General features: G+C 43.5%; 4 protein-coding genes and 1 pseudogene across 13 annotated transcripts; 3 read left to right on the top strand and 2 right to left on the bottom strand.

Annotated features, from left to right (window-relative positions):
* The first annotated feature begins 41,055 nt into the window (after positions 1–41,055).
* LOC118358404 (chemerin-like receptor 1) lies at positions 41,056–53,183 on the top strand. Of its 4 annotated transcripts, none has more exons than XM_035736203.2 (2): positions 41,056–41,499; positions 50,312–53,183. In XM_035736203.2, the coding sequence occupies exon 2, from the start codon at positions 50,332–50,334 to the stop codon at positions 51,331–51,333; it is 1,002 nt and encodes a 333-aa protein (XP_035592096.1). In that variant the 5' UTR covers positions 41,056–41,499; positions 50,312–50,331; the 3' UTR covers positions 51,334–53,183. The 4 variants fall into 4 exon arrangements, with proteins under 4 accessions (XP_035592096.1, XP_035592095.1, XP_035592098.1 ...); XM_035736202.2 differs by lacking the exon at positions 41,056–41,499 and adding an exon at positions 45,133–45,291; XM_035736205.2 differs by lacking the exon at positions 41,056–41,499 and adding an exon at positions 45,300–48,381.
* Positions 53,184–66,977: 13,794 nt separating this feature from the next.
* LOC118357862 (chemerin-like receptor 1) lies at positions 66,978–71,112 on the top strand (annotated as a pseudogene).
* A 13,584-nt stretch (positions 71,113–84,696) lies between these two features.
* Positions 84,697–88,455, top strand: LOC118358403 (C3a anaphylatoxin chemotactic receptor-like). Its single transcript, XM_035736200.1, has 2 exons — positions 84,697–84,750; positions 85,694–88,455. The coding sequence occupies exon 2, from the start codon at positions 85,706–85,708 to the stop codon at positions 86,744–86,746; it is 1,041 nt and encodes a 346-aa protein (XP_035592093.1). The 5' UTR covers positions 84,697–84,750; positions 85,694–85,705; the 3' UTR covers positions 86,747–88,455.
* A 6,039-nt stretch (positions 88,456–94,494) lies between these two features.
* On the bottom strand, positions 94,495–204,767 carry wscd2 (WSC domain containing 2). Of its 7 annotated transcripts, none has more exons than XM_052478864.1 (11): positions 204,440–204,767; positions 204,218–204,300; positions 203,844–203,962; positions 149,190–150,167; positions 134,596–134,710; positions 131,356–131,540; positions 113,627–113,748; positions 108,875–109,049; positions 99,470–99,634; positions 99,126–99,326; positions 94,495–95,541 (listed from the first exon to the last, which is right to left on the bottom strand). In XM_052478864.1, the coding sequence occupies exons 4-11, from the start codon at positions 149,584–149,586 to the stop codon at positions 95,183–95,185; spliced, it is 1,719 nt and encodes a 572-aa protein (XP_052334824.1). In that variant the 5' UTR covers positions 149,587–150,167; positions 203,844–203,962; positions 204,218–204,300; positions 204,440–204,767; the 3' UTR covers positions 94,495–95,182. The 7 variants fall into 7 exon arrangements, with proteins under 7 accessions (XP_052334824.1, XP_052334822.1, XP_052334821.1 ...); XM_052478862.1 differs by having other exon boundaries at positions 203,844–203,860; XM_052478861.1 differs by having other exon boundaries at positions 203,844–203,957; positions 204,218–204,767.
* A 29,940-nt stretch (positions 204,768–234,707) lies between these two features.
* LOC118358400 (sodium- and chloride-dependent GABA transporter ine-like) lies at positions 234,708–285,157 on the bottom strand. The gene is made up of 13 exons (XM_035736197.2): positions 284,189–285,157; positions 279,510–279,644; positions 264,487–264,697; positions 264,119–264,251; positions 263,537–263,671; positions 263,195–263,298; positions 244,694–244,818; positions 241,327–241,439; positions 239,329–239,469; positions 238,898–238,997; positions 238,656–238,755; positions 238,324–238,494; positions 234,708–237,764 (listed from the first exon to the last, which is right to left on the bottom strand). The coding sequence occupies exons 1-12, from the start codon at positions 284,442–284,444 to the stop codon at positions 238,485–238,487; spliced, it is 1,563 nt and encodes a 520-aa protein (XP_035592090.2). The 5' UTR covers positions 284,445–285,157; the 3' UTR covers positions 234,708–237,764; positions 238,324–238,484.
* Positions 285,158–288,358: the final 3,201 nt, after the last annotated feature.

Below are 288,358 nucleotides of genomic sequence, written 5' to 3'. Positions count from 1 at the left end.
TGGCTTTCGAAGACCTTAGATAGGCAGGGCAGGATGGATATAGGTCTGTAACAGTTTGGGTCCAGGGTGTCTCTCCCTTTGAAGAGGGGGATGACTGTGTCAGCTTTCCAATCCTTGGGGATCTCAGATGATACGAAGGAGAGATTGAAGGATGGTAATAGGGGTTGCGACATTGGCGGCGGACAGTTTCATAAATAGAGGGTCCAGATTGTCAAGCCCAGTTGATTTGTATGGGTCCAGGTTTTGCAGCTCTTTCAGAACATCTGCTATCTGGATTTGGGTAAAGGAGAAGTTGGGGAGGAGTGGGCGAGTAGCTGCAGGGGGGGCGGAGCTGTTGACCGAGGTTGGAGTAGCCAGGAGGAAGGCATGGCCAGCCGTTGAGAAATTCTTGTTGAAGTTTTCGATTATCACGGATTTATCGGTGCTGACTGTGTTACCTAGCCTCAGTGCAGTGGGCAGCTGGGAGGAGGTGCTCTTGTTCTCCATGGACTTTACAGTGTCCCAGAACTTGTTGGAGTTAGAGCTACAGGATGCAAATTTCTGCTTGAAAAAGCTGGCCTTTGCTTTCCTGACTGACTGCGTGTATTGGTTCCTGACTTCCCTGAACAGTTGCATATCGCGGGGACTATTCGATGCTATTGCAGTCCGCCACAGGATGTTTTTGTGCTGGTCGAGGGCAGTCAGGTCTGGAGTGAACCAAGGGCTAGATCTATTCTTAGTTCTGCATTTTTTGAACGGAGCATGCTTGTCTAAGATGGTGAGGAAGTTACTTTTAAAGAATGGGTGATGATAAGAGAGGTTGTAACTCTGGACATGCTGGTTATAATGGGTGAGGTCACCACATGTGTGGGAGGTGGGACAAAGGAGGTATCAGAGGTGTGAGGAGTGGAACTAGGGGCTCCATTGTAAACTAAAACAATGATAACTAACCTGAACAACAGTATACAAGGCATATTGATATTTGAGAAAGACATACAGCAAGGCATAAAGTAATCGCAGGTCTTGATTGGGAGAGCTAGCTAAAACAACAGATGAGACAACAACAGCTAGTCAGCTAACACAACAACAGCAGGTAAAATGGCGATGACTAAGGAGAGAGGGTCGGATTAACTTCTATCTTATGTAACCATACCAAATGTAACATATCATACTAATTTGAGTATCCCCAATGTATATTTACTATGTTAGGTCTAGTCTATGAGACCAGTCTGGCACAGCAGGCACTTTCTGAGACCGAATCCGTGTAGAACATTGAAGTAAATGAGGACCTTCACAATTTATTCAATGTTTTCTTGTGATTACTCCACTCCCCTGTTCATGAATTACATATTCATTGATCAGATCTAGAGTCTAAGGAACACTTTAGCTATGTAAATGTGGGACAAAGAACAATCACTATAAATGTTTTTCTACATAGCAATCTTTATATAACGATCAACAACATTGATGTTTTCTGTCAGATAACCTAATGTACAGTAGGCTAGCCACAGTGCCAGTCTCCTGTGGTGTGGTAGCTAGCAGTCCCTCTGAGATAATTGGATACTAATGGACTCCAGCAGTGCCACCAGCTGATGAAGTGGTGTATGGGCTACAGAAGCGTGCAGAGTGACAGGAGATAGAAATAGCCAAGAACAGAAGCCTCGTACCTCTGCTGTAGAGCAACAACTACCAGAGACCTCCAAGGGACTCCTGTTTCACTTACCAACAAAAATCACCATCTGACATCTGCTTTCTCCAATACAGGAAAATGAACCATAAATGCATCCCAAATGTGGCACCTTATTACCTTGTAGTGCACTACTTTACAACCATAGGGCTCTGATCAAAAGTAGTGCACTATATAGGGAATAGGGTGCCGTTTGAGATTCAGCCCAGCAGTCAAATGCTAACAGGGACATGTCTCAGTACACAGAGATCACTCTGCTTCTGTGGGTAGCAGGAAAACATAATCTTATCATACACAGAGAGAACGCGAGGTGGTTGTCTGGTGGGTTGACTTGATTGGTTGTTATCATACTTGCCTGAAATTTACTGGAAACTATAGATGAAAAATAACAGTGTGAGTGAAAATATGAAATGCAATTCCCTTGTTTATCAGCTATACTAGGTGGATTCAGAGGGGCATGTTCACCTAAAAAAACTAAGGAAGGGACACTAATCTCAAAAATCCTCCCTATAACATTATATGTGATACTAAGCAATGTGGTCATAATGGCATACCAGTATTTTTTTCCTGTCCAGTTTCTATTTCATGTTCTGTCTATGTTTGGTCAGGGAAGGGAACCAAGTTGTGTTATACCATGCCTCAGATGTAATGTTTTCCTCAAACACAAAGATCAGTGGATATAAAATGATCTGAATAAGCTGGCAGCAGGTGGGGGGTTAGAGGGAGTTGGGGGCACCAATGGCATCGTGATTCGATTAATCATCACAGTCCCATATGGCGGTTAAGCATGGAGCTCCCATCTGGCAACGTGCTCCTTGTAACATCGCTAGTGAGTACTATCAAAACAAAAAGCCAGAGGCACTCTCAATCCCTCAAGCACCACATCTGTAAGGCCTATGAATAGTTGATGTGCTCAATCCCCCAGAACCAGGTGTCAAAGCTTCAGCAGCATATTCACTCTAACAGTTCTGTATGCTTCAAAGGAAATTGGCCTCAGCCCAACTGCTCCACGGGCCTGCATGACTTGAAATATGACAAGGAAAGTTTTGCGGGAAGTTTCCAGTCCCTTTGCTCACTATTTGAAGCATAATGATAATGCACATACAGTTGTGCTTATGCATGGGATGGCAGAGTATTCATGTCAAACCAGAAACGTAGAAATGCCTGAGGAGCATGTGTAATTTGAGTGTGTGGGTATTAATCTGGACCACTGGGAATTGAATCTCACTGTGCTGGAAGTCAGAGGACATTGCTGACTAAGTAGCGGATGACATGTATGATGTTCAGAAGAATAGGATATGAAAATAACTGATTTAAAATGGGCAAAAACAGATTTTAGCAAAAAAACATTCCTCAAGCAAGAATTTTAGGGTGGGTTTCTTTTTCTCATTCTGCTCTCTTGAATGGCACATTTCCATGTTGCTTTTGAGTGGTTTGCGGTGAATGTGCTGAGACTGGGAGGTGTAGAAAACTCTCCTGTGAGAGGCATCTGCTGTGAAGAAGCATCTTGCCTTTAATTCAGGAGCTGTTTTCACCCTGCCCACACAAAAACTGTCTCGTTAGAAGCGCAACCAATGGATGGAAGATACACAAAATTAGAGCAGGGGGAAATGACAGCCACCACAGTTATGTATAGGATAACATCTCACATGCCACATTGTTCTGCCCTCAAAACATCTGATATGTCTGCAAATCAAAACAATTTGGAACCTCAGTTGTGTGGAGGAACAGGGAAAATGTCATAATCTGAACAGCACAAAACCCCCAGCAGGGGGGTAACAGGAGAAGTTGGGGAGGAGTGGGCGAGTAACAGGATCCCACTGTGACAACAGTGGGGCAAAAAAAGTGTGACTGTTTGAGGTTGTGGACAGGTGTCTTTTATACTGATAACAAGTTCAAACAGGTGCTATTAATACAGGTAACGAGTGGAGGACAGAGGAGCCTCTTACAGAAAAAGTTAGAGCCAGAAATCTTGCTTGTTTGTAGGTGACCAAATACTTATTTTCCACCATCATTTGCAAATAAATAGATTTAAAATCCTACAATGTGATTTTCTCATTTTGTCTGTCATAGTTGAAGTGTACCTATGATGAAAATTACAGGCCTCTCTCATCTTTTTAAGTGGGAGAACTTGCACAATTGGTGGCTGACTAAATCTTTTTTTGCCCCACTGTACATGGAGAAATTGTCCCTGAGCCCAGCCAGGTCTGTCTGTGGAGCTGTGGCACTAATTGACCTCAGCGCCATTGGATGTTTCTGAATGAATAACAGGATTTAGATTTATGGCCAAAGCCAATAGAGTAATCTCATAAAACCTCAGGCCCTCTGAGTCAGCATCTTATTGGTTTAATTTCATTAATCCAAATGCTTGCTTTTCCCCCATGTTTCAACTCACTGTCCAATTGGCTTGTTCAGATGAGAGAGAGAGAGTAGATAAGATATTGACTTCTTAATCCTCTATGATAGTAATGATAAAAGCAATGTGTCCCTCTGTTGTACCATGTCATTGGAAATTCAGAGAACAGCATCTGTAATCCCCACTTGGATCACTTGAGTGACCCTGTAGATTGGTTGCTATGACAGGCAGCCAGCTGGTGTGGAAAGGAAGATAACAGTGAGACCTATTATTATGGTAAAGGACATATTTATCTGTTTTGCTATTTGAATTTTATTGCTGAGCATGGTGCCAACAGATTAGATATTTCTGCTTTACATTCCCAAAAGCCAGGCAGAAAGGCAAGTCCTTTGCTAAGTGTTCTGTTCCAGACAAATGTGCTATGAATTAAGTTAAAAACACCCATAAAATTGTCGGCAGTCTTCTTGACAATATGGCCATATTAGAGCCAATGGTCTTACCCAATTCCATTTAAGTTATTTCCAGTCATGTCCCCATGGTTATGCAGTTATCCTCTTATTCATCTTACATTTACATTTAAGTCATTTAGCAGACGCTCTTATCCAGAGCGACTTACAAATTGGTGCATTCACCTTATGACATCCAGTAGAATAGTCACTTTAAAATATCTAAATCTTAAATCTAAATCTTAAAGGGGGGTGAGAAGGATTACTTATCCTATCCTAGGTATTCCTTAAAGAGGTGGGGTTTCAGGTGTCTCCGGAAGGTGGTGATTGACTCCGCTGTCCTGGCGTCGTGAGGGAGTTTGTTCCACCATTGGGGGGCCAGAGCAGCGAACAGTTTTGACTGGGCTGAGCGGGAACTGTACTTCCTCAGTGGTAGGGAGGCGAGCAGGCCAGAGGTGGATGAACGCAGTGCCCTTGTTTGGGTGTAGGGCCTGATCAGAGCCTGGAGGTACTGAGGTGCCGTTCCCCTCACAGCTCCGTAGGCAAGCATCATGGTCTTGTAGTGGATGCGAGCTTCAACTGGAAGCCAGTGGAGAGAGCGGAGGAGCGGGGTGACGTGAGAGAACTTGGGAAGGTTGAACACCAGACGGGCTGTGGCGTTCTGGATGAGTTGTAGGGGTTTAATGGCACAGGCAGGGAGCCCAGCCAACAGCGAGTTGCAGTAATCCAGACGGGAGATGACAAGTGCCTGGATTAGGACCTGCGCCGCTTCCTGTGTGAGGCAGGGTCGTACTCTGCGGATGTTGTAGAGCATGAACCTACAGGAACGGGCCACCGCCTTGATGTTAGTTGAGAACGACAGGGTGTTGTCCAGGATCACGCCAAGGTTCTTAGCGCTCTGGGAGGAGGACACAATGGAGTTGTCAACCGTGATGGCGAGATCATGGAACGGGCAGTCCTTCCCCGGGAGGAAGAGCAGCTCCGTCTTGCCGAGGTTCAGCTTGAGGTGGTGATCCGTCATCCACACTGATATGTCTGCCAGACATGCAGAGATGCGATTCGCCACCTGGTCATCAGAAGGGGGAAAGGAGAAGATTAATTGTGTGTCGTCTGCATAGCAATGATAGGAGAGACCATGTGAGGTTATGACAGAGCCAAGTGACTTGGTGTATAGCGAGAATAGGAGAGGGCCTAGAACAGAGCCCTGGGGGACACCAGTGGTGAGAGCGCGTGGTGAGGAGACAGATTCTCGCCACGCCACCTGGTAGGAGCGACCTGTCAGGTAGGACGCAATCCAAGCGTGGGCCGCGCCGGAGATGCCCAACTCGGAGAGGGTGGAGAGGAGGATCTGATGGTTCACAGTATCGAAGGCAGCCGATAGGTCTAGAAGGATGAGAGCAGAGGAGAGTTAGCTTTAGCGGTGCGGAGCGCCTCCGTGATACAGAGAAGAGCAGTCTCAGTTGAATGACTAGTCTTGAAACCTGACTGATTTGGATCAAGAAGGTCATTCAGAGAGAGATAGCGGGAGAGCTGGCCAAGGACGGCACGTTCAAGAGTTTTGGAGAGAAAAGAAAGAAGGGATACTGGTCTGTAGTTGTTGACATCGGAGGGATTGAGTGTAGGTTTTTTCAGAAGGGGTGCAACTCTCGCTCTCTTGAGGACGGAAGGGACGTAGCCAGCGGTCAGGGATGAGTTGATGAGCGAGGTGAGGTAAGGGAGGAGGTCTCCGGAAATGGTCTGGAGAAGAGAGGAGGGGATAGGGTCAAGCGGGCAGGTTGTTGGGCGGCCGGCCGTCACCAGACGCGAGATTTCATCTGGAGAGAGAGGGGAGAAAGAGGTCAGAGCACAGGGTAGGGCAGTGTGAGCAGAACCAGCGGTGCCGTTTGACTTAGCAAACGAGGATCGGATGTCGTCAACCTTCTTTTCAAAATGGTTGACGAAGTCATCTGCAGAGAGGGAGGAGGGGGGAGGGGGAGGAGGATTCAGGAGTGAGGAGAAGGTGGCAAAGAGCTTCCTAGGGTTAGAGGCAGATGCTTGGAATTTAGAGTGGTAGAAAATGGCTTTAGCAGCAGAGACAGAGGAGGAAAATGTAGAGAGGAGGGAGTGAAAGGATGCCAGGTCCGCAGGGAGGCGAGTTTTCCTCCATTTCCGCTCAGCTGCCCGGAGCCCTGTTCTGTGAGCTCGCAATGAGTCGTCGAGCCACGGGGCGGGAGGGGAGGACCGAGCCGGCCTGGAGGATAGGGGACATAGAGAGTCAAAGGATGCAGAAAGGGAGGAGAGGAGGGTTGAGGAGGCAGAATCAGGAGATAGGTTGGAGAAGGTTTGAGCAGAGGGAAGAGATGATAGGATGGAAGAGGAGAGAGTAGCGGGGGAGAGGGAGCGAAGGTTGGGACGGCGCGATACCATCCGAGTGGGGGCAGTGTGGGAGGTGTTAGATGAGAGCGAGAGGGAAAAGGATACAAGGTAGTGGTCGGAGACTTGGAGGGGAGTTGCAATGAGGTTAGTGGAAGAACAGCATCTAGTAAAGATGAGGTCGAGCGTATTGCCTGCCTTGTGAGTAGGGGGGGAAGGTGAGAGGGTGAGGTCAAAAGAGGAGAGGAGTGGAAAGAAGGAGGCAGAGAGGAATGAGTCAAAGGTAGACGTGGGGAGGTTAAAGTCGCCCAGCATTGTGAGAGGTGAGCCGTCCTCAGGAAAGGAGCTTATCAAGGTATCAAGCTCATTGATGAACTCTCTGAGGGAACCTGGAGGGCGATAAATGATAAGGATGTTAAGCTTGAAAGGGCTGGTAACTGTGACAGCATGGAATTCAAAGGAGGCGATAGACAGATGGGTGAGGGGAGAAAGAGAGAATGACCACTTGGGAGAGATGAGGATCCCGGTGCCACCACCCCGCTGACCAGAAGCTCTCGGGGTGTGCGAGAACACGTGGGTGGACGAAGAGAGAGCAGTAGGAGTAGCAGTGTTGTCTGTGGTGATCCATGTTTCCGTCAGTGCCAAGAAGTCGAGGGACTGGAGGGAGGCATAGGCTGAGATGAACTCTGCCTTGTTGGCCGCAGATCGGCAGTTCCAGAGGCTACCGGAGACCTGGAACTCCACGTGGGTCGTGCGCGCTGGGACCACCAGATTAGGGTGGCCGCGGCCACGCGGTGTGTAGCGTTTGTATGGTCTGTGCAGAGAGGAGAGAACAGGGATAGACAGACACATAGTTGACAGGCTACAGAAGAGGCTACGCTAATGCAAAGGAGATTGGAATGACAAGTGGACTACACGTCTCGAATGCTCAGAAAGTTAAGCTTACGTAGCAAGAATCTTATTGACTAAAATTATTAAAATGATACAGTACTGCTGAAGTAGGCTAGCTGGCAGTAGCTGCGTTGTTGACACTACACTAATCAAGTCGTTCCGTTGAGTGTAATAGTTTCTGCAGTGCTGCTATTCGGGGGCTAGCTGGCTAGCTAGCAGTGTTGTTTACGTTACGTTGCGTTAAGAGAACGACAATAGCTGGCTATGTAGCTAGCTATGTAGCTAGCTACGATCAAACAAATCAAACCGTTGTAATGTAATGAAATTAAATGAAAATGTGATACTACCTGTGAATGCGACCGGGTTGTTGAATACTGTTCAGTAGACGTTGGCTAGCTGTTAGCTGTTAGCTGTTGGCTAGCTAGCAGAGTCTCCCACGTTAAGGACGACAAATAGCTGGCTAGCTAACCTCGGTAAATTAAGATGATCACTCCAAGACTACACACTCTAAACTACACAATTATCTTGGATACAAAGACAGCTATGTAGCTGGCTAACACTAAACTAATCAAGTCGTTCACTTGAGTGTAATAGTGTAATAGCACTACAGTGGTGCTAATCTGTGGGCGTTTGCTAGCGTTTGCTAGCTGCTGGGCGAATAGCAGTGAAGGCTACGTTAGGGCGACGAAATACGATAATTATGCAATTATCTCTGATACAAGGACGGCTATGTAGCTAGCTAAGAAGAAATTGCTAAGATTAGACAGATCAACCGTTGTACTATAATGAAATGTAATGAAAAAGTTATACTACCTGCGGAGCGAAGTGCGATGCGACCGCTCGCTCCAACCCGGAAGTGCATCTTCTCCCCACCATCCTACTGTATCCTCTCCTTTCTCCTCCTCCCTTCTCCTCTCCTCTCTCTACACATCCCCTCTCTCCTCAGCTCAGAGATGGGGATGCAGGGACCATGGCCATGCTGCTGGGTTAAACCAGGTCAGACCACTCAACCAGACTGCTGTGCCACGCTTTGTTTCCAGTCTGACAAGCTTCTGACTTTCCAAATGCCTCTGTTCCAGGCGAGATGTCCCCCTGGCTAATGCGTGACCTTCCCTCCAGAGTTGGTTGGTACAGCACTGCAGTTATTTATCTGGATGCCTCTCTGCCTCTGTGTGTCCCCCAGGAGCTCTCGCAGCTGTCTTAAACACCACTTCCACTCTGCATATCATATCTGGTCTTATTATTTGTCAGCAATGTAGAGAGAACACCTCATTTCTAGTGCACAGATATCTGTGAATACATTTTCTGCAGTGCCTAGCTCCACTCCCACCCCGCAGGTGCTCTCATTTGTTGACTTCTGTAAACGTAAAAGCCTTGGTTTCATGCATGTTAACATTAGAAGCCTACTCCCTAAGTTTGTTTTACTCACTGCTTTAGAACACTCTGCCAACCCAGATGTCTTAGCCGTATCTGAATCCTGGCTTAGGAAAACCACCAAAAACCTTAATTTCCATTCCTAACTATAACGTTTTCCGCCAAGATAGAACTGCCAAAGGGGGCGGTGCTGCAATCTACTGCAAAGATAGTAATACAGAACTCTGCAGGCTATCTAAGTCTGTACCCAAACAATTTGAGCTTCTACTTCTAAAAATTCACCTTTCCAGAAACAAGTCTCTCACTGTTGTCGCTTGCTATAGACCTCCCTCTGCCCCCAGCAGTGCCCTCGGCACCATATGTGAATTGATTGCCCCCCATCTATCTTCTGAGCTCGTGCTGCTAGGTGACCTAAATTGGGACATGCTTAACACCCCGGCCATCCTACAAACTAAGCTTGATGGCCTCAATCTCACACAAATTATCAATGAACCTACCAGGTACAACCCCAAATCAGTAAACATGGGCACCCTCATAGATGTCATCCTAACTAATTCGCCCTCCAAATACACCTCTGCTGTTTTCAATCAAGATCTCAGCGATCACTGCCTCACTGCCTGCATCCGTATTGGGTCTGCGACCAAACGACCACCCCTCATCAGTGTCAAACGCTCCCTGAAACACTTCTACGAGCAGGCCTTTCTAATTGACCTGGCCGGGGTATCCTGGAATGACATTGACCTCATCCCGTCAGTAGATGATGCCTGGCTATTCTTTAAAAGTGCCTTCCTCATCATCTTAAATAAGCATGCCCCTCTCAAAAAATGTAGAACTATGAATAGATATAGTCCTTGGTTCACTCCAGACCTGTCTGCCATTGACCAGCACAAAAACACCCTGTGACGTTCTGCATTAGCATCGAATAGCCCCCGTAATATGCAACTTTTCAGGGAAGTTAGGAACAAATATACACAGGCAGTTAGAAAAGCTAAGGCAAGCTTTTTCAAACAGAAATTTGCACCCTGTAGTACTAACTCAAAAAAGTTCTGGGACACTGTAAAGTCCATGGAGAATAAGAGCACCTCCTCCCAGCTGCCCACTGCTCTGAGGCTAGGAAAATCCACTATAATTGAGAATTTCAATAAGCATTTCTCTATGGCTGGCCATGCTTTCCACTTGGCTACCCCTACCCTGGTCAACTTCCCGGCACCCTCCACAGCAACCCGCCAAAGCCCCCACCATTTCTCCTTTACCCAAATCCAGATAGCTGATGTTCTGAAAGAGCGGCAAAATCTGGACCCCTACAAATCAGCCGGGCTTGACCACCTGGACCCTCTCTTTCTAAAATGATCTGTTGAAATTGCTTGCAACCCCAATTACTAACCTGTTCAACCTCTCTTTGGTATCGTCTGAGATTCCCAAAGATTGGAAAGCTTCTGTGGTCATTCCCCTCTTCAAAGGGGGTGACACTCTAGACCCAAACTGCTACAGACCTATATCTATCCTACCCTGCCTTTCTAAGGTCTTCGAAAGCCAAGTTAACAAACAGATTACTGACCATTTCGAATCCCACCATACCTTCTCCACTATGCAATCTGGTTTCAGAGCTGGTCATGGGTGCACCTCAGCCACGCTCAAGGTTCTAAACAATATTTTAACCACCATCGATAAGAAACAATACTGTGCAGCCGTATTCATCGACCTGGCCAAGGCTTTCGACTCTGTCAATCACCACATCCTCATCGGCAGACTCAATAGCCTTGATTTCTCAAAGTATTGCCTCACCTGGTTCACCAACCATTTCTCTGATAGAGTTCAGTGTGTCAAATCGGAGGGCCTGTTGTCCGGACCTCTGACAGTCTCAATGGGTGTGCCACAGGGTTCAATTCTCGGGCCGACTCTCTTTTCTGTATACATCAATGATTTTGCTCTTGCTGCTGGTGATTCTCTGATCCACCTCTCCGCAGAAGACACCATTCTGTATACTTCTGGCCCCTCCTTGGACACTGTGTTAACTAACCTCCAGACGAGCTTCAATGCCATACAACTCTCCTTCCGTGGCCTCCAACTGATCTTAAACGCAAGTAAAACTAAATGCATGCTATTCAATCGATCACTGCCCGCACCTGCTCGCCCGTCCAGCATCATTACTCTGGACGGCTCTGACTTAGAATACGTGGACAACTACAAATACCTGGGTGTCTGGTTAGATTGTAAACTCTCCTTCCAGACTCACATTAAGTATCTCCGATCCAAAATTAAATCTAGAATCGGCTTTCTATATCGTAACAAAGCATCCTTCACTCATGCTGCCAAACATACCCTCGTAAAACTGACCATCCTACCGATCCTCGACTTCAGTGATGTCATCTATAAAATAACCTCCAACACTCTGCTCAACAAACTGGATGTAGTCTATCACAGTGCCATCTGTTTTGTCACTAAAGCCCCATACACTACCCACCATTGCGACCTGTACGCTCTCGTTGGTTGGCCCTCGCTTCATACTCGTCGCCAAATCCACTGGCTACAGGTTATCTACAAGTCTCTGCTAGGTAAAGCACCACCTTATTTCAGCTCACTGGTCACCATAACAGCACCCACTCGTCTTTCCTTCCAGTTCTCTGCTGCCCATGACTGGAACGAATTGCAAAAATCTCTGAAGCTGGACTCACATCTCCCTCACTAGCTTTAAGTACCAGCTGTCAGAGCAGCTTACAGATCACTGCACCTGTACATAGCCCATCTGTAAACAGCCCATCTATCTACCTACCTACCTCATCCCCATACTGGTATTTATTTTGCTCCTTTGCACCCCAGTATCTCTACCTGCACATTCATATTCTGCCGATCTACCATTCCAGTGTTTAATTGCTATATTGTAATTACTTCACCACCATGGCCCATTTATTTCCTAACTTACCTCATTTGCACTCACTGTATATAGACTTTTAGTTTTCTTTTGTTCTACTGTATTATTGACTGTATGTTTTGTTTATTCCATGTGTAACTCCGTGTTGCTGTATGTGTCGAATTGCTACGCTTTATCTTGGCCAGGTCGCAGTTGCAAATGAGAACTTGTTCTCAACTAGCCTACCTGGTTAAATAAAGGTGAAATTAAAGATAAAAAAACAGTGTATCACCCTCACAAACTATCATGTTATCACATAACACCCTCGCTGCAGACAAAACACTCTTTGCTCCAACTCTATTTACCTACAGAATAGTTCATTAGATACTAGCATGGTCTCCCGAGCGGCGCAGCGGTCACTCAGGCACTGCATCTCAGTGCTAGAGGTGTCACTACAGACCATGGTTCAATCACGTGCTGTATCACAACCAGCCGTGATTGGGAGTCCCATAGGGCGGGGCACAATTGGCCCAGTGTCATCTGGGTCAGGGTAGGTTTTGGTCAGGGTAGGCTATCATTGTAAAATAAGAATTTGTTCTTAACTGACTTGCCTAGTTAAATAAAAAAATAAAAAAATACATGAATTACCCTGTTAACTAAATAGCCGCAGGTCATACATATGGACCCCATCTCCCACATGATGTGTGACAGTGCTATTGATTCAATTTAAAATACTTTATTGGCATGGAAAGTTTTACCACATTGCCAAAGCATACAATGGATCTTGCTGTTGCTATTGATCTTGCTCTCTGAACATTGCTGTACATAACAAGACCCAACTCTAGTTAGCTGATGCCGTTTTCCCAGACCCCGTGACCAATGGAAAAAACTCTGGCTACGCTGGTGAGTTTTCACTGGGCTTAGGGGTTGGATTCTTTGTCAAAATGATTTTTCCAGTGAGTGAGGGGAATGCGTAGGGACAGTTTGCCCTGCCAGTAAATGTGTGTGTGGGGCTTGGAAAACTACAGAGGCAGGATATGAGTAACGGCTGTAACGACCGTTGAACAGCACAGACATGTCTGAAGCAATTAATACTGTATCTGGTGAATGACCTTAGTTTAACCTGGAAAAATAGTATTTGTGTGGAACCATATGACTACCATATGGATTATGTAGAGGAACAGCATGCATATATTTGGAATGCACATAGCCACACACAGATATACACTCACAAACACACACACACACACACACACACACACACACACACACACACACACACACACACACACACACACACACACACACACACACACACACACACACACACACACACACACACACACACACACACACACACACACACACACAGTTTCCTGGTTAACACCCTGGAGGATTAGAGCTGGCAGTGTGCCAACAGTCATAAGCACAGATGGGACAACATGGCTCTGTGTTAAATCTTTGCATCAACAGGCTTTATCCACATAGGCAGGGGGAAGGGAGGGAGGCCATGAAAACCATGGTTCTCCTTTTCTCTCACACACTAATAGTGTGAGCAGTAGGACTCTCCAACCCCTATTCTCTAGTTCATATCTGACCATTATATTGTGGGCAGTTAACCCACTGTTCCTAGGCCGTCATTGAAAATAAGAATTTGTTCTTAACTGACTTGCCTAGTTAAATTAAAAAATATATATATATATATATATATATATATTGTGACCGAATCTTCACCCTACACTCTGAACTGTACAGTACTGCCTACTGTTTCAATATACTCTACAGTCTACAGTTCTTTCTGCTCTACAGTTCTTCGTTTGCATGAATGGGATTTGTCATATGGACTCTTTCACTCCATTACTCCCAGCCTCGCTATGCTTTTTTGGAATAAATGGCGCCGAAGAGGATGGCTGACGTTTTACATGCCCATAATCAATTGTGCTATTTTGTTCGTTTGTTTCCTTTTTTTGTAACTTGTTTTTTGTACTTATTTTGTACATAATGTTGTCTCTTATGACCGAAAATAACTTCTGGACATCAGAACTGGGACTACAAACCACAAACTGGAAGAAGCTTTTGCTTTAATGAGTCCGATGAGAAAGATACACAGGCCCAGATACACGTCATTTGCGTGAAGAAAAGAAGGAGGAAAAGAGGAGGCAGTCATTTTTATCACTATGTCACATGTGCAACCAGAGGAAAAAAAACTCTAGACCACCTTTACTCCACACACAGAGATGCATACAAAGCTCTCCCTCGCCCTCGCCCTCGCCCTCGCCCTCGCCCACCATTTGGCAAATCCGACCATAATTCTATCCTCCTGATCCTCCATCAAACAAGCGAAGTGTCAATACAGGATTAAGATTGAATCCTACTACACCGGCTCTGAAGCTCATCGGATGTGGCAGGGCTTGAAAACTATTACGGACTACAAAAGGAAACCCAGATGCGAGCTGCCCAGTGACGCGAGCCTACCAGAGGGGCTAAATGCCTTTTATGCTCGCTTCGAGACAAGCAACACTGAAGCATGCACAAGAGCACCAACTGTTCTGGAAGACTGTGTGATAACGCTCTCGATAGCCTATGTGAGCAAGACCTTTAAACAGGTCAACATTCACAAATCCGCAGGGCCAGATGGATTACCAGGACATGTACTCAAAGCATGCATGGACCAACTGGCAAGTGTCTTCACTGACATCTTCAACCTCTCCCTGACTGAGTCTGCAATATCTACATGTTTCAAGCAGACCACCATAGTCCCTGTGCCCAAGAAAGTGAAGGTAACCTGCCTAAATGATTACCGTCGTATGCTCACGTCGTAGCCATGAAGTGCTTTGAAAGGCTGGTCATGGCTCACATCAACAGAATCATCTCGGACTCCCTAGACCCACTCCAATTCGCATACCGCCCCAACAGATCCACAGATGACACAGTCTCAATTGCACTCCACACTGCCCTTTCCCACTTGGACAAAAGGAACACCTATGTGAGAATGCTGTTCATTGATTACAGCTCAGCATTCAACACCATAGTGCCCACGAAGCTCATCACTAAGCTAAGGACCCTGGGACTAAACACCTCCCTCTGCAACTCGATCCTGGACTTCCTGATGGGCCGCCCCCAGGTGGTAAGGGTAAGCAAAAACACGTCTGCACGCTGATCCTCAACACTGGAGCCCCTCAGGGGTGTGTACTTAGTCCCCTAATGTACTCCCTGTTCACCCCCGACTACGTGGTCAAACACGACTCCAACACCATCATTAAGTTTGCTGATGACACAACAATAGGCCTGATCACCAACAATGATAAGACAGCCTATAGGGAAGAGGTCAGAGAACTGGCAGTGTGGTGCCAGGACAACAACCTCTCCCTCAATGTGAGCAAGGCAAAGGAGCTGATTGTAGACTACAGGAAAAGGAGGACCGGACAGGCGTCCTTTAACGTCCTTTAGCTGTAGTTGAGTGGGTCGAGAGTTTCAAGTTCCTTGGTGTCCACATCACCAACGAACTCTCATGGTCCAAACATACCAAGACAGTCATGAAGAGGGCACGACAAAACTTTTTCCCCCTAAGGCGACTGAAAAGATTTGGCATGGGTCCCCAGATCCTCAAAAGGTACTACAGCTGCACCATCGAGAGCATCCTAACCGGTTGCATCACTGCCTGGTATGGCAACTGCTCGGCATCTGACCGTAAGGTGCTACAGAGGGTTGTGCGTAAAATTGTCAAATACTCCAGTCACTCATAGACTGTTCTCTGCTACTGCAAGCGATACAGAAGCGCCAAGTCTAGAACCAAAAGGCTCCTCAACAGCTTCTACCCCCAAGCCATAAGACTGCTGAACAATGAATAAAATCGCCACCGGAAAATGTACGTTGACCCCCCCCCTTCCTTTTGTACACTGCTGCTACTCGCTGTTGATCATCTATGCATACTCATTTCACCCCAACCTACATGTACAAATTACCTGAACTAACCTGTACCCCCGCACACTGACTCGGTACCGGTACCCCCTGTATATAGCCTCATTATTGTTATTCTTATTGTGTTACTTTTTATTATTACTTTTTATTTTAGCCTACTTGGTAAATCTTTTCTTTGATTTGATCATAGATAGAATTACTATTGAAATTGGACAACAAGAATAGGAAACAGCTAATTTATTCAAGTGGTTCTGTGAGTTGACATAACAAGCAGAGATAGTCCTTTCAGATATCATGGCAGTATTTGTTCTATGCTTTGAAAGGCTGGTCATGACTAACATCAACACCATCATTCCAGACACCCTGAACCCACTCCAATTTGCGTACCACCCCAACAGATCCACAGCTGACGCAATCTCTATTGCACTCTACACAGATTTTTCCCTACTGGACAAAAGAAACACCTACGTGAGATTGCTGTTCATTGACTACAGCTTAGCATTCAACACCATTTTGCCCTTCAAGTTCATCACTAAGCTAAGAACCCTGTGATTAAACACCTCCCTCTGCAACTGGATCCTGGACTTCATTACGGCCACCCCCAGGTGGTGAGGGTAGGCAACAACAGATCCGCCACTCCGACCCTCAACACCGGGGCCCCTCAGGGGTGCGTGATTATTCCCTTTCCCATCCTGTACTCCCTGTTTACCCACAACTGCGTGGCCGTGCACGACTCCAACATCATCATTAAGTTTGCAGACGACATGATGGTGGTAGGACTGAAAAATGTTTGCATGATGATGGACATCTTCAACACCCACGGTGCTCCTAAGGTCATCTTGCGTGAACAAGGTCGTGAACTCTGGAACAAGATAATAATAATAGGCTATAATCTGTCACCAACTATATACTGTAAATAGCCAAGTTTATTTACTGATGTGCGATTTTCTTCAGACCAACAAAGCCTTGTTCGAGGACTATAGGGGGTTGAAGCACCGGATCTCCGCTCTATATCATCCACAGACCAAAGGTTTGTTTTTGTTTTTTCATGGTTCATAATTAGACATATTTCAATATCTTACATTGTCAATAAATATCCCTTTCCTACCCCCTCCTCCAAGTTTGGATGAACGGACCAACCAGACCCTCAAGACTGCAATGGGCAGGAACAGTGGGAGGAAAACCTGAAGGTAATTTATCTTTCCACACAACAGCAGTGTCCAGGCCTCCACCAAGTACTCACCCTATCACCTGCTGTATGGACGGGAGCTGCAGCTGTTGATTGAGGTAAACAATGCAATTGCATATACAATTATATCAAATTATTGCATATACTGCAGTCATTCAGATTTGTAGTTGACTTAGTGTTATTGTTTGCCTATTGCTATTTTTGAATAACATACTTTCAGATCACTGAAAGTCCACCTGATATGGTGGAAGTTGTCGAACCAGATCAGAATGCCTTCGAGGACCATGTTCAGGCACGGGCTTAGAAGGACGTGGAGGTTTTTGACAAGGTAAAAATGATTGTCTGCTGTTGACTCTGAGTGGGAAGGGTATCAGCTTGAGGTAGGCTGTACTTTCAAAAACTGTTGAAAAGTACATATCTCCCCTTCATAACAATGCACTAATCCATCAAATGTTCTCACAGGTGGCTTGCCTCAGACTGGAGGAACAGGGACATGTAAGTCCAGTCACTGGACTAGAAAACACTAGTGAGGTTCTCATCTCTAGTGTCCAAGAGGGGCAGGTGAGGCCAGCTGCTCTCTTTGGCTGGATGGAGAACCTTCGGGGGGTTATTCTTCTGCCACACTCCTTGTTAGACAATTTTACAAATGATCGTGCTCAAGCTCTTTTGAAGGTGCAGCATCCAGAAGTAGGAGGCCTCATTGCGGTGGGTGGCATTGCCATGCTGTCAGCAGTACCAACACTGACCCAGGGCTTTGTCCAGATAGTCGATCTCAAGTCTAACCACTGGGTCATGGTAAATAACCTTCGCTTCCATGTAGGTACTGTTAATGTTAATGTTAATCGTTAGCTGTCTTATCGGCTGCTGTCTGAATAGGTCTATCAGACAATTTTCTTGGGCCACTATACAGTGGGGAGAACAAGTATTTCATACACTGCCGATTTTGCAGGTTTTCCTACTTACAAAGCGTGTAGAGGTCTGTATTTTTTTAATCATAGATACACTTCAACTGTGAGAGACGGAACCTAAAACAAAAATACAGAAAATCACATTGCATGATTTTTAAGTAATTCATTTGCATTTTATTGCATGACATAAGTATTTGATCACCTACCAACCAGTAAGAATTCCATCTCTCACAGACCTGTTAGTTTTTCTTGAAGAAGCCCTCCTCTTCTCCACTCATTACCTGTATTAACTGCACCTGTTTGAACTCGTTACCTGTATAAAAGACAACTGTCCACACACTCAATCAAACAGACTCCAACCTCTCCACAATGGCCAAGACCAGAGAGGGTGAAAGGACATCAGGGATAAAATTGTAGACCTGTACAAGGCTGGGATGGGCTACAGGACAATAGGCAAGCAGCTTGGTGAGAAGGCAACAACTGTTGGCGCAATTATTAGAAAATGGAAGAAGTTCAAGATGACGGTCAATCACCCTCAGTCTGGGGCTCCATGCAAGATCTCACCTCGTGGGGCAGCAATGATCATGAGGAAGGTGAGGGATCAGCCCAGAACTACAAGGCAGGACCTGGTCAATGACCTGAAGAGAGCTGGGACCACAGTCTCAAAGAAAACCATTAGTAACACACTACGCCGTCATGGATTAAAATCCTGCAGCGCACGCAAGGTCCCCCTGCTCAAGCCAGCGCATGTCCAGGCCCGTTTGAAGTTTGCCCATGACCATCTGGATGATCCAGAGGAGGAATGGGAGAAGGTCATGTGGTCTGATGAGACAAAAATAGAGATTTTTGGTCTAAACTCCACTCGCTGTGTTTGGAGGAAGAAGAAGGATGAGTACAACCCCAAGAACACCATCCTAACCGTGAAGCATGGAGGTGGAAACATCATTCTTTGGGGATGATTTTCTGCAAACGGGACAGGACGACTGCACCGTATTGAGGGGAGAATGGATGGGGCCATGTATCGCGAGATCTTGGCCAACAACCTCCTTCGCTCAGTAGGAGCATTGAAGATGAGTCGTGGCTGGGTCTTCCAGCATGACAACGACCTGAAACACACAGCCAGGGCAACTAAGGAGTGGCTTCGTAAGAAGCATCTCAAGGTCCTGGAGTGGCCTAGCCAGACCTGAACCCAATGTAAAATCTTTGGAGGGAGCTGAAAGTCCGTATTGCCCAGCGACAGCCCCGAAACCTGAAGGATCTAGAGAAGGTCTGTATGGAGGAGTGGGCCAAAATCGCTGCTATAGTGTGTGCAAACCTGGTCAAGAACTACAGGAAACGTATGATCTCTGCAATTGCAAAGGTTTCTATACCAAATATTAAGTTATGCTTTTCTGATGTATCAAATACTTATGTCATGCAATAAAATGCAAATAAATTGTTGACCTATGATAAATATTACAGACCTCTACATGCTTTGTAAGTAGGAAAACTTGCAAAATTGTCAGTGTATCAAATACTTGTTCTCCCCACTGTAACTACAACTATTTTGCCAATTGGATTGGTCCCCTCTACCACACGGAACCCCACTAATCTACCGACGGAAAAAAAAAAAAAAAAAAAAAAAACAGTCCGCCATCGTCTGCCAGCTTGCTACCCATGGACCGGCTAGCTGTCTGAATCGCCGTGACCCCAACCACTCACTGGACCCTTCTGATCACTCGGCTAAGCATGCCTCTCCTTAATGTCAATATGCCTTGTCCATTGCCGTTCTGGTTAGTGTTTATTGGTTTATTTCACTGTAGAGCCTCTAGCCCTGCTCATTATACCTTATCCAACCTTTCAGTTCCACCACCTACACATGCGATGACATCACCTGGTTTCAATTATGTTTCGAGAGACAATATCTCTCTCATCATCACTCAATGCCTAGGTTTACCTCCACTGTATTCACATCCTACCATACCTTTGTCTGCATATTATACCTTGAAGCTATTTTATTGCCCCCAGAAACCTGCTCCTTTTACTCTCTGTTCCGGACATCCTAAACGACCAATTCTCATAGCTTTTAGCCGTACCCTTATCCTACTCCACCTCTGTTCCTCTGGCGATGTAGAGGTGAATCCATGCCCTGCAGTGCCTAGCTCCACTCCTATTCCCCAGGCGCTCTCTTTTGATGACTTCTGTAACCGTAATGTGGTTTCATGCACATTAACATTAGAAGCCTCGCCCCTAAGTTTGTTTTATTCACTGCTTTAGCACACTCTACCAACCCGGATGTCCTAGCCGTGTCTGAATCCTGGCTTAGGAAGACCACCAAAAACTCTGAAATCTCCAATCCATATCTCCAACATTTTCAGACAAGATAGAATGGCCAAAGGGGGCAGTGTTGCAATCTACTGGAGAGATAGCCTGCAGAGTTCTGTCCTACTATCCAGGTCTGTACCCAAACAATTTGAACTTCTACTTTTAAAAATCATCCTCTCTAAAAACAATCTCTCACTGTTGCCGCCTGCTATAGACCACGCTCTGGACACCATATGTGAACTGAATGACCTCGATCTATCTTCAGAGCTTGTGCTGCTAGGTGACCTAAACCGGAGAAATGCTTAACACCCCAGCCATCCTACAATCTAAGCTTGATGCCCTCAATCTCACACAAAATATCAATGAACCTAACAGGTACCACCCCAAAGCTGTAAACACGGGCACCCTCATAGATATCATCCTAACCAACTTGCCCTCTAAATAGACCTCTGCTGTTTTCAACCAAGATCTCAGCGATCACTGCCTCATTGCCTGCATCCGTAATGGGTCAGCGGTCAAACGACCTCCACTAATCACTGTCAAACGCTCCCTGAAACACTTCACCGAGCAGGCCTTTCTAATTGACCTGGCTGGGGTATCCTGGAAGGATATTGACCTCATCCCATCAGTAGAGGATGCCTGGTTATTTTTAAAAAATGCCTTCCTCACCATCTTAAATAAGCATGCCCCATTCAAGAAATGTATAACCAGGAACACATATAGCCCTTGGTTCTCTCCAGACCTGACTGCCCTTAACCAACACAAAAATATCCTGTGGCGTTCTGCATTAGCATTGAACAGCCCCTGTGATATGCAACTTTTCAGGGAAGTTAGAAACCAATATACACAGGCAGTTAGAAAAGCCAAGGCTAGCTTTTTAAAGCAGAAATTTGCTTCCTGCAACACAAACTCAAAAAAGTTCTGGGACACTGTAAAGTCCATGGAGAATAAGAGCACCTCTTCCCAGCTGCCCACTGCACTGAGGATAGGACACTCTGTCACCACCGATAAATCCACTATAATTGAGAATTTCAGTAAGCATTTTTCTACAGCTGGCCATGCTTTCCACCTGGCTACCCTACCCCGGTCAACAGCACTGCACCCCCCACAGCAACTCGCCCAAGCCTTCCCCATTTCTCCTTCTCCCAAATTCAGTTAGCTGATGTTCTGAAAGAGCTGCAAAATCTGGACGTCTACAAATCAGCCAGGCTAGACAATCTGGACCCTTTCTTCATAAAATGATCTGCCAAAATTGTTGCAACCCCTATTATTAGCCTATTCAACCTCTCGTTCGTGTTGTCAGAGATTCCCAAAGATTGGAAAGCAGCTGCGGTCATCCCCCTCTTCAAAGAGGGGGGGATACTCTTGACCCAAATTGCTACAGACCTATATCTATCCTACCCTGCCTTTCTAAGGTCTGCGTAAGCCAAGTCAACAAACAGATTACCGACCATTTCAAATCCCACTGCACCTTCCCCGCTATGCAATCTAGTTTGGGTGGTCATGGGTGCACCTCAGCCACGCTCAAGGTCCTAAACGATATTTTAACCACCATCGATAAGAAACAATACTGTGCAGCCGTATTCATCGACCTGGCCAAGGCTTTCGACTCTGTCAATCACCACATCCTCATCGGCAGACTCAATAGCCTTGATTTCTCAAAGTATTGCCTCACCTGGTTCACCAACTATTTCTCTGATAGAGTTCAGTGTGTCAAATCGGAGGGCCTGTTGTCCGGGCCTCTGGAAGTCTCTATGGGGGTGCCACAGGGTTCAATTCCTGGGCCGACTCTCTTCTCTGTATACATCAATGATGTCGCTCTTGCAGCTGGTGAGTCTCTGATCCACCTCTACGCAGATGACACCATTCTGTATACTTCTGGCCCTTCCTTGGACACTGTGTTAACAACCCTCCAGACGAGCTTCAATGCCATACAACTCTCCTTCCATGGCCTCCAACTGCTCCTAAATACAAGTAAAACTAAGTGCATGCTCTTCAATTGATCGCTGCCTGCATCTGCCCGCCCGTCCAGCATCACTACTCTGGACGCTTCTGACTAAGAATATGTGGACAACTACAAATACCTAGATGTCTGGTTAGTCTGTAAACTCTCCTTCCAGACTCGCATCAAACATCTCCAATCCAAAGTTAAATCTAGAATTGGCTTCCTATTTCGCAACAAAGCATCCTTCACTCATGCTGCCAAACATAACCTCGTATAACTGACCATCCTACCGATCCTCGACTTCGGCGATGTCATTTACAAAATAGCCTCCAATACCCTACTCAATAAATTGGATGCAGTCTATCACAGTGCCATCCGTTTTGTCACCAAAGCCCCATATACTACCCACCACTGCGACCTGTACGCTCTCGTTGGCTGGCCCTCGCTTCATACTCGTCGCCAAATCTTCTGGCTGCAGGCCATCTACAAGACACTGCTTGGTAAAGTCCCCCCATATCTCAGCTCGCTGGTCACCATAGCAGCACCCACCTGTAGCACGGGCTCCTGCAGGTACATCTCTCTGGTCACCCCCAAAGCCAATTCCTCATTTGGCCGCCTCTCCTTCCAGTTCTCTGCTGCCAATGACTGGAATGAACTACAAAAATCTCTGAAACTGGAAACACATCTCCCTCACAAGCTTTAAGCACCAGCTCTCAGAGCAGCTCACAGATTACTGCACCTGTACATAGCCCATCTATAATTTAGCCCAAACAACTACCTCTTCCTCTACTGTATTGATTGATTTATTTTGCTCCTTTGCACCCCATTATTTCTATTTCTACTTTGCACATTCTTCCACTGCAAATCTACCATTCCAGTGTTTTACTTGCTATATTGTATTTACTTCGCCACCATGGCCTTTTTTTGCCTTTACCTCCCTTATCTCACCTCATTTGCTCACATTGTATATAGACTTATTTTTCTACTGTATTATTGATTGTATGTTTGTTTTACTCCATGTGTAACTCTGTTTGTTGTATGTGTCGAATTGCTTTTCTTTATCTTGGCCAGGTCGCAATTTAAATGAGAATTTGTTCTCAACTTGCCTACCTGGTTAGGTGAAATTAAAAAAAGGTGAAATATACAGTGCCTTGCGAAAGTATTCGGCCCCCTTGAACTTTACGACCTTTTGCCACATTTCAGGCTTCAAACATAAAGATATAAAACTGTATTTTTTTGTGAAGAATCAACAACAAGTGGGACACAATCATGAAGTGGAACGACATTTATTGGATATTTCAAACTTTTTTAACAAATCAAAAACTGAAAAATTGGGCGTGCAAAATTATTCAGCCCCTTTACTTTCAGTGCAGCAAACTCTCTCCAGAAGTTCAATGAGGATCTCTGAATGATCCAATGTTGACCTAAATGACTAATGATGATAAATACAATCCACCTGTGTGTAATCAAGTCTCCGTATAAATGCACCTGCACTGTGATACTCTCAGAGGTTCGTTAAAAGCGCAGAGAGCATCATGAAGAACAAGGAACACACCAGGCAGGTCCGAGATACTGTTGTGAAGAAGTTTAAAGCCGGATTTGGATACAAAAAGATTTCCCAAGCTTTAAACATCCCAAGGAGCACTGTGCAAGCGATAATATTGAAATGGAAGGAGTATCAGACCACTGCAAATCTACCAAGACCTGGCCGTCCCTCTAAACTTTCAGCTCATACAAGGAGAAGACTGATCAGAGATGCAGCCAAGAGGCCCATGATCACTCTGGATGAACTGCAGAGATCTACAGCTGAGGTGGGAGACTCTGTCCATAGGATAACAATCAGTCGTATATTGCACAAATCTGGCCTTTATGGAAGAGTGGCAAGAAGAAAGCCATTTCTTAAAGATATCCTTAAAAAGTGTTGTTTAAAGTTTGCCACAAGCCACCTGGGAGACACACCAAACATGTGGAAGAAGGTGCTCTGGTCAGATGAAACCAAAATTGAACTTTTTGGCAACAATGCAAAACGTTATGTTTGGCGTAAAAGCAACACAGCCCATCACCCTGAACACACCATCCCCACTGTCAAACATGGTGGAGGCAGCATCATGGTTTGGGCCTGCTTTTCTTCAGCAGGGACAGGGAAGATGGTTAAAATTGATGGGAAGATGGATGGAGCCAAATACAGAACCATTCTGGAAGAACCTGATGGAGTCTGCAAAAGACCTGAGACTGGAACGGAGATTTGTCTTCCAACAAGACAATGATCCAAAACATAAAGAAAAATCTACAATGGAATGGTTCAAAAATAAACATATCCAGGTGTTAGAATGGCCAAGTCAAAGTCCAGACCTGAATCCAATCGAGAATCTATGGAAAGAACTGAAAACTGCTGTTCACAAATGCTCTCCATCCAACCTCACTGAGCTCGAGCTGTTTTGCAAGGAGGAGTGGGAAAAAAATTCAGTCTCTCGATGTGCAAAACTGATAGAGACATACCCCAAGCGACTTACAGCTGTAATCGCAGCAAAAGGTGGCGCTACAAAGTATTAACTTAAGGGGGCTGAATAATTTTGCATGCCCAATGTTTCAGTTTTTGATTTGTTAAAAAAGTTTGAAATATCCAATAAATGTCATTCCACTTCATGATTGTGTCCCACTTGTTGTTGATTCTTCACAAAAAAATACAGTTTTACATCTTTATGTTTGAAGCCTGAAATGTGGCAAAAGGTCGCAAAGTTCAAGGGGGCCGAATACTTTTGCAAGGCACTGTATATATATTTTTAAAGGTGTATGACTCCAGTGGTCAGGACACCATCCCAGAGTTTCTCTCACAACTCATCTCTCTCTTATCTTTTCCAGGGACCTCTGTCACTGTGGAGTGGCAGGCAGTCCAGCAGCAAAAAGGGGGCACAGATTTTGTGCTGGTTGCTATTGCACACAGTCTTACTCTCTGCAGAGATGAGGAACTCTCCATGGCACAATACCTTCGGAAACATATTTTCTCTTTTTTTCAGGCTGGGCGCCTCGCACCATTTTCCAGTCCCGATTCCAGTCCCCGCCCTGGGTCCAGCCCTCCCAAGGTGTCGAAACCCTACACAACAGAGGTCACCATCCACTGCTTCTGCTGTAAATATGTGAGAGAAAGTAAGGAGGTGGCCTGGTGCAGAATATGTGGCAAGCATTTTCATGTGTCTTGTTTGTCTCATGTCATCATTGTGCGTGAATTTATCTGTCCATCACCTGTCATCTGTTTTGTTTGATGTTTTCCCCACCCTTGTTTTCACTGCTTGGCCAGCTACCCCTCGTAAGGCAGTAGGTATTTTATTACATTACATCTTGTTGTAAATTTTATGTTATTGTAAATGAGGTGGGAGCCAGCCAAGCAGTGAAAACAAGGGTGGGGAAACCATCAGACAAAATAGATGGTGTTGCGGATCAGCGAGGTAGATGTGTTGTTGCCTACCCTCACCACCTGGGGGTGGCCGACAGGAAGTCCAGGATCCAGTTGCAGAGGGAGGGGTTTAATTAATCCCAGGGTTCTTAGCTTAGTGATGACCTTGGAGGGCACAATGGTGTTGAATGCTGAACTGTGGTCAATGAATCCCATTGTGAAGTAGAGAAAGACACTTTTGGCTGGGGGACATTATTTGGCATGACAGGCCCTCAGATCCTCAAAAAGTTATATAGCTGCAGCATTGAGAGCATCTTTACTGGCTTCATCACTGCTTGGTATGGCAACTGCTTGGCAAGGTGCTACAGAGGGTGTACAGCCCAGTACATCACTGGGGCTGAGCTCCCTGCCATCCAGGACCTCTATACCATGATGTATCTCCATCCACCCAAGACATACTGTTCTTTCTGCTACCACACGGCAAGAGGTACCAATGCACAAAGTCTGAAACCAACAGGACCCTGAACAGCTTCTACCCCTAAGCTATAAGCTGCTAAATAGTTAAATAAATTGTTTTGTTGTATTTTATTAGGATCCATATTAGCTGTTGCGAAAGCAGCAGCTCCACTTCCTGGGGTCCACACAAAACATGAAACATGGCACATATCAATACATACAACAACAAAAAATATCTAGGTGAAATAGGGGAGAGGCGTGGTGCAGTGAGGTGTTGCTTTATCTGTTTTTTAAAACCAGGTTTGCTGTTCATTTGGGCAATATGAGATGGAAGGGAATTCAATGCAATAATGGCTCTATATAATACTGTACGAATTCTTGAATTTGTTCTGAATTGGGGACTGCAAAAGACCCCTGGTGGCATGTCTGGTGGGGTAAGTGTGTGTGTCAGAGCTTTCTTTAAGTTGACTATGCAAACAATTTGGAATTTTCAACTCTTTGTTTCTGGTATGCATAGTATTTATATTGGCCCTCTGATTACAATGAAGAGCAAGATGTGCCGCTCTGTTCTGGGCTGACTGAAGCTTGACTAGGTCTTTCCTCGCAGCACAACTGGACAATAATCAAGATAAGACTTTTGGAGTGCATTGCCATAAAAGCAGAGCATCTCTTTATTACATACAGACCTATTCCCATCTGTACAACCATTGAATCTACATGTTTTTACCATGTCAGTTTACAATCCAAGGTAACACCAAGTGATTTAGTCTCCTCATTACCAGATTCAGTTGAGGTCTAGATTTAAATTAGTACCAAATACAATGCTCTTAGTTTTAGAGATGTTCAGGACCAGTTAATTACTGGCCACCCAGTCCAAAACAGACTCGAACTCTTTGTTAAGGATTTCAGTGCCTTCTTTAACTTTGGTTGCTGATACGTATATGGTTGAATCATCAGCATACATGGACACACATGCTTTGTTTAATGCCAGTGGCAGGTCATTGGTAAAAATATAAAAGAGTGGAGGGCCTAGAGAGCATTTTTGACATTAGAGAAGCTTCCATTAACTTCTTATGGCTGGGGGGCAGTATTGAGTAATATATAATATAATATATGCCATTTAGCTGACGCTTTTATCCAAAGCGACTTACAGTCATGTGTGCATACATTCTACGTATGGGTGGTCCCGGGAATTGAACCCACTACCCTGGCGTTACAAGCGCCATGCTCTACCAACTGAGCCACAGAAGGACCAGTAGCTTGGATGAATAAGTTGCCCAAACTAAACAGCCTGCTCCTCAATCTCAGTTGCTAATATATGCATATTATTATTAGTATTGGATAGAAAACACTCTAAAGTTTCCAAAACTGTCAAAATATTGTCTGTGAGTATAACAGAACTGATATTGCAGGCGAAACCCTGAGGAAAATCAAACCAGGAAGTGGCTTCTATTTTGAAAACTCCATATTTCATAACCTGCCTTTGCTCCATTTAAAGGGATATCAACCAGATTCCTTTTCCTATCGCTTCCTCAAGGTGTCAACAGTCTTTAGACATCGTTTCAGGCTTTAATTTTGAAAAATGAGCGAGAAAGATAACATTGCGTCATTGTATGGCCGGGTGCCAGCAACGTTTTGTATGCGTAACAGGTTGGGCAGCCATTGCCTTTACCTCTCCGACTGAAAAAGACAGTTGCGGTTGATATATTATCAATTATATATTTTAAAAACAACCTGAGGATTGATAAAAAAATCGTTTGACATGTTTCTGTGGACATTACGGATACTATTTGGAATTTGTCTGCTTTGTCGTAGACCACTCTTTCCTGTGGATTTCTAAACAACGCGCCAAACAAACGGAGGTATTTTGGATATAAAAAATAATCTTTATGGAACAAAAGGAACATTTAATGTTGTAACTGGGAGTCTCGTGAGTGAAAACATCCAAAGATCATCAAAGGTAAACGATTAATTTGATTGCTTTTCTGATTTTCGTGACCATGCTACTTGATGCTAGGTGTACATAATGTTTTGTTGAGCGATCGATAAACTTACACAAACGCTTGGATTGCTTTCGCTGTAAAGCACATTTTCAAAATCTGACATGACAGGTGGATTAACAAAAGGCTAAGCTGTGTTTTGCTATATTGCACTTGTGATTTCATGAATATAAATATGTTTAGTAATATTATTTGAATGTGGGGCTATGCAATTCAGCGGTTGTTGATGACAATTATCCCGTTAAACGGGATGGCAGGCATAATAAGAAATTAAAGGAAACCCCTGAGTTTTATTAGATCGATAGCTCTGAATCCACGATATGGCAGAGGTTGAAAAGCCATAACACATATGTTTTCCAACAGGAGGTTATGGTCAATAATGTCAATCTGCTCTGTAATCTAACAGTACAGATCTCACAGGTTTCTTATTATCAATTTCTTCCAACAAATCAGACATTTGTGTCAGTGCAGTACATGTTGAGTGCCCTTCTCAATAAGCATGCTGAAAGTCTGCTGTTAATTTGTTTACAGAGAAATAGCATTGTATTTGGTCAAACACAAACTGTTCCAACAGTTTGCTAAGAGCTGGCAGCAAGCTGATTGGTCTGCTGTTAGAACCAGTAAAGGCTGCTTTACCACTCTTGGGTAGCGGAATGACTTTGGCTTCCCTCCAGCACTGACCTTTTTGCACTAACTTTTTTGACTCATTACACATGCTGCTGTTACTGTTTATTATCGACAGTTGAAGTTGGAAGTATACATACACTTTAGCCAAATACATTTAAACATTTTCAGAATTCCTGACATTTAATCCAAGTAAAAAAATACCTGTCTTAGGTCAGTTAGGATCACCACTTTATTTTAAGAAAGTGAAATGTCAGAATAATAGTAGAGAATGATTTATTTCAGCTTTTATTTCTTCCACACATTCTCAGTGGGTCAGAAGTTTACATACACTCAATTAGTATTTGGTAGCATTGCCTTTAAATGGTTTAACTTGGGTCAAACGTTTCGGGTAGCCTTTCACAAGCTTCCTACAATTTTGGCCCATTCCTCCTGACAGAGCTGGTGTAACTGAGTCAGGTTTGTCTGCCTCCTTGCTCGCACACGCTTTTTCAGTTCTGCCCAGAAATGTTCTATAGGATTGAGGTCAGGGCTTTGTGATGGCCACTCCAATACTTTGACTTTGTTGTCCTTAAGCCATGTTGCCACAACTTTGGAAGTATGCTTGGGGTCATTGTCCATTTGGAAGACCCATTTGCGACCAAGCTTTAACTTCCTGACTGATGTCTTGAGATGTTGCTTCAATAGATGCCATCTATTTTGTGAAGTGCACCAGTCCCTCCTGCAGCAAAGCACACGCACAACTTGATGCTGCCACCCCCGTGCTTCATGGTTGGGATGGTGTTCTTCGGCTTGCAAGTCTCCCCCTTTTTCCTCCAAACATAACGATGGCCATTATGGCCAAACATTTCTATTTTTGTTTCATCAGACCAGAAGACATTTCTTCAATAAGTACAATCTTTATCCCCATGTGCAGTTGCAAACCGTAGTCTGTCTTTTTTATGGCTGTTTTGGAGCAGTGGCTTCTTCCTTGCTGAATTTCAAGTTATGTTGATTATTGGACTCGTTTTAATGTGAATATAGATATGTTTGTACCTGTTTCCTCCAGCATCTTCACAAGGTCCTTTGCTGTTGTTCTGGGATTGATTTGCACTTTTCGCACCAAAGTACGTTCATCTCTAGGAGACAGAACGCGTCTCCTTCCTGAGCGGTATGACGACTGTGTGGTCCTATAGTGTTTTTACTTGAATACTATTGTTTGTACAGATGAACGTGGTACCTTCAGGCACTTGGAAATTGCTCCCAAGGATGAACTAGACTTGTGGAGGTCTACAATTTTTTTTCTGGGGTCTTGGCTGATTTAATTTGATTTTCCTATGATGTCAAGCAAAAAGACACTGAGTTTGAAGTTAGGCCTTGAAGTACATCCACAGGTACACCTCCAATTGACTCAAAGGATGTCAATTAGCCTATCAGAAGCTTCTAAAGCCATGACATCATTTTCTGGAATTTAAAGGCACAGTCAACTTAGTGTATGTAAACTTCTGACCCACTGGAATTATGATACAGTGTATTAATCTGTCTGTAAACAATTGTTGGAAAAATGACTTGTGTCATGCACAAAGTAGATGTCCTAACCGACTTGCCAAAACTATAGTTTGTTAACAAGAAATTTGTGGAGTGTTTGAAAAACGACTTTTAATGACTTCAACCTAAGTGTATCTATTCAATCAATCAATTGTGTTGTGACAAGGTAGGGGGTGTACAGAAGATAGCCCTATTTGGTAAAAGACCAAGTCCATATTATGGCAAGAACAGCTCAAATAATCAAAGAGAAATGACAGTCCATCATTACTTCAAAACATGAAGGTCAGTCAATACGGAACATTTCAAGAACTTTGGAAGTTTCTTCAACTGCAGTCGCAAAAACCATCAAGATGAAACTGAGGACCGCCACAGGAATAGAAGACCCAGAGTTACCTCTGCTGCAGAGGATAAGTTCATTAGAGTTACCAGCCTCAGAAATTGCAGCCCAAATAAATGCTTCACCGAGTTCAAGTAACAGACACGTCTCAACATCAACTGTTCAGAGGAGACTGCGTGAATCAGGTCTTTATGGACTAATTGCTGCAAAGAAACCACTAGTAAAGGACACCAATAAAAAGAAGAGACCTGCTTGGGCCAAGGAACACGAGCCATGGACATTCGACCAGTGGAAATTTGTATTTTGGTCTGGAGTCCAAATTGGAGACTTTTGTTTCCAACCGCTGTGCCTTTGTGAGACGCGGTGTGGGTGAGCGGATGAGCTCCGCATGTGTATTTCCCACCGTAAAGCATGGAGGAGGTGGTGTTATGGTGTGGGGATATTTTGCTGGTGACACCGTCAGTGATTTATTTAGAAGTCAAGACACACTTTAGCAGCATGGCTACCACGGCATTCTGTAGCGATATGCCATCCCATCTGGTTTGGGCTTAGCGGGACATTTCTAAGTGACCCTACACTTTTAAACGGTAGTGTAAGTATTCAGACCCTTTGCTATGAGACTCAAAATTGAGCTCTGGTACTTCCTGTTTCAATTGATCATCGATGTTTCTACAACTTTATTAGAGTCCACATGTGGAAATTCAATAGATGGACTCCATCACCTCCTTGATTATCTTGCCTATATATGTCACTCCCTTTGGTTCCTTCCCCAGGCGTCATTGTTTCTGTTTCTTGTCTGTGTGCTGTTAGTGTTTCTTGTTTTGTATTATGTTCCGTTTATTTTATTAAAACACTCACTCTCTGAACTTGCTTCCCGACTCTCAGCGCACATCGTTACAGAATGACACCTCACCATCAGGGAGTGTTTTTGTTGCTGTTTGTTTTGGAGGGAATGTCGGGTCCTGTGTTTGAACCGGAGCTACCTGGGAGGCCTCAGCTGGTTAGTTGGATTCCCATGCCTCGGCGGGTTCGACAGGTTCCCCTGCCTCAGCTGGCTTGATGGGTTTCCATACCTCAGTGGGATCGATAGGCTCCCATGCCTCAGCAGTCCTGCGGCTGGAGCTGAACGCGCAGGGGCGGGGGCACTGTCAGGTATGCTCTCTCTCTGGCATTCTAGGTTGCCATGCTCCCGCACCTCAGCTGGATAGACAGGTTCCCGCGCCTTAGCAGAGGTGACCGGTCCGCTCCTGATCATCTTGGTCGACGTCCTGCGGCTGGAGTCGGGAGGGGGTACTGTCACATTTGCTCCCTCTCTGGACTCTAGGTCACCAGGCTGCTCGTTATGGCACACACCTGTCACCATCGTTACGCGCATCAGCGCATTATGACAATCCCCTGGACTGCACTATATGTGTCACTCCCTTTGGTTCCTTCCCCAGGCATCATTGTTTCTGTTTCTGTTTCATGTCTGTGTGCTGTTAGTGTTTCTTATTTTGTATTATGTTCTGTTTATTTTATTAAAACACTCACTCCCTGAACTTGCTTCCCGACTCTCAACGCACATCGTTACAGTTGTGATGGTTTTCAACAGCAGGGATTGGGAGACTAGTCAGGATTGAGGGAAAGATGAACGGAGAAAAGTACAGAGAGATGCTTGATGAAATCCTGCTCCAGAGTGCTCAGGCTCTCAGACTGGGGTGAAGGTTCACCTTCCAGCAGGACAATGACCCTAAGCACACAGGCAAGACAACGCAGGACCAGCTTTGGGACAAGTCTCTGAACGTCTTTGAGTAGCCCAGCCAGAGCCCGGACTTGAACCCGATCTAACATCTCTGGAGAGACCTGAAAATAGCTGTGCAGCGACACTCCCCATCCAACCTGACAGAGCTTGAGAGGATCTGCAGAGAACAATGGGAGAAACTCCCCAAATAGGGATGTGCCAAGCTTGTAGCGTCATACCCAAGAAGACTCGAGGCTGCAATCGCTTAAAAAATGTGATTCAACAAAGTACTGAGTAAAGGGTCTGAATACTTATGTAAATATGATATTTCAGTTTTCTAAAAAGGTTTTCGGCTTTGTCATTATGGGGTATTGTGTGTAGATTAGTGAGGGGAAAAAAACAATTTAAGCCATTTTAGAATAAGCCTGTAATATAACAAAATGTGGAAAAAGTTAAGAGGTCTGAATACTTTCCGAATGCACTGTATGTTGCATGAATTCTCAATGAAATTACAATGAAATCGAAAAATTATTTAATTATTACTCACAATTTCACACATTTTCAACATATGTTCTCCCGATTCTACACTTGACAAGCTGTTTGCACACTCAAGCAAATGTTAATATTGATAAATCTCACACTTTGTGTGGAAATGATCCCACGGATGGTTTACGCACAGATTTGTGCCTGTGTATGATCGATAAATGAGACCCCTGGAGCTGAGATCAAGAAGACTTGGCAAGAGCAAGCATTGATGCAAATCGGCTAATGACAAATTGGCTGATGCAGCTTTACAGGGGGCTCAGCTCACAGGAAGTGTAACAGATTATGAAGAAATCAAAGTGAAGGATCTGAGGGGCGGCAGGTATCCTAGAGGTTAGAGCGTTGGACCAGTAACCGAAAGGTTGCTAAATCGAATTAACGAGATGACAAGGTAAAAATCTGTCATTTTGCCCCTGAACAAGGCAGTTAACCCACTGTTCCTAGGCTGTCAAAAAATACACCACTCTCGTTGGTAAGAGGAGGTGTCAGATAATTATCTGACTGAGTGCATAAAGGTCTGATGCAGGGACACACATTGATAAACACTGCATTAGATCAAACGACTGCCTTATAGTTAACTCAGGGTAGCAAGACTGTGATCAAATGTATCCTGAACAAAAATACAAATGCAACAATTTCAAAGAATTTACAGAGTTACAGTTAATATAAGGAAATCAGTCAATTGAGGCCATTAGGGACTAATGGATTTCATATGACTGGGCAGGGGTGGGCAGGGGTGGGCCTCAGCAGTTTGGTCAGTCTGGTCAAATCGAGTTCAATGTCTTAGGTCAAAACATTTATTTGACAGAAAATGTTAGAACTTATTTGTCATTGTTTTATAGTATTAGTGTGAAGACAAATTTAAGCAAATAGCCGGGAACTACAGGAGTAATTGTTTTTTTCACCCAGTAAAAATCCCTACTGTATTGAATTATACATAAAGTCATTAGTTGTTCTGAATGAAGATAGTTAATAATGGTTATAAGCCATGGGAGCACTGAGGTAGTTTGGCTGACATCTAACTGGAAGTTCTCCAGAGTCTGTAAAGGCTCTTTTGATGTTGTCAGCATGATGCGTCGATAATGAAGGGGGCTGTGCTTTTTTACTGATTGGTTCTCTGTGCCTTTCTCACTCAAAAACCCACATGGACAGCCACCCACAGTCCCTGTGCACCTCCTCTTTCCTCTGTCAATGTAAATAGTCCGGTGGCAATTTTATTAATTGTTCAGCATTCTTATGGCTTGGGGGTAGAAGTTGTTGAGGAGCATTTTAGTCCGAGACTTACTGCTTGCGTTGTGGTAGCAGAGAAAACAGTCCATAACTTGGGTGACTGGAGCCTCTGGCAAATGTATGGGCTTTCCTCTGACACCGCCTATTATATAGGTCCTGGATGGCAGGAAGCTTGGCCCCAGTGATGTACTGGGCCATAAGCACTACCCTTTGTAGTGCCTTACGGACAGATGCCCGAGCAATTGCCATACCAGGCGGTGATGCAACCGGTCAGGATGCTCTCGATGGTGCAGCTGTAGAACCTTTTGAGGATCTGAGGACCCATGCCAAATATTTTCAGTCTCCTGAGGGGGAAAAGGTTTTGTCGTACCCTCTTCACGACTGTCCTGGTATGTTTGGACCATGATAGTTCATCAGAAAGTCAGAAAGTTTTGATACTGTCGCAAAGCTAACTAAAAAGCAGCATTCTCCAAGAGAGGATGGCTTTCACTTCAGCAGTGATAAATTCATGAACTAATTTGAGGAAAAGATCATGATTATTAGAAAGCAAATTACGGACTCCTCTTTAAATCTACGTATTCCTTCAAAGATCAGTTGTCCTGAGTCTGCACAACTCTGCCAGGACCTAGGATCAAGAGAGACGCTCAAGTGTTTTAGTACTATATCTCTTGACACAATGATGAAAATAATCATGGCCTCTAAACCTACAGGCTGCATACTGGACCCTATTCCAACTAAACTACTGAAATAGCTGCTTCCTGTGCTTGGCCATCCTATGTTGAACATAATAAAGGGCTCTCTATCCACCGGATGTGTACCAAACTCACTAAAAGTGGCAATAATAATCTGTCCTCGTGCTCCTAGACCTTAGTGCTGCTTTTGATACCATCGATCACCACATTCTTTTGGAGAGATTGGAAACCCAAATTGGTCTACACGGACTGGCCTGGTTTAGATCTTATCTGTCGGAAAGATATCAGTTTGTCTCTGTGAATGGTTTGTCCTCTGACAAATCAACTGTAAATTTCGGTGTTCCTCAAGGTTCCATTTTAGGACCACTATTGTTTTCACTATATATTTTACCTCTTGGGGATGTCATTCGAAAACATAATGTTAACTTTCACTGCTATGCGGATGACACACAGCTGTACATTTCAATGAAACATGGTGAAGCCCCAAAATTGCCCTCACTAGAAGCATGTGTTTCAGACATAAGGAAGTGGATGGCTGCAAACTTTCTACTTTTAAACTCGGACAAAACAGAGATTCTTGTTCTAGGTCCCAAGAAACAAAGAGATCTTCTGTTGAATCTGACAATTCATCTTAATGGTTGTACTGTCGTCTCAAATAAAACTGTGAAGGACCTCGGTGTTACTCTGGACCCTGATCTCTCTTTTGAAGAACATATCATGACTGTTTCAAGGACATCTTTTTTCCATCTACGTAACATTGCAAAAATCAGAAACTTTCTATCCAAAAAAGATGCAGAAAAATTTATCCATGCTTTTGTCACTTTTAGGTTAGACTACTGCAATGCTCTACTTTCCGGCTACCTGGATAAAGAACTAAATAAACTTCAGTTAGTGCTAAATACGGCTGCTGGAATCCTGACGAGAACCCATCATTTTTTATCATATTACTCCAGTGCTAGCCTCCCTACACTGGCTTCCTGTCAAGGCAAGGGCTGATTTCAAGGTTTTACTGCTAACCTACAAAGCATTACATGGGCTTGCTCGGATTTGGTCCTGCCGTACATACCTACACGTACGCTACGGTCACAAGACGCAGGCCTCCAAATTGTCCCTAGAATTTCTAAGCAAACAGCTGGAGGCAGGGCTTTCTCCTATAGAGCTCAATTTTTATGGAATGGTCTGCCTACCCATGTGAAAGACGCAAACTCGGTTTCAACCTTTTAAGTCTTTACTGAAGACTCATCTCTTCAGTGGGTTATATGATTGAGTGTAGTCTGGCCCAGGAGTGTGAAGGTGAACGGAAAGGCTCTGGAGCAACGAACCACCCTTGCTGTCTCTGCCTGGCCGGTTCCCCTCTTTCCACTGGGATTCTCTGCCTCTAACCCTATTACAGGGGCTGAGGCACTGGCTTACTAGGGTTCTTTCATACCGTCCCTAGGAGGGGTGCGTCACTTAAGTGGGTTGAGTCACTGATGTGATCTTCCCGTCTGGGTTGGCGCCCCCCCCTTGCCGTGGCGGAGATCTTTGTGGGTTATACTCGGCCTTGTTTCAGGATGGTAAGTTGGTGGTTGAAGATATCCCTCTAGTGGTGTGGGGGCTGTGCTTTGGCAAAGTGGGTGGGGTTATATCCTTCCTGTTTGGCCCTGTCAGGGGGTGTCCTCGGATGGGGCCACAGTGTCTCCTGACCCCTCCTGTCTCAGCCTCCAGTATTTATGCTGCAGTAGTTTGTGTCGGGGGCTAGGGTCAGTTTGTTATATCTGGAGTACTTCTCCTGTCCTATCCGGTGTCCTGTGTGAATTTAAGTATGCTCTCTCTAGTTCTCTCTTTCTTTCTCTCTCTCGGAGGACCTGAGCCCTAGGACCATGCCTCAGGACTACCTGACATGATGACTCCTTGCTGTCCCCAGTCTACCTGGCCGTGCTGCTGCTCCAGCTTCTGCCTGTAATTATTATTATTTGACCATGCTGGTCATTTATGAACATTTGAACATCTTGGCCATGTTCTGTTATAATCTCCACCCGGCACAGCCAGAAGAGGACTGGCCACCCCACATAGCCTGGTTCCTCTCTCGGTTTCTTTCTAGGTTTTGGCCTTTCTAGGGAGTTTTTCCTAGCCACCGTGCTTCTACACCTGCATTGCTTGCTGTTTGGGGTTTTAGGCTGGGTTTCTGTACAGCACTTTGAAATATCAGCTGATGTACGAAGGGCTATATAAATACATTTGATTTGATTTGCCCCCTAGCTTCAAGTGGTTAACTTCTTATGGGCACGTGGGACGGTAGTGTCCCACCTGGCCAACATCCGGTGAAATTGCAGAGCGCGAAATTCAAAAATAACATTCAAATATTTAACATTCTTGAAAATATGTGTTATACATCAAAATAAAGCTTAACGTCTTGTTAATCCAGCCGCTGTGTCAGATTTCAAAAAGGCTTTATGGCGAAAGCAAACCATGCAATTATCTGAGGGCAGCACACCACAAACAAAAAATAATATTTCAACCAGGCAGGTGCGCCACAAAAGTCAGAAATAGTGATATATTGTAAATAATGCCTTACCTTTGAAGATCTTCTTCTGTTGGCACTCCAAAATGTCCCAGAAACATCACAAATTGTCCTTTTGTTCAATAATGTCCTTCTTTATGTCCCACAAATGTCAATTTATTTGGTGAGTTTGATTCAGAAATACACCGGTTTCAACTCGCCCAACATGCCTAAAAAAGTATCTAATAAGTTACCTGTAAACTTGGTCCAAACATTTCAAACAACGTTCCTAATCCAACCTCAGGTGGCCTAAAACGTAAATAATTTATAAAATTTAAGACGGAATAAACTGTTTCTAATACCGGATAAAAACAATGTGAAGCACGCTCCAGTTCACACGCACCAAAACAGTAGTGTCCACCTGGAGTGACACTTATAATGAACAGGACTACTTCTTAATTTCTCAAAAGAAAAACATTGAACAATTTCTAAAGACTGTTGACATCTAGTGGAAGCCATAGTAACTGCAACCAGGTTCCTAATAATAAGGGTATCCCATAGAAAGCAATTAGAAAATCCTATGACCTCAATTTATTCCCCCCTGGATGGTTTGTTCTCGGGGTTTCACCTGCCATATCAGTTCTGTTATACGCACAGACATTATGTTAACAGTTTCAGAAACTTTAGAGTGTTTTCTATCCAAATCTACCAATTATATGCATATCCTAGCCTCTGGGCCTGAGTAACAGGCAGTTTACTTTGGGCATGCTTTTCATGAATATACTGCCCCCTACCCAAGAGAGGTTAAATCAAAGTAGAATGTGAGGAAACCACCACCACCTAACATGTTTTAACATGATAATACTATCTGAAGTGGAGAATAGCTTCAGGCCAAGATGCATGTTTATGTAGCAGTGTGATGTTGTTCCCCTAGATTATGCACCAAGTTGCACACAAGGACCAATTCAAATAGGCCAGGTCAAGAGGGGATGTTAATAATTTGATAATAATTATAATAATTCAGTGTGTTTTTTAAATTTAATTACAGCTGCATAGCTAATGTTATGTTGTTTGTGTACAAACACTTTTTCATATCTACAGTCATGGCCAAAAGTTTTGAGAATGACACAAATATTAATTTCCACAAAGTTTGCTGCCTCAGTGTCTTTAGATATTTTTCTCAGATGTTACTGTGAAATACTAAAGTATAATTACAAGCATTTCATAATTACAAGCATTTCAATTACAAGCATTTTCATCACAAGTGTCAAAGGCTTTTATTGACAATTACATGAAGTTGATTGCAAAGAGTCAATATTTTTCAAGACCTCTGCAACCCGCCCTGGCATGCTGTCAATTAACTTCTGGGCCACATCCTGACCGATGGCTGCCCATTCTTGCATAATCAATGCTTTGAGTTTGTCAGAATTTGTGGGTTTTTGTTTGTCCACCCGCCTCTTGAGGATTGACCACAAGTTCTCAATGGTATTGAGGTCTGTGGAGTTTCCTGGTCATGGACCCAAAATATCGATGTTTTGTTCCCCGAGCCACTTCGTTATCACTTTTGCCTTACGGCAAGGTGCTCCATCATGCTGGAAAAGGTATTGTTCGTCACCAAACTGTTCCTGGATGGTTGGGAGAAGTTGCTCTCAGAGGATGTGTTGGTACCATTTTGAGTGAGCCCACTCCCTTGACTGAGAAGCAACCCCACACATGAATGGTCTCAGGATGCTTTACTGTTGGCATGACACAGGACTGATGGTAGCGCTCACCTTGTCTTCTCTGGACAAGCTTTTTTTCCGGATGCCCCAAACAATCGGAAAGGGGATTCATCAGAGAAAATTACTTTACCCCAGTTCTCAGCAGTCCAATCCCTGTATCTTTTGCAGAATATCAAGTCTGTCCCTGATATTTTTCCCGGAGAGAAGTGGCTTCTTTGCTGCCCTTCTTGACACCAGGCCATCCTTCAAAAGTCTTCACCTCACTGTGTGTGCAGATGCACTCACACCTGCCTGCTGCCATGCCTGAGCAAGCTCAGTACTGGTGGTGCCCCGGTCCCGTAGCTGAATCAACTTTAGGAGATGGTCCTGGTGCTTGCTGGACTTTCTTGGGCGCCCTGAAGCCTTCTTCACAACAATTGAACCGCTCTCCTTGAAGTTCTTGATGATATGATAAATGGTTGATTTAGGTACAATCTTACTGGCAGCAATATCCTTGCCTGTGAAGCCCTTTTTGTGCAAAGCAATGATGGCGGCACATGTTTCCTTGCAGGTAACCATGGTCAACAGAGGAAGAACAATGATTCCAAGCACCACCCTCCTTTTGAAGCTTCCAGTCTTTTATTTGAACTCAATCAGCATGACAGAGTGATCTCCAGCCTTGTCCTCGTCAACACTCACATCTGTGTTAACGAGAGAATCACTGATATGATGTCAGCTGGTCCTTTTGTGACAGGGCTGAAATGCAGTGGAAATGTTTTTTTGGGTATTCAGTTCATGGCAAAGAGGGACTTTGCAATTAATTGCAATTCATCTGATCACTCTTCATAACATTCTGGAATATATGCAAATTGCCATCAAACAAACTGAGGCAGCAGACTGTGAAAATTAATATTTGTGTCATTCTCAAAACTTTTGGTATATGATACATGATATATTTTGGTTTTGTCCATCGTGGGTTATCTGTATTTCTGTACCCCCCTATTGTTCTCTCTTGCCTGACCTTCAACTAGCAAGGTATGTTGTCCTTGGCTCTGCAATTTTTAAATATAGAACTGTGGTAATGTTACACAATGTGCTGTTATGCAACCATAAGTTTTGTTACAATGTGGACAATATAAATATTTATGTTAACAAATTTTAAGGAGCTCGCTAACTAGGGTACCTATTGTAACTTGTGGGTACTTGGGACAGTGTTTGAGTGAGTTTCCATGTGCTCGTGCAGGTGCCTGAGAGCTGTGACTGCGCCAAGGGCTAACATATTGTGCATTGTCTCTTCATGGTAGGTATGTCTTTTATTTTTTCCGAATTATGTTGTATATCATTTTACTTGTATTGTGTGCTGTTGTGCACTGAATGTGTGCACGCAGCACCTGTTGTTTCTTCTTGGTTCTCTCTTGCCTGACCTTCAGCTAGCGAGATGCCTGAGAGCTGTGACCGCGCCATGCGCTAACATATCGTGCGATGTCTCCAAGTGCGCAGGGCAAATAAAAATCCAACAAGCAGACCTCCAGTTGTGGCAGTGTCCTCATTAAATTACACAACGCAGAATGAACCACGCTTCAATTTAAGTTCATTAACATTTCTGTAAATGGGTAGAAATGTGTTGTAATCTAACACAGTCATTCCTGTAGTGGTAGGTAGGCTACAGGACCTTAGATAGATATCACAAATGTTTCTTCACTTGAGACTGATTTAGAAAGGGAGTCTCTGGATAACACCCGAACTACACCACGTGTAACAACACTGCCCCAACCCTCCAGGATTCCAAGACCCAAAACAGAACCATGTGAGACCATGTTTGGCTGAGGAAACACTATGAACATTGATATGAAATATGGCAAGCCCTCTTACTGTCTGGCATGTTTCCCAGACAGCCTCCTAAAGAACAGGCCGTTCAAGACCAACCAGGAAGTCGAGTCTGAATCCCCCTCAAATTTTCCCATGGTGAGACGGCCTGAAACCAAGCCATTGTTGTGTGTCTGTGTGTACTGGTTAATTATTTATAGCTAGACCTTCATTGGGAAATCTAATCTGCAGGGTACATGAGGTTACGCTCCCCAGTTTCTGTGTTGTTGTGGGTTTGTATGTATTTATGTGTGTATTTCAGGAAATGGCTTCCTGAAGTCCAAAGCAGCTGATTGGTCGGCCCCATCGACAATTGGAGCTCTGACAATTGGAGCTCTGACCCTGCCCTCTCGTCAGGGGATACAGCTGTCTGAAATTACCGACTCCTTCTGCAGCTTTAAAATACAGTGTTCCTTTGTTATGCAAGAGAGCTTCTTTGTATGTCATGTGTTTTGTTGTTGGTCTGTATAATTGTTGTAAAGTATTTAGTAGACGGTCCTGCAGACGTATGTGTATTTCAAAAGGACTGTTTTTGATTATTGAAATGGTTCGCATTACGTTAGTAATTCTGTTTTTTCCCAGGGGGGAAGAGGAAGAGACCTTGGGAGTGCTTACGCAAGAGACCTGTGGGCAGACATATACCCGTAGTATGTACTCAGTCTATGCACACTATGTAAGACCTGGGTGGACCATCCCCTGTATTTTGGTTAGCGCGCAAAGAACGGGTAAGTAGTTAAGGTGGGAGAGGGGGTTCTTTAACTTTTACTTTCTTTGCTTTCATTCTGTCCAGCTCCTTTTCCCCCACCTTACTGTGTGAAGGAAATAAATTCCCTGTTAATGGTAAACTTCTCTGCCTCTGTCATACCTTACCCACACCTACAATCGCATACCTCTTTCACTCCACAGGGAGTTGAGTGTAGCAGGGTGTTGCATTCCCTCCAAGAGGTGTGTGTGTGTGTGTGTGTGTGTGTGTGTGTAACACACGAGCAGGTCTCCATGTTCTCTAAAGTTAAAAGTGACTTTGCTGAAGTGGGTCAGATTGTAACGGTTTTCTAGGTGTGGTGAAGGAGAGTCGGACCAAAATGCAGCGTGTAGATTGCGATCCATTTTTAATAGAAAAAACACACTTAAACACAAATCAATACAAAAAACGTAACGAAAACCGAAACAGCCTAAACTGGTGCAAACTAACAGTAGATAGTTACAAAGACACTAAGGACAATCACCCACAAAACAACCAAAGAATATGGCTGCCTAAATATGGTTCCCAATCAGAGAAAATGATAAACACCTGACTCTGATTGAGAACCACTCCAGACAGCCATAGACTCTGCTAGATCACCCCACTAGCTACAATCCCACTATATACCAAAACCCCAAGACAAAACGCACCACAATACAAAAACCCCATGCCACACCCTGGCCTGACCCAATACATAAAGATAAACACAAAATACTTCGACCAGGGCGTGACACAGATAGGCTGTGACATGCAATGGGCACTGCTGCAGTGAAATAGTTAATGTCATGCACATAAGGGGCACGTGCCCTCTGATTTGTTGTGTTCTTTTCTGTAATACTAGCTGCTTAGCAATTTTATGAAGTTGGTTTTAGCTATCCCAGATACTGTACCCAACCTCATAACTAGCTACCAAGAAGCCATTTCAGGCTCAGTCACTTTAGAGTAGCTAGCTTGTCTATCTTAGCTGGCATTCCTGCTGGCAAGGTTGGTAGACTTTAGAAAAGCAAGCATAAACTAAGTGTACTGAATATGACACACTCCTTTAAATATTTTACACTGATTTTAGCAGAGATGCAGAAAAGCATTGTTTCTTTAAAAGAACCACCAGTCAGGAGGATAAAAACAACTAAAGTATGCTTAGACATGCAGAAAAATAAACATGTTTTTTACAAATAATTAAGCATAAAGATTGTGGCTTTGGATTACAGGAAAAGGTTGTTTTCAGTTTGGAAAAATTCTCCAATTTAACGGGGGGCCTTTCTCCGGACACCCCCTCAGCCATCCTCACTTTGTACCCCTGTTTACAGACTCCAAATCAAATTTTATTGGTCATATACACATATAGATCAGATATTATTGTGGGTGTAGCACACAGATGCTGTCCCAGGTTTAGGTCAATGATTTACCTGTGCTGTAGAGACTGTTCCCCCAACCATTAAATATCTGTTAACAAACTAGTATCGATGGAAAAGGATGTGAGTTTAAAAAAATATATTTTACTAATATTCCAGTTGGGTAACATTCTTAGGCTGGTATTAAATCAATTCCAGATACGGCTTTGACATATGGGCAGCCACACACACACACACGGTACGCTTGGTCGACTCTATTCCTGTAATATCCCAGTTATGACGTGAAACTGTTTCCCTAATAACAGTGTTACAAATTCCCTTCCTGTGACATAATTAACACTACCTCACAACCATGAGCTGCACACTCCACTCCTCATCCCCTATGATTGGAGCCTAAGAGTCTACCATAACTGCCTCTCAAAACTCTCCCTGACCTGTGTGACCTGTGCCCTGGTAGGTTGCTAGGGAGGTCACTACGGTGCTGGACATTTGCCCATCCACTTGATCTACTAGAGCCAGGTCGCTCTCTCTCATGGTCCTTTGTCTCATTGGATTTGTGACTTTGCTGACACCACTACAGTATGGTGGCCAACAGAGACCACACAGGCTACTTTCCTCTGGGGACTTGACAGCCTCAGTTGGGGAATTTCCACCGTGCATGCTCTCCTCTGTTGGGGCACGGCCGGGCCTCAGTTGGGGAGCTGCCACCGCTGGGCCTGCTCTCCTCCCCCGGCCCTGGACATCATTAGATAAATGGGTAATTGTGAATATGTACCATCCAGAACTCCAAAAGAATGCAGTCTTAGTGAGATTATTTTTTTATGGGACATGCTGAACACTAGAGACCTGTCTGTTAAAACATGTCACAACTCGAGGCAAGTTCATGCATTTTGTTCCCATAGCACAAAGTGCTGCTCTGTCTTAAAGTTTTTTAGGATGAGATCATTCGCACAATGTAAATACTGTAGATCCCTATTTTGGGGGTCTGCTGCTCAGCCCACCAAATTAAACTAGCCACTGCATGTTGTGCTCAAAGTCTATCTTACAGTACACAGTTGATAATTAACTTTCTTTTATAGACTATGACCAACATTATTAAATGTTGTTAATCATTAAAAGTCCTGCAGTCTCCACACTAGAGCCTGCTGGGTTCTTTACTACTTGGGTTCCACCAATTCGGTGCCTTTTGAGAAGTGTATCTTAAAAAAATACATATATATATATATATATATACAGTGGGGCAAAAAAGTATTTAGTCAGCCACCAATTGTGCAAGTTCTCCCACTTAAAATGATGAGAGGCCTGTAATTTTCATCATAGGTACACTTCAACTATGACAGACAAAATGAGAAGAAAAAAAATCCAGAAAATCACATTGTATGATTTTTAATTAATTTATTTGCAAATTATGGTGGAAAATAAGTATGTAAAGTTTTCACACCTCAAAAGGTTAAATAAAACAAAAGGACTATAGTACCTAATAAGTGTACCAGTTTGAGCGGATGGGTAATAAGTTCGTTTTACAAAACAAGTCCCTTTTGGGTAGTGTAACTTAGTGATTTAATTTTTTTTAAACTTTTACATTCTGCCATGTAGAGCACATGTTCAACTTAATAAAAACCATGTTATCCCAACTCGAGGAAAAAAAGACTAAGTGCCAAATAAAGTAACAGGGTTGACCATAACAGGGTTAACCATCCCCTTGTGACATGGGGAATTGAAGTGTGTTGTGTGCAACAGGGAATGATAATTGAATGCAATATCCACACATTTTGTTACGTTTTACGCTCGACCCGCTCACCTGCTTTTACACTAGGATTTGACTATAGATGTTCAATGTTTCTTTTGAAGAAAAATATGTCTAAATCTGTATTTCTAGTAAAAAAAAGAGTGAAGTTCATCTACCAGGGTTCTTAAAATGAGGGACAGACAAATTAATCATTAGTCACATGAAATGAATATTCTTCAAAAATGAATTTGTCAAAACAACAAAATAACTAGAGCTTTACAATGATGGTGAAAACTTGGAGAAATGTTCATTAAGTAGGGAAAAAATCTTCCTAGATTTTGACAAGTCTTTATTCATATAAAACATTTGATTTATTGAATTATCCATGTGGTCTATATTAAAAGGCACTTCATTTAATATAACAGGCTTCAATATTGGTTCACAATTTCTATTTAAAATATTAAAGGGGTGTAAAAGGGACTCTTTTAGTGAAATGGCTTACTTATGTAATATGTTCTGCATTACTGGGGCTGGGCTGTCCTAGAATACAGGATGTTCATTTCCTAAAAATATTATTGTAGAGTTTTTTTTTGAAGGGTTTTTTTTTTAAGGGTATCAGTGATTAACATTGCTTGAATACTGTTTGGGAAGCTGCACTTTTTCTCCACAGACTATTCTAAATCTGTTCCCTACGGTAAGGTTAATAACTTCGGTGGAAATCTTTACACCAACTGCATGTTTGTCTTGTGTTCCTTTGAACTCTTTTGTTAGACCATACGGTATCAGCAACACTTCTGAACTGGAAGCTGTTAACTTCCAGACTTTAGGACCATTGCTATTGCCACTCTCAGGCTACAAACAACTTGTTTGATGGATTGGCTTTACAATTAGCATACCATTCACTAAAACTTAGCATGTTGTTCTTTGTGTTGATTTTTGTGTTGCCTTGAATATATCCAGTAGTGGTCAAGTATAACATGGACAATTTGTAGTATACCTACAGAGAATGATGGAAGTTTTTATTTTAGATCTAGCAACATAAACATTATTTACTGATCAACTGGAATGAAGGAGCATTTATGTACTTTTACTTTTTTAAATGTACTTTTTTAACTTTTACAATGGCAATTATTGCCGTTTAAGACGAGGGAGGATGATCTTTCTTTCATGAACATGGCATTATTTCTATTACAGTATATTGGATGACTGTCATTCATATTCCATTCACCCAGTTCAATGTAACAGCAATAGGTTTAGTCTACTACATGATACTCAAATTTTCCCTATATCCACCATGAGGTTGCTACAACCTAGAATATGAATGACATTTTACAATGTAGGTGCATCTAGCTTATATAGGATGTAATCAATAGTCCAACAGTTGCAAAATAGTTTCTATTGGACAAATTCATGTTTATCCCCGTTTTGTTTCCGTTTGCTTTCATTTAAGAAATGTTTTTCAACAGAATAGGCAGAATGAATACACCCCTGATCCTGCGTTAACACAGCACTTTGTATTCATTCTCGCATCTATGCGCTCTCCTCCTCTCTCCTTTCCCTTCTGTTAGAGGCTGCGTCTTTCGAATCCGGTATCAGGAAGAATAAGTCAGAATCTGTCGTTAATTATCTTCAATTAAATTCAAGCAATAAATGGCAAATGCAATTTTTCATATATAAACAGCTGTTCTTATACTGTGGTAGACATACAGTGGGGAGAACAAGTATTTGATACACTGCAGATTTTGCAGGTTTCCCTACTTACAAAGCATGTAGAGGTCTGTAATTGTTCTCATAGGTACACTTCAACTGTGAGAGACGGAATCTAAAACAAAAATCCAGAAAATCACATTGTATGATTTTTTAAAGTAATTAATTAGCATTTTATTGCATGACATAAGTATTTGATACATCAGACAAGCATAACTTAATATTTGGTACAGAAACATTTCTTTGCAATTACAGAGATCATACTTTTCCTGTAGTTCTTGACCAGGTTTGCACACACTGCAGCAAGGATTTTGGCCCCTCCTACATACAGAATCTTCAGGTTTCGGCGCTGTCGCTGGGCAATACGGACTTGCAGCTCCCTCCAAATATTTTCTATTGGGTTCAGGTCTGGAGACTGGCTAGGTCACTCCAGGACCTTGAGAGGGTTCTTACGGAGCCACTCCTTAGTTGCCCTGGCTGTGTGTTTCGGGTCGTTGTCATACTGGAAGACCCAGCCACGACCCATCTTCAATGCTCATACTGAAGGAACGAGGTTGTTGGCCAAGATCTCGCGATATATGGCCCCATCCATCCTTCCCTCAATACGGTGCAGTCGTCCTGTCCCCTTTGCAGAAAAGCATCCCCAAAGAATGATGTTTCCACCTCCATGCTTCACGGTTGGGATGGTGTTCTTGAGTTTGTACTCATCCTTATTCTTCCTCCAAACACGGCGAGTGGAGTTTAGACCAAAAAGCTCTATTTTTGTCTCATCAGACCACATGACCTTCTCCCATTCATCCTCTGGATCATCCAGATGGTCATTGGCAAACTTCAGACAGGCCTGGACATGCGCTGGCTTGAGCAGGGGGACCTTGCGTGTGCTGCAGGATTTTAATCCATGACGGCGTATTGTGTTACTAATGGTTTCTTTGAGACTGTGGTCCCAGCTCTCTTCAGGTCATTGACCAGGTCCTGTCGTGTAGTTCTATGCTGATCTCTCACCTTCCTCATGATCATTGCTGCCCCACGAGGTGAGATCTTGCATGGAGCCCCAGACCGAGCGGAATTGACCGACATTTTGAACTTCATCCATTTTCTAATAATTGCGCCAACAGTTGTTGCCTTCTCACCAAGCTGCTTGTCTATTGCCCTGTAGCCCATCCCAGCCCTGTGCAGGTCTACAATTTTATCCCTGATGTCCTTACACAGTGGTCTGGTCTTGGCCATTGTGGAGAGGTTGGAGTCTGTTTGATAAACTGTGTGGACAGGTGTCTTTTATACAGGTAACGAGTTCAAACAGGTGCAGTTAATAAAGGTAATGAGTGGAGAACAGGGGGGCTTCTTAAACCTTTAAGTCTTTACTGAAGACTCATCTCTTCAGTGGGTCATATGATTGAGTGTAGTCTGGCCCAGGAGTGTGAAGGTGAACGGAAAGGCACTGGAGCAACGAACCGCCCTTGCTGTCTCTGCCTGGCCGGTTCCCCTCTTTCCACTGGGATTCTCTGCCTCTAACCCTATTACAGGGGCTGAGTCACTGGCTTACTAGGGCTCTTTCATACCGTCCCTAGGAGGGGTGCGTCATTTGAGTGAGTTGAGTCACTGTGATCTTCCTGTCTGGGTTGGCGCCCCCCCCCTTGGGTTGTGCCGTGGCGGAGATCTTTGTGGGCTATACTCGGCCTTGTCTCAGGATGGTAAGTTGGTGGTTGAAGATATCCCTCTGGTGGTGTGGGGGCTGTGCTTTGGCAAAGTGGGTGGGGTTATATCCTTCCTGTTTGGCCCTGTCCGGGGGTGTCATCGGATAGGGCCACAGTGTCTCCTGACCCCTCCTGTCTCAGCCTCCAGTATTTATGCTGCAGTAGTTTGTTTGGGGGGCTAGGGTCAGTTTGTTATATCTGGAGTACTTCTCCTGTCCTATCCGGTGTCCTGTGTGAATTTAAGTATGCTCTCTCTAATTCTCTCTTTCTCTCTTTCTTTCTCTCTCTCGGAGGACCTGAGCCCTAGGACCATGCCTCAGGACTACCGGGCATGATGACTCCTTGCTGTCCACCTGGCCATGCTGCTGCTCCAGTTTCAACTGGTTTGCCTGTGATTATTATTTGACCATGCTGGTCATTTATGAACATTTGAACATCTTGGCCATGTTCTGTTATAAATCTCCACCCGGCACAGCCAAAAGAGGACTGGCCACCCCACATAGCCTGGTTCCTCTCTAGGTTTCTTCCTACGTTTTGGCCTTTCTAGGGAATTTTCCGAGCCACCGTGCTTCTACACCTGCATTGCTTGCTGTTTGGGGTTTTAGGCTGGGTTTCTGTACAGCACTTTGAGATATCAGCTGATGTACGAAGGGCTATAAAAATAAACTTGATTTGATTTAAAGAAAAACAAACAGGTCTGTGAGAGCTGGAATTCTTACTGGTTGGTAGGTGATCAAATACTTATGTCATGCAATAAATTGCAAATTAATTACTTAAAAATCATACAATGTGATTTTCAGGATTTTTGTTTTAGATTCCGTCTCTCACAGTTGAAGTATACATGTGCTAAAAATTACAGACCTCTACAGTCTTTGTAAGTAGGAAAACCTGCAAAATCGGCAGTGTATCAAATACTTGTTATCCCCACTGTAGTTCCAACCCGTCTGTTGGCCTATCATAGTACAGGCTGAGCGTGGTTTAGACTTGCTTAGTCTATCGCAGGTCGCTCAGCCTAGTCCCAGCCTCTTGGCGCTTCTTGGAGTCCACCCTCTGTCGATGTATAGATTCTTACTGTTCTGGTATCACACCCTAGTTATAACAGTTGCTCAGTTCCTGCTATTGTGTTCAGTATTTTTCCATCTCAGTTAAACCTCGTGATGACCACCCCTCCCTATACCTGATTAACCACAACTTTGTAACATGCAACAAGTCACACCATGTGCTCAATATTGTCGCACACACACAGGCAAGGCACATGTAGCAAACAGTACACCGCTTTTCAACATGCAAGTCACACCATGTTGCTCAGTTCTTGTCACACACACACACACACACAAAGACAAGACAAATCAGCTGTTGTTCAAACAATTCAATCTTACGTAATATGGTAGCGGGTTATAGAGCATCATTATACTCACAATTTGCTTGTGGACTTCAATGCATAACACATCAGCCGTATGTGACCAGGTGAAAAAACCTTTCCAAGCCAAACCGCTACACACAGCCTACATCGTTGTCACCATATTAGCTAATTTAGCGTCAGAGTGAGCATAGCTAATATAACTAATGCGTTAGTAAACCCGCTACAATCATGCATTAACATTACAGTGTACTGTCAGTAGGCAGTTACATCAATAGGCCCGGTGGCAATAAATTAGTCAAATCAAAAGCTTACCTTGACTTGGAAGAGTTCCAATGTTGTGTTGTGTAGTCACAGCCAGCTGCTTAACATAGTAAGTGAAAAAAACTGTTCAACTATTGTCTTTCTCTCTCTTTGAATCAACTACTCAACGCATTTTATGCAGTGCTAGTTAGCTGTACCCCATGCTTTCAGTACTAGAGGAATTCTCTGATCATTTGATTGGGTGGACAACATGTCAGTTCATGCTGCAAGAGTTCTGATAGGTTGGAGGACATCCTCCGGAAGTTGTCATAATTACTGTGTAAGTCTATGGAAGGGGGTGAGAAACATGAGCCTCCTAGGTTTTGTATTGAAGTCAACGTACCCAGAGGACGGAAGCTAGCTGTCCTCCAGCTACACCATAGTGCTACCCTACAGAGTGCTGTTGAGGCTACTATAGACCTTTGCAAAATGGTGTGTTTTAATCTATTATTTGGTGACGTGATTATATTTAGTATAGTTTTATCTAAAAATTAGAACTTTTTAAATGTTTAAAAATCTATATTTTTTTATGAAATTCACTGAGGAGGATGGTCCTACTCTTCCTCCTATGAGGAGCCTCCACTGATGTAAATGTAGTCATTGAATACAGGACCTGTTCTGACAGAAACATTACATTCCTTTTTTCTTAGGGTAAAAAACAACTGAAATCATGGTTCCCCCAATCAACTCATCTGACTATGATGACTACAATGATTCAGTGGTGATACCATCTCAGTCCCCAGTCATCTATGAGATGTATCAGATGAGGACTGGCTTGAGATTAATGTATGTGTCGGTCTACGCAGCCAACCTTCTACTGGGTCTACTGCTCAACGCTGCCGTCATCTTCATGATTGTCTGGAAATACAGGTCCAAGAAGAAACTGAGTCGACGGATGTTGATCATTGGCTTGGCTGCCACTCACCTCATCTTCTGCCTCTTCACTCCACTTTACTTGATCACAGCCTGGAACTACTTCTCCTGGACATTTGGGAAGGTTGTCTGCAAGTTGGGGTCCTTCGTGATGTTTATGAACATGTTCTCTGCCTCAGTGATGATCACTTTCTGGAATGTGCGCTGGTGTGTCCCCAGATGTTTTGAACATCACATGTCCAGCAGCATGGTTCTACTGTCCTGGTTCACTGGGGCAATACTAAGCACCCCCTCTTTACTGTCCAGGGAGGTTCAGTATACTGCCAATGGACACCTCTGCCTTGACAACTATGATTATACTGAACAACGCCAGATCTCTAAAGAGGGTAAGGAGAGAATGATGGCTGTGGTGAGCTGTCGCTTAATTTTCGGGCTGCTGCTCCCTTTGGGTGTGACGTGTGTCAGCCGTTGCTGCATTAACAGCAGGGTAAATAACCAAGAGAAGTCATTGGTTATTCGACCTGTGACTATTGCTCATTTCCTATGCTGGGCTCCTGTCCTCTGTCTATCTATGCCGCAAATCGCAATGGGCATAGACAACAAATGGTTCAGATACGTATTGCCCTTAGCCACTGCCCTGTCAGTCTTAAACAGCTGCATCTATCCTATCATCTGCATCTGGCAAGGAAATAAAGAACTTAAGCATAACTTTCGCTCACAGCCTGAGACAGAGGACGAAGGAGAGGAGGGCCATGAGATGACTTGCCTGGATAGGGAGGACAATGTCCTTGAACAGTAATGGGAATACAACATACTTTTCCAGCTTGAAATGTACTTGTAAATGTCATATACAATATTTTGGTCTATAATTTTTATGAATTGTATACTCACAGTATGCACAGTATAATTACACATTTAATTTTTTTATTTTTTTATTTCACCTTTATTTAACCAGGTCGGCTAGTTGAGAACAAGTTCTCATTTGCAACTGCGACCTGGCCAAGATAAAGCATAGCAGTGTGAACAGACAACACAGAGTTACACATGGAGTAAACAATTAACAAGTCAATAACACAGTAGAAAAAAAAGGCGAGTCTATATACAATGTGTGCAAAGGGCACGAGGAGGTAGGTGAATAATTACAATTTTGCAGATTAACACTGGAGTGATAAATGATCAGATGATCATGTACAGGTTTGTATTGGTGTGCAAAAGAGCAGAAAAGTAAATAAATAAACTGTGGGGATGAGGTAGGTGAAAATGGGTGGGCTATTTACCAATAGACTATGTACAGCTGCAGCGATCGGTTAGCTGCTCAGATAGCTGATGTTTGAAGTTGGTGAGGGAGATAAAAGTCTCCAACTTCAGCGATTTTTGCAATTCGTTCCAGTCACAGGCAGCAGAGTACTGGAACGAAAGGCGGCCGAATGAGGTGTTGGCTTTAGGGATGATCAGCGAGATACACCTGCTGGAGCGCGTGCTACGGATGGGTGTTGCCATCGCGACCAGTGAACTGAGATAAGGCGGAGCTTTACCTAGCATGGCCTTGTAGATGACCTGGAGCCAGTGGGTCTGGCGACGAATATGTAGCGAGGGCCAGCCGACTAGAGCATACAAGTCTGAAATGTGGCAAAAGTTCGCAAAGTTCAAGGGGGCCGAATACTTTCGCAAGGCACATCCAGGGTGGTGATGCTAGTCGGGCATGCGGGTGCAGGCAGCGATCGGTTGAAAAGCATGCATTTGGTTTTACTAGCGTTTAAGAGCAGTTGGAGGCCACGGAAGGCGTGTTGTATGGCATTGAAGCTCGTTTGGAGGTTAGATAGCACAGTGTCCACAGTGACGGGCCGAAAGTATATAGAATGGTGTCGTCTGCGTAGAGGTGGATCAGGGAATCGCCCGCAGCAAGAGCAACATCATTGATATATACAGAGAAAAGAGTCGGCCCGAGAATTGAACCCTGTGGAACCCCCATAGAGACTGCCAGAGGACCGGACAGCATGCCCTCCGATTTGACACACTGAACTCTGTCTGCAAAGTAATTGGTGAACCAGGCAAGGCAGTCATCCGAAAAACCGAAGCTACTGAGTCTAAGAATATGGTGATTGACAGAGTCGATAGCCTTGGCAAGGTCGATAAAGACGGCTGCACAGTACTGTCTTTTATCGATGGCGGTTATGATATCGTTTAGTACCTTGAGTGTGGCTGAGGTGCACCCGTGACCGGCTCGGAAACCAGATTGCACAGCGGAGAAGGTATGGTGGGATTCGAGATGGTCAGTGACCTGTTTGTTGACTTGGCTTTCGAAGACCTTAGATAGGCAGGGCAGAATGGATATAGGTCTGTAACAGTTTGGGTCCAGGGTGTCTCCCCCTTTGAAGAGAGGGATGACTGCGGCAGCTTTCCAATCCTTGGGGATCTCAGACGATATGAAAGAGAGGTTGAACAGGCTGGTAAATAGGGGTTGCGACAATGGCGGCGGATAGTTTCAGAAATAGAGGGTCCAGATTGTCAAGCCCAGCTGTCAAGCCCAGCTGATTTATACATTGTTCTAAATCACTCTTGATCAATGTAACAAATGTCTTCTTTTTTTAACCTGTATTTCTTTTCTTTTCAAATGCTTATTAAATAAAGATTTGATTAAATATATAACCAGTAACATTTCTGAAAATATTTCTTTTGAATTAAATGTTACAATATGCGATAGGAAAAATGTCCCTTGCAAGAAAAAATCCCATTTTCACACAAAATCACATTTTCACCTGTGAAATAACCTTTTCACAGGTGAAATAGCATTTTCACATGTTGAGCTGAAAAGTGGTCAGTTTTTATATTTACATTATGTTATTTACGTACAGTATTTTCACATGTTAACACCACCTTTCCACGTGAGGAGAACACATCATATTTATTTTATCACAGGAAAATCTAATTTCCAGTTTCACATGTGAAACACTTTAACATTTGAAAATCTAACTTTCACATGTTCAATTGCATTTTCAGATGTAAAAAACATTCATGTGAAAATCAAACTTTCACATGTGGAATAGCAAGTTCACATGTGCACTTTGCTTTATAATAGTGTGTTAACATTACACCAGGGGTTGACAACTACATTCACCGGGTAGGCGGCACCCAATTCTAACAGAGATGGCCGCCTCGCTTCGCGTTCCTAGGAAACTATGCAGTTTATTTTTTATTTTTTACGTGTTATTTCTTACATTAGTACCCCAGGTCATCTTAGGTTTCATTACATACAGTCGGGAAGAACTACTGAATATAAGATCAGCGTCAACTCACCACCAGTACGACCAAGAATATGATTTTCGCGACGCGGATCCTGTGTTCTGCCTTTCATCCAGGACAACGGAATGGATCCCATGCGGCGACCCAAAAAAACGACTCCGTAAAAGAGGGAAACGAGGCGGTCTTCTGGTCAGACTCCGGAGACGGGCACATCGTGCACCACTCCCTAGCATTCTTCTCGCCAATGTCCAGTCTCTTGACAACGAGGTTGATGAAATCCGAGCAAGGGTAGCATTCCAGAGGGACATCAGAGACTGTAACGTTCTTTGCTCCACGGAAACATGGCTCACTGGAGAGACGCTAACGGAGGCGGTGCAGCGTGCGGGTTTCTCAACGCATCGCGCCGACAGAAACAAACATCTTTCTGGTAAGAAGAGGGGCGGGGGCGTATGCCTTATGGCTAACGAGACATGGTGTGATCAAAGAAACATACAGGAACTCAAATCCTTCTGTTCACCTGATTTAGAATTCCTCACAATCAAATGTCGACCGCATTATCTACCAAGAGAATTCTCTTCGATTATAATCACAGCCGTATATATTCCCCCCCAAGCAGACACATCGATGGCTCTGAACGAACTTTAAATGACTCTTTGCAAACTGGAATCCATTTATCCGGAGGCTGCATTCATTGTAGCTGGGGATTTTAACAAGGCTAATCTGAAAACAAGACTCCCTAAATTTTATCAGCATATCGATTGCGCAACCAGGGGTGGAAAAACCTTGGATCATTGTTACTCTAACTTCCGCGACGCATATAAGGCCCTGCCCCGCCCTCCTTTCGGAAAAGCTGACCACGACTCCATTTTGTTGATCCCTGCCTACAGACAGAAACTAAAACAAGAAGCTCCCACGCTGAGGTCTGTCCAACGCTGGTCCGACCAAACTGATTCCACACTCCAAGACTGCTTCCATCACGTGGACTGGGATATATTTCGTATTGCGTCAGATAACAACATTGACGAATACGCTGATTCGGTGTGCGAGTTCATTAGAACGTGCGTTGAAGATGTCGTTCCCATAGCAACGATTAAAACATTCCCTAACCAGAAACCGTGGATTGATGGCAGCATTCGCGTGAAACTGAAAGCGCGAACCACTGCTTTTAATCAGGGCAAGGTGACTGGTAACATGACCGAATACAAACAGTGCAGCTATTCCCTCCGCAAGGCTATCAAACAAGCTAAGCGTCAGTATAGAGACAAAGTAGAATCTCAATGCAACGGCTCAAACACAAGAGGTATGTGGCAGGGTCTAGAGTCAATCACAGACTACAAGAAGAAAACCAGCCCAGTCAAGGACCAGGATGTCTTGCTCCCAGGCAGATTAAATAACTTTTTTTGCCCGCTTTGAGGACAATACAGTGCCACTGACACGGCCTGCAACGAAAACATACGGACTCTCCTTCACTGCAGCCGAGGTGAGTAAGACATTTAAATGTGTTAACCCTCGCAAGGCTGCAGGCCCAGACGGCATCCCCAGCCGCGCCCTCAGAGCATGCGCAGACCAGCTGGCCGGTGTGTTTACAGACATATTCAATCAATCCCTATACCAGTCTGCTGTTCCCACATGCTTCAAGAGGGCCACCATTGTTCCTGTTCCCAAGAAAGCAAAGGTAACTGAGCTAAACGACTACCGCCCCGTAGCACTCACTTCCGTCATCATGAAGTGCTTTGAGAGACTAGTCAAGGACCATATCACCTCCACCCTACCTGACACCCTAGACCCACTCCAATTTGCTTACCGCCCAAATAGATCCACAGACGATGCAATCTCAACCACACTGCCCTAACCCATCTGGACAAGAGGAATACCTATGTGAGAATGCTGTTCATCGACTACAGCTCGGCATTCACCCTGGGTCTCGACCCCGCCCTGTGCAACTGGGTACTGGACTTCCTGACGGGCCACCCCCAGGTGGTGAGAGTAGGCAACAACATCTCCACACCGCTGATCCTCAACACTGGGGCCCCACAAGGGTGCGTTCTGAGCCCTCTCCTGTACTCCCTGTTCACCCACGACTGCTTGGCCACGCACGCCTCCAACTCAATCATCAAGTTTGCGGACGACACAACAGTGGTAGGCTTGATTACCAACAACGACGAGACGGCCTACAGGGAGGAGGTGAGGGCCCTCGGAGTGTGGTGTCAGGAAAATAACCTCACACTCAACGTCAACAAAACTAAGGAGATGATTGTGGACTTCAGGAAACAGCAGAGGGAACACCCTCCTATCCACATCGATGGAACAGTAGAGGAGTAGTGGAGAGGGTAGTAAGTTTTAAGTTCCTCGGCATTCACATCACAGACAAACTGAATTGGTCCACTCACACAGACAGCATCGTGAAGAAGGCGCAGCAGTGCCTCTTCAACCTCAGGAGGCTGAAGAAATTCGGCTTGTCACCAAAAGCACTCAAAAACTTCTACATATGCACAATCGAGAGCATCCTGGCGGGCTGTATCACCGCCTGGTACGGCAACTGCTCCGCCCACAACCGTAAGGCTCTCCAGACGGTAGTGAGGTCTGCACAACGCATCACCGGGGACAAACTACCTGCCCTCCAGGACACCTACACCGCCCGATGTTACAGGAAGGCCATAAAGATCATCAAGGACAACAACCACCCGAGCCACTGCCTGTTCACCCCGCTATCATCCAGAAGGCGAGGTCAGTACAGGTGCATCAAAGCTGGGACCAAGAGACTGAAAAACAGCTTCTATCTCAAGGCCATCAGACTGTTAAACAGCCACCACTAACATTGAGTGGCTGCTGCCAACACACTGACACTGACTCAACTCCAGCCACTTTAAATATGGGAATTGATAGGAAATTATGTAAAATATATCACTAGCCACTTTAAACAATGCTACCTAATATAATGTTACATACCCTACATTATTAATCTCATATGCATACGTATATACTGTACCCTATATAATCTACTGCATCCTTATGTAATACATGTATCACTAGCCACTTTAACTATGCCACTTTGTTTACATACTCATCTCATATGTATATAATGTACTCGATACCATCTACTGTATCTTGCCTGTGCTGCTCTGTACCATCACTCATTCATAATAATAATAATAATAAAACCTTAGACCCACTCCAATTCGCATTCCACTCCAACAGATCCACAGATTACGCAATCTCAATCACACTCCACACTGCCCTTTCCCACCTTGACAAAAGGAACACCTATGTGAGCTGCTGCTCATTGACTACAGTGCAGCGTTCAACACCATAGTGCCCACAAAACTCATCACTTAGCTAAGGACCCTGGGACTAAACACCTCCGTGTACAACTGGATCCTGGACTTTCTGACGGGCTGCCCCCAAGTGGTAAGAGTAGGAAACAACACATCTGCCACACTGATCCTCAACACGGGGGCTCCTCAGGGGTGTGTGCTTAGTCCCCTACTGTACTCCCTGTTCACCCACGACTGTGTGGCCAAGCACGACTCCAACACCATCATTAAGTTTGCTGATGACACAACAGTGGTAGGCCTGATCACCGACCACGAAGAGACGTCCTATAGGGAGAAGGTCAGAGATCTAGGAGTGTGGTACCAGGACAACAACTTCTCCCTCAACGTGAGCAAGACCAAGGAAATGATCGTGGACTACAGAAAAAGGAGGGCCGAACATGCCCATTCAAATCGCCAGGTCTGTAGTGGAGCGGGTTGAGAGTTTCAAGTTCCTTGTTGTCCACATTACCAACAAGCTATCATGGTCCAAATACACCAAGACAGTCGTGAAGAGGGCCCCCTCAGGAGACTGAAAAGGTTTGGCATGGGTCCCCAGATCATCAAAAAGCTCAACAGCCTCCAGGTGGCGCAGTGGTCTGAGGCACTGCATTGCAGTGTTAGGAGTGCTAGCTGTGGTCATTTATGAACATTTGAACATCTTGGCCATGTTCTGTTATAATCTCCACCCGGCACAGCCAGAAGAGGACTGGCCACCCCACATAGCATGGTTCCTCTCTAGGTTTCTTCCTAGGTTTTGGCCTTTCTAGGGAGTTTTTCCTAGCCACCGTGCTTCTACACCTGCATTGCTTGCTGTTTGGGGTTTTATGCTGGATTTCTGTACAGCACTTTGAGATATCAGCTGATGTACGAAGGGCTATATAAATAAATACATTTGATTTGATTTAACAATTGGATACCAAAAGGCTCCTTAACAGCCTCTACCCCAAAGCAATGAGACTGCTGAACAATTAATCTAATGGCCATCCAAACTATTTACATTGACACCCCCCGTTTGATATTACACTGCTGCTACTCACTGTTTTTATCTATGCATAGTCACTTTACCCCTACCTACATGTTCAAATTACCTTGAGTAACCTGTACCCCTGCACAGTGACTCGGCACCGGTGTACCCTGTATATAGCCTTTGGAATAGTTTTTTTTATTGTGTTGTCTTTTTATTTATTACTTTAGTTTATTTAGTCAATATTGTCTAAACTCTATTGAACTGCATTGTTGGTTAAGGGTTTGTAAGTAAGCATTTCACAGTAAGGTCTACCTACACCTGTTATATTCGGCTCGTGACAAATAACATTTGTTTTGTATCATGTAGTGGCATAAAACTAGAGATGTTACCTTGAGCTTGGTGAATAGAATATGAATGATAGTCATCCAATATGCTGTAACAGAAATAAGGCCATGGAAAAAATAAAAATAATCTTCCATCTTAAACGGCACCAACCGCCACTGTTTGTTTCCTAGTCAATACATTCATTCTGTGTCTGTTCAATCCCTCTCTGTAAAGTGTTGCACCATTGGATTGAGGGGCTGGGCAATGTTTCAGAGTTGAATAAAACGATAAGTTATTCCACTCACTGTGAATACTTTTATCTGTAAAAAATGATTAACCTGCCAATAATAACGTGAGGGTTTAATTGTGTAATGCTCAGGCCATGTTATGATGATGGTTCAAGATAATCTGATAATTGTTATGAAGGAAACATTTTTAAGTATGAAATGACCAATTCAAATTAAACCTGAGACAACTTGATCAAGCTTATGAACATGTAAAACTGCATAATGATGTCATATTAACGTGCAGAAACACTGCATGCACCGATTCACACACATTGACACACACTGTCCTCCATTCACACACACGCACACACACACGCACACACGCACACACACAGGGAAGGAGTTAACAAGTCAGGAACAGCAAATCAACAAATCAGGAACAGCAACCGTGTGCTTTTGGCTTGGATTCCAGGATGTGGTCCTCTTGCCTCCTTTTATTGAGTGACTGATGTTTCTAAGATTGATCAAAAAGCTTAACATGCTATTTCAAATGTCTTGTTCTGTGTAACAAGGGGTGTGTACTGCCCAGTTGACATTTAACTCAATATTTTTTATTCTATTCATGTTGTTCCCACAGAGTTGTCCATTCTGAGTCAACCTAGAACCATGACCCCCGACTTGGCCTATTCTAACACTGACCAGCTGCTTTTGGACCTGCAACCCCCCACTAGTCAAGCTCCTGTATCTTTCAAGCCCTTCATGAGTTGTTTGATCTAACTACTGACTCAGCCAAGGACCGATAGCAGCATTTCCAAAACTCGGTCCTAGGGACCCCAAGGGGTGAACTTTTTAGGGTTTTGCTCTAGCACGACTACACAGCTGATTCAAATAATCAACTCATAATCAACCACTTGGGGTCCCCAGATTCTAGTTTTGGAAACGCTGAACTAAAGAATATGAGAAAATGTCAGTAGTGTGGTTTAGCATGTAACTTTAAGGGATTGTTTACTCATGGTGTAAAGGGTGGGCACAGTCAGACAGGATGGATTTCCCACTGTCATGACCAAACACTACTTTACCCCTAATGGCATTTCTCATTTAAATACAGGGAAGAGGAAGGAGTAGGCTAGTCTGTCTGGACTGGTATCATTGTGCTTGGTTGTCAGAACATGGTGATGATGACGTTGCTGATGATAATTTTGATCAGCATATTTTTTGTCATGATATTGACGTGATGATTCAAGGATGTGCACAGTGCACCTGTAATGTAACACCATGAGTAAAAAAAATTGCTATACATTTGTATTGATGCTAATGTTGATCATCAGTATTGTGCATATTTACACTGATGGCTGTCAGCCCATGACTGATGTATTAGCCTATTGTTATTTAGTATCATTATGCATGTGACGGGACTTTTGTGGTGTGATTGGTCACGATGCTTCGAGGATTTTAGATGAACTAACTTCAAAGTAATGACTCGGGACGTCGGGTTTGATATGAAAGCTTCTTTTAGAAATAATACTTGTTCACGTTACATTTAACAACTTTAGATACTACAGAGCAATGCAGGTAAGATGCTAGCGGAAAGTCAGCTTAATCACTTAATCACTTTGCACCTGCACATAACTGGCGCGTTATCTCTCTCATTCCTGTCGCAAGGCATTCTGGAACTTGCAGTCAAAAAGCGTAATTCAATACAAACCAATACAATTACATATGTAAATAACTGTAAAGAAATATCTTTAGATACAGCTCAATGAATTAACTTAAACATTAACTCTGTAACACATTAAAGTTACAACATCCTCCCCCCCCGATGTTAATCTAGATCTCTAGGCAGTATATCAACTGAATAGGTCTCCTCAACAAAGTCCCTGAAGCAGTACAAACTGAACATGATCTAACTAGGCCATCTCGGCCTAGAAACAGTTCCTCAATCTTTCCTAGTTTCCAGGTTTGTCTGGGTATGTTATCTTCTCCAATGAGTACAACGTCACCCGCCTTCAGTGGGGTGGGCTGTGGTGTGTCACAGCGGTGTGCTGACTTTAGATCCAGCAAGTAGTCTCTTCGCCAACTGTTCCAGAAACTGGTCACAAGTCTCTGCCTGTACTTCCATCTGCGTGTCATTTCCCCCTTGTTTAACATTGGGTGCTGAGTGTCACTTGCTCCAGAATGCATCACCTTCTCATGGTGGTACTGTATCAGCATTTCTGAGTATCTGTACTTATTGGGCAGAACCCATGGGTGCTGCTCTCTGAATGTGAAGTTGGACTGTTGCAGTCTTCCTCCTACACTGAGTAGTTTGTGTTCGTCCAGGAAAGGTTTCAGTTCTCTGATTTTACAGTCATTGTTTAGGCTTTTTCCTGCCTTCAGTTATTTGATCTCCTGTCCAAAACTCTGTTGTTGTGTTACCTTAACCTCTTGATACTACCCATCCCGGGTCCGGGAGCATTGTCATCAACTGACACTAATTAGAATAACACAACGGACATAAATATTACTAGAAAATATTCCTATTCATGAAATCACAAGTGAAATATATTGAAACACAGCTTAGCCTTTTGTTAATCACCCTGTCATCTCATTTTCAAAATATGCTTTACAGCCAAAGCTAGACAAGCATTTGTGTAAGTTTATCGATAGCCTAGCATAGCATTTTGTCCAGCTAGCAGCAGGTAACTTGGTCACGGAAATCAGAAAAGCAATCAAATTAAATCGTTTGCCTTTGATGAACTTCGGATGTTTTCACTCACAAGACTCCCAGTTAGATAGCCAATGTACCTTTTTTCCAAAAATATTATTTTTGTAGGCTAAATAGCTCCATTTGTTCTTCACGTTTGGCTGAGAAATCGACCGGAAATTGCAGTCACGAAAACGCCGAAAAATATTCCAAATTAGCTCCATAATATCGACAGAAACATGGCAAACGTTGTTTATAATCATTCCTCATGTAACGGTTCTCTTGTGGTGAAGGAGAGGCGGACCAAAATGCAGCGTGGTTTCTATTCATGGTTCTTCAATAACGAAGACTATACATGAATAGACTAACAAAAACAATAAACGTGCGAAAACCTAAACAGCCCTATCTGGTGCAAACACAGAGACAGGAACAATCACCCATAAAACCCAACACCAAACAGGCTACCTAAATATGGTTCCCAATCAGAGACAATGACTATGTCACGCCTTGGTCATAGTATTTTGTGTTTTCGTTATATATTTGATCAGGCCAGGGTGTGACATGGGTTTAGAATGTTGTGTTTCGTATTGGGGTTTTGTAGTCATTGGGATTGCGGCTGAGTAGGGGTCTAGCATAGGCTTGGCAGCCTGAGGCGGTTTTCAATTAGAGTCAGGTGATTCTCGTTGTCTCTGATTGGGAACCATATTTAGGTAGCCGGGGTTTCACTGTGTATTTCGTGGGTGATTGTTCCTGTCTCTGTGTAGTGTTCACCAGATAGGCTGTAATAGGTTTTCGCGTTTCGTTTGTTGTTTTTGTATAGTAAGTTATTTCATGTCTCATTCACCTTTATTAAAGAACATGAGTAACCACCACGCTGCATTTTGGTCCGACTCTCTTTCTACAGACGAACGCCGTTACAGACTAACACCTGCCTCTGATTGAGAACCATATCAGGCCAAACATAGAACTAGACAAACTAGACATGTAACATAGAATGCCCACTCAGATCACACCCTGACCAACCAAAACATAGAAATATACAAAGCAAACTATGGTCAGGGTGTGACACCTCAAGGTGTTTTTCAAATATCTATTCAATAATATATCAACCGGGACAGGTGGCTTCTTAGTAGGAGAGAGAGAAACAATGGCCGCATTTGTTCTTTACGCACAAAACACTCTGAGAGCCTCCAGCTGACCACTGACGCAATGTTGACGTTCAGGCTCATTTTTCAAAATAAAGCCTGAAACTATGTATTGTGACACTAGACACATTAGGGAAGCCATAGAAAAAGGAATCTGGTTGATATCCCTTTCACTGCTCAAGAGGGACGCATTGGAACGAAGAGGTTTCTAAATAAGAGTCACTTCCTGATTGGATATTTCTCAGGCTTTCGCCTGCAATATCAGTTCTGTTATACTCACAGACAATATTTTTACAGTTTTGGAAACTTTAGAGTGTTTTCTATGCTAAGCTGTCAATTATATGCATATTTTATTATTTTGTCCTGACAAAATAGCCGTTTACTTTGGGGACGTTATTTTTCCAAAAATGAAAATAGTGCCCCCTAGATTCAAGAGGTTAACAGTCGACAGACCACTCTGTGAATTATAACTCTACGCCAAATGTATACATTATTTAGTCATTATTGATAAAAATCCTTCAACATAAGTCTACAGCTGTAAGACACTAGTTTTGGGCAGTCTACAGGGATGACCTATGGACTTCTGAGAAGAAAACTGGAGAGTGCTGTAGCTGTACAGTTAAAGGCCTCAAAATAAATGTTTAACTTTCTAAGGCTGGTATTTTGCTTGGACCCTTAAGTTATCCTAGCATAAATCCTAATTGGATGTTCCGTTGTGCATGTGCGTTTATGCTTACGCAAGCGTACATGTAAAGGGAAGGAAACCAAGTATCCTGGCAGATTACAATTTGTTCAGAATGAGTCTGACCTAGTCAGGTAATTTTCAAGTCAATGCCTGGAGGTCAGTCAGAATTGGTGTCGAGGGAGTCTGTAGTGATTTTACTACCAGTCACTGTCTTTCAATATTGTAGTGGCGGAAGTATACTTCATAGCTATGTTATCCACGGAGGAGCTAACCTCATGACAGAAGTACTCTAAGTATTAGACCAGTCGTACATGGTGTGATCGTGGTTCATGACTTCTAATAACTTTTCTCCTGAACGGAGGGTTCTATTTATTAGTGGCGTGTGTTAACCATTGGAAGAGTGCATTGGAGATTCCTTTCCCCGTGCTGCACTCTGAGTGACTCCTATGTTGCTATTATCAATAGCAATTTAACTCGTGAGGTTACTAATCCTCTTACTGAGTGTTGCTGGACTGACTGTGGTATTGGTACTGGTACTCAAGGGGTCCAGTTGTCCTACCAATTTATTCTGAAATGTTATCCTACAGGAATACATGATTAGAGCATTTTACTAGTTGTCGTGTAGTGACTACTACACATGGCAAGGAATGATTATTGTTGCCATTTGTTTTGGAGGTGGACAACTCCACTGGACTTCCTTTACGGTCCAGTGTGGTACACCTCAGTACCATATTAGATGTGTTCTAAGATAATCCCCATCTAGGGGCCTGTCTGCTCCTCACTGTTTTTAAAGGTGAGTTTACAACTAGATTTGATTTATGTTCTGGCGGCCTCGTACGGTGTTTTCCGTAGTGTTAGTAACTGAGGCGCAAACGAAAAGTTCGGACCCTATGTACAAGTTGTCAGTGGCCTCGTTATTATGAGAGTGGCTGTAACCTTTCAACCAAATCTCCTGGTGTTTGTGCTTCAACACCCTCAGTGGCTGTCGAGGTCTGTCAGTCACCACCGCGTCCGCGTGTGGCAACCTCTTCAGTACCTGCGAACTGAGACAAGGATGTCGGTCTGTGATATCGCAAAGTGTTTCACCAGTGGGAGTCATCGGGTCAGTTGCTGGACTGATGCCATTAGTGTCATTGTAAGAGTTGACAGTCCCCCACAAAGTGGAAGGTGTGTCATCGTAAGCAGAGTATACTCTGCGCATCAATGTTTTTCTTGCTGGTACAGCCGCAGTGTTTGCGGAAGTGTCAGAAGGGCAAGAGAAGTTCATCTCAATGACCGTATTGCATGACTGCAAGGAGGAGGGAAGTTGGGAAGTTGCTCATTCACAGAGACAGCTGGCTCGAAATCATGAAAATAATTTTCAATCAGATTGGCTGATGGAATGTGTCGAGATATCGTAATGTCTCCTTGGATCGGATTCTGCACCAAGAGGTTTCTAAACGTCTTTTTCCCAAGGAGTGATTTTGACAGATACCCCTCGTGAATGACTGCGTTGCAGCTAGCATTAGGGGAAGACAGTGTGGTCGGTGGAGAAGACACTGTAGCCTGTGACCATACCTGGTTTGTTTTCCAATCCATCAATGAGAGTAACCGATCCATCAAGTCTGCTCCAAGTAGCAGGGGTACAGTTTCAAGGCTTGTCACATACACAAGGTGGACGAGCGATACGTCCTTGAAGTGTAGTTTCAGCATGACTCTCAATGTGAGAGGCGAGGTAGTCTGAGTGACCCCTCGAAATGTAGTGTCGCATCGTTACACTTTTAACCAACATTTAGTTGGCTTCTAAGCCCTTTTTAGATAATCAAACAATGTTTGAGAGATGAGTGGTATTGTCGCACCTGAATCAATTAGCACAAGTTAAGCAGTCCTCCAGGACTGTTTCCAGGTATGGGCGTTTCAATTCGTGTTTAGTGGACATATTCCCCACAAAGTGGAGTGGTCGTTCGCAACGACGTGATGTGTCAATTCTGTTCAAGGTGGAAGCAGATCGACTTTTCCGATTTCGAGTGGGCTTGTCTTTAACTTCTTGGATATAGGGGGCGCTATTTTAATTTTTGGATGAAAAACGTTCCCGTTTTAAACAAGATATTTTGTCACGAAAAGATGCTTGACTATGCATATAATTGACAGCTTTGGAAAGAAAACACTCTGACGTTTCCAAAACTGCAAAGATATTGTCTGTGAGTGCCACAGAACTGATGTTACAGAAAAAACCCAGATAAAAATCCAATCAGGAAGTGCCGCATTTTTTGAAACCGCCTCATGCCAATGACTCCTTATATGGCTGTGAATGGGCCACGAATGAGCTTAGGCTTTCTGTCGCTTCCCCAAGGTGTCGACAGCACTGTGACGTATTTGTAGGCATATCATTGGAAGATTGACCATAAGAGACTACATCTACCAGGTGGTTGCTTGGTGTCCTCCGTCGCAATTATTGTGTAATCTCCAGCTGCAGTATTTTTCCGTTTGCTTCTGATGAGAAGCCAACTGTCACCACTGATAGATTATTGAATAGATATGTGAAAAACACCTTGAGGATTGATTCTAAACAACGTTTGCCATGTTTCTGTCGATATTATGGAGCTAATTTGGAAAAAAGTTTGGCGTTGTAAGTGACTGCATTTTTCTTAGCCAAACGTGTTGAACAAAACGGAGCTATTTCGTCTACACAAATGATCTTTTTGGAAAAAATGAACATTTGCTATCTAACTAAGAGTCTCCTCATTGTAAACATCCAAAGTTCTTCAAAGGTAAATGATTTTATTTGAATGCTTTTCTTGTTTTTGTGAAAATGTTGCCTGCTGAATGCTAGGCTTAATGCTATGCTAGGCTATCAATACTCTTACACAAATGCTTGTGTAGCTTTGGTTAAAGCATATTTTGAAAATCTGAGATGACAGTGTTGTTAACAAAAGGCTAAGCTTGTGTTTGAATATATTTATTTCATTTCATTTGCGATTTTCATGAATAGGAAACGTTGCGTTATGGTAATGAGCTTGAGGCTATGATTACGCTCGATTTAGGACTCGTTTTACTGTGGATATAGATACATTTGTACCTTGTTTCCTCCAGCATCTTCACATGGTCCTTTGCTGTTGCTCTGGGATTGATTTGTACTTTCGCACTAAAGTACGTTCATCTCTAGGAGACAGAACGCATCTTCTTCCTGAGAGGTATGACGGCTGCATGGTCCCATGGTGTTTATACTTGTGTACTATTGTTTGTACAGATGAACGTGGTACCTTCAGGCGTTTGGAAATTGCTCCCAAGGATGAACCAGACTTTTGGAGGTCTACAATATTTTCCTGAGGTCTTGGCGTATTTCTTTTGATTTTCCCACTATGTCAAGCAAAGAGGCACTGACTTTGAAGGTAGGCATTGAAATACATCCACAGGTACACCTCCAATTGACTCAAATGATGTCAATTAGCCTATCAGAAGCTTCTAAAGCCATGACATAATTTTCTGGAATTTTCCAAGCTGTTTAAATTGACAGTCAACTTAGTGAATGTAAACTTCTGACCCACTGGAATTGTGATACAGTGAAATAATCTGTCTGTAAAGAATTGTTGGAAAAATGACTTGTGGCATGCACAAAGTAGATGTCCTAACCGACTTGCCAGAACTATAGTTTGTTATTATTAACAAGAAAATTGGTTGAAGTGGTTGAATAACGAATTTGAATGACTCCAACCTAAGTGTATGTACACTTCCTCTGAAGGGGATGTAGGGGTAGAGAACTAGGGGTGATCAAAACCGTTTCCTAACTACAATATCTTATCTTGACAGGTATTGCAAGCCAGAACTGCTTCACAATGGTGGATTCTGAAACCATTTATGGTTTTGGTTATGATTATGGGGATTATAGCAATTCCACTTGTTACTCCTCGTGAGGAGGAGGTAGCTTTCAAAACCCATAATACATGCTTCATGGAGGTTTTATGCATTTCCCTCATGGTGGTCAATGTGTTTTTTTCTGGGGGTTTGTGGGAATAGCGTGGTCATCTGGATCGCTGGTCACAATATGAAAAAGATGGTCAACACCACCTGGTACCTCAGCCTGGCCGTCTCCGACATCATATTCTTGTCACGCCTTGGTCATTGTATCTTGTGTTTTTGTTATATGTTTGGGTAGGCCAGGGTGTGACATGGGTTTATATGTTGTATTTCGTATTGGGGTTTGTATTAATTGGGAGTGTGTATTATTAGGGGTGTGTCTAGTTAGGCTTGGCTGCCTGAGGCGATTCCTAATTGGAGTCAGCTGATTCTCGTTGTCTCGGATTGGGAACCGTATTTAGGCAGCCTGAGTGCGCGTTGTATTTTGTGGGTGATTGTACCTGTCTTAGTGTTAGTCACCAGATAGGCTGTATTAGTTTCACTCGTTTGTTGTTTTTGTATTTTCAGTTATTTCATGTACCGCATTATTCTTCATTAAAAGTCATGAGTAACCTACACGCTGCATTTCGGTCTGACTCTCTACAAACAACAGACGAAGTTCATTACAGAATCACCCACCACCATTCACAGACCGAGCAGCGTGGGAACTGGCAGGATCTGAAGGTGGACGTTATGGACAACAGAAGCAAGGAATGTACGATGTGGGAAGAAATCGACAGGTGGGCGGCCGACCCAGAGCGAGTGCAGGAGCCCGCCTGGGATTCCCTACAGCAGTGCGAAGAAGGCTACAGGGGAATCGAGTCAAAGAAAAAGACACCCCGGGAAAAACGGAGAAGCGCTGGTTTAAACAGGCAGCGACAGCTGGAGCAGCAAAGGGAGAATGAATTATTTGGAGAATGGACATGGGAAGACTTGTTGGATGGTAAAGGTTGTTACACTTGGGAGGAGATATTGGCCGGAAGAGATTGCCTCCCATGGGAACAGGTGGAGACACTAAGGAGAGCAGAGGCAGCGGGAGATAGGAGCCGACGATATGAGGGAACACGGTAAAAAATTATTGGGGGGGAGCTAGAAGGGAGAATAGTTATGCCAGGTAGGAGACCTGCTGCATACTCCCTGTGCTCACCGTTGGGCTAGAGAGACCGGGCAGGCACCTTGTTATGGTGTTTTCAGTGCGGGAGCATAGCCCGGTGTGGCACATACCAGCTCTTCCTATTTGCCGGGCTAGAGTGGGCATCGAGCCAGGTAAGCTTGGGCAGGCTCGGTGCTCAAGAGCTCCAGTGCGCCTGCACGGTCCGGTCTATCCAGAGCTACCTCTACACACCAGTCCTCCGGTAGCAGCTCCCCGCACCAGGCTTCCTGTGCGTGTCCTCGCGCCAGTACCACCAGTTCCAGCACCACGCACCAGGCCTCCAGTGCGCCTCGCCTGTTCAGCACAGCCAGTGCTTTTCTCCCCTCCTGTGCTATCGGAGTCTCCAGCCTGTTCAGCGCAGCCAGAGCTTTTCTCCCCTCCTGTGCTATCGGAGTCTCCAGCCTGTTCAGCTCAGCCAGAGCCTTTCTCCTCTCCTGCGCTGCCGGAGTCTCCTGTCTGTCCAGCGCCGCCAGTGCTCCCAGTCGGCCCAGCGCGTCCAGTGCGCCTCGCCTGTTTAGCGCAGCCAGAGCTTTTCTCCTCTCCTGCGCTGCCGGAGTCTCCTGTCTGCCCAGCGCCGCCAGTCGGCCCAGCGTCACCAGTCTGCCAGGATCCGCCAGAAGTGCCAGTCTGCCCAGCGCCGCCAGAGCTCCCAGTCTGCCCAGTGCCGCCAGTCTGCCCAGCGCCGCCAGTGCTCCCAGTCTGCCCAGCGCCGCCAGTGCTCCCAGTCTGCCCAGCGCCGCCAGTGCTCCCAGACTGCCCAGCGCCGCCAGTGCTCCCAGTCTGCCCAGCGCCGCCAGTGCTCCCAGTCTGCCCAGCGCTGCCAGTACCGCCAGTCTGCCCAGCGCCGCCAGTGCCGCCAGTCCTCCCAGCGCCGCCAGACAACCAGTCTCTTCCAGATCTGCCAGACAACCAGTCTCTTCCAGATCTGCCAGACAACCAGTCTCTTCCAGATCTGCCAGACAACCAGTCTCTTCCAGATCTGCCAGACAACCAGTCTCTTCCAGATCTGCCAGACAACCAGTCTCTTCCAGATCTGCCAGACAACCAGTCTCTTCCAGATCTGCCAGACAACCAGTCTCTTCCAGATCTGCCCGACACCAGTCTCTTCCAGATCTCTTCCAGATCTGCCCGACAACCAGTCTCTTCCAGATCTGCCCGACAACCAGTCTCTTCCAGATCTGCCCGACAACCAGTCTCTTCCAGATCTGCCCGTCAACCTAGATCTTCTAGATCAGCCAGACAACCTGAATCATCCAGGTCCACCAGCCAGCCAGGATTTACCGGAGCCTACTACCTGCCTGAGCTTCCTCGCAGTACTGAGCTTCCTTTCAGTACTAGGCTTCCTCTCTGTACTGGGCTCCCTCTCAGTACCGGGCTTCCCCTCAGTACTGGGCTGCTTCGGTCCCGGGCTGCTCCTCTGTCCCGGGCTGCCCCTCTGTCCTGAGCTGCCCTGCTGTCCTGAGCTGCCCCTCTATCCTGAGTTGCCCCTCTGTCCCGAGCTGCCCCTCTGTCCCAAGTTGCCCCTCTGTCCCGAGCTGCCCCTCTGTCCCGAGCTGCCCCTCTGTCCCGAGCTGCCCCTCTGTCCCGAGCTGCCCCTCTGTCCCGAGCTGCCCCTCGGTCCCGAGCTGCCCCTCGGTCCCGAGCTGCCCCTCAGTTATGTGGGGATCAGGGTGAGGACTATTAGGCCATGGTCGGCGGAGAAGGTGGATTATCCTAGGATGCGAAGGGGAGGAACTAGGACATTTATGGAGTGGGGTCCACGTCCCGAGCCAGAACCGCCACCATGGACAGACGCCCACCCGGACCCTCCCTATGCTCTTGAGGTGCGTCCCGGAGTCCGCACCTTAGGGGGGGGGGTTCTGTCACGCCTTGGTCATTGTATCTTGTGTTTTTGTTATATGTTTGGGTAGGCCAGGGTGTGACATGGGTTTATATGTTGTATTTCGTATTGGGGTTTGTATTAATTGGGAGTGTGTATTATTAGGGGTGTGTCTAGTTAGGCTTGGCTGCCTGAGGCGATTCCTAATTGGAGTCAGCTGATTCTCGTTGTCTCGGATTGGGAACCGTATTTAGGTAGCCTGAGTGCGCGTTGTATTTCGTGGGTGATTGTACCTGTCTTAGTGTTAGTCACCAGATAGGCTGTATTAGTTTCACTCGTTTGTTGTTTTTGTATTTTCAGTTATTTCATGTACCGCATTATTCTTCATTAAAAGTCATGAGTAACCTACACGCTGCATTTCGGTCTGACTCTCTACAAACAACAGACGAAGTTCATTACAATTCTGTGCCTGTCTACCCTTCAACATCATTTACCCGGAAACAAAGGAGTGGATCTTTGAGCTCTTCATGTGCAAATTCAGCTCTTTTGTGATGTTCCTGAACATGTTTGGCAGCATATTACTCCTGGTCGTCATCAGTGTTGACCACTGTGTGTCAGTGTCGTTTCCAGTGTGGGCTCAGGAACACTCCACCATTGGCAAGGCCTTTGAATTGGTGTTCCTGGTCTGGGTTGCCTATGTCGCACTGAGCATCCCCTCCTTGGTGTTCAGCGATGCCAAGACTCATGTCGGGAAGATCATGTGTTTCAATAACTAGACAAACCAACACAGCCACAAGATGATCACTGTAGGTCGGTTTATCAGGAGACTTGTGCTCCCATTCCTCATCCTCTGTTACTCCGTCATCATTCTGCGACTGAGGACCAACCGGATGATCAAGTCCTCCAAGCCCTTAACTTATGACTGCCCTGATAGCCACGTTCTTCATCTGCTGCCCAACCATGTCTTTGTTCTGTTTGAGTTGATCCACCAAAGCTACGACCTGGCGGTTATAAAAGCTGGACTGATGGTGGGTACCACTGTAGCCACAGCAAACATTTTCCTCAACCCAATGCTATATATTTTAATTTTAGGCAGCTCCATACTGTCTACGATGGAAGTCGTGTTCTTTGTCTCATGTTAACATAATTTCAAACAATCTACCTGTTTGATTTGTTTCTCTCATGAGTAAATTGAGTATGGTCTTGTGGAGATATTGGTCACACTTTATTTGGATAATCCAGATGACACATTGTTTCTTATAAAAATATGGGATGCAGTCGGTCTCTCCTCAACTCTTAGCCAAGAGAGACTGGCATACATACTATTTATATTAGCCCTCTGATTACAATGATGAGCAAGACGTGCCGCTCTGTGCCAGCTGCAGCTTAACTAGGTCTTTCCTTGCAACACTCGACCACACAACTGGACAATAATCAAGCTAAGACAGGACTAGAGCTTGCAGGACCTATAATAATAATAATAATAATATATGCCATTTAGCAGACGCTTTTATCATTCTACGTATGGGTGGTCCCGGGAATCGAACCCACTACCCTGGCGTTACAAGCGCCATGCTCTACCAACTGTGCTACAGAAGGACCAGAAGGACCTGACACATACCGATGTAGGATCTTATTTTGAGCCAGTTTCGTACAGCAACAACAGGAAATGTGAATTTGATTTTGGATTATTCGTTTTTGTAGGGGTTGATATACATTTTTTTAAATGAAATTTCTGTGGAATTTTTAAACTTGGACTTTTTAAACCTCAAATACCTCAGGGAGATGACCAAGACCCTGATGGTCACTGATAGGTTCTCCCATCTCCACAGAGGAACTCTATCTCTGCAGCACTCCACCAACCAGGCCGTTATGGTAGTGGCCAGACAGCCACTCCTTAATAAAAGGCACATGACAGCCTGCTTAGAGTTTGCCAAAAGACACCTAAAGACTCTCAGACCATGATGAAACCAAGATTGAACTCTTTGGCCTGAATGTCAAGCATCACGTCTGGAGGAAACCTGGCACTATCCCTACGGTGAAGCATGGGGGTGGCAGCATCATGCTGTGGGGATGTTTTTCTGCGGCAGGGACTGGGAGACTAGTCAGGATCGAGGGAAAGATGAACGGTGCAAGGAATAGAGGGATCCTTGATGACAACCTGCTCCAGAGCACACAGGACCTCAGACTGGTGTGAATGTTCACTTTACAACTGAACAACGACCCTAAGCACACAGCAAAGACAACACAACAGTGCTTCGGGACAAGTCACTGAATGTCCTTGAGTGGCCCAGCCAGAGCCCGGACTTGAATCCGATCGAAGAGACCTGAAAATAGCTGTGCAGCGACGCTCCCTATCCAACCTGACAGAGCTTGAGAGGATCTGCAGAGAAATGGGAGAAACTCCCCAAATACAGGTGTGCCAAGCTTGTAGCGTAATACCCAAGAAGATTCGAGGCTGTAATTGCTGCCAAAGGTGCTTCAACAAATACTGAGTAAAGGGTCTTAATACTTATGTAAATGTAATATTTTTGTTTTATTTATAAATTTGCAAAACATGTATGTTTTTGCTTTGTCATTATGGGGCATTGTGTGTAGATTGATGGGGGAAAAAAAACAATTTAATCCATTTTAGAATAAGACTAATGTAACAAAGTGAAAAAAGTCAAGGGGTCTGAATACTTTCCAAATACACTTACTAGGCTCTATTTTGTTTAGTCATTCCATACTGTCTTTTCATGCATATTACTGTAAATCAAATTAAGTCATACGTGCAGTTGTGACAGACACAAACCTTTGTGTCAAATAACCCGGATTTCAATAAATTGAAAAGGAAATAACTCCTTTGTTCACAGTTTCGTCATGTACTGTAACCACAACCACCGATGGCATAAGTGCTTTACCAAATACCCATCCCAAAACAGCCACCTAACTGTAGATGTCATTGGCTTTGTGCCCCGCTCCTCATCTTCTGCTACTCTGTCATCATCCTGCAACTGAGGATGAACAGGATGACCAGGTCCTCCAAGAACTTCAGTTATGACTGTACTGATAGCCACGTTCTTCATTAGCTGGCTGCCTTGCCATGTCTTCATCAATCAGGAGCCAGGTAATTACAATTTTCAAACTTTTATATCTAAAGATATCTGCGACTCTGGCTAGTGCAAACAGTTTTCTGAACGCGTTCGTGAGCAAAGATGTCAATCAGAAATGCTGGAGCTCTATAATCTCTAAAATAAAAAAATATTTTGATGAGGAAAAGCGTTGGTTTATAAATAACTTTTCAAGTTAATATCTGTGCACTCTCCTCAAACGATAGCACTGTATTATTTCACTAATAGCTACTGTAAATTGGACAGTGCAGTTAGATTATCAAGAATTTAAGCTTTCTGCCAATATCAGATATGTCCATGTCCTGGAAAATATTATTGTTGCTTACAACCTTACAACCTTAGCTCAACCATCCCGTGGGGGACCCATCGATCCTGTAGAGGTTTTAAGGACATGTCCATTTTGCCAATTCAATGATAAGGATTATGACAATGATTCATAGAATGTTGGTTCTATGTTATCTATATCAGCTGCAATGCAAACTACCATATGCAAAAAATGTCATCACCAAAAACGAGTAACAAATGTTGAATATTGTCTGTATGTTGACAGTCAGTAGTATTTGTATTTCTTGCCACACATCACCCATCTTATGTTTGACAGGTTTTTGTGTAATCGGATTTGTACCATGAAATGTAATTCAGCCCACCGTGCCAACATTCATCTGTCAGGTCATCTGCTGTGACACTTAAAGGTCAAGTGTAATTACATATCCTTTAAAGCAGTTATTCCCAAACTTGTTATAGTCCCGTACCCATTCAAACATTCAACCTCCTGTGTGTACCCCCTCTAGCACCGGGTCAGCGCACTCTCAACTGTTGTTTTTTTGCTATCATTGTAAGCCTGCCACACACACACACTATATGATACATTTACTAAAAATAATAACGTGTGAGGTTTTCGTCACAACCCGGCTCGTGGGAAGTGACAAAGAGCTCTTATAGGACCAGGACACAAATAATAATATAATAATAATCAATAATTTTGCTCTTTATTTAGCCATCTTACATATAAAACTTTATTTGTTCATCAAAAATGGTGAATATCTCACCACAGGTTAATGTGAAGGGTGTGCTTGAAAGGATGCACATAACTCTGCAATGTTGGGTTGTATTGGAGAGAGTCTGTCTTAAATAATTTTACACACACAGTCTGTGCCTGTATTTAGTTTTCATGCTAGTGAGGGGCGAGAATCCACTCCCACATAGGCACGTGATTGCAAAGAGCATCAGTGTCTTAACAGTGCGATTTGCCAAGGCAAGAATCTCTGAGCTTAGCCCTATCCAGAAATCTAGCGAATCCAGTTTGTGTCATCCATTTCTGAAAAGTACCTGCATAATTGCTCACCCAGCTCACTCGGATGCTTTGCAGAGAGAATAAAGTAGACGGCACGGGTCAAAATTTTGATTTATGACCCTATGTCCGGATTATGCGTACATGCCCAAATATGGGCATCCGGCCAGGACATCCTATTCCTGTTGTCATGTGTTAGAGGGTGTGTTATTTTATATCTATATTGCATCTGTTCCTTTGAAGTTGTCATGATGATTGATGTGTAGGGACCTGGTTGAACTGGGGGGGGATGTGTTTGAACATTTCATAGAGGGTGACCCCACACCCACCCTATTGTATTGCCCTTAGGGTTGTTGTCTATGAAGTAGGAATGTCCGGGGGGGTTGTATTTGAGGCAGACACATTATAAATAAAGCCCAGAACAAGACATTTACATTACATTTAAGTCATTTAGCAGACGCTCTTATCCAGAGCGACTTGCGAACCCAGAACACTAAACAAGATTTTTAAAATAAACATGGATTTTGTGATCAGTGGCAGAGCTTTGATGACTGTAACAACGGAAGCAGGACCTCGGCTGAAACATAGAGAAAGGGCGAAGTATAAAGCCATAATATACGATGCGCCAAAAAAGCGGTTTCTAAGTGTGTATAGAACCCAAATACCTAGACAGATAGCCGGTTAAGCGCTGCTAAAGTGAATGAGTGGTTAGCAGAGCAGGATGCATACACTTTGCATAAACCTGTACGAAAACAATTTCCAAGAAAGAGTTTTTTCTACTCATCCCTTGTCACACTTTCAGGCGGATCTATGTGACATACAGGCCCTTGCAGATAAAAATGATGGAAATTGCTACATGCTAATGGTTAAAGATATTTTCTCTAAAATAGCCTTTTTAAGGGTCTTAAAAAATAAGAGCGGGGCAGAGGTGACCCGGGCCTTTGACTCTATCTTGAAGGGAGGAGGAGCCCCCAAGAAAGTGCAGACTGATGGCGGAAAATAATTTTTTAATAATACTTATCAGAAACTCATGAAGAAGCACAATATAGTATATTTTAGTACAGGCTCGGATTTGAAAGCTTCAGTTGTTGAACGCTTTAACAGAACTCTGAAGGAGCGGATGTGGCGATATTTTACAGCTCACAACACGCATAGATATATCGATATAGTTCAAGATTTAGTAAAGGGGTACAACAACAGCTTCCATAAGAGTATACGGAGGAAGCTCTCTGAGGTCTCTTCTGAAAACTCTTTAAATGTCTTTAAAAATCTGTATGGTTTGTTCCCCCTTCGCCGTGAGAAAAAATGTATTTTAAATTCATAGTGGGGGACTTGATGCGTATATCCAAGTTGAGGGGTGTTTTCGACAAAAAATTTGAGCAAGGTTACAGCGATGAGGTGTTCACCGTTACTGAATGTCTACCGCGCATCTACCCCGGTCTACAAGTTAAAAGATTATGAGAGGGAGCTTATAGAGGGATCTTTGTATGAGAAGGAATTACAGAAGGTACAGTTGGGTAAAGACAAAGTCTTTCACGTGGAGGAGATTCTAGATCAAAAGAGAGAAAGGGGTAAAAAAAAATGGGTGCTGGTCCGCTCCAAAAACTGACCCCAAAAGTTCAACAGTTGGGTATTAGAGCACGATGTGGTGGAGGCATCGGGGTTAACTTAAACCCTCATGCATTATAAATACAACATCATTCGCGTGTACACAGGAGTGCATCATGGAACACAGCGGCTTCTACCTGACTCTCCCCAGTAATGCATCTGCACATATATATCGTAATAATCAGATTTCGAATTATACAACCAATTTTCCAAAGCCAATGAAGTTATCAGAGGCCTGGGAAGTAGGTCTAAGCAAGATTACATACCCTCATAGTTTGTATAATATCAAAGATAAGGACCGGGATTTTTATTGCAAAAGGATATCAGAACCTGCGAAACTTATTAAGCGTAAAAAAGGGTTCTATAGAACTGTCGACAGGATCGTCTCAGAGTTGAATGAACTCCTAACCCTGAACAATATGGAAATACTCTTGATCTACAACCCTATACATAATCGTGTACAAATCTCAGGGGATGCTGATGGGGGTATAAAGACCAGTGGCAATTTAGCCTACATGTTGGGGATGGGTCCCAATAAATGGACGTATGTGAAAGATAAATTATTCCCATTCCCTGTGGATATACATGCAGGAATTTACAACATATCTGTGTATACCGACATCATGTCCTATCAAAGGGTCGGAGACAGCTGTGTGCCACTCCTGAGAACAGTTCATATAGACGGAAAGGATGGCGATATAGTCACTGTCAACTACGACAAGCCACACTACGTACCTGTAAGCAAGAAATATATTGAAAACATTCTGGTTGAGCTTAAAACGGATCAGAACGAAAACATTTAATTTACTTATGGTAAAACAATTGTAAAACTCCACTTTAGACCCACCAAAACCTCCATGGAATCGACAGACCCTTCCACCGGTGCAAACAAAGGACTGGAGGAATGCGCTCGCTACTGTGCCGAATCTCGAGAGTTTCATCTGCTAGGGCCTATACACTCTGACATTTTCTTTCAAGAACGTTTACTCTTAAATTCAGTTGATTTAAGAATAAAATTAACCAGGGCCAAGGATGAGTTTTGCCTGATGTCTTCCCAGGACGGGGACTTTAGTTTAAAAGTGTTGGGGGCAACACTTTTTATTTAAAAAAGTGTCTATCTCCGGCAGTTCGTCTGGGTCACTCACAGGCTTTGATGAAAGGAAATGCCCTTTACCCTCTCCAAAGAATTACCATGAAAACCTTTAGCATACCTGTGGGCAGTAGAATCTGCAGTCAAGAAAACCTTTTTCTAGGCTCTTTACCCCGATACATTGTTATAGGTTTGGTTGATCACGCCTCTAATATGGACAGCTTACATAAAAACCCATTTAATTTTCAACACTTCAAGGCAGAGTATGTAGCTCTCTGTCAGGACGGACGTCAGGTCCCTGGAAAGGCTTTCCAACCTCAATTTAATAACAACATATCTGTGCGAGAATTTTACAATCTATTCCTGGCTACCGGGAGGCATCTAAAAGATCTCTCTTTACCTATTGACAGAAATGATTTTGCAGAGGGTTACACATTGTATGCTTTCAATTTAACATGTTCAGGGGGTAAATTAGTCATCATCCCTTTCATAGGGGGGAGGGGTTGTTGGGGCATCTTTAGAGGTGCTGTAGCTCGTTGAAGGTTTTTATTTTAAAGCTTGAATCTGTTGACGAAGCTTATAGTTGGGTATCCCCTGAGAGGGGAATGTTGAGGATTGCCAGGGCCATCTTCTGTCATCGGCAACCTTGGGGGCAGCCGTGGTACTTTTAAGCAAGTCAAGCATATGTAAACCCCTGACAACAGAGCCCTGAAGAATAAACTCTCCTTTGTCATTCCAAGTAGCTGTCCCCTTTGAGTCTTTTATCTTGTTTATAATGTATCTAACATCTTTCCTGTTATTTACATTTACATTTACATTTAAGTCATTTAGCAGATATGTGCCGGAACATGTGTCAACATGTCATGCATTACTTTATCTTCAACAGGCATTTGATCTTCAGCCGGTAAGCTCGCAGGTACAGGCATTACAGAGGTTTGGCTCGTCATCTTTTAAAGGGTCCGGTAGGGAAAGCGTTAAATGGTTGGTCTCTCTCTCACCTTGTTTTACCAAGGCCAAATACCTTTGTAATAGGTTTGTGTATTTTTGGACCTTATCATAGGGGTTCAATCCTTTTCGGTTCAAAATCTCCGTCATGGCCGAATCCAAATAATTTTCCGCTGTTTGTCTGATATTTTCAGGATCCTGCATTTGTTTTTTTAAGTCTATCCAACTCTTGTTGAGGCACCAAATACATTTTATTTGCCATCACACTCTGTGTTCAACCCCCACGTCTGGCAGCAATAAGGCTGGTGATGAAGGGCACGGCTATACTTAGTAAAGGTAGAAGAAAACACTCAGACTGTTGTATGCTATGACTTTTCTTTTGAAGACTGGCCCTTTTATTGGCAAAGAGTTTGATCGCTGTCTTTTGTCTCTTTAATTTTTTCAATTGGGTTAGGGTGAATGGAATGCGTCCTTTGAAAAGATTCATAGCAATCTCACATAGGGATAATATGAGATCTGAAGATCAGTGACCCAAGATGGCCTTCCGTTCTTTAGCTGTAGCCCCAACTAGGCTTCTCAAGAGGGGCAGGTTTCTTTTTAAACATAGAGACATAGCAGTTACTTTTTAGGAATGTACGCAGCCGGCCACTCCCATGGGAACAGACCGGTGCGTAGCCTCAGGTGTTCTGGAGTATTTGCTTTTATATCCACGATTAAATAAGAAAATGGTGCTTTGGTAGCGTCCTCGTAGCTCTCCATAAAGTAGGATTTCCTTCCCGGGTACATCTGCTGAACTAGAGTGTTAATTCGTAGGTTGTCTTTAGGGTTTTTGAACAAAATCACACATTCTGCAACAAGTAAAACACGGACAGGTTTCTATGATGAGTATATTGGGTAAAAGCTTGTGCAATTTCGGGATGTAGCAAATAGCATATCGTCCAAAACCAGCAGATTGTTTATATGAGGAGGGAGAAGTTAATCATCAGACAGGGATTCAGGTATTCCTTCAACAATCTTGATTTTTATTTTCTTCAACAATTCATCATACAGAGGTTGATAACACAAATAACTCCACATATTATTATCAGGCTTTTGAGATAACACATGTTCAGAATTCTCTAAAATACTTTTTACAAAACAAGTTTTACCACTATTGGATGGGGGATTGGAAGGCTGAAAATGGTAGTTGCAACCGGGGGTCAAAACATTCTACAGCAGTCATTATATCTCTTGGAACTCCCTCTGACACTAATTAGCATAACGCAATGGACAAAAAATATTACTAGAAAATATTCATATTCATGAAATCACAAGTGAAATATATTGAAACAAAGATTAGCCTTTTGTTAATCACCCTGTCACCTCAGAATTTGAAATTATGCTTTACAGCCAAAGCAAGATAAGCATTTGTGTAAGTTTATCGATAGCCTAGCATAGCATTATGTCTAGCTCGCAGCAGGCAGCTTGGTCATGAAAATCAGAAAAGCAATCCAATTAAATCGTTTACCTTTGATGAACTTCGGATGTTTTCACTCACGAGACTCCCAGTTAGACAGCAAATGTTCATTTTTTCCCCCAAAGATGATTTTTATAGCCGAAATACCTCCGTTTGTACTTCACGTTTGGTTGAGAAATCCACCAGAAACTGCGGTCACGACAACGCCGAAAAATATTCCAAATTAGATCCATAATATCGACAGAAACATGGCAAACGTTTTTTATAATCAATCCTCAAGGTGTTTTTCAAATATCTATTCGATAATATATCAACCGGGACAGGTGGCTTCTTAGTAGGAAAGAGAGAAACAATTTGTCTATTACGCACAAAACACTCTGAGAGCCTCCAGCTGACCACTGACGCAATGTTGTCGTTCAGGCTCATTTTTCAAAATAAAAGCCTGAAACTATGTATTGTGACACTAGACACATTAGGGAAGCCATAGAAAAAGGAATCTGGTTGATATCCCATTCACTGCTCAATAGGGACGCATAGGAATGAAGAGCTTTCTAAATAAGAGTCACTTCCTGATTGGATTTTTCTCAGGCTTTCGCCTGCAATATCAGTTCTGTTATACTCACAGACAATATTATTACAGTTTTGAAAACTTTAGAGTGTTTTCTATCCTAAGCTGTCAATTATATGCATATTCTAGCATCTTGTCCTGACAAAATAGCCCGTTTACTTTGGGGACGTTATTTTTCCAAAAATGAAAATAGTGCCCCCTAGTTTCAAGATTAAGCTTTAAGACACACTGGGGCTTGTAGCATAAGTCAGTAGCCAAAGGGCAATGTGGTCCCGTCAGGCAAAAGCAGTCTCTTGTCATAGACTACCCAGAATATTTTAGTAAGTGGGGCATTCCTTAGATGGAAGCCCTTTTTATCCCTAACAATTTTTTTGTAGGAGCTCAAAATCTCTCAAAAAGTCACTATTCCGGTCGTTTTTGAACCCCTCGACCAAGCGTGTAATTGATTCCAAGTTTACACGCAGGGCATTTTCATAGTTTTGAGTCACGCCTTTGGCTTTCAACACCACGTAATTGTCTTTAGTCCTAAAAGCATAGCTTTTGGGACCACAGGAGGACCATTCTGTGATATGGTCACCATCTTCGAGTTCACTCGTTAAACCACCCAGATAGTTTGCTTACATAGACCACAGAGTCTGTGCCGTGGTAAAGAACTCGCCTCTGAAGCTGCTTCATGAGGGTGTACAGTTCAAGTCGGCCATAGGCAGTGGTAAATGCGGCAAGAAACACATTTACATTACCCGGGGGTAGGTAGAACCCACTTCTTGTTACGCCTTCATTGCACCAGGGCAATGTCTTGACTCAAGAATGAAAAATGTGAAATTTCGTATTGATCCGAAAAAACAAATTACTAAAATTCTTCAGGGTCTTTAATGATCGACGTTGTTAGCATATTGCATCTCTGCCGAAAGCTTGCCCCAAAGCGAGTTCAAGTACAATTTCGACATATTTCTTTTGGTTTTGTTGACCTCTATTCTGTCAGGGTCAAGAAGTATGCCTTCTCTGTCGTGATAGTCTTGAATGTACTTGTCTTTGCTCTCTTGATCTGTGACCGAAACAGGATAGCCTGAAGCCATTTGCTTGCATCTCAAGAAGGTCTTGATGTACTCATTAAAAAAGTGTCTGATTTCCAGGAAAAGTTCCATACTTCAAAGATTTTGGCCACACGATACCCCATCTCTAGAACCTTAGAGAATTCAACTGTGACCCATACACCTATCAGGGCTCTTTCTTGATCTGAGTGACCACAAGGGTTTTCCTGGTTGTTGTTTTCACTGCAGGTGCGACAAAGGGGAAAGAAAAGTTTTCCTTGAGGTCCCTTGTAAGGCAACACTGGTATAAACAAACCCCTAGGTTTTGGGGTAAGTCAAAGTCGTGGTGAATAATTTCAGGATGCCCCATAGTATAGCATGAGGAACTCATTACATGAGGATAAAGGGTTGTAAAATCTACATATCCTATCCTATTGCCTCATCGGGTTGCGCTACATACCTCAATGTCAAAGCATTGGTACGGCCTCCATACAAGGCCTGTCGTGGTTCCAAGGGTTCTGGTGTGTCAAAGCTGGAAAGGAAGGCTCGAACATGAGGATCAGACTTTTTGAGTGTAATCCATTCACGATCCCACATCACATCCACTTTTAACCCGTAAGTAGCCTGTAAAGAATCCAATTTGTCTTGGTACATTTCCCCAAAAGTCTTTTGGGCTAGGACACATGGCCTGGGGCACAATGCAAGATTTACAACCGTGGAAGAAACAACTGTTGGTCTCAACCCCAACAACATGGTCTCAACCCCGTCAATCTGTGTGTATCCATCTACACTGTAGGGACAAATATTATTTTCTCCTTTATTCAAAGCATGTTGAATAAAAACGTCTTTATCCTCGGCCAAGTACTCCAACCATTGAATGGACCCACTAGAGTATGACTTGAATTGGCGTCAGTAGTTGTCAGGCGAGGGGATAGCTATAGATGCTGTACGTAGAAAGTGTGTACGAAAGGTTTTCATGCATGCCGATGCAATAGTTGTACAACTCCAGGGGTCAATGCCTGCATCTTTGATTACCTCTTTTCTGAATCTGAGGCATCCTTCACGAAGTATAACCTCATCATTGTTACAGTATGATTCCATCTCTTCATGGAAATCAAAGTTGCTCTGTCTTACTGTCTCGTACCACGTCATGAATCTCTCACGCTCTTTGGTTAGACATTTGATCACTCCCGTCCAGGGGGAAAAGGGTAACTAAGTATGGTTCTCAATCAGAGACAACGATAAACAGCTGTCCCTGATTGAGAACCATACCAGGCCAAGACATAGAAATATAACATAGAAAAAGAACATAGACTACCCACCCCAACTCACGCCCTGACCAACCTAATACAAAGACATAAAAAGAAACTAAGGTCAGAACGTGACAGAACGTGACAGTCCCCCCGCAAAACCTGAACCTATAGGGGAGGGTCTCAGTGGGCGTCTGTCCACGGTGGCGTCTCTGGCGTGGGACTTGGACCCCACGCCACCATACTCTTGGCCCACTTAAGTGGCACCCTTGGCGAGGCGACCCTCGCTGCCGACCTCGGACTGGGGACCCCTGCAGCGGGCCCCGAATGGACGGGAGATTCCGGCAGCGCCGGAGTGAAGGGCGGCTCCTGACTGACACTGGCACTGGCGGTCTCGAGCGCAGAGCTGACCCCACCCGTTCTGGCAGGATGCCAGCTTCTCCCCGGCAAATGCGGGATGCTGGCACCCAGCATACCGGCCTGTGAATACTCAGCCTCTGTACCGCGCATCACCCCATAGCACGGGGCCTGACCAGTCCCATGCTCGCCACGGTAAGCACGGTGAGTTGGCTCAGGTCTGCTTCCTGACTCTGCCACACTCCCCAGGGCTGCCTCTCGGGCTTCCTTGCCAGCAGTGTTCCCACATACCGCTGGTTCCTTTCTCCGGCTGCCTCTGCTCTCCTAACTGCCTCCACCTGTTCCCATGAAAGGCGATCCCTTCCCGATCTCTTGATGTCACAAAGTTGTCCAGTACTTTAAAAATATCCTCTCATGTTGTCCTGGTTTCCAGTGGATTGCAGAAGAGGATGTCTTCCTTAATTGACCCCCTCATAAATGTAACGGACATATACCAGGAGCTTTGCCAGGCCCGCCACGTCTGTTGACTCATCCAGCTGTAACGCATATAATTCATTGGCTTGTATGCGAAGCAGTAACTGTTTTAAAACATCTCCTGCCATGTCACTGATGCGTCGTGAAACAGTGTTGTTTGATGAAGACATTGTCTGTATAGTTTTTTTGTCCTTTTAACCCAGTATTGTCCCAGCCATATACGCGGCAGCAGGAAGAATGAAGTCCTCCACAATAGTATGGGGCTTGCCTGTCTTAGCCACTCATTAGCTCACCATATAAGACGCTTCTAGCCCCTTCTTATTGACTGTATCTGTTGCTTTTATACATGTCTTACTACTCAAAACTCTTCTTTATTCTCGCTCAAATTCCTGTGGCTTATTTTTCAAATTGTCATGTATTGCGCGTACCCCTTGGGAATACCTGCTATAGAGGATCTGAGAATTCAGCCTGGTCTTATAGACTAGACGTAACATATTAATTGTGAATCTGGTACACTCAAATTAGTATGACATATGTTACGTTTGGTATGGTTATATAGGCAAACGTCTAGCAAACCAAATGTTTGCGAGCTTGAATCTCATCATGGACAACTTTTGCAAATTAGCAACTTTTCAACTACTTACTACTTGTTCAACTACTTTGCATGTTAGCTAACCTTTGCCCTAATGCAAACGTCTAGCAAACCAAAGGTTGCGAGTTCAAATTTCATCACAGACAACTTTAGCATTTTTAGCGAATTAGCTACTTTGCAACTACTTAGCATGTTAGCTAACTCTTCCCCTAATGCAAACGTCTAGCAAACCAAAGGTTGCGAGTTCGAATCTCATCACAGACAACTTTAGCATTTTACATAATTAGCATATTTTATACTACTTACTTATTTTTGCTATTTTGCAGCTACTTAGAATGTTAGCTAATTTAGCTAACCCTAACCCTAATTCTGTCCTTAACCATTTAACCTAACTCTTAAACTTAACCCTAACCCCTACCCAAGCTAACGTTAGCCACCTAGCTAAAATCCATAACATATCATATGTTTTGCAAATTCATAACATATAATAGAATAATATATAATTGTCATTCGTAACATATCGTACGAAATGGGTGATGGACATCCACAAATGAATACATACCATACGAAACGTAACATATCATACAAAATGGAGTATCTTAGATTTACATACAGAATTATACAATATGCTCTGAGACCAGGATGGAGAAAATAATTGGAGACTCCTGTGTTGATATTCAGGTTGAACAATACATGGAAAACACATTTCACACAACCGCTGTGAACTCATTGGAAGTTGGAATTGTTCATGTATTTGTAAAAACACAAGCATTGTTCTGTTCAATCTGCCTGTTTAATTTGTTTCTCTGAAGAAGCTGACTAAGAAACGATCTTGTATTGTATTGCACAATGTTTGTGGTTATTTCTGTAAATATTTGGTGTAAACCACAGAAAGAGAAGCTGCTTGTTAAAAGGAAATGAGTACAACAAGCAGAACAAATATTGTCCCCTACTAAACTGCATTTATGATTCTGCAGCAGGCTGTTTCTGTTGTGTGTGTGTGTGGTGAGTGCCTTTTTCTGATTAAATCCAATGTTTTGAGGGACAGAATGTCAATTGATATACACTTATTAGGCTTTATGTTAACTTGGTTACAATATTGTTTATGTTTCATGCATTTTTTATTTATATAATTAAAAGTCATAAATATCTGTAGCTGTGACAGAAACAAATTGTGTCCAACCATCTTTGTGTTGGACACACCAAAGTAAAAAAATTAATAAATAATCAAATCCGATAACTAAAAAGTTATTTTCAAAACATGAACAAACATTTGAAAAGTATTATTTCAAGCTGTGTGAATCCAGGGTGAACAGTGTTTTTGAAAAGTGAGTGTAATTACATTAGTTTATCAAGAGTTACAAAACGAGATTCAGAATATATGAAGCTGCAGCCTCTGCAATATCCAAAGGGCCAAAGTCAGTGTTATATTATGGATGCTGTGCCTGACCAGGTTTAGGTGGAAGCTGCAATTTAAGTTGAGGTTTATTTTCGCTTCATTCAAGTTTTGAAATTGCATGTCAATTTCAGTTCCTGAATTTAAATAAATTATAAAGGAACTCCTAAAATAGGTAATTATAAAAGCATAGCTTAAAACAAAGTGCAGATAACTTGTATCTTCAAGTAAATCATGCATTTGTGTCAATGAGAGATTTTCATGACATAGTGTGCTATTTAATGGCACTGTGTTTTTTTATTTGTTTTACCTCACGGACATAAAATGGTATGAATATATTACAATGCAATTAATATTTTATCACTTAGTTAACTTAACAAAATGTTCTGAGTTGACACAGCATAAGCTTTTCAATAACATTCTAAATACTGACATTTCAAACTCAAATCTTTAATTAATTAATTAAATTAATGTATTGAATGAAATGATATTCAATGGTCCTGCTGTTTGTTTTCTCTGATGTAGCTGATTTTTATACTTGTGTTTGGACAGAACGAGAGAGCCATGGCAGCAGTGACATTAGAAACAATTCCAACGATTGATGATTATAATTATGATGATAGCAAAGCCCCTCCAACTCAGTCCTCATTTGGCCAACCACCGGATACATCACCCAGTTCACCATCGGACTACATACTCCTTGTGGTCAATGTGGTCATCTTACTGCTGGGGGTTTGTGGGAATGGGGTGGTCATCTGGATAGCTGGTCTCAAGGTGAAAAAGACGGTCAACACCACCTGGTACCTCAGCCTGGCCATCTCTGACTTCATATTCTGTGCCTGTCTCCCCTTCAACATAATCCACATGGTAACAAAGGACTGGATCTTTGGGCTCTTCATGTGCAAGTTCACCTCTTTTGTGATGTTCCTCAACATGTTCAGTAGCATCTTCCTCCTGGTCGTCATCAGTGTTGACCGTTATCTACTTGTCGTATTCCCAGTTTGGGCCCAGAACCAGCGAACCGTGAGGAGGGCCTCTGCAGTTGTGGTTTTTGCCTGGGCCGTCTCTGTTGCACTGAGCATTCCCTCCACAGTGTTTCGTCAGGTATCCCCAGATGGCATAAAGTGCTTTAATCAATACCCACACCTTAACAGTCACATAACTGTAGCTGTCAGTCGATTTATCAGTGGCTTTTTGCTCCCGGTCCTCATCATCATCTTCTGCTACTCTGTCCTCATCCTGCGACTGAGGACCAACAGGATGACCAGGTCCTCCAAAGCCTTCAAGGTCCTGACTGCACTGATAGCCATGTTTTTCATCAGCTGGCTTCCATACCATGTCTTCATCCTTCTGGAACTTAAAGCCAGTGATCAAACTTCTCTAACTGTTATTCATGAAGGGCTAAGTATATCTGCAACTCTGGCTAGTGCAAACAGTTGCCTGAACCCATTTCTGTATGCATTCATGGGCAAAGACTTCAAGCAGAAATTCTTTAACTCTTTCCTTTCTAAGATTGAAAATGCTTTTGATGAGGAGGAACGCTCTTCAAGGAGTAGAGGAACCTCTTTCTCCCAGGCTGATTCAAAAGTTTATACAAATGTCTGATTGCCTTTCAACAAATATTGTAAAACAGGGCAAACTTATGCCCCTTTTAAGTATATTTTATATACAATAACCCATTAAGTTCACATATTAAGGTCCATAGTTGTGACAATATAAGATTTGCTCTGTCTTAGCCAACTGTTATGCAAACTATGCAAATGTTTTAACCCTGAGGAAATAACTAATTTAAAGTTATTTCCTGTAACACACACACAATTGCTGTAACGGTATTGTTTAAATTTAGTTGAATGTCATTTTCATCACCACTCAAGTAACATAAGCAACAATATTGTACTGTATTGTTCTGCATTTCCTGCCATGCATCACCAATCTTTTGGTTGACAGGTTTTTGTGTAATCAGATTTGTACCATGAAATGTAATTCAGCCCACCGTGCCAACGTTCATCTGTCAGGTCATCTGCTGTGACACTGAAAGGTCAAGTGTAATTACATATCCTTTTAACATATCCTATAGAGGAGCTGAGAATCTTATTGAAGAGCCCTGTGTTTATACTTCACAAAACCGCTGTTTGTCAACAACTATTTTGGATGAACGTGAAGCCTTTGGAACTTCATACTGTACTAATATCTCTTACAAATTGTGAAATAGCTTTTTTCACATGTTAAGCTGAAACTTTCTCATGTGAATCTATATGTTCACATGTATTACATTTAGAGTTAACAAGTTAACACCACCTTTCACATGTGAGGAGAATAACGTGTTTTCTCCTCCCATGAGTTGCAAGTTTACATGTAAAAAACATTCAAATTTGCAGTTTCCCATGTAAGAATCATTCACATTGTGTAATTGCAAGGTCACATATGGGTCTGAAATAGCGTTATTCTCCTCCCATGTGAAAAAGTGGTGTTAACATGTTGCAGTAGAAATTTTTCCACATGGGGGATTTGCAAATTATGTAATGCCATTCTACTTTAATTAAGAACTAATTCAAGTGCATAAAAATTAATTATCGTGCCATCCACTTCATTTTTTCCCCTCCATAGTGTTGCATTGATACACGTATATTTAGTGCTACCACGAGGAGGAGGCATTCGGAGTGTTTTTGCTGCAGGCGCATGCTCTCTTCATACTTTGGTCCGTGGCTGTTGAAAGTAGCCCGGTGAAAAGAACCGTGAAGCTAATTAGCTAGCGGTGTCTCCTTATTTTTAATATCCTGTGTTCCGGTTTGTATGCATGGTTACGTTTTCAAAATCTAGAGAGACATTTTTTAACTGAATTGTAATGACTTTTTGGGTCATTTTGATGATTTAATTGTTTTGACCAAGTGAAAAACAAATTAGATTTTTTTCCATGAACATGAGCATAGCGAGGCTAAGTAACTAGCTAGCTAAATCACTTTTGAATGAAAGTCAATGGTAACATGTTGGCATCTCAGATGATTTAAAACAAATATTTGATACTTTTCGGGTCTCTTAAATGGTAAATATGTTTACAAACAAGGGCTCATATTGAGTGTTTTTGCATGTGTACATATGAACACTGTGTATTTTAGAATGTAATTTTTTATTTAATCTATATCTAATAGCTGCATGCTAATTTCTAACTGCTAGCCTGCTAGCTAGCTTAGTGCTAGGTGCTAGCTAGCCTGCCATTTCATCCCAGCTAGCTAGTTTTAGCTTCCATTACTGTTTGATGTCCATTTGGATTTTGTTAATATTTATGCCGGTGTATTAAATGTATTTGAAAAAGAGCTGTTAGAGAGCTGTTTTATTTCTCTATTTGGTTAGGTCAGGGTGTGATGTGGGGTGGGCATTCTATGTTTTGTTTTCTATGTTTCTTTATTTCTATGTTTTGGCCGGGTATGGTTCTCAATCAGGGACAGCTGTCTATCATTGGGAATCATACTAAGGTAGTCCTTTTTTCCCCCCTCCTTTCAGTGTGGGTAGTTAACTTTGTTAGAGGCATTTTAGCCGAAGTTAAGCTTCACGGTCGTTTCCTTGGCTGTATTTCTATAAACAAAAGGGATATGTATGCTCACCACAATGCACTTTGGTCCACTTCTTACGACGCCTGTGACAGGGGGTTTAATCTTTGTCCTTGTCGAGTTTGTACTTTTACTGTCATATTATATATTTTTTCAGATGTTTATTTGGAATTACTGTCCATTACTTCCATTGTATTACCTTATTTTTGGGGGGTGTAATCACATTACATTAATTCCATACAAAATGCATTCAAATGTGACACCCCCTTTCAGATAGTGCCAGCCTGTTAATGAAAGTCATAGCCACTTAAAGTTAAAGTCTGTCCAAAAATTGAAGTAATCATCTGTCCCATAATACTTGTTTGATTTTGTTGCACGTACTATAAAAATATGTGTATATGTATGTATGTATGTGTGTGTGTGTGTGTGTTCATATGTATATGTGTATATATAATATATATAAACAATGTATGTATGTGTGTGTGTGTGTATATATGTATATGTGTGTGTATATATATAGCAAGTAATCTTGTCTTTCATTGCTCTACAGTATGTCTACAATAGAGACATATGCACATTGATCATCAGTTAACATAAAGTGGTGGGTGTATAAACTTGAACCAGAATGCTTCACTTACAGATTATTTTTATTTATTTTTGTTTTTCTATGCTCCTGATGCACAGTACCTACAGTATGGGTGGGACTATTGTATAGCTTGTTCTTCGATACCAAAGCAATCTACAATAGAAAATGGGGTGTGTCACTCAAGATAACTCATAACAATAATCAAGGATCGTATATCAAGTCAAATTAAATATAGTAGATAACTCTAATCTAAACTAATCTAAGAAAATGCCTTTTCATCCTTTGGAGTAGTAAGCTTTCAGTTATATAATTTACGGTGAAAGGCTTTTTGGGTCATATTCAAATTAAATATGTGAACAAAAATATTGAATCCTTAAGAGTATATTGATGCACCCAATCTATGAAACGTAACCCAAAATATTTCCTGAGCTTTCTTATATCTCCTAGATATAGGCAGTCGTGTGTATTCATGGATGCCAAGGGAAGCCAGGCTTCCCACAAAAAATGTACCAAGAACATTTAGCAAAAACATATCAAATGTAGCTTTCACCTCTCTGTGTTTCATCATTTTCCTTCAATTCGAAAGAGGCGAAAGAGAGAAAAGCATCAGAGTGAGCAAAACAGCACCCCGCTCTCTCTCTATGTGTAGGCCATCTATCTAATGCTGTCTGGTCCAAACGAGTATGACATTGATACAGGCCATTGCATTGAATAGAGCATTCGTCATTGACAGAATCAACTTCAATTGTTGCATCTCATTGTGTTGTCCGCTGGTGGCTAGCTAGCTAAAATGGTCCCTTTCCTAAATTAGCCATGGATGGAGATAGCGATTTTGACTTGTGATTTTACTTATTTCTCCGTACTGGCCAATGATTATAAGGGTGTTTCTGATCCAACCATTAATTCATACATTTTCTGCCCCTGACCTAAGAGGATGGAAGTTCAATATGTAGCTATAGATGTAGATATAGATTTTTTTTATTTATTTTATTTAAATGAATATTAAACTCCTTGCACACAGAACACCCAGCTGGTGATGGTGATAACTGAGTATACCAATCCTTGAATGGAAGTTCAGCTAGCTAGCAAGTATTTTAGACAGGTAGCCTTGGACAACAAAGAATAAAAGTGTGTACTTTATGACAGAGTGATAAACCGTTTCATCAACATGAAAGAGAGGAGGATGGCATCAGCATATTTCTCTACTTGCACAAACGCGCACACACAGAAATCAGAACCGTGGACAGCCACATCATATTTAGTTTATGTAGATTGGACTTAATTGTTTTTGGTATCTTTTAGTTGTCACTGTATTAGACTAAGCAGAGGTGATTTGATGTTTGATTTGAAGTTGAAATGGTGCTGGAATAGTGGAGACAGTTCTTGTTTCCTTTGTAACTTGCTGTAACTCTCTGTGGTTCGAAATCAATAGTTGTTTAGTGGTCCGAAAATGGCGGAAACATGAACTTTCTTGACCATGCTGTCAAGAAGACCATGCTGTCAAGAAGACCATGCTGTCAAGAAGACCATGCTGTCAAGAAGACCATGCTGTCAAGAAGACCATGCTGTCAAGAAGACCATGCTGTCAAGAAGACCATGCTGTCAAGAAGACCATGCTGTCAAGAAGACCATGCTGTCAAGAAGACCATGCTGTCAAGAAGACCATGCTGTCAAGAAGACCATGCTGTCAAGAAGACCATGCTGTCAAGAAGACCATGCTGTCAAGAAGACCATGCTGTCAAGAAGACCATGCTGTCAAGAAGACCATGCTGTCAAGAAGACCATGCTGTAGGTCATGTACTGTTTGTTACTTGCAATATGCTTTGTTGACTAAACCGGACAGAGGTTGCTATCCGGTTTTGTGATAAAACAAAGGTGTGATTGAATTTATTCTGCCACTGTGTCTTCTTATTTTCTCAGCCTTTAGGACTGACTATATACTGTATCACGGTCGCAAGGCAAATCAATGAACAGGTTATAGAGCAAACAATGCAATTATCACATAACATTGGTTGTAATATGACTTTTTTTGGCTTCCACAGTGATTTTACCCACACACCGCTTCTGGATATGGGACAGATACTTCAAAACGTTATTCCTTTTTAGAATAATTTTGACTATCTTTTTTTGCCGTTCATGAATGTGTTATTCAATGCATTTCTATGGGCTATAGTAGTAAAGGCCAAATTCAATACTTTTATCAAATAATGTCATATTTTCTGTTTATCTAAAGGGGTCCTAAAATGTTAAAACCAAGAGCTAAATCATCCATGGTATGACCATCTTAAAACAATGCCATATGTCACAGTAGCTTAGTAGAACCCCACCCCCCAACACCTTAGACTTTCAGTGAAATAATCAACCTACATTATCTCTTCATTATGAAGTCAATCATACAGACACAAAATGTAAAAATACAGTTACATTATACTATGTGGGTATGCTTGAGAACTCAACGGCGTTGAATGACATTCCTCGGCAACAAAGTGAGGTGGCATACTATCATTGATTGTAAACCCCAGCCTGTATTGAAATCTACAGTTCTTTCAAAAAGGGTTAGGGTTAGTATTCAACCCATTTGTTATGGCAAGCCAAAATAAGTTCAGGGGTAAAAATGAGCTTAAGTCACACTATTGTGTGCAATAATAGGGTTTAACATGATTTTTGAATGACTACATCATCTCTGTACCCTACACATACAATTGTCTGTAACTTAGTTGAGCAGTGAATTTCAAACAGATTCAACCACAAATACCAGGGAGGTGTTCCAATGCCTCGCTAAGGAAGGCACCTATTGGTAGATGGGTACAAAAAAGCAGACAATAGTTCTAAGTTTGAGCATGGTGACGTTATTAATTACACTTTGGATGGTGCATCAATACACCCAGTCTCTACGAAGATACAGGAGTCCTTCCTAACTCAGTCGCCGGAGAGGAAGGAAACCGCTCAGGGATTTCACCATGAGGCCAATGGTGACTTTAAAACAGTTAGAGTTTAATGGCTGTGATAGGAGAAAACTGAGGATGGATCAAGAACATTGTAGTTGCTCCACAATATTAACCTAATTGACATAGTGAAAATAAGGAAGCCTGTACAGAATACAAATATTCCAAAACATCCATCATGTTTGTAACAAGGCACTAAAGTAATACTGCAAAACAATTGGCAAAGCAATTAACTTTTTGTCCAGAATACAAAGTGTTATTATTGTGGAAAATCAATACTACACATTACTGAGTACCACTCTCCATATCTTCAAGCATAGTGGTGGCTGCATCATGTTAAGTGTATGCTTGTAATCGTTAAGGACTGGGGAGCTTTTCAGGATAAAAAGAAATGGAATGGAACTGAGCACATGCAAAATCCTAGAGGAAAACCTGGTTCAGTCTGGTTTCCACCCGACAATGGGAGATTAACTCACCTTTCACCAGGACAATAACCTAAAACTCAAGGCCAAATCTACAATGGAGTTGCTTTACCAAGAAAATAGTTAATGTTCCTGAGTGGCTGAGTTACAGTTTTGATTTAAATCTACTTAGAATCTATGGCAAGCCCTGAAAATGGTTGTCAAACAATGATCTACAACCAATTTGACAGAGCTTGAAGAATTTAAAAAAGAATAATGGGCAAATGTTGCACAATCCAGGTGTAGAAAGAACTTAGAGACTTAACTAGGTGTAATTGCCACCAAAGGTGCAAATATGTAAATGAGATATTTCTGTATTTAATTTTCAATAAATTTACAAAAATGTCTAAAAGCATATTTTCAGTTTGTCATTATGGTGTATTGTGTGTAGATGGGTGAGAAATGAATGTAATCAATTTTGAATTCAGGCAGTAACACAACAAAATGTGGAACAAGTATTAATATTTTCTAAAGGCACTGTATTAGTCCAATGGAAATCTGTTTGAGTTCTCAAGCATTCTATCATTTCAGACACAGCAGTTGCATTAATTGCATAACTAGAACCTTGGTATTTTGTTTTCAGAAGTTAGAACACTCTCAACACTAGTGCGTCTGGTGATGCATTAAGTGACCAGTTTATTAAGCAATAAGGCCACCATTTTGAGAAAAAACTACTGGTTCTGCAGAGTCATTTAGCAGAGGTGGTAGATACGAAATAGAGCTGTTTACAGAAAATAACGTTCAATGAATCCACAATAAATTCATTGTGCACAGTGTGGTTAGCTGACCACCTCTGACGAGACAGATGAACAAGCAGTCGATGAGTTGATCAGTAGAATCGAGGCTAGTTATTGAAAGGGCTGTCTTGACAAGAGGCAGGAATGTTCCATTGAGCCTGTTGGTCAAAACAAACTATAGAGGGTTTTATATTCAGTGTTCCAGAGCTGTTGTCAGTAACCAAAAGCACTTCTGTATAATACATCAGTAGGACTGATACAGCACAGTTTTATGTGAGGCCAATGCTCCAGAAAACTAGAGATGCTGTATGATCGAGTTGTATCACCTCAGGCTCTCCTGATAGGAATACTGCTGAAGAATGAGGAGAAGAGTGGGGAGACCTGTCCTCATGGTGTGTCCGCAGGGATGGATGGAGAGACGAGTGTTCAGTCCCATTCACTGCCTCTTCTAGGTGAACTTGGCTCTATTCAATCAGATCCGCTTTAGCCAATATCCGATAGCGGTTAGAGCTGTCAAATCCACTCAGCCAACACAGCCACAAGTGGCTCCTGGCATTATACCTAACACAGACATTGCCATTGGATCGCACTGAGTCGCATTATCAGAAACCCTATGCAGCATTGTTCAAAAAAATTAGAACACTGGAATGTGAGATGTAATCTACACCTTCATTAGGATGATAGAAACCCTCATTATTTTATTTTAAGATTTTTTACATTTGAACATAATTATTTCTTATATAGCCTACACTTTCTCCTTCTGAACTTCTAACTTGAGTGGGGCGGGTGTTGCTTCATGACAATGATCGCAAGAGCAGCTGCTCACCGATTTGAAGGCTCCAATGCAGTTCCACCTCTGACTTGCCAAATCATCCTCTATTTGGGTGTCTGCTATCACCAGTTAATTCTTTATCTGATTCAATCTAGGCCTTGTTTGCTTTCGCAAACTTGGTTGGTTGCATTCTCCAACCAAGTCACGGATCGGATCCTGAGTGTTGCAGCCATCTAAGGCACTGGTTTGGACCACATCCTCATTTTAAGTCCAGTAGCTTTCAAATATACAGTATTCAGCAAACGGAAGTATACATATAGTATATTTCAGCTCTAACAAAACAAAACATTTAGTCGGAAAATGACAGACCATTAAAAGGTTTTGTGACCATTTTTAAACCATTTCATAAAATAGTATTTGTTATTCTAATCTGTGATAGCAGCAGATCCTATTCAATAACATACATTATGCATACACATAGACTTCTTACAGTTCTTTTTAATCATCACTTTCAGATTAACAGGAATTTGCTCCTTTTGGTCAGCTAACAGTAATCCAACCATTATGTACTTGGATGTGCTTCCAACACAGCTACTGTACCTTAATGTTAAGTCATAGTGCACAACACATACATGTGCATAGAGGGGGAAGTGCTTCTCATTGGTCCTTATTTGAGTTCCCCAATGAATCCATGTTCATCAGCCAAGTAGCTAAATGTCATTTCTAATGCAGTATACATCATGATGCTGTTGTCATAATCAGCCAGTTAAACTAATAAAGAAAAAAGGATGTGAGAAATAAGGAGACAAATAAAGAGGTGGAGGGGAATAGGGAAGTACTTTAAATACAAATGTATTTCCTCACATAGATTTTCAGTTCATGTGAATTTTTGGACATGGATGCCATTGATGCCAGAACAATATGTGCAAAGGGAAGAGATATAATAACAGAGTGAGAAAGAGAGAGAGAGAGGGAAAGGAAAGGAGATCATATCATCTCGAAGTTGGTCGGTACTCCTTGGGCACCCCGGCCATGTTCCTCTTCTTAAGGGCAGCGTCTACAGTCATGACCAGTTCGTCAATGCTAGCACGCATCTCGGGTGTGTACGGGTCGTACTCCAGCTTGCGCAGGCCAGAGCGCTTGAAGTTGCCATCCTTCTGTCCCTCTACACAGAGCAGGCGGTCCTCGGCCACCTCCAGGCCCAGAAACAGGACCATGTCCTTGAGCTTGGAGAACAGCTCCCTCTTCAGCTCTTCAAAGTGGACCACGTGGACGTTTCTCCCATAACGCAGCCAGTCCAGTGTGTGGGATGCCCACCAAGGAGCATAGTTCTTCACAAACTCAGGCCACTCTGCAAAACAACACAGGACACCGATTTATTTAAAATGTTTAAAGGGTACACAATTGAGCCCCGGATACATCAAAGTGTAAATTATTCTACTGAAAAAAACGAACACCCATAAATGGGGAACTATTGGTTGAATGAACAGCAGTAAAGAATACAATTTGAGAGAAGCAGGTCATTTCTGCAGCTCTAAACATCCCCAGGGATTCCTGGCTAGTGAATTCAACAGAGGAGGCCTCTCTTCTAGCAGGCGCATCCTTTTTTTTTAGCAGGAAATGAAGCTGTGAAGAAAGGTACACATCCCCTTCCCCAGCCCCTTTCCCTGCAGAATAATCTTCAAACACTGATGTTATTTCATTTGAGAGGTCTGGTGCAATTCAACTAGTGTAATCACAGCACATAATGCATTCTCTGAGACACGGGCTTCCTTAAGGGGATTCAATGAATGACATGTAGCAAAGCAAGTTTTAGTCCTTTTAGCAGACAGACAGACCTGCTGCAGTCTGGGAGGCTCCGGATTGACCACCAGGGTCAATGGAGAGCTTCATGGGAGAACATACTGATGAGCAGGTAACAGCTAGGACAGAGATCTCCTGTTTTGGCACCAGTAGGTCTACCAGCACCCCACAGTCTACACTGTTGTTCAATTGGCTGTTAAGACAGTTCACTTCACCATACAATTTTGGAATACTTTAATGGAGAAACTTTTCAATCATTTATAATCTACAGTTCATATTGGAATTGGCAGGCAAAGCCAGGACTGCATTATCATGTACTGTATCTTTACTAGGAGGAGAGGGATACTTGTTAAAGTGTAATCCCTGCTGAGTTAGCAGTGCAGGCTTGGGGATTCAGATGATATGGGAGTGGAAGCTACACTGTCATAGTGAACTACAGAAGGACATTGCAAGTTAAAGTGAAACAGAGTCTGCCACAGTTCTCTTCTCAGATAGCAGCACAAAATCTGGAGGCCCAAAACACCACAGCTATTAAATCCCCCTTGAACAAACCTCATGTTTTGTATGCCAAGCCCAGGAAGGTTTGGTTAAATAACTACAGTAGACTGTCCTAATCAGAGCAGGATATTACAATTCAACCATTTGAATGTAGTATGTGAATGGATAGACGTTTGTTTGCTTGTCAGCTAGTTGGGATTCAGTTAGAAATCAGAATGTGCAGTTAATTTCTGGCCATGGACCAAGGTTGTTGAGCTCCTCTGGAAATCAGGAAGTACGGAATGTTAGCCTCTAAGCACAATATGAAAATGTGAAAGTTGTTGGGGCCCAGGGGGCCAAAAAGCTAATACAGTAAAGTGAAAGGAGCTGAGTGAATAACTGAATTATGTAGCCAAGGGACAATTGTTGGTTTAGAGAATGTCGGATAATCTTTTTGACAAATTCAATCATCCACATAATCATTCAGAGACCACTTCCGAATATGACACATAGCCTACTGATACTTATGCATATGTAGCATTCAAACTCTGGCCAAAATAAGTTATGCCCCCAAGGTAATTAATTGTATAAGGCTACAGTGCGTTGAAAGGCAACAGTAACTCTAACGTTCTTACACAATGTCCTGCTGACTCAGATATTCCATCCCAAACTGCATCCTATTCCCTATTTAGTTCAATACCCCTATGGGCTCTGGTATTGAACTTTATAGGTATTATGGTGTCAATTGGAGCATGCCAGGGACTCTTCTTCCCTCCAGATCACAACTGGCAGCTGTCAGAAAGCCTTTTCTCTCTCTAACGCTCCCATCGCTACACCTACACATAAAAGAGAAACAATCATGGCAGACAGCAGTCTGAATCTGCTGATGGATTTGAATGCTGGGGTCTGCAAGTCTTCATCTCTCTCCCAGGAAAATCTCACTGGAGATTTCAGATAGGAGCCGGTTGCCATGGTTACTGACACACTCAAGTGTGTCGAGGGAAAAATACATAATGCGACAACACAACATAAAAAAAATCTGCCTGTTGGAGAAGCTGAAATTGAGGAAATTTTATAACACGATAATCTGTTAAAAAAATTAAATAAAAAAATATCAGAAGACAATTCAAATTGAAAAAGGGACTGTAGAGTCTAGAAAGTGTGCAGAGAAACTGATTACTCAAATTTGTATTTTGGAGAAAACATGCAAAGAGAAGTCTTCCCTCTGAAAGGCTCTTATCGTAAGCCTATTAACTTATCCCTTACTCTTATCTTACCAACATATACCAATGTTCATTTCTCAACATGCATACTGAAATAGTATTTAACCTGTCTCCTCCCCTTCATCTACACTGATTGAAATGGATTTAACAAATGACATCAATAAGGGATCATAGTTTTCACCTGGTCAGTCTATGTCATGGAAAGAGCAGGTGTCTTTAATGTTCTGTACACTCACACATGCATTGCTCATCTGCTGTACTCGTCTCACAAAACCAAGCACAGTTTCTCATATTGCCTAGGCTAAGGTTCACACAAGCCAAAACTACGTAGTGACAACATACTGGCACTTCCTCAATGTTCTATCTGACTCTCTCTTAGTGTTAATGCAGAAGGTGAAGTCCAAAACGCCATTCTATCATTTAAATATATATATTTTTTTATTTTACTAGGCAAGTCAGTTAAGAACAAATTCTTATTTTCAATGACGGCCTAGGAACCTGCTTGTTCTGGGGCAGAAACATAGATTTGTACCTTGTCAGCTTGGGGACTTGAACTTGCAACCTTTCGGTTACTAGTCCAACGCTCTAAGCACTAGGCTACCCTGCCGCCCCATTACCAGTCAAAAGTTTGGACACACCTACTCATTCAAGGGTATTTCTTTATTTTGATTTTTGTCTACATTGTAGAATAATAATGAAGAGATCAAAACTATGAAATAACACATGGAATAATGTAGTAACTAAGAAAGTGTTAAACAAATCAAAATAGATTTGAGATTTGAGATTTTAGGCAAAGGGTGGCTACTTTGAAGAATCTCAAATATAAAATATGTTTTGATTTGTTTAACACTTTTTTGGTTACTACATGATACCATATGTGTTATTTCATAGTCTTGATGTCTTCACTATTATTCTACAGTGTAGAAAATAGTAAAAATAAAGAAATACCCTTGAATGAGTAGACGTGTCCAAACCTTTTCTGGTACTCTAAATTGAAATCCTCTGTGGTTTATCACATTAGTTGATAAGGAAAGAGCCACTGAACATTGGCACACAGTCGCATAATGGAGGAAGGGCACATCTACATTATACCAACCCTGTTCATATCTGTTGAGTTCACCTAGTCATGACTCATCAATAATGCAGACAATTGGGTAAAACTTTACATTACCCTTATTACTGTACAACTATACTCACACAATTACTGTGTAACAGTATTGTAACTACACATTGTACTTACACTGTACTTACAGCAGTAACCCTATTAACCTTAGCCCATAACCTAGCCTCTTGTCCACATCCTGGCTCAACCCCTACCCTAAGTACAGTGTAAATAAAGTGATATAAAGAGCAATGACAATAGTTGTTACACTGTAATTACAGCAATAATTACATAACAATAAGGGCACTGTATCATTGGCTGAAGTCTCACCTTTCCCTCTCCAGTGGGCCTGTGAGGCAAATCCAATATGGCCGCCGTACTTGCGGTTGAACTCAGCCATGAGCGCTTTATAAGGGTTGCGGATCATGACGATGCTGGCGTCAAAGGCTTCAATCTCCTTCTTGCCGCTCTCATGTGTTTTAATGCAGACGTTCCTACCACTCCGCCAATGGTCTCGCTCACCTTTGAAGCCTTTTAAAAGAAGAAACAACAACGACAAAACGTGAACATGCTTAATAGTCTAATTTTGGCTGTTTAATTGACTGCATGACTTCCCAATGTATAACTATCCAGTACCCATGTCACCTGTTACCTCCAGGTTAGGCCTACAGTACCTTTGTTGTAGAGTGAGCCATCAAAGTAGTAGCTGCCTGTGTAGAAGCCAGTGGCCAGCTCTATGAGGTGGCGGGCCCAGGTGTTGCCAGCCCCGGGGAAGCTGGCAAGGGCCATCAGCTGCTTGGAGCGCGTGGGCAGGAAGTGCCGGTCCATACAACGGTTATCTGAGGAAACACAGGAAAGAACACAGGTCACACATGTGATACACAATAATACATGATACACAATAATACATGATAATACATGAAATACTCAGAATTATTTGCGTTCCTTCCAAAAAATGTATTATGAACCAGACACAAACTTTAAATACAATACTAGCTGGAGAGTGAGTGAGAATGTCAAAGGGCCTATGTACTTTACCATGACAGGTGAACATAGAAAGCTATTTCAGGGTCATACATCCTACATTTAACATTTTTTAGAAGGGGGATTATTTAAGATGTTCTTTGAGGAGGTAGGGTTTCAGGTGCTTTTGGAAGATGGACAGGGACTCTGCTGTCTTAGCTTCAGGAAGCTGGTTCTATCATTGGGGTGTCAGGACAGAGAAGAGCTTGGGCTGAGCTGAGTGGGAGCTGCCCTCCCCTCCCGTAAGGGTGGGAGGGCAAATAGACCAGAGGTGGCAGAATGGAGTGCTTGGGTTGGTGTGTAGGGTTTGATCATAGCCTGAAGGTAGGGAGGGTAGTTCCTCTTGCTGCTCCGTAGGCAAGCACCATGGTCTTATAGTGGATGCGAGCTTCGATTGGAAGCCAGTGGAGTGTGCGGGACATGGGAGAACTTGTGAAGTTTGAAAACCAGGCGGGCTGCAGCGTTCTGGATATGTTGCAGGGGTTTAATGGCATAAGCGGGGAGCCCAGCCAACAGCGAGTCGCAGTAGTCCAGGCGGGAGATGACAAGTGCCTAGACCTTGAGCAGACAGGTGCTTCTACTACAGAGAAAGAACTGGGCAAAGGTAATGTATATCGCCATTGAAATCCAGTCATTGCTTCAAATGTCCTGCACTATACAACACAATGACCCTCATGACCTAGAGACTGACTCAGTAGACGTGTAAGCTTTGTGAGTAATGTGGTTGGTGTGAGTGGGGCTCTGTGTAGATTATGATGTTGTAACTCTGGAGGCTGTTTAATTTCTTGGTGACAGGGGGGCAGTATTGAGTAGCTTGGATGAATAAGTTGCCCAGAGTAAACTGCCTGCTAATCTGTCCCAGATGCTAATATATGCATATTATTAGTAGTATTGGATAGAAAACACTCTGAAGTTTCTAAAACTGTTTGAATGATGTCTGTGAGTATAACAGAACTCATATGGCAGGTGAAAACCTGAGACAAATCCAACCAGGAAGTGGGAAATCTGAGGTTTGTAGTTTCATTTAAGTGATTGCCTATCCAATATGCTGTGTCTATGGGGCCAGATTGCACTTCCCAAGGCTTCCAGCAGATGTCAACAGTCTTTAGAAAGTTGTTTGAGGCTTCTATTGTGGAAGGGTGTCGAATAAGAGCTGTTTCAACAAGTGGACAATGGCTGAGGCCAATCAGTTGTTTACTGCGCGGTCACGCGGGAGCGCCGTTCCTTCTTTTTCCTCTGTAATGAATACGCTATTGTCCTGTTGGAATATTATTGAAGATTTATTATAAAAAGACCCTAAGGCTTGATTGTAAACATCGTTCAGATATTTCTACAAACTGTAATGGAACTCTTTTGACTTTTTGGATTGTGTGCTCGCGCATTGTGCCTTTGGAATAGTGAACTAAATAGCCATTGCCTCTCCCTCTCTTACTGATAAAGACAGTTGCAGTTTATATATTATCGATTATATATTTTAAAAACAACCTGAGGATTGATTATAAAAAACGTTTGACATGTTTCTGTGGACATTGCGGACATTATTTGGAATTTTCGTCTGCGTTGTCGTGACCGCTCTTTCCTGTGGATTTCTGAACATAACGCGCCAAACAAACTGAGGTATTTTGGATATAAAAATAATCTTTATGGAACAAAAGGACCATTTATTGTGTAACTGCGAGTCTCGTGAGTGAAAACATCCAAAGATCATCAAACGATTAAACGATTAATTTGATTGCTTTTCTGATTCTCGTGACCAAGCTACTTGATGCTAAGTGTACATAATGTTTTGTCGAGCGATCGATAAACTTACACAAACGCTTGGATTGCTTTCGCTGACTGATTGCTTTCGAGACGCAGGTGGATTAACAAAAGGCTAGGCTGTGTTTTGCAATATTGCACTTGTGATTTCATGAATATAAATATTTTTAGTAATATTATTTGAATGTGGCGCTGTGCAATTCAGTGGTTGTTGATGACAATTATCCCGCTAAAGGGATGGGTAGTGTCAAGAAGTTGCGTGTGAGCTAATCAGTTGTGTTGTGACAAGGTTGGGGGGTATACAGAAGATAGCCCTATTTGATAAAAGACCACATCTATATTATGGTAAGAACAGCTCAAATAAGCAAAGAGAAACGATCCATCACTAGGTCAGTCAATCTGGAAAAGGTCAAGAACTTTGAAAGTTTCTTCAAGTGCAGTCGCAAAAACCATCAAGCGCTTTGATGAAACTGGATCTCATGAGGACTGTCAGAAAAGGAAGACCCAGAGTTACCTCTGCTGCAGAGGATAAGTTCATTAGAGTTGACTGCACCTCAGATTGCATCCCAAATAAATGTTTCACAGAGTTCAAGTAACAGACACCTTTCAACATCAACTTTTCAGAGGAGACTGCCTGAATCAGGCCTTCATGGTCAAATTGCTGCAAAGAAACCACTACTAAAGGACACCAATATAAAGAAGAGACTTGCTTGGGCCAAGAACCACGAGCAATGGACATTAGACCAGTGGAAATCTATCCTTTGGTCTGATGAGTCCAAACTTTAGATTTTTGGCTCCAACCGCTGTGTCTTTGTGAGACGCAGAGTAGGTGAACAGATGATCTCCGCATGTGTGGTTTCCACCGTGAATCATGGAGGAGGAGGTATGATGGTGTGGAGGTGCATTGCTGGTGACACTGTCCGTCATTTATTTAGAATTCAAGGCACACTTAACCAGCATGGCTACCACAACATTCTGCAGAGATACGCCATCCCATCTGGTTTGCGCTTAGTGGGACTATCATTTGATTTTCAACAGGACAGTGACCCAACACACCTCCAGGCTGTGTAAGGGCTATTTGACTAAGAAGGAGAGTGATGCGGTGCTGCATCAGATGACCTGGCCTCCACAATCACCCGACCTCAACCCAATTGAGATGGTTTGGGATGAGTTGGACCGCAGAGTGAAGGAAAAGCAGCCAACAAGTGCTCAGCATATGTGGGAATTCCTTCAAGACGGTTGGAAAAGCATTCCAGGTGAAGCTGGTTGAGAGAGTGCCAAGAGTGTGCAACGCTGTCATCAAGGCAAAGAGTGGCTACTTTGAAGAATATAAAATATAAAATATAATTAAACTTTTTTGGTTACTACATGTTCCATATGTGCTTTTTCATAGTTTTGATGTCTTCAATATTATTCTACAATCTATAAAATAGTAAAAATAAAGAAAAACCCTTGAATGAGTAGGTGTGTCCAAACTTTTGACTGGTACTGTATACAGTGCCTTGCGAAAGTATTTGGCCCCCTTGAACTTTGCGACCTTTTGCCACATTTCAGGCTTCAAACATAAAGATATAAAACTGTATTTTTTTGTGAAGAATCAACAACAAGTGGGACACAATCATGAAGTGGAACGACATTAATTGGATATTTCAAACTTTTTTAACAAATCAAAAACTGAAAAATTGGATGTGCAAAATTATTCAGCCCCCTTAAGTTAATACTTTGTAGCGCCACCTTTTGCTGCGATTACAGCTGTTAGTCGCTTGGGGTATGTCTCTATCAGTTTTGCACATCGAGAGACTGACATTTTTTCCCATTCCTCCTTGCAAAACAGCTCGAGCTCAGTGAGGTTGGATGGAGAGCATTTGTGAACAGCAGTTTTCAGTTCATTCCACAGATTCTCGATTGGATTCAGGTCTGGACTTTGACTTGGCCATTCTAACACCTGGATATGTTTATTTTTGAACCATTCCATTGTAGATTTTGCTTTATGTTTTGGATCATTGCTTTGTTGGAAGACAAATCTCCGTCCCAGTCTCAGGTCTTTTGCAGACTCCATCAGGTTTTCTTCCAGAATGGTCCTGTATTTGGCTCCATCCATCTTACCATCAATTTTAACCATCTTCCCTGTCCCTGCTGAAGAAAAGCAGGCCCAAACCACGATGCTGCCACCACCATGTTTGACAGTGGGGATGGTGTGTTCAGGGTGATGAGCTGTGTTGCTTTTACGCCAAACATAACGTTTTGCTTTGTTGCCAAAAAGTTCAATTTTGGTTTCATCTGACCAGAGCACTTTCTTCCACATGTTTGGTGTGTCTCCCAGGTGGCTTATGGCAAACTTTAAACAACACTTTTTATGGATATCTTTAAGAAATGGCTTTCTTCTTGCCACTCTTCCATAAAGGCCAGATGTGTGCAATATACGACTGATTGTTGTCCTATGGACAGAGTCTCCCACCTCAGCTGTAGATCTCTGCAGTTCATCCAGAGTGATCATGGGCCTCTTGGCTGCATCTCTGATCAGTCTTCTCCTTGTATGAGCTGAAAGTTTAGAGGGACGGCCAGGTCTTGGTAGATTTGCAGTGGTCTGATTCCCCCTCCATTTCAATATTATCGCTTGCACAGTGCTCCTTGGGATGTTTAAAGCTTGGAAAATCTTTTTGTATCCAAATCCGGCATTAAACTTCTTCACAACAGTATCTCGGACCTGCCTGGTGTGTTCCTTGCTCTTCATGATGCTCTCTGCGCTTTTAACAGACCTCTGAGACTATCACAGTGCAGGTGCATTTATACGGAGACTTGATTACACACAGGTGGATTGTCTTTATCATAATTAGTCATTTAGGTCAACATTGGAGAGATCCTCACTGAACTTCTGGAGAGAGTTTGCTGCACTGAATAATTTTGCACGCCCAATTTTTCAGTTTTTGATTTGTTAAAAAAGTTTGAAATATCCAATAAATGTCGTTCCACTTCATGATTGTGTCCCACTTGTTGTTGATTCTTCACAAAAAATACAGTTTTATATCTTTATGTTTGAAGCCTGAAATTTGGCAAAAGGTTGCAAAGTTCAAGGGGGCCGAATACTTTCGCAAGGCACTGTATCTGAAATGCAGCCATATACACAACAATTGTCATTTTGCACGCAAGAAATCACGCTACAGTATGTTGAAGAGAAGCACCACAAAGATTGATAGGCCAAGACGTGCTCATTAAAACAGCACAAACCGTAACCATCGATTTAGGACCCTAGCCAGTCAAGGCCATGAAAGCATAACACTAGATGCACTGCCAATTCCGACACCACCTGAGTGGACAGCCGGAGAACAGGAGCACTGTGCAAGTGCTCACCTCAGAGCACAACCAACTGGCTACATTGGCCATTGTCCCTATACCCATCAATAACACAAACCTGTATATCTATCAATAGCAATTAGACCTGCAAAAGCAAGGAATAACATTAAAAATCACAGTAAAAAGCAAAGGCCTAAATTGTACATTACATTCAGAAATCAACCGAACAACCAGTAGGGTTACATGAGGGAAAACAAATTAATTAACAATTATGTTGTTGTTTACGCAATAATAAAAACAGACCCTTATAAATGCAATCTTGGTCAGGTGGCCATAATTTGAAAGCTTGCTCTTTTGCCAACATGACTAAGTTATAAATATTATCTTACACTGTTAGGCTTTAACACATAGAAAGGAGTCATGAGCAATGTTCTCTCTAATTTTGGCGGGCACTGAGGGCATTTTTGGTCTTGTGAGCGGAAACTTGAAGATGTGAGATTTTTGTGCAATTTCCAGGCTGGGTTTACAGTGAACACTGAGGCTGTACCCTTACAGTTTTAAACAGTAGCCAATAGGCTATTGTGGCTATTTCGGTATAATGTAGCCCTACCAACAAAACCAATGGAGCAAATCCAATAACATGTTCACATGGAAATAGTTTTTGATTTCTATGATATAGCCTACAGTAGCCTGTGGTGTTCAATGCAGGCCTACATTGCATGACACTCTTAAAAAGGTTTTTACATTATGAAGGGCTTGACATTAATTAATGATTTTTTTACTTGGTCTGTAACACCATAGGCCAAATACTGTAGGTGACTGTAAATGACATTGTATGGTGCAAGAAACCACTTTACAAACTACAATGAATTATTACTACCATACAGATAATTAGACAATGTAGGCTATCCCTCTGCATATTGGCGTATTTGCATATTCAAGCCTGTCTCAAAATACAACTCTGCCCCTTTAATTAAGACACAAGCTTTTTATCTGACTGGCTTTTCAAAGACAGCTTGAAATGCAGTCTACACGTAAGAAGAAGCGATAACTCCCCATTGCTGACCTATGCTTATCAAAACCGGGCCTACGCACCCGCCAATATAGTTTTACTCCATTGCCCTCTGGCTCTGCTTACAACAAAAATACAGACTCAAGCTTGCAAAGTTAGATTTGTTATGGTTTGTTGCATTGAAAAGGAGCTGATATAATGTTGACTAGATCACAGGACAAACTTGATCTATATAGTGCAAACTAATGGGGCGAACTCAGTGAATTTCAATCTCTTGCATCTCTGCACAGTTTGGTATTTCGTCTGCAGGGCAGTCCTGCAGGAGCACGTGCGCAATTTAGAGGGAACATTGGTCATGTGAGGCGGGTGTTCCGCTATGGATTTTCTTCACAATAGACAAATATGGGTTAATTCTGTTCAGAACAACCCAGGGTATGAAGCAATGTCATCTTGTAACTGTACATCAAAGATAGTGATCATAAATGTTGACAAGGTATATAACATTAGTTTCATGAACTGGAAATGTGAAGTGCACATTTGGACTCAGGGGTGTTTGGCTTGCTTGTATGACATCAATGCTGTATTTATTATAATCCTGAACTTCTTATCTTTCAAAATGCATCTAGTCATCCTAATTTACATCATTTCCCTCACTCAGACAACAAAACGTGCAAAGGTTGCCCAATTAGCAACTTCTTGTTGCATGAGGTGCTTAAGGTCAGGACGGCTGTCAGTCAAACTCGATTCCTCTGATGTAAAAGAAAATCAGACCAGTATCACTTTTTTATTTTCTTTCCAAAACACTTGAGTGTGCCATCTTTGACCAACTCTCTAGCTATCTCTCTCATAACGATCTAATTTACCCTTACCAGTCAGGCTTCAAGACGCATCACTCAACCGAGACTGCTCTCCTCTGTGTCAAGGAGGGAGACTGCTCTTCTCTGTGTCATGGAGGCTCTCCACACTGCCAAAGCTAAATCTCTATCCTCTGTTCTCATCCTCCTAGATCTATCCGCTACCTTCGACATAGTGAACCATAAGATCCTCCTCTCTACCTTCTCGGGGCTGGGCGTCTCAGGCTCTACACACTCTTGGATTGCATCCTACCTGGCATGCCGCTCCTACATGGTGTCATGAAGAGGATCTGTGTCTGCTCCACGTACTCTCAAGACTGGTGTCCCCCAGGGCTCGGTACTAGACCCTCTCCTCTTCTCTCTATACACCAAGTCACTTGGCTCTGTCATATCCTCACATTGTCTCTCCTAGTATTGCTATGTGGATGACACAACTACGTTTCTCGTTCCCCACTTCTGACACCCAGGCTGTGACACACATCTCTACATGCGTGGCAGATATCTCAGCTTGGATGTCGGCCCACCACCTCAAGCTCAACCTCGACAAGACAGAGCTGCTTTTCCTCCATCACAGTTGGCAACTCCACAGTTTCCCCCTCCCAGAGTGAAAAGAACCTTGACGTGACCCTGGACAACACAATCCTACCTCACACAGGAACCGGCGCTGGTCCTAATCCAGGCACTTTTCTTATCTCGTCTGGTCTACTGCAACTCGCTGTTGGCTGGGCTCCCCGCTGGTGCCATCAAACTCCTGCAACTTATCCGGAACCCTTCAGCCCGCCTGGTGTTCAACCTTCCCAAGTTCTCCTATGTCAACCCGCTCCACCGCACATTTCACTGGCTTCCAGTTGAATCTCGTGTCCACTACAAGACCATGGTACTTGCTTACGGGGCAGCAAAAGGAACTGCCCCTCCCTACCTTCAGGCTATGCTCAAACCCTACACCCCAACCTGAGCACTCCTCTCTTCCAACTCTGGTGTTTTGGCCCTCCCACCTCTACAGGAGGGCAGCTGCTGCTCAACCTAGTCCAAGCTCTTCTCAGTTCCACCATTGGGGTGCCAGGACAATCTTTCCCCTGAAGCTAGCACAGTAAAGTCCCTGCCTATTTTCCCGAAAACATCTGAAACCCTACCTCTTCAAAGAGTATCTTAAATAATCCCACAGCACCTCTCCTCACCATTAGCTTTGACTTTCTACTTACTGTGATATGTGGTTGTCCCACTTAGCTATCTTAACTGTAAGTCTGTAACTGTACGTCAGTCTGGATAAAAGCATCTGCTAAATGACTAAAATGTTTTTTTTTAAATAATGTAAAAACCAATATAGCACTGTGAAGCGCAGAGCCTGAGCTCGGACATTATTAATAGCATGTTACTTACAGCCACTAGGCCAAATTTAGGTGCTTAACAGAGCCCAAATCTGCCATGTTCAACCTGTTAACGGGCACGTGTGTAAAGGGCTATGGAAACAAGAGATGCTACAAGTCAGTAATGTGTGCTGAGACAGCTGGGGATGCACAGACCTTCCTCATACTGGAGCAGAAAATAAAGGTCACATAAAACATGGCCAGTGAATAATATTAAATATGTAACTTTTTAAACAACTACACAGTAGGCTTCCTTTTTTGAGTTGCATTGACTGTTGTTTTTAATGGTATCCTTATAATATGACAGGCCCAGACCAGTATGTTGTTGTACACAGTTTATTTGAGCCTCTATTTCTGCTTCTGAATGTAATTAGAGTTGCTACAGCACCAAAGGCAGCATCGCTCACAGCCTATCTGAGCAGCCATCTGCAGAAGTGTGATAAAACAGCCACGTAGGGGGGTGTGATGGTGTGAGCTAGCCATTTCACAAGAACACCCTCCCAACACCAGCTCATGGTCAGAAATACTGCCACTCCTGTACCACTTTCAGCACTCTGCCAATCTGTTCTACTCAAAGAGCATCAATACACATCTATGGAAATCCATCCTTTAATATGAATGACATTGGTAATAGTAATTGATAATGACTGGTATATCCAGTCATTACAACTAGAGAGGGCTTAGAATGATGATAATGACTGGTATATCCAGTCATTACAACTAGAGAGGGCTTAGAATGATGAGGTCAGTGGCACATAGTGACTCGTTTACCTTGGACCTGTGTCTGGTACACCACAAAGTACTTGTCATTCCCACAGCTCTCAAACTCTTCACCATGGCAGCGGTGCAGGCACATTTCCTCATCCTCCATCTCATGGAGGGAGAAGTGGGGGGTGGGGAACCCACAGAGACACCTGTCTCCAGCTAGAACCGCTAGAGACAGCTCCTTGAGGGCAGGAAGGAGGGAGGAGTGGGATGTCAGAGGGAGAAAGATATATGCATATGATACACATGCACACAACACTATAGCTGTGCTTAATACTCATACTAACCGCACTAACCATACTATTTTTGACGTAAATTGAGTATATAGTATGCTTATTGATCATAGTATGGATATAGTTAGTATGCCAAAAGTTCCCAGATGACATAATAAATTCGCCAAAATACGAGGTATAGATGCAGTGGACACTATTTCAGTGCTTTAAGGGTCCATAATGCAATTTTTCAGGAAATGGGCATGGCTTCATACATTTTCAGATTTGAAGAAAATTTAAGAAAATATGCTGCCGAAGTCCGATGAGAGCGTCTCCTTGTTCGGGCGGCGTTCGGCGGCCGACGTCACCGGCCTTCTAGCCATTCCCGCTCCATTTTTCATTGTTCAATTTGTTTTGTCATTTGTTCCCCGCACACCTGGTTTACATTCCCTAATCACATTGCGTATAAAAGTAAAATGGCCTCTTTGTAATTATTGATTTTGCTTAACTGTCCTACTGGAAACGTGTCCTGTGAATCCTAGTGTACTGTTTTTGTCACCCATGCCCTTTATGTATATAATTTTCAATATTTGTCCTTGTGTGGAATTGTTATGTGTTACGTGTTTTATGTGATGCACCAGGCTGGTTTTCCATGTTCCGTGTTTATTTCACGAAGTATGTTTATTTGGTAACTATAGCTTTTGTGACTGTTTTCGCGCTTTTGATTTTGACGCAGTTGCGTCCGTCTGCTGTTTGCTCCTGCCTAAATAAAGTGTACGCCTCTCTGCTCTCCTGCACCTGACTTCGCTACCAGTACGCACACCCGTGACAGAATACCACACCACCCATGTAGTCAGCAGGAGCTGGAATCCCGGTTAGAGGCGTCGAGGAACGCGTCCGAGGACACTCGGCGATGCTGCAACATCTTGGCGCCATGATGAATCGCGTTGTCCAGACCATGGACCACTGGGAGAGACAGGGAGTCTCTCCAGGGCCTCGACCAGCACAACCAGGGGTATCTCTACCCTCCCCTCCTGGATCCGATCCGAGTAGGATGCTTCTCTCCCTTCCCAGGGAGTATGATGGGACGGCAGCACGGTGCCAAGGGTTCCTATTACAGCTGGACCTATACCTGGCCACCGTTCACCCAGCTCCATCTGGAAGGGAGAGGGTGTCCCCCCTCGTCTCATGCCTCTCAGGGAGAGCTCTGGATTGGGCAAATGCCATGTGGGGAGGAGATGCGGCGTTGGACCACTTCGACGAGTTCACCCAGTCTTTGACAATCCGCCCGAGGGTAGAGCGGCGGGGGAGCCGCTCTTCCACCTGAGGCAGGGGACGAGGAGCGCCCAGGAGTTCGCCCTCGAATTCCGGTCTTTGGCTGCCGGAACAGGATGGAACGACAAGGCCCTTAACGACCACTATCGATGCAGCCTGCCCGAGGACGTCCGGCGGGAGCTGGCCTGCAGGGATGCCACCATCACCTTTGACCAACTGGTGGATCTGTCCATCCGGTTGGATAACCTGCTGGTCACCAGCGGACGTCCAGAGAGGGCTCTGCCGGTTCCATCTTCCAGCACCCCCACTCCGGTGCCCATGGAGCTGGGAGAGGCTGCGCTTAGGGAGGCTGGAGGAGGGGCCTTCATGTGCACCATCTGTGGCCGCAGAGAGCACACTGCCAGTCAGTGCTGGGTTGGTCCCTCTGGGAGTCGAGGCAGCAGGCAGGGCTCTATGGCGTCACCCCAGGTGAGTAGGCACCACTCTCATCCAGAGCCCTCTGTTAACCACCTGTTTTCCCTGCATAAGGGACTCGTCGATTCAGGTGCGGCTGGGAATTTTATCGACAGAGCATTCGCCCTTAGTTTAGGAATTCCCATGGTTTCTGTTAGACCTTTCCCGGTACACGCACTGGATAGTCGACCATTAGGGTCCGGGTTAATTAGGGAAGCCACCATCTCCCTGGCCATGGTGATACGGGGGAGTCACGAGGAGAGAATCAGTCTCTTCTTCATTGACTCTCCTGCGTTTCTCGTGGTACTAGGCCTTCCCTGGTTGGCTCGTCATGACCCCACCATTTCATGGCAACAGAGGGCTCTAACTGGGTGGTCGCGAGAGTGCTCGGGGAGGTGTGTAGGGGTTTCTGTTGGTGCTACCACGGTGGAAAGTCCAGACCAGGTCTCCACTGCGAGCATCCCCCCAGAATATGCCGATTTGGCTCTCGCCTTCTCCAAAAAGAAGGCGACTCAATTACCACCCCATCGACAGGGGGATTGTGCGTTAAATCTCCTGGTAGACGCTGCACTTCCCAGGAGTCACGTGTATCCCCTGTCGCAAGCAGAGACGGTGGCTATGGAGACATATGTATCTGAATCACTGCGTCAGGGGTACATTCGGTCCTCCACTTCACCCGCCTCCTTGAGTTTCTTTTTCGTGAAGAAGAACGAGGGAGGTCTGCGCCCGTGCATTGACTATCGAGGTCTCAATAAAATCATGGTGAGGTACAGTAACCCGCTACCTTTCATCGCCAAGGCGATTGAGTCAATGCACGGGGCGCGCTTCTTCACAAAACTGGATCTCAGGATCCACACGTCACCCTCCTCTGGTCATCCTGGTACCGGTCAGACGGTGCGCTGTCTTAGTGGGAAGTACTGGTGGCCCACTTTGCGTGCCCAGTGCAAGGCTCCTAGGCACCTGCCCAGAGGTAAGTTACAACCCTTACCAGTTCCACAACGGTCGTGGTCGCACCTGTCAGTAGATTTCCTGACCGATCTTCCTCCCTCCCATTGTAACACCGCGATCCTGGTCGTTGTTTACACACATCTTCCGGCACTACGGGGTACCTGAGGATATAGTGTCTGATCTGGGTCCCCAGGTCGCGTCGAGGGCCTGGAAGGCGTTCATGGAACGTCTGGGGGTCTCGGTCAGCCTTACCTCAGGTTTTCACCCTGAGAGTAACGGGAAGGTGGAGAGAATAAACCAGGATGTGGGTATATTTCTGAGGTCCTATTGCCAGGACCATCCGGATCCCTCTTTGGCGTTCATAGTGGAGGTGGACGCGTCCGTGGCTGGGATAGGAGCCGTGCTCTCTCAGCGCTCGGGCACGCCACCAAAGCTCCGCACCTGTGCCTTCTTCTCGAAGAAGCTCAGCCTGGAGGAGCGGAACTATGATGTGGGGGACCAGGAGTTGTTGGCTGTGGTTAAAGCATTGAAGGCGTGAAGACATTGGCTTGAGGGGGCGAAACACCCTTTCCTCATCTGGACTGACCACCGCAACCTGGAGTATATCCGGGCAGCGAGGAGACTGAATCCTCGTCAGGCAAGGTGGACCATGTTTTTTACCCGTTTTGTGTTTACACTGTCCTACAGACCAGGTTCCCAAAATGTGAAGGCAGACGCACTGTCCAGGCCTCCTGCCTAGTAGCGCCGGTCTTGTGGGAGCTGGCGTTACGTACAGAACCCGCTCCACTCCAGTGTCCAGCTGGACAGCCGGGGCAGTGGGCAGCGTTCGTGCCCTGGGCAGAAATGGCCTAGAACTCACTCCGCCACTCCTACACTAACCTCACCCCCTTCCAGTGTGTATTGGGGTATCAGCCGGTTCTGGCTCCTTGGCATCAGAGTCAGACCGAGGCTCCTGCGGTGGACGACTGGTTCCGGCGCGCGGAGGAAACATGGGATGCCGCCCATGTCCACCTTCACTTTCTGGTCTGCGAAATACCAGCAACAGTGTGTGAAAAGCTTGTGAAGACTTACAGAAAACGTTTGACCACTGTCATTGCCAACAAAGGGTATATAACAAAGTATTGAGAGAAACTTTTTTTTCTGGATTTTTTTTCCCTAATTTTGTCTGTCATAGTTGAAGTGTACCTATGATGAAAATTACAGGCCTCTCTCATTTTTTAAGTGGGAGAACTTGCACAATTGGTGGCTGACTAAATACTTTTTTGCCCCACTGTATGTTACATGTTTGAGTCATCATGTGCATTAGTATCATAATTTCTAACTTCTTTGCATTCATTTTTGCTTACGCTTGTGTGTTGACTCCATATTAATGTTGGTTTTAAGTTTTGGCTGACTTTTCTTAGCGGATGTACAATCATCGCGAATTGAATTACGGGGCGTTTCAGGCCCGGAGTGAACATAATTGTACACTCGCAAACTCACTCAAAAACGAGGGTTGAGGGGATTACGTTGCCAACTTCCCTTGCTTGGCTTATCGATTTTATTATTTATTTATTATATTATTATCATCTGGACCAACGACAAAGATGGCCATGGGGATTCCCCCAAGGGCAAAAGGCGAGGGTAAGTGGAGGAGGGTGTGTCTTCTGAGTTTGAAACGCAGCCCTAGTATCTCATTTGAAAGGATAATGTTCGTTTACAGTAAAATAAAATTAAGTAATAGTATATACTATGTAGTATATACTCATTAAGTATGTAGTATACAGTATGTTAGTATGGGTATTCGAACACAGCTAATCTCTTTCTCTTCTTCAGCAAACAAGCAAACACACATCAAAATCTAACATCACAACATGTACATTTTCCTCACCTTCTCTGTGCAAAAGTCCACACACTTCTCCACTGACATGTTCTGGATAACAGCGCTGATGGGCAGGGCGAGGGTGACGTTGTCAGGTCTGTGGAAGCACCCCTTAAAGATGGCACTCCCATCTGAACCAAGGATAAACACAACCAAAACAACATACTAGATTAGTATTGATCACTAACCCATTTTCATGTGTTCTGACTGAACAAAGCTTTCAGTTTGACCCCTATAGTATCCATCGACCCCTCCCTTGGCCTTGCTAGCAACCTAACACAGAGCAGCCTGCCCTGACCCAGCAGCAGCCTGACCTTACACAGCAGCGGCCTGCCCTGAGTCGTTGCCATCACACCAGGGACTGCCTGGCTCTCCTGCACTGGCTGTCTCAACAAACTTCCTCCCCAGACTGTCCCTATGGGCAACCACAGTGCACACAGGCCCAGCCATACTGTAAAACAGCAAATAACAGGCTCAGCCATACTGTAAAACAGCAAATAACAGGCTCAGCCATACTGTAAAACAGCAAATAAAAGGCCCAACCCTACAGTAAAACAGCAAATAACAGGCCCAGTCCTACAGTAAAACAGCAAATAACAGGCCCAGCCCTACAGTAAAACAGCAAATAACAGGCCCAGCCATACTGTAAAACATCAAATAACAGGCCCACCCATACTGTAAAACAGCAAATAACAGTCCCAGCTATACTGTAAAACAGTAAATAACAGGCCCAGCTATACTGTAAAACAGTAAATAACAGGCCCAGCCCTACAGTAAAACAGCAAATAACAGGCCCAGCCATACTGTAAAACATCAAATAACCGGCCCACCCATACTGTAAAACAGCAAATAATAGTCCCAGCTATACTGTAAAACAGTAAATAACAGGCCCAGCCAGACAGTAAAACAGCAAAAAACAGGTCCAGCCATACTGTAAAACAGCAAATAACAGGCCCAGTCATACTGTAAATCAGCAAATAACAGGCCCAGCCATACTGTAGAACATCAAATAACAGGCCCAGCCATAATGAAGAACAACAAATAACAGGCCCAGCCCTACAGTAAAACAGCAAATAAAAGGCCCAGCCCTACAGTAAAACAGCAAATAACAGGCCCAGCCCTACAGTAAAACAGCAAATAACAGGCCCAGCCCTACAGTAAAACAGCAAATAACAGGCCCAGCCCTACAGTAAAACAGCAAATAACAGGCCCAGCCCTACAGTAAAACAGCAAATAACAGACCCGGCCCTACAGTAAAACAGCAAATACCAGGCCCAGCCATACTGTAAAACAGCAAATAACAGGCCCATCCATACTGTAAAACAGCAAATAACAGTCCCAACTATACTGTAAAACAGTAAATAACAGGCCCAGTCATACTGTAAAACAGCAAATAACAGGCCCAGCCCTACAGTAAAAAAGCAAAAAAACAGGCCCAGCCATACTGTAGAACATCAAATAACAGGCCCAGCCATAATGAAGAACAACAAATAACAGGCCCAGCCCTACAGTAAAACAGCAAATAAAAGGCCCAGCCCTATAGTAAAACAGCAAATAACAGGCCCAGCCATACTGTAGAACAGCAAATAACAGGCCCAGCCATAGAGTAAAACAGCAAAAAACAGGTCCAGCCATACTGTAAAACAGCAAATAACAGGCCCAGCCCTACAGTAAATCAGCAAATAACAGGCCCAGCCATACTGTAAAACAGTAAATAACAGGCCCAGTCATACTGTAAAACAGCAAATAACAGGCCCAACCCGACAGTAAAACAGCAAATAACAGGCCCAGCCCTACAGTAAAACAGCACAAAAACAGACCCAGCCATACTGTAGAACATCAAATAACAGGCCCAGCCATAATGAAGAACAACAAATAACAGGCCCAGCCCTACAGTAAGACAGCAAATAAAAGGCCCAGCCCTACAGTAAAACAGCAAATAACAGGCCCAGCCCTACAGTAAAACAGCAAATAAAAGGCCCAGCCCTACAGTAAAACAACAAATAACAGGCCCAGCCCTACAGTAAAACAGCAAATAAAGGGCCCAGCCCTACAGTAAAACAGCAAATAACAGGCCAAGCTCGACAGTAAAACAGCAAATAACAGGCCCAGCCCTACAGTAAAACAGCAAATAACAGGCCCAGCCATCCTGTAAAACAGCAAATAACAGGCCCAGCCATACTGTAAAACAGCAAATAACAATCCCAGCCATACTGTAAAACAGTAAATAACAGTCCCAGCCATTCTGTAAAACAGTAAATAACAGGCCCAGCCATACTGTAAAACAGTATATAACAGACCCAGCCATACTGTAAAACAGCAAATAACAGGCCCAGAAATACTGTAAAACAGCAAATAACAGGCCCAGCCATACTGTAAAACAGCAAATAACAGGCCCAGCCATACTGTATAACAGCAAATAACAGGCCCAGCCACACAGGAAAACAGCTAATAACAGGCCCAGCCCTACAGTAAAACAGCAAATAACAGGCCCAGCCATACTGCAGCACAGCAAATAACAGGCCCAGCCCTACAGTAAACAGCAAATAACAGACCCAGCCCTAAAGTAAAACAGCTAATAACAGGCCCAGCTCTACAGTAAAACAGCAAATAACAGGCCCAGCCATACTGTAGAACAGCAAATAACAGGCCCAGCCCTACAGTAAAACAGCAAATAATAGGCCCAGCCATCCTGTAAAACAGCAAATAACAGGCCCAGCTATACTGTAAAACAGCAAATAACAGTCCCAGCCATACTGTAAAACAGCAAATAACAGGCCCAGCCCTACAGTAAAACAGCAAATAACAGGCCCAGCCCTACAGTAAAACAGCAAATAACAGGCCCAGCCCTACAGTAAAACAGCAAATAACAGGCCCAGCCCTACAGTAAAACAGCAAATAGCAGGCCCAGCCATACTGTAGAACAGCAAATAACAGGCCCAGCCCTACAGTAAAACAGCAAATAACAGGCCCAGTCTTCCTGTAAAACAGCAAATAACAGGCCCAGCCATACTGTAAAACAGCAAATAACAGTCCCAGCCATACTGTAGAAGAGCAAATAACAGGCCCAGCCATAGAGTAAAACAGCAAAAAACAGGTCCAGCCATACTGTAAAACAGCAAATAACAGGCCCAGCCCTACAGTAAATCAGCAAATAACAGGCCCAGCCATACTGTAAAACAGTAAATAACAGGCCCAGTCATACTGTAAAACAGCAAATAACAGGCCCAACCCGACAGTAAAACAGCAAATAACAGGCCCAGCCCTACAGTAAAACAGCAAAAAAACAGACCCAGCCATACTGTAGAACATCAAATAACAGGCCCAGCCATAATGAAGAACAACAAATAACAGGCCCAGCCCTACAGTAAAACAGCAAATAAAAGGCCCAGCCCTACAGTAAAACAGCAAATAACAGGCCCAGCCCTACAGTAAAACAGCAAATAACAGACCCAGCCCTACAGTAAAACAGGCCCAGCCATACAGTAAAACAGCAAAAAAACAGGCCCAGCCATACTGTATAACAGCAAATAACAGGCCCAGCCCTACAGTAAAACAGCAAATAACAGGCCAAGCTCGACAGTAAAACATCAAATAACAGGCCCAGCCCTACAGTAAAACAGCAAATAACAGGCCCAGCCATCCTGTAAAACAGCAAATAACAGGCCCAGCCATACTGTATAACAGCAAATAACAGGCCCAGCCATACTGTATAACAGCAAATAACAGGCCCAGCCCTAAAGTAAAACAGCTAATAACAGGCCCAGCTCTACAGTAAAACAGCAAATAACAGGCCCAGCCATACTGTAGAACAGCAAATAACAGGCCCAGCCCTACAGTAAAACAGCAAATAACAGGCCCAGCCATCCTGTAAAACAGCAAATAACAGGCCCAGCTATACTGTAAAACAGCAAATAACAGACCCAGCCATACTGTAAAACAGCAAATAACAGGCCCAGCCCTACAGTAAAACAGCAAATAACAGGCCCAGCCCTACAGTAAAACAGCAAATAACAGGCCCAGCCCTATAGTAAAACAGAAAAAAACAGGACCAGGCATACTGTAGAACAGCAAATAACAGGCCCAGCCATACTGTAGAACAGCAAATAACAGGCCCAGCCATAGAGTAAAACAGCAAAAAACAGATCCAGCCATATTGTAAAACAGCAATTAACAGGCCCAGCCATACTGTAAATCAGCAAATAACAGGCCCAGCCATACTGTAAAACAGTAAATAACAGGCCCAGTCATACTGTAAAACAGCAAATAACAGGCCCAACCCTACAGTAAAACAGCAAATAACAGGCCCAGCCCTACAGTAAAACAGCAAAAAAACAGGCCCAGCCATACTGTAGAACATCAAATAACAGGCCCAGCCATAATGAAGAACAACAAATAACAGGCCCAGCCCTACAGTAAAACAGCAAATATCAGGCCCAGCACTACAGGAAAACAGCAAATAACAGGCCCAGCCCTACAGTAAAACAGGCCCAGCCATACTGTAAAACAGCAAATAACAGTCCCAGCCATACTGTAAAACAGCAAATAACAGGCCCAGCCCTACAATAAAACAGCAAATAACAGGCACAGCCCTACAGTAAAACAGCAAATAACAGGCCCAACCCTACTGTAGAATAGCAAATAACAGGCCCAGCCATAGAGTAAAACAGCAAATAACTGGCCCAGCCATATTGTAAAACAGTAAATAACAGGCCCAGCCAGACAGTAAAACAGCGAAAAACATGCCCAGCCATACTGTAAAACAGCAAATAACAGGCCCACCCATACTGTAAAACAGCAAATAACAGTCAAAGCTATACTGTAAAACAGCAAATAACAGGCCCAGCCATCCTGTAAAACAGCAAATAACAGGCCCAGCTATACTGTAAAACAGCAAATAACAGGCCCAGCCATAATGAAGAACAACAAATAACAGGCCCAGCCCTACAGTAAAACAGCAAATAACAGGCCCAGCCCTACAGTAAAACAGGCCCAGCCATACAGTAAAACAGCAAAAAAACAGGCCCAGACATACTGTAAAACAGCAAATAACAGGCCCAGCCCTACAGTAAAACAGCAAATAAAAGGCCCAGCTATACTGTAAAACAGCAAATAACAGGCCCAGCCATCCTGTAAAACAGCAAATAACAGGCCCAGCCATCCTGTAAAACAGCAAATAACAGGCCCAGCTATTCTGTAAAACAGCAAATAACAGTCCCAGCCATACTGTAAAACAGCAAATAACAGGCCCAGCCCTACAGTAAAACAGCAAATAACAGGCCCAGCCCTACAGTAAAACAGCAAATAACAGGCCCAACCCTACTGTAGAACAGCAAATAACAGGCCCAGCCATAGAGTAAAACAGCAAAAAACAGGTCCAGCCATATTGTAAAACAGCAAATAACAGGCCCAGCCATACTGTAAATCAGCAAATAACAGGCCCAGCCATACTGTAAAACAGTAAATAACAGGCCCAGTCATATTGTAAAACAGCAAATAACAGGCCCAACCCTACAGTAAAACAGCAAATAACAGGCCCAGCCCTACAGTAAAACAGCAAAAAAACAGGCCCAGCCATACTGTAGAACATCAAATAACAGGCCCAGCCATAATGAAGAACAACAAATAACAGGCCCAGCCCTACAGTAAAACAGCAAAAAAACATGCCCAGCCATACTGAAAAACAGCAAATAACAGGCCCAGCCCTACAGTAAAACGGCAAATAAAAGGCCCAACCCGACAGTATAACAGCAAATAACAGGCCCAGCCCTACAGTAAAACAGCAAATAACAGGTCCAGCCATACTGTAAAACAGCAAATAACAGGCCCACCCATACTGTAAAACAGCAAATAACAGTCCCAGCTATACTGTAAAACAGCAAATAACAGGCCCAGCCATCCTGTAAAACAGCAAATAACAGTCCCAGCCATACTGAAAAACAGCAAATAACAGGCCCAGCCCTACAGTAAAACAGCAAATAACAGGCCCAGCCCTACAGTAAAACAGCAAACAACAGGCCCACCCTACAGTAAAACAGCACAAACCAGGCCCAGGCATACTGTAGAACAGCAAATAACAGGCCCAGCCATACTGTAAATCAGCAAATAACAGGCCCAGCCATACTGTAAAACAGTAAATAACAGGCCCAGTCATACTGTAAAACAGCAAATAACAGGCCCAACCCTCCAGTAAAACAGCAAATAACAGGCCCAGCCCTACAGTAAAACAGCAAAAAACAGGCCCAGCCATACTGTAAATCAGCAAATAACAGGCCCAGCCATACTGTAAAACAGTAAATAACAGGCCCAGTCATACTGTAAAACAGCAAATAACAGGCCCAACCCTACAGTAAAACAGCAAATAACAGGCCCAGCCCTACAGTAAAACAGCAAAAAACAGGCCCAGCCATACTGTATAACAGCAAATAACAGGCCCAGCCCTACAGTAAAACAGTAAATAACAGGCCCAGCCAGACAGTAATACAGCGAAAAACATGTCCAGCCATACTGTAAAACAGCAAATAACAGGCCCACCCATACTGTAAAACAGCAAATAACAGTACCAGCTATACTGTAAAACAGTAAATAACAGGCCCAGCCAGACAGTAAAACAGCGAAAAACATGCCCAGCCATACTGTAAAACAGCAAATAACAGGCCCAGCCCTACAGTAAAACAGCAAAAAAACAGGCCTAGCCATACTGTAGAACATCAAATAACAGGCCCAGCCATAATGAAGAACAACAAATAACAGGCCTAGCCCTACAGTAAAACAGCAAATAACAGGCCCAGCCCTACAGTAAAACAGCAAATAACAGCCCCAGCCCTACAGTAAAACAGGCCCAGCCATACAGTAAAACAACAAATAACAGGCCCAGCCCTACAGTAAAACAGCAAATAAAAGGCCCAACCCTATAGTAAAACAGCAAATAACAGGCCCAGCCCAACAGTAAAACAGCAAATAACAGTCCCAGCCCTACAGTAAAACAGCAAATAACAGGCCCAGCCCTACAGTAAAACAGCAAATAAAAGGCCCAACCCTATAGTAAAACAGCAAATAACAGGCCCAGCCATACTGCAAATCAGCAAATAACAGGCCCAGCCATACTGTAAAACAGTAAATAACAGGCCCGGGCATACTGTAAAACAGCAAATAACAGGCCCAGCCCTACAGTAAAACAGCAAATAAAAGGCCCAACCCTATAGTAAAACAGCAAATAACAGGCCCAGCCCTACAGTAAAACAGCAAAAAACAGGCCCAGCCATACTGTAAATCAGCAAATAACAGGCCCAGCCATACTGTAAAACAGTAAATAACAGGCCCAGTCATACTGTAAAACAGCAAATAACAGGCCCAACCCTACAGTAAAACGGCAAATAACAGGCCCAGCCCTACAGTAAAACAGCAAAAAACAGGCCCAGCCATACTGTATAACAGCAAATAACAGGCCCAGCCCTACCGTAAAACAGTAAATAACAGGCCCAGCCAGACAGTAATACAGCGAAAAACATGTCCAGCCATACTGTAAAACAGCAAATAACAGGCCCACCCATACTGTAAAACAGCAAATAACAGTACCAGCTATACTGTAAAACAGTAAATAACAGGCCCAGCCAGACAGTAAAACAGCGAAAAACATGCCCAGCCATACTGTAAAACAGCAAATAACAGGCCCAGCCCTACAGTAAAACAGCAAAAAAACAGGCCTAGCCATACTGTAGAACATCAAATAACAGGCCCAGCCATGATGAAGAACAACAAATAACAGGCCTAGCCCTACAGTAAAACAGCAAATAACAGGCCCAGCCCTACAGTAAAACAGCAAATAACAGCCCCAGCCCTACAGTAAAACAGGTCCAGCCATACAGTAAAACAGCAAATAACAGGCCCAGCCCTACAGTAAAACAGCAAATAAAAGGCCCAACCCTATAGTAAAACAGCAAATAACAGGCCCAGCCCTACAGTAAAACAGCAAATAACAGTCCCAGCCCTACAGTAAAACAGCAAATAACAGGCCCAGCCCTACAGTAAAACAGCAAATAAAAGGCCCAACCCTATAGTAAAACAGCAAATAACAGGCCCAGCCCTACAGTAAAACAGCAAATAACAGTCCCAGCTATACTGTAAAACAGTAAATAACATGCCCAGCCATACTGTAAAACAGCAAATAACAGGCCCAGCCCTACAGTAAAACAGCAAATAATAGGCTCAGCCCTACAGTAAAACAGCAAATAGAAGGCCCAGCCCTACAGTAAAACAGGCCCAGCCATACAGTAAAACAGCAAAAAAACAGGCCCAGCCATACTGTAGAACATCAAATAACAGGCCCAGCCATAATGAAGAACAACAAATAACAGGCCCAGCCCTACAGTAAAACAGCAAATAACTGGCCCAGCCCTACAGTAAAACAGGCCCAGCCATACAGTAAAACATCAAAAAAACAGGCCCAGCCATACTGTAAAACAACAAATAACAGGCCCAGCCCTACAGTAAAACAGCAAATAAAAGGCCCAACCCGACAGTAAAACAGCAAATAACAGGCCCAGGCCTACAGTAAAACAGCAAATAACAGGCCCAGCCCTACAGTAAAACAGGAACAGACATACAGTAAAACAGCAAATAACAGGCCCAGCCCTACAGTAAAACAGCAAATAAAAGGCCCAACCCTACAGTAAAACAGCAAATAACAGGCCCAGCCCTACAGTAAAACAGCAAATAACAGTCCCGGATATACTGTAAAACAGCAAATAACAGGCCCAGCCATCCTGTAAAACAGCAAATAACAGGCCCAGCTCTACAGTAAAACACCAAAAAAAACAGGCCCAGCCATACTGTAGAACATCAAATAACAGGCCCAGCCATAATGAAGAACAACAAATAACAGGCCCAGCCCTACAGTAAATCAGCAAATAACAGTCCCAGCCATACTGTAAAACAGTAAATAACAGGCCCAGCCATACTGTAAAACAGTAAATAACAGGCCCAGTCATACTGTAAAACAGCAAATAACAGGCCCAGCCATACTGTAAATCAGCAAATAACAGGCCCAGCCATACTGTAAATCAGCAAAAAACAGGTCTAGCCATACTGTAAAACAGCAAATAACAGGCCCAGCCATAATGTAAAACAGCAAATAACAGGCCCAGCCCTACAGTAAAACAGCAAAAAAACAGGCCCAGCCAAACTGTAAAACAACAAATAACAGGCCCAGCCCTACAGTAAAACAGCAAATAACAGGCCCAGCCCTACAGTAAAACAGCAAATAACAGGTCCACCCCTACAGTAAAACAGGCCCAGCCATACAGTAAAACAGCAAATAACAGGCCCAGCCCTACAGTAAAACAGCAAATAAAAGGCCCAACCCGACAGTAAAACAGCAAATAACAGGCCCAGCCCTACAGTAAAACAGGCCCAGCCATACAGTAAAACAGCAAATAAAAGGCCCAACCCTACAGTAAAACAGCAAATAACAGGCCCAGCCCTACAGTAAAACAGCAAATAACAGTCCCAGCTATACTGTAAAACAGCAAATAACAGGCCCAGCCATCCTGTAAAACAGCAAATAACAGGCCCAGCCCTACAGTAAAACAGCAAAAAAACAGGCCCAGCCATACTGTAGAACATCAAATAACAGGCCCAGCCATAATGAAGAACAACAAATAACAGGCCCAGCCCTACAGTAAAACAGCAAATAACAGGCCCAGCCCTACAGTAAAACAGCAAATAACAGGCCCAGCCCTACAGTAAAACAGGCCCAGCCATACAGTAAAACAGCAAAAAAACAGGCCCAGCCATACTGTAAAACAACAAATAACAGGCCCAGCCCTACAGTAAAACAGCAAATAAAAGGCCCAACCCGACAGTAAAACAGCAAATAACAGGCCCAGCCCTACAGTAAAACAGCAAATAACAGGCCCAGCCCTACAGTAAAACAGGCCCAGCCATACAGTAAAACAGTAAATAACAGGCCCAGCCCTACAGTAAAACAGCAAATAAAAGGCCCAACCCTACAGTAAAACAGCAAATAACAGGCCCAGCCCTACAGTAAAACAGCAAATAACAGTCCCAGCTATACTGTAAAACAGCAAATAACAGGCCCAGCCATCCTGTAAATCAGCAAATAACAGGCCCAGCCATACTGTAAAACAGTAAATAACAGGCCCAGTCATACTGTAAAACAGCAAATAACAGGCCCAGCCCTACAGTAAAACAGCAAATAAAAGGCCCAACCCTACAGTAAAACAGCAAATAACAGGCCCAGCCCTACAGTAAAACAGCAAATAACAGTCCCGGATATACTGTAAAACAGCAAATAACAGGCCCAGCCATCCTGTAAAACAGCAAATAACAGGCCCAGCCCTACAGTAAAACACCAAAAAAACAGGCCCAGCCATACTGTAGAACATCAAATAACAGGCCCAGCCATAATGAAGAACAACAAATAACAGGCCCAGCCCTACAGTAAATCAGCAAATAACAGTCCCAGCCATACTGTAAAACAGTAAATAACAGGCCCAGCCATACTGTAAAACAGTAAATAACAGTCCCAGCCATACTGTAAAACAGTAAATAACAGGCCCAGCCATACTGTAAAACAGTAAATAACAGGCCCAGTCATACTGTAAAACAGCAAATAACAGGCCCAGCCATACTGTAAATCAGCAAATAACAGGCCCAGCCATACTGTAAATCAGCAAAAAACAGGTCTAGCCATACTGTAAAACAGCAAATAACAGGCCCAGCCATACTGTAAATCAGCAAATAACAGGCCCAGCCATACTGTAAAACAGTAAATAACAGGCCCAGTCATACTGTAAAACAGCAAATAACAGGCCCAACCCTACAGTAAAACAGCAAATAACAGGCCCAGCCCTACAGTAAAACAGCAAAAAAACAGGCCCAGCCAAACTGTAAAACAACAAATAACAGGCCCAGCCCTACAGTAAAACAGCAAATAACAGGCCCAGCCCTACAGTAAAACAGCAAATAACAGGTCCACCCCTACAGTAAAACAGGCCCAGCCATACAGTAAAACAGCAAATAACAGGCCCAGCCCTACAGTAAAACAGGCCCAGCCATACAGTAAAACAGCAAATAAAAGGCCCAACCCTACAGTAAAACAGCAAATAACAGGCCCAGCCCTACAGTAAAACAGCAAATAACAGTCCCAGCTATACTGTAAAACAGCAAATAACAGGCCCAGCCATCCTGTAAAACAGCAAATAACAGGCCCAGCCCTACAGTAAAACAGCAAAAAAACAGGCCCAGCCATACTGTAGAACATCAAATAACAGGCCCAGCCATAATGAAGAACAACAAATAACAGGCCCAGCCCTACAGTAAAACAGCAAATAACAGGCCCAGCCCTACAGTAAAACAGCAAATAACAGGCCCAGCCCTACAGTAAAACAGGCCCAGCCATACAGTAAAACAGCAAAAAAACAGGCCCAGCCATACTGTAAAACAACAAATAACAGGCCCAGCCCTACAGTAAAACAGCAAATAAAAGGCCCAACCCGACAGTAAAACAGCAAATAACAGGCCCAGCCCTACAGTAAAACAGCAAATAACAGGCCCAGCCCTACAGTAAAACAGGCCCAGCCATACAGTAAAAGAGCAAATAACAGGCCCAGCCCTACAGTAAAACAGCAAATAAAAGGCCCAACCCTACAGTAAAACAGCAAATAACAGGCCCAGCCCTACAGTAAAACAGCAAATAACAGTCCCAGCTATACTGTAAAACAGCAAATAACAGGCCCAGCCATCCTGTAAATCAGCAAATAACAGTCCCAGCCATACTGTAAAAAAGTAAATAACAGGCCCAGCCATACTGTAAATCAGCAAATAACAGGCCCAGCCATACTGTAAAACAGTAAATAACAGGCCCAGTCATACTGTAAAACAGCAAATAACAGGCCCAACCCTACAGTAAAACAGCAAATAACAGGCCCAGCCCTACAGTAAAACAGCAAAAAAACAGGCCCAGCCATACTGTAGAACATCAAATAACAGGCCCAGCCATAATGAAGAACAACAAATAACAGGCCCAGGCATACTGAAGAACAACAAATAACAGGCCCAGGCATACTGAAGAACAGCAAATAACAGGCCCAACCATACAGTAAAACAGCAAAAAGCAGGCCCAGCCATACTTTAGAACAGCAAATAACAGGCCCAGCCCTACAGTAAAACAGCAAATAACAGGCCCAGCCCTACAGTAAAACAGGCCCAGCCATACAGTAAAACAGCAAAAAAACAGGCCCAGCCATACTGTAAAACAACAAATAACAGGCCCAGCCCTACAGTAAAACAGCAAATAAAAGGCCCAACCCGACAGTAAAACAGCAAATAACAGGCCCAGCCCTACAGTGAAACAGCAAATAACAGGCCCAGCCCTACAGTAAAACAGGCCCAGCCCTACAGTAAAACAGCAAATAACAGGCCCAGCCCTACAGTAAAACAGCAAATAAAAGGCCCAACCCTACAGTAAAACAGCAAATAACAGGCCCAGCCCTACAGTAAAACAGCAAATAACAGTCCCAGCTATACTGTAAAACAGCAAATAACAGGCCCAGCCATCCTGTAAATCAGCAAATAACAGTCCCAGCCATACTGTAAAACAGTAAATAACAGGCCCAGCCATACTGTAAAACAGTAAATAACAGGCCCAGTCATACTGTAAAACAGCAAATAACAGGCCCAGCCATACTGTAAATCAGCAAATAACAGGCCCAGCCCTACAGTAAAACAGCAAATAACAGGTCCACCCCTACAGTAAAACAGGCCCAGTCATACAGTAAAACAGCAAATAACAGGCCCAGCCCTACAGTAAAACAGCAAATAAAAGGCCCAACCCGACAGTAAAACAGCAAATAACAGGCCCAGCCCTACAGTAAAACAGGCCCAGCCATACAGTAAAACAGCAAATAAAAGGCCCAACCCTACAGTAAAACAGCAAATAACAGGCCCATCCCTACAGTAAAACAGCAAATAACAGTTCCAGCTATACTGTAAAACAGCAAATAACAGGCCCAGCCATCCTGTAAAACAGCAAATAACAGGCCCAGCCCTACAGTAAAACAGCAAATAACAGGCCCAGCCCTACAGTAAAACAGCAAATAACAGGCCCAGCCCTACAGTAAAACAGGCCCAGCCATACAGTAAAACAGCAAAAAAAAACAGGCCCAGCCATACTGTAAAACAACAAATAACAGGCCCAGCCCTACAGTAAAACAGCAAATAAAAGGCCCAACCCGACAGTAAAACAGCAAATAACAGGCCCAGCCCTACAGTAAAACAGCAAATAACAGGCCCAGCCCTACAGTAAAACAGGCCCAGCCATACAGTAAAAGAGCAAATAACAGGCCCAGCCCTACAGTAAAACAGCAAATAAAAGGCCCAACCCTACAGTAAAACAGCAAATAACAGGTCCAGCCCTACAGTAAAACAGCAAATAACAGTCCCAGCTATACTGTAAAACAGCAAATAACAGGCCCAGCCATCCTGTAAATCAGCAAATAACAGTCCCAGCCATACTGTAAAACAGTAAATAACAGGCCCCGCCATACTGTAAATCAGCAAATAACAGGCCCAGCCATACTGTAAAACAGTAAATAACAGGCCCAGTCATACTGTAAAACAGCAAATAACAGGCCCAATCCTACAGTAAAACAGCAAATAACAGGCCCAGCCCTACAGTAAAACAGCAAAAAAACAGGCCCAGCCATACTGTAGAACATCAAATAACAGGCCCAGCCATAATGAAGAACAACAAATAACAGGCCCAGGCATACTGAAGAACAACAAATAACAGGCCCAGGCATACTGAAGAACAGCAAATAACAGGCCCAACCATACAGTAAAACAGCAAAAAGCAGGCCCAGCCATACTGTAGAACAGCAAATAACAGGCCCAGCCCTACAGTAAAACAGCAAATAACAGGCCCAGCCCTACAGTAAAACAGGCCCAGCCATACAGTAAAACAGCAAAAAAACAGGCCCAGCCATACTGTAAAACAACAAATAACAGGCCCAGCCCTACAGTAAAACAGCAAATAAAAGGCCCAACCCGACAGTAAAACAGCAAATAACAGGCCCAGCCCTACAGTAAAACAGCAAATAACAGGCCCAGCCCTACAGTAAAACAGCAAATAACAGGCCCAACCCGACAGTAAAACAGCAAATAACAGGCCCAGCCCTACAGTAAAACAGGCCCAGCCCTACAGTAAAACAGCAAATAACAGGCCCAGCCCTACAGTAAAACAGCAAATAAAAGGCCCAACCCTACAGTAAAACAGCAAATAACAGGCCCAGCCCTACAGTAAAACAGCAAATAACAGTCCCAGCTATACTGTAAAACAGCAAATAACAGGCCCAGCCATCCTGTAAATCAGCAAATAACAGTCCCAGCCATACTGTAAAACAGTAAATAACAGGCCCAGCCATACTGTAAAACAGTAAATAACAGGCCCAGTCATACTGTAAAACAGCAAATAACAGGCCCAGCCATACTGTAAATCAGCAAATAACAGGCCCAGCCATACTGTAAATCAGCAAAAAACAGGTCTAGCCATACTGTAAAACAGCAAATAACAGGCCCAGCCATACTGTAAATCAGCAAATAACAGGCCCAGCCATACTGTAAAACAGTAAATAACAGGCCCAGTCATACTGTAAAACAGCAAATAACAGGCCCAACCCTACAGTAAAACAGCAAATAACAGGCCCAGCCCTACAATAAAACAGCAAAAAAACAGGCCCAGCCATACTGTAGAACATCAAATAACAGGCCCAGGCATACTGAAGAACAGCAAATAACAGGCCCAACCATACTGTAAAACAGCAAAAAACAGGCCCAGCCATACTGTAAATCAGCAAATAACAGGCCCAGCCATACTGTAAAACAGTAAATAACAGGCCCAGTCATACTGTAAAACAGCAAATAACAGGCCCAACCCTACAGTAAAACAGCAAATAACAGGCCCAGCCCTACAATAAAACAGCAAAAAAAACAGGCCCAGCCATACTGTAGAACATCAAATAACAGGCCCAGGCATACTGAAGAACAGCAAATAACAGGCCCAACCATACTGTAAAACAGCAAATAACAGGCCCAACCATACAGTAAAACAGCAAAAAACAGGCCCAGCCATACTGTAAAACAGCAAATAACAGGCCCAGACCTACAGTAAAACAGCAAATAACAGCCCCAGCTCTATAGTAAAACAGCAAATTACTGGCCCAGCCATACTGTAGAACAGCAAATAACAGGCCCAGCAATACTGTAAAACAGCAAATAACAGGCCTAGCCATACTGTAAAACAATAAATAACAGGACCAGTCATACTGTAAAACAGCAAATAACAGGCCCAGCCATACTGTAGAACAATAAATAACAGGAACAGTCATACTGTAAAACAATAAATAACAGGACCAGTCATACTGTAAAACAGGAAATAACAGGCCCAGCCATACTGTAAAACAGCAAATAACAGGCCTCGCCATACTGTAAAACAATAAATAACAGGACCTGTCATACTGTACAACAGGAAATAACAGGGAAGTTAGCAGTCTGTGTAGGTTATGCACCAAGAGATGTGAGAACACTCATTGGTATGTACAGTCAGCAGGGCATTACAGCCAATATATTTTCCATGGTAGGTGGTCCGTGTGTTGGAGACCTTGAGGAGTTAGTCTTAGTGTGTGAGGGACTAAATGTATTTTAGATGTGACTCCTGCCTCCAGAACTCTCACAGCTGCATACAGGGGAGGAGAGACAACCCAGCACCAGCACCCACGCTTTTTCTTACTTTCTCTCTCACTTTTTATCTTTTGTCTTATGCTTTCAATCTCTCAGTTTCTCCCTCCCTCCTCCCACCTTCTTTAGGTCTTCCTCTATCCCCTCTATCCCCTTCACTCACATTAGAAACTATTTCCTTCTTTGGTAATGAAATGCTTCATTGGAGCTTCCTGTGCTAGTTTGTCATGCAACTACAGTATACAGGAAAAAAATACAAACGCAACATGTGAGGTGTTGGTCCCATGTTTCCTGAGCTGAAATAAAAGATCCCAGAAATGTTCCATATGCTACACAATGTTTATTTATCTTACATTTTGTTCACAAATTTGTTTACATACCTGTTAGTGAGCATTTCTCCTTTGCCAAGGTAATCCAGCCACCTGACAGGTGTGGCATATCTATAATCTAATTAAACAGCATGATCATTACACAGTTGCAACTTGTGCTAGGGACAATAAAAGGCCACTCTAAAATGTGCAACTTTGTCACACAACACAATGACACAGATGTCTCAAGTGTTGAGAAAATGTGCAATTGGCATGTTGACCACAGAAATGTCCACCAGAGCTGTTGCCGGGGAATTACTTAATTTTAGAGAATTTGTCAGAACCTCCAACCAGCCTCACAACCTCATAGCACATGTAACCATGGCAAGTAGCCTTGTGGTTAGAACATTGGGCCAGTAACCAAAAGGTTGCTAGATCGAATCCCTGAGCTGACAATGTAAAGATCTGTCGTTCTGCCCCTGAACACGGCAGTTAACCCATTGTTCCTAGGCCGTCATTGTGAATAAGAATTTTTCTTAACTGACTTGCCTAGTTAAATAAAAAATATCCAGCAACGTTGCACAGTCTGATCAACTATGTGTTGGAATGCATGAGACAAATGGTGGTCACACCAGATACTGACTGGTTTTCTGATCCACGCACCTAGCTTTTTTAAAGGTATCTGTGACCAACAGATGCATATCTGTATGCCCAGTCATTTGAAATCCATATATTAGGGCCTAAGGTAATTGATTTCCTTCTTTGAACTGCAACTCAGTCAAAAGTTTGAAGTTGTTGCATGCTGTGTATATATTTTTGTTCATTATATATATTAGCCCAAGGCCATGAGAACCAGAGCACCTTTCTGACATGCACATGGAAATATTTTGCTGCATGAAGTGCAAGTATGTTTGCTTGGGTTTAATGTGTGGGGAGACCTCACATTATGTTTCTGCTTCAGTAACACAGAGGTGTATATTATAGACACGACAATAGTCACGTCTATATTAGGTTTTGAGCTAGCAATGCATGTTAAAGGGAGTTTTCCCCCTTGTCATTTCTCTGTAAATAGAGATTCGGGAAAGGAACATGATGTGGAAAAGAAAGGCGGAAAGAGGTGGGAGTTTTTACTCATGTCTCTCTGGTTCTTTAGTATTCTCTACATACATTCTGAGGGGGAAATGGGTGGCTGCACTGTTTCCCAGGCAATCTGACGATAACAGTCTGCAGTGCAGAGGGCAAAACATCCTCCTTTTCATTTACTATTTTGAAATATGCAGCAGGTACTGAAATCAGCGTTGGATGTGTCAGGGCATGCATACACACATTGAAAAAGAGAATTGCTCAGCAATCTGCAATCTGCTTTAGCAGACAGGTAAAAAGAGAAATAACAATAACAATGTTGTTATCGTAACGCTGAATATAAACAAGCTTGGAGCCTCTTCCCTGAGCAATAGATATACTGCCAAAGATTGCACACTGGTGGCAATGATCTTGGGAGTCGAAGAAGCGGTGGAGAGGGAGGAGGGGCACCCTCCCCTGTGGCCTCTGAACATCCCTTCACACTCAGCGCCCCGTCCCACCGCAGCTCACGACATATCCATTTACCCTCAGAGGGTTACATGGATAAACAGACAACAGCGTTCATTGTGGTGATGGGTGGTTGAGACTCACAACGGCGCGCTGACTCCTGGCTCAGCTCCAGTCTGTAGATTGACAGGCGGTTGGCACCTCCACACAGGTTGCCCTTCTCGCCCTTACACTCCATGTTGCATTCACTCTCAGATGCATTGGGGGCCTGGATCTTGTGGCCACAGTAGCACTCCGCCCCAAACTCTAGGCCTGAATACAGGTATCCCCTAGTGAAAAGGAAATAGAGGGCGTAATGTTAATATCATCATTAATAACAGAGAGGCTCAGGCTTGCACACAAATGTTCAGCATTGGTTGCAACTAATGCAGAGAGACTCTCAGGGCTTCTAGTGGGGGGTGGGGGTGGTGGTTACTGCCCACAGTGCTGGTTCCAGGCATAAGCGACAAAAGCTTATATATAATATATATATATATATATATAGAGAGAGAGAGATATTTATTTTGGAACTTACTATTGAGAATAAGTATATAAGAATACACCAGTTGCAATTTCTAAATTTGGTTGTGCATCAACTGTTTTCTCTTGTTATGTCAGTCAATGACAGTCACGCAATTAGCCATGTCAGATACCGACTGGGCATGCAAGTGACATGATTTTGTTAGTCATTTTCACTCCGATATCATCTTAACATGGCATAAATTATTACAAAATGTGTAGAATTGCAGGAAACTAGCTTTAGTACTGCATAAAATATCTCTCCATCCCATTGCAAAATGGATAGAATTGCATGAAATTTGTTATAAAATAGAAGTTCTCTCTCCGCCCCATGGCAAAATGTGTAGAATTTGCAGGAAATGTATGTTTCTCTCCACTGTCAAAAGGGGGGCACTAAAATATTTTGCAGTGAGGTGTGGGGGACCCCCAACCAAATCTTGCTTCAAGCCTCCAAAAGTCTATACCTGGCCCTGACCGCCTGACAACCTGCCAACATCTTGTCTCTGCAATGTCTGACCAGATGGAAGTGGTTTTGTATTTTAGCACTCGATTATTCATGCAACTGCAAGACGCCCACGACCCTCTCTCTCAGCAGCTCTCTCCACAGAGTCAGTCCACTAATAGGGTTGAATGACTCATAGACAGTCAGTTGGGTAACCGGCAGTAACCTCCCTCACCCTCTCCAAGATGAAGAGAGCTCTCTGGGTAGACAAGGTCAGTATCAGAGAGAGAGAGTGCATGCATTAATACTGCACCAAGACACCAGAGCTTTTTTTAGGGTGACGCTGATTATGAGTCCATGCACAATACAGTATACTGGAAGGCTCTATCCATCAAACACACAAGGCCTGTACACTCCCTGGGGAACAGTAACCTGGCAGTGGTACATGAGGGATGCACACTTGACTCCCGAGAGGCCTTTATAGTGCCAATAGATTGCCAGCACAACACATTCTTTACCCTGAAGAAATCACACAGACTGCCAATCAAGGAAAGCCCTAGCTAGCTAGTCACAATGGTGCACTTCTCTGCTTCATTGATGTCTGTACAGTGCCTTCAGAAACTATTCATACCCCTTGACTTATTCCACATTTTGTTGTGTTACAGCCTGAATTCAAAATGGATTAAATATATTGGATGAAATATACACACAGTACACCATAATGACAAAGAGAAAACATGTTTTTAGAAATGTTAGCTAATTTATTGAAAATGAAATACAGGACATGACACAGTCAACACCATACTTGAAAATATGAAGAGTGGTACTCAGTGATGTGTTGTGTTGGATTTGCTCCAAACATAATGCTTTGTATTCAGGACATCAGGACAGTTAATTTCTTGGCCACATTTTTTGCAGTTTTACTTTAGTGCATTATTGCAAACAGGATGCATATTTTCAAATATGTTTATTCTGTACAGGCTTCCTTCTTTTCACCGTATAATTTAGGTTAGTATTGTTGAGTAACTACAATGTTGTTGATCCATCCTCAGTTTTCTCCTATCACAGCCATTAAACTCTGCAACTGTTTTAGAGTCACCATTGGCCTCATGGTGAACTCCCCGAGCGGCTTCCTTCCTCTGAGTTAGGAAGGACGACTGTATCTCTGTAGTGACTGGGTGTATTGAGACACCATACAAAGTGTAATTAATAACTTCACCATGCTCAAACGGAAATTCAATGTCTGTTTTTTTTACCCATCTACCAATAGGTGCCCTTCTTTGCAAGGCATTGGAAAACGTCCCTGATCTTTTTGGTTGAATATGTGGTTGAAATTCACTGCTTGACTGAGGGACCTTACAAATAATTGTATGTGTGGGGTACAGAGATGAGGTAGATATTAAAAAATAATGCTAAATACTATTATTGCACAAAGAGTGAGTCAATCCAACTTATTATCAATTGGTAGAGCATGGCGCAGGCAACGCCAGGGTTGTGGGTTCGATTCCCAAGGGGGACCAGTACAAAAATGTATGCACTCACTACTGTAAGTCACTCTGGATAAGAGCATCTACTAAATTACTAAATTGTAAAAATAAAAAAATAAAAAATGTTAAGCAAATTCTTACTGCTGAACTTATTTAGGCTTGCCATAGCAAAGGGGTTAAATACTTATTGACTAAAGACATTTCAGCATTCCATTTTTAATTAAACATTTCTAAAAAGATAATTCCACTTCGACATTATGAGGTATTGTGTGTCGGCCAGTGACACAAAATCTTAATTTAATCCATAAATTATTCAGGCTGTAACACAACAAAATGTGGAAAAAGTCAAGGGGTGTGAATACTTCCTGAAGGCACTGTATATCAGCAGCCTGCTCTGGGAGAGGAGTGGACAGAGAGAGAGAGAGAGAGGAGCAGAGGAGAAAGATGAAAATGTGCTCTCTACTGCACTTCTCCTCACTCACATATATATATATTCTCTTTATTTAGTGTTTATATATATAGAGTATATCGCCTCCTCTCTTTCTCTCCTCTCCTGTGAGTCAGTGGTGAGTGTTGGGCTGGGCCATTTGGCTGAGCCATCCATAGGGTGCGAGAGGGAGAGGAGGAGGCCAGGGGAAACTGGAAAAACAGACGATGTGAAGAAAATATGGTTTGAGGAGGAACGAGGCAGGCAAAGAGAGAAACAGAAATAGAGAAAGAGAGAAAGAGAGAGAGAGAAAGAGAGAAAGAGAGAGAGAGAGAGAAAGAGAGAAAGAGAGAGAGAGAAAGAGATACAGTGAGAGAGAGAGAGTGAAAGAGTTAATCTCCACTCTGGTACACAACCTTTTTTCCTCACTCCGATCCTGTGTTTGTGACTTTTTATATTCCCAGGCCTACCTTTCAGCACAGTTGTCCTGGCAACGGAAGACCGTCATTTTCTTGTAGTCAAAAAAGGACACACCCCTGAGTGCTCTTTTCGCCGTGTTGTCTATATAGCAGCCGATGTAATTCGCTTTAAGAGAGAAGAACAAAACATTTCTCATAACACATTTTTTAAAATGCACAATTTAAGCAGAGCAATATTATGGGAGATAAGGGGGAGAGGCAATAATACAGTTTTGGGTAGAACACAAATAAAATTGCTTATCAATAAAAAGTTATTCCAAGTTATGTGAGTATAACATGCACATTTACAGTAGTACATTTTCAATGGTAATTGTGTATAAATAGTCATGGTAAATTATAGTTTTAACAGAAAATAATTGTATAAACAATTCTGTTGATACATTCTGTATATTAGTAGAAGAACTTTAAAGTCAAATCCAACATCATCATCCATCTGCTCCATTCAATGCAGACATATTGAGGACAACGTTGCTGCTCAAGGAATCAACACCAGACGGGCATGTTTATTTATTTATATAGACACACAACCCCTCCTAGTGGCCTATTACTGCAACGGCACTCAATACACTTCCTGACTTATTCAAAGTGAGTAGATAGGGAGGAGGTAAGGCGGGGGGATGGAGGAAAGGCTGGTAATGTCCTTCTGCAATGGGACTGGCTGATCCTCACCCTTCCTTCCTGCTCAAATAAAATACAATTTTATTGGCCACATACACATATTTAGCATGTTATTGTGGGTGTAATGCTTGCATTCCTAGATCCAACAGTGCAGTAGTATCTAACAAGTCACAACAATACACGCATATCGAAAGTAAAAGAATGGAATTAAAAATATATATATATTAGATCGAGCAATGTCGGAATGGCAATGACTAAAATACAGTAGAATAGAATACATTATATACATATGAGATGAGTAAAGCAGTATGTCAACATTATTAAAGTGACTAGCGTTCCATTATTAAAGTGACCAGTGATTCCAAGTCTATGTATATAGAGCAGCAGCCTCTAAGGTGCAAGGTTAAATAACCGGGTGGTAGCCGGCTAGTGATGGTTATTTAACAATCTGATAGGCTTGAGACAGAAGCTGTTTTTCAGTCTCTCGGTCCCAGGTTTGATGCACCTGTATTGACTTCGCCTTCTGGATGATAGCTGGGTGAACAGGCCATGGCTCGGGTGGTTGATGTTCTTGATCTTTTTGGCCTTCCTGTGACATCGGATGCTGTAGGTGTCCTGGAGGGCAGATAGTTTGGGGCAGATGATGCGTTGGACAGAACACACCACCCTCTGAAGAGCTCTGCCTTGGTACAGTTGCCATACCAGGCAGTAATACAATCCAACAGGATGCTCTCAATTGTGCATCTGTAAAAGTTTGTGAGGGTTTTAGGGGACAAGACACATTCCTTCAGACTCCTGAGGTTGAAGAAATGTAGAGGTGCTGTTGCGTTTTCTTCACCACACTGTCTGTGGGGGGGTCCCCTTTCAGGTCGTCAGTGATGTGTACGCCGAGGAACTTAAAGCTTTCCACCTTATCCTTCACCTTTTCCCATCGATGTGGAAAGGGGTGTGCTCCCTCTGGTGTTTCCTGAAGTCCACGTTCAGCTCCTTGGTTTTGTTGACGTTGAGTGAGAGGGTATTTTCCTGGCACCACACTTCTAGGCCTCTCCCTGTAGGCCGTCTCGTTGTTGTTGGTAATCAAGCCTACCACTGTGGTGTCGTCTGCAAACTTGATGATTGAGTTGGCGGCGTGCATGGCCACGCACTCATGGGTGAACAGGGAATAAAGGAGGGGGCTGAGCACATACCCTTGTGGGGCCCCTGTGTTGAGGATCAGCGAAGTGGAGGTGTTGTTTCCTACCTTCACCACCTGGGTGCGGCCCATCAGGAAGTCCAGGACCCAGTTTCATAGGGCGGGGTTCAGACCCGGGCGGTAAGCAAAGTGAAGTGGGTCTAGGGTAAGGTAGAAGTGATAGAAGGTGTTTAGCTTGTCCGGACACATCAGTGTCCGTGGCGTGGTTGGTTTTTGCCTTTGTTGTCCGCGTTTGTCTGTAGACCCTGCCACAAACGTCTCGTATCTGAGCCGTTGAATTGCAACTTTGTCTCTGTACTGACGTTTTGCCTGTTTTATTGCCTTACGCAGGGAATAACTACACTGTTTGTATTCGGCCATATTCCCAGTCACAATGGTTAAAAAACATTTAAAACATTTTTATTTAACCTTTATTTAAATGCGGTGGTTTGCGCATTCAGTTTTGCGCGAATGCTGCATTCTATCTACCGATTCTGGTTTGGATAGGTTTTCATAGTTACAGTGTGTACAACCTCTCCTATACACTTCCTGATTGTCACGCCTTGGTCTTAGTATTTTGTGTTTTCGTTATTTATTTGGTCAGGCCAGTGGTGTGTTTTTGTATTGGGGTCTAGTAGGTATTGGGATTGTGGTTGAGTAGGATTGTCTAGCATAGTCTATGGCTGCCTGAGGCGGTTCTCAATCAGAGTCAGGTGATTCTCATTGTCTCTGATCGGGAACCATATTTAGGTAGCCTGGGTTTCACTGTGTGTTTGTGGGTGATTGTTCCTGTCTCTGTGTTTGTTGTCACAAGATAGGCTGTATAGGTTTTCACGTTCCGTTTGTTGTTTTTGTATATTTAGTTATTTCATGTATCGTTCAAATTTTCATTAAAGAACATGAGTAACCACCACGCTGCATTTTGGTCCGCTCCTCTTTCAACAGACGAACGCCTTTACACTGATGAACTCAGTCATCATATCCGTATATTTGTTGATGTTAATCTCAGAGGCTGCCTGGAACAAATTCCAGTCTGCGTGATCAAAACAATCTTGAAGCATGGATTCCGATTGGTCAGACACCAGCGTTGAATAGACCTTAGTACCGGTACTTCCTGTTTTAGTTTCTGCCTATAGGAAGGGAGGAGTATAGAGTCGTGATCAGATTTGCCAAAGGGAGGGCGGGGGAGGGCCTTGTAGGCATTTCGAAAAGTTGAGTAGCAGTGGTCCAATGTTTTTCCAAAGTGAGTACTACAGTCAATGTGTTTGTAGAACTTCGGTAATGTTTTCTTCAAATGTGCTTTGTTAAAATCACCAGCTACAATAAATACAGCCTCAGGATATGTGGTTTCCAGTTTGCAGTAGTCTTCCTCCCAGACATGGTAACGGAGCGGACTGAGCATGATCACTAATCTGCTTTAGGACAAAGGGAAGCGGTGATTTAGCTCAACTGAACTGCGCTTCAATGGGGCTGCCCTTCCGCCTTCCTTTTTTGTGCTTAGTTTATGAAATGAAATAATCAGATCAGAAGCCAGTCGTTCAGGGAAAAGCAGAAATACACTCCCCTAGGTATTTATTTGGACAGCAAAGCTAAACATTTAAATTTGTCTCTATACTCCAGCATTTTGGATATGAGAACATGTTTCATATGATGCAACAGTACAAAAGGTCACCTTCTATTTGAAAGTATTTTCATACAATACATATCTGTCTTACCATTTAGAAATTAAAGCACGCTATGTATCTAGTCCCTCCATTTGAATGTGTCATAAGTATTTGGACAAATTCACTTACAGTGTATTAAAGTAGTCAAAAGTTTAGTATATTCCTAGCACGCAATGACTACATCAAGCTTGTGACTCTACAAACTTGGAGTTTGTTTTGGTTGTGTTTCGGATTATGTTGTGCCCAATAGAAATGAGGGATAAATATTATGTCATTTTGGAGTCCCCTTTATAGTAAATCAAATAGAATATATTTCAGAAAACATTTACATTAATGTGGATGCTGCCATAATTACGGATAATCATGAATGAATCGTGAATAATGAGTGAGAAAGTTACAAAGGCATAAATATCACACCTCCAAAAAAATGCCAACCTCGCCTGTTATTGTAATGGGGAGAGGTTAGCATGTCTTGGGGGTATAATATGTGTGCCTCTGTAACTTTCTCATCAGCCAGTCCCAATCATTATTTATCATTATCCATAATCATGTTAGCATCCACAGATGACGCAATCTCAATCACAATCTAGACTGCCCTTTCCCACCTGCACAAAAGGAACACCTATGTGAGAATGCTGTTCATTGACTACAGCTCAGCGTTCAACAACATTGTTTTTACACTGCTGCTACTCACTGTTTATTATCTATGGATAGTCACATTACCCCTACCTACACTAACGTTCAAAGGTTTGGGGTCACTTAGAAATGTCCTCGTCTTTGAAAGAAAATAACATTTTTTGTCCATTAAAATAACTTCAAATTGATCAGAAATACAGTGTAGACATTGTTCATGTTGTAAATTACTATTGTAGCTGGAAAAGGCAGATTTTTTTATGGAACATCTACATGTGCATTCAGAGGCCCATTATCAGCATCACTCCTGTGTTTCAATGGCATGTTGTGTTAGCTAATTAAAAGGCTAATTGATCATTAGAAAACCATTTTGCAATTATGTTAGCACAGATGAAAACTGTTGTTCTGATTAAAGAAGCAATAAAACTTGCCTTCTTTAGACTATTTTTATTTATTTAATTTTTATTTCACCTTTATTTAACCAGGTAGGTCAGTTAAGAACAAGTTCTCATTTACAACTGCGACCTGGTCAAGATAAAGCAAAGCAGTGAGACCAAAACAACAACACAGAGTTACACATAAAGAAACGTACAGTCAATAACACAAAAGAAAAATAGAAAAATCTATGTACAGTGTGTGCAAATGTAGAAGAGTAGGGAGGTAGGCACTAAATATGCCCTAGAGGTGAAAATAATGACAATTTAGCATTAATACTGGAGTGATAGATGTGCAGATGATGATGTGCAAGTAGAGATAATGGGGTACAAAAGAGCAAGAGGGTAAGTAATAACATGGAGGTAGTCGGGTGTGCTATTTACAGATTGCCTGTGTACAGGTACAATGATCGGTAAGCTGCTCAGACAGCTGATGCTTAAAGTTAGAAAGGGAGATATAAGACTCCAGCTTCAGAGTCATTTTTTGCAATTCGTTCCAGTCATTGTCAGCAGAGAACTGGAAGGAAAGACGACCAAAGGAAGTGTTTTGCTTTAGGGATGGACCCGTCCAATATACCTGCTGGAGCGTGTGCTAAGTGTGGGTGTTGCTATGGTGACCAGTGAGCTGAGATTATGTGGGGCTTTACCTAGCAAAGACTTATAGATGACGTGGAGCCAGTGGGTTTGACGAAGGATATGTAGTGAGGGCCAGCCAACGAGAGCGTACAGGTCTCGTTGGGGCTTTGGTGATAAAACGGATGGCACTGTGATAGACTACATCGAGTTTGCTGAGTAGAGTGTTGGGGGCTATTTTGTCAATTACAATGGCGGTTATGATATCGTTTAGGACCTTGAGCGTGGCTGAGGTGCATCCATGACCAGCTCAGAAACCAGATTGCATAGTGGAGAAGGTACGGTGGGATTCGAAATGGTCGGTGATCTGTTTGTTAACTTGGCTTTAGAAGATTTTAGAAAGGCAGGGCAGGATGGATATAGGTCTGTAACAGTTTGGATCTAAAGTGTCTCCCCCTTTGAAGAGGGGGATGATCGGGGCAGCTTTCCAATCTTTGGGGATCTCAGATGATACAAAAGAGAAGTTGAATAGGCTAGTAATAGGGGTGGCAACAATTTCAGTGGACAATTTTAGAAAGAGAGGGTCCAGATTGTCTAACCCAGCTGATTTGTAAGGATCCAGATTTTGCAGTCCTGTCAGAACATCAGCTGTCTGGATTTGGGTGAAGGAGAGAGGGGGGTGCTGAGATGTTGACCGGGGAAGGGGTAGCCAGATGGAAAGCATGGCCAGCCGTGGAAAAATGCTTATTGAAATTATCGATTATTGTAGATTTATCATTAGTGACAGTGTTTCCTATGCTTTTATTCTCCATGGACTTTACAGTGTCCCAAAACTTTTTGGAATTAGTGCTACAGGAAAAGAACTTCTGTTTGAAAAAGCTAGCCTTAGCTTTCATAACTGACTGAGTATATTGGTTCCTGACTTCCCTGAAAAGTTGCATATCGTGGGGGCTATTCGATGCTAATGCAGAATGCCACAGGATGTTTTTGTGCTGGTCAAGGGCAGCCAAGTCTGGAGTGAACCAGGGGCTATATCCGTTCTTAGTTCTTCTTGAATGGGGCATGCTTATTTAAGTTGGATAGGAAAGCCCTTTTGAAGAGCATCCAGGCATCCTCTACTGACGGGATGAGGTCAATAACCTTCCAGGATACCCAGGCCAGGTCGAGTGGAAAGGCCTGCTCGCTGAAGTGTTTTAGGGAGCGTTTGACAGTTTGACAGTGATGAGGGCTGTGATTGCTGAGATCTTGCTTGAAGACAGCAGAGGTGCATTTAGAGGGCAGGTTGATCAGGATGATATCTAAGAGGGTGCCCATGGTTAAGGATTTAGGGTTGTACCTGGTAGGTTCCTTGACCATTTGTTGGCATCCAGCTTAGATTGTAGAACGGCCGGGGTGTTAAGCATATGCCAGTTTATGTCACCTAACAGTACGAGCTCTGAAGATAGATGGGGGGCGATCAATTCACATATGGTGTCCAGGGCACAACCGGGGGCCGAGGGGGATCTATAACAAGCAGCAACGGTGAGAGACTTGTTTCTAGAAAGGTGGATTTTTAAAAGTAGAAGCTCGAATTGTTTGGGCACAGACCTGGATAGTATGACTGAACTCTGCAGGCTATCACAGCAGTAGATTGCAAATCCACCCCCTTTGGCAGTTCTACCTTGTCGGACAAAGTTATAGTTAGGGGTGGAAATTTCCTAAGCCAGGATTCAGAGTGGAGTATACTAAATCAGTGAATAAAACAAACTTAGGGAGGAGGCTTCTAAATCAAATCAAATCAAATTTTATTTGTCACATACACATGGTTAGCAGATGTTAATGCGAGTGTAGCGAAATGCTTGTGCTTCTAGTTCCGACAATGCAGTGATAACCAACAAGTAATCTAACTAACAATTCCAAAACTACTGTCTTATACACAGTGTAAGGGGATAAGGAATATGTACATAAGGATATATGAATGAGTGATGGTACAGAGCAGCATACAGTAGATGGTATCGAGTACAGTATATACATATGAGATGAGTGTGTAGACAAAGTAAACAAAGTGGCATAGTTAAAGTGGCTAGTGATACATGTATTACATAAGGATGCAGTCGATGATGTAGAGTACAGTATATACATATGCATATGAGATGAATAATGTAGGGTAAGTAACATTAAATAAGGTTGCATTGTTTAAAGTGGCTAGTGATATATTTACATCATTTCCCATCAATTTCCATTATTAAAATGGCTGGAGTTGGGTCAGTGTCAATGACAGTGTGTTGGCCGCAGCCACTCAATGTTAGTGGTGGCTGTTTAACAGTCTGATGGCCTTGAGATAGAAGCTGTTTTTCAGTCTCTCGGTCCCAGCTTTGATGCACCTGTACTGACCTCGCCTTCTGGATGATAGCGGGGTGAACAGGCAGTGGTGCGGGTGGTTGATGTCCTTGATGATCTTTATGGCCTTCCTGTAACAACGGGTGGTGTAGGTGTCCTGGAGGGCAGGTAGTTTGCCCCCGGTGATGAGTTGTGCAGTCCTCACTACCCTCTGGAGAGCCTTACGGTTGAGGGCGGAGCAGTTGCCGTACCAGGCGGTGATACAGCCCGCCAGGATGCTCTCGATTGTGCATTTGTAGAAGTTTGTGAGTGCTTTTGGTGACAAGCCAAATTTCTTCAGCCTCCTGAGGTTGAATAGGCGCTGCTGCGCCTTCTTCACGACGCTGTCAGTGTGAGTGGACCAATTCAGTTTGTCTGTGATGTGTATGCCGAGGAACTTAAAACTAGCTACCCTCTCCACTACTGTTCCATCGATGTGGATAGGGGGGTGTTCCCTCTGCTGTTTCCTGAAGTCCACAATCATCTCCTTAGTTTTGTTGACGTTGAGTGTGAGGTTATTTTCCTGACACCACACTCCGAGGGCCCTCACCTCCTCCCTGTAGGCCGTCTCGTCGTTGTTGGTAATCGAGCCTACCACTGTTGTGTCGTCCGCAAACTTGATGATTGAGTTGGAGGCGTGCGTGGCCACGCAGTCGTGGGTGAACAGGGGGTACAGGAGAGGGCTCAGAACGCACCCTTGTGGGGCCCCCGTGTTGAGGATCAGCGGGGAGGAGATGTTGTTGCCTACCCTCACCACCTGGGGGCGGCCCGTCAGGAAGTCCAGTACCCAGTTGCACAGGGCGGGGTCGAGACCCAGGGTCTCGAGCTTGATGACGAGCTTGGAGGGTACTATGGTGTTGAATGCCGAGCTGTAGTCGATGAACAGCATTCTCACATAGGTATTCCTCTTGTCCAGGTGGGTTAGGGCAGTGTGCAGTGTGGTTGAGATTGCATCGTCTGTGGACCTATTTGGCGGTAAGAAAATTGGAGTGGGTCTAGGGTGTCAGGTAGGGTGGAGGTGATATGGTCCTTGACTAGTCTCTCAAAGCACTTCATGATGACGGAAGTGAGTGCTACGGGGCGGTAGTCATTTAGCTCAGTTACCTTAGCTTTCTTGGGAACAGGAACAATGGTGGCCCTCTTGAAGCATGTGGGAACAGCAGACTGGTATAGGGATTGATTGAATATGTCCGTAAACACACCGGCCACGTGTTGGAAACAGTCTTGGAGTGTAGAGTCAGCTTGGTCTGACCAGCGTTGGACAGACCTCAGCGTGGGAGCCTCTTGTTTTAATTTCTGCCTGTAGGCAGGGATCAGCAAAATGGAGTCGTGGTCAGCTTTCCCGAAAGGGGTGCGGGGCAGGGCCTTATATGCATCGCGGAAGTTAGAGTAACAATGATCCAAGGTTTTACCACCCCTGGTTGCGCAATCGATATGCTGATAAAATTTAGGGAGTCTTGTTTTCAGATTAGCTTTGTTAAAATCCCCAGCTACAATGAATGCAGCCTCCGGATAAATGGTTTCCAGTTTGCAAAGAGTTAAATAAAGTTCGTTCAGAGCCATCGATGTGTCTGCTTGGGGGGGATATATACGGCTGTGATTATAATCGAAGAGAATTCTCTTGGAAGATAATGCGGTATACATTTGATTGTGAGGAATTCTAAATCAGGTGAACAGAAGGATTTGAGTTCCTGTATGTTTCCTTCATCACACCATGTCTCGTTAGTCATGAGGCATACGCCCCCGCCACTCTTCTTACCAGAGAGATGTATGTTTCTGTCGGCGCGATGCTTGGAGAAACCCGTTGGCTGCACCGCCCTGGATAGCGTCTTCCCAGTAAGCCATGTTTTCGTGAAGCAGAGGACGTTACAGTCTCTGATGTCCCTCTGGAATGCCACCCTTGCTCAGATTTCGTCAACCTTGTTGTCGAGAGACTGGACATTGGCAAGAAGAATGCTGGGAAGTGGTGCGCGATGTGCCCTTTTTCGGAGTCTGACCAGAACACCGCCTCGTTTCCCTCTTTTTGGGAGTCGTTTCCTTGGGTCGCTGCATGCGATCCATTCCGTTGTCCTGTTTGTAAGGCAGAACACAGGATCCGCGTCGCGGAAAACATATTCTTGGTCGTACTGATGGTGAGTTGACGCTGATCTTATATTCAGTAGTTCTAATGTTAACATGCATGAAACCAATGCTTTTATGGTTACAAAAGTCAACTAATGAGAGTGCCTGGAGAATGGGAGTGATGCTGGGGGCTGCAGGGCCTGGGTTAACCTCTACATCACCAGAGGAACTAAGGAGGAGTAGGATAAGAGTACGGTTAAAGGCTAAAAGAACTGGTTCTCTAGTGTGTTCGGGGCAGAGAGTAAAAGAAGCAGGTTTCTGGGCGCGGAAGAATAGATTCAAGGCATGATGTACAAACAAGGGTATGTTAGGATGTGAGTACAGTGGAGGTAAGCCTAGGCATTGAGTAATGATGAGAGAAGTTTTGTCTCTAGAGGCACCATTTAAGCCAGGTGCGGTCACCACATGTGTGGGGGGTGGAACATAAGGGCATATTGAGCTTGGCTGGAGGCTCTACAGAGAAAGAAGACAAAAATTACTAGGCATATTGACATTAGGGAGAGGCATGTGTAGCCGAGTGATCATAGGGTCCAGTGAGTAGCTAGGCGAGCTGGAGGCACGGCGATTCAGAGAGCTAGCAGGCCGGGGCTAGCAGCAGGCTAGCAGATGGGCCTCAGGGGGACGTCGCAACTGGAGAGCCTGTTGAAACACCCTCGGACGGTTACGTCAGCAGACCAGTCATGATGGATCGGTGGGGCTCCATGTCAGCAGCAAAGGGTCCAGGCCAATTTGCAGAAGAGGTATTGAAACCCAGGAATTATCTGATGGATCTCTTCAGTTGGGAGATGAGAGATGGGCCTAGTTCGAGGCTAGCTCCAGGCTAACTGCTGCTTGCGTCGGGACAGAGACGTTAGACAGGAGTAGCCACCCGGATAGCAGCTAGCTAGCTGTGGTGATCCGGAGTAAAGGTTCAGAGCTTGCAGTAGGAATCCGGAGATGTGGTAGAGAAAAGCAGTCCGATATGCTCTGGGTAGATATCGCGCTGTGCAGGCTGGCAGGAGTTGCCCGGGCTGAGGCTGGCAGTCCAAGATAACGGTGATGACCGCTAGCAATGGCTAACTGACTTCTAGCTAGTAGCTAGTTAGCTGGCTAGCTGCTGAAGGGGGTTCCGGTTCAAAAGTGTAAAAATAGCAGATCCATACCACATTGGATGAGGCGGGTTGCAGGAGAGTATGTTCAGCCGTAGATAAGAAAATGAGATTAAAAATGATAAAAATATATACGAAGAAAAACAATATTTACAAGGGACGGGACAAGACAATCAAAACAGACAACCCACTGGTACGCCATCTTGAACTCGTGGAGTATCTGGAGCATCAGCATTTGTGGGTTCGATTACAGGCTCAAAATGTCCAGAAACAAAGTACTTTCTTCTGAAACTTGTCAGTCTATTCTTGTTCTGAGAAATGAAGGCTATTCCATGCGAAAAATTGCCAAGAAACTGAAAATCTCGTGCAACGCTGTGTGAGCCAATCCGTTGTGTTGTGACAAGGTAGGGTGGTATACTGAATGTAGGGGTGGTATACCTATTTGATAAAATACCAAGTCCATATTATGGCAAGAACATCCGACCTTGATTGGGAGTCCCATAGAGCGGCGCACAATTGTCCCAGCGTCATCCAGGTTTGACTGGGGTAGGCCGTCATTGTAAATAAGAATTTGTTCTTAACTGACTTGTCTAGGTCAAATAAAGGTTAAATAAAATTAAAAAAAATACAAATAAAAAAACAGCTCAAATAAGTAGAGAGAAATGACAGTCCATCGTTACTTTAAGACATGAAGGTCAATTCATTTGGAAAACTTCAAAAACCTGTGCAGTTGCACCTCTGAAATTGCAGCCTAAATAAATGCTAAGTAAAGGACACATCTCATCTCAACATCAACTGTTCAGAGGAGACTACGTGAATCAGGCCTTCATTTAATGTAAAAAATAAATAATTTATCCTTTATTTTACCAGGTAAGTTGACTGAGAACACGTTCTCGTTTGCAGCAACGACCTGGGGAATAGTTACAGGGGAGAGGAGGGGGATGAATGAGCCAATTGTAAACTGGGGATTATTAGGTGACATGGTGGATTTGCTGCAAAGAAACCACTAACTACTAAAGGACACCAATAAGAAGACGAGACTTGCTTGGGTCAAGAAACACAAGCAATGGACAATAGAACAGTTGAAATGTGTCCTTTGGTCTGAAATCTGTGCTTTAGATGATCTGCTTCTCTGAGTTTGACGCCACAGTATGAGCTTACTGTCTCCACTCTCTTATCATGTTATTATCTGATCATATAATCCTGTTATATGTACAGTAATGCTCTGGCCTCATGAGGGATGTTAACACATAGCATTCATCTGTACTGGATAACAACAATACACTTGCTGGATTATTCCTTAAAACAGGGTAGATGAGGAGATTGGATACAGGGGACGACAGTATTTGCTTCAAGTTTATTTCAGACAGTGTGTGTGTTTTCTCTGTGTGTGTGCATGTGTGTGCATGCATGCATGTGTCTATAGTGGGGAGCAGGCTGGGTGTGGATGCTCTTGAAGAGAACATGACAAGGGCCTGGCACCGAGGGACAGAAGAGGCGGTGGCCCGTTCCTGTAGGTTCATGCTCTACAACATCCGCAGAGTACGACCCTGCCTCACACAGGAAGCGGCGCAGGTCCTAATCCAGGCACTTGTCATCTCCCGTCTGGATTACTGCAACTCGCTGTTGGCTGGGCTCCCTGCCTGTGCCATTAAACCCCTACAACTCATCCAGAACGCCGCAGCCCGTCTGGTGTTCAACCTTCCCAAGTTCTCTCACGTCACCCCGCTCCTCCGCTCTCTCCACTGGCTTCCAGTTGAAGCTCGCATCTGCTACAAGACCATGGTGCTTGCCTACGGAGCTGTGAGGGGAACGGCACCTCAGTACCTCCAGGCTCTGATCAGGCCTTACACCCAAACAAGGGAACTGCGTTCATCCACCTCTGGCCTGCTCGCCTCCCTACCACTGAGGAAGTACAGTTCCCTCTCAGCCCAGTCAAAACTGTTCGCTGCTCTGGCTCCCCAATGGTGGAACACACCCCCTCACGACGTCAGGACAGCGGAGTCAATCACCTCCTTCCGGAGACACCTGAAACCCCACCTCTTTAAGGAATACCTAGGATAGGATAAAGTAATCCTTCTCACCCCCCTTAAAAGATTTAGATGCACTATTGTAAAGTGGCTGTTCCACTGCATGTCATAAGGTGAATGCACCAATTTGTAAGTCGCTCTGGATAAGAGCGTCTGCTAAATGACTTAAATGTAATGTAAATGTAAGAGTCATGGATGAAAGGGAGCTGCGCTGCCTTGAAACCACTAATCACGACGGCAGGTAGCCTAGCTCTTAGAGGGTTGTGTCAGTAACAGAAAGGCCGCTAGTTCTAATCCAATGTGAATAATCTGTCAATGTGCCATTGAGCAAGACATTTAAAGCTAATTGCTCCAGGGTCGCCATTGATAATGGCTGAGCCTGTTTGTGACCCCACTCTCCGAGTGTGTCTCAGGGGGAGTTGCAATATGCTAAAAAGCACATTTCCAATTCACACATGCGTATAATACACACTTTTACATGAGTGAAATAGGACAAATATAAGCACCCACCAAATGAGTATTATTATTGTACATACTACGTAGATATATTTTAATCCGTAGCTCTATTACATGTACTACATAAAGCATGTTTGTGCTTCTCTCCATCCGAATGCCACAAAAACAATCACTGTGCAAATCAATTCCAATCAGGAAGTGCTTGTGCTTGTAATACATATTTCTCTAATGCATATTCTTACTATAAGTAGCTAGTTATCCTCGTACTACGAAGGATAATATTATATTTCTATGACTATACAGTTAACTGCTGTCCTCTGGTATAAATTCTACTATATACCTTATTGTCCAGTATGGGAAGTGTAAAGATCAATGTGGAGGATAACATGATTAGATGTGAGCGAATCAGGGCACTGTGCTGTGCTGTGCTGTGCTGCGCTGTGCTGCGCTGCGCTGTGCTGCGCTGCGCTGTGCTGCGCTGCGCTGTGCTGTGCACTCCTGACACTGCCAGCTGTTCAAAGCAGCCAGCCATGCGGAGTCCCAGGCTAAATGAATCCTCATCACTTTACTGGAGCTCAAGCCAGTTCTTTTTGGGAAAGGTTAATTGCCATCTTTTTTTGACCAAAGATCTATACTTAGAAACCTTCTGTTGGGAGTTGGAACCCTTCAAACATCAGACCGGATTAGCCTCGTGGGCAGGTATGGAGACAAACCTCAAATCATTTTAATTTGTCATTTTAATTGTATATCTTGTGGTTTGGTTCCAAGTCACTTGTCTGTGGCATCTGGGTACCTAGTAAATATATACAATGTCACACAAGGTGTTGCTAGGGATAGCTCTATGATATGGGTAAACGTATTTGGGGAAAACCTGCTATCACTGTGAGATGAATCTGTACGTTCTGAATATCCCCCCAAATAACCATGTCTATGGCCTGCGGGTGGGTATTGCCTGACTGTGGCTAAGGAGGACCAGGGTGGGTGGGACCACTGAACTAACTAAGCCTCTGGTTCCAGATCTCCCTGGGAGAGAGAGAGGAGTCACTCTGCTCACACAGGCTCTCTCTGGAGAGGCATCACCTGAAGTGCCAATTGCCTCTTAAATATACAATCACAATATGGAAGCACATTAACCTTGAGCAACACTGAGTGTGAATGTGTCTGCGCCTATCCACACGTGTCTGTGTGTATAATGGAATATCTTTCATAATGAACAGCGAATACTCAAGGTGAAACTTAGGTATGATAGTCACTAAAATTGACAGTTTATTTCTTCAGGCTGTTTATTTCTTCAGGCTATCTATAAAACAAATTAACTGTAGTCAGTGGTGTTTTTAAGAGATACTGATTGTTATGTGTAAAATCAAGTTAAGAGTCCCAACAGTACAAACCATCTAGGTACTATCCAACTAGTACATCTCGACAAACTGTTAACTCACCCCGTCCGTCGTCCAGATCTTTGGCGTTGCGTCCTTTGAGGGCGCGGTTCCAGCTGCTTGTGTAGTCTCCTCCCCGGGCCCTCCAATCATGGCTGTCCTTCCCAGCAGCTCCTTTCATCCATGGAGGGCCGTACCTCCTCGGGGTGGGTCTGCGGTTCTCCTTGAACACCCTTCCCATCATCCCTACCCGCCGGCCATCTGAGGAGGCCACCCTGTTCCCCATCTCAGACGCCACCAGGGGGTCCCGGCCCCCATTGGCCCCTGTGGAGTTGTCCCCTACGAAGCCAGAGTGCAGGAACACCAGGCTCCCGGCTGTCAGGTACAGGAGGATGAAGGAGAAGAAGCGCACAGGTTTCCTCCGGAAGTAGCGCTGAATCTTCAGCAAAGGCCTAGCCATGCTGGCTCTACCTGCCGCTCAGTCACAACGTCCCAGAGAGACAGAACCATAAAGCAGCAGGACAACAACCCTAAAGCTTCTGAGAGGTCCAATCAAACAGCAGAGAGTGTCACAATATAAAATATTAATCCAATTCTGGGAAGGGACAAATAATGACCTATCAGGCAAAAACATACAACAAAGGTGTGTTGTGCTCCTGAGTGTGTGTGTGTATGAGATCTCTGCATGTGGTCTGTCCACACTCCTCGTGGAGGTGTGTGGGTGTGTGTGGAGCTGGAGAGTGTGTCTCCAGTGTGTGTCTCTCTACGTTCCCACTGAGAGAGCATCAGGAGGACAGAGAGCTGACCGTAGCACCATGGCAGGAAAGGTGAGTGGCTCAGACTGAAAGACAATCACCGAAGCAGCATTACTTCTCTCTCGCTATCGACCTCTGGCTTGTGCCTTCCCGGCTCCACAGAGGCCCTTTCCCCCGCTGTGCAGATGGAAGAGGCTTTAATTCACTCTCTGAGCTGAGATCCTTGTGCCTTTGTGTGTCCATCCATTCACCGTGACGGTCTGTGAAGGAGGTCGAGGCTCGCCATCTGAAAGTATAATAAGACACATTAATCCTCTCTGTGGGCTCCTACAACACACACACCACCTCCCCACCTCCTCGGCAACACTCAACCATCATGCACCAGAAGGTAAAGAAAAAAAACAAATCTTAACACAATCAAGGCAGAAGCAGTAGCAAACAGCACATTAGGGTGAATGAAAATCCTTGGGCTGTGGTTGTTGTTTTCTTCAGTTCATAAACCCAATGTGGGTGGTCCTCTGTTCCAACCAGCTCTGAGCTCTACAGGCTTCTTTATCTCTGCTAAATGAAGCTGGAATGGGAACATTGGAAGGGGAAGGGAAACAAGAGTTCTACCCTGTAGCATCTCCACTGGTTCTATTTCGGTTAATCAAGGTGTTTCAGTAGGTAATAAAAAACGGCCAACAATAGAGTCTAGCAGTATAGGTAACATCCTCTTCGTTATGGATGGTATGAGTTGCTGAATTGGAGAAAATATTTGATTGTCATTATTCTTTCTGTTTCAGTGGTCTCAGATCAGGATCTGGCTACATTCTTTGTCTTAAATTAAAATAACTTGGAGTTGATTTCCTGGTGTGTTTATTTATTTATTTAATTTATTATTATTTTTCCCAGAAAACTTGGGGGGCCAAATAAAACCATGCGAAGGACAAATTTGGCCCACGGGCCGCCTGTTGGGGAACCCTGCTGTAGCGGCTGAGTGCCAACTCCCCAGGTCCTCTATCCCTGTGAAAGGCCTCTCTGTTCTGTTCTGTCCAGGGCCACAGCGGCACTTGGCTGGGAGGGGATTCACACCGAGGTGGTAACAGAACACCGTCCAGAGGCCCATGGAATTTTTCAGAACCCCCATGGTGACACTCGCCCCTGTGCCTTGCTGTCTGGTTCAAGACAAATCAACAAAGCACCTGTGTCACCTGAAACCCCCAGCAACCCCGAACAACCCAATCTCCCTGTCTGCATTACCCCCGTGGTGGTCTGGGTACGATCCAGGACCATCCTGGGGGAGTGGATCACATCCAGGTGTGGATAGAAACCACAAGATTAATACCAGCAATGTGTCCTATTACCTTTTTTGTGCATAACCTTCGACCAGGGCCCATTAGGTTCAAAAGTAGTGCAGTATAGGGAATAGGGTGCTATTTGGGATGCACACCAGGCACCAGACTCTTCTGAGCTCTGTCTTTCTGTAAGCTAATGAGGACTGAGAGAAACCAAGAACAGTCCATATGTTAGTTTGTTGACATGGACTTTATTTAGCTTACTCAGATATTAAGCTCTGGTATCAAGATAGATCATGAATCAGCTCAGGTCAAATTAAGTTTAGACACACACACATGTCCCAACTCACTCCACACAGTATGAATGATAGTTCCTCAGTGACAAGGCAGGGCATGGTTGTGTTTGACTGAAACATTTGGGTGATGATGTGAGTACATGGTCGAAGTGAAGTGCAGGCTATGTCATGCTATTGTCCTTATATGGCATGTGTTTACACCCGATGGTTTGTGGAATTAAGGTGTAGAGGTCCGAGCAGGTTTTCAGGGGGGTCTTAAAACTGGGAGCACGTCTGCTCAGATAAATGGACCTCTTGTCATGCCTGATATTGGCTTTTCATCATTGCAGCTTACAGACTCAGGCCTTAAAAAAACGTATCTGTCTGTCTGTCTGTCTGTCTGTCTGTCTGTCTGCACCTGTCATGAAATGACGAAGGCTGAAGTAGAAGAAGGCCATGTTATTGCACATTCCACCATAGGTTTTACTGTTTACTCGCAGGAGCATCGCTGTCAACATTGGAGTGTTACTATGGAGGGAATACTTGTCGCGATTGAATGGCAAAGACTAAAAATAAATTGGGAAAATATGCACACTTACTTTCTTAAACACCATTTTACACCACCATGCTAGAGTGGCTTAAGCCTAGGAATGCTAGTCCCGGATGTTGCGTATTGCGTTTAGCCATTCAGGTCGCAGCAGTCTGTTGTTTACCCTTGGCTGAACATGGGGCACAACTTTCACAAACTTGCACCATTGAGAGCATTCTGTCGGGCTGCATCACCACAACTGCACCGCACGCAACCACATGACTCTCCAGAGAGTGGTGCGGTCAGCCCAACTCATCACTGAGGGCACACTGCCTGCCCTCCAGGACATCTACAGCACCCGGTGTCATAGGAAGTTCAAGAAGATCATCAAGGACCTCAGCCACCCGAGTCACAGCCTGTTCACCCTGCTACCATCTAGCAGACGGAGACAGTACAGGTGTATCAAAGCCATGCCAGAGACACTGAAAAACTGTTTCTATCTCTGGACCATCAGACTGAACATCCATCACTAGCCGGCTATCGCCCGGTAATCTGCCCGGCACCTTAGAGACTGCTGCCTCATGTATACAGAGACATTGAACACTGGTCACTTTAACAATGTTTACATATTTTTTTTACCCACTTTATGTGTATTTACTATATTTTAGTCATGATCCATGGCTCATCCTATATAACTACTGCTGTACACACCTTTTCTATTCATGTACTCTCCATACTGTCTATACACACCATGTATGTATATATTTATATTCCGGACTCTGACATTGCTCTGACATATTTCTTATATTTTTGTGATTATGTGTGTATTGTTATTGTATTGATAGATATTGCTGTACTGTTGGAGCTAGAAACCTATGCAATTCGCTGCAACTGCAATAACATCTGCAAATCTGTGTACGCAACCAGTAAACTTTGATTTGATTTGAAATGGTAAAAATAGGAGAGGTTTAGCTATTATTATGACTTTGTGGCTGTAGTAACTAGTGACGACGAAGTGTCATCAAACGGTTAACCAGCAAATTCTGGACTGTATCACAAACTGAACAGGGAAGTGAAACATTTTAAATGCTTTTACTGGACTGTTGAAGGACCGATATTGCTGGCTTTTAATCTCACTCCTTTTTAATTTGCCACCTATACACGGCTCACTGCTTTTAAAAAATGGACACATATTTTTGAAAGATTGGACAACTGCTTTTAAAGTATTGATAATTGATGTTGAAGATTGGCTTATTACTGCTGTCTATTGATTTGAAGAGGTGATTATCATGACGGCAACAATTCCTGAACCTTGTGAGCAAACAGTTGAGACCAGAGAAGGCTGCTGGGAGGAGCTATAGGAGGTTGGGCTCATTGTAATGGCTGGAATTAAATAAATGGATTGGTATCAAACACACTTCGTTCCATTTATACTATTCCAGCAATTGCAATGGGCCCATCCTCCTAAAGCTCATCCCACCAGCCTCCTCTGGTTGAGACATATTTACTGTTCCCTGTTTTTTTGTGCCACAGGACCATTTGAAAGAGGATCTGGTCTCTATCTACTAGAAGGAGCAGGAGTAAAAGAAGGATTGGAGTGGTCTGGGTAGGCTGCCTGATTTCACCCACAGTTTAAAGCATGAGATACTATTTTTCCCTTTTGTGGAATTGATTTCAACCTAACCCCTTTATATGGGTGGCCTACAGAATTTGTTTATACATTTTCCAAACAACCTACTTTTTGATTAAATCTTGCCTCCTTGTGTTTCATGGTTACTCTGGTTCCCAACTGGTCACTACAACTTTTACATTTTACTTTACTGTGATTGTTTTCTATTAAAATGGTCCAAAAGAAACAAAAATAGATTCTTAGCAAAGAGAAATTTCTCAAGCAATAATTTACTTTAGTTTAGTATCTACTTTAGTTTAGTATATTAGGATCCCCATCAGCTGCTGCACATGCAGCAGCTACTCTTCCTGGGGTCAACATAAAACATACAATACATGACAAAGTACAGAACATTAATAAAATAAATACAAATTGAAATCAAATAAGACAACAAAAATACTATTTACACACTATTCATATATACAGTACATATTCATTATTATATACAGTACAGTTAAAGTAGATCTTTAGAAAGAGGAGAGATGCTGTGATATTACGTAATGTATCGCCTTGTGATGTCACCAGGCAGTCCAAAACTCCATCCCACCAAAACAGCCTGAAATTTCAGGGGGTCTTTTCAAACCGCTCTTACACTAAAAGGGCATTATCATAATTTTCACAATTACACAGTATTAATCCAACCTCTTAGTGTGGAAGTACAGTATATATAAAACACATAGCAAATCATGTTTTTGATCGCACTAGGGCTTTAAGGGTACTGGTGCTCCAAACCTCCACCAGGTGCCGTAGTCGCGTACTTTATGGCACACACACAGACACACAGACAATCACCCTATTAATAATTTATAAGCATGTAATGGAAAAAATGAAATTGAACTTCAAACTTCACTTGATAAGAGCATTTCTAAATTTGCAAGGTCAAATGATTTTTATTAAGGGTGGTCACTGACTTCAAAAGTAGACATTGAAACAGATTTTGGATGGCTTCGACAGTAGGCTCTATTTGAACAAACCTAACACAATGTTAAATCTTAGTGCTGGCAGTAGTAGTGTTATATGTTCGGGGGTGTGTTAGAAATATATTTGCTATTTTCAGAAATGTAATTATTGGCCCAGTAGCTGGCGGTGGTGCAAAAGGGATGGGTTTTTATGAATAAACATGTTATGGTGTGTAGAAGCTTGGCCCTTCACTGGCCAATCAGAACGTGCTCCATAGCTAAATATGTGTTTTGTGTATTTATGGCCTTTTATGTATTGCACTGTCATCAACTTCAATTAGAATGTTAGTCCATTATAGCCTAGTTCGTTAAATAGCCTGCCCCATATTTGCTAAATATGTTGAACATTTTTACAGTCCACATTGTTCTAATTGTATTGCTTCAATATGAAAATACATTTTTAAATGTAGGCTATAACATTCACACTGATGTAGGGGTTAGGCCTGTAAATTGCAGTCTGTCTAATACAGTTACAGGCACCACAATTGCTGGATAAAGATCCAATATAAAGGAAAGGGGGAATGTCCACTCACCATTGTACTGCTCACAGATGTAAACATCATGGAACCATCTTACAGATCATACTTGCCCTTCTCCAGAAATAGCAGACAAAATTGCAATGCATTCGAGCAATGTACTTTCTCACCATAAACCCATGGATGTTGAGTCTTTCTAATAAGTTTGAATTTTTTATTAAATAAAATGAAAAACAACCAATCTGCTTTACTAACAACAATATTTCTAAATAGGATTGGGTCAGAAGCATTATATCATAAATCCAGTGGAGGCTGTTGAGGGGAGGACGGCTCATAATAATGTCTGGAATAGAGCAAATGGAATGGCATCAAAACATGTTTGATGTATTTCATACCCTTCCATGAATTCCGCTCCAGCCATTACCACGAGCCGGTCTCCCCAAATACCTCCTGTGCCTAAATCGCTTCTCTTGTTCCATGGTACTGTGTGCACATGTACTGCAGGCCTCAATGTCTTTATGTATACAAAATACTAGACTCCTGTCAATTGTATCGCAGCCGATGTGCGAGGCAAATAAAACAATGAATCTGCTGTTGATATGGCATTAAACAATGGGATAGTTTGGAGGAACACACTTTTCTATTAATTGGATGAGTGGCGCTCTTTGAAAATGATTGTTTTCTATTAAAATGGTCCAAAAGAAACAAAAATAGATTCTTAGCAAAGAGAAATTGGACAATTGGCCCAGCATCGTCCGGGTTTGGCAGGGGTAGGCCGTCATTGTAAATAAGAATTTGTTCTTAACCGACTTGCCTAGTTAAATAAAGGTTCAATAAAATAAAATACATTTTAAAAAGCATGAGGGTAAAAAACCCAAACAAATATTGTTTAGGGCCCGCTAAAGGCGAGAGCCCGCCCTGGCAGCGCTTCTCCTCTCAAAACCCATGCCATTATCAACTACGTTACCTTTTTCTGGGTCTTAAAACTTCCCATTAGCGCTGCATGAAATTGTCACTTTTGGACTTGTTTTTAAGGATACACCAAAAATATTGCAACACCTCCCACCTCAGGGCAAGTGATCTGATGTTAGACAGATAAATTGTCGGGCCTGGCATTAGGGCTGGAAAATGCCAGTGCGGCAGTTTTTACATGACGAAACTACAAACTAAGGTGCGTTTGACACTTGCGCCTCCTTAGCGCCAGCCGGAAGTAGAGCCCAGTGAGCCAGAGGAGATAGGAGGGGGTAGAGAGCGACAGGTGTCCTCATTCTGTTTACAATTACAATGGTTATATGAGCTACAAGAGGCCCTTGTTGCTGCACTCTCTGAACCTCCTCCAGTATTATCCAGAAATGATTGAGAAAAATGGAAGCATGACTTTTTGTGGAGAGCAGTTGAGGAGGTTAAGGGAGGAGAGAGGGGAGGGTGGTAGTGGTGAGAGTGGCGAATCTGTCAGCCAAGTCATTGCTGAGCCATCAGTCATACAGGACAGGCGCTAGCCCTCTGATTGGCCATTAATTCACATTCATATTAAATGAGCCAGCAAATATTTAATCAGAGCGGATTCTTGGAGGAGAAATGTCAGAGTTAATCGTTGAGCTCAGCGCGTGCAGTGGACCATGGCGCTGCAGGACACTCCCTAAATATATTTCATATCTGCCCTGGGACTCATTGAGCACTAGGCACAGAGCCATCCTGCAGTGTGGCGGTAGTCCCCTCCCTCTGTGACACCTCACTCAGGGAACAAATCTACTGGGACCACCTGCCCTGAACACTGGCCTGTCTGTCCTACCCAGTCCTACCCAGTCCTACTTTGCCGGCTTTCTGACAGCTCAGTCACATTCTATTATATATGTTCCCCATATGACACTCAGTAATCAATTTCATATAGCTTCCCCACTGTGCAGATACAAAATGGATTGGAATGACTGGATGGATACAGTTTTCTTCCACTAGGTTTTAGAGACAGGATTGGGTTTTAGAGACAGGATTGGGTTTTAGAGACAGGATTGGGTTTTAGTGAAAGTACATTAGCTTTTAGAGACAGTATTGGGCTTTAGAGACATTGTATTGGGTTTTAGAGACAGGGTTGGGTTTTAGAGACATTGTATTGGGTTTCAGAGACAGGATTGGGTTTTAGGGACATTGTATTGGGTTTTAGAGACATTGTATTGGGTTTTAGAGACATTGTATTGGGTTTTAGAGACAGGATTGGGTTTTAGAGACAGGATTGGGTTTTAGAGACAGGATTGGGTTTTAGAGAAAGTGCATTGGGTTTTAGAGACAGTATTGGGTTTTAGAGACATTGTATTGGGTTTTAGAGACAGGATTGGGTTTTAGGGACATTGTATTGGGTTTTAGAGACATTGTATTGGGTTTTAGAGACATTGTATTGGGTTTTAGAGACAGGATTGGGTTTTAGAGACAGGATTGGGTTTTAGAGAAAGTGCATTGGGTTTTAGAGACAGGATTGGGTTTTAGAGACATTGTATTGGGTTTTAGAGACAGGATTGGGTTTTAGAGAAAGTGCATTGGGTTTTAGAGACAGTATTGGGTTTTAGAGACATTGTATTGGGTTTTAGAGACATGATTGGGTTTTAGAGAAAGTGCATTGGGTTTTAGAGACAGGATTGGGTTTTAGAGACAGGATTGGGTTTTAGAGAAAGTGCATTGGGTTTTAGAGACAGGATTGGGTTTTAGAGACATTGTATTGGGTTTTAGAGACATGATTGGGTTTTAGAGAAAGTGCATTGGGTTTTAGAGACAGTATTGGGTTTTAGAGACATTGTATTGGGTTTTAGAGACATGATTGGGTTTTAGAGAAAGTGCATTGGGTTTTAGAGACAGGATTGGGTTTTAGAGACAGGATTGGGTTTTAGAGACATTGCATTGGGTTTTAGAGACAGGATTGGGGTTTAGAGACATTGCATTGGGTTTTAGAGACAGGATTGGGTTTTAGAGACATTGTATTGGGTTTTAGAGACAGGATTGGGGTTTAGAGACATTGTATTGGGTTTTAGAGACAGTGTTGGGTTTTAGAGACATTGTATTGGGTTTTAGAGACTGGATTGGGTTTTAGAGACATTGTATTGGGTTTTAGAGATAGTATTGGGGTTTAGAGACATTATATTGGGTTTTAGAGACAGGATTGGGGTTTAGAGACATTGTATTGGGTTTTAGAGACAGGGTTGGGTTTTAGAGACATTGTATTGGGTTTTAGAGACTGGGTTGGGTTTTAGAGACTGGATTGGGTTTTAGAGACATTGTATTGGGTTTTAGAGACAGGATTGGGGTTTAGAGACATTGTATTGGGTTTTAGAGACAGGATTGGGGTTTAGAGACATTGTATTGGGTTTTAGAGACAGGGTTGTGTTTTAGATACATTGTATTGGGTTTTAGAGACCTTGATTGGGGTTTAGAGACATTGTATTGGGTTTTAGAGACAGGGTTGGGGTTTAGAGACATTGTATTGGGTTTTAGAGACTGGATTGGGTTTTAGAGACATTGTATTGGGTTTCAGAGACAGGATTGGGGTTTAGAGACATTGTATTGGGTTTTAGAGACAGGATTGGGTTTTAGATAAATTGTATTGGGTTTTAGAGACAGGATTGGGGTTTAGAGACATTGTATTGGGTTTTAGAGACAGGATTGGGTTTTAGAGACATTGGATTGGGTTTTAGAGACCGGATTGGGTTTTAGAGACATTGGATTGGGTTTTAGAGACAGGATTGGGGTTTAGAGACATTGGATTGGGTTTTAGAGACATTGGATTGGGTTTTAGAGACAGGATTGGGGTTTAGAGACATTAGATTGGGTTTTAGAGACTGGGTTGGGGTTTTAGAGACAGGATTGGGGTTTTAGAGACATTGGATTGTTGTTTTAGAGACAGGATTGGGGTTTAGAGACATTGGATTGGGTTTTAGAGACAGGATTGGGGTTTAGAGACATTGGATTCGGTTTTAGAGACTGGATTGGGGTTTTAGAGATAGTAGCTCGAGTGGCAGTGTGAGCATTGTTTGTAGAGGAGTGGAGTGGTTAAAGCTGTTAAAGAAGGCGAGGGAGAGAGAAAGGCAGTAGCAGCCTGAAGAGTGTTTGTCTTTTGGAGAGGTGGCTGAGTTAGTCCTGTTTAAAAATGCCATGTATTTGGCCCCAGATTAGGATAATACAGACCACTTATATATAATTCAATTGGAACTACTTATTAAATCTGTTTTCATTCATTATCCTTATTTGTCTATGTAAGGTTATTGGATTATCTTTCGTTTAAATCACGTACAGAGTGTTAAGGCTGTGTAAGGGAGGTGAAGTCAGGTGCAGGAGAGCAGAGTAAACAGGCACACTTTTATTCCGTTCAACAATAGGCAAAATACATGACATAAGTGCCCAAAAACACGGAACATAAACTATAAAAGTATTGAGCGTGAACATACACCGTTAACAATGAACAATTACACACAAAGACATGATGGGGAACAGAGGACTAAATACATGTAGATTGATTGGGGAATGAAAACCAGGTGTGTATGGAACAAGACAAAACAAATGGACATATGAAAAATGGTTCGGCGATGGCTAGAAAGCCGGTGGCGTCGATTGCCAAACGCCGCACGAACAAGGAAAGGAGCCGACTTCGGCGGAAGTTGTGACAGAGATACCTTTCTCTAGATATTATTTTCATGATTTCATGCATCATGAAGGGACAGTCCAGCATTATTCCCATAAATGTCTTTAAAGATTTATCATGTTCCAATGCCAAGAATTTTTTTTATGTGGAAATATTCCTAGTAAGGAATGACATTTTGATGAGAAGGAATTGGAAAACTGTGTTGTGCAGTACATCAAATAAATAAAACAAATCAGTCCCAGAAAATAACATTCTCCCATGGTCAAACAACTATGACATGAAACGTGGTTTGGCTTGGACCTTACAGTACATATGTGTCCAATTTCCGATATTTTGTATTTTCTTTGCCAAGAACCCTATTCCACTCCTGAATTCTTGGGAAACATGGAGAGGCTCTTAAACAGTTAGACCAAGGCTTGCATCTCAAATGGCACCCTAAAGGCAACTCACTCCTATGGGCCCTTGTCAAAAGCAGTGCACAATATACTGTAGGGAGGGAAAAGGGTGCATTTTTGGAAACAGTTGACAACAGCTGAGTTGTATTTATTTTAATCGATCCTCTCCCTTGTTTGTGTTGGGCTTGGCTGTGACTGCTTTCCTCTCTCATGAGATTGTGGTCTACAGCAGAGATAACAGCATAATAACATGGCTGAGCAGGGGCTGATGAGAGAACTGTGCAGGCTTGACGAGACGACTGACGAGAGGACTGTGTGGGGCTGACGTGAGGACTGTGTGGGGCTGGCGAGAGGACTGTGTGGGGCTGACGAGAGGACTGTGTGGGGCTGACGAAAGGACTGTGTGGGACTGATGAGAAGACTGTGTGGGGTTGACAGGAGGACTGTGCGGACCTGACGAGAGGACTATGCGGGCCTGACGAAAGGACTGTGCCGGCCTGACGAGAGGACTGTGCGGGCCTGACGAAAGGACTGTGCGGGCCTGATGAGAGGACTGTGCGGGCCTGACAAGAGGACTGTGCGAGCCTGACGAGAGGACTGTGGGGGTCTGACGAGAGGACTGTGTGGGGCTGACGAGAAGACTGTGTGGGGCTGGCGAGAGGACTGTGTGGGGCTGGCGAGAGGACTGTGTGGGGCTGGCGAGAGGACTGTGTGGGGCTGACGAGAGGCCTGTGTGGGCCTAACGAGAGGACTGTGTGGGGCTGACGAGAGGACTGTGCGGACCTGAGGAGAGGACTGTGCGGGCCTGACGAGAGGACTGTGCGGGCCTGACGAGAGGACTGTGCGGGCCTGACAAGAGGACTGTGCAAGCCTGACAAGAGGACTGTGCAAGCCTGACAAGAGGACTGTGGGGGTCTGACGGGAGGACTGTGCGGGCTTGACAAGAGGACTGTGTGCCTGACAAGAGGACTGTGTCAGGCTGGCGAGAGAACTGTGTGGGGCTGACGAGAGAACTGTGTGGTGCTGACGAGAGGTCTGTGTTGGCCAAACGAGTGTACTATGTGGGGCTGGCAAGGGGCAGTGTGACGAGAGAACTGTGTCGGCCTAACGAGTGTACTATGCCAGGCTGTCAAGGGGTAGTGTGACGAGAGGACTGTATCGGCCTAACGAGTGGACTGTGTGGGGCTGACGAGAGGACAGTGTGGGGCTGACAAGGGGCCAGTGTGGCCCTGACAAGGGGCCAGTGTGGCCCTGACAAGGGGCCAGTGTGGCCCTGACAAGGGGCCAGTGTGGGCCTGACGAGAGGACTGTATGGGGCTGACGAGAGAACTGTGTGGGGTTGACGAGAGAACTGTGTGGGGTTGACGAGAGAACTGTGTGGTGTTGACGAGGGGCCAGTGTGGGGTTGACGAGAGGACTGTATGGGGCTGACGAGAGAACTGTGTGGGGTTGACGAGAGAATTGTGTGGGGTTGACGAGAGAACTGTGTGGGGTTGACGAGAGAACTGTGTGGGGTTGACGAGGGGCCAGTGTGGGGCTAACGAGAGGACTGTATGGGGCTGACGAGAGGACTGTATGGGGCTGACAAGAGGACTGTGTGGGGCTGACGAGAGGACTGTATGGGGCTGACGAGAGAACTGTATGGGGCTTACGAGAGAACTGTATGGGGCTGACGAGAGAACTGTGTGGGGTTGACAAGGGGCCAGTGTGGGGCTGACGAGAGGACTGTATGGGGCTGACGAGAGAACTGTATGGGGCTGACGAGAGAACTGTATGGGGCTGACGAGAGAACTGTGTGGGGTTGACGAGGGGCCAGTGTGGGGCTGACGAGAGGACTGTATGGGGCTGACGAGAGGACTGTATGGGGCTGACGAGAGAACTGTATGGGGCTGACGAGAGAACTGTGTGGGGTTGACGAGGGGCCAGTGTGGGGCTGACGAGAGGACTGTATGGGGCTGACGAGAGAACTGTATGGGGCTGACGAGAGAACTGTGTGGGGTTGACGAGGGGCCAGTGTGGGGCTGACGAGAGAACTGTGTGGGGCTGACGAGAGAACTGTGTGGGGTTGACGAGGGGCCAGTGTGGGGCTGATGAGAGGACTGTATGGGGCTGACGAGGGGCCAGTGTGGGGCTGGAGAGGGGCTAGTGTGGGGCTGGAGAGGCGCTAGTGTGGGGCCATAGAAAGGACTGTCTGGGGCCATAGAGAGGATTTTGAGACCAACCCTCCTTAAGGCCCCTTCTTGTCCAAGGAGACTGCTAGCAGAACTGATAGCAGTCATTAACAATAATAGAGAATAGACACAGACATATTACTACAGCACTCTAGTATTCAACACTACCATCGCCAAAAACAATGGGGTGTCATGTGCACTGGCACCACTATGCAACAGAGCAATTTGTGCCTCTGTGTATACGTGTGAGCCTGTGTGTTTGTGTGCATGTGAAGAAAATATGCATGTGAACAAAGCCCACCTCCATCTATCCCTACATTGCATAATTGTCCATCAGGCACTAAATTGGTTAAAAGCATTATCTCCTGTTAAACAGGCACAACAAACCCCTTTACTCAGGGGCCCCTCATTCCTCTCTCCTCTCCCGATATATTTACCCTGCTAGCTGCCAGTATGCATCAGTCATGGCTCTCAAACCAAATCACACGAAAGACCTCATCCCTCCCCCAGTGATAACAATGACCATGTTTACTTTAGAACCTAGTGCAGTGATTGCACGTCCCCTGCCTCCCACTCTCATAGTGGATCACTTTGGGTGCATGGCTGATGGGGGCCTGCTTCATAGTAATGCTAGCACAGACACCTGTAGAAATCATGTTCTAAAGAGTGATTGAGTGTTAAAATGACATTTTTTTTAAAGCTACCATTTTTTGGTCAATGCATTGGATTTAATTTGGGATTGTTAAAGCATCGTCATTTGGTGAGCAGAAGATCATAAAAGTACCATCGAAGGAGGAGTAAACGCTTATATATATACTCACTCAGCAAAAAAAAAAGTCCTCTCACTGCCAACTGCGTTAATCTTCAGCAAACTTAACATGTGTAAATATTTGTATGAACATAACAAGATTCAACAACTGAGACATAAACTGATCCAAGTTCCACAGACTTGTGACTAACAGAAATGGAATAATGTGTCCCTGTACAAAGGGGGGTGGGTCAAAATAAAAAGTTACAGTATCTGGTGTGGCCACCAGCTGCATTAAGTACTGCAGTGCATCTCCTCCTCATGGACTGCACCAGATTTTCCAGTTCTTGCTGTAAGATGTTACCCCACTCTTCCACCAAGGCACCTGCAAGTTCCCGGACATTTCTGGGGTGAATGGCCCTAGCCCTCACCCTCCGATCCAACAGGTCCCAAACGTGCTCAATGGGATTGAGATCTGGGCTCTTTGCTGGCCATGGCAAAACACTGACATTCCTGTCTTGCAGGATATCATGCACAGAACGAGCATTATGGCTGGTGGCATTGTCATGCTGGTCATGTCAGGATGAGCCTGCAAGAAGGGTACCACATGAGGGAGGAGGATGGCTTCCCTGTAACGCACAGCGTTGAGATTGCCTGCAATGACAACAAGCTCAGTCCGATGATGCTGTGACACACCGCCCCAGACCATGACGGACCCTCCACCTCCAAATCGATCCCGCTCCAGAGCACAGGCCTCGGTGTAACGCTCATTCCTTCAACGAAAAACGAGAATCCAACCATCACCCCATGTGATATAAAACCGCGACTCGTCAGTGAAGAGCACTTTTGCCAGTCCTGTCTGGTCCAGCAACGGTGGGTTTGTGCCCATAGGCAACGATGTTTCTGGTGATGTCTGGTGAGGACCTGCCTTACAACAGGCCTACAAGCCCTCAGTCCAGCCTCTCTCAGCCAATTGCGGACAGTCTGAGCACTGATGGAGGGATTTTGCGTTCCTGGTGTAACTCAGGCAGTTGTTGTTGCCATCCTGTACCTGTCCCGCAGGTGTGATGTCTGGATGTACCGATCCTGTGCAGGGGTTGTTACACGTGGTCTTGGGCGTCTCACAATACGGACATTGCATTTTATTGCCCTGGCCACATCTGCAGTCCTCATGCCTCCTTGCGGCATGCCTAAGGCACGTTCACGCAGATGAGCAGGGACCGTCGGCATCTTCCTTTGGTGTTTTTCAGAGTCAGTAGAGGCCTCTTTAGTGTCCTAAGTTTTCATAACTGTGACCTTAATTGCCTACCGTCGTAAGCTGTTCGTGTCTAAACGACTGTTCCACAGGTGTAAGTTCATCAGTTGTTTATGGTTCATTAAACAAGCATGGGAAACAGTGTTTAAACCCTTTACAATGAAGATCTGTGAAGTTATTTAGATTTTTTATGAATTTTCTTTGAAAGACAGGGTCCTGAAAAAGGGACGTTTATTTTTTTGCTGAGTTTATATATATATATATATATATATATATATATATATATATATATATATATATATATATATATATATCAAAAATGAAATAAAACACCTAAACCAAGCACTTCGTGAATCTGTTGATACAGTATCCCAAGACAATGCTTTAACTGAGGTTTGAACATGAAGACCCATTCGAGGGTTAGTTCCTCAGTGACACAGCTCTTTCTACATTTTACCACAAATGGTGCCTTTTCAGTGTTACTGGAGCCTTGAAAACTGCTGTGCCCAGGATGTCCCTGCAATATAAGTATTGAGGGGCAGTAGGGGCCAGAGCACGGGAGCCGCTTCGTTTGCTCTGTGTCTCTGGCAGTGGTGCAGTGGTATCCAGCCACACAGTTTCACATCTTCGTGCCAACCATTTTAATTAGACCCCATGTTTGATCCTAGAGTGTGCCGCCCGGCCTCAGTGATTGGCTCAATTCCAAATACAATTAATTAATGGTAGCCACTCAAAGGCTGTGGAAGCTCATCAGTGAGGCTGTGTGGGACAATCCCCAGACATTTCCTGTGTCGTTCGATGGTCCTCTGAAGCTAACAAAAAGAGGTTGACACCACTAGTGCTCCTTTATTATCTATCCGTCTCTCATGAAGTAGCACAAGGAAATATGTTGTCCCTGGCAACTGGTGAAACACTGTTTACTAAGGTTAGTGACATGACAGAAGTTGTACAGATGTGTCGCACACCAGCTGTAGTAGGGTACAGTCTAACACTAGCTGTAGTAGGGTACAGTCTAACACTAGCTGTAGTAGGGTACAGTCTAACACTAGCTGTAGTAGGGTACAGTCTAACACTAGCTGTAGTAGGGTACAGTCTAACACTAGCTGTAGTAGGGTACAGTCTAACACTAGCTGTAGTAGGGTACAGTCTAACACTAGCTGTAGTAGGGTACAGTGTCTAACACTAGCTGTAGTAGGGTACAGTCTAACACTAGCTGTAGTAGGGTACAGTGTCTAACACTAGCTGTAGTAGGGTACAGTCTAACACTAGCTGTAGTAGGGTACAGTGTCTAACACTAGCTGTAGTAGGGTACAGTCTAACACTAGCTGTAGTAGGGTACAGTCTAACACTAGCTGTAGTAGGGTACAGTGTCTAACACTAGCTGTAGTAGGGTACAGTCTAACACTAGCTGTAGTAGGGTACAGTCTAACACTAGCTGTAGTAGGGTACAGTCTAACACTAGCTGTAGTAGGGTACAGTGTCTAACACTAGCTGTAGTAGGGTACAGTCTAACACTAGCTGTAGTAGGGTACAGTGTCTAACACTAGCTGTAGTAGGGTACAGTCTAACACTAGCTGTAGTAGGGTACAGTGTCTAACACTAGCTGTAGTAGGGTACAGTCTAACACTAGCTGTAGTAGGGTACAGTCTAACACTAGCTGTAGTAGGGTACAGTCTAACACCAGCTGTAGTAGGGTACAGTCTAACACTAGCTGTAGTAGGGTACAGTGTCTAACACTAACTGTAGTAGGGTACAGTGTCTAACACGAACTGTAGTAGGGTACAGTGTCTAACACTAGCTGTAGTAGGGTACAGTGTCTAACACTAGCTGTAGTAGGGTACAGTGTCTAACACTAGCTGTAGTAGGGTACAGTGTCTAACACTAACTGTAGTAGGGTACAGTGTCTAACACGAACTGTAGTAGGGTACAGTGTCTAACACTAGCTGTAGTAGGGTACAGTCTAACACCAGCTGTAGTAGGCTACAGTCTAACACTAGCTGTAGTAGGGTACAGTGTCTAACACTAGCTGTAGTAGGGTACAGTCTAAGACTAGCTGTAGTAGGGTACCGTGTCTAACACTAGCTGTAGTAGGGTACAGTGTCTAACACTAGCTGTAGTAGGGTACAGTGTCTAACACTAGCTGTAGTAGGGTACAGTGTCTAACACTAGCTGTAGTAGGGTACAGTCTAACACTAGCTGTAGTAGGGTACAGTCTAACACTAGCTGTAGTAGGGTACAGTGTCTAACATTAGCTGTAGTGGGGTACAGTCTAACACGAGCTGTAGTAGGGTACAGTGTCTAACATTAGCTGTAGTGGGGTACAGTCTAACACGAGCTGTAGTAGGGTACAGTGTCTAACACTAGCTGTAGTAGGGCAAAGTGTCTAACATTAACTGTAGTAGGGTACGGTGTCTAACATTATCTGTAGTAGGGTGCAGTGTCTAACACGAACTGTAGTAGGGTACAGTGTCTAACACTAGCTGTAGTAGGGTACAGTCTAACACCAGCTGTAGTAGGCTACAGTCTAACACTAGCTGTAGTAGGGTACAGTGTCTAACACTAGCTGTAGTAGGGTACAGTCTAAGACTAGCTGTAGTAGGGTACCGTGTCTAACACTAGCTGTAGTAGGGTACAGTGTCTAACACTAGCTGTAGTTGGGTACAGTGTCTAACACTAGCTGTAGTAGGGTACAGTGTCTAACACTAACTGTAGCAGGGTACAGTGTCTAACCCTACTTGTAGTAGGGTACAGTGTCTAACACTCGCTGTAGTAGGGTACACCGTCTAACACTAGCTGTAGTAGGGTACAGTGTCTATCACTGGCTGTAGTAGCGCACAGTCTAACACTAGCTGTAGTTGGGTACAGTGTTTAACACTAGCTGTAGTTGGGTACAGTGTCTAACACTAGCTGTAGTAGGGTACAGTGTCTAACACTAGCTGTAGTAGGGTACAGTGTCTAACACTAGCTGTAGTAGGGTACAGTGTCTAACACTAGCTGTAGTAGGGTACAGTGTCTAACACTAGCTGTAGTAGGGTACAGTGTCTAACACTAGCTGTAGTAGGGTACAGTGTCTAACACTATAGCTGTAGTAGGGTACAGTGTCTAACACTAGCTGTAGTAGGGTACAGTGTCTAACACTAGCTGTAGTAGGGTACAGTGTCTAACACTAGCTGTAGTAGGGTACAGTGTCTAACACTAGCTGTAGTAGGGTACAGTGTCTAACACTAGCTGTAGTAGGGTACAGTGTCTAACACTAGCTGTAGTAGGGTACAGTGTCTAACACTAGCTGTAGTAGGGTACAGTGTCTAACACTATCTGTAGTAGGGTACAGTGTCTAACACTAGCTGTAGTAGGGTACAGTGTCTAACACTAGCTGTAGTAGGGTACAGTGTCTAACACTAGCTGTAGTAGGGTACAGTGTCTAACACTGGCTGTAGTAGGGTACAGTGTCTAACACTAGCTGTAGTAGCGCACAGTCTAACACTAGCTGTAGTTGGGTACAGTGTTTAACACTAGCTGTAGTTGGGTACAGTGTCTAACACTAGCTGTAGTAGGGTACAGTGTCTAACACTAGCTGTAGTAGGGTACAGTGTCTAACACTAGCTGTAGTAGGGTACAGTGTCTAACACTAGCTGTAGTAGGGTACAGTGTCTAACACTAGCTGTAGTAGGGTACAGTGTCTAACACTATCTGTAGTAGGGTACAGTGTCTAACACTAGCTGTAGTAGCGCACAGTCTAACACTAGCTGTAGTTGGGTACAGTTTTTAACACTAGCTGTAGTTGGGTACAGTGTCTAACACTAGCTGTAGTAGGGTACAGTGTCTAACACTAGCTGTAGTAGGGTACAGTGTCTAACACTAGCTGTAGTAGGGTACAGTGTCTAACACTAGCTGTAGTAGGGTACAGTGTCTAACACTAGCTGTAGTAGGGTACAGTGTCTAACACTAGCTGTAGTAGGGTACAGTGTCTAACACTAGCTGTAGTAGGGTACAGTGTCTAACACTAGCTGTAGTAGGGTACAGTGTCTAACACTAGCTGTAGTAGGGTACAGTGTCTAACACTAGCTGTAGTAGGGTACAGTGTCTAACACTAGCTGTAGTAGGGTACAGTGTCTAACACTAGCTGTAGTAGGGTACAGTGTCTAACACTAGTAGTAGGGTAGTAGGGTACAGTGTCTAACACTAGCTGTAGTAGGGTACAGTGTCTAACACTAGCTGTAGTAGGGTACAGTGTCTAACACTAGCTGTAGTAGGGTACAGTGTCTAACACTAGCTGTAGTAGGGTACAGTGTCTAACACTAGCTGTAGGGTACAGTGTCTAACACTAGCTGTAGTAGGGTACAGTGTCTAACACTAGCTGTAGTAGGGTACAGTGTCTAACACTAGCTGTAGTAGGGTACAGTGTCTAACACTAGCTGTAGTAGGGTACAGTGTCTAACACTAGCTGTAGTAGGGTACAGTGTCTAACACTAGCAGTGTAGTAGGGTACAGTGTCTAACACTAGCTGTAGTAGGGTACAGTGTCTAACACTAGCTGTAGTAGGGTACAGTGTCTAACACTAGCTGTAGTAGGGTACAGTGTCTAACACTAGCTGTAGTAGGGTACAGTGTCTAACACTAGCTGTAGTAGGGTACAGTGTCTAACAGTGTCTAGCTGTAGTAGGGTACAGTGTCTAACACTAGCTGTAGTAGGGTACAGTGTCTAACACTAGCTGTAGTAGGGTACAGTGTCTAACACTAGCTGTAGTAGGGTACAGTGTCTAACACTAGCTGTAGTAGGGTACAGTGTCTAACACTAGCTGTAGTAGGGTACAGTGTCTAACACTAGCTGTAGTAGGGTACAGTGTCTAACAACACTAAGCTGTAGTAGGGTACAGTGTCTAACACTAGCTGTAGTAGGGTACAGTGTCTAATCACTGGCTGTAGTAGGGCGCAGTGTCTAACACTATCTGTAGTAGGGTACAGTGTCTAACACTAGCTGTAGTAGGGTACAGTGTAACACTAGCTGTAGTAGGGTACAGTGTCTAACACTAGCTGTAGTAGGGTACAGTGTCTAACACTAGCTGTAGTAGGGTACAGTGTCTAACACTAGCTGTAGTAGTACAGTGTCTAACACTACAGTGTACAGTGTCTAACACTAGCTGTAGTAGGGTACAGTGTCTAACACTAGCTGTAGTAGGGTACAGTGTCTAACACTAGCTGTAGTAGGGTACAGTGTCTAACACTAGCTGTAGTAGGGTACAGTGTCTAACACTAGCTGTAGTAGGGTACAGTGTCTAACACTAGCTGTAGTAGGGTACAGTGTCTAACACTAGCAGTGTCTAGCTGTAGTAACACTAGCTGTAGTAGGGTCTAACACAGTGTCTAACACTAGCTGTAGTAGGGTACAGTGTCTAACACTAGCTGTAGTAGGGTACAGTGTCTAACACTAGCTGTAGTAGGGTACAGTGTCTAACACTAGCTGTAGTAGGGTACAGTGTCTAACACTATCTGTAGTAGGGTACAGTGTCTAACACTAGCTGTAGTAGGGTACAGTGTCTAACACTAGCTGTAGTAGGGTACAGTGTCTAACACTAGCTGTAGTAGGGTACAGTGTCTAACACTAGCTGTAGTAGGGTACAGTGTCTAACACTAGCTGTAGTAGGGTACAGTGTCTAACACTAGCTGTAGTAGGGTACAGTGTCTAACACTAGCTGTAGTAGGGTACAGTGTCTAACACTAGCTGTAGTAGGGTACAGTGTCTAACACTAGCTGTAGTAGGGTACAGTGTCTAACACTAGTAGGGTACAGTGCTGTAGTAGGGTACAGTGTCTAACACTAGCTGTAGTAGGGTACAGTGTCTAACACTAGCTGTAGTAGGGTACAGTGTCTAACACTAGCTGTAGTAGGGTACAGTGTCTAACACTAGCTGTAGTAGGGTACAGTGTCTAACACTAGCTGTAGTAGGGTACAGTGTCTAACACTAGCTGTGTCTAACACTAGCTGTAGTAGGGTACAGTGTCTAACACTAGCTGTAGTAGGGTACAGTGTCTAACACTAGCTGTAGTAGGGTACAGTGTCTAACACTAGCTGTAGTAGGGTACAGTGTCTAACACTAGCTGTAGTAGGGTACAGTGTCTAACACTAGCTGTAGTAGGGTACAGTGTCTAACACTAGCTGTAGTAGGGTACAGTGTCTAACACTATATGTAGTAGGGTACAGTGTCTAACACTAGCTGTAGTAGGGTACAGTGTCTAACACTAGCTGTAGTAGGGTACAGTGTCTAACACTAGCTGTAGTAGGGTACAGTGTCTAACACTAGCTGTAGTAGGGTACAGTGTCTAACACTAGCTGTAGTAGGGTACAGTGTCTAACACTAGCTGTAGTAGGGTACAGTGTCTAACACTAGCTGTAGTAGGGTACAGTGTCTAACACTATCTGTAGTAGGGTACAGTGTCTAACACTAGCTGTAGTAGGGTACAGTGTCTAACACTAGCTGTAGTAGGGTACAGTGTCTAACACTAGCTGTAGTAGGGTACAGTGTCTAACACTAGCTGTAGTAGGGTACAGTGTCTAACACTAGCTGTAGTAGGGTACAGTGTCTAACACTAGCTGTAGTAGGGTACAGTGTCTAACACTAGCTGTAGTAGGGTACAGTGTCTAACACTAGCTGTAGTAGGGTACAGTGTCTAACACTAGCTGTAGTAGGGTACAGTGTCTAACACTAGCTGTAGTAGGGTACAGTGTCTAACACTAGCTGTAGTAGGGTACAGTGTCTAACACTAGCTGTAGTAGGGTACAGTGTCTAACACTAGCTGTAGTAGGGTACAGTGTCTAACACTAGCTGTAGTAGGGTACAGTGTCTAACACTAGCTGTAGTAGGGTACAGTGTCTAACACTAGCTGTAGTAGGGTACAGTGTCTAACACTAGCTGTAGTAGGGTACAGTGTCTAACACTAGCTGTAGTAGGGTACAGTGTCTAACACTATCTGTAGTAGGGTACAGTGTCTAACACTAGCTGTAGTAGGGTACAGTGTCTAACACTAGCTGTAGTAGGGTACAGTGTCTAACACTAGCTGTAGTAGGGTACAGTGTCTAACACTACTGTAGTAGTACAGTGTAGCTGTAGTAGGGTACAGTGTCTAACACTAGGGTACAGTGCTGTAGTAGGGTACAGTGTCTAACACTAGCTGTAGTAGGGTACAGTGTCTAACACTACAGTGTCTAACACTGTAGTAGGGTACAGTGTCTAACACTAGCTGTAGTAGGGTACAGTGTCTAACACTAGCTGTAGTAGGGTACAGTGTCTAACACTAGCTGTAGTAGGGTACAGTGTCTAACACTAGCTGTAGTAGGGTACAGTGTCTAACACTAGCTGTAGTAGGGTACAGTGTCTAACACTAGCTGTAGTGGGTACAGTGTCTAACACTAGCTGTAGTAGGGTACAGTGTCTAACACTAGCTGTAGTAGGGGTGTCTAACACTAGCTGTAGTAGGGTACAGCAGTGTCCAACACTAGCTGTAGTAGGGTACAGTGTCTAACACTAGCTGTAGTAGGGTACAGTGTCTAACACTAGCTGTAGTAGGGTACAGTGTCTAACACTAGCTGTAGTAGGGTACAGTGTCTAACACTAGCTGTAGTAGGGTACAGTGTCTAACACTAGCTGTAGTAGGGTACAGTGTCTAACACTATCTGTAGTAGGGGTACAGTGTCTAACACTAGCTGTAGTAGGGTACAGTGTCTAACACTAGCTGTAGTAGGGTACAGTGTCTAACACTAGCTGTAGTAGGGTACAGTGTCTAACACTAGCTGTAGTAGGGTACAGTGTCTAACACTAGCTGTAGTAGGGTACAGTGTCTAACACTATCTGTAGTAGGGTACAGTGTCTAACACTAGCTGTAGTAGGGTACAGTGTCTAACACTAGCTGTAGTAGGGTACAGTGTCTAACACTAGCTGTAGTAGGGTACAGTGTCTAACACTAGCTGTAGTAGGGTACAGTGTCTAACACTAGCTGTAGTAGGGTACAGTGTCTAACACTAGCTGTAGTAGGGTACAGTGTCTAACACTAGCTGTAGTAGGGTACAGTGTCTAACACTAGCTGTAGTAGGGTACAGTGTCTAACACTAGCTGTAGGGTACAGTGTAGGGTACAGTGTCTAACACTAGCTGTAGTGTACAGTGTCTAACACTAGCTGTAGGTACAGTGTCTAACACTAGCTGTAGTAGGGTACAGTGTCTAACACTAGCTGTAGTAGGGTACAGTGTCTAACACAGTGTCTACAACACTAGCTGTAGTAGGGTACAGTGTCTAACACTAGCTGTAGTAGGGTACAGTGTCTAACACTAGCTGTAGTAGGGTACAGTGTCTAACACTAGCTGTAGTAGGGTACAGTGTCTAACACTAGCTGTAGTAGGTACAGTGTCTAACACTAGCTGTAGTAGGGTACAGTGTCTAACACTAGCTGTAGTAGGGTACAGTGTCTAACACTAGCTGTAGTAGGGTACAGTGTCTAACACTAGCTGTAGTAGGGTACAGTGTCTAACACTAGCTGTAGTAGGGTACAGTGTCTAACACTAGCTGTAGTAGGGTACAGTGTCTAACACTAGCTGTAGTAGGGTACAGTGTCTAACACTAGCTGTATGTAGTAGGGTACAGTGTCTGTAGTAACACTAGCTGTAGTAGGGTACAGTGTCTAACACTAGCTGTAGTAGGTACAGTGTCTAACACTAGCAGTGTCTAACACTAGCTGTAGTAGGGTACAGTGTCTAACACTAGCTGTAGTAGTACAGTGTCTAACACTAGCTGTAGTAGGGTACAGTGTCTAACACTAGCTGTAGTAGGGTACAGTGTCTAACACTAGCTGTAGTAGGGTACAGTGTCTAACACTAGCAGTGTCTAACACTAGCTGTAGTAGGGTACAGTGTCTAACACTAGCTGTAGTAGGGTACAGTGTCTAACACTAGCTGTAGTAGGGTACAGTGTCTAACACTAGCTGTAGTAGGGTACAGTGTCTAACACTAGCTGTAGTAGGGTACAGTGTCTAACACTAGCTGTAGTAGGGTACAGTGTCTAACACTAGCTGTAGTAGGGTACAGTGTCTAACACTAGCTGTAGTAGGGTACAGTGTCTAACACTAGCTGTAGTAGGGTACAGTGTCTAACACTATCTGTAGTAGGGTACAGTGTCTAACACTAGCTGTAGTAGTAGGGTACAGTGTCTAACACTAGTGCTGTAGTAGGGTACAGTGTCTAACACTAGCTGTAGTAGGGTACAGTGTCTAACACTAGCTGTAGTAGGGTACAGTGTCTAACACTAGCTGTAGTAGGGTACAGTGTCTAACACTAGCTGTAGTAGGGTACAGTGTCTAACACTAGCTGTAGTAGGGTACAGTGTCTAACACTAGCTGTAGTAGGGTACAGTGTCTAACACTAGCTGTAGTAGGGTACAGTGTCTAACACTAGCTGTAGTAGGGTACAGTGTCTAACACTAGCTGTAGTAGGGTACAGTGTCTAACACTAGCTGTAGTAGGGTACAGTGTCTAACACTATCTGTAGTAGGGTACAGTGTCTAACACTAGCTGTAGTAGGGTACAGTGTCTAACACTAGCTGTAGTAGGGTACAGTGTCTAACACTAGCTGTAGTAGGGTACAGTGTCTAACACTAGCTGTAGTAGGGTACAGTGTCTATCACTGGCTGTAGTAGCGCACAGTCTAACACTAGCTGTAGTTGGGTACAGTGTTTAACACTAGCTGTAGTAGGGTACAGTGTCTAACACTAGCTGTAGTAGGGTCTAACAGTGTCTAACACTATCTGTAGTAGGGTACAGTGTCTAACACTAGCTGTAGTAGGGTACAGTGTCTAACACTAGCTGTAGTAGGGTACAGTGTCTAACACTAGCTGTAGTAGGGTACAGTGTCTAACACTAGCTGTAGTAGGGTACAGTGTCTAACACTAGCTGTAGTAGTACAGTGTCTAACACTACAGTCTAACACTAGCTGTAGTTGGGTACAGTGTTTAACACTAGCTGTAGTTGGGTACAGTGTCTAACACTAGCTGTAGTAGGGTACAGTGTCTAACACTAGCTGTAGTAGGGTACAGTGTCTAACACTAGCTGTCTAACACTAGCTGTAGTAGGGTACAGTGTCTAGTAGGGTACTGTCTAACACTAGCTGTAGTAGGGTGCAGTATCTAACACTAGCTGTAGTAGGGTACAGTGTCTAACACTAGCTGTAGTAGGGTACAGTGTCTAACACTAGCTGTAGTAGGGTACAGTGTCTAACACTAGCTGTAGTAGGGTACAGTGTCTAACACTAGCTGTAGTAGGGTACAGTGTCTAACACTAGCTGTAGTAGGGTACAGTGTCTAACACTAGCTGTAGTAGGGTACAGTGTCTAACACTAGCTGTAGTAGGGTACAGTGTCTAACACTAGCTGTAGTAGGGTACAGTGTCTAACACTAGCTGTAGTAGGGTACAGTGTCTAACACTAGCTGTAGTAGGGTACAGTGTCTAACACTAGCTGTAGTAGGGTACAGTGTCTAACACTAGCTGTAGTAGGGTACAGTGTCTAACACTAGCTGTAGTAGGGTACAGTGTCTAACACTAGCTGTAGTAGGGTACAGTGTCTAACACTAGCTGTAGTAGGGTACAGTGTCTAACACTAGCTGTAGTAGGGTACAGTGTCAGTCTAACACTAGCTGTAGTAGGGTACAGTGTCTAACACTAGCTGTAGTAGGGTACAGTGTCTAACACTAGCTGTAGTAGGGTACAGTGTCTAACACTAGCTGTAGTAGGGTACAGTGTCTAACACTAGCTGTAGTAGGGTACAGTGTCTAACACTAGCTGTAGTAGGGTAACACAGTGTCTAACACTAGCTGTAGTAGGGTACAGTGTCTAACACTAGCTGTAGTAGGGTACAGTGTCTAACACTAGCTGTAGTAGGGTACAGTGTCTAACACTAGCTGTAGTAGGGTACAGTGTCTAACACTAGCTGTAGTAGGGTACAGTGTCTAACACTAGCTGTAGTAGGGTACAGTGTCTAACACTAGCTGTAGTAGGGTACAGTGTCTAACACTAGCTGTAGTAGGGTACAGTGTCTAACACTAGCTGTAGTAGGGTACAGTGTCTAACACTAGCTGTAGTAGGGTACAGTGTCTAACACTAGCTGTAGTAGGGTACAGTGTCTAACACTAGCTGTAGTAGGGTACAGTGTCTAACACTAGCTGTAGTAGGGTACAGTGTCTAACACTAGCTGTAGTAGGGTACAGTGTCTAACACTAGCTGTAGTAGGGTACAGTGTCTAACACTAGCTGTAGTAGGGTACAGTGTCTAACACTAGCTGTAGTAGGGTACAGTGTCTAACACTAGCTGTAGTAGGGTACAGTGTCTAACACTAGCTGTAGTAGGGTCTAACACTAGCAGTGTCTAACACTAGCTGTAGTAGGGTACAGTGTCTAACACTAGCTGTAGTAGGGTCTAACACTAGCAGTACAGTGTCTAACACTAGCTGTAGTAGGGTACAGTGTCTAACACTAGCTGTAGGGTACAGTGTCTAACACTAGCTGTAGTAGGGTACAGTGTCTAACACTAGCTGTAGTAGGGTACAGTGTCTAACACTAGCTGTAGTAGGGTAGCAGTGTCAGTGTCTAACACTAGCTGTAGTAGGGTACAGTGTCTAACACTAGCTGTAGTAGGGTACAGTGTCTAACACTAGCTGTAGTAGGGTACAGTGTCTAACACTAGCTGTAGTAGGGTACAGTGTCTAACACTAGCTGTAGTAGGGTACAGTGTCTAACACTAGCTGTAGTAGGGTACAGTGTCTAACACTAGCTGTAGTAGGGTACAGTGTCTAACACTAGCTGTAGTAGGGTACAGTGTCTAACACTATCTGTAGTAGGGTAACAGTGTCTAACACTAGCTGTAGTAGGGTACAGTGTCTAACACTAGCTGTAGTAGGGTACAGTGTCTAACACTAGCTGTAGTAGGGTACAGTGTCTAACACTAGCTGTAGTAGGGTACAGTGTCTAACACTAGCTGTAGTAGGGTACAGTGTCTAACACTAGCTGTAGTAGGGTACAGTGTCTAACACTAGCTGTAGTAGGGTACAGTGTCTAACACTAGCTGTAGTAGGGTACAGTGTCTAACACTAGCTGTAGTAGGGTACAGTGTCTAACACTAGCTGTAGTAGGGTACAGTGTCTAACACTAGCTGTAGTAGGGTACAGTGTCTAACACTAGCTGTAGTAGGGTACAGTGTCTAGGGTACAGTGTCTGCTGTAGTAGGGTACAGTGTCTAACACTAGCTGTAGTAGGGTACAGTGTCTAACACTAGCTGTAGTAGGGTACAGTGTCTAACACTAGCTGTAGTAGGGTACAGTGTCTAACACTAGCTGTAGTAGGGTACAGTGTCTAACACTAGCTGTAGTAGGGTACAGTGTCTAACACTAGCTGTAGTAGGGTACAGTGTCTAACACTAGCTGTAGTAGGGTACAGTGTCTAACACTAGCTGTAGTAGGGTACAGTGTCTAACACTAGCTGTAGTAGGGTACAGTGTCTAACACTAGCTGTAGTAGGGTACAGTGTCTAACACTAGCTGTAGTAGGGTACAGTGTCTAACACTAGCTGTAGTAGGGTACAGTGTCTAACACTAGCTGTAGTAGGGTACAGTGTCTAACACTAGCTGTAGTAGGGTACAGTGTCTAACACTAGCTGTAGTAGGGTACAGTGTCTAACACTAGCTGTAGTAGGGTACAGTGTCTAACACTAGCTGTAGTAGGGTACAGATGAGTGTCTAACACTAGCTGTAGTAGGGTACAGTGTCTAACACTAGCTGTAGTAGGGTACAGTGTCTAACACTAGCTGTAGTAGGGTACAGTGTCTAACACTAGCTGTAGTAGGGTACAGTGTCTAACACTAGCTGTAGTAGGGTACAGTGTCTAACACTAGGGTACTGTAGTAGGGTACAGTGTCTAACACTAGCTGTAGTAGGGTACAGTGTCTAACACTAGCTGTAGTAGGGTACAGTGTCTAACACTAGCTGTAGTAGGGTACAGTGTCTAACACTAGCTGTACAGTGTCTAACACTAGCTGGTAGGGTACAGTGTCTAACACTAGCTGTAGTAGGGTACAGTGTCTAACACTAGCTGTAGTAGGGTACAGTGTCTAACACTAGCTGTAGTAGGGTACAGTGTCTAACACTAGCTGTAGTAGGGTACAGTGTCTAACACTAGCTGTAGTAGGGTACAGTGTCTAACACTAGCTGTAGTAGGGTACAGTGTCTAACACTAGCTGTAGTAGGGTAGTACAGTGTCTAACACTAGCTGTAGTAGGGTACAGTGTCTAACACTAGCTGTAGTAGGGTACAGTGTCTAACACTAGCTGTAGTAGGGTACAGTGTCTAACACTAGCTGTAGTAGGGTACAGTGTCTAACACTAGCTGTAGTAGGGTACAGTGTCTAACACTAGCTGTAGTAGGGTACAGTGTCTAACACTAGCTGTAGTAGGGTACAGTGTCTAACACTAGCTGTAGTAGGGTACAGTGTACAGTAGGGTCAGTGTCTAACACTAGCTGTAGTAGGGTACAGTGTCTAACACTAGCTGTAGTAGGGTACAGTGTCTAACACTAGCTGTAGTAGCTGTAGGTACAGTGTCTAACACTAGCTGTAGTAGGGTACAGTGTCTAACACTAGCTGTAGTAGTAGGGTACAGGGTCTAACACAGTGTCTAACACTAGCTGTAGTAGGGTACAGTGTCTAACACTAGCTGTAGTAGGGTACAGTGTCTAACACTAGCTGTAGTAGGGTACAGTGTCTAACACTAGCTGTAGTAGGGTACAGTGTCTAACACTAGCTGTAGTAGGGTACAGTGTCTAACACTAGCTGTAGTAGGGTACAGTGTCTAACACTAGCTGTAGTAGGGTACAGTGTCTAACACTAGCTGTAGTAGGGTACAGTGTCTAACACTAGCTGTAGTAGGGTACAGTGTCTAACACACTAGCTGTAGTAGGGTACAGTGTCTAACACTAGCTGTAGTAGGGTACAGTGTCTAACACTAGCTGTAGTAGGGTACAGTGTCTAACACTAGCTGTAGTAGGGTACAGTGTCTAACACTAGCTGTAGTAGGGTACAGTGTCTAACACTAGCTGTAGTAGGGTACAGTGTCTAACACTATCTGTAGTAGGGTACAGTGTCTAACACTAGCTGTAGTAGGGTACAGTGTCTAACACTAGCTGTAGTAGGGTACAGTGTCTAACACTAGCTGTAGTAGGGTACAGTGTCTAACACTAGCTGTAGTAGGGTACAGTGTCTAACACTAGCTGTAGTAGGGTACAGTGTCTAACACTAGCTGTAGTAGGGTACAGTGTCTAACACTAGCTGTAGTAGGGTACAGTGTCTAACACTAGCTGTAGTAGGGTACATTGTCTAACACTAGCTGTAGTAGGGTACAGTGTCTAACACTAGCTGTAGTAGGGTACAGTGTCTAACACTAGCTGTAGTAGGGTACAGTGTCTAACACTAGCTGTAGTAGGGTACAGTGTCTAACACTAGCTGTAGTAGGGTACAGTGTCTAACACTAGCTGTAGTAGGGTACAGTGTCTAACACTAGCTGTAGTAGGGTACAGTGTCTAACACTAGCTGTAGTAGGGTACAGTGTCTAACACTATATGTAGTAGGGTACAGTGTCTAACACTAGCTGTAGTAGGGTACAGTGTCTAACACTAGCTGTAGTAGGGTACAGTGTCTAACACTAGCTGTATTTGTGTCTCACAAACTATCCAGAGGCAGTGCTGCAATTACCACAAGACAGTGAACAGCAGCCAGACAGTAGATATATTGAACACCAGTCATAGTTTGAATACCTACAACTCTTCAGATGAGCCATAATTGTCAACATCTGTCTATGGGAGAGAGATACAGTATATAGCCTATTGATATTGGGTGGAAGATACAGTGCTGTTCTGACTGGGAAAGTATTCAACACCTCTCTTGGTGAGGTTTGCAAAGAAATGTTATTTACTGCTACCAAGGGAAGGAGGAAAACAAAAATAGACATGTTAGAAGTGTTCCTCAAGGTTCTGTTTTAGGACCACTATTGTTTTCACTATATATTTTACCTCTTGGGGATGTTATTCGAAAACATAATGTAAACTTTCACTGCTATGCGGATGACACACAGCTGTACATTTCAATGAAACATGGTGAAGCCCCAAAATTGCCCTCGCTAGAAGCATGTGTTTCAGACATAAGGAAGTGGATGGCTGCAAACTTTCTACTATTAAACTCGGACAAAACAGAGATGCTTGTTCTAGGTCCCAAGAAACAAAGAGATCTTCTGTTGAATCTGACAATTAATCTTAATGGTTGTACAGTTGTCTCAAATAAAACTGTGAAGGACCTCACTAGCTGTAGTAGGGTACAGTGTCTAACACTCTGTAGGCAGTGTAGTACTCTGGACCCTGATCTCTCTTTTGAAGAACATATCAAGACCATTTCGAGGACAGCTTTTTCCATCTACGTAACATTGTAAAAATCAGAAACTTTCTGTCCAAAAATGATGCAGAAAAATTAATCCATGCTTTTGTCACTTCTAGGTTAGACTACTGCAATGCTCTATTTTCCGGCTACCCGGATAAAGCACTAAATAAACTTCAGTTAGTGCTAAATACGGCTGCTAGAATCCTGACTAGAACCAAAAAATTTGATCATATTACTCCAGTGCTAGCCTCTCTACACTGGCTTCCTGTCAAAGCAAGGGCTGATTTCAAGGTTTTACTGCTAACCTACAAAGCATTACATGGGCTTGCTCCTACCTACCTCTCTGATTTGGTCCTGCTGTACATACCTACACGTACGCTACGGTCACAAGACGCAGGCCTCCTAATTGTCCCTAGAATTTCTAAGCAAACAGCTGGAGGCAGGGCTTTCTAACACTATAGAGCTCCATTTTTATGGAACGGTCTGCCTACCCATGTCAGAGACGCAAACTCGGTCTCAACCTTTAAGTCTTTACTGAAGACTCATCTCTTCAGTGGGTCATATGATTGAGTGTAGTCTGGCCCAGCTGAGTGGGAAGGTGAACGGAAAGGCTCTGGAGCAACGAACCGCCCTTGCTGTCTCTGCCTGGCCGGTTCCCCTTTCCACTGGGATTCTCTGCCTCTAACCCTGTTACTGTAGGGGCTGAGTCACTGGCTTGCTGGGGCTCTCTCGTAACACGTCCCTGTAGGGGGTACAGTGTCACCTGCTGTAGTGGGGTTGATTCACTGTTGTGGTCAGGCTCTGTCTGGTCTAACACTGCTGTAGTAGGGGTTGTACCGTAACGGAGATCTTTGTGGGCTATACAGTGTCTAACCTTGTCTCAGGATGGTAAGTTGGTGGTTGAAGATATCCCTCTAGTGGTGTGGGGGATGTGCTTTGGCAAAGTGGGTGGGGTTATATCCTTCCTGTTTACAGTGTCCCTGTGTAGTAGGGGTGTCCTCGGATGGGGCCACAGTGTCTCCTGACCCCTCCTGTCTCAGCCTCCAGTATTTATGCTGCAGTAGTTTATGTGTCGGGGGCTAGGGTCAGTTTGTTATATCTGGAGTACTTCTCCTGTCCTATTCGGTGTCCTGTGTGAATCTAAGTGTGCGTAACTCTAATTCTCTCCTTCTCTCTTTCTCTCTCTCGGAGGACCTGAGCCCTAGGACCATGTCCCAGGACTACCTGACATGAGGACTCCTTGCTGTCCCAGTCCACCTGGCCATGCTCCTGCTCCAGTTTCAACTGACCTGAGCCCTAGGACCGTGCCCCAGGACTACCTGACATGAAGGCTCCTTGCTGTCCCCAGTCCACCTGACTGTGCTGCTGCTCCAGTTTCAACTGTTCTGCCTTATTATTATTCAGTGACCATGCTGGTCATTTATGAACATTTGAACATCTTGGTCATGTTCTGTTATAATCTCTACCCAGGCACAGCCAGAAGAGGACTGGCCACCCCACATAGGCCAGTGTCTAACACTAGCTGTAGTAGGGTACAGTGTCTAACACCCGGTTCCTCTCTAGGTTTCTTCCTAGGTTTTGGCCTTTCTAGGGAGTTTTTCCTAGCCACCGTGCTTTTACACCTGCATTGTTTGCTGTTTGGGGTTTTAGGCTGGGTTTCTGTACAGCACTTTGAGATATCAGCTGATGTACGAAGGGCTATATAAATAAATTTGATTTGATTTGATTTGATTCAGAAGGGTGAAAAATGACAGATGTGCATTACGCAAAATCACATTTCGAACGTTTGTAAACAAGTGAATTCTTACACAGTTGCACACATTGAAGTGGCAGATCCCAATAATTCCCCTGTATTTGGCACAAAAAGGATAGGGTTTTAGGTCAGCCATATAAAGCTTAGAAATTAAGCTCATGGGTGGCAGGGAAAAGGCTCATTGTAATCCTTAAAATACTCAATGGACCATTAAGCTCATTGGTGTCCTTTTTACAGTGAAAGAGAAGAGGTAAATAAAAGACCCTCAAAATAATGTAATTCTATACTGTAGCAATTGGCCCTGTACAGTAGCCTTAGCTGAGTGTGGTGTCATGGAGTGTGGTGTCATGGAGTCACTACATTGGTGATGAGAACCATTTTCTGAACATATGGTGCCATGGAAACTACAGCAAGAAATGGGCAGAAAGGGATAATAGCTTTCCTTTGATTATGGAAAGTGCCCAAGAGCAGTGAGGTGCAATTAAGCAAATCAAAATTGGACTGTACAGGTTCCACCTAGCATTTCCACAAAAGCTGAATCAGCTTTCTTTTTGTTCCACAGGACAATAGGCTGTGTGTAACATAATCTATCCATGAAGCTTTCCGCTTTAGAGGGAGAGGGAGGGAAGGAAGAAAGGAGTGAGAGAGAGAGAGAAATAGGGAGCGAGTGTGAGTGAGAAAGGGACAGAGAGAATAAAACAGTGCAGCAGCCCCTTCGCCTTTACAGGTTGAGAGGAACCAAAACCAGAGAAGGAGCCATTGATGGGCCCAACAGAGGAGGTTCTGTCATCCTGTCCTCCTTACCCATGTGTCACCCATACCTCAGATTCCTCAACTCCTCTGAGCCTCTGGCCCCCCACGCAGTCTCTCCACCCAGCCCACCCAGCACTCTGTCCGGTAGCCATAGACAGACATTTGAAAAACAATTGAGTGAATTGGCCCTCTCTGATGGCTCCCTAAAATAAGTAAGTATGTGCAATACTGCTGAATGGGGAAGCTCTGTCAATGGGAGATCAAATGATGTCTTCCACTCACCAGCATGAACAAAGCGATCATTCAGGGCCCACAGAATATCTGTATTTCTCCTCTGGCTGGAAATGCTGCTCCTTGGTTCCAGCGTTCCCAATCGCAGGATCCCGTGGCTACCTTTAATTACGAAATAAATCTCATAGCTACGGTGCTGATCCAATGAATGTGTTTATTTTCTAACCCAACGGCATGGAATTATTACATTGTCTTAACCTGTATATTTTCAACCTAGCCAGAGAGGGGGAGGCAACTCCCACTCTCTCCCAGCTCCTACATTACACCATATCTCACATCAGTCTTCCTGCCCTTTGACTCAGATCTGAATCTATTCCAGGAAAAGATTAGCATCTCAGCAAAGCGTGCATGCCTGAAACAGGACACCGCAGACTGGCTCCTTTTCACCAGCAAGGCAGGCAGACACAGAGAGCGAGAGAGAGAGCGAGAGAGAGCGAGAGAGCGAGAGAGAGAGAGAGAGAGAGAGAGAGAGAGAGAGAGAGAGAGAGAGAGAGAGAGAGAGAGAGAGAGAGAGAGAGAGAGAGAGAGATAGCAGATTCACTTAGTGTCAGAGGCTCATTACTCAACATGTTCCATACTATCTGATACAGCTTTGTACATACTATACCCAAAACCATACTATCTGATACAGCTTTGTACATACTATACCCAAAACCACACTATCTGATACAGCTTTGTACATACTATACCCAAAACCACACTATCTGATACAGCTTTGTACATACTATACCCAAACCCATACTATCTGATACAGCTTTGTACATACTGTACCCAAAACCATACTCGCTGATACAGCTTTGTACATACTATACCCATACTATCTGATACAGCTTTGTACATACTGTACCCAAAACCATACTAGCTGATACAGCTTTGTACATACTGTACCCAAAACCATACTATCTGATACAGCTTTGTACATACTGTACCCAAAACCATACTATCTAATACATCTTTGTACACACTGTACCCAAAACCATACTATCTAATACATCTTTGTACATACTGTACCCAAAACCATACTATCTGATACAGCTTTGTACATACTGTACCCAAAACCATACTAGCTGATACAGCTTTGTACATACTGTACCCAAAACCATACTATCTGATACAGCTTTGTACATACTGTACCCAAAACCATACTATCTAATACATCTTTGTACACACTGTACCCAAAACCATACTATCTAATACATCTTTGTACATACTGTACCCAAAACCATACTATCTGATACAGCTTTGTACATACTGTACCCAAAACCATACTAGCTGATACAGCTTTGTACATACTGTACCCAAAACCATACTATCTGATACAGCTTTGTACATACTGTACCCAAAACCATACTATCTAATACATCTTTGTACACACTGTACCCAAAACCAAATCACTTGTGGCCTGATCATAGATTCCAAATACACTGAGAACAGAACCTGTAACTAATGCTGTAAATTTAGTTACTAATCCAACATCCTGGCCAGTCATTACTCCACACCACCATTCACCCCAGCCTTACCTTCACTCTACTTAGCAAGCTAATCAGACGGCAACAAACACATTGATCCAATCAGAGCCTGCTGCTATTGACTAAGTGGGAGAAAAAGAGAGAGCGATGTTGGGGTGTTTACAAGCAAACCAATGTGACGGTGCTCAATGCATGTCAAGTAATGGTAAGTTGAAAGAGCTTGTGCTGTACAGTACCTGTAGTTTTACCTGTACCTGTGGTTTTACCTGTACCTGTGGTTTTACCTGTACCTGTGGTTTTACCTGTACCTGTGGTTTTACCTGTATCTATGATTTTACCTGTACCTGTGGTTTTATTATCTCTTCATTTGGCTATATTGTCTCTTCTGGCATGTTGTTTTGAATGCAGATTTCAGATTTTAGAAATGACAGAGTGTACCTTTGGATGAAATTCAAATGTGAAAACCTGAATGACAAACTGAAACCTGACTTCACCAGCAGCCAAGGATACCCTAAAGCCCAGATTCAGATAAAGAGCCAAGCAGTCAGCTCGCGTATGGGCTCACCTGACCTCTGACTCCTGTTTATCTAAATATAGTAGCTGTTTATTTCTGGACAGAATTAGTCACCAAACCCCCATCCTGTCCTGTCCATTGGCGCACACACACACACACACACACACACACACACACACACACACACACACACACACACACACACACACACACACACACACACACACACACACACACACACACACACACACACACACACACACACACACACACACACACACTGTAGATAATGTCAAGAAGGTGGCATGAGCAGGTTTCAGATGGACGGCAGTTGAATCTGAATTGTGTAAAGCGTTAACCTGCTTCCCCTTGTGGAAAAAACACATGAATTTCACATGTGAACACATATGATCTTATGTGGAGTTAATGTGATAGCATGTGACAACATGTAAAGCAACATGTGATAACATGCCTCCAGTATTTATGCTGCAGTAGTTTATGTGTCGGAGGGCGAGGGTCAGTCTGTTATATCTGGAGTATTTCTCCTGTCTTATCCGGTGTCCTGTGTGAATTTAAGTATGCTCTCTCTAATTCTCTCTCTGTTTTTCTCTATCTCTCTCTTTCTTTCTTTCTCTCTCTAAGGATCTGAGCCCTAGGACCATGCCTCAGGACTACCTGGCCTGATGACTCCTTGCTGTCCCCAGTCCATTTGGCCGTGCTGCTGCTCCAGTTTCAACTGTTCTGCCTGCGGCTATGGAACCCTGAGCTGTTCATCGGACGTGCTACCTGTCCCAGACCTGCTGTTTTCAACTCTCTAGAGACAACAGGAGCGGTAGAGATACTCTGAATGATCGGTTATGAAAAGCCAACTGACATTTACTCCTGAGGTCCCTCACCCCTGTTGCACCTTCTGTTATAATCTCCACCCGGCAGAGCCAGAAGATGACTGGCCACCCCTCATAGCCTGGCTCCTCTCTAGGTTTCTTTCTATGTTCTGGCCTTTCTAAGGAGTTTTTCCTAGCCACCATGCTTCTACACCTGCATTGCTTGCTGTTTGGGATTTTTGCCTGTATTTCTGTACAGCACTTTGTGACATAAGCTGATGTAAGAAGGGCTTTATAAATAAATGTGATTGATTGATTGATAACATGAAACTAAACATGTGAAGTGTTCCATGTGAAATCATGTGGTTTTTCTGTAAGGATCCCACTCCCACCCGTTCCTCACCCCCGTCCCTCACCCCCGTCCACCATCCACCGTCCCTCACCCCCGTCCACCATCCACCGTCCCTCAACCCCGTCCACCATCCCCGTCCTCACCCCCGTCCACCATCCCCCGTCCACCATCCACCGTCCATCATCCCCCGTCCACCATCCACCGTCCCTCACCCCCGTCCACCATCCACCGTCCCTCAACCCCGTCCACCATCCCCCGTCCCTCACCCCCGTCCACCATCCCCCGTCCACCATCCACCGTCCATCACCCCCGTCCACCATCCACACCTCACCCCGTCCACCATCCCCCGTCCCTCACCCCGTCCACCATCCACCGTCCCTCACCCCCCCTCACACCCGTCCACCATCCCCCATCCTCACCCCCATCCCTCACCCCCATCCACCATCCCCATCCACCATCCCCCATCCACCATCCCCCGTCCCTCACCCCCGTCCCTCACCCCTGTCCACCATCCCCTGTCCCTCACCCCCGCCCTCACCCCCGTCCCTCACCCCCGTCCACCATCCCCCGTCCCTCACCCCCGTCCACCATCCCCCGTCCCTCACCCCCGTACACCATCACCCCCGTCCACCATCCCTCGTCCACCATCCCCCGTCCACCATACCCCGTTCCTCACCCCCATCCACCATCCCCCGTCCCTCACCCCGTCCACCATCCCTCGTCCACCATTCCCCACCCACCATCCCCCGTCCACCATTCCCCACCCACCATCCCCCGTCCACCATCCCCCGTCCACCATCCCCCGTCCCTCACCCCCGTCCCTCACCCCGTCCACCATCCCCGTCCACCATCCCCCGTCCTCACCCCGTCCACCATCCCCCGTCCACCATCCCCCGTCCCTCACCCCCGTCCCTCACCCCGTCCACCATCCCCGTCCACCATCCCCCATCCTCACCCCCCGTCCACCATCCCCCGTCCCTCACCCCCGTCCCTCACCCCCGTCCACCATCCGGCAAAGCCGTCTCCTCCTTTTAGCATCAACACCTCAGCTACAGGGAGCATAATGAGATTCCACATGAACAAAACAGCCTCTCTGAGCTGCCGCACCAGCATGATGATGGAATGATAATTCTTTACCTTTGCCTTATCAAGAGTAGGATGTCTAATGGCCTTAACCTTTAGGTGCTTCCTACTGAACATTAACGTCTATGTGTATTAATGTCTATTAATGTCTAATATCTCCCCTTTCAACATTCAATATGCAATACTCCTCCTCTTGGCTGTGTGACAATGTCTAAAGGCCAATTCAGATAGGATGACACATGATTAGGGGGGAACAGAAAGTTGTCTGTCTGCCAGTCTGACTCTAGACCAGGATGTGCTTATACCGTGAGGGGCTCAAGGAACAAACACTTTCTTGTTTTAACAGCCTGGGAGTCTAATGAAACTAAAAGGCACATTCAAATTGGCACATTTCACTATGCAGCAGAACATGGCTGCATATTATACTGTACTGTACATTAGACGTCGGCCGATACCGATTATTGGAGGACCAAAAAAATCTGATACCGATTAATTGGACGATTTTTATATATATATATATATATATATATTTGTAATAATGACAGTTACAACAATCCTGAATGAACAATTAACATTTATTTTAACTTAATATAATACATCAATAAAATCAATTTAGTCTCAAATAAATAATGAAACATGTTCAATTTGGTTTTAATAATGCAAAAACAAAGTGTTGGAGAAGAAAGTAATAGTGCAATATGTGTCATGAAAAAAGCTAACGTTTAAGTTCCTTGCTCAGAACATGAGAACATATGAAAGCTGGTGTTCAATATTCCCAGGTAAGAAGTTTTAGGTTGTAGTTATTATAGGACTATTACTCTCTATACCATTTGTATTTCATATACCTTTGACTATTGGATGTTCTAATAGGTACTTTAGTATTGCCAGCTTAATCTCTGGAGTTGATAGGCTTGAAGTCATAAACAGCTGCTGGCAAATGCAGTAAAGTACTGTTTGAAGGAATGCTTACGAGCCTGCTGCTGCCTACCACCGCTCAGCCAGACTGCACTATCAAATCATAGACTTAATTATAATATAATAACACACAGAAATACGAGCCTTAGGTCATTAATATGATCAAATCCATATCATTTTGAAAACAAAACGTTTATTCATTCAGTGAAATACGGAACCGTTCCGTATTTTATCTAACGGGTGGCATCCGTAAGTGTAAATCAAATCAAATCAAATCAAATTGTATTTGTTTGTCACATACACATGGTTAGCAGATGTTAATGCGAGTGTAGCGAAATGCTTGTGCTTCTAGTTCCGACAATGCAGTAATAACCAACAAGTAATCTAGCTAACAATTCCAAAACTACTACCTTATACACAGCGTAAGGGGATAAAGAATATGTACATAAGGATATATGAATGAGTGATGGTACAGAGCAGCATAGGCAAGATACAGTAGATGGTATCGAGTACAGTATATACATATGAGATGAGTATGTAAACAAAGTGGCATAGTTAAAGTGGCTAGTGATACATGTATTACATAAGGATGCAGTCGATGATATAGAGTACAGTATATACGTATGCATATGAGATTAATAATGTAGGGTAAGTAACATTATATAAGGTAGCATTGTTTAAAGTGGCTAGTGATATATTTACATCATTTCCCATTATTAAAGTGGCTTGAGTTGTGTCAGTGTGTTGGCAGCAGCCACTCAATGTTAGTGGTGGCTGTTTAACAGTCTGATGGCCTTGAGACAGAAGCTGTTTTTCAGTCTCTCGGTCCCTGCTTTGATGCACCTGTACTGATCTCGCCTTCTGGATGATAGTGGGGTGAACAGGCAGTGGCTCGGGTGGTTGATGTCCTTGATGATCTTTATGGCCTTCCTGTAACATCGGGTGGTGTAGGTGTCCTGGAGGGCAGGTAGTTTGCCCCCGGTGATGCGTTGTGCAGACTTCACTACCCTCTGGAGAGCCTTACGGTTGAGGGCGGAGCAGTTGCCGTACCAGGCGGTGATACAGCCCGCCAGGATGCTCTCGATTGTGCATCTGTAGAAGTTTGTGAGTGCTTTTGGTGACAAGCCGAATTTCTTCAGCCTCCTGAGGTTGAAGAGGCGCTGCTGCGCCTTCTTCACGATGCTGTCTGTGTGAGTGGACCAATTCAGTTTGTCTGTGATGTGTATGCCGAGGAACTTAAAACTTGCTACCCTCTCCACTACTGTTCCATTGATGTGGATAGGGGGGTGTTCCCTCTGCTGTTTCCTGAAGTCCACAATCATCTCCTTAGTTTTGTTGACGTTGAGTGTGAGGTTATTTTCCTGACACCACACTCCGAGGGCCCTCACCTCCTCCCTGTAGGCCGTCTTGTCGTTGTTGGTAATCAAGCCTACCACTGTTGTGTCGTCCGCAAACTTGATGATTGAGTTGGAGGCGTGCGTGGCCACGCAGTCGTGGGTGAACAGGGAGTACAGGAGAGGGCTCAGAACGCACCCTTGTGGGGCCCCAGTGTTGAGGATCAGCGGGGAGGAGATGTTGTTGCCTACCCTCACCACCTGGGGGCAGCCCGTCAAGAAGTCCAGTACCCAGTTGCACAGGGCGGGGTCGAGACCCAGGGTCTCGAGCTTGATGACGAGCTTGGAGGGTACTATGGTGTTGAATGCCGAGCTGTAGTCGATGAACAGCATTCTCACATAGGTATTCCTCTTGTCCAGATGGGTTAGGGCAGTGTGCAGTGTGGTTGAGATTGCATCGTCTGTGGACCTATTTGGGCGGTAAGCAAATTGGAGTGGGTCTAGGGTGTCAGGTAGGGTGGAGGTGATATGGTCCTTGACTAGTCTCTCAAAGCACTTCATGATGACGGAAGTGAGTGCTACAGGGCGGTAGTCGTTTAGCTCAGTTACCTTAGCTTTCTTGGGAACAGGAACAATGGTGGCCCTCTTGAAGCATGTGTGGACAGCAGACTGGTATAGGGATTGATTGAATATGTCCGTAAACACACCGGCCAGCTGGTCTGCGCATGCTCTGAGGGCGCGGCTGGGGATGCCGTCTGGGCCTGCAGCCTTGCGAGGGTTAACACGTTTAAATGTCTTACTCACCTCGGCTGCAGTGAAGGAGAGACCGCATGTTTCCGTCGCAGGCCGTGTCAGTGGCACTGTATTGTCCTCAAAGCGGGCAAAAAAGTTATTTAGTCTGCCTGGGAGCAAGACATCCTGGTCCGTGATTGGGCTGGATTTCTTCCTGTAGTCCGTGATTGACTGTAGACCCTGCCACATGCCTCTTGTGTCTGAGCCGTTGAATTGAGATTCTACTTTGTCTCTGTACTGACGCTTAGCTTGTTTGATAGCCTTGCGGAGGGAATAGCTGCACTGTTTGTATTCGGTCATGTTACCAGACACCTTGCCCTGATTAAAAGCAGTGGTTCGCGCTTTCAGTTTCAGGCGAATGCTGCCATCAATCCACGGTTTCTGGTTAGGGAATGATTTAATCGTTGCTATGGGAACGACATCTTCAACGCACGTTCTAATGAACTCGCACACCGAATCAGCGTATTCGTCGATGTTGTTATCTGACGCAATACGAAACATATCCCAGTCCACGTGATGGAAGCAGTCTTGGAGTGTGGAGTCAGCTTGGTCGGACCAGCGTTGGACAGACCTCAGCGTAGGAGCCTCTTGGGAGCCTCTTGTTTTAGTTTCTGTTAAATATTGCTGTTACATTGTACAACCTTCAATGTCATGTCATAATTACGTAAAATTCGGTCAAATTAGTTCGCAACGAGCCAGGTGGCCCAAACTGCTGCATATACCCTGACTCTGCGTGCAATGAATGCAAGAGAAGTGACACAATTTCCCTAGTTTAATATTGCCTGCTAACCTGAATTTCTTTTAACTAAATATGCAGGTTTAAACATACATACTTCTGTGTATTGATTTTAAAAAAGGCATTGATGTTTATGGTTAGGTGCATTCGTGCAAAGATTGTACTTTTTCGCAAATGCGCTTTTGTTAAATCTTCCCCCATTTGGTGAAGTTGGCCGTCTTTGTTAGGAAACACAGTTCGCAACGAGCCAGGCGGCCCAAACTGCTGCATATATCCTGACTCTGTTGCACAGAACGCAAGAGAAGTGACACAATTTCCCTAGTTAAAATACATTCATGTTAGCAGGCAATATTAACTAAATATGCAGGTTTAAAAATAGATACTTGTGTATTGATTTTAAGAAATCAATACATACCTTGGCTCCTTGCTGCACTTGCATAACAGGTAGTCAGCCTGCCACGCAGTCTCCTCGTGGAGTGCAATGTAATCGGCTGTGATCGGTGTCCAAAAATGACGATTACGATTGTTGTGAAAACTTGAAATCGTCCCTAATTAATCGGCCATTCCGATTAATCGGTCGACCTCTACTGTACATGTATCATTAGCAAGAGCAGAGATTTACTGAGCTACATTTCAGATTTCCAAATAGTCCTTCATTGTGGACTGCTTTTAAGGCATTATTTTCTATTCAGAAGGCATTTCTAGGTGCAGAAAGCTCAATGTCCTCACAATGTCCATGGACTCTACACTCTGTTTCTAGTTCTCCTCAGGAAAACCTGAACAGCCTGATGACTATTTTGAGCCATGGAGATTGAGCAGACTCCAGAGGCCTTGTCCTGAACCTTAGCACACCAAGAGAGGGTATGATGAGGATGGGAAGAGAAGCGTGTGAACCTGCTTCTCACCCTGATGAACACTGCTTTACCACTGCAGTGGATCGCCTCCGATAGCCCGGGGCACTTCGTCTTTTCATCAGAGCTCTGCAACAGTGAGCAGTCATGTCAGGCAGTGGCCAGGACCCACAGGGCTGGATGTACTTGTTTTGGGGAAGAGAGAGGGTGATGGGGTGGTGTGGGGTAAGGTTGGGGTTGAGAGTTCCGTGAGCATGCCTCCTCTTGCGGAACGGCCAATGAACCATGGGCCTACTCATCACGCCAATCTGCCTGAAAAGGCTGAGTAGCACCGGCAGCCAGATATCATCACAGCCACATTAATTAAAGAGGGGCCATCGTTAGAGGGAGTCCCAGTTGCTCACTGCTGTTTCTATTTCTGGAAGACTGATGTTGTTGTTATTGTTGATGCTCTTTTTGCCTCTTCACTCAGACAGAAAGGAAGAAGCTAATGAAGGTGTGTAGCCCTAAAGGGTTGATGGATAATGAAGAGGAGCATGGTGAAATCTACTGTAACCTCAATCTCCTATCCAATAGTGGAGGTTAAGATTTTTTTTAAAGTGCATTCCTGTTGCACATCAGTAATTAGTGATTCCAGATTCATAGTAAACTGATTAAATAAAAGGAAAAGGTGCAACTCTGTTAAGAATCAGTATCATTGATTTTCAGGTCTCAGAATGCACTGCCTTTTGTGTCCATGCAATCAGAATATCACATGACATGAGATTTAGGAAAAGGAAATTAAGGAACTGCAGCGTTTGTATTTTATGGGGAGGTATACATGTGTTGTGTGTCCAGTGGAGAGTGGTGTGATATGAGTGTGTGCTGCTGCCGCAGAAGGGAGAATACGTGCAGCTGGGCTGCAGACAGTATGACAGCTGCCGAGACGTGCTCTGGGCTCACAGGACTGAGGAAGCCTCTGTACTGCAGCCTCTCACTCACAGGATGAATAAAATATGAAGTGCACAAAGCACTCAAGTCCCAGCTGAAATGGAGAGAGGGAGAGATTCTCTCTCATTCTCTCTCTCCTTCTCAGGGGAAGTGGCCATGCAGAGTTGTAGTAGAGACTTGGAGGAAAAGATAATAAAACTGATGAAGAGGAAGAGAGAAAGGAGGGGGGTAGAGGAAGGCAAGGAGGAAATTGTATGAGCCATGAAGGTTGCTAAGGGAAAATAGTAGTAATAAATCCTCATTCAAACATTGCTTTAAATATGGGTACAATGAGAGGAGAGTAGTGTATTCAGGGGCAAGCACGGAATAATAGTATAACACCCACTTAGGATTTGAAGCATCATTCATCTACAGAAGTTACACAGCCTTTTCCCAGCCTAGGTACAATCATACCAGCAACACTTGAGGTTAAGTTCTCCATGAATAAGGCATAGCTACATACTGTAGTAGCAGCAATATATCACTCCCAACCCTGGCCTCAATCTAACCTTTCAGCAAGACCTTGTTTACGTCCATGTGGCTGCATGGGGAAATGTTTCCACCGGGGAGTCAGTGAGGGACTGAGTGAGCTGAGTCATCCTCAGGCACATCTATAAGAGACCTGGTACTGACACATGCTGTCAACACAGAGTAGACACAGGAGATAATGGGAGCTGACATGGCATGGGCCCTGCCACGTGGATGACCAGGCACTGTGTAATAATGTGACACCACACATCTCACCAGACCTATGTGACTTCACTGACAGATGGAGAATGAATGAGCGTACTTACTGCTTATCACCAGACTAGAAACAATGCCAGGCTAATATTTAAAAGGTCCAATGCAGATGTTTTTATCTCAATATCAAATCATTTCTGGGTAACAATTAAGTACCTTACTGTGATGGTTTTAAACATTAAAAAAAAGCTTCTTGGCAAAGAGCAATTTATCAAGCAAGAATTTCGCTAAGACTGTCTGAGAGAGGTCCTAGTGGTTGGGGAAAACCTAAAACTAGCTGTTACTGGCAGAGAGGTTTGGCTCTCTTTCTTATTGGTCTATTAACTAATTTACCATCTGGTGATGTCATCAGGCAGACGAAAACTCAATCCCACCAAAACAGACTGACATTTCAGGCAGCCCTTTCAAACAGCTCGTACACTAAAACAGCATTATCATCATTTCACAGTATTATTCCAATCTCCTAGTGTGGAACTATATATTAAAGACAGGAAATCATGTTTTTGACTGTACTGGGTCTTTAAGACATCCTATTTGATGCTTGTAGTGCAGGAGCCAACTCTTTGAATTAAAACATTGTAGAACGGTAACAATTGCAGGTCTTATATTAAAAAGACAGAGCTTGGCTACTGCATTACATTACATTACAAAATCCTAGTCATGAAGAGCAGAAAACATATTGTAAGAACATTTAAGGTTCATCCTTCATGTAATTGTTCCCAACGGTGCATAACCAACTGTGGTCCCCTCATTAGTACTCATTTAACCACTTATTCCATGATAATAGTTTTTTTCCTTGTGTTATTACTTTTCTACTATTTATCTTTTTTCTCTCTCTACACTGTTGGGAAGGGCCTGTAAGTAAGCATTTCATTGTTAGTCACCTGTTGTTTACGAAATGTGGAAAATAAAATTGGATTTGATTTGAATTACACAGCAGTAACAGGCCTGTTGTATGTAGCGACTTCTAGCAGGAACAGTGGGATGCACCCTGTGATTCCGCGAGGAACTTCACTTCACAGCATTCTGACAAATCTGCATGGCAGGTGTGACAGCCCAATTAGGGTCCACCAAGAAGAGGGGAGAGGAGAGGAGATCTGATAGGCTGCTGCCTCTCCCTGTAGACAGACAGACAGACCCACAGGGGATCTCTCTTCTCATATCCTTTATCAGACCAACAACTGGTGCTGCATTGGAGGGAGGAAGGAGCAATAAGATGAAATATCTCTTCCCTTTCCTCTTTTAAGTGAAGCCTGTCTGATTCTTCACAGAGCATTCTGAATATGGGTTTGGATCCCCTGTCAGTCCACTTCCTATTTCCTACTGTCCCATGCAGTGCAGATTCACCATACATAACTAGGCCTTAAATTGGTCAACTAGATTATTGTGCAAGAAGATTGTTGTGAAGATTAGGTATGTGTAACTACAGACCATACTATAGTTGCATTCTTCTACCAGCAAGGGGAAAATCTGGGTAATATCTGCAACTTGTTAACCAAACAGAGCCTGAATTCATCAGTCAGAATCTGTAGCTCAAAACAAAAAGATAAATTATGAAATAAATGCTGTGTTTATCTTTCTTCCCACATGTTCCAACGCTCATCAGCCTAAGGAGGCATTAATTACTTTAATATGGGAATTAATTTGCAGAATGGAATATAATAGCGTGGAAATCTCCAGGCTTTGGAAGTTGTGTGTTAAATATCAATGGGGCTTTAGTTTAAGGCTCAGGATTAACCCAAGATAAATGGCTCTCTGAGTTACATACTGGCGCCAGTAACTACATCTCTCTGCTTTAAGACTTGCTGAAAGTGGAACCAGAGAACTAAAAGGCTGTGTTTTAGGAGGATGGGTGTTGGCAGGTAGTGCCCTCTTGGTAAACCAGGAAGAGAAAACATGATCCAGTAGTTTGATGCATACAAAGGGCTGTTTGTGTATCAGCAACCAAGTTCAAGAATGAACAAGAGGGTCTGTTATTGTAGGTCAGCAATTACAGTTGGCTGATACTCTAATCCCTATGACTGGCCGTATCTCAAGGTCAGCCATTGACTACATAATGGACTATTCTTTCTCTCTTTTTCCCCTCACTCTCTAATTCTCTAGTGTCCACACTCTTTCTCTCCGTCAGACACATACACACACACCCCCACACCCACACACACCCACACCCACACACAAGGGGAGAGTAGAGTAGTGTTAGAGTTAGAGTTAGAGTTATTGATGAGGGAATCACGTGATTAGGCCGTGGGAAGGTTCTTCTACAGTGGCCAACAATCAGACCTAATCAGCCACTTTGGGTTAATAAGCATGTGTGTGTCAGGGAAGAGCTTAATAGTATATGCGTTATCTACTTCAACTCTGCCAACTGAGAAGACCTGGTATCAACCTTTCAAAACCAGTTGATTGATAGATGATGTGAATGCTGGGTATGATGAGCATACAGGTACTGGCCTGTTCTGATGACTTCCTCTGCAATACAATAAATAAATGACTGACAAAGCCAACTGAATACATTTAAATCGTCAAAACACAACATCAATTCAAGTTCAAGGATACAATAAGGACCGAGGGTATGACGGTATGAGCCCGCTGTTGATAACCACATTACAGTATATAAACAAGCCACCTCTAAACACAACCGGCATTATAGAGTGGATTCACACACTGACTAGCAGTGTTACAGTAATGACCTTGGCTAATGACGGGACTGATGACAAGTCATCTCCTTGTTTCTGTGACGGTGCTGATAGTGGCCTGCTCTTTCTATGGCGTTCCGCAGTCATCCATCACCATTGGGACTCCTTTAACACAGCTGATCCATCATCCTTCCTCCTCAGTGGGCAGACCCCACAGCTAATGGCCAGGCAAACGCCGTTACAGATTGTGGTTGCCGAATTTTCCATAAAAACATGTTAACAGTGACAGACTCTACAGCGTGCAGGGAAACACACTGGTGATTCACTGAACCCCCCAGCCACCCACACACACCAGTACCAGCCCACCACCACCTTCCTAAAACTGTACACAGGGTGCCTTGCTCTATGTGCTGTCTGCTGGAGGAGGCCCATCGGAGGAGTATTACTCTAAGTGGACAGGCCTGGGTTCACATCCTTCCGAGAGGAACATCTGTCCACAGGCTGGCTCTTAAAACTCCTCAAGAATAACAACATCAGCATAAACAAAACATGAAAGTGTTCGATGAGGATGAAGTGAATGGAATGCATAACAGCGACATACACACAAACACATTTAACTATATAAGCACGCGCACACACCCCCACTCGTGCACACACACAATGTCAATGTTATATCGAATTAGGACATCATCTTGATACTTAAGTCTCATATTTGAGGGCTTTCCCATAGTCTGGCCTTTCTCCACACAATGTTAATTTACCATTTTCAGGCAGTTATTACTTGAGTATTATTTACTGAAAAATCACACTGTTACAGATTATCCCGGTCTGAGCAAAAAATCTGTCTGAGATATGAATACGGCAAAGCCAACCCTCCTTGGGCCTTCCCAGGAACTGATCAAAGAGTCTTGCAGATAATCCCCACTCCAAAATGATCTTGTCCTTTAAGGAAAAATTAGCAGAAAAATAGAGCATTTTCCTCTGTGCCACAAAGGAGAACATGAAACATATAGTCATACTTACTTATACTAGAAACAATCACAGAGCTGTAAGTGTACGCATACAGTGCCTTGCGAAAGTATTCGGCCCCCTTGAACTTTGCGACCTTTTGCCACATTTCAAGCTTCAAACATAAAGATATAAAACTGTATTTTTTTGTGAAGAATCAACAACAAGTGGGACACAATCATGAAGTGGAACGACATTTATTGGATATTTCAAACTTTTTTAACAAATCAAAAACTGAAAAATTGGGCATGCAAAATTATTCAGCCCCTTTACTTTCAGTGCAGCAAACTCTCTCCAGAAGTTCAGTGAGGATCTCTGAATGATCCAATGCTGACCTAAATGACTAATGATGATAAATACAATCCACCTGTGTGTAATCAAGTCTCCGTATAAATGCACCTGCACTGTGATAGTCTCAGAGGTCCGTTAAAAGCGCAGAGAGCATCATGAAGAACAAGGAACACACCAGGCAGGTTCGAGATACTGTTGTGAAGAAGTTTAAAGCCGGATTTGGATACAAAAAGATTTCCCAAGCTTTAAACATCCCAAAGGAGCACTGTGCAAGCAATAATATTGAAATGGAAGGAGTATCAGACCACTGCAAATCTACCAAGACCTGGCCGTCCCTCTAAACTTTCAGCTCATACAAGGAGAAGACTGATCAGAGATGCAGCCAAGAGGCCCATGATCACTCTGGATGAACAGCAGAGATCTACAGCTGAGGTGGGAGACTCTGTCCATAGGACAACAATCAGTCGTATATTGCACAAATCTGGCCTTTATGGAATAGTGGCAAGAAGAAAGCCATTTCTTAAAGATATCCATAAAAAGTGTCGTTTAAAGATCGTTAAAATTGATGGGAAGATGGATGGAGCCAAATACAGGACCATTCTGGAAGAAAACCTGATGGAGTCTGCAAAAGACCTGAGACTGGGACGGAGATTTCTCTTCCAACAAGACAATGATCCAAAACATAAAGCAAAATCTACAATGGAATGGTTCAAAAATAAACATATCCAGGTGTTAGAATGGCCAAGTCAAAGTCCAGACCTGAATCCAATCGAGAATCTGTGGAAAGAACTGAAAACTGCTGTTCACAAATGCTCTCCATCCAACCTCACTGAGCTCGAGCTGTTTTGCAAGGAGGAATGGGAAAACATTCCAGTCTCTCGATGTGCAAAACTGATAGAGACATACCCCAACCGACTTACAGCTGTAATCGCAGCAAACTTAAGGGGCCTGAATAATTTTGCACGCCCAATTTTTCAGTTTTTGAATTGTTAAAAAAGTTTGAAATATACAATAAATGTCGTTCCACTTCATGATTGTGTCCCACTTGTTGTTGATTCTTCACAAAAAAATACAGTTTTATATCTTTATGTTTGAAGCCTGAAATGTGGCAAAAGGTCGCAAAGTTCAAGGGGGTCGAATACTTTCGCAAGGCACTGTATGTTTCTGTCATTTCCCTCAGAAAACATATGACTGAGCCATCACTATATACATATAAGTCCTGTGTCTCACTGTTTATAGAGGTCATAGATGAGACAATGCCTAACTAACCTGTCTGAATTTGGAGGCTTTATACTGTTTGCATTGGGATGATGATGGGCGTGTATTATTCCCTGTTCTTTACTTCAACCCCTGATTCAACTCCTTCTAACTGACAGGTCAGAGATATGCTGTTCTGTCTGTCTATGATTATTCCTGGTCTGAAACATTCAGCCTTCTTCTGCTCCAAAACAGCATTTGACAATGAGTACAGAAAACCATCAACTCCCTCTGTCTAATGTACCATTTCACTAAGACACTGCACTGACGAAGCCCAGGGAACAGTGAGGAGCCATTGTCCACATGCCAGAGCTTAAGCACTCAACACTGATTCTCAGTTTTTTATAGCCAGGCTATTTCTGTATACACTCTAATGAGAATCTTGGCATCCATTCATGACGATGAAATATCGATAGAGAGAGCACATCATCAAACATACATACAGTAAAGTACAGTGCCTCCCCATAAAGCAGTAGGGTTCAGAGGGTTTCAATGCTATGACAAGCTCAGACATGGATGTTCTCCTTCAAGTCAGGTCCCCTGGTTATCTTCACAGACCAGAGCCACTGGTTCCGATCCATGAGGAGTCGCTGAGAGGTCAACAAGAGGATAAAGAGATAAGGAAGCAACATAAATGCTGAAGAAATTCAAAGCCTTCATCACAGTGAGTCTGGACACTGTGCTGCTCTGGTCATGGCTCTGCAGAGGGCTGCATATCTGAGAGGCTTTAAAGTGCTCCATTGGGCTGAGTGCTAAGTCTGCTAGCAATAAACCCCTCTGAAATACTACAGGTAACTGTCGAAATAAAGGAAACACTGACATAAAGTATCTTAATAGGGCGTTGGGACACCACGAGCCACCTGAACAGCTTCAATGCACCTTGGCATAGATTCTACAAGTGTCTGGAACTCTATTGGAGGAATGCGACACCGTTCTTCCATGAGAAAATTCCATAATTTGGTGTTAAGTTGATGGTGGTGGAAAACACTGTCTCAGGCACCGCTCCAGAATTTCCCAAAAGTGTTCAATTGGGTTGAGATCTGGTGACTGAGACACACCCTTTAACCACACTATGATTCTTTGAGAGCCCTCTTTCAAAGTCACTGGGATCTCTTCTTCTAGCCATGATAGCCAAAACAATGGGAAACTGGGAATTTTTATATATGACCCAAAGCATGATGCGTAATTAACTCAGGGACTACACCTGTGTGGAATTTACTAAAGTATTTCCTTTTTTGGGGCAGTTACCTTTATTTACGTACTGTATTTTGAAAAAGTGTTCTTTGAAAGATTCTTGTAAGGTTTACAGGAATGAGCACCCACAACGAATGTGTCAGCTGTCCTGGTGTATAATTGGAATGAATGAATTCTCAGTATTCTCCTGAGAATGCTGAGAATTCAATCGTTTTGATAAGAATAAATGGGTATTACTACAAAATACTGTACCATGCATCAGTTTTCCCCATGGTTAGTTAACATTCCAATAACAGTCATTGAGAGCACCTGGCTGCCTCTTGTTCCAAGCTAACTGTGAGGGGTCTAGAGGAACATTATTTAGATATCCTGTTGCTGCTTGGCACATCCTCACTCAGAATTGAATCCCCCTTGAGCGTTCATGTCACTAGCCTCGTCTGTCAGCTACAGTAAAGGTAATGATGTTTTTTTTAAATGTACGTAAAGTGCGAAGTATTTTGTTTGTAATGTATTTTTGGTTATATGTTGGACCCCAGTAAGACTAGCTGTTGTCGTTGGCGTCGACTAATGGGGATGCTAATAAATCAAATCAAAATGTAATTTCTCAAAATGTGTGACTTAGAATTAATCCATCTGATTTAAAAGTAGAGGGTGTTGACACTTGTATAATACACTGCTCAAAAAAATAAAGGGAACACTTAAGTGGGGCGGCAGCGTAGCCTAGTGGTTAGAGCGTTGGACAAGTAACCGGAAGGTTGCGAGTTCAAACCCCCGAGCTGACAAGGTACAAATCTGTCGTTCTGCCCCTGAACAGGCAAATTCGCCACTGGCACCCTGTGCTCTTCACAGATGAAAGCAGGTTCACACTGAGCACATATGACAGACGTGACAGTCTGGAGACGCCGCTGCCTGCAACATCCTCCAGCATGACCGGTTTGGTGGTGGGTCAGTCATGGTGTAGGGTGGCATTTCTTTGGGGGGCCGCACAGCCCTCCATGTGCTCGCCAGAGGTAGCCTGACTGCCATTAGGTACCGAGATGAGATCCTCAGACCCATTGTGAAACCATATGCTGGTGCGGTTGGCCCTGGGTTCCTCCTAATGCAAGACCATGCTGGAGTGTGTCAGCAGATCCTGCAAGAGGTAGGCATTGATGCTATGGACTGGCCCGCCCGTTCCCCAGACCTGAATCCAATTGAGCACATCTGGGACATCATGTCTCGCTCCATCCACCAACGCCACGTTGCACCACAGACTGTCCAGGAGTTGGCGGATGCTTTAGTCATGGTCTGGGAGGAGATCCCTCAGGAGACCATCCGCCACCTCATCAGGAGCATGTCCAGGCATTGTAGGGAGGTCATACAGGCACGTGGAGGCCACACACACTACTGAGACTCATTTAGACTTGTTTTAAGGACATTACATCAAAGTTGGATCAGCCTGTTGTGTGGTTTTCCACTTTAATTTTGAGTGTGACTCCAAATCCAGACCTCCATGGGTTGATAAATTTGATTTACATTGATCATTTTTGTGTGATTTTGTTGGCAGCACATTCAACTATGTAAAGAAAAAAGTATTTAATAAGAATATTTCATTCATTCAGATCTAGGGTGTGTTATTTTAGTGTTCCCTTTATTTTTTTGAGCAGTGTATATACGACCTGCCATTAATAGTGGGTACTGGGTTTTATACCCTTTTATCCCGAGAGCGTGATGACAACGGGTATTTCCATGGAAAAGGACCCATGAGGAACAAATGTCAATGAAAGCTAAGACTCTATATTTTTGGGGGGAAATGAAGGCATAGATTTGTCTGTTGTCTGGTGATCTCTCTCTCTCTCTCTCTCTCTCTCTCACTCTCTCTCTCTCACTCTCTCTCTCTCTCTCTCTCTCACTCTCTCTCTCTCACTCTCTCACTCTCTCTCTCACTCTCTCTCTCTCTCTCTCTCTCACTCTCTCTCTCTCTCACTCTCTCTCTCACTCTCTCACTCACTCACTCACTCACTCACTCACTCACTCACTCACTCACACTCACTCACTCACTCACTCACTCACTCACTCACTCACTCACTCACTCACCCTCCAGTTAATGTCACCTCTCCCAGCTCTTACTGACACCTACCCATGAGCCCCTCTCTTTCCATTGACTGTAACCAGCATCCTCACCCACTGAGCACCGACCAACACCGGACATCCATAGACGTTGAAAAGTCGTTGAAATTTGGTCAGTCCACTCTGGCCTTCATGTTGACGTCCACAGATGGACTGGAATGGACCGAATCTGAACCTATCATAGACATATGTTTCCCAAGTTTAGATAGTACAGTACAATACAGTACACTGAGTAGAGTACAGTACAATGCAGGACAGTAAAGAAAAGTATAGTATAGTACAGTACAGTATGTTGTACTGTATACTGTACTGAACTATACTCTAGTTTACTGTACTGTACTGCACTGTACTAAACTCTACTCTGCATTGCTGTGCTGTATTCTACTGTGCTGTGCTTTATTCTACTGTGCCCTGCAATTCTCAGCTGTGATGTCCAAACTTGTGAAACAGAGAATGACATTCATATCCATAATTATGCATTTCTGTGTTGTACAAATCAGGGACCCATAATGTAATTTCGTTACCGGGTGTAAATTCACCCCACTTACTGTAGTTCAATAAACAAACTCAAGGTGCCATGTCATAGCTGACACCCCTATCTTTCTGCAGAGTGTTTGGAAAACGTGTTTACATAAAACCCTGAGGGGGATTTTACTGTAATTACATTACCCAAGTAATGTATCCTTGTGCATAGAGTATCCTTGTGCATAGAGTATCCTTGTGCATAGAGTATCCTTGTGCATAGAGTTGTATGGTTTGTTAAACTTTCAAATGAGTGGTTTTGCTTTGTCATACATTTCTGTTGCCGTGGATTTGCCCATAGGCTACTGTACAATGGCAACAGTCCTAGCATTAATAACTGGGCATTTCAAGGCCTTGTTGTCATTTTACAGACTTAAGATATTGCTGTTCTGTTATTCTGACCCAAGAAAGCTATTAAATGTGGGAATGTTTGCTTACCTCCAGTCCTTACTGAATAAATATGCTTCTGGAGAGCACCTGCTGACAGATGATGATGCTTCATGATAAATACCACTGAATATCACTTCAGTCAATTGCCCCATTACTGAGCTGCCACAAAGGAGAATAAATCTCCTAACATATATCTAAGCATGTCATTAGCTCTAGTAACAGAACAACAGAGGGTGAAGGAAGTGAAAGAAGAAAGTCATGAAGGCAGAGAGACAGGCAGGTCTCCTCTGCTCTCTGAGGTGGATCTGCAAATCATTATGCTAGTTAAACATTAGCATGAGGGCTCTAAAGAAAGTCCAGCTACTTCACACTTTGGGTCAAGTGAGAGTGGCGATGTGTTGATTCAAGGCCACATGATATTTACATAAAGCGAGCCCTCCAGAACAGGCAGGGGAATAATTACATGCAGCCTAGCTGAGCCACTGACTCGGCATGATGGCACACGCTGGGATGAGTTGGCTACTGGTGGAGACTAGGGAGCTCTCACATTTCCATTTGCACTTAACTAATCCAAATAAACCCTGCATGTATCACAAGGTGTTGTTGTGAGATCCACACTGTGTTCAGTGCTGGCAGTCACAAATTAAACAAATTGATCTTATTTGAGGTTGAGGTGAATCAGATAGATATAGATAGCATCACATACCAGTCCAAAATCAAATAACTTGCTAATGGGACTATTGTTTTACCCTCTTTCTGGGACTATTGTTTTGACCTCTTTCTTTGTAATATATGTAGAACATATGCAAGAAAATGAATTAAATAAAAACTATTCTTGCGTTTAGAGTCTGTTAGAATAAATAAAGCAGGCATCCTGGTCCGGTAATGGTAGGCCCATCTGTTATGTTTTCCATGTCAGCTCAGTGATAATGACTCTTTCCACCATTAACTACCAGTGATCATTTGGTTTTTTGATTTTTATTTAGTTTCCCATCAGCTGACGCCAATGGCGACAGATAGTTATACTGGGGTCCGCCACGTAACGGAAAAGACATTGCAGACAAAAGACTTTACAATTGATGTACATTAAGATGTAGTGTGTGTGTGTGTGTGTGTGTGTGTGTGTGTGTGTGTGTGTGTGTGTGTGTGTGTGTGTGTGTGTGTGTGTGTGTGTGTGTGTGTGTGTGTGTGTGTGTGTGCATGCATCTATCAGTTACACATACATGTAAGTACATATAGTAAACACAACAAGTAGGTCTCTCACCACAACCTTCAGCAGGCTGCAAAAATAGTGGTCTACTTTTAATAAGCTATAGGTTGTAGGCTACATTCTGTTGTTTGTATTACTTACATTTATGTCAGAGCCCACTGCAGCATACATTAAGATCCAAGGGGAGAGAAGAGGACCAATGATGAGTAGTGAACAAGTTGTATCACTGCATGCATGGGGTTTGCTGAAATTACACTACACTGTCTGAAAGTCAACAATTGTGATGGGGGCACATTTCTCAGATATTATACTGTAGAAACCAGCTGATAGAACCAGATTTGATACATTAGAAATATGCTGATAGACGTTATAGAGTACAATACATTTACATGTAAACGTTCATCTGCTTATAGAAAACGCCCATAATAGCCTACAATTTCATATCTGGCAAAAAATAATAATTGTTTGACAACTTTCATTTAAATAAATAAAATATGATAAGGTGCATAACCTACCTCAAATAGGAGTCATAAGAGAGTAATCCAAGGGAGAGTCGAATACAATCCGTTACCGCATATACGGAAATATTTGTCTGAACCTAATGGAAAGATGCAACTCTGAAATAAGAATCGGTCTGATACAGCTCTCATTCACAATCTTGGCTCCTCACAAAATGAAGAGTATAGATCCAGTGGTAGTCTAAATGTTGCGATAGGGTTTCTAATTTATGTATTCACCATAACGTCCGTGCGTCTGTCCTCTGTCACTGCGATTCTCAATCCCTTTACAAACCAATCTCTGTCTAGTTCAATACAGCATTCAGTGGATGCGGCCACAAGCTTATTTACAAGGACAGAATAAGGCAGAATAGCATATGGTCCTTGAAGCAAACTCAATTATGTTGATGACGGTACGCAGGAGACGATCATTTCCGTACCCCGTAATCTGCTGTTAGGTCAAAATCGGTATGATGCAGCCAGCGTGTCACGGTGAGGCGACTTGTCTCTCTGTGTCCAGAGTGTCTGTCAAACAGCCCTGCGGGTCGTGCACACCACAGCGGTAACTGCGCTCTGAGCTCCACACAGGCCGACAGCACTGCCTACTGTATTTAAAGAGACACAGCATAAAATACGCGCCACCAAGGGCGCAGTGACTGTGTATTTCCATATATGAAACATTATAAACCATATAGGCCACCCTGCACGTCAAACGAATCATGGTACATTTATCCTACAGTTTGAGCTATTTATGTACGTTCGTGTCTTTAATTAATTATATGGGACAGGGGCAGGTCTGAGCATGGTCACCTTGACAAAATGACAGATTAGCTTCGAATATGTAATGTCACAACAATGCACCAAAACATTCTACCTCTAATTCTGTTTTCATGAAAACAGGATTAAGTTCTCCAACTTGGAATCTCTACAGTTTACAGCAGTTGGCTTGAGAATCATACTCGCCTAATGAAAGGCTCTCGCTTGCTCTCTCTCACTCTTTCTCTCTCCCTATTTCTTTCCCTCTCCTTTATTTATTTATCTATCTCCTTCTTTCTCTCTCTCTTCATCTACTTACATATTGAGGGGTGTTGCTGCCTTGAACCACAATGTTCACATTTTTACTTCTCTTGAATTTAGTATTTTTCACCCACTCTCATCTGTCTCCATAACTACAATTTCAGCCAAATGGCCCTGACTATAAATTGGATGTATTGGATAGAGCAGATACCTTCCCTGCTGTTCATCTCATTTGAAGAAGCCTATACAGAGCACCACACAATCCTTGCCTCCGCCTTCTCAAATCCATGTCCAGCTGTTCAGCTGCTGCATGCTTAACCGGCACACACAAGGATCTCTTAACTTAATGGCTAGAGCTATCATATGCTCTGCTCAGAAACAAATCTTCCTCGAGTGTAAAACACTCTCGCTGATCACAGTTTGATCAGTCTCCCACTGCAAATGATGACATTGGAATCAATAGCACAGAAACAGCATTAAGCAGGCTTTTAAAGGCCAGCATGCACCCACTCTCACCCCCCCAAACACACACACAAACACATAATGAAAAACAGACACAGACACTCGCAGAACCAAAACATAAGTCCAATGAAATACCCCCTGAGCCAATAAGACCAGGTAAGCAGAAATTCAGGCACCCCATGCACATTAGTCATCCACAATACATGAAAATGAAAACAAATAGCTGTAACCTGTTTGTTAATCAGAGCTGAGCTGAGTAATGCAAAGTATGAATATTCTATGCTCTAAAAATATCTCAAAACATTTTCACTTGTTTTAGACATCAAAAATCACACTTCTCTAATAGAAATATGACACGTTTTCCATGTAACCGACACATACAGTAAAAATGTCTCGGTAGTTGAATAGTTAACCCAAGACCATCGCTGGACAATGAAATTGTTGAAATTGAGCTTAAAGAGCATTCCACTTCACAGCATGTCAACAGTCAACACATTGCACTTGTGTCATGACTTCTACCGAAGTCGGTTCTTCGCCTTGTTCGGGCAGCGTTCGGCGGTCGACGTCACCGGTCTTCTAGCCATCGCCGATCCACCTTTCGTTTATTTTTTATTTTTTGTTGTTGTTGAATTTTACCCCTTTTTCTCCCCAATTTCGTGGTATCCAATTGTTTAGAAGCTACTATCTTGTCTCATCGCTACAACTCCTGTACGGGCTCGGGAGAGACGAAGGTTGAAAGTTATGCGTCCTCCGATACACAACCCAACCAAGCCGTACTGCTTCTAAACACAGCACCATCCAACCCGGAAGCCAGCCGCACCAATGATTCGGAGGAAACACCGTGCACCTGGCAACCTTGGTTAGCGCGCCCGCCACAGGAGTCGCTGGTGCGCGATGAGACAAGGATTTCCCTACCGGCCAAACCCTCCCTAACCCGGACGACGCTAGGCCAATTGTGCGTCACCCCACGGACCTCCCGGTCGCGGCCGGTTACGACAGAGCCTGGGCGCGAACCCAGAGTCTCTGGTGGCACAGCTGGCGCTGCACCCGGGAGGCCCTCACCTTTCATTTTCCATTTGTTTTGTCTTGTTTTCCCACACACCTGTTTTACATTCCCTCATTACGTGACGTGTATATAACCCTCTGTTCCCCCCATGTCTGTGTGTGGAACTGGGGGTGGTGATGGAGTGTGACCGCATTAAGGCCGTGCGTAATTGGCCGACTCCGACCACGGTAAAGGAGGTGCAGCGGTTTTTGGGGTTTGCCAAATACTACCGGAGGTTTATCCATTATCCATTTACCCATTACCTCACTGCTGAAGGGGGGCCCGGTGCGTTTGCGGTGGTCAGCAGAGGCAGACAGAGCCTTCAATACTTTGAAAAAAGAAAGCCGTGCTATCACAGCGCTCGGGTATGCCACAAAAACTCCGCCCCTGCGCTTTCTTTTCGAGGAAGCTCAGTCCAAGGGGGCCTATGGTGTGGGGGACCGGAAGTTGTTAGCGGTGGTCAGGGCTCTGAGAGTGTGGAGACACTGGCTTGAGGGGGCTAAGCACCCCTTTCTCATCTGGACCGACCACCAGAATCTGGAGTATGTTCGGGCAGCTAGGAGACTGAACTCACATCAGGCAAGGTGGGCCATGTTCTTCACCCGATTCTGGTTTCATCTGTCATATAGACCAGGCTCCCAGAACGTAAAGGCTGACGCACTGTCCCGCCTTTACGACACGGAGGATCGGTCCACCGAGCATACTCCCATCCTTCCTGCCTCGAGGCTGATGGCACCAGTGGTATGGGAGGTGGACTCGGACATAGAGTAGCGTTACGGGCGGAGCCTGCGCCTCCTCAGTGTTCGGCTGGGCGGAAGTACGTGCCGCTTGGTGTCCGGGACCAACTGATTCGGTGGGCTCACACCCTACCCTCCTCGGGTCACCCTGGGGTGGCGAGGACAGTGGGGGGCCTCCGGGAGAAGTATTGGTGGACCACCTTGGCTAGGGATGTTAGGGTTGATGTCTTTTCCTGTTCGGTGTGCGCCCAGAGTAAGGCTCCTAGGCACCTTCCTAGAGGGAAGTTACAACCCCTCCCCGTTCCACAATGGCCATGGTCTCACCTATCTGTAGATTTCCTGACCGATCTCCCCCCGTCTCAGGGGAACACTACGGTTTTGGTGATTGTGGATCGGTTCTCTAAGTACTGTCACGACTCCTACCGAAGGTGGCTCCCCTTCCCGTTCGGGTGGCACCGGCCTACTAGCTGCCACTGATTTTTTCCTCCGCCTCCTTGTCTGTTTATTAGTTACACCTGTTGTTAATTAGGTTAATTAGTTGGGCTTTATTAGCCAGCTGGCTAATTGCACACGCCTGTATGTCACGGTTGTTTGTGTATGTGAGGTGTTTTTGGGATTGTTTAGTTCCCCTGTGTTTTGGGGCATTTGTTTTGAGTGGCGTCTGTTTTCACCTTGTTGGTGAATAAAGAAGTAGCGCTACTCTGAACTCTCTGTCTCCTGCTTCTGACTCTTTCCTCCACTACACCCCGGACATTACAGAATGTCCCGTGGTCTGACAAACACCGCCATAGCCAGATGTGATAGATTGAGATGAAGCCCATGCAAAAAACCTTAGATCTCTAGTTTAAATTGACAGATTTTTATGGGGATTTTTTTATTACGCTATTAAGACTGATGCACAGATGTGGGCACAGGTGTTTAAAATGACGTAAGGATTATTTCATTTTCAAACAACGTTTAGAATCAAACAGGGATCTTCCTCAGGTCATTTCATCAGAAGTGTATCACATCCATATTTATAGACATAAGACAAGCACCTATTAGGGTGGTCTATACATATTTCAGATGAAATAGGCAGCACAAAAACAATTATATATAGATATATATACACACACACACACACACACACACACACACACACACACACACACACACACACACACACACACACACACACACACACACACACACACACACACACACATCTCAAATATTATGACTGTATAACCATTCATATCAGGTAGTCAAAGCATATGCTCCAATACTCAACTGTGGTTGTCATAATAATAAATGAATCAGATGGCGTTCACAGAAAATGGCCAATGGGAAAATCCTCATTAATTTCTTTTGGATACATATTTTCCAAATGGAGTACCCAGTAGGATTCTCTTTGCAATAGAAATCTATCGATGTCTTCCCCTCGCCTCAGGACTTTGACATGCTCGATACCCATGTACTTTAATGAGGCAACATTGTGTCTGGCAGTCAAAGTGCATATCGACTAGACATTTGGGGTCTTAGTTTCTGATGCTACTTATATGTTCAGATATGCGTGTCTGGAGTGCCCAGCGTGTCTTGCCCACATAGGCCAGCTTACAAGGGCATTTCAGTAGGTAGAATACATTATTTGTCGCGGATGTTATAATATCTTCAGTTTAAAAGGTTTTCCTGTCATAGGATGGTTGAATGTGTGGCATCTGCTTGTGAAATTACACTCTTTGCAACGTGTGCATGTCACGCTCGCTATCCTCAAACTCCCTGTCATAAAAACGACCAAGGCGCAGCGTGCATGTAGTTCCACATCTGTTAATGAAAGTGAAACCGAAATAACCAAAAAACAAACAGGTAAACAGCAAACAACGTGATACAACCGAGGTGCACACAAACACACACGGAAAAGTAATTACCCACAAAACACAGGTGGGAAAAGGCTACCTAAGTATTGACAGGCTGCCTCTGATTGGGAACCATACCAGGCCAAACACATAGAAATAGCAAACATAGGAAAAAAACATAGAATGCCCACCCCAACTCACGCCCTGACCAAACCAAAATAGAGACATAAAAAGGAACTAAGGTCAGGACGTGGCAGTACCCCCCCCAAAGGTGCGGACTCCGGCCACAAAACCTGAACCTATAGGGGAGGGTCTGGCAAATCTGACCTGACAACCATCCGTCTGACAGAAACTCACTACTGCGTGGAAAAAGTTTCCATCCTTTACCCCTAAATGTGCTGCCCCTTTCAACTTAATTATGTATAGACCGCGCTACTTGTCTTATGTTTATAAATGTGGGTGTGGTGAACTTCCGGTAAAATTGGTGAACTTCCGGGAAAATGACCTGAACAAGATCCTTGTAGGATCGAAATGCTGTTTGTATATTTATAAAGGTACAGAATCTAGTCTCAGAGCATTCAACATGATTCTGTACTTAAATCTGACACACTCCATTTAGTATGATATGTTATGTTTCGTATGTATTCCGTTGTGGATGTCTATCACCCATTTCGTATGATATGTTCATAGCAGCAGGAAGTAGTTTGGAGGTGTGGCAATTTTTTTCGTCACCAAGGGGGACACTGCAGACGGCTATATCGGTCCGATAGTACAGGACTACTAAAGGCCAGTGCACTAATTTTGTGAATAAATATTTATTTTCATTTTTATTTATTATTAATATAAAGATTTTTCAGGGGGTACTGCAACTGCAACACCCTCAGCACCCCTACTTCCAGTGGCTAAGGATATGCTATGAATTATATGTTACAAATTTGCAAAACATACAATTTGTTACAAATTTGCAAACGTACTATGTGTTATGAATTTGCAAAATACATGATACGTTACAAATTCCAGCTAAGTGGCTAGGTGCCTAACGTTAGCTAGCTGGCTAACGTTAGCTAGGCTAGGGGTTAGGGTTAAGGTTAGGGTTAAGGTTAAGTTTAGGAGTTAGGTTAACTTCTTGGTGCACCCATCCCGTTAGCGGGATCATTTTCGTCAACATCCGCTGAATTGCAGATCTCCAAATTCAAATTAAATTACTAAAAATATTTAATTTTCATGAAATCACAAGTGCAATATAGCAAAACACAGTTTAGCTTGTTGTTAATCCACCTGGCGTGTCAGATTTCAAAAAAGCTTTACGGCGAAAGCAAACCAAGGGTTTATGTAAGGACATCTCTCTCAGCAGACAAAACATTACAAACAGCTCGCAGCAAAGTAGATCGGTTACGAAAGTCAGAAAAGCAATCAAATTAATCGCTTACCTTTGATGATCTTCGGATTTTTGCACTCACGAGACTCCCAGTTACACAATAAATGTTTATTTTGTTCCATAAAGATTATTTTTATATCCAAAATACCTCCATTTGTTTGGCGCGTTATGTTCAGTAATACACAGGCTCGAGCGGTCACGACGGGGCAGACGGAAATTCCAAATAGTATCCGTAGAAACATGTCAAATGTTTTTTATAATCAATCCTCATGTTGTTTTTACAATAAATAATCAATAATATTTAAACCAGACCGTAGCTTTTTCAATAGGAGAGAGAGAGAAAATGTCTGCTCCAAACTGTTGGCACATGCTCATTTTTCAAAATAAAAGGGCTGGTTGATATCCCTTTAAATGGAGGGAAGGCATGCAATGGAACAGGGAGGTTTCAAAATAAGAGGCACTTCCTAGTTGGATTTTCCTCAGGTTTTTGCCTGCAATATAAGTTCTGTTATACTCACAGAAAATATTTTGACAGTTTTGGAAACTTTAGAGGGTTTTCTATCCTAATCTGACAATTATATGCATATTCTAGCTTCTGGGCCTGAGAAATAGTTTCATTTGGGTAAGTTTTTCATCCAAACATCAAAATACTGCCCCCTACACTCAACAGGTTAAAGGGTTAAGGTTAGGCTTAGGCTTGGGAGAAGGGTTAAGGTTAGGGTTAGGGGAAGGGTTAGCTAACAGGCTAAGTAGTTGCAAAGTTGCTAATTAGCTAAAATACAAAAGTTATCCATGACGAGATTCAAACTCTCAAACTTTGGGTTGCTAGAAGTTCGTGTTATACACCCACCCATCCACCACGACCAACCACCCTACTTTTGTTTTTTGTTAAGTAAACATTGTTCTCATGTAACCATACCAAATTAAACATATCATACTAATTTGAGTGTCCCGGATTTACTATGTTGCGTTTAGTCTATGAGACCAGGCTGAGGTACGTGGTGGAGCTCATGAGTGTGCAGGCACTATTTCTTTTATACCGACTTGTTCACCCATCTACAAGGAGTAGTCAGTCTGCTGACACGACATAACAGACATGACAGTGCACATTCCAAGCCAAAGCATCATCATCATCTAAGGGTATGCTGGAGGACAATGTTTCTCCCTGCACTGTGGCCCCTGGTACTGTCACCACCCATTAACATCACCTAGCTCTGCGGTGACCGGGAAGACTGTGGTTAACATACAGGAAGACCTTGACCTGTCCACTGAGTCCCAGTCAGATTACTCATGCTGAAGCAGACAGGGTCATGCCTCTGTCTCATCTAATGTATGTCAAAAGCCTCTGGGACTCTGGAGTAAAAGGACCAGACACCGTCTTGCGTTTATGTGCATGCTTGTTTGATATGCCAAAGGTAAAGTTTCATTCTGTAAATGTTTTGTCCATCAACAGCACAGGTCACATACTGCAAACCTGGGTTGATCTGCAAGAGGTTGTGAAATGTCATACTGTTAGTTTAATACCTTTACAGGAGATGACCCAGGGAGCGTCCCAAATTGCACCCTATTCCCTATAGAGCACTACTTATAGAGCACCCTAACCAAAGTAGTGCACTATATAGGAAATAGTTCCATTTGGGATGCAGACCCAGAATGGAGTAAAGGGCTGTGTCTGTCCTCCTCTCCCATAACCCCTCTTCTTAATGGATGAGGCCATAGAGGCATTGGGAGAGGGCCCTCTCGCCAGAGATAAGGAGCCAGGTCAGGTCAGAGGTCAGGCCCCAATGGCCCACCCATGGATGGTCAAGTGGTACCTCATAAGTCAGCAGTCAAAGCAGTCAGTCAGCTGGTTGTGTGTGACCCACAATGTGTCTGCCCCTCCGATACATAGACAGAGGAAAACGACAAAGAATCCATTGTTTAGAAATCTGTTCACTCTAAAATGGGATTAGTGGAAAGGCAGGGTTGGACAGATTTTTCCTGCTCACTCTTTTGTCTAATGCAATCAATCATATTGTTCAGAGGCCATTACCTCCGCCTTGATTCATTCAGGGTTATGTCTGTTCCTATGTCCAGCCTAAGAATTGGGATACAAATGGTCAGGACAGGAGAAATCCTAACATATGCTGTGTATTGGTGTGTTCTATGCTATTCTTCACAGTACTTTGTACTGAAATTGTGGAGATATACACCAAACTTTGTATTATTCAACAGGATTTAAATCAAGATCCACACATGTGGAATAATACATTTGTATTACACACAAGGGGGCACATACCCGGAACTCAATGATATAATCAGGGATTTACAAGAAAACTTGTTCAACCGTTCATGGCATTTCCATTGGATCACATGGATTTCCAAAGGTTGAGTCATACAGTGCCTTCGGAAAGTATTCAGACCCCTTCACTTTTTCCACATTTTGTTACGTTACAGCCATATTATTTCTGTAATCAATCTACACACAATACCCCATAATGACAAAGCAAAAACTGGTTTTTAGAAATGGTTGCATATTTTTTTTTTTTTAAATGCACAAAAAAAATATTCAGACCCTTTACTCAGTACTTTGTTGAAGCACCTCTGGCAACAATTTTTTTAATATATTTTTAATTGAACCTTTATTTAACTAGGCAAGTCAGTTATGAACAAATTCTTATTTACAATGACGGCCTACCAAAAGGCCTCCTGTAGGGACGGGGGCTGGGATAAAAATAAGAAAAATACAATATAAATATAGGACAAAACACAGATCACAACAAGAGAGACAACATTACATAAAGAGAGACCTCAGACAACAACATAGCAAGGCAGCAACACATAACAACATTACATGGTAGCAACACAACATGGTAGCAGCACAAAATACGGTACAAACATTATTGAGCACAGTCAACAGCACAAAGGTCAAGAAGGTAGAGACAACAATACATCACACAAAGCAGCCACAACTGTCAGTAAGAGTGTCCATGATTGAGTCTTTGAATGAAGAGATTGAGATAAAACTGTCCAGTTTGAGTGTTTGTTGCAGCTCGTTCCAGTCTCTAACTGCAGCGAACTGAAAAGAGGAGTGACCTAGGGATGTGTGTGCTTTGGGGACCTTTAACAGAATGTAACTGGCAGAACGGGTGTTGTATGTGGAGAATGAGGGCTGCAGTAGATATCTCAGATAGGGGGGAGTGAGGCCTAAGAGGGTTTTATAAATAAGCATCAACCAGTGGGTCTTGCGACGGGTATATAGCGATGACAAGTTTACAGAGGAGAATAGTGTGCAGGGATGTGTCCTATAAGTAGCATTGGTGGCAAACCTGATGGCCTAATGGTAAAGAACATCTAGCCGCTCGAGAGCACCCTTACCTGCCGATCTATAAATTATGTCTCTGTAATCTAGCATGGGTAGGATGGTCATCTGAATCAGGGTTAGTTTGGCAGCTGGGGTGAAAGTGGAGCGATTACGACAGAGGAAGCCAAGTCTAGATTTAACTTTAGCCTGCAGCTTTGATATGTGTTGTATTTTGTATAAGCTGACTACCTCAAGCTCTAAACCCTCAGTGGTAGTAATAACACATGTGGGAAGAGGGGCATTCTTCTTAACAAACCAGATGACCTTTGTTTTGGATTAAGGGTAGAGAAAGCTTGTTTTTGTAGAGCATTTAACACAAAATCCGTGGAGGGGCAAATGAGTATAAGACTATCATTTGCGTATAAATGGATGAAAGAGCTTTCTACTGCCTGAGCTATGTTGTTGATGTAAATTGAGAAGAGCGTGTGGCCTAGGATTGAGCCTTGGGGTACTCCTTTGGTGAGAGGCAGTGGCTGAGACAGCAGCTTTTCTGACTTTATACACTGCACTCTTTGAGAGAGGTAGTTAGCAAGCCAGGCCAAAGACCCCTCAGAGACACCAATACTCCTTAGCGGGTTTACAAGAATGGAATGGCCTAATGTATCAAAAGCTTTGGCCAAGGCAATAAAAATAGCAGCACAATGTTGCTTAGAATCAAGGGCAATGGTGACATCATTAAGGACCTTTAAGGTTGCAGTGACACATCCATTTCCTGAGCGGAAACCAGATTGCATACCCGAGAGAATACTATAGACATCAAGAAAGCCAGTTAGTTGATTATTGACAAGTTTTTCCAACACTTTTGATAAAAAGGACAAAATATAAATAGGCCTATAACAGTTAGGATCATCTTGATCTCCCCCTTTAAATAAAGGACGGACTGTGGCTGCCTTCCAAGCAATGGGAACCTCCCCAGAAAGGAGAGACAGGTTAAAAAAGTTGGTGATAGGCTTTCTGATGATAGGGGCAGCAACCTTAAAGAAGAAAGGGTCTAAACCATCTGACCCAGATGTTTTTTGGGGGTCAAGTTTAAGGAGCTCCTTTAGCACCTCGGACTCAATAACTGCCTGCAGGGAGAAACTTTGTAGCGGAGCAAGGGAAAATAATCGGGGATAGTCACATTAGAAAGGGTGGGAGATGAGGAGATGGTGGACGGGCAAGGTGGACGGGCATGGCTGAGTCAAACAGGAATCCTGACTTAATAAAGTGGTGATTAAAGAGCTCAGCCATGTGCTTCTTTTCAGTAACAACCAAATCAACATTAAGGGATATGGGCAGCTGTGAGAAGGAGTGTTTATTCTCCAGGTCTTTAACCGTTTTCCAGAACTTCTTGGGGTTAGACCCACAGATAGAGACCTGCTCCTTAAAGTAACTAACTTTGGCCTTCTGGATAGCCTGAGTGCACTTATTTCTCATTTACCTGAACGATAGCCAGTCAGCCTCAGTATGCGTGTGCCGAGCCTTTCGCCAAATGCATTTCTTGAGGTGGAGTAACTCTGCAAGATCACAGTCAAAACAGGGACTGAACCTATGGGGGCGTGTTTGTTATTAACAATACCACTGAAAATATAAAAAAAGAAGGTCCTAGCTGATTCTATACCATTTTACAGAGGCCAGGTCATGAAGGAAGGCTTGATCATTACATTTTTTTAGCAAGCGTCTATGACAAATCAGGACAGGTCGTTTCACTGAGCAGCCATTACAAACACAGGCTGTAAAACAGTGATCACTAAGGTCATTACAGAAAACACCAGACTGATACCTATCAGGACTATTTATGAGGATAACATCAAGAAGATTAGCCTTTTCTGGGTGTTTGGAGTCATACCTTGTGGGATTGGTAATAATCTGAGAAAGATGTAGGGAGTCCCATTGTTTTAGGACTTGGTCAGGTGGTTTAAGCATGTCCCAGTTTAGGTCACCTAGCAGGACAAATTCAGACTTGGTGTAAGGGGCCAGGAGAGAGCTTAGGGTAGGTAGGGTACAGCTGATGGAGGATGATGGCATCCAGCAACAGTCAACAAAGAGCTATTTGAAAGTTCAATGCTTAAAACCTGCAAATCAAATTGTTTGGGGACAGACTTGGTGGTGTTACGGCTGTGTACAGGAGGTGAAGTCAGGTGCAGGAGAGCAGAGTTGATTTAACAGGTGCACTTTTATTCCAGTCAAGAAATAGGCACAAAATGACATCAAAGTGCCCAAAAGAAAACACGGAACATGTACAAAAGTATAGCGCGTGAACATCTCACATAACAATAAACAATTACACACAAAGACATGGAGGGGAACAGAGGGATAAATACAAGCAGTGTGATTAGATAATGAGAACCAGGTGTGTATGGAAACAAGACAAAACAAATAGAAATATGAAAATGGAGCAGTGATGGCTAGAAAGCCGGTGACATTGATCGCCGATCAAGGAAAAGAGCTGACTACGGTGGAAGTCGTGACAGGTGGAGACAACCGAGCACTGAAGGTGATCCTTGGTAAAGATTGCCACTCCCCCATCTTTGGAAGATCTGTCTTGCCGAAAAATGTAATAAAAGGTTATAACCATAAAGGTTAACATTAGCATTCAAAACACCCTTTCTTAACCACGTCTCAGTAATGACCAACACAGCTGGACTGAAGCTGTGAACCCACACTATGAATTTATCCATTTTAAGTAATAAGCTTCTAGTGTTAAAGTGAAGAACACCCAGGCTTTTACGAGAGCAGAAATCAGTGAAGCCGAATTGGGGCTAGCAACTGTAGATGGGCCAGAGTGTACATGCACATTTCCAGATATCATCAATCAAGGCACAGCATAGTACAGGGAGAGCTCTGATTTATGACATCTGAATGTGCATCAGATGGCAACAAGATCATATTGTACAGCAATTTCATCAGGTAACATGAATACAAAGCCGGCGAGAGGTGGTTAGAATAGGATGGAAGGCCAAAAGTCTGTGTAACCAATAATGGGATTACAGCCTCGAGTCTTCTTGGGTATGACGCTACAAACTTGGCATACCTGTATTTGGGGAGTTTCTCCCATTCTTTTCTGCAGATCCTCTCAAGCTCTTTCAGGTTGGATGGGGAGTGTTGCTGCACAGCTATATTCAGGTCTCTCCAGAGATGTTCGATCGGGTGGCTGATCAAGTGGCTGGGCCACTCAAGGACATTCAGAGACTTGTCCTGAAGCCATACCTGCTTTGTCTTGGCTGTGTGCTTAGGGTTGTTGTCCTGTTGGAAGGTGAACTTTGGCCCCAATCTGAGATCCTGAGAGCTCTGGAACAGGTTCATCTTTCCCTCGATCCTGACTAGTCTCCAAGTCTCTGCCACTGGAAAACATCCCCAAAGCATGATGCTGCCACCACGATTCACCATAGGGATGATGCCAGGTTTCCTCCAGATGTGACGCTTGGCATTCAGGCCAAATAATTCAATCTTGGTTTCATCAGACCAGAGAATCTTGTTTCTCATGGCCCGAGAGTCCTTTAGGTGCCTTTTGGCAAACTCCAAGCAGGCTGTTATGTGCCTTTTACTGAGGAGTGGCTTCCGTCTGGCCAATCTTCCATAAATGTCTGATTGGTGGAGTGCTGCAGAGATGGTTGTCCTTCTGGAAGCTTCTCCAGAGCTCTGTCAGAGTTACCATCGTGTTCTTGGTCACCTCAATTACCAAGGCTCTTCTCCCCCTGATTGCTCAGTTTGGCCAGGAGGCAGGCTCTAGGAAGAGTCTTGGTGGTTCCAAACTTCTTCCATTTAAGAATGATGGAGGCCACTGTGTTCTTGGGGACCTTCAATGCTGCAGACATTTTTTGGTACTCTTCTCTAGATCTGTGCCTTGACACAATCCTCTCTCAGAGCTCTATGGACAATTCCTTCGATCTTATGGCTTGTATTTTGCTCTGCCATATGGTGTCAACTGTGGGAACTTATATAGACAGGTGTGTGCCTTTCCAAATCATGTCCAAACAATTGAATTTACCACAGGTGGACTCCAATCAGGTGGTGGAAACATCTCAAGGATGATCAATGGAAACAGGATGCACCTGAGCTCAATTTCAAGTCTCATAGCAAAGGGTCTGAATACTTGTTTAAATAATGTATTTCTGTTTGAAAAAAAATTGACATTTGCAAACATTTCTAAAAACCTGTTTTCACTTTGTCATTATGGGATATTGAGTGTAGATTGAGGACATTTTTTTTATTTAATCCATTTTAGAATAAGGCTGTAATGCAACAAAATGTGGATAAAGTGAAGGGGTCTGAATACTTTCCAAATGCACTGTAAATACTGCTTTTCTTTTCGTATACATGCGATGTGTTGGAAAAATGTTCTGCTGCTTGTGCTGTAAAATGAAAGAGAATATACAAATGTCAGTAAACCAGAATACACATATTATATTTAAATATAAAATATGTAATGATTTCATGATCGTATTTTACTTGCAAGACACTTGGACACATTCACACTCTACATGTATGGCATAATGTTTTACACATTTTCACTGTGCATATTGTAACGGCAGATCTCCTCTTTGTCTGAAAAGAAGTAAGAATCGGACCAAGATGCAGCATGGTAAGTGTGCATAACATTAATCAAAGAAAGCACTGAAATACAAAAATAACAAAAGAAACGTGACGAAACGAAACCAAAACAGTACCGTGTGGCGACAAACACTGACACGGAAACAAACCCCCACAAACCAACAGTGAAACCCAGGCTACCTAAGTATGATTCTCAATCAGAGACAACTAACGACACCTGCCTCTGATTGAGAACCATACTAGGCCGAAACAGAAACCAAACATAGAAAAACAAACATAGACTGTCCGCCTCCTCAACCGCCCCCGTGGTCTCTTATGAGCGGCGACCTTCTCCATGGGTCCCAAATGGACGGGAGATTCCGGCAGCGCCGTACGGATGGGAGACTCCGGCAGCGCCGGACAGGCGGGAGAAGACTGGCTGATGGCTCTGGCGGCTCCTGGCGGCTCCTGGCTGACTGGCGGCTCCTGGCTGGCGGCTCTGGTGGCTCCTGGCTGGCTGATGGCTCTGGCGGCTCCTGGCTGGCTGACGGCTCTGGCGGCTCCTGGCTGGCTGACGGCTCTGGCGGCTCCTGGCTGGCTGACGGCTCTGGCGGCTCCTGGCTGGCTGGCGGCTCAGGACAGACTGGCGGTTCTGGCGGCTCAGGACAGACTGGCGGCTCTGGCGGCTCTGGCGGCTCAGGACAGACTGGCGGCTCTGGTGGCTCAGTACAGACCGGAGACTCTGGCGGCTCAGAACAGACTGGAGACTCTGGCGGCTCAGGACAGACGGGAGACTCTGGCGGCTCAGGACAGACGGGAGACTCTGGCAGCTCAGGTCAGACGGGAGACTCTGGCAGCTCAGGACAGACGGGAGACTCTGGCGGCTCAGGACAGACGGGAGACTCTGGCGGCTCAGGACAGATGAGAGACTCTGGCGGCTCAGGACAGACGGGAGACTCTGGCAGCTCAGGACAGACGGGAGATTCTGGCAGCGCTGGAGAGGAGGAAGGCTCTAGCAGCTCAGGACAGACGGGAGATTCTGGCAGCGCTGGAGAGGAGGAAGGCTCTAGCAGCGCTGGACAGGCGGGAACACCTGTAGGCAGAAGACGGAGAGACAGCCTGGTGCGGGGGGCTGCCACCGGAGGGCTGGTGCGTGGAGGTGGCACTGGGTAGACCGGACCGTGCAGGCGCACTGGAGCGCTTGAGCACCGAGTCTGCCCAACCTTACCTGGTTGAATACTCCCGTGTGGCGAGGTGGAATAGCCCGCACTGGGCTGTGCTGGCGAACCGGGGACACCATGCGTAAGGCTGGTGCCATGTACGCCGGCCCAAGGAGATGCACTGGAGACCAGATGCGTAGAGCCGGCTTCATGGCACCTGGCTCGATGCCCACTCTAGCCCGACCGATACGAGGAGCTGGAATGTACCGCACCGGGCTATGCACACGCACTGGGGAAACTGTGCATAACACGGTATAACACGGTGCCTGCCCGGTCCCTCTCTCTCTCCGGTAAGTACGGGAAGTTGGCGCTGGTCTCCTACCTGGCTTCGCCACACTCCCCGTGTGCCCCCTCCCCATTACATTTTTAGGGCTGCCTCTCGGGCTTCCAGCCGCGCTGCCGTGCTGCCTCCTCATACCAGCGCCTCTCTGCCTTCGCTGCCTCCAGCTCTGCCTTGGGATGGCGATATTCCCCTGGCTGAGTCCAGGGTCCTTTGCCGTTCACATTCTTCTCCCATGTCCAGGAGTCCTGTGTACTTTGCCACTGCTGCTGCTGTCCTTTACCACGCTGCTTGGTCCTTGGTTGGTGGGTGTTTCTGTAACGGCAGATCTCCTCTTCATCTGAAGGATCGGACCAAGATGCAGCGTTGTAAGTGTCCATAACTTTAATCAAAGAAAGCACTGAACACTGAAATACAAAAATAACAAAAGAAACGTGGAGAAACTAAACCGAAACAGTACCGTGCGGCGACAAACACTGACACGGAAACAAACACCCACAAACCAACAGTGAAACCCAGGCTACCTATGTATGATTCTCAATCAGAGACAACTAACGACACCTGCCTCTGATTGAGAACCATACTAGGCCGAAACAGAAACCAAACATAGAAAAACAAACATAGACTGCCCACCCCAACTCACGCCCTGACCATACTAAATAAAGACAAAACAAAGGAAATAAAGGTCAGAACGTGACACATATTCCGCTCAACCACAATACAAATAAGGCCTTGAAAGCCAATACAAACCTTTGTCAAATTCTGAAAAAAATTATATGTATGATTTTATATCCCATTAATATTAGTATTCATAGAGGGGTCCCCATCAACAACCCAGCTCTGCTTTTATCCTGTAAACAAGGGTCTCAGGGGAAATCTAAGGCTACAGCTATGGTGTAGCTCTCTACATACAGCATGCAAATTCCTTTTTGTCTCGCTATGAGAAAGAGAAAGGGCACCTCATCTGTCATTGAATACCTTTAGAACAGTAAACATGTATTCCATATGACCATTACCCCAGAACACTGGGCTGCTGCTCGTCTTTTCTGATCATGAGTAATAGTCCTCTGGGTTAGATGTCACATCGAATGCCAGGTGCGAGAGACCTGATATTTATGTGAACAACCATCTTAATGGTAGCTCTCCTCTTCATGGTAGCTCTCATAGTATGAAAACAAACCATTTTACCCTACCTTCATAGTGAGCTGTGAAATAGACCAAGAATTCAACCCGATTTGTGACTGCACCTTTCAAAAGCCCCATTGTCAGGGAGCCATTGTTTATGTCTGTTCTAAATCCATTTTTGGAATTGTTAAACCTGGATTGCTAATCATGTAAGATCCAGTTAAGGTAAAGGTCCTGGGTGGGAACCTCCAGAACCATAGTAACAAAACCAGTTCAGTAACTCTACCACCTCATACAGCTGTAGGACCTTAATTTGATCACCCTGACGCAGGAGAACTTTCCTGCAAAGCAAGACATTTGTGTATTTCAACTTTTACATTTCAGACTTGATTTACCCTTACGAAAAATGTATCAACCCCTACAAAAACTTATATGAATTATAATCCACATAATAATTCACATTTGCTGTAGGATTATTTTCCTGCTGTAGCAAACTGACTTAAATTAAGATCCTACATCTGTATGAAAGGTGTACATGATTTGCATAAAAGCATCAAAGCAATCTCTCTCCTTGGAGAAGGTACTGTCAACATCACATCAATATTATTCACAGGAATCCCTACCTAACAAACAGGGAACTGTTAAATAAATTTGGCCTAAATGAATTATTCCACACATAAGATGTCTTCTACGGACAGTTGCTGGAACAGAGAGACAGTGTCATGTGTCATTGTAAAGCTGGCCCAAAACAACATATTCTATTTGTACTCTGAACACCATATCCTTTGCCCTTTGGCCTCTCTTAGATGTGTTCTGGAATCCATTCGTAACATAATATTCTATAAAACATTTATTCATAGACCACTTTCATCTCTTACTCCATTGTCTATCCCTATAACCAGTACAGTAGTTATGTTATTCTGTCTGAGGGGGAAGGGGTCGGATGAAGAATAACAGTCACTATTGATGCCTCTTTTCCCATAAGCCACTCTGATCCCCTGTGTTAAATGGTAGCAGAGAGAGAGAGAGAGAGAGAGAGAGAGAGAGAGAGAGAGAGAGAGAGAGAGAGAGAGAGAGAGAGAGAGAGAGAGAGAGAGAGAGAGAGAGAGAGAGAGAGAGAGAGAGAGAGAGAGAGAGAGAGAGAGAATATTAAGTGGAATGTGGTGGTAGTGAAAATGCTTGAAGGTCTACAGCGATGGTTTAATTTAATATGTGCTGTTTCCCTACTAAAAATAATCAACAAACACACAATGTGCGTGTGGGACTCCCGACTATCCATGTCGTCAGACCAACAGGGATTATTTACAATGGGGATCTAAGAGATGCAATCGTCTAATGGATTCCAGGAGGCCCTTCTCTTCCCACGTACACTCATCCAACACAAATAGACATCCACGGACATCAGGAAAATTAAGTTAATTGTCACAATACATTTCATACAACATAATAAACTTAATCCCAGTACAGGAAATACAGTAAGCACAGGCAAATCAAGAGATTACAGAGACCATTAAGAACTAAACTTTTCACATGAGAAAAATGACCCATCCATAAGCAAATAATAATTTGTTTGACATTTGGAATACCAGGTTATGGATATCCCACAATGAAATCACATTGAAGCAGTCCAGAATTGTGCAATTTTGGGACAGCTCTGATGAGCCACTTATGTAAATTGGTGTCCTGAGTTAATGAACCCTTCCTTTGTCATCCTCCATGATGATGTTGCTGGAATTCAATCAATAAAACTTTTTTTTTAAATCAGAAATTGTCACAAAATGCTTTACATAATCATATGTTGTGTTTATTGATTAGCTGTATTGTCATTTGTCTGTTGGCGTGTTTCCATCTGTGCCAATCAGGCCAATTGGGGCCAATCAGGCCAATCACCTCAAGGCTAATATAGATCCTAATAAATACTAAAATACTAAATAAATGCTAAGTGTTGCTCACTGGGACCTGCTGTGTAGAAGCTAACCTCCAGTCAGGTCTAACAGGATGTGGATGTATGATGATGTCTTTGGTTTTGTCCCAAATGGCATCCTATTCTCTATATAGAGAACAAGGTGCCATTTTGCATGTACACTATGAGTCTGAATGGGTCAAAGGAATGAAGAGGATAGTCTCTAGAGGAGGAAACTATATTTCACCATATTTTTCCTTCAGCATCGCTTAGGGAGTATGTTGTAACCTTGTGTAGAATACTGAGATGGGTTGCATTCGTTCATCAGATATCTCATTTCCCCTAGTTCCTTCCTCTCCCAGAATAGCACCCATTGATTCAAAACAAGCAGAATATCGGCTGTGGAAAAAAACTCAATCACCCGGTTGTCAGCTTCGGTGTTATTTGACCTTTGGGAATGGCATTGCACTGACAACACTGTTGTGCAACCATCAAGAAAATAATAGATTACCTCTATGAAATGCTTTCGATCCTCCTCAATTATTTTGGTGTCAGAATTACTACTTGCCTATACTAATGACTTCAAAACATAAAAAGTACATATTTTCCTAAGCAAACTAGTTTCATGAGAGTGTGTACAGTGTGTTCACATATGAATCATTTTGTTGACATAATGCCACCGCCAGTTTAAACCCTTTCTTACACCCTCTTGTTCATGAATGTGAGTGGTCAGTTGCTCATGCATAACAATGTCAGACACTTGATGCACCCTATTTTCTTCATAGTGCACTGCTCTGGTCAAAAGCAGTGCACTGTTAAGGGAATATGGTGCCATTAGGAAAGCATCCACTGTTGAATATTAAGCATCATTAGTGAACCCGACATCTGAATCCTAACAAGGCAAGGGGCTAAAAATAAAAGGCCGTTTTCCTCTGGTGGCTCCAGGCTATGAAGAGCTGCCACGGAGCTGTTATAGTTTATCATCACTCTCACCTTGACACTGCTCCCTGCAGGGGTACAGAGAGGGGTCGGACTGAGAGAACACAATGAACCAACACACATGTATCACACTCACAATGTTGTCTAAGGAGCACAGAGTCAGTCCTTAGATTACTGTCAAACAGAACTATACACCACTGTACACCACTAATGGCAGTAAACAGATATCAATAAACTAGAAACTGAGCTAGAAAGAAAGAGAGACACACTGCTGTTAGTCTTGTGACAGGAGTTGAGGTTTAAAGTGAACTGATGTTTTGATGAGGACAATGCCAACTCCTGTGTATCCTGATAAAATTGTCTTTATAGTGCATCAATGCTTGGAGAGTCAAGGGGATAGTTGATTTAGAAATGATCCTCAGGCACTTAAGAACACAACACATAGCTGAGCGGACTACAACTGTGTCCTGATGGATGCCATCCCAGTCATCCACGCTTGTAAGATACATTTTGGGGGTTTCACTTCCCATTTGTGTTCCTTTCTTTCTCCATACATGTAGGTTGATAATAATATGTACTGCTTGCATGAACAAGCAGACTAACTGAGTGATATCCCAGACCCAATTCCTTTCATAGCATGCCATTAAGGAAGGCTGTGGAGGCTGCAGGGTAGAATGCCCTAAGCACAGCTCTCTGCTAAGCTGCTCTTATCTCCTGAAGCACAAACAAAAGATCATGTGCTTAGTTGCATAAAAACTTTTCTCTTAATCAACATCAACTGTTAGAGGGCATCTTCTGTTCTGTGGTTCTGGGAGAAATGGCCAGTCCCTACAAGTTGAAAGTTCTCTCATAAGCATAGTCTACAGTATGTATTTAGCAGTCCTTAATGGCACAGCAGCATAACAACATGGTTATAATGTTAATGGAATGACAGTCAATCAAGCAACCTGTTAATGCTAAACTGAAATAGAAGCTAAATACAGTACACATAAATATGCCCCCATCACCAGGTTTTAACTAGGCAGTTGAGAGTGAGTAAGTCATGACTGAAGCAGGAGGAGAACTGAACTGAAATAGCAACCTATATTTATTAGATCTGGTGAATGATGTTATCAATAATTCACCAGGCTCTCTCTGAAAACTATGAAAAATAGACCCTGCATTATTAACAGGACATGCAGATTTAATTAGCAGGGTTCTGAATTAATAAGGAGATTATCCTAAGCGCTCCGCTACAATCCGTGGCTATTTTTTTATTTTTATTTCACCTTTATTTAACAAGTAGGCAAGTTGAGAACAAGTTCTCATTTACAATTGCGACCTGGCCAAGATAAAGCAAAGCAGTTCGACACATACAACGACACAGAGTTACACATGGAGTAAAACAAACATACAGTCAATAATACAGTAGAAACAAGTCTATATACGATGTGAGCAAATGAGGTGAGATAAGGGAGGTAAAGGCAAAAAAGGCCATGGTGGCAAAGTAAATACAATACAGCAAGTAAAACACTGGAATGGTAGATTTGCAGTGGAAGAATGTGCAAAGTAGAAATAAAAATAATGGGGTGCAAAGGAGCAAAATAAATAAATAAATAAAATAAAAAATACAGTAGGGAAAGAGATAGTTGTTTGGGCTAAATTATAGATGGGCTATGTACAGGTGCAGTAATCTGTGAGCTGCTCTGAGAGCTGGTGCTTAAAGCTAGTGAGGGAGATAAGTGTTTCCAGTTTCAGATATTTTTGTAGTTTGTTCCATTCATTGGCAGCAGAGAACTGGAAGGAGAGGCAGCCAAAGAAAGAATTGGTTTTGGGGGTGACCAGAGAGATATACCTGCTGGAGCGCGTGCTACAGGTGGGTGATGCTATGGTGACCAGCGAGCTGAGATAAGGGGGGACTTTACCTAGCAGGGTCTTGTAGATGACATGGAGCCAGTGGGTTTGGCGACGAGTATGAAGCGAGGGCCAGCCAACGAGAGTGTAGAGGTCGCAATGGTGGGTAGTATATGGGGCTTTGGTGACAAAACGGATGGCACTGTGATAGACTGCATCCAATTTGTTGAGTAGGGTATTGGAGGCTATTTTGTAAATGCCTTCGCCAAAGTCGAGGATTGGTAGGATGGTCAAGTTTTACAAGGGTATGTTTGGCAGCATGAGTGAAGGATGCTTTGTTGCAAAATAGCAAGCCAATTCTAGATTTAACTTTGGATTGGAGATGTTTGATGTGAGTACAGTCTAACCAGACACCTAGGTATTTGTAGTTGTCCACGTATTCTAAGTCAGAGCCGTCCAGAGTAGTGATGTTGGACAGGCGGGCAGGTGCAGGCAGCGATCGGTTGAAGAGCATGCATTTAGTTTAGCTGGGGAAATCAACAGACCAAAGATCAGGCATTTATTTCACTTGGTGGAAAGTGTTGATACAGTATGAAGACTAGTAAAGATGTATGTGAATCCAATCTTCATTCAGGGAGCGTCTCTCGGGAATGCACCCTGAGCTGACATTACTGTACATATTTTTGACAAGGTTGTGTGATGATCCCTAGAAATTATAATTATATATTTCAGTGAGTTTCAGTAGGCACATTTCCTGGGTACTGCGGCCACTGCACTGTAGCCCTTGCTGCTAAATGTACCCTCATTGGGTTAACTCTTCGCACAGGGAAAGAAAAAAGGGCACAGGCAGTGTACAGTACATGATGTCTAGTTTCATCATCATTGATCCATGAGTGCTCTGAGACCTTGTGTTTGGTGCATGAACCTGAGATGGACTGGCTGCCTAATGTAGTCCAGATGGGTCTTGTTGCTCAGGATGCTCACGGTGGGAGTGCAGAGAGCTGTTTCAGGTCTGCTTTCTAAATGGCACCATATTCCCAACATAGTGCACGTTGGCTATGGGCCCTGGTCAAAAGTAGTGCACTACAGTATAAATGGAATAGGGGGCCAAGATTCAGCTCACATTCAGCGTACCACATTAGGAAAATACTGGAGCAGAGAGAATCCTGGGAAGATTGTCTCAGCCATAAACATCACGGCTGAAAGTTAATTGGTGCAGAATGAGAATATGCACAATGTACAAAACATTAGGAACACTTTAATATTGAGTTGCTCTGACAAGCAATTTTTAACTCTGACAAGTAATTTTAGACAATCAATCTAAACTGATGCAATATTCAGTGTCTCTAAAAGCCCAGTGTCAGCTTCTGGAAATGTTATCTGACCAGATAACACTGTGGGCAAGGCAGGCAAGGGTCAAAACCGGGAGGACTAGCAAAAAGGTAAAAGCACGAGCACGGAAAACCACGCTGGTTGACTTGACAAGACAAACTGGCAACAGACAAACAGGGAACGTGAAGGAAATAAATACCCAGCGACTAATGGGGAAAACAGGTGACACCTGGAGGTGGGTGGAGACAATCATAAAAACAGGTGAAACAGATCAGGGCGTTACACACGGCCTGTTCACCCCGCTATCATCCAGCAGGCAAGGTCAGTACAGGTGCATCAAAGCTGGGACCGAGAGACTGAAAAACAGCTTCTATCTCAAGGCCATCAGACTGTTAAATAGCCATCACTAGCCGGCTTACTCAACCCTACACCTTCAAGATTTCTGAACTCTTCCTAAGTTATAACATTAGTATTGTGTTGTTTATTAATATCAACTTATTTTCTTTGCATTATTCGAGGTCAGACAGCACTGCATATGTTTTTGTTGACCAGTTGTTTTTTGTTTTGTTGACCAATGACCAGTTGTCATTTTCTGCAAATAAATGCTCTAAAGGACAATATTAGTACTTGCAATTTGGGAGAAATGTTGTCAGTAGTTTATAGAATAAAACAAAAATGTTAATTTTACCCAAACACAATAGTAAAACCAGAGAAACTGATAATTTTGCAGTGGTCTCCTAATTTTTTCCAGAGCTGTATAATACATCTGAAGAGTATGTGGATATAATGGTATATATTCAGTAATAGTTGAATAGGATGGAATTGACTAGAATACCGTATTTACATATGAAATGGGTAAAACAGTATGTAAACATTATTAAAGTGACCAGTGTTCCATTATTAAAGTGATCAGTGTTCATTGTCTATGTACATAGGACAGCAGCCTCTAAAGTGCAGGGATGAGTAACCGGGTGGTAGCCGGCTAGTGATGGATGCACCTGTACCGACCTCACCTTCTGGATGATAGCGGGGTGAACAGGCCTTGGCTGGGGTGGTTGATGATGATATTCTTGGCATTCCTTTGGCACCGGATGCTGTAGATGTCCTGAAGGGCAGGCAATGTGCTCCCGGTGATGTGTTGGGTTGAGGATGGTGCAGTTGCTGTACCAGGCGGTGATGCAGCCTGATAGGATGCTCTCAAAAAGTTTGTGAGGGGGCCAAGCCAAATTTCTTCAGCCTCCTGAGTTTGAAGAGGCGCTGCTGCGCCTTCTTCACCACACTCCGTCTGAGTAGGTGGACCATTTCAGATTGTCAGTACACCTTCTCCACTGCGGCCCATTGATGCCTGGATGCCTTCTCTTTTTTATTTTTTTATTTTTTTTAACCTCCGATATACAACCCAACCAAGCCGCACTGCTTCTTAACACAGCGCGCAATATACAACCCAACCAAGCCGCACTGCTTCTTAACACAGCGCGCAATATACAACCCAACCAAGCCGCACTGCTTCTTAACACAGCGCGCAATATACAACCCAACCAAGCCGCACTGCTTCTTAACACAGCGCGCAATATACAACCCAACCAAGCCGCACTGCTTCTTAACACAGCGCGCAATATACAACCCAACCAAGCCGCACTGCTTCTTAACACAGCGCGCAATATACAACCCAACCAAGCCACACTGCTTCTTAACACAGCGCGCAATATACAACCCAACCAAGCCGCACTGCTTCTTAACACAGCGCGCAATATACAACCCAACCAAGCCGCACTGCTTCTTAACACAGCGCGCAATATACAACCCAACCAAGCCGCACTGCTTCTTAACACAGCGCGCAATATACAACCCAACCAAGCCACACTGCTTCTTAACACAGCGCGCAATATACAACCCAACCAAGCCGCACTGCTTCTTAACACAGCGCGCAATATACAACCCAACCAAGCCACACTGCTTCTTAACACAGCGCGCAATATACAACCCAACCAAGCCGCACTGCTTCTTAACACAGCGCGCAATATACAACCCAACCAAGCCACACTGCTTCTTAACACAGCGCGCAATATACAACCCAACCAAGCCGCACTGCTTCTTAACACAGCGCGCAATATACAACCCAACCAAGCCGCACTGCTTCTTAACACAGCGCGCATCCAACCCGGAAGCCAGCTGCACCAATGTGTCAGAGGAAACACCATGCACCTGGCAACCTTGATTAGCGCGCACTGCGCCTGGCCCGCCACAGGAGTCGTTGGTGCGCGATGAGACAAGGACATCCCTACCGGCCAACCCCTCCCTAACACGGGCGACGCTAGGCCAATTGTGCGTCGCCCCACACTGATGGCACAGCTGGCGCTGCAGTACAGCGCACTTAACCACTGCGCCACCTGGGAGGCCCCCCTCTGCCTTCTCTTGAAGTCCATGATCAGCTCCTTCGTTTGGTTGATTTTGAGGGAGAGGTTATTTTCCTGGCTCCACTCCAGCAGGGCCCTCACTTCCTCCCTGTAGGCTGTCTTGTCGTTGTTGGTAATCAACAATGTCTGAAAACTTGATGACTGAGTTGGCGGCATGCATGGCCATGCAGTCATGGGTGAACAGGGAGTACAGAAAGGGGCTGAGCAGGCACCCTTGTGGGGCCCCGTGTTAAGGATCAGTGTAGTGGAAGTGTTGTTGCCTGCCTTCTCCACCTACGAGCAGACCGCCAGGAAGTCCAGGACCCAGTTGCACAGGGCGGAGTTCAGACCCAGGGCCCCGAGCTTAATGATGAGCTTGGACGGGACTATGGTGTTGAAAGCTGAGCTGTAGTCAATGAACAGCATTCTTAGATAGGTATTTCTCTTGTCCAGATGGGATAGGGCAATGTGCAGTGTGATGGCGATTGCATCATCCGTGGATCTATTGGGGCGGTATGCAAGTTGCAGTGGTCGAGGGTGTCGGGTAAGGTGGAGGTGATATGATCCTTAACTAGCCTCTCAAAGCACTTCATGATGACAGAAGTGAGTGCTATGGGGCGATAGCAATTTAGTTCAGTCGCCTTTGCTTTCTTGGGTACAAGAACAAGGGACAGCAGACTGGGTACAAGGACAGCAGACGGGGATAGGGAGAGATTGAATATGTCCGTAAACATTCCAGCCAGCTGGTCTGCACATGCTCTGAGGACACAGCTAGGGATGTCGCAACCTTGCGAGGTTTAACACGCTTAAATGTCTCATTCATGTCAGCTACGGAGAACGAGAGGACCCAGTCCTCAGGAGCGGCCCATGTCGGTGGCACTCTGATATCCTCTAAGCAGGTAAAGAAGGTGTTTAGCGTGTACGGGAGGAAAACGGCGGTGTCCACGATGTGGCTGATTTTCCCTATATAATCCGTGATTGTTTGTAGACCCTGCCACATACGTCTCAAGCCGTTGAATTGAGACTCCACTTTGTCTCTGTACTGACGTTTTGCCTTTTTGATTGTCTTACGGACGGCATAACTGGACTGTTTCTATTCTATCATATTCCCAGTCACCTTGCTGTGGTTAAATGCGAAGGTTCGCAATTTCAGTTTTGCCATCTATCCACGGTTTTTGGTTTGGATAGGTTTTAATTGTCACAGTGGGAACAACATCCTCTATACACTTCTTTATGAACACAGTCACTGTGTCAGTGTATACGTCAACGTTATTCTCAGAGGCAACCCGGAACATGTCCCAGTCCACGTGATCAAAACAGTCTTGAAGCATGGATTCTGATTGGTACTACTAGCATTGAATAGACCTTAGCACGGGTACTTCCTGTTTGAGTTTCTGCCTATAGGAAGGGAGGAGCAAAATTAGGTTGTGATCTGATTTACCGAAGGGAGGTCAGGGGAGGGCCTTGTAGCTATCCTGGAAGGAAGAGTAACAATGGTTGAGAGTCTACCCTACCCACAGCTACCAAACACATCACAGCTATGTCTACCCACACCAACCAAACACATCACAGCTATGTCTACCCTACCCACACATACCAAACACATCACAGCTATGCCTACCCACAGCTACCAAACACATCACAGCTATGCCTACCCACACATACCAAACACATCACAGCTATGCCATCTTCTATCATCCCATCATCCTACAACCTTGCATAATTTTCTCTGTTTTAAACCCATCATGTCTTTTTATATAATCCTTCTTTGAAGACTTCTTTGAGGATGGCTGGTAGATTCACACCCACACTTCACCAAAGTTCTTATTATTTGGAGACCCATCAATCGGGCTCCTCCAGAGTTCATGCATATTCAGCTGCTGCCGCCTGCCTGGCTGGCTCCAGGCTCCAAATAGAACCCCAGCCTCCCGCTCAATCAGCGGGAACAAGAAAAACACATTAATCTGATGGCCCTTAAGAGCACTCATTCACTCTCAGGACTGTTAGCAGCAAACAGCCAATATGCTGTCTCAAGGATGCATGGAGAGGACACCTCCCATCACCATATAGCCAATAGGAAAATGTGGGTACTTGGGGTAAATTACCTTAAAATGTCAAATGCAGCATTGCTTTTCAGATACGTGGAACCTCAGCCTGTAAAAGCCCATGTAAAGTGTTGATATATGCATGTTGGGCTTAGCCATAAATTCAAAAGTGAGCTACCTTGTTTTTTTCTGTCTCACATACAAACCATTCTTCCGGTTTACTTGAGCATACACACAACAGCATCCTCAGCAGGGACTCATGGGAATTGTCACTACAAAAGCATCTGAAGACAATGCATTTCTTGTAGAAGAAAGGAAGTCCTAGTGAAGCCTTGATCTTTGCCCTCATTATCTGTTGGGAGGTGAGCTCTATTTTGGGCTCAGCTCGTTTGTTACCAAAACGAAAACAACAACCCTTAAACTGAAGGGGAACGAACGAACGCGCCACAGGAGCTCACTATAGAATCTGCATATCTGTAGAATCTGCAATATGTAGAATCTGGCGGCAGGTAGCCTAGTGGTTAGAGTGTTGGACTAATAACCGAAAGGTTGCAAGGTCAAATCCCTGAGCTGACAAGGTAAAAATCTGTTGTTCTGAACAAGACAGTTAAACTGCTGTCATTGTAAATAAGAATTTGTTCTTAACGAATTTGCCTAGTTAAATAATGAATAGTTGTTTTAGTTACTGTTTTAAAAGGTAGAAAATATAAATAATGAAAAAATGCAAGATTAAAGGTGTGTAGGCCTACATGAGAACAGAAGGGATCGCGGAGGATTATTTTCAAATAAACTGAGCATATGCTCCTGGTCTATTGAATTCAGCCACTACCTGGCACTACAAATAGTAGAGCACCAAGTCTCAAACCAGCACCTCCCCTCTCCTCCTCCACTTTGTCAACCCAGGACTCTAATTAGCACCAAGCCTTTGGTCTGGATGTTTTCTTAGCTAATTGCACTTCTCATTTCTCTAATGGTAACTGCATCCTCAAATTGCTTTCCAACCAAGGAGTTTACAATTAATTACACATGAAAATTAACAGTGGTTACATTAATCAGCTAAGGTATGCAATGTACTTTGTCATCTACATCAAACCCAAACTATGTTTCCCATAGAATAAAATATGTATAAAAAGAAGTGTCACATACACCAGATAGGTGTGGTAAAATGTGTTGTTTCACAGGGTCAGACATTGTAGTACAGCACCCCTGGAGCATATTAGGGTTAAGTGTCTTGCTCAAAGGCACATCAACAGATTTCTAACCTAGTCGGTTCAGGTATTCGAACCAGTCAGATGATGACATCAATTTACCTCCCCCTCCACGTCCAAACTGTCAGATATGTTTGTTTCCAAAGGGTGGAGGGCTGAAATGTGACATCAGAACATGGATTCATCGGTCAGCGCCACATCAGCAGCCTCACTCACTCTGCCAACAGGAAGTCCCTGACATTTACTTTAGCCCAGCAAATGGTTTGCTCTTTTGAAGGACAAGAAAATAAATTGACATGAATTGCCTTTGCCATCAGAGATTAGGGGAGCATCACAAACAAATAGGAGAGAATAAAAGGCTCTTTCAATCATTTAATGTTCTTATCTGTACAGTTTAGCTACAATTGGACACATCATTGTCAACACAGAACCAAGCCTCAACATTGCAACTAACAGCATATCAATGTAGCCATACTATCACTCAGCAAACCGTATGGGTTATGACTTTGTAGATCTGAAGGCCGTGATGATCCTCAGCCACAACCACCCCCAAATTCACATCTTAACTGACATTTGTAAATGTTTCTAAATAATGATTTAGTGAACATTAATCATTCTAAATGTATGTTTTTAATAGTATTTATTTTATCCTTATTTTTTTTGGAACATAGTCATTCACTATAATGGCAAACATACAGAATGAGTGAGAGAATATACTGTAGCAATGCTGCTCTGCCTGTGTAAGTCTGTCAGAGCCGGGGAAAGAGACATTTTAATTTCCCATGATTGCTGATCTCATCTTTCACAGGCCCTGAACCCTGTTCGGCACACAAACACAGTGCTTCTCAAATACCTGCAGTGTTGCTGGGAGTCTGAGGCCATGCTAATCAGATGGGCTGAGAGGCTGAGAAAGCAGATGTGCTCTGAAGTATTCAAGAATACCAGTGTGCTAGTTGATTTTTTCCTCCCAGATGCCGTTCTACTTTTACCATTTACATTTACATTTAAGTCATTTAGCAGACGCTCTTACCAGAGGCGCATCGTTTAAAAACCTCCTCTTCCATCACACCACAGTCCCACGTACAATACTGTCCACCCTTTCCTGCCCCATTGGCTGCAGAAGTCTATGGCCATTGATCTAGCAGCCCCGCCAGCGGTAATTTAGTGACTGCCATACATTTATGTCACGAAGGGGGCAGGAAGGGGGGGGATATCGATCACATTGCAGGCCTATGGTACTGACCCTGCTCACTGCTCCACGGTGAGGCTAATTAACTACCTCCAAAGGCATTACAGTCAAATAGGCTCTGCTCTGACTCCCGCTCTCCATGCACAGATCTGTCCCTGTGGGATTCCTGCAGTGTGCAATAAAACATTCTCAAATGAAGAATGGAAATGGATTTGTGCTTAATTATGCCAATAATTCTTCACAATGACTAATTAGATCAATTAAAAATAAGATTTGGTGAGTGCATAACTGCAAGCAGGAAACCAGATACATTCAGCTGTATGTTTGCATGCCAAATTATAACTATAGTATACAATATTTGTCTAAAGTGCTGAAAGATGTCCACTAGTTTGAGGTAGGGTATACTATAAGGTCTGCTAAAAATGTGTAATGAGCGTATTAGTACTAGCTTGTAGTGATCACCTCCTGTATACAAGTGACTAAAAAAGCTTGAATTAGTTTATTCCACTACTAAAAATGATACACTTTCAAAATTGTATTAACATAAGCTGATGTACATAGAAATTCTTGTTGAGAATAATCATAGACATTTGTACTGGCCTGGATGGCAACATGCCCCTGAGCTGCATATTATTACTGTCTGTACACTGCTGCCATCTACTGTTAAATTATGCTCTTCAGAAGAGACACATTGATGAATTGAAAGGGCTCGTAAAAATCAAAACATATTTGCCAATAATGTTCTTTATTTGACACAAATAGCTCTGCGTGATAAACAGGTATTATGAATCAAATTTTATTTTTCAACGTTTCAGATATAAAAAAATAAGTCAAACTGAAAGTACACTTTAAACAAGATACATGTAAATAAAAAAAGAGAAATTATTAAATGCTAAATAAATTTTAAAAAAGGAGAAAGTTGCTATTTTAAATGCGTAATATGAGCATAAACATTTCTACCATTAAAGTAGTACCACCATGGAGAACTTAATGGAGAAATAGTAACAGTGTGTTTGTTATTTCATAAAACATTTAGTTTTATACAACAAAAAACATTTGAAAATAAATTAAATGTATAAAATATTTGGTTTGAATGTATGAGAATAATGAATAAAAACAACCAGCAGCAGTAACCCCGCATTTTGTGACAACCATACAATTGCATAGAATAACAAAAGTGTATCAGGCATGATTATATTTTTAACCCCTTATTGTGGTTTGTGCAATGGTAGAAATAGACGATTGTCATCATAAACAAATGAGTCAAAACTAAATGCTGTTTGACAAACCGACACAAAATGCATCTAAACAGCTAACTAAATGGGAATTTGATCTTGTTTTATATCAAAAGAGAGTTAACACTAAATTATAATTGTGTGAATGTTTTAATGATCCTTAAGATGGGTTGGTGATAATCTCTATATTTTGGGTATTTTCATCAAAGTATTGACAATCCAAAATCAATATTTTTGATACATGGCACTTGTGGCAGGTAGCAAATGTATCTTCACTTAGTCACATATTTATGTGACCCCTCAAAAGACCCCATTGTATTTATTTCATACATTTTACCATCTAAATCATGTCTAATCATATTTATTTATTTGAGCCTTTCAGTCCAATAGTCCATGACAATTCCAATGTCATTGGATCTTTTAATGATAAAAGGCACTCCTTGTAAAGCTGAGATCCAATTGTCATTGTTGTAACAAACACGAAGACACACAACTGAGGAACACACTTTGGCAGAGCAAGTAAAATAGAAAACTCCAACCAGAACCCCAAAACTTCAAAGTCCATTCAAGTGTAAAAACTGCTGATGAATGATGTCAGAACATTGGACTCTCCCCACTAACAGATGTCATAGCAGCACTGCAGTGGTTTCCTTCCTCACAGTTAACCTCTATACATCTAATTGCATATATATTTTTAAAACCTTTATTTAACTAGGCAAGTCAGTTTTAAGAACAAATTCTTATTTAAAATGATGGCCTACCGGGGAACAGTGGGTTAACTGCCTTGTTCAGGGGCAGAACGAGGGATTTTTACTTTGTTGATCAATATTCACCTGAGCCTCATCTGACCTCACTGTGAGTAAAAACCTTGGCCACAAGGTGACGATGTTGATTCAATGTGGACCTTAGTCCATGTAATCGATCTGGTGAAAGGGAAAGGTTTGTTTTCCCGCTGATTTGCCTAGCCATCATTTGTTGCATTGAGCAGCCACCTATTGGTTGTAACTGTGGATGCTTCATCGGTCTAAGGCTGAGCTGAGTTGATCAGTGTGTCATTTTTTTCGGATGATATGAAATATGGCGCTATCAGAGGCTATCCCGTGTGTGTGTGTGTGTGTGTGTGTATTGGCTACATTGGCTTTTACATTTGGTGAAAATTGTTCGCCAATTTATGTTCGTAGACACAATGTGTTAGGTCCAGCGGAGAGAATAGCTGATTGAAGAGATTTACCAGAGGGACGAGTTGTCCTCCGGAGTTCATAGTCTTGTGGCATGATGAATATGATGTTTTACCATATCATAATCAGGGGTGAAAGTAAGGCGGTACCGCGTCCTGGCAAATTAAATATTGGGGGTACGCCGTACTAGTAAAACGTGAGTCTATTACACCATTATTTAACATTACTGCATGTCAGCAGCATGAACAATTTGTGATTTGACTTGAAACTGGGTGGTATATGCGCCAAATTGCATTGTGGTTTGAGGAGAACACTTAGCCTCCACTTTGTAAAGGCTGAGATGAGTGGCGGACACTGAGGCGCGCGTGGACAACAGTGGATGCATCAATTCAGGCTACAAGTGTAGGCCTAATGACAATCACAGAATGTCATTACAATACACGTAGATGTTTTATAACAGATGTCTCTTTCCATTCATCAAATTGCAGTTGCACTGATGGGGTTTGGATTGGACGGATGTGCGTGCGCGTGTAGCCTACTAGAGCGCCGTTGTTAAGTCATTGTTTGACAATTATATGAAAACGTTGTGTTTATGCCACATTAAAAGGCATAGGCGGCGTGTACAAAAGGCTATGGGAAGCTAAGCTATCCCTAAAGTACATTTAATTAAATTGCCAAAATGATATAGCCTAATTAGCTTGATCCTGTCAACACAAAACAGTTTTTCCGCGATTGTATTTTTTAAATATTGCGATATGCCTGGCTGAGTCTCTGCTTTTTCACTGACAGTTGCAACTCAACAATAATCTAGCCTATTTGGTATTTGCAGCGCTCGCTGCCCAAATTTCTGGACCTTCCGACTGTAGGCTATGCAATTTAAAACAAGCAGAGACTCAGCCAGGCATATCGCAATACTTAAAAAAAAATACAAATCGGGAAAAACTGTTTGGAAAGCAAATTGCTATAAAGACATGACAATGAATAGACTCCAACCGGTCTTTTAGTTATCAAAATGCTTAATTGAGCAAACAGTAGCCCATCTTATTGGAAGCAGCTTTACCTTGACTGTTTACCCTGTCTATTTCACTATAGGTTAGGTGTCATGGTATCAGTGATTCATAGAATAAATACTTGAAGTTATTTACATAAACTACCCAACAACCTCCCCACCTCCCTATCCTAATAGAGGACTCCCACACTCAATGTGACTCACGAACCTAGACACAGTGCTTTTGTCTCTGTTCACAGATGAGTGATAAAGACAACAGACTCCGGGATGTCCACTCTCTCCTTCTCTGGTAGATGGTTGACGGGGTCCAACTCTATTGTAGGAGTCATGGATGTTTTTATCCTCTGGCGGCACAGAGAATCGATAAAAGAAGAGGTTCAGAGTCAAATACATAGTTTAACTTCTACGGTTTCTGCCAATGCCCAGAACATATGTGGGGTAATTTCTCTCTCTCTCTCTGCTGTACCCTCTATAACCACTGTGGTTATTATTTCACCCTGCTGGTCACCAATAAACATTTTGAAGAACAATCTGTCCTTAATAGCCATATAATCTCCACTCGGCAATGGCAGAAGAGGACTGGCCACCCCTCGGAGCCTTGTTCCTCTCTAGGTTTCTGCCTTTATAGGGAGTATTTCCTAGCCACCGTGCATCTGCATCGCTTGCTCTTTGAGGTTTTAAGGTTGGGTATCTGTAAATCACAACTGCTCATGTAAAAAGGGCCTTATAAAATACATTTGATTTATTGATTTGTGTATGAGTGTGTGCGTGACTGTGTGTATATGTGTGAGTACCAGTGTACTTGTTCAGTATGTATGCACGATGCTAAAACAGTATCTGTGATCTAAAAGTATATATGTATCAGTATGCATGTTTTGTTTGGTTTACTGAACGGATGCTCACCTGCATCAGTGTGCCCTTATTTCTGCAGATCTCATGCAGGGCTCCCAGGGGGATCCAAACGATGGAGACCAGGGAGATTCCCCAGCCCACCACCTCTGCCCAGACAGGGTATGTGTATGACTTCCCATAGCGAGCGGGTGTGTACTGGACGATGCTGGAGATCAGAATGCACTGCAGGGGAGGAGGTTACACTTGGATGAAACCTCTAATACAATGAATGGATCATAAAGTCTTAGGTACGGCTATCACTACTAATCCTCATCACCGTCATTACGCTAACTGTCCTCATCACCATCATCATCAAAAAGACATGAGTTGGCCATAGCACTCACCATGACCAGCACAGGGAGAAGAACATCCAGCAGGAGCAGAAATAGATGTTGGGAGCCGTTCCCAACATCCTCTTGATCACGATGGTCATCCGCCTCAGTCCTGCAATAACACATTGCATTAAATCCTTACATTTACTCAGACATACATACTGTCTATAAAGCAAAGTGTTTTTATTTGATTGTATAAATACACAACAGGCTGTTGAATTTCATCATAAGGGGAGAGAAGGTGAGGTTATTACCAAAAACCCAGCAGACAGCGAGGACCTCAAAGAAGGCCAGGAACATGAGGGACACCACAGCAGTGTAGTGGTCCATCAGCTGGAATACGTACATTCCCCCCTGTATGTGTGTGTGTGTGTGTGTGTGTGGGGGGGGGCGGGGGGGGGCGGACGAGAGCGGGTGAGAATGAGAAAGGTTTAATTATAAAAAGGTTAATTTCCTGACTGTATCTTGTTCTCAATCTACTGGGGGAAAAGCAACCCACTCCACAAGACAGAGAATCAGCTGGTCAACCATGCACTACTTACTGGCTGTATGTGTCTTAGTCGTCTTCTGATAGAAACTAAAATAAAACAGGTCCAAACACGAGTATACTGTCTCATTCCGAGAGAGAGGAGGGGGCAGGGCGTTACCCGATGGATAGTAATAATATCTGACAGGATCACCTTACCTTAGTGATGTGAGGAATGCCTAGAAGAAAGCCAATAACACAGACAGTCAGAACGATGATCTCCTGTCTCTTCAGGACACGCAGCACCTTGGGGCCACAGCCGTCCATTATGGACGTCACCGCCACCTCCACCATAGCAAACTGCAGAGCAAAGTACAGTGGGGAAAGTGAACTGAGCAGTTGTGGAAGTTGAGGCTGCTCTAAAGCTGCCCCAGGTTATTTATTTTTCTGAAAACAACAAAACTAAAGAATTCCACTAGGCCTATTCTATCCCCATTGTTTAAGCGAAAGACAGACAATTTGTCATTTATGGCAGCCAGGCAAGTTGAGCCTGCTCTGTGGTTGTTCCATTCGGCAGGGGATTTAAAAAAAAAAAAAAAATTTAATGAAAAAAAAAAAAACTAACTGCAAAAAATTCCTGAAGCCTAACATATTTACACTTGAGGCGTCGCAAAAGTGGTCTGTTTTTTTAACCTGCTACACTGGAAACGTAACTTTTGGTCAGGGCGTGAAGAGCGAGCCACTTTATTTTATTGCTCTCACAGGGGGTTTACTTTACAAGCAGTAGTCACCTAGCAAGAAAACAAGGTAGGGCTAGGTATCAACAGCAAAGTAAAGTGGAGAGCGAGCTCTGCTTTCTACAGATGTGCGCCATGCCCAACATGTGATTTCCATTAATCTTATTGGTCAAGACACACACAGGACATAGGTGCTCAAGTTGACAAATGAGGCAAGTCAGTCCCCAAACAAAACAGGTCTACTTTGTCCCTGTTTTCATCGCTTTTACGCCAAAAAAAAAGTGTATTAATGGGCCTCCCGAGTGGCATGCTTGAGGCATGACTACAGACCCGGTTTTGATCCCAGGCTGTGTCACAACCGGCCATGCCCAGGAGACCCATGAGGCGGTGCACAATTGGCCTAGCCTCGTCTGGGTTAGGGGAGGGTTTGGCAGGCCTGGGATATATCCTTGTCCCATCGCACTCTAGCAACTCGTTGTGGCAGGCCGGGATATCCTTGCCCCATCTCACTCTAGCAACTCGTTGTGGCGGGCCGGTATATCCTTGTCCCATCTCACTCTAGCAACTCGTTGTGGCGGGCCGGGATATCCTTGTCCCATCTCACTCTAGCAACTAGTTGTGGCAGGCCGGGATATCCTTGTCCCATCTCACTCTAGCAACTCGTTGTGGCGGGCCGGGCGCCTGCAAGCTGACTTCGGTCACCAGCTGGACAGTGTTTCTTCGACACATTGGTGTGGCTGGCTTATGGGTTAAGCGAAGAGTTTGTGAAGAAGCAGTGCTGCTTGGCAGGGTCGTGTTTTGGAGGACGTGGCTCTCGACCTTCGCCTCTCCTGAGTCCGTAGGAGAGTTGAAGCGATGGGACAAGACAAACTACCAATTGGATGTCATGAAATCGGGGAGAAAAGTAAAAAATAAAATAAAAAGTGTATTAAACTAAATAAAAAGTGGTGGAGCAAATGCCCTGCTCGCCACACGTTTGCCGGCAGCCCTGCTTCCTCTCTTCCCTCATCAGTTAGCTGAGCAGTTAAGAGCATTGGGCCAGTAACCAAAAGGTTGCTGGTTCGAATCCCTGAGCTGACTAGGTGAAAAATCTGTTGTTGTGACCTTGAGTAATGCACTTACCCTAAATGTTCCTGTAAACTCCTGTAAATCACTCTGGATTAGAGCATCTGCTAAATGACTCAAATGTAAATGTCAAATGTAATCAATCTGGGGTGGCAGGTAGCCTAGTGGTTAGAGCGTTGGACTTGTAACCAAAAAGGTTGCAAGATCGAATCCCCCAGCTGACAAGGTAAAAATCTGTCGTTCTGCCCCTGAATGAGGCAGTTAACCCAGTGTTCCTAGGCCGTCATTGAAAATAAGAATTTGTTCTTAACTGACTTGCCTAGTTAAATATTAAAAGGTAGTAATTGTTGTATGACCTACAATGTCTGTTTTTACCAAAAGTGGTCTCCGAAAATAGATTACATGAGTGTCTAACCTGACTGTCCAGTCCCAGGCAGAGAAGCATGAAGAAGAACAGAGCAGCCCACAACTGGGGCAGAGGCATAGTGGAGAAGACCTCTGGATACACCACAAACACCAACCCAGGACCTGTTGCACACAAACACACCATAGGATATCAAACAAGAAGGGTAGGAAAACACCCACAACATTAGCACGGGTAAAGACACTGGTTTAGAGGTTGACAAGGCCAACGATGCCAAGTTGGAAACATTGTACAGATTAATGAACCGGTTTCCCTGGCACTGATTAACCAGTGGTTATCTCATCCGACACTAGGAAGTCAAATCGTTTAATAACAAAACATGGTATACGGGACACAGTCTCCACCCTCATGCAGTTGACCTCATTAGTAATATGACCTAACAAAAATGTTTACATTAATGGAAAATTGTGGCATACAGAAAGATGATAGCAATGGTCATGTAATAAATATATCTGGGTCGGTTTCATTCCATTCACAATTACCTGAGGAAGTGTCATGCTTGGAATGGGAAACAAAACGATCTAATCATTCATCATAAATAATCTTCCACAAATTATTAACTCAGCTGAACACTTCTGAAGTCACAAGAGGTCAGTGGGCGTCAAATAGTTGGTCAGCAGTGAGTCAGTGGTATCCAAGACCATATTTGGGACTGATCTAAGCCAGAGCAGGTGCTCATCAGCAGAACGCAGCAGGTACAACAGCTAATCCCTCATTTACTTTCTTCAAAAAGGTCCTAATACACTGTGTGAACAATATAAACTTTTGCTGTTACACCTACAGTTCATCTCAAGCTAATGCACGTTTAATTCACCATTCATTACATATATAATACAGTATTTGTTTTCGAACAAAATCCTAGAGGTAGACATCCAAGTGGTAAATTGACATCCACTATTCAGAGCACCCGCCTTTCCTATTGTCTCCGCATAGAAAAGCTTAAATAACTACAGTGGGTATTTACTTAGTTACTACCCAGCAAACCAAAATAGGTTAAGTGAAAGTTTCACAGGAATTAAATGGGAATCTTAACTAATGTTCTGGGAATGTTCCCTGTTTACTGGGTATTTTCTGTCCTGGTTATCCACTGACTATGACACTCATTCATGAAATAACTACTTCATAATCCATAATATTGAGCCAGTAATAAAACACACAGAAAGAGAGACCACTTTCATCTAACTTCATTGTCAATCCCTATAACCAGTACAGTAGTTATGGTATTCCGTCAGAGGATTTATGCCTCTTTTCACATAAGTCACATTGTTCGCCTGTTAAATGATAGCAGAGAGAGACAGAGGGAAAGAGACAACGAGGGAGAGAGAAAGGGACAACAAGGGAGATAGAGAGAGAACGAGGGAGAGAAATAGAAAGGGTTCATTTTAAAAAGGTTCATTTCCTGACCGCATCATGTTCTCAATTTACTTGGGGAATAACAACCCACTCCACAAGTCATTAGTGACTAATGTGCCCTTTTTTTAAGAGTTCCAAAATTATCTGTGTGTATTTTAGAGAATCACCAAATCCGGTTTCCCAAATTGTAATATGGGAAATTCCTATTCGGTCACAGCTTAGGATAAGACTGAGGCTAGAAATACTGTTCTGTTGATTCAAATGTCTTTACACGGGTCATGACAGAAACTACTTTGGAAGCTCTGGTGACACTTGTCTCACAGGCATGCTAACTGGTCACCCAGGTCTACTCAGTGGGTGTGTCCAAATAATCTCTTCTTCTTCCTGAAGTGTGCACTCATTCACTACTCCCCACACATTTAAAAGCATTAGATTGGTGTAGACATGGGCTAAAGGGAGTTTTCTATGGACAAGTCATTTCCATTCAAATCCATGAAGGGAAGTGAACAAGTGCACACTTCTACTGGGACTCAAACCAGTGCGATGCAGCCTGGCCCAGCCCTCTGAGCTCCGCCTGCCGGCTTGCCTGTTAGGTAGGGAGGACTGTCTGCCTCTACAAAAGCAATTACTCCAAATGCTGTAGTTTTCCCACACTAGCACCCCAGAAAGAAGAAGTGCATCATTGTGAATTCACTTCTTGGATATAGGGGAGCTATTTAAATTTTTGGATGAAAAACGTTCCCGTTTTAAACAAGATATTTTGTCACGAAAATATGCTCCACTATGCATATAATTGACAGCTTTGAAAAGAAAACACTGATGTTTCCAAAACTGCAAAGATAGTCTGTGAGTGCCACAGAACTGATGTTACAGGCGAAACCCAGATAAAAATCCAATCAGGAGGTGCCGCATTTTTTGAAACCGCCTCATGCCAATGACTCCTTATATGGCTGTGAATGGGGCCAAGAATGAGCTTAGGCTTTGTCGCTTCCCCAAGGTGTCGACAGCATTGTGACGTATTTGTAGGCATATCATTGGAAGATTGACCATAAGAGACTACATCTACCAGGTGATCGGTTGGTGTACTCCATTGCAATTATTGCGTAATCTCCAGCTGCAGTATTTTTCTGTTTGCTTCTGATGAGAAACCAACTGTCACGACTGATATATTATCGAATAGATATGTGAAAAACACCTTGAGGATTGATTCTAAACAACGTTTTCCATGTTTGTCGATATTATGGAGCTAAGTTGGAAAAACGTTTGGCGTTGTAGTGACTGTAAATTATTTAATTTGGTTGCTTTTCTTATTTTTGTGAAAATGTTGCCTGCTGCCAGCACAGCCTAGCATAGCATTATGCCATGCTAAACTTACACAAATGCTTGTCTAGCGTTGGCTGTAACGCATATTTTGAATATCTGAGATGACAGTGTTGTTAACAAAAAGGCTAAACTTGTGTTTGAATATATTTATTTCATTTCATTTTTGATTTTCATGAATAGGAAACTTTGCGTTATGGTAATGCGCTTGAGGCTATGATTACGCTCCCGGATACGGGATTGCTCGTCGCTACAGGTTAATACCTTTGTATTCTACGCTGTGTCAGTGTAAGTTGTCTAGGAACTAATAACATGAGGAAGGTGTTAGTTCTGAACTCAATTGGACTTTTATGAGTATTATTCCCAAGAGTTATTCACAGGAGTATATGGGTCACATTTGTACCCACTTCCCTTCATACACTGCCCTAAACATCTATCTGTCAATGGTGAAGTTGTTTGATGGTACTATTAGTATGGCATGTTACCACTGACTATGACAAATGTACACTATTCAAGGTATTAACAAACTTAGTGGTTAAAAGATGATGAATCATGATCCCCCGGGACCATGAGAGGAGGTTTTAGGAGACAAAAACCCATCCAAACATTAAATAGACACTCTGGAAATGAAAAATAGATGGATGAATAACATCAAAGACGTCTCACTTGAACAGGAAGTACTTACCATCTGTGGCGATGTTGTCTACTGGGAGGTTGTGGACATGAGCCATGTAGCCAATGGCTGAGAATATCACAAAACCAGCCAGGATACTGGTGGCCGAGTTAGCTAAGGAGACAATCAATGTGTCCCTAGGGGAGGACCAGAACAAAAACACACTCACAAACATGGTCAAATGGATCACTAAGGAGAACTAAACCAGCCTTTTTGACTGAAGGACAGTCAAATCAAATGTTATGTCACATGCGTCGAATACAATGTCTGGAGACTTAACCGTGAAATGCTTTCTTACGAGAACTTCCCAACGATGCAGAGTAAAAAAATTATAATAAAAGAGAATATTAACACAAGTTGAATAAAATACACAAAACATGTAGCTAGATACAGGAAGTACCAGTACCAGTTGTACAAGGTATTTGAGGTAGATATGTACATTAAGACAGGGTAAAGTGATTATTATCTATCCTGATGCCTAGACAGAGTCAAATAAAGAATAGAGTAGCAGCAGCATATGGTGAGTGTAAAAGTGTGCGTGTATGTAGTGTATGTGAATTGGTTTTGTGTGAGAGTGTCAGTGAAGTGTGTGAGTGATTATAGTTTTTTTCCCCTCTTCCATTTAACCTTTATTTAACTAGGCAAGAAGAACACATTCTTATTTACAATGACGGCCTGAACGACTGATTTTTACCTTGTCAGCTCTGGGATTCAATCCAGCAGCCTTTCAGTTACTGGCCCAACGCTCTAACCATTAGGCTACCTGTGCACCATGGTTATACAAGGTCCCACAGTTGACAGCACATGTCAGAGCAAAAACCAAGCAACGAAGTTGAAGGCACAGATCTGAAGAAGGGTATCTAAATATTTCTTCAGCATTGAAGGTCTCCAAGAACACAGTGGCCTCCATCATTCTTAAATGAAATTAGTTTGGAACCACCAAGACTATTCCTAGAGCTGGCCGCCCGGCCAAACTCAGCAATCGGGGGAGAAGGGCCTTAGTCATTGAGGTGAAGTACAGAGAGATCCTTGATCAAAACCTGCTCCAGAGCACTCAGGACCTCAGACTGGGGCAAAGGGTTACCTTTCAACAGGACAACGATTAAGCACACAGCCAAGACAATGCAGGAGTTGCTTCGGGAGATAAGTGGCCCAGCCAGAGCCCAAACATCTCTGGAGAAACCTGAAACTAGTTGTGCAGTGACGCTCCTCATTCTACTAACCGAGCTTGAGAGGATCTGCAGAGAATAATGGGAGAAACTCCCCAAATACAGGTGTGCCAAGCTTGTAGTGTAATACCTAAGACTCAAGGCTGTAATCGCTGCCAAAAGGTTCTTTAACAAAATACTGAGTAAAAGGTCTGATTACTTATGCAAATGTTTTTTATATGTTTTTTATACATTTGCAAAAATGTCTAAAAACGTGTTTTTGCTTTGTCATTATGGGGTATTGTGTGTACAGTTGAGGTCAAAAGGTGAGAATGACACAAATATTACATTTTCACAAAGTCTGCTACCTCAGTTTGTATGATGACAATTTGCATATACTCCAGAATGTTATGCAGAGTGATCAGATGAATTGCAATTAATTGCATAGTCCCTCTTTTCCATAAAAATTAACTGAATCCCCCAAAAACATTTCCACTGCATTTCAGCCCTGCCACAAAAGGACCAGCTGACATGTCAGTGATTCTCTCGTTAACACAGGTGTGAGTGTTGACGAGGACAAGGCTGGGGATCACTCTCATGCTGATTGAGTTTGAATAACATACTGGAAGCTTCAAACGGAGGGTGATGCTTGGAATCATTGTTCTTCTTCCGTCAATAGTTACCTGCAAGGAAACACATGCCGTCATCATTGCTTTGCACAAAAAAAGGTCTTCACAGACAGGCAAGGATATTGCTGCCAGTAAGATTGCACCTAAATCAACCATTTATCGGATCATCAAGAACTTCAAGGAGAACGGTTCAATTGTTGTGAAGAATGCTTCAGGGTGCCCAAGAAAGTCCAGCAAGCGCCAGGACCGTCTCCTAAAGTTGATTCAGCTGCGGGATCAGGACACCACCACTAAAGAGCATGCTCAGGAATGGCAGCAGGCAGGTGTGAGTGAATCTGCACGCACAGTGAGGCGAAGACTTTCAGAGGATGGTCTGGTGTCAAGAAGGGCAGCAAAGAAGCCACTTCTCTCCAGGAAAAAACACCAGGGACAGGCTGATATTCTGCATAAAGTACAGGGATTGGACTGCTGAGGACTGGGGTAAAGTCATTTTCCAGGCATCTGGAAAAAAGCTTGTCCAGAGAAGACAAAGTGAGCGCTACCATCAGTCCTGTGTCATGCCAACAGTGAAGCATCCTGAGACCATTCATGTGTGGTTTTGCTTCTCAGCCAAGGGAGTGGGCTCACTCACAGTTTTGCCTAAGAACACAGCCATGAATAAAGAAATGGTACGAACACATCCTCCGAGAACAAATTCTCCCAACCATCCTGGAACAGTTTGGTAACGAACAATGCCTTTTCCAGCATGATGGAGCACCTTGCAATAAGGCAAAAGTGATAACTAAGTGGCTCGGGGAACAAAATATCAATATTTTGGGTCCATGGCCAGGAAACTCCCCAGACCTTAATCCCATTGAGAACTTGAGGTCAATCCTCAAGAGGCGGGTGGACAAACAAAACCCCAAACAAAATTGATTATGCAAGAATGGGCTGCCACCAGTCAGGTTGTGACCCAGAACTTAATTGACAGCATGCCAGGGCGAATTGCAGAGGTCTTGAAAAAGAAGGGTCAACACTGCAAATATTGACTCTTTGCATCAACTTCATGTAATTGTCAATAAAAGCCTTTAACACTTATGAAATGCTTGTAATTATATTTCAGTATTCCATAGTAACATCTGACAAAAATATCTAAAGACACTGTGCTTCTACACCTGCATTGCTTGCTGTTTGGGGTTTTAGGCTGGGTTTCTGTACAGCACTTTGATATATCAGCTGAGGGCTATATAAAACATTTGATTTGAAGCAGCAAACTTTGTGGAAATTAATATTTGTGTCATTCTCAGAACTTTTGGCCACGACTGTAGATTGATGAGGGAAAAAACTATTTAATCCATTTTAAAACAAGGAAAACATATATATATATATATATATTTTTTAAAGTCAAGTGAGCTGTATACTTTCAGAATGAACTGTTTCTACTGTAAAGTCAGTGCAGATAGTCTGGGTATCCATTTAATTAAGTATTTAGCAGTCTTATTGCTTAGACGTAGAAGCCGTCTCATAGCCTGTTGGTCCGAGAGCAGTCTTCACGACTGGGAGGGTGTGTGTGGACAATGTTTTTTTGCCCCCTTTTTCTCCCCAATTTCGTGGTATCCAATTGTTAGTAGCTACTATCTTGTCTCGTCGCTACAACTCCCGTACGGGCTCGGGAGAGACGAAGGTCAAATGTCATGCGTCCTCCGATACACAAACCAACCAAGCCGCACTACTTCTTAACACAGCGCACATCCAACCCGGAAGCCAGCCGCACCAATGTGTCAGAGGAAACACTGTGCACCTGGCAACCTTGGTTAGCGTGCACTGCGCCTGGCCCGCCACAGGAGTCGCTGGTGCGCGATGAGACAAGGATATCCCTACCGGCCAAACCCTCCCTAACCCGGACGATGCTAGGCCAATTGTGCATCGCCCCACGGACCTCCCGGTCGCGGCCGGTTACGACAAAGCCTGGAACCCAGAGTCTCTGGTGGCACAGCTGGCACTGCAGTACAGCACCCTTAACCACTGTGCCACCCGGGAGGCATGTGTAGACAATGTTAAAGTCCTTAGTGATGTGGACGCCAAGGAACTTGAAGCTCTTGACCTGCTCTACTACAGCCCTGTGAATGTGTTCTCCCCTCTCTCTCCTGTAGTCCACGATCACCTCCTTGGTATTACTGACATTGAGGGAGAGGTTGTTGTCCTAGCACCACACTGCTAAGTCTCTGACCTCCACTCTGTATTCTGTCTCATTGCCATCAGACCTACCATCGATAGGACAAAGCACACACCCCTGAGGTGGCATATGTGTATTGCCTACCCTCACCGCCTGGGGCCAGCACATCAGGAAGTCCAGGGTCCTCATTTATCAACGTTGCGTACGAACAGAAATGTTCATAAACCATCAAATCAAATGTATTTATATAGCCCTTCGTACATCAGCTGATATCTCAAAGTGCTGTACAGAAACCCAGCCTAAAACCCCAAACAGCAAGCAATGCAGGTGTAGAAGCACCATGCGTGCAATCATTTCTAAGAAAAGTGTGGGATTTATCAATTCGTACTGACACTTGAAAATGTGTGGGATTTATCTATTTGTACTTCTACTTGAGAATGTGTGTAAATTTAAGCACACCTCAGACCATGCGTACCCACAGCACCTTGTGGGTGAAAAGTCAAACTGATAATGAAATACCATCCACCAAATGGAGAAAGGATTGACATACTGGACCAAATCATAAACTATGAAGAAAAAGATAATACATTAATAGTTTATTCATGTAGTTCTTTTATAGACACTTAAGCTACTAATAGTTCATGTTCATAAACATGAAGCCATTAAAAGCCTTATTGAATAAAAAAGTCAATTAGAAAGAGAGTGGTATGCAAGGTTGGAGGCAATTTAGTTAAACAATATAACAAGGCAACAGAGGCATTGTGACTAACCCTCCAAAATGGCAAATCTTGCATTGTTGTAGGATCTGGCACAAGCTGCGTTACGCAGGGAGCATGTTTTCAATTAGCATTTTTTTTTGCTGAGAGCGACACTTTGCTTATTAGTAGATTTAGTTTTCCAAGGCATATTTTATTGCATCTCTGCAACCAACTCTCTCCAGAAAGGGAGACTAAACGCACCAATGCCATCCCAGTTGAAACCCACGTCCTCTCCACTCTGGGAGTTTTGGCCACTGGAACATTCCAACGGGAGATTGCAGTCCTTCGTGGCATTATTTAATTGACCACCACAATACATACAGTTTCCAGACAGTGCTGTGCAGCAGGAGTGAAAAGGGATTTGCATACCATTTCCAATGACATTGGAGCAATTGACTACAAACCCATCGCAATAAAAGCACCATCATTGAAAGAATTCAACTTCGTCAACAGAAAAGGTTTCTATTCTGTCAATGTGCAGGTCATCTGTGATTCACATTTGGCTTTGTTGAATGTAGTGGCAAAATGGCCAGGTGGGACACGATTCTTTCATTGTTGCAGAACAGTTGTCAGCTTTAACCTCCAGGAAGAAGCTGTTGAGGACGGATGGCTTATTGGTAGGTGATTTGTGTTTTATTTGCCATGTTAGATCTATACTGGGAAACCATATCTGAATGTTGTGTTAATAACTGCAGGAGACCAGGGCTACCCATTAGAAACACCACCACAGACAGATGCTGGCACTAAGACCACGCTCAGTGATGCGGCAGCGTAGCCTAGTGGTTAGCGCATTGGACTAGTAACTGAAAAGTTACAAGTTCGAATCCCTGAGCTGATAAGGTACAAATCTGTCGTTCTGCCCCTGAACAAGGCAGTTAACCCACTGTCATTGAAAATAAGAATTTGTTCATAACTGACTTGCCTAGTTAAATAAAGGTTAAAAAAAAGACAGCACTCAGTCAGCTGTATAAGGAAATAAGCAAACAGGAAACCATTCACCCAGAGGCGGTGCTCCGAGTGGCCGGAGACTTTAATGCAGGGAAACTTAAATCAGTTCTACCAACATGTTAAATGTGCAACCAGAGGGGAAAAAAAATGTATAGATCCTGTACTCCACACACAGAGATGTGTACAAAGCTCTTTCTCGTCCTCCATTTGGTAAATCTGACCACAATTCTATCCTCCTGATTCCTGCGTACAAGCAAAATTTAAACCAGGAAGCACCTGTGACTTTGTCTACAAAAAAGTGGTCAGATGAAGCAGATGCTAAACTAGAGGACTGTTTTGCTATCAGACTGAAACATGTTCCGGGATTCTTCTGATGGCATTGAGGAGTACACCACATCAGTCACTGGCTTTATCAATAACTGCATCGAGGATTTCGTTCCCACAGTGACTGTACGCACATACCCCAAGCAGAAGCCATGGATTACAGGCAACATTCGCACTGAGCTAAAGGGTAGAGCTGCCGCTTTCAAGGTGCAGGATTCTAACCCGGAAGCTTATAAGAAATCCTGCTATGCACTCCGACGAACCATCAAACAGGCAAAGCGTCAATACAGGGCTAAGATTGAATCGTACAACACCGGCTTTGACACTCGTCTTACGTGGCAGGGCTTGCAAACTTTTACAGACTACAAAGGAAAGCACAGCCACGAGCTGCCCAGTGACACGAGCCTACCAGACGAGTTAAATCACTTCTATGCTCGCGTCGAGGCAAGAAACACTGAGGCATGCATGAGAGCATCAGCTGTTCTGGACGACTGATCACGGTCTCCGTAGCCGTCGCGAGTAAGACCTTTAAACAGGTCAACATTCCAAAGGCTGCGGGGCCAGACAGATTACCAGGATGTGTGCTCCGGTCATGTGCTGACCAACTGGCAGGTGTCTTCACTGACATTTTCAACGTCCCTGATTGAGTCTGTAATACCAACATGTTCCAAGCAGACTACCATAGTCCCTGTGCCCAAGAACATGAAGGCAACCTGCCTAAATGACTACAGACCCGTAGCACTCATGCCCTTTCCACACTGCCCTTTCCCACCTGGACAAAAAGGTACACCTAAGTGAGAATGCTATTCATTGACTACAGCTCAGCGTTCAACACCATAGTACCCTCAAAGCTCACCACTAAGCTAAGGATCTTGGGACTAAATCCCCCCCTTCTACAACTGGATCCTGGACTTCCTGACGGGCCGCCCCCAGGTGGTGAGGGTAGGTAGCAACATCTGCCACGCTGAATCTCAACACTGGAGCCTCTCAGGGGTGCGTGCTCAGTCCCCTCCTGTATTCCCTGTTCACCATTGACTGCGTGGTCAAGCACGACTTCAACACAATCATTAAGTTTGCAGACGACACAGTGGTGGGCCTGATCCCTGACGAGACAGCCTATAGGGAGGAGGTCAGAGACCTGGCCGGTTGGTGCCAGAATAACTAAGACTACGGAGATGATTGTGGACTACAGGAAAAGGAGGATCGAGCACACACCCACTCTCATTGACGGGGCTGGAGTGGAGCAGGTTAAGAGTTAAGTTCCTTGGTGTCCACATCATCAACAAACTAGAATGGTCCAAACACACCAAGACAGTCGTGAAGAGGGCACGACAAAGCCTATTCCCCCTCAGGACACGAAAAAGATCTGAAATGGGTCCTCGGATCCTCAAAAGGTTTTACAGCTGCAACATCGAGAGCATCCTGAATGGTTGCGTCACTGCCTGGTGCCTCCGACCGAAAGTCACTACAGAGGGTAGTGCGTACGGCCCAGTACATCACTGGGGTCAAGCTTCCTGCCATCTAGGACCTCTACACCAGGCGGTGTCAGAGGAAGGGCCAAAACATTGTCAATGACACCAGCCACCCCAGTCAGAATGTTCTCTCTTATCGCATGGCAAGCGATACCGGAGCACCAAGTCTAGGACAAAAAGGCTTCAAAAGTTTTTACCCCCAAGCCATAAGACTCTTGAACAGGTAATCAAATGGCTACACAAACTATTTGCATTGTGTGCCCCCCCAACCCCTCTTTTCCGCTGCTGCTACTCTGTTTATCATACAGTGGGGAGAACAAGTATTTGATAACCTTAAAATTCGGCAGTGTTTTCTACTTACAAAGCATGTAGAGGTCTGCAATTTTTATCATAGGTACACTTCAACTGTGAGAGACTGAATCTAAAACAATAATCCAGAAAATTACATTGTATGAATTTTAAGTAAGTCATTTGCATTTTATTGCATGACATAATAATTTGATACATCAGAAAAGCAGAACTTAATATTTGGTACAGAAACCTTTGTTTGCAATTACAGAGATCATATGTTTCCTGTAGTTCTTGACCAGGTTTGCACACACTGCAGCAGGGATTTTGGCCCACTCCTCCATACAGACCTTCTCCAAATCCTTCAGGTTTCGGTGCTGTCGCTGGACAATGCGGACTTTCAGCTCCCTCCAAAGAATTTCTATTGGGTTCAGGTCTAGAGACTGGCTAGGCCACTCCATGACCTTGAGATGCTTCTTACGGAGCCACTCCTTATAGTTGCCATGGCTGTGTATTTCGGGTCGTTGTCATGCTGGAAGACCCAGCCACGACCCTTCTTCAATGCTCTTACTGAGGGAGGGAGGTTGTTGGCCAAGATCTCGCAAAACATGGCCCCATCTATCCTCCCCTCAATACGGTGCAGTAGTCATGTCCCCTTTGCAGAAAATCATCCCCAAAGAATGATGTTTCCACCTCCATGCTTCACGGTTGGGATGGTGTTCTTGGGATTGTACTCATCCTTCTTTCTCCAAACACGGCGAGTGGAGTTTAGACCAAAAAGCTCTATTTCTGTCTCATCAGACAACATGACCTTCTCCCATTCCTCCTCTGGATCATCCAGATGGTCATTGGCAAACTTCAGACGGGCCTGGACATGTGCTGGCTTGAGCAGGGGGACCTTGCGTACGCTGCAGGATTTTAATCCATGACGGCGTAGTGTGTTACTAATGGTTTCCTTTGAGACTGTGGTCCCATCTCTCTTCAGGTCATTGACCAGGTCCTGCCGTGTAGTTCTGGGCTGATCCCTCACCTTCCTCATGATCATTGATGCCCCACGAGGTGAGATCTTGCACGGAGCCCCAGACTGAGGGTGGTTGACCGTCACCTTGAACTTCTTCCATTTTCCAATAATTGCACCAACAGTTGTTGCCTTCTAACCAAGCTGCTTGCCTATTGTCCTGTAGCCCATCCCAGCCTTGTGCAGGTCTACAATTGTATCCCTGATGTCCTTACACAGCTCTCTGGTCTTGGCCATTGTGGAGTGATTGGAGTCTGTTTGATTGAGTGTGTGGACAGGTGTCTTTTATACAGGTAACGAATTCAAACAGATGCAGTTAATACAGGTGGAGAAGAGGGCTTCTTAAAACCTGTTAGTCCTATAGGGGCAGTATTTCATTTTTGGATAAAAAGACGTGCCAGTTTTAAGCCCAATATTTTGTCACGAAAAGATGCTCGACTATGCTTGGAATTGATAGTTTTGGAAAGAAGACACTCTTACGTTTCCAGAACTGCAAAGATTTTCACTGTGAGTGCCCTAGAACAAATGCTTCAGGCAAAACCAAGATGTTTGACCGACCAGGAAATGAACAGGATTTCTGAGGCTACGTTTTCCATGATCGCCTTATATGGCTGTGAATGCGACAGGAATGAACGTACACTTTCTCTTGTTTCCCCAAGGTGTCTGCAGCATTGTGACGTATTTGTAGGCATATCATTGGAAGATTGACCATAAGAGACTACAATTGCCAAGTGTCCCGCACGGTGTCTGCGTGGAAATTGGTGCGCAAAAGTCAGCTACCAGTATTTTTCCATCCGAATCAGAGAAGAATGCAGGCTTCCAGGGACGGCATTTCAATGAAGAGATATATGACAAAACACCTTGAGGATTGATTCAAACAACGTTTTCCATGTTTCAGTCGATATTATGGAGTTGATTCGGAAAAAAGTTTGACGTGTAGGTGACTGAATTTTCGGTTAGTTTCGGTAGCCAAATGCATAGTAACAAAACGGAACGTTGTGTCCCACACAAGAATCTTTCAGGAAAAACTGGACATCTGCTATGTAACTGAGAGTCTCCTCATTGAAACATCTGAAGTTCTTCAAAGGTAAATTATTTTATTTGATCCCTTTGCTGGATTTTGTGAATATGTTGCGTGCTAAATGCTAACGCTAAATGCTAAGCTAGCTATCACCACTCTTACACAAATTATTGATTTTCTCTGGTTCTAAAGCATATTTTGAAAATCTGAGACGACAGGATTGTTAAGAAAAGGATAAGCTCGAGAGCAGGCATATTTATTTCATTTCATTTGCGATTTTTAGAAATCGCTAACGTTGCGTTATGGTAATGAGCATGAGGCTGTAGTAACGCGACCGCATGCGGGATGGGGCGGACTATGAGGTTAAAGAAAAACTAACAGGTCTGTGAGAGCTGGAATTCTTACTGGTTGGTAGGTGATCAAATACTTAGTGGGGCAAAAAAAGTATTTAGTCAGCCACCAATTGTGCAAGTTCTCCCACTTAAAATGATGAGAGGCCTGTAATTTTCATCATAGGTACACTTCAACTATGACAGACAAATTGAGAATAAAAAAAATCCAGAAAATCACATTGTAGGATTTTAAATGAATTTATTTGCAAATTATGGTGGAAAATAAGTATTTGGTCAATAAGAACAGTTTATCTCAATACTTTGTCATTGCCAACAAAGGGCATATATAACAGAGGTCAAACGTTTTCTGTAAGTCTTCACACACTTGTCCCTGGTATTTTGGCCCATTCCTCCATGCAGATCTCCTCTAGAGCAATGTGTTGGGGCTGTTGCTGGGCAACAGACTTTCAACTCCCTCCAAAGATTTTCTATGGGGTTGAGATCTGGAGACTGGCTAGGCCACTCCAGGACCTTGAAATGCTTCTTACGAAGTCACTCCTTCGTTGCCCGGGCGGTGTGTTTGGGATCATTTTCATGCTGAAAGACCCAGCCACGTTTCATCTTCAATGCACTTGCTGATGGGAGGTTTTCACTGAAAATCTCACGATACATGGCCCCGTTCATTCTTTCCTTCACACGGATCAGTCGTCCTTGTCCCTTTGCAGAAAAACAGCCCCAAAGCATGATGTTTCCACCCCCATGATTCACAGTAGGTATTGTGTTCTTTGGATGTAACTCAGCATTCTTTGTCCTCCAAACACGACGAGTTGAGTTTTTACCAAAAAGTTATATTTTGGTTTCATCTGACCATATGACATTCTCCCAATCTTCTTCTGGATCATCCAAATGCGCTCTAGCAAACTTCAGATGGGCCTGGACATGTACTGGCTTAAGCAGGGGGACACGTCTGGCACTGCAGGATTTGAGTCCCTGGCGGCGTAGTGTGTTACTGATGGTAGGCTTTGTTACTTTGGTCCCAGCTCTCTGCAGGTCATTCACTAGGTCTCCCCGTGTGGTTGTGGGATTTTTGCTTGTTCTTGTGATCATTTTGACCCCACGGGGTGAGATCTTGCGTGGAGCCCCAGATCGAGGGAGATTATCAGTGGCCTTGTATGTCTTCCATTTCCTAATAATTGCTCCCACAGTTGATTTCTTCAAACCAAGCTGCTTACCTATTGCAGATTCAGTCTTCCCAGCCTGGTGCAGTTCTACAATTTTTTTTCTGGTGTCCTTTGACAGCTCTTTGGTCTTGGCCATAGTGGAGTTTGGAGTGTGACTGTTTGAGGTTGTGGACAGGTGTCTTTTACACTGATAACAATTTCAAACAGGTGCCATTAATACAGGTAACGAGTGGAGGACAGAGGAGCCTCTTAACTTCTTTGAGATAGGGGGCGCTCTTTTAATTTTTGGATAAAAAACGTTCCCGTTTTAAAAGATATTTTGTCACGAAAAGATGCTCGACTATGCATGTAATTGACAGGTTTGGAAAGAAAAAAACTGACGTTTCCAAAACTGCAAAGATATTATCTGTGAGTGCCCCAGAACTAATGCTACAGGCGAAACCAAGATGAAGTTTCATACAGGAAATGCCCCAGATTCTGAAGGCGCTGTGTTCCAATGTCTCCTTATATGGCTGTGAATGCGCCAGGAATGAGCCTGCCCTTTCTGTCGTTTCTCCAAGGTGTCTGCAGCACTGTGACGTATTTGTAGGCATATCATTGGAAGATTGACCATAAGAGACTACATTTACCAGGTGTCCGCCCGGTGTCCTGTGTCGAAATTATTGCGTAATCTCTAGGTCCATGCGCGTTCCATTTCTTCAGAAGAGAAAGTCAACTGCCACGAAGGATTTATCATTGATAGATGTGTAAAACACCTTGAGGATTGATTCTAAACATCGTTTGCCATGTTTGTCGATATTATGGAGTTAATTTGGAAAAAAAAGTGTTTTTAATGACTTAATTTTCTTTTTTTTTCTTACCCAAACGTGATGAAGAAAACAGAGCGATTTGTCAACACAAATAATATTTTTGTAAAAACTGAACATTTGCTATCTAACTGAGAGTCTCCTCATTGAAAACATCTGAAGTTCTTCAAAGGTAAATTATTTTATTTGAATGCTTTTCTAGTTTTTGTGAAAATGTTGCATGCTGAATGCCAGGCATAATCCTATGCTAGACTATCAATACTGTTACACAAATGCTTGTTTTGCTATGGTTGAGAAGCATATTTTTGAAAATCTGAGATGACAGTGTTGTTAACAAAAGGCTAAGTTTGAGAGCTAGCATATTGATTTAATTTCATTTGCGATTTTCATGAATAGTTAACTTTCCGTTATGGTAATGGGCTTGAGGCTGTAGTCACGATCCCAGATCAGGGAACGCTCGACGCAAGAAGTTAAAGAAGAAGTTACAGGTCTGTGAGAGCCAGAAATCTTGCTTGTTTGTAGGTGACCAAATACTTATTTTCCACCATAATTTGCAAATAAATTCATTAAAAATCCTACAATGTGATTCTGGATATTTTTTCAAATTTTGTCTGTCATAGTTGAAGTGTACCTATGATGAAAATTACAGGCCTCTCATCTTTTTAAGTGGGAGAAGTTGCACAATTGGTGGCTGACTAAATACTTTTTTGCCCACTGTATGTCATGCAATAAAATGCAAATGAATTACTTAAAAATCATACAATGTGATTTTCTGGATTTTTGTTTTAGATTCCGTCTCAGTTTGAAGTGTACCTATGATAAAAAGTACAGACCTCTACATGCTTTGTAAGTAGGAAAACCTGCAAAATCAGCAGTGTATCAAATACTTGTTCTCCCCACTGTATATGCATAGTCACTTTAACTATACATTCATGTACATACTACCTCAATTATCCCAACCAACCGGTGCCCCCACACATAGGCTACCAGGGCTATCTGCATTGTCTCCCGCCACCCACCACCCCCTCTTTTACGCTACTGCTACTCTGTTTATCATATATGCAGTCACTTTAACCATATCTACATGTACATACTACCTCAATCAGCCTGACTAACCAGTGCCTGTATACAGCCTCGCTACTGTCCATTTCTTTACTTACCGATTGTTCACCTAATACTTTTTCAACTTAGAAATTGCACTGTTGGTTATAGCCTGTAAGTAAGCATTTCACTAAGGTCTATACCTTTTGTATTCGGCGCAGGTGACAAATAAACTTTAAATTGATTTGATGACTGCCCTCACAAACCCCTCAAACCAACAAGAGGCAAGGTACAACCAAGCCCACGCACGCACAAGAACAGTGGAATGCACCATAGACCTGCCAAAAGGACATTGGCTGTGCTTGTCTGGGACAGGAGGCACTGCAATACCAGCCTCGCAAGGTTTGCCTCTGAAATGACATTCCTTTAAATGCCATTACATGAATGTAATACAATGTGCAAATTCCTTTTTAGGTTTTCTACATCGTCAAGGCTTGCAGTGTACTCCACAACATCGCAATCAAAAATGACATTCCACTGAATGACCAGACCCGATGAGCCCATGCCTGACGGAGTGTTTCCCCACTATCCATACCTCCCCGGCACTGAGGACAAGAGTCAATATCATACAACGGTTTAAGGTATCTGTTCTTCCAAATATTGTAATCAAATCAACAAGGAAAACACATTTACATTTCACGAGAATGTATTATCTCACATGTTTGACACAATCAACAAGTTCTTTCAATGATTGATTTCTCTCTTAGGCCGTTGCATACATCTTCCAGCTGCTGATTGAGTCCTAGAAGCAATATTTTTAAAATCTTATTTGTCAAGCCATTGCTGAGGGCTCCAAAAGTATGGCTTCTTTATTCCACTTAGGTGATCAAAAGTTCAATTTCTTCCTCCAAAAGTTTTTTTTTCTTTGTCTTTATGATTTCTCCATGTTGGCAGACAGAAATTAGTGACATTTCTTGTAGCTTTAAAGGGAATATTTGTGACCATAAATGGTCATTTAGGGTGGTTCTTTGTGTAAATGAGACTGCACGTGCACTAGCACAGTGTTTTACAACGTGTCTGATTTATCAAGGCAAAATACTTACAGGTGTGTGTAAATACCAACTTTTTTTATACTTGCGAACATCATACATTTTCTTCGTATGAGTTAATTTAGAAGTTTTTCTACGCGACATTGACAAATGAGGCCCAGGATCCAGTTGCAGAGGGAGGTTTTCAGACCAAGGGTTGAAGGTGACTATGGCGTTGAATGCTGAGCTGTAGTCTATGAACAGCAGTCTCACACCGTTATTTCCCCTCTTGTCCAAGTGTGAGAGGGCAGTGTAAAGTGCAATTGAGATTGCGTCATCGGTGGATCTGTAGGGGGAGGTACGCAAATTGAAGTGGGTCCAGGGTGTCTGGGATGATGGTGTTGATGTGTGTCATGACCAGCCTTTCAATGCACTTTATAATTACAGATGTGAGTGCTACAGGTTGATAGTCATTTAGGCTGGTTACCTTGGAGTTCTTGTTCAGTTTGAAACATATTGGGATTACAGACTGGGACAAGGAGAGATTGAAAAAGTCTGTTGAGACCAGGGGTTGGAACTGGTTCAGGGAACAGAACCATTCTATAACTAGAGGACTTCTGATATCTTGAGGAGTATAATTATTGTCCTAATCTGTTGTCTAATACTGTCTTTTTGCTAGCTAGGGCCATCTACTTTAAATACTGCCTGTCTTCCTATTAGCCTACTTGGTGTGTGAACTGCTGACTACTCATAACTTGCAGGTGATTGTTGACACATCAACCAGAATTAACGTGCAGAGAAATTTGTGACTGTTGTGGTTTTGGTAATCAGTGTCAGTAGAGGTGTCATTGTCAAAACTAAGATCGTCGGAAAAACAAAGACGTTCTACCTAGTTATTTTATGAAAGAAGAGTAGAAGGCTCCACACCACTCTCACTTGAGTATTTTACCTAGTTATTTTCAGATTCTCTCATTTTGCTGTTTTGTAGCTCTGGCAACTATGGCATGTATCTTCTATCCCAGTTCACTTTACAGACACTCCCCACCCCTTGGCTGCAACTCTTCTAATTTAGTGTACCCGTTGCGCAATTCCTAGTCTCCGGCAGGATTTAGAACTGCCGATCTGCGGTCAAGAACGCCAAGTTCATTCCAGTCCCTAGACTTTTTGGCCCTGACAGAGACATGGATCACCCCAGAGAACACTGCTACTCCAGCTGCTCTGTCTTCATCCGACTACATTATCTCTCATAGTCCGACAGCTTCTGGTCATAGGATACACAAGCAAGTATAAATGAGTCAACAGCTGCATCATCTACTTACAGCCTGATGCCCTTGCATCAGTGAATTCAATGTCAACTGTGCTGCCATCATGTGTTCCATTTACCGCGTCCGCGGAGGGAAAGTGTACAGACACATGCCATAGACCTAGCTAGGCTACTAAAATGTTGTAGACTGGCTTCGGTTTTAAAGGTTGACAATGAATAACCCCCCCAAAAAAACATGCAAAGGAGAAACATGTAAGCCTTTAAAGCAGCATTTGAGCAGTAGCCTAGGCTGGCTCCTATAACATTTTGAGTAGGGATGCACGATATATCGGTGAGCATTTCGGAATCGGCCAATATTAGCCAAAAATGCCAACATCGGCCAATGTCTAGTTTAACGCCAATGTTAAAAACCGATGTCAAAGATACCGTGCATACCTATATAACATAGGTACATGACGTAATGATGCTACATAAAATTGTGCTACATGTGCAACTCAGCATTCCTAACCTAGCCCACAATGTCTGCTGTGTGGATCGAGCAGTCAACAAGTCGAGCAGTCATTTGAAAGAGCTATCTTTAGCTTGGTACCTAGCTAGCACCAATACAACCAGCCCGAAAACAATGACCAAACTCTTCTCTGTCCTGGCACCCCAATGGTGGAACACTCACCCGGAACAACAGGGGCTTTCACGCAAGACTCAGCGTTGTATTCCTCAACGCAAGCATAAAAGGCATTTAACTTGTTTGGGAGTTCTGCATCACTGGGCATCTTATGGCTGGGTTTCGGGTTATAGTATTAAAGCCCTGCCACATCCGACAATCTTTGGAGCCAGGGTATTAGGATTCCACCTTCCTCCTATATTGTCCTTTTGCATGCTAGACGTCTAGTGGGCTTTCTTGTATGCGTCCATGTCCTGTTCCTTGTAAGCAGTAGCTCTTGCCTTTTGCCCAGCTTGGATATAGCCTGTAATCCATGTTTTTTGGTTTGGATACGTTCATATAGTCACTGTGGGAATAATGTTGTCTATGCACTTATTGATGCAGCCCTCAACGCTATCTAATGAATCAAGGAACATATCCCAGTCTGTACTTGAAAAACAGCCTTGAAGCATTCTGTCTGCTTCATTGGACCACTTCTGTATTTTACCCCCTTTTCTGATCTCGTGTCGTCGCTGCAACTCCCCAACGAGCTCGGGAGGTGAAGGTCGAGTCATACGTCCTCCAAAACATGATCCCATAAAACTGCGCTTTAAAAAAAAGAAAATGTTAACCCCTTTCTCTCCCCAATCTCGTGCTATCCATTGGTAGTTACAGTCTTATCTTATCACTGCAACTCCCGTACGGTCTCAGTAGAGGTGAAGGTCGAGAGTCGTTCTCCCTCCGAAACACAACCCAACCAAGCCGCACTACTTCTTGACACAATTCCCACTTAACTCGGAAGCCAGCCGCACCAATGTGTCGGAGGAAACACCGTACACCTGACGACTGTGTCAGTGTGCACTGCGCCCGGCCCGCAACAGAAGATGCTTGAGCATGATGGGACATGGACATCCCTGCCGGCCAAACCCTCCCCTAACCCGGACAACGCTGGGCCAATTGTGCGCCCGGTCGCGGGAGACCGGTACTAGACTCAAATGACTCGATGCAGTGCCTTAGACCAGTGTGCCACTCTAAACTGTGCTTCTTAACACCTGCCCCCTTAACCCGGAAGCCAGCTGAACCAATGTGTCGAAGGAAACACTGTTCAACTGACGACAGAGGTCAGCCTGTAGGCGCCCGGCCCCCAACAAGAATAATAATAATATAATAATATATGCCATTTAGCAGACGCTTTTATCCAAAGCGACTTACAGTCATGTGTGCATACATTCTACGTATGGGTGGTCCCGGGAATCGAACCCACTACCCTGGCGTTACAAGCGCCATGCTCTACCAACTGAGCTACAGAAGGACGAAGTTGCTAGAGCGTGATGAACAAAGTAAAGCCCCCACGGCCAAACCCTCCACTAAACCGGACAACGGTGGGCCAATTGTGTGCTGCCCTATGGGACTCCCGATCACAGCCGGTTGTGATACAGCCTTGGATCGAACCCAGATCTGTAGTGACGCCACTAGTACTTTGATGCAGTGCCTTAGACCGCTGCGCCACTCGGAAGGCCCTGAGGTAGGACAGTTTTAAGTCTCCCTGTGTTAAAGTCGCCGGCCACCAGAAATGCTGACTCTGGATTGCGGTTTGTTTGTTTATTGCCCCATACAGTTCGTTGAATGCCAAAGTGGCGTTGGCTTGTGGAGGGATGTAGACAGCCATGATAATTACAGATGAGAAAGCTCTTGGTAGATAAAAGGGTCTGCAGCTTACCATGAGGTATTCTATATCAGTGAAGCAAAAGCTTGAAATTTCATTCACACTGGAAGCAAGTGCACCAGTTGTTGTTTATGAAGAGTCACACCCCTCCCCCTTTGGACTTGCCCTAGTCTGTGGTGAGTAACTACAGAAACTAGCCAGAGTCACAAAGCAAGGGACAATCCACGTGCTTGATGCTTCTGAGGAGTAACCAAGCCCTTGTTTAGAAACCATTGCCACAGCTTTACGCCTTTGTTGAAGCAAAGTATTCTCAATTCGCATAGACCATCTGCAAAACACCCCCTCACAACACCCCCATCGCACACACTATGTCTATTTAGCTGTTGTCACAGAAATAAGAGAGAACAAAATAACTGATTTGAACTAGATTTTCAAAAAGGAGGCGCAGAAGTGCCTCCCTTTGAAGAATGTATGAAGGGGGACCAGTACGAAGAAAATATGAAAATGTATGCACTCACTACTGTAAGTCGCTCTGGATAAGAGCATCTGCTAAATAACCTAAATGTAAATTTAGTTTTAATAATTGACAACTATTACATGCCCTCTCTTGATTGACAGATATTTTGATGTACAAAGCATGTTGGGTCTTATTGAGAAGACACAGTTAACTGCTCTTCGTTACCATGAGACAGTTATTTTTTAACTATAGAATTACACTGTGTATCTGCAGATAAATCATGTGATGACAAAAGACAAAGTGGTCCTATAGTAGTACAGGAGACTGCATCTCTAACCTGAGGATGTTATTGTTGAACTTGTTGTAACTGGCCATGGAGATCATGGTACCAAATCCTATTCCAATGGAGTTGAATACCTGGGCTGCAGCGTTAACCCACACCTGCAGTAAGGCAGAGATAAGCGGATAAAGGTGAGCAATGCACACAATGTTTTTACTCATAATGTAAAACAAGAACACAAATACACTTCTGTGCAGTTTCCTAGGCACAGATGAAGCCTAATCTTGGACTAGAAACCTTTTTCAATTAATACTTTTTTTTGTCCCAGACTAGGCATAATGTGTGTCCGGGAAACTGTCCATTAAATCGTCATTCATCCTCTAATACAGTATGTCACACCTGAACATCAAGCAGCTTGCTCCACTTAGGCTTCAGGAAGTAAAGCATCCCATTCTTGGCTCCAGGAAGCTGGACATTATTGATGAGCAAGACAAACAGCATGAAGTATGGGAACGTGGCGGTGAAATAAACAACCTAAAGCACAGAGTGAGAAGAGTAAAAATACTCAGTAAGTATAACATGATTTTAAATGCATTGTAGATCAAAACATACGCCGTGTTAGCTGTATGAAGCAACAGAGGTGGAACAAATTCTGTCTCCTCTAAATACCAGGAGGAGAAACATGATATGACACCCATCTGTTCTCCTCCAACACCCACCAACAATGTAGACCCAAAGGCAATGGAAAACCTTTAGATTTAAATAATGATTCCCCACCAATGAGGCAGCCTGAGAGCATACACAAGTTATAAATGTATACATTTAAGAACACATAGTATCTAGTGAATGCAACCATTTAAAATGAAACAGTAATATCTATACATTTATGTGAGCCAATACCACAAATGACTGACACTAAACAATCTACTGTTCTAAAGAGGAATATCTATAAGTAGTTGCGGGAAGAGAATGCACTCTGACCTTGCCAGTGGATTTGACACCTTTGAAGATGCACAAGTAGACAATGACCCAGGCCAGGATAAGGAGTCCAAACAGCTCCCAGCGTAGTCCTCCTGCCTCCTCAATACCATTGGTTATCTCCAGAAGCCTGTGACTGAGAGAGGAAGTAAGGGTCAGGATGGGAAACAAAGCTAAAGAAACCTTCATAATCATACTGTTATCCTTCAATAATACAAGAACCCTGACTTTACAGTCATCTGGATGGGACCTCTGTTTTGTGATAAAAACAAGCTATAACGACCACAAGAGTCCTGAGCCCTACCCATGCCAGTGACTTCTAGACCCTACATCAATAAAAATGGGATTCATTGAAGAAGATTGATGCTTACTCAAAGTATTGCTGACTGGCCGAATGCAAGTGGGTGGTGTTGCCAGGGAAACCGATGGAGCAGTTACCGACAGCATTCCAGGTGTTGTTGCAGGACTGCCAGGGGAAGGTGGCTCGGAATGAGTTGAAGAAGTAGTAGAGTGCCCAGCACATGAGAACGTTGTAGTAGGTGCAGAGCACAAAGGAGATCACGACTGTGGCAATGCCTACACCTGTAGAACAACAGGTAGGGCAAAAGGGAAAAGTCAGAACTTTCCTACAGTGGTGATGCCCCAGCAGCAGTAGCTACTTTCTCCTCTGGTGTCTTTTGTGTGTGGGCCTCCTTCGGACGTGTACTGTATGTAGATCTATAAAGGTAAGCATGGGTAAACTACAATGGTAGTGCTCCCATTACCAATTAGCTGTGGACAAATATTCATGCATGTGCCTAAAATCCAACAAACACTTTCCAGGAAAGCTCAAGAAGAAGTCCTTTGAGCTTCCTCAAATTAAACAAATAATGTTATGTTCCGGTACCAACAGGACTGACCGGTTCAAATCGGTGTGTTTGGAAGGCAAAATTGGCCAGGCATGTACACAGATAGAGATCTACCCTTGCCTGAGCACCTGCCCCTTTGCCCTCCCACTTGCCAAGTGCCTTTTTGGGTGGTGGCATAATATTTTTTTTGTGGACAGTTTGTCATTGATGTTCTGAACCAACTGAGATTGTGTGTACATTATTGGCCAGGCATGTACACAGATAGAGATCTACCCTTGCCTGAGCACCTGCCCCTGTGCCCTCCCACTTGCCAAGTGCCTTTTTGGGTGGTGGCATAATATTTTTTTTGTGGACAGTTTGTCATTGATGTTCTGAAGCAACTGACCGCAAGTCACCACCCACCAGCCAGTCCCTTGGTTGCACCTGTTGGTCTGCCCTGGAGCTTGCACACAAAAATCGGTTGCTTTTTCCCGGTCTGCCCACAGAGATTGTGTGTACATTATCCAAACATGAATGTCTTGAGATGCATGAGTATGTGTATCAAATTACCTTTTTTAAATATCAACGGTATTAAAAAGATGGGTCCGCACTCAAAATATTCATTTAAAAAAATATATTTTCACTGCATCAGGGATAGCGTACACCCGTTTCAGCTCTGCAGCCTTCTGCTGAATTCCCAGGTTTTGCACACCAACCAAACTTCTGAGAGCGCACTGGTCCTCTTTTGAATACTGTTTCAACAGTACTGCCACAGAAGCTGCAGCATAACATTTAATTAACATCATCAATATTTAGGTCTGGTTGGCTGATACGAGCAACAGAGACCGGTAAAAAGACAGAGGAGCGGCTGCTTCTACAGACCCAACTCCATCCTTTCTTTAGTTGGGAGTTGCACATGTTTATCAGCAGCAGCACCTGAGATGGTAGACTCTAGCTAACCATCATATTCTAAAATATCCACACAGGCCACTAACTAGCCAGCCATATCAAGAGTTAGAAGATTATGAATATTATACAGTTATTTAGATAATTATTTTACGGATTGTGATTTATTGAGCCAGCTTGCTTGCAGATTTACATCAATCATCAACGATCGGCTGACAGCCCACCCACTTTTTCCGATATCAATGATGTCTTTAGGAGGCAACTAGCTTTCTTACAATTTGTGATGAGTGTGTTGTTGCAGAAATAAAATAGGCCTATGCTTTTATTTATTTATTGCACCTGCCCCCTGAAACGTCTGTGCACGGCCCTGACATTGGCCATAACCGGGTCACAACTAAATAGGCCAGCAGTTTGTCATTTTGAATAAATCCACTATTTTATGGGAACTGAAGAAGAGTCATATGGACATCCATATCTGTGGATATAATGAGTTGGGATTTCATTTGCGACACAGTCCAACAACATGACAAAATTGATCAAATTTAGAAAGAAACGAAACAGGCATACATCGTTTCAGTTGTTCATTCTTTAGCTTTTTGTTGGTTTCTTTTTTTATTGTTGAGGGGAAAAAAAAAAAACAGTTTTTTTTCTAGTAGCGTACACAATGACTCCATTATTAGAACAACGTCCCTGTGGCATGATTAGACCTTGTGATAAGAGTAGTCCAGGTTTACTACCCGAAATTGGGTCCTCTGCTGTGCTGGGTCAAGTGTCTCTCAGTTGGACACTGAATAACCAAACGTTGTGCAATTTCTCATACGAAAACATCACGGAGAGCTGGAATTAACTGTGTCAGCCAGCCGATTTAGAATTATCAACAAGTTAATCTTAGAATTGCATTAGTCAGAAACAGTGACGTGTTTCTCTAAATAGTTTTGATTAAAAAAGTTTAGTCCTTCGCTCCTAGAATATGTAGCGAGGCTCCAACAGTTTAGCAGCTGTGTAATGACTGTCTACTGTTCATAAAGCATTCCACTGGACTATGTACATTAATGTACTCTGACAGAAGAACTGTGTCTTGACAAACAAATCTCTGTGAGGTCAGGTCATGTTTGATGCCTCACAAAATAATCTCAAATGCTTCATGCTCCAAACTTTAAAAAATACATTGAGTGTACAAAACCAGGTGAATCCAGGTGAAAGTTATGATCTCTTATTGATGTCATCTGTTAAATCCACTTCAAATCAGTGTAGATGAAGGGGAGGAGGCAGGTTGAGACATGGATTGTGTATGTGTGCCATTCAAAGGGTAAATGGGTAAGACAAAAGATTTAAGTGCCTTTGAACGGGGTATGGTATTAGGTGCCAGGCACAACGTGTTGAGTGTGTCAAGAACTGCAACGCTGCTTGGTTTTTCACACGCAACAGTTTCCCGTGTGTATCAGGAATGGTCCACCCCTCAAAGGACATCCAGCCAACTTGATACACCTGTGGGAAGCAATGGAGTCAACATGGGCCAGCATCCCTGTGGAACTCTTTCGATACCTTTTAGAGTCCATGCCCCGACAAATTGAGGCTGTTCTGAGGGCAAAAGGGGGTGCAACTCAATATTAGGAAGGTGTTCCTACTGTTTTGTACACTCAGTGTATATTGGCATTGTTCGCAGAGAAAGAATAATGGAATGCTGTGGACAATATGGAGGGTGAGTCGACTAGAAAACACCTCTCAACCCAATATAACCCTACTGACCTCCAGGATCAGTTGGAACTACTGCACACCATAATCCTCCTTTCCTTTCATCCATCCTAGTTTGCGCTTTCCCTTCACACCACTAATTAAGGGGATGGTCTGCTCTATTGGCTTGTCAAACACACTCAGAGTGGCGTAATGTTGTTTGCGTTCTCCCTGTCAAAGCGAGTTTAACAACCCAGGGCTGCAATACTGCCGACGAGGGAGAATTCAGTAGGAGTAGTACAAAAAAAATTACGAAACTTGGATCATGGTTCAGTTACTGTAAGAATTATTTTGTCAGGTAATTACTAAGAAAAAGCAGATAAAAGCGAATATAAAGCTAGGTTGTTGTTTTTTTTACCCCTTTTTCTCCCCAATTTCGTGGTATCCAATTGTTGTAGTAGCTAATATCTTGTCTCATCGTTACAACTCCCGTACGGGCTCGGGAGAGACGAAGGTTGAAAGTCATGCGTCCTCCGATACACAACCCAGCCAGCTGCTTCTTAAGCCGGGTTGGATGAGCGTCGGAGGGTACACCGTGCACCTGGCAACCTTGGTTAGCGCACACTGCGCCCGCCCGCCACAGGAGTCGCTGATGCGCGATGAGACAAGGACATCCCTACCGACCAAGCCCTCCCTAACCCGGACGACGCTAGGTCAATTGTGTCGCCCCACGGACCTCCCAGCTGGCGCTGCAGTACAGCGCCCTTAACCACTGCGCCACCCGGGAGGCCCCAACACATGCTGTAGTCATGTAGCCGATCTCAATCTTTCACTGCAGCATTGATACAATCTGTATTTTACTATTGCAACACATTTTTGGGCTAATCTTGCCAGCCACTAAACTAATTTATGATTTCAGAAACAAAAGCTCTTCTGATCCAATGCTACACGTACATCTATTATTCAAATATTAACCCATTGTGTTAAACTTAACCTTTTCATGACCAAAGTTTCCCTGTGTAGATTCTGCTACTGCACCTGTAAAGCTAAGTCATGGTGAAGTCACCTGACATGCCTGTGATACCGCCAACAACAAAATGGACGCAGGTTCTTATGATTAAGAAGAACTGGTTCCATCTGGTAATAAAATAAATCATTGTTTTGTTTGTGTATATAAATCCACACAAACATACTTAAACAAGGAAATGGCCACACAACCAAAAAAAATATGAATTCCAAAGCAAAACAAAATGTTATCAGTCGTTGCTAGCAGCAATCAGGTAAGCTGAGCCCCTCCCGGTCCCCATAGGAGTAAACACCCCCCACTCAAAGCCAAACCCTCTGACGAATTAGAAGACACATCTCAGGGACACCAGGATGCCAAACAGACAATCAGCCAAAACACTACATACAAGGCCGCTCAAAATATAAAACAAATCAAAGCAAAGCTTTGTCTTTTTAATAATAATATATATATATATATTTTTTAAATATGCCCCTAAACCAGAAGGTTTTTTGGAGGAATAAAGCATTTTGCATAAGAAGAGCCGTCAGCTCAGTTTTAGCTGAAACGGAAGAAAACCATCAGACGTAGTTGTATAGAATGTGAGCTTGGTGTATGATAAATTCATCAATGCCATGTGGAATGGGATTTGTAATAGAATCACATTAGGAATTAATAGGAATGTGCTGCATTCTGTATCCAAGCTCAACCCCCAAAATCACCTTACAAATCACATTACAAATACAACCCACAGATAAAGAAAGATACAATGGTGGGTCATGAGGGGAATAGGAGAGGATTTTACCATGATACATTCATATACTATTCAGTAATTACACTGTAGGACATCAGTCCCGTGTTTAAATTATTTTTATTTAACAGAGGAGCGATGTGTATCACAGTGTGGCATAGTAATATCAATCAAAAAAATATACAGAAAGAACTACCTGCTTTTGTCCCCTGCTTAGCACAGAGCCATTACCAGTCTGAAATGAGCGATAAATCAAGGGACGGAACCATACGCTTTGACCGGGTAGACTATCTCTGTCTTTGAGGAGATAAAAACTACGGAGAAAAGTCTTCAGTTAGAACAGGTGACCTTATTGATTCAACCCCAAGAGTCAATGGATGTTGATGGCTGGGCTCTTGTACATTGGAGGGAGCATTACGTGACTGCTAGTGTTCTGTAGTCAGAGGCCATTCAGTGTTCAAAAGGAATTTGAGTTTAACATTTTTTTAAAAATAATTATTGAGTATGAATTAAACAAAATACAACTCACTATTTAGAAAGTTTAATACTTAAGTGTGCCTCCTGGACTGCAGAACAAGATCCAGGAAGAAAGTTTGAAATCTTTAACTTAGATGGAAAATAGTGCCCTGCAGCGGACACTAGAAAGAGAACATACTATGCTCTCATCTCTCATGTGATAAGTAAAACACTGAAGACATTTGTTTAGAGCCACTGATCCTGAGCTAATTAGATGTGTTAAGGGTGGGGAGGGGGGGGTTCTAAGTGGTGCTCATGAAAACAATGTGAATTTCGATCAAGAGAAATATTGTGGATATCAAGAACATATGCTGAATCACCCATACTTGATTCCAAATTTAGATTTGAATTGGCTGCTGTTATTCAGAATGTACTACATTTCACTCCTTGAGTAATTTGAACATGTGTGCGCGTCAGCTCAAAAACAAAAGCCCCCACTGATTAAATTTCAATCAAAATTACCCTTCCAGAAAAGCAGGGCCAAATAATTGGAGACTAATTGAGGTACTAAAATTGACATTGTACAAGGTCTCAGCCAACAACAAATCTGAAATCATTTGGTTTTGTGACAGACAGAATTGTATATTCAATAAAATATCAATCACACTCAATACAATGCACATAATTGATTAAACAAGCAGACAGGCGGTTCTCAGGATAATGTGCTCCTATTATCACAGTCCAGCAAAATGACAAATGAGTGCTTTCAGAGTCACAACCCAGATCAAGTACACATCCCTGTAATTCAAAAAGGCCAAACCATAATGAACAAATAAAACACTTAATTTGAATGATTTGTCATGAAGCAAGTGTAATTGTTACAATGTTCAAAACAGAGTAATCCACTGCTTTCTTGGTGTGCACAAACTGACTCCTAACCTGGCCATCTGTGGAGATATGGGTTGGGAACTAGATTATGTGTGGTTAGGCAAAAATTGACATGGAACAGACTGATGAATATGCAAGTGTTCCCAGCCCACCCCCTTGGGTTATCACACATACACTACATACCAAAAGTATGTGGACACCTGCTCGTCAAACATCCATTCCCAAATATGTGCATTAATATGGAGTTGGTCCCCACTTTGATACTATAAAAGGCTCCACTCTTCTGGGAAGGCTTCCCACTAGATGTTGGAATATTGCTGCAGGGACTTGTTTCCATTCAGCTACAAGAGCATTAGTGAGGTCTGACACTGATGTTGGGCGATTACGCCTGGCTCGCAGTCGCCGTTCCAATACATCCAAAAGGTGTTCGATGGGGTTGAGGTCAGGGCTCTGTGCAGGCCAGTCAAGTTCTTCCACACCAATCTCGACAAACCATTTCTGTATGGACCTCACTTTGTGCATAGGGGTATTGTCATGCTGAAACAGGAAATGGCCTTTCCCAAACTGTTGCTACAAAGTTTGAAGCACAGAATCATCTAGAACGTCATTGTATGCTATAGCATTAAGATTTCCCTTCACTGGCACCAAGGGGCCTAGCACGAACCATTATACCTCTTCCACCGAAACCACCAAACCCAGATTTGTCCATTGGACTGCCAGATGGTGAAGCGTGATTCATCACTCCAAAGAACGCGTTTCCACTGCTCCAGGGTCCAATGGTGGTGAGCTTTACACCACTCCAGCCGACACTTGGCATTGTGCATGGTGAACTTAGGCTCGTGTGAGGCTGCTCGGCCATGGAAACCCATTTCATGAAGCTCCCGACGAACCCTTCTTGTGCGGACGTTGCTTCCAGAGGCATTTTGGAACTCGGTAGTGAGAGTGCTGCAACCAAGGGCCGACGATTTTTACGTGCTACGCGCTTCAGCACCCTGCAGTCCCTTTCTGTGAGCTTGTGTGGCCTACCACTTCACAGCTGAGCAGTTGTTGCTCATAAATATTTCCACTTCATAATAACAGCACTTACAGTTGACCGAAGCAGCTCTAGCAGGGCAGAAATTTGATGAACTGACTTGTTGGAAAGTTGGCATCCTCTGACGGTGCCACATTGAAATCCACCGAGCTCTTCAGTAAGGCCATTCTACTGACAATGTTAGTATATGGAGATTGCATGGCTATATGCTTGATTTTATACACCTGTCAACAACGGGTCCACAAAAGGGGTGTCCATATACTTTGGTGTATATATAGTGTAGATGTGACTCCCTTCCTAGAGGATGTTGGCTGGTTTGATCTGATATCTTAGTTTTATTACCTTCGGTTTGGTCAACAATTTGATTTTGAATACAAACAAGTCAGAACTGGTATAAATGAAATGAAGGTCTGTTGTTCGCCCTCTTATCCTGTAAACTGTCCATGGAGGAAGGTTGTATGATCAATTCTCATTTCCTAGACTTCTAGGCCACAGGCCTAGTAGACATCTCTTTGTACATTCTTTGCTATGTTAAATGTCAGTATTGCTCTGTATCTTAAGCTTTATGCCGTTGTGAATCCATTCATTCTACAACATTATTAAATAATACTTGCGTTTTGCATTCGCTTCTCATGACCATTCCTTGATCTTAGTCAGCTAAAACGCACAATACTTGAATGCACATGGTTTTACTATAATCACATCAAATTGTATTTGTCACATGCTTCGTTAACAACAGGTATAGACTAACAGTGAAATGCTTACTCACGGGCCTCTCCCAACAGTGCAGAAATAAAGGACAAATAGTAGAACAAATTAATATCAAATGGAGTCAGTCAGGTCTATCAATTGTAGATTGTTAAATATTATTGATCACTACACTAACAAGTGGGCTACACATTGTTACTGCATGCATGGTATAGTGTAAATACTCATGAGTGGGAGTTGACTGCATTCATTTTATAATCTTTTATTCTGTGAAGTTCAAACCCAGTAGGCTTTCCGTCCAATGCATAATGTGTAAATAACTGATGTCAACAAAAGGTGTAGCATATTTTTAAGACCCAATTTTGAGTCGTGTCGGAGTACGATTACTTGCACAGTAATAATTTGATATTAAAACAGATTGTCAGTAGGCAGATTATGCAAAGGTCACGTATATACCTTAACTCTGCTTAACTTTTAAAAAAATCGACGTAAAGTCCAAATTTAAGAATACGCCAATTAAAAACACCTGGTTCTGAGCAATCTTTCAAATAATTAGAACAAGTAAACACCTTACAATAGGCGTTACAGCTATTTGATCTGCGCATGTGCTAGCACCAGCCGAGCGAGCCTCCCTCTTTAGCGCGAGTGAAGTGCGTTCGGCACAACTGAATGCCCTCCAAGTATTTCACACCCCTAGACTTTTTCCACATTTTGTTGTGTTACAACCTGAATTTAAAATAGATTAAATTGAGATGTTTTTGTCACTGGTCTACACACAATACGGTATAATGTGAAAATGGAATTAAGTTTTGCCAATTTTATGAAAATGAAAAGCTGAAATGAGTCAAGTATTCAACCCCTTTGTTAAGGCAAAAGCCTAAATAAGATCAGGAGTAAAACTGTGCTTAACAAGTCACATAAGTTGCAGGGACTCACTGTGTGCAATAGTTTAGTTCAACAAGATATTTGAATGACTACCTCATCTCTATAACCCACACATACAGATAATTGTAAGGTCACTCAGTCGAGCAGTGAATTTCAACCACAGATTCAACCACAAAAGACCAGGGAGGTTTTCCAATGCCTCACAAAGAAGGGCCTCGTCCAGCTGTATTGGACGTTCCAAATTGTGTCCAGTGCTGGTTTGACATTTGAGCAGAAAAAGGAGTTACTTTTATTGCAGCTACAACGTGACAAAGATCTGGAAAGGTTGAAGCAGGATACGGAACAAGCTAAACTGCGGTTGCAACATCAGCGGTTAGAACTCAGAGAAGGCAAGCTTTTAGGTGAAATTTCTTTTGAGAAAGACTATTCAAGCTCCCCAATGGGACGCTCTTCCCTTGGTCGTTCTCCGCCTTTTGATGTTGCTATTAATCTCCAGTTGTTGCCCAAAATCTTTTTGAAAAGGATCCTGATCTATTTTTGACGTTATTTGAACAGACTCTCTGGCTTGGCCTGATGCAGACTGTACTTTGATGCTACAGTGTGTTTTGACCGGTAAGGCTCACTCATCTCTTAGCGCTACAGATAGTGCCGATTACGTAAAAGGTTGCTGTCCTGCATGCTTACGAGTTGGTCCCTGAAGCGTATAGATAGCGTTTCAGAACGTTGCAGAAAGGTGAAAAACAGTCCAGAGTTGAGTTATCAATTCAATCGTTGATGTACTCGTCATGATGCAAGTCAAATCTGTATTTATTGTCAAGGTGAAGGGCACTGGAAGAACGAATGTCCTATCCTTGGTAAAAAAAAAAGAAGGCCAGCAGAAATGTAAAACCTATTGCATTAGCTGGGCCTGTCCCTCATGTTAATCCTGTTGCGCAAGCTCAAGAATTGTCCAAACCTTTTAGTACTGATTATTCGCCGTTTATTTCACTATTGGGAAGTGATGTGCAAGTGCCCGTAAAGATTCTGCGAGACACTGGTGCCTCAATCGTTTGTTTTGGAGACTGTTCTGCCTTTTTCTATGGAGACAGATACAGGAACCAGTGTCCTGATTCAAGGGATAAGTTTGAATACATCGTCTGTACCCTTGCACAAAGTCAAACTTATATCTGACCTAGCGCAAGGTGAGGTTTCCCTTGGTGTGTCCCTTTTTTCCCCGTTGACAGTGTTCATGTGATTTTGGGTAATAACTTAGCCGGTAGTCGTGTCTCCTCTGGTGGTTTCTTATACCCATCTCATGTAGGGATTATTGATGAAAACGTAGAGAGATTCCCGGGGGTATTCTCTGCATGCGCCATGACTCGTGCTATGAGCCGTGCTGACACTACGGTCAAAACTAATCTTACACAACACATTTGCCGAACAGTTTGATAATCCGTTAAATGATTTACCTTTGCCTATGTCCTGTAGTGATCTTGTGATGGAGTAGTCCACTGATCCTACCTTAAAAAGGTTTATTTGATCAAGTACATCCGGTTGAGGTGGTAAGGAGTGCTGCCCAGGGTTACCACATTCAAGATCAGTTGTTGGTGAGGAAATGAACGCCTCACAGCAAAGGTTTTGTGGGTGACACTATTGTTCCTTCGAAGCTTTGAGATCTAGTTTTGAAAACGTCTCATGACGTTTCTGGTCACTTAGGTTTTACTAAGCCCTATGATTGAATTTTGTGGCCTCGTCAGCTGACTGGGAAGCCTAATCAGATATTAAAGCCAGTCCCGCTACAACCTATTCCTGTTACAGGCCAGCCATTTGAGCATTTAATTCTTTATGGTGTTGGACCCTTACCATATTCTAAAGCTGGTAGCACCTACATGTTAACTGTGATGTGTCAGACTACAAGACATCCTGCAGCCTATCCACTTCACAACATTACCTCTAAGTCTGTTGTGAAGGCTTGTCACAGTTCATCTCAATTTCTTGAACACCTAAGGTGATTCAGAGCGATCAGGGTTCCAACTTCACTTCGCACATATTTGCACAAGTCTTGCGACAATTGCGTTTAAAACATAATCAGGCCAGTGCTTATCGTGCGCAGAGTCAAGGGGGCCTTGAGCGTTTTTAATCAGACTTTGAAGTCAATGCTACGTGCGTATTGCACTGAATTAGAACGTGACTGGGAAGAGGGGTTACCCTGGTTGCTACTCGCTGTTAAAGAAGTATCACAAGAGAGCACTGGGTTCAGTCCGAATGACCTTGTTTTTGGGCATACTGTGTGGTCCCCTTGCTGTATTAAAAGGAGGATTGGAAGGTGGTTGAGCCTCCCCAAAATGTTTTGTCATATGTTAGCAGTTTCCGACACAGGTTGTATGTAGCTTGTGAAATGACTAAAGAAAAACTAGCATCCTCTCAGGTGAGGCTGAAAAGGTTGTTTGACCGGCGAGCTGTGCTCGTTTCTCTTCTGAATTTGCTAAATCAGAACTGTGTGCTAAAACTGACGTGGTTAGTCCTGTTCTTTTGGTGGAATCAGTTGATCTGAGGTCAACCACTCCACATAGTGTGATGGTGAGGGGGTGCCGGGCCCTGATGGTATTTTGCAGGGTAGGTTGATGAATTCAGAGTCCCTTGCAAACTTTTTGTTGTTGGGTTTGTTGGGTCACATGTCTGATGATTGTCAAGCAGAGTTAACTGATTTGATCACTGAGTTTGTCTGTTTGTTGACACCTTCTCGTACACATTTGGTAGTGCATGATATTGTTGGGATTGTTGTCCCCATTAAACAATGTTTTTATTGTGTCTCATTGGAGAAGCTACGTCACTTGGACTCAGGGATTGAGTACATGCTAGTTAATGATATCGCTGTACCATCATTCTCCAGTTAGGCCTTCCCGTGTCTCTTGGTTAGCAAGCCAGATGGTTCTCTTAGATTTTGCACTGACTACCGTAAGGTTAGTGTGACAAAACCGGACTGTTACCCACTCCCACGGATGGAAGATTGTGTTGATCAGGTTGGTGCTGCCCGGTTTGTCAGCAAGTTTGATTTGCTGAAGGGTTACTGGCAGGTGCCTTTGTCATCAAAAGCTTGTGAAATATCTGCTTTTATTACTCCTTCAGGTATTTTCTCCTATACAGACATGAGTCATACGCAAAGCTCCTGCTACGTTTCAGCGTCTTATGAATAGGGTGATCTCTGGCCTTGAAGGCTGTGCTATTTATCTAGATGATGTGGTTGTTTATAGTGACACTTGGGAGCGACATCTGGTGCAGATACGGACTCTGAGCATTTGGCTGAGGCCTGTCTCACTGGGAACTTAGCCAAATGTGATATTCCCCAGGCAACAGTGATCTACCTCGGCAGAGTGGTCGGGCAGGGTCTTGTTCTCCTGGTGCGGGCTAAAGTGGCCGCTATCGATCGGTTTCCACCACCAAGAAGGAGCTGCAACGCTTCCTAGGTATGGCTGGGTATTTTGCTGCAACTGCTCCACAGTTGTAGCACCTCTGATCTATTGAAGAGGGCTGATTTCATCTGGTCTTCCTGCTGTCAGAGTGCTTTTGAAAATGTGAAACTCCCTCTTAGCTCTGACCCTGTGTTGGCTGCCCCACGATTGGAACAGCCTTTCAGCCTATATGTGGATGCCAGTAATGTGGAGGCAGGTGCCGTGTTGCTTCAAGCAGATGAAGGAGGTGTTGAACATCATGTTAGCTGTTAAACTTTCAGGAGAAATGGCTATCAGTTGAATTATTCAGTGGGGGAGAGGGAGGCCCTTGCCTTAATCTGGGTGTTGCAGCATTTTGAGGTATATGTGGGGTTGGGTGTGGTCCCTATTGTGGTTTACACTGACCACAACCCCCTTACTTTCCTGCACACCATGCTTTGCCTAAATCGCAGGATTATGCGCTGATGTTTGTTTCTGCAGGCGTTCCATTTGGACGTACGACATGTAAAAGGTGTAGATAATGTGGTGGCTGATGCGCTTTCCCGTGCACCACTTTAGTCAATCTTTGGACACCTTTGTTGCATTTGTTTTTCTTTTCGGTTGGTGGTCTGTACAGGGTTTATTTTGTCCTTCCCGTTGCTCTGGCTTCTGCTCTCCTGTCACTCGGTCTCAATTTCTTTCTCTTAAATTGTTGCTTCCGGGTACCGTGGTGTCGGAGGTTGGATGGTGGGGTCAATTTGGTTGGATTGGTGTCATGGGCACCTGGTGGGCCTCTTACCTTTATGGTATGTATAGTATTGTGTCTGAACCTTTATTATTTAGGGTTTTTGATCAGTTGTAATTGTGGGTTTTGTTTTCGGGGTTTCGTTAGTCCCCGATTTTTATGGGAGGGGGTGTTACGCTCCCTGCGGCCAGCTCTGTGTTTCTGCTTTTATTTGCAGATTGGGGACAGGTGGAGCTGATTGGGTTGTTAAGGTGACAAGTTGCACCTGAGTTTGGGATCAACTAGGAGATAAAAGTTCCTGGTGCCCAGTCGTGGCTCTCTCTACACAAGCACCATTTTGCTTTGTGATCTGGTTGATTATGTTTTTTGATTAGGTGCACCCTTCAACACATGTTACCTTCATCCATGCATCTCCCTTACATCCCTCACATGCCTACTTTCACACATCACAGGTTAGTTTTCCTTTGTAGTTTTATACTTGGTTAGTTATTTATTAATAAATATTTGTGTTACTCCTTAACTGCCAACGTGTGGACTCCCTTGTTTGTCACCATCTATTGGTAGATGGGTAAAGATGTAAAAGACACTGAATATCCCTTTGATCATGGTGAAGTTATTGATTGCACTTTGGATGGTGCATCAATACACTCAGTCACTAAAAAGATACAGGCATCCTTCTTAACTCAGTTGCCAGAGAGTAAAGAAACTGCTCATGAGGCCAATGGTGTGACTTTAAAACAGCTACATAGTTTCTCATATCTCAGCCATTAAACTGGGGGGTGGGATCAACAACATTGTAGTTACTCTACAACACTAACCTAATTGACAGAGTGAAAAGAAGGAAGCCTGTACAGAATACAAATATTCCAAAACATGCATCCTGTTTGCAACAAGGCACAAGTATTACTGCAAAAAAGTGGCAAAGCAATTCACTTTTTGTCCTGAATACAAAGTGTTACGTTTGGGGTAAATACAACACATTACTGAATGTCACTCTACCCATTTTCAACAATAGTAGTGGCTGCATCATGTTATTGGTATGCTTGTAATCGTTAAGGACTGGGGAATTTTTCAGGATAAAAATAAATAAACGGAAAGGAGCTAAGAACAAACAAACTCTTAGAGGAAAACCTGGTTCAGTCTGCTTTCCACCAGACACTGGGAGATGAATTCACCTTTCAGTAGGACAATAACCTAAAACCTAAGGCCAAATCTACACTGGAGTTGCTTACCAAGAAGACAGTGAATGTCCCAAGTGGACGAGTTACAGTTTTGACCTAAATCCTCTTGAAAATCTATAACAAGACCTGAAAATGGTTGTCTAGCAATGATCAATAACCAATTTGACAGAGCTTGAAAAAATTTGAAAATAATAAAATGGACAAATTTTGGAAAGCTCTTTGATATTTCTGTATTTCATTTTCAATACATTTGCAAAAATGTCCAACATGTTTTCACTTTGTCATTATGGGGTATTGTGTGTAAATTGATGAAGGAAAAAAATGATTGAATTCATTTTTAATAGCACAACAAAATGTGGAATAAGTCAAGGGATAGGAATACTTTCTGAAGGCACCGTATGAATCTTAGAAGTAGTTTTCACATACAAACTTTACATGTCTGAACTCAGAATCAAATATGCTTCCCAAAAATAACATGGTCTCTGTGGTAGAACATTTATTCTGCATTTATCAGAGTGCCATCAGGTAGCTTGATTTCAGATGTGTCCATGTAAACAGGATTATTAGGGAAATCGGTGTAATCAAACTATTTTATTAAATCTGACCAGACTATAATCTCATTACCGGGTGCATGTAACCATGCGCAATGTTGAGTGACACCGGAACCTGATAAGACAGTTTATTTATCCCTTCCCCTTTTGAACAGTGGCAAACTGAGCCTCCATGTGTTAATCCCTTTACCTCTGCCAAGTAGGCCTATTGTTTGTATGCACTTATTAAAACACCATTGCCTCTTTGCTGGACTGTTCCACATTGACTAAAAACAAACAGGAAATGGTAGCTAAATGCTTAATAAAACCAGCCTGTGGCTGTTCTTGCACATAATGTGAGGCCTTGGTAAACAATAGGACTGTGGATATCACTCACCTTTGAACAAGGGGCAGATTTTGGCTAGAGCGTGCACTGGTCCCAGTCGGGTATACTGCCCAATGGCAAACTCCATGAAGAGCAGAGGGATTCCACACAGAAACAGCATGAGAAAGTAAGGAATGAGGAAGGCACCTAAAAGAAGGAAGTGAAGGACACAAATAGATTAGTAATATAAGAACAGTAAAATCCAATTCTTGATTGATTTGTGAGTCATTACAGACGACCGGGAATCTGTTCCACGGTTGTGACTAGATGAAGAACAGCTACGACCGGAAGTGACTTTTTGTAGCAGGTTAGGAGAGCATTTTAGCTAACCCTAACCCTTTCCCTAACCTTCACCTAATTCTCCTAACCTGCTGCTTAAGTTCTAAGATGCTACGAAAGTCACTCCCGGTCTCGCAGACAAATCAAATCAAATTTATTTATATAGCCCTTCGTACATCAGCTGATATCTCAAAGTGCTGTACAGAAACCCAGCCTAAAACCCCAAACAGCAAGCAATGCAGGTGTAGAAGCACAAAACCTGTTCCGCAGGCGCTAGTTAGAAAAATGTACCAAAAGTGATCATTAGTTTAGAGAAGACAAAGGACCAGGCTAGGAATCATATCAGACGACAGTAAATACACTATACAGTGCTTTCAGAAAGTGCTCACACCCCTTGATTTTTTCCACATTTTGTTACATTTTATAGCCTTATTCTAAAATTGATTTAACTGTTTATTCCTCCAGAGATGTTAGATCAGGTTCAAGTCTGTGCTCTGGCTGGGCCACTCAAGGACATTCAGACTTGTCCCAAAACCACTCCTGCGTTGTCTTGGCTGTGTGCTTAGGGTCATTGTCCTGTTAGAAGGTGAACATTCAACCCAGTCTAAGGTCCTGAGTGCTCTGGAGCAGGTTTTCATCAAGAATCTCTCTGTACTTTGCACTGCTCATCTTTGCCTCGATACGGACTAGTCTCCCAGTCCCTGCCGCTGACAAATATCCCCACAGCATGATGCTGCCACCAACATGCCAAAGAGTTCAATTTTGGTTTCATCAGACCAGAGAATTTTGTTTCTCATGGTCTGAGAGCCTTTAGGTGCCTTTTGGCAAACTCCAAGTGGGCTGTCATGTGCCTTTTACTGAGGAGTGGCTTCTGTCTGGCCACTACCATAAAGGCCTGATTGGTGTAGTGCTGCAGAGATTGTTGTCCTTTCGGGAGGTTCTTCCATATGACAACTAGCTAAACACTAAGAAGGATGAAAAGACAACACATGGTGTCTTACTATAATGACAGTGTCTAATTTCCCTATGTTACAACTAGGATAGTCATTACAGCAGTATACTTGTTTCAAGCCCTCTGGTGAGGGAATGAGATACAGGCTCCTCATTGTAATTTTGACGGGTGTGATCTGATTTTGAAGTCGCAGACAGGGCTACCTCATCACGAGCCTGACTCATGTCCGCTACATTCAACCCCCTTTGACCTCCTCTGAACACTGGTCTCACGTGGGAGAAATCCCCGTCTTGACCATTAGACCAAGAGGGCTCCCTCATCAAGAGACCCTCATGTCTGCTACATAATCTGGGATGTGAATGAATGACAGAGGAATTTAGTGGATGCTAATTTAGTGCCTGAGCAAACCAGTGTGACGTGTCTGTCAAGGTAGCACCTTTCTGTTATACAGTGAGGTCCGTGGCAAGGTTTATAAACACAAAGACACCATCCCTGAACTTTGACTTTGGAGTTAGGGAAGCTATTGGAAACCCCATGGCAAGGCAGAAGAGGGCAACGCATGCTGAACGTGGAACGAAAGAGCTCCGTTTGATTTTGAGAGGGTTTTCTTGAAAATAAATTGTAGCCTACGTTGCTACCATGACAAAGACCAAAGCCGGTGGGAGTCCCATGTCAAGTGTTATGGTTGCAGCGTCACCTATTAAGGCCTATTGTTTTAGGGTGTTGCTATTGGCCACCAAGTGCTAAGTCAGTATCTAGATCATGTATGTGAAATGCTTGATCGTGTGTGTGATGTTAACACAGTTCCAGTCAGTATCAGAGTGGGTGATTAACAATAACATGGTCTTAAATACATCTAAAATGATAAGCAATATATTTGGTTCAAAACATTTTCTAAGACCGAAACCTCAACTGGAGTTGTGTATAAAGGGTGAGACCAGTTATCATGGTTAAGCCATATTGACAACGTTGTTGTGAAGATGAGGAGGAGTATGTCTGTTATAAAAAGATATTCTGCGTTTGACACAAATCAACTGTACTAGTTGTTCAGGCTCTGGTCTTGTCCCATCTTGATTACTGTCCGGTAATATGGTCAAGTGCAGCAAAGAAAGATCTAGCAAAAATGTAGCTGGCTCAAAACAGAGCAGCACGCCTTGCCCTTAACTGCACATACAGAACTAACATTAACATGCATGCCAGTCTTTCATTTTTGAGGGGTTATGAGAGATTAACTGATTATCTTGTAGTTTGCATAATCAAATAACATTCAGCTCAGACACACAAACAGGGGTCTCTTCACAATCCCCAAGTTCAAAATGAATTCACGACAACGTACAGTTCTATACACGGCCATGTTAGCATGGAACTCCCTTCCTTCTCCAATTACTCAAGCAAACAACAAAATTACCATTAAAAACGATTAAACAACATTTAATGGAATGGTGGGGACAGTGAGGGGACACGCGCACACACACACATATTACACAGAATTTGTTGTGGTATTGTATGTCCTATTTTTTCTTGTTGTATATCATTGCATTTGACATTTCTGTGACTCTCCTTGTCTATCAGTGTAGCTGTGTTTTGTTACTTGTCATGTTTGTGTGGACCCCAGGATGCTGCTGCTTCGGCACAAGATAACGGGGATCGAATAAACTATGAACAGGGAAATACAACAGAACACAATCATCAGTGTCTGTTGTTGAGGTTTTTGTTGTTTTGCTGTGTCATTCTTGATTGGACTTCATCTCAGCTAGATCTCAACTGTGCCAGACAAGCCAAAGCAATGCAAAGTCATGACATTAAACAAATATAAAACCAGTGATGCCATTGAAACAAATTGCTTGGTCATCATTGTGTACTTGTGTCCTCCTCACACTTATAGTTAACTATCATAATAATTTACCTAGCGGTTAATTTTCAGCATGGAACATACTTCTTCTGATGTACTTATGTGTGTCTTGTTTCAGGACCTTTATCACCTTGTTAATTACTGTCAGTTATGTTCAAGGTTTTTTGTTGTTGTTGCAAATACAGGAAAACCCCAACCGGTTGGCCAAGAACTAACTTTTCAAAATCTCTTTTGTTCCTCTGTGGCACAATTTCTACTCATAGATCAGAAGTCTAAAAAGTGAGGGTGGTGCAGTGAGTCGTACTGGATTACAACCACTGGTTTCTTCTCCCAATTTTTTTTTTTTTTACATAGTAACATGGGGGAGAGTTGCCTCTTGGCTCTTTCAAGAAGTCCACTTCATAACATCAAAGTTAATTCCAACCTGGCGTAGCCTTGGCGTAGTTTAGCTAAATCCTATTCTAAAGACATGCAAGTAAGATTAGATCTGCAAGTAAGACTAGATCAGCACAAAGTGGGTAAAATGGCCTACATCCACCTAGAAACAAACATCCAACATCAATAAAAGTCAACATCTACTCTCCTGCTGAAATATAATTAGCATCATTTTAACTAACTAACTCATTTGAACTAGAAATATGTTTTTTTTTGCATTGGATGCGTCTCAATCCACTGTATCCGACGATGTTTGCACTTCACACATCTGCAGTGAAAGTTGACAGAGCTAGAACAGTGTTTGTCAGACCATGAGACATCCCAAAAAACAGTCTTCTCACAAAATCGTCTGTAGCATCCGAACGGTTTGGCCAACAAAACCATTGCCCCTCTATGGAAAGATGACTCTCACAAACACGATGGTGTTCTCCATTTTGCAATATGACCCCCTCAAACATCTTGAGACACATCTGAAGTTGGTACAACTGATCTACCAACTTCTCACTGTAGCGTCCAAACAGTTTGTTCTACACACTAATATGACCCTCTCTGGAAAAGTGAGACTCTCAAACTTGTTGGTTGTTTTGCTCTAGGACACCTACAGACCTCCCAACACTTGTCTGTATGTTCACCGGTACCAGTTGGAAACAATAATGGAAGTTAATATGGAGACTGTTTAGTGACAAAAATAAGGAGTTAAATGCATGTAAAAATAAAATAAAAAAATGTGCTAAAAGTCTAAGCCCCAGTTAGACAGGGCTTTGACTGTAATGGGTTAAACAATGAATACATTATCTTTATTCTGAAAGCAAGTCCTTGTTTAATTGTGAAAACAGTCGTCTCTGTTTGAGGCCATTGTTCAACCAAAGGCACTCACATGTGGCTCATGAAGGTTAGCCTACAGGGTTGCAAACATATGACATGTGCCTAAACTGGTTCAGTAATTAGACTGGTTTATAAATTAAACAAACCCCCCAAAAAATTGTCCTGCACCCGCATTCTGTATTTACATTTCCACATGTTTAGGATCTGATGTATGCATAATAGCAGTCTGGAACGCACACACTTTAAATCTAGATTATTGACATTACATTACCCCTCTCCTTCCGTTGTTCTGACAGTATTTTATATTTGATGGACCCAAAGATTCAACAATAGCCTACATGTGCTTACCTCCACCGCTCCTGTAGCAGAGGTATGGAAACCGCCACACGTTCCCAAGTCCAACCGCGTACCCCACCGATGCAAGGACAAACTCAATGCGGCGACCCCAGATGGCTCTTTCTGCCGTCACGTGCCCCACTGTCTTTGGTAACATACCCTCTACGTTTAAGGGTGCTTTCAGAGCGATATTCGTCTCCTCTTTGTATACCCCATGACGAATGGATAGTTTGGTGGTGGATGCTGCATTTTCGGACCCCACTCCCATTTTAACTTGTAGGCTAGTAGTCTTTAACTCCCACCAAACAATTTCAATTACACTATGGGCTATTATGCTAGTATTACTAAACAGATAATATCACTAAAATTTACATATACGCCAAATGTGACGAAAACCTTTATTTCAGAAAAGTTATTCTGCATATTATGACAAAGCATAGACCAAGAAATTGATAAGACACACGACTAAGATATGTCTAAGTCAATTAAAGACAATCCCGACAACTAAATTCGTTATGAAACACAATTGTATCGCAAGTAGCTTATGTCTATGACGTGCGCTATCTAGACTGTAGGCATCAGACATCTCATTCAATAACTAACTGCCTGACATATCACAAGATGAAATGCCCCGATCTACTCTTAATTAACATGCAGACTAATATGCCCTAAACTCCCGGTAACCCACCGCAACATTGACCTGCAAGTTATCATACTACCTGCTTATGTACCATCAGGGTTACACAAAAAAACATCGGTAACCCGCCCCCACGTGCCGTAATTTTCCGTTAGCGACACTGTATTATAATATGGTTTTGTTTCCGCCCCTACAATTGGAGTCGTTGTCTCAAAATCTTAGATGCAGACGGTCGGCTTATTATCGTTTGGACAAATTTTGACGAAAGTGGAGCCTTTCGTTTGCCTCTTCCTCTCTGGTAGCGATGACCTTCTGACGAGCGCGAATGTGATGTCCGATGTAGCCCCACCCCTCATCCAAAGTCTCTGTCTTATTGGCGCTGACGGTCTTAGTGTTACGTGTTATAATACCCCTAGGACTTACTCAACTGTCCTTTGTAAATTCTTTAAGTATACTTGTATTCACATTTTGTATCGATTTATTATTGTAATACAAATAAATGAAATAAAATAGAAAACATTTTCAGTGCAAGAGAAAACAGATGCACACTTCATTACAATCCATGACTCAAATCAATTCCCCTGTATGAAGACATATCATCAGATGTACTTCCAACCACTGTTCAAATAGGCCTACTGTTAAAGCTAGAGTCCTTAACTGAAACAATAACAAAGACACAACCCGCCTCAGTTTTGATGGGCCTTGAGAACTCTCAAATCAATAGATGCAAGAACTGACCCTCCACGATATCAAAATGATAGTTTTAACCATGTTTTGAGGCTATACAGTGTTTGTTGTTGTCCCCACGATGAAATCGGGGAGGGGACTGTGAATCTTTCTCCATCCATAAGTACTTTAGTTACATGATATCTCATACAGCACCGGCCCGATTTTGATGAAACCTGGGTGAATGCTGCGTCTTGCCATAGAGATCCGGCATTTAAAAAAAATCACTGATTGGCCCAAGGCGGAAGCTGTAGTAATTCACAGAAATGTGTTCGTCGCATGCAATATCTCAATTGGCCCAAGGGGAGCGTTTCATCATTCGTGGGGATTTACACTGTAATCAAAACGTCACGGCAGCATGAGCCTACACGAAAAACAGCCCATATTTTAAAGTGTTTCTAAAATGCCCTAAGGGAAAAATGAATGGTGGAAAAAATATTGGAACCATTTCCCTGTTTGACTGCTTAGGTTTTATTAATGTATTTTTTACACTGGTGGGGGAGTGCCAAGACTGAGGCACGGTGGCATCAACACAGCGTCCTCGGTCAGTCATCTAGTGTATAGATAAATCATTGGTTCAATATAATGACATATAACCTCAGCAAAAAAATAAACTTCCTCTCACTGTCAACTGCGCTTATTTTCAGCAAACTTAACATATGCAAATATTTGTATGTGTAACAGTACTCTTCTGGCGTTGTGTACAATCAGTCATCGACACGGAACTCCAATATGTAGCACCAGTCATGTAGCTTTATTCTGTTAGGAACAGCACAAAATTGCACGTCTCACCATCAACTCTGCACTCACGCACTGTACAAAATATATGAAACCCCCCCCACCAGACACGGTAAGTTGCTAGCTAGTACTGGCGGGAATTCTTTACAACAAAATGCACAACAAATATTCTCCAAAAACCGCTGCATCTTGTGTGTGAACATTTACAAACAATTTGATATAAATTGTACATTTAAATCATCCCTTGAGAGTATAAAAATCACTTTTGATGTACAGTGCTTTGCAACCAACAACTTACCGCTGGTTTGGTGCTTGTTCACTGGGACGATTCTAACTGGAACATTCCCCCTCGTAAGCAAGCTACGCAAACCAGCCAATAAGATGCCATGTTGAGTAGGTGAAGGCAAGACAAACTCAAACCAAAAACCCATTGGCTTAACAATAAAGTGGCAAGGGGAATCACCATTATAACCCTGTTACACTCCCCCCTACTGAATTCCACTTGCCAAGAAAAATAACAAAATACAAAACGGCACTGTGCAAACATACCAGATACAAAGACACTCAACATATGTACAGAATAATCCAGAGAAAAAATATATATATACTACCTAATAGAGAAAACTAAAAGGTAAAGCTGTGTATATCAAGGATGCAGACCCTGCTTTAAATCAGTCACTAAATATTCCAGTCATTAGACTATTCTCCTTGAGAATTAGAGTGAAAAGTGGTTGATCAAACCCCTTAGCCCTCATAGGTAAACATGCCTGTCACATGTTAAGTACACTCGGTGACTTTAAAACATCCAAGTAATAAAATAAACCACCATAAGAGACTTTATCATATGTCACATTACCATCCTGCAACCTCTAATTATGGTCACAATGATGTAAAAGCAAAACAAATATTCTCCAAAAACCGCTGCATCTTGTGTGTGAACATTTACAAACAATTTGATATAAATTGTACATTTAAATCATCCCTTGAGAGTATAAAAATCACTTTTGATGTACAGTGCTTTGCAACCAACAACTTACCGCTGGTTTGGTACTTGTTCACTGGGACGATTCTAACTGGAACATCCCCCCTCGTAAGCAAGCTACGCAAACCAGCCAATCAGATGCCATGTTGAGTAGGTGAAGGCAAGACAAACTCAAACTAAAAACCCATTGGCTTAACAATAAAGTGGCAAGGGGAATCACCATTATAACCCTGTTACATATGAACATAAGATTCAACAACTGAGACATAAACTGAACATGTTCCACAGACATGTGACTAACAGAAATGGAATAATGTGTCCCTGAACAAAGGGGGGGGGGTCAAAATTAAAAGTAACAGTCAGTATCTGGTGTGGCCAACAGCTGCATTAAGTACTGCAGTGCATCTCCTCCTCATGGACTGCTCCAGATTTGCCAGTTCTTGCTGTGAGATGTTACCCCACTCTTCCACCAAGGCACCTGCAAGTTCCCAGACATTTCTGGGGGGAATGGCCCTAGCCCTCACCCTCCGGTCCAACAGATTCCAGATGTGCTCAATGGGATTGAGATCCGGGCTCTTCGCTGGCCATGGCAGAACACTTACATTCCTGTCTTGTCTGAAATCACGTACAGAGCGAACAGTATGGCTGGTGGCATTGTCATGCCAGAATGAGCCTGCAGGAAGGGTACCACATGAGGGAGGAGGATGGCTTCCCTGTAACGCACAGCGTTGAGATTTCCTGCAATGACAAAAAGTTCAGTCCGATGCTGTGATGCCGCCACCAGACCATTTCAGACCCTCCACCTCCAAATCGATTCCGCCAGAGTGCAGGCCTCGGTGTAAAGCGCATTCCTTCGACGATAAATGCAAATTCGACCATCACCCCTGGTGAGACAAAATCACGACTCATCAGTGAAGAGCACTTTTTGCCACTCCTGTCTGGTCCAGCGACGGTGGGTTTGTGCCCATAAGTGACGTTGTTGCCGGTGATGTCTGGTGAGGACCTGCATTACAACAGTCCTACAAGCCCTAATAGGCTAAAATAAGGGTTTTCATTTCGATGTTCATTTGAAATTGCTATGATTGTATTGTTCTTATTT

This window comes from Oncorhynchus keta, chromosome 25 (genome assembly GCF_023373465.1).
Source record: "Oncorhynchus keta strain PuntledgeMale-10-30-2019 chromosome 25, Oket_V2, whole genome shotgun sequence".
Taxonomy (NCBI): Eukaryota; Metazoa; Chordata; class Actinopteri; order Salmoniformes; family Salmonidae; genus Oncorhynchus; species Oncorhynchus keta.
The sequence above is the reverse complement of the archived record's forward strand: the minus strand, read 5'-3'. Positions and strand labels throughout refer to the sequence as shown.

Coding starts and splice junctions, on each gene's coding strand:
- LOC118358403 (XM_035736200.1), top strand. CDS start 85,706: ATGGCAGCAGTGACATTAGAAACAATTCCAACGATTGATGATTATAAT.
- wscd2 (XM_052478861.1), bottom strand. CDS start 149,586: ATGGCTAGGCCTTTGCTGAAGATTCAGCGCTACTTCCGGAGGAAACCT. Junction 131,541..134,595: donor CAGGACAACTGTGCTGAAAG/GTAGGCCTGGGA, acceptor CCTTTTCACTAG/GGGATACCTGTATTCAGGCC. Junction 109,050..113,626: donor TGGACTTTTGCACAGAGAAG/GTGAGGAAAATG, acceptor CCTGCCCTCAAG/GAGCTGTCTCTAGCGGTTCT.
- LOC118358400 (XM_035736197.2), bottom strand. CDS start 284,444: ATGGGAGTGGGGTCCGAAAATGCAGCATCCACCACCAAACTATCCATT. Junction 279,645..284,188: donor CTGCTACAGGAGCGGTGGAG/GTAAGCACATGT, acceptor TCCTTCTTTTAG/GTGCCTTCCTCATTCCTTAC. Junction 244,819..263,194: donor TTCAACAATAACATCCTCAG/GTTAGAGATGCA, acceptor GTCCTCCCCTAG/GGACACATTGATTGTCTCCT.
- LOC118358404 (XM_035736203.2), top strand. CDS start 50,332: ATGGTTCCCCCAATCAACTCATCTGACTATGATGACTACAATGATTCA.